Source organism: Salvia hispanica, chromosome 1 (assembly GCF_029641045.1).
Source record: "Salvia hispanica isolate PSC_SH4W2 chromosome 1, Shi_PSC_v1, whole genome shotgun sequence".
Taxonomy (NCBI): Eukaryota; Viridiplantae; Streptophyta; class Magnoliopsida; order Lamiales; family Lamiaceae; genus Salvia; species Salvia hispanica.
The window spans coordinates 7,984,044-8,210,030 of record NC_142692.1 but is presented as its reverse complement, the minus strand read 5'-3'; the positions used below and the strand labels follow the sequence as shown (position 1 = coordinate 8,210,030).

The 225,987-nt window shown below is 34.8% G+C and overlaps 28 protein-coding genes and 2 long non-coding RNA genes across 35 annotated transcripts; 14 read left to right on the top strand and 16 right to left on the bottom strand.

Annotated features, from left to right (window-relative positions):
- Positions 1–23,686: 23,686 nt before the first annotated feature.
- LOC125221836 (IAA-amino acid hydrolase ILR1-like 6) lies at positions 23,687–27,367 on the top strand. Its single transcript, XM_048124123.2, has 5 exons — positions 23,687–24,305; positions 24,575–24,700; positions 26,061–26,375; positions 26,492–26,620; positions 26,717–27,367. Exons 1-5 carry the CDS (start codon positions 23,829–23,831, stop codon positions 27,083–27,085), a joined length of 1,416 nt encoding a protein of 471 aa, XP_047980080.1. The 5' UTR covers positions 23,687–23,828; the 3' UTR covers positions 27,086–27,367.
- A 140-nt stretch (positions 27,368–27,507) lies between these two features.
- LOC125221837 (delta-aminolevulinic acid dehydratase, chloroplastic-like) lies at positions 27,508–31,240 on the bottom strand. Of its 2 annotated transcripts, none has more exons than XM_048124124.2 (13): positions 31,099–31,240; positions 30,396–30,722; positions 29,990–30,101; positions 29,824–29,897; positions 29,592–29,660; positions 29,398–29,481; positions 29,237–29,306; positions 28,875–28,930; positions 28,647–28,768; positions 28,387–28,458; positions 28,229–28,310; positions 28,071–28,148; positions 27,508–27,829 (listed from the first exon to the last, which is right to left on the bottom strand). In XM_048124124.2, the coding sequence occupies exons 2-13, from the start codon at positions 30,690–30,692 to the stop codon at positions 27,662–27,664; spliced, it is 1,284 nt and encodes a 427-aa protein (XP_047980081.1). In that variant the 5' UTR covers positions 30,693–30,722; positions 31,099–31,240; the 3' UTR covers positions 27,508–27,661. The 2 variants fall into 2 exon arrangements, with proteins under 2 accessions (XP_047980081.1, XP_047980082.1); XM_048124125.2 differs by lacking the exon at positions 31,099–31,240 and adding an exon at positions 30,901–31,067.
- Positions 31,241–31,300: 60 nt separating this feature from the next.
- On the top strand, positions 31,301–33,445 carry LOC125219262 (uncharacterized). Of its 2 annotated transcripts, none has more exons than XR_007176100.2 (3): positions 31,301–31,894; positions 32,586–32,727; positions 33,204–33,445. It is a non-coding gene; the product is annotated as an uncharacterized LOC125219262 (long non-coding RNA). The 2 variants fall into 2 exon arrangements; XR_016135854.1 differs by having other exon boundaries at positions 31,372–31,894; positions 33,155–33,445.
- Positions 33,446–33,454: 9 nt separating this feature from the next.
- LOC125219260 (S-adenosyl-L-methionine-dependent methyltransferases superfamily protein) lies at positions 33,455–35,248 on the bottom strand. Of its 2 annotated transcripts, none has more exons than XM_048121187.2 (4): positions 35,146–35,248; positions 34,583–35,067; positions 34,003–34,247; positions 33,455–33,911 (listed from the first exon to the last, which is right to left on the bottom strand). In XM_048121187.2, exons 2-4 carry the CDS (start codon positions 35,029–35,031, stop codon positions 33,685–33,687), a joined length of 921 nt encoding a protein of 306 aa, XP_047977144.1. In that variant the 5' UTR covers positions 35,032–35,067; positions 35,146–35,248; the 3' UTR covers positions 33,455–33,684. The 2 variants fall into 2 exon arrangements, with proteins under 2 accessions (XP_047977144.1, XP_047977143.1); XM_048121186.2 differs by having other exon boundaries at positions 35,142–35,220.
- A 6,273-nt stretch (positions 35,249–41,521) lies between these two features.
- On the top strand, positions 41,522–46,626 carry LOC125221545 (aldehyde dehydrogenase-like). Its single transcript, XM_048123665.2, has 10 exons — positions 41,522–41,981; positions 43,435–43,503; positions 43,599–43,695; positions 43,823–44,029; positions 44,805–44,920; positions 45,044–45,148; positions 45,234–45,406; positions 45,505–45,595; positions 45,879–46,028; positions 46,187–46,626. Exons 1-10 carry the CDS (start codon positions 41,790–41,792, stop codon positions 46,415–46,417), a joined length of 1,431 nt encoding a protein of 476 aa, XP_047979622.1. The 5' UTR covers positions 41,522–41,789; the 3' UTR covers positions 46,418–46,626.
- Positions 46,627–46,700: 74 nt separating this feature from the next.
- On the bottom strand, positions 46,701–48,146 carry LOC125221548 (uncharacterized). The gene is made up of 3 exons (XM_048123667.2): positions 47,906–48,146; positions 47,378–47,829; positions 46,701–47,264 (listed from the first exon to the last, which is right to left on the bottom strand). The coding sequence occupies exons 1-3, from the start codon at positions 48,059–48,061 to the stop codon at positions 46,820–46,822; spliced, it is 1,053 nt and encodes a 350-aa protein (XP_047979624.1). The 5' UTR covers positions 48,062–48,146; the 3' UTR covers positions 46,701–46,819.
- A 2,342-nt stretch (positions 48,147–50,488) lies between these two features.
- Positions 50,489–53,512, top strand: LOC125221547 (aspartic proteinase Asp1-like). Its single transcript, XM_048123666.2, has 9 exons — positions 50,489–50,762; positions 51,207–51,324; positions 51,406–51,629; positions 52,061–52,288; positions 52,361–52,499; positions 52,572–52,766; positions 52,838–52,910; positions 52,997–53,084; positions 53,179–53,512. Exons 1-9 carry the CDS (start codon positions 50,605–50,607, stop codon positions 53,264–53,266), a joined length of 1,311 nt encoding a protein of 436 aa, XP_047979623.1. The 5' UTR covers positions 50,489–50,604; the 3' UTR covers positions 53,267–53,512.
- Positions 53,513–54,188: 676 nt separating this feature from the next.
- On the bottom strand, positions 54,189–61,896 carry MAA3 (P-loop containing nucleoside triphosphate hydrolases superfamily protein). The gene is made up of 20 exons (XM_048082111.2): positions 61,550–61,896; positions 61,306–61,444; positions 60,976–61,103; positions 60,630–60,821; positions 60,315–60,506; positions 60,109–60,144; positions 59,726–59,814; positions 59,553–59,603; positions 58,972–59,083; positions 58,780–58,885; positions 57,651–57,748; positions 57,454–57,570; positions 57,276–57,368; positions 56,965–57,018; positions 56,186–56,244; positions 55,991–56,075; positions 55,248–55,616; positions 55,036–55,158; positions 54,875–54,961; positions 54,189–54,627 (listed from the first exon to the last, which is right to left on the bottom strand). Exons 1-20 carry the CDS (start codon positions 61,649–61,651, stop codon positions 54,412–54,414), a joined length of 2,448 nt encoding a protein of 815 aa, XP_047938068.1. The 5' UTR covers positions 61,652–61,896; the 3' UTR covers positions 54,189–54,411.
- Positions 61,897–61,988: 92 nt separating this feature from the next.
- On the top strand, positions 61,989–63,553 carry LOC125199468 (uncharacterized). The gene is made up of 3 exons (XR_007175905.2): positions 61,989–62,649; positions 62,778–62,859; positions 63,087–63,553. It is a non-coding gene; the product is annotated as an uncharacterized LOC125199468 (long non-coding RNA).
- Positions 63,554–64,676: 1,123 nt separating this feature from the next.
- On the top strand, positions 64,677–69,828 carry LOC125221346 (uncharacterized). Its single transcript, XM_089059466.1, has 5 exons — positions 64,677–65,211; positions 65,283–66,184; positions 66,252–67,578; positions 67,645–68,121; positions 68,264–69,828. Exons 1-5 carry the CDS (start codon positions 64,677–64,679, stop codon positions 69,826–69,828), a joined length of 4,806 nt encoding a protein of 1,601 aa, XP_088915592.1.
- A 3,050-nt stretch (positions 69,829–72,878) lies between these two features.
- Positions 72,879–74,496, bottom strand: LOC125199467 (NAC domain-containing protein 2-like). The gene is made up of 3 exons (XM_048126039.2): positions 74,195–74,496; positions 73,823–74,100; positions 72,879–73,594 (listed from the first exon to the last, which is right to left on the bottom strand). Exons 1-3 carry the CDS (start codon positions 74,355–74,357, stop codon positions 73,181–73,183), a joined length of 855 nt encoding a protein of 284 aa, XP_047981996.1. The 5' UTR covers positions 74,358–74,496; the 3' UTR covers positions 72,879–73,180.
- Positions 74,497–88,630: 14,134 nt separating this feature from the next.
- LOC125222283 (NAD(P)-binding Rossmann-fold superfamily protein) lies at positions 88,631–91,870 on the top strand. The gene is made up of 7 exons (XM_048124806.2): positions 88,631–88,894; positions 89,372–89,474; positions 89,560–89,648; positions 89,803–89,858; positions 90,279–90,425; positions 91,226–91,351; positions 91,439–91,870. The coding sequence occupies exons 1-7, from the start codon at positions 88,779–88,781 to the stop codon at positions 91,717–91,719; spliced, it is 918 nt and encodes a 305-aa protein (XP_047980763.1). The 5' UTR covers positions 88,631–88,778; the 3' UTR covers positions 91,720–91,870.
- A 410-nt stretch (positions 91,871–92,280) lies between these two features.
- On the bottom strand, positions 92,281–94,952 carry PBC1 (proteasome beta subunit C1). The gene is made up of 7 exons (XM_048124807.2): positions 94,805–94,952; positions 94,539–94,720; positions 93,856–93,963; positions 93,418–93,507; positions 92,887–92,971; positions 92,632–92,726; positions 92,281–92,531 (listed from the first exon to the last, which is right to left on the bottom strand). Exons 1-7 carry the CDS (start codon positions 94,808–94,810, stop codon positions 92,483–92,485), a joined length of 615 nt encoding a protein of 204 aa, XP_047980764.1. The 5' UTR covers positions 94,811–94,952; the 3' UTR covers positions 92,281–92,482.
- A 4,331-nt stretch (positions 94,953–99,283) lies between these two features.
- On the top strand, positions 99,284–105,745 carry LOC125221703 (beta-galactosidase 16-like). The gene is made up of 18 exons (XM_048123913.2): positions 99,284–99,448; positions 100,232–100,327; positions 100,966–101,078; positions 101,175–101,241; positions 101,378–101,470; positions 101,606–101,749; positions 102,510–102,604; positions 102,709–102,817; positions 102,901–102,985; positions 103,317–103,435; positions 103,522–103,686; positions 103,749–103,930; positions 104,049–104,137; positions 104,224–104,333; positions 104,507–104,599; positions 104,749–104,853; positions 105,281–105,426; positions 105,582–105,745. The coding sequence occupies exons 1-18, from the start codon at positions 99,284–99,286 to the stop codon at positions 105,697–105,699; spliced, it is 2,094 nt and encodes a 697-aa protein (XP_047979870.2). The 3' UTR covers positions 105,700–105,745.
- Positions 105,746–107,639: 1,894 nt separating this feature from the next.
- LOC125221347 (beta-galactosidase 16-like) lies at positions 107,640–113,742 on the top strand. The gene is made up of 18 exons (XM_048123470.2): positions 107,640–107,810; positions 108,285–108,380; positions 108,834–108,946; positions 109,046–109,112; positions 109,250–109,342; positions 109,759–109,902; positions 110,468–110,562; positions 110,652–110,760; positions 110,847–110,931; positions 111,102–111,220; positions 111,300–111,464; positions 111,681–111,862; positions 111,983–112,071; positions 112,164–112,273; positions 112,599–112,691; positions 112,837–112,941; positions 113,302–113,447; positions 113,610–113,742. Exons 1-18 carry the CDS (start codon positions 107,640–107,642, stop codon positions 113,722–113,724), a joined length of 2,097 nt encoding a protein of 698 aa, XP_047979427.2. The 3' UTR covers positions 113,725–113,742.
- A 3,112-nt stretch (positions 113,743–116,854) lies between these two features.
- OGG1 (8-oxoguanine-DNA glycosylase 1) lies at positions 116,855–118,892 on the bottom strand. Its single transcript, XM_048123914.2, has 3 exons — positions 118,100–118,892; positions 117,533–117,743; positions 116,855–117,425 (listed from the first exon to the last, which is right to left on the bottom strand). Exons 1-3 carry the CDS (start codon positions 118,798–118,800, stop codon positions 117,144–117,146), a joined length of 1,194 nt encoding a protein of 397 aa, XP_047979871.1. The 5' UTR covers positions 118,801–118,892; the 3' UTR covers positions 116,855–117,143.
- Positions 118,893–119,741: 849 nt separating this feature from the next.
- LOC125220132 (protein NRT1/ PTR FAMILY 5.5-like) lies at positions 119,742–124,104 on the bottom strand. Of its 2 annotated transcripts, none has more exons than XM_048122270.2 (6): positions 123,980–124,104; positions 122,046–122,115; positions 121,859–121,971; positions 121,542–121,777; positions 120,804–121,240; positions 119,742–120,608 (listed from the first exon to the last, which is right to left on the bottom strand). In XM_048122270.2, exons 3-6 carry the CDS (start codon positions 121,905–121,907, stop codon positions 119,828–119,830), a joined length of 1,503 nt encoding a protein of 500 aa, XP_047978227.1. In that variant the 5' UTR covers positions 121,908–121,971; positions 122,046–122,115; positions 123,980–124,104; the 3' UTR covers positions 119,742–119,827. The 2 variants fall into 2 exon arrangements, with proteins under 2 accessions (XP_047978227.1, XP_047978228.1); XM_048122271.2 differs by having other exon boundaries at positions 121,859–121,952.
- Positions 124,105–125,721: 1,617 nt separating this feature from the next.
- On the bottom strand, positions 125,722–131,770 carry LOC125219773 (metal transporter Nramp7.2-like). Its single transcript, XM_048121832.2, has 13 exons — positions 131,582–131,770; positions 131,338–131,416; positions 130,892–130,932; positions 130,169–130,247; positions 128,778–128,882; positions 128,547–128,656; positions 128,239–128,420; positions 127,764–127,833; positions 127,296–127,469; positions 127,108–127,212; positions 126,516–126,647; positions 126,317–126,412; positions 125,722–126,242 (listed from the first exon to the last, which is right to left on the bottom strand). The coding sequence occupies exons 1-13, from the start codon at positions 131,711–131,713 to the stop codon at positions 125,910–125,912; spliced, it is 1,638 nt and encodes a 545-aa protein (XP_047977789.1). The 5' UTR covers positions 131,714–131,770; the 3' UTR covers positions 125,722–125,909.
- Positions 131,771–134,580: 2,810 nt separating this feature from the next.
- On the bottom strand, positions 134,581–135,369 carry LOC125185679 (hydroxyproline-rich glycoprotein family protein). The gene has a single exon (XM_048082254.2). The coding sequence runs from the start codon at positions 135,288–135,290 to the stop codon at positions 134,709–134,711; it is 582 nt and encodes a 193-aa protein (XP_047938211.2). The 5' UTR covers positions 135,291–135,369; the 3' UTR covers positions 134,581–134,708.
- Positions 135,370–136,092: 723 nt separating this feature from the next.
- LOC125223975 (replication factor C subunit 2-like) lies at positions 136,093–139,488 on the bottom strand. The gene is made up of 12 exons (XM_048127300.2): positions 139,313–139,488; positions 139,157–139,235; positions 138,967–139,046; positions 138,508–138,627; positions 138,341–138,410; positions 138,192–138,265; positions 137,930–138,050; positions 137,752–137,814; positions 136,997–137,056; positions 136,679–136,804; positions 136,521–136,604; positions 136,093–136,413 (listed from the first exon to the last, which is right to left on the bottom strand). Exons 1-12 carry the CDS (start codon positions 139,444–139,446, stop codon positions 136,309–136,311), a joined length of 1,116 nt encoding a protein of 371 aa, XP_047983257.2. The 5' UTR covers positions 139,447–139,488; the 3' UTR covers positions 136,093–136,308.
- A 4,736-nt stretch (positions 139,489–144,224) lies between these two features.
- LOC125222645 (cyclin-A1-4-like) lies at positions 144,225–147,145 on the top strand. The gene is made up of 9 exons (XM_048125369.2): positions 144,225–144,521; positions 145,114–145,492; positions 145,569–145,705; positions 145,798–145,890; positions 145,979–146,112; positions 146,206–146,358; positions 146,438–146,621; positions 146,707–146,841; positions 146,936–147,145. Exons 1-9 carry the CDS (start codon positions 144,318–144,320, stop codon positions 147,005–147,007), a joined length of 1,491 nt encoding a protein of 496 aa, XP_047981326.2. The 5' UTR covers positions 144,225–144,317; the 3' UTR covers positions 147,008–147,145.
- Positions 147,136–149,308, bottom strand: LOC125222644 (DPP6 N-terminal domain-like protein). Its single transcript, XM_048125368.2, is given in 2 exon segments — positions 147,136–148,865; positions 148,868–149,308. Coding segments are annotated over 2 exon segments (2,049 nt in total). The 5' UTR covers positions 149,256–149,308; the 3' UTR covers positions 147,136–147,204.
- Positions 149,309–164,905: 15,597 nt separating this feature from the next.
- Positions 164,906–168,155, top strand: LOC125222604 (amino acid permease 3-like). Its single transcript, XM_048125309.2, has 7 exons — positions 164,906–165,043; positions 166,107–166,200; positions 166,273–166,506; positions 166,584–166,677; positions 166,764–166,978; positions 167,053–167,210; positions 167,294–168,155. Exons 1-7 carry the CDS (start codon positions 165,038–165,040, stop codon positions 167,942–167,944), a joined length of 1,452 nt encoding a protein of 483 aa, XP_047981266.1. The 5' UTR covers positions 164,906–165,037; the 3' UTR covers positions 167,945–168,155.
- A 13,558-nt stretch (positions 168,156–181,713) lies between these two features.
- On the top strand, positions 181,714–183,292 carry LOC125219632 (1-aminocyclopropane-1-carboxylate oxidase 5-like). Its single transcript, XM_048121658.2, has 3 exons — positions 181,714–181,849; positions 181,937–182,172; positions 182,441–183,292. Exons 1-3 carry the CDS (start codon positions 181,748–181,750, stop codon positions 183,036–183,038), a joined length of 936 nt encoding a protein of 311 aa, XP_047977615.2. The 5' UTR covers positions 181,714–181,747; the 3' UTR covers positions 183,039–183,292.
- Positions 183,293–188,290: 4,998 nt separating this feature from the next.
- Positions 188,291–194,111, top strand: NADK2 (NAD kinase 2). The gene is made up of 8 exons (XM_048120343.2): positions 188,291–188,667; positions 188,946–190,865; positions 191,534–191,655; positions 191,744–191,885; positions 191,973–192,197; positions 192,417–192,491; positions 192,742–192,843; positions 193,681–194,111. Exons 1-8 carry the CDS (start codon positions 188,422–188,424, stop codon positions 193,882–193,884), a joined length of 3,036 nt encoding a protein of 1,011 aa, XP_047976300.1. The 5' UTR covers positions 188,291–188,421; the 3' UTR covers positions 193,885–194,111.
- On the bottom strand, positions 194,079–195,668 carry LOC125218630 (1-aminocyclopropane-1-carboxylate oxidase 5-like). Its single transcript, XM_048120344.2, has 3 exons — positions 195,512–195,668; positions 195,192–195,427; positions 194,079–194,880 (listed from the first exon to the last, which is right to left on the bottom strand). Exons 1-3 carry the CDS (start codon positions 195,611–195,613, stop codon positions 194,283–194,285), a joined length of 936 nt encoding a protein of 311 aa, XP_047976301.1. The 5' UTR covers positions 195,614–195,668; the 3' UTR covers positions 194,079–194,282.
- A 4,120-nt stretch (positions 195,669–199,788) lies between these two features.
- Positions 199,789–203,369, bottom strand: RID2 (S-adenosyl-L-methionine-dependent methyltransferases superfamily protein). Its single transcript, XM_048120219.2, has 10 exons — positions 203,242–203,369; positions 202,703–202,827; positions 202,516–202,591; positions 201,910–201,993; positions 201,739–201,794; positions 201,169–201,225; positions 200,996–201,045; positions 200,686–200,838; positions 200,233–200,371; positions 199,789–200,156 (listed from the first exon to the last, which is right to left on the bottom strand). The coding sequence occupies exons 2-10, from the start codon at positions 202,799–202,801 to the stop codon at positions 199,992–199,994; spliced, it is 879 nt and encodes a 292-aa protein (XP_047976176.1). The 5' UTR covers positions 202,802–202,827; positions 203,242–203,369; the 3' UTR covers positions 199,789–199,991.
- A 501-nt stretch (positions 203,370–203,870) lies between these two features.
- Positions 203,871–205,734, bottom strand: LOC125185396 (MADS-box protein defh21-like). Of its 2 annotated transcripts, none has more exons than XM_048081919.2 (7): positions 205,530–205,734; positions 204,983–205,070; positions 204,725–204,892; positions 204,584–204,625; positions 204,461–204,502; positions 204,161–204,370; positions 203,871–204,067 (listed from the first exon to the last, which is right to left on the bottom strand). In XM_048081919.2, the coding sequence occupies exons 1-6, from the start codon at positions 205,718–205,720 to the stop codon at positions 204,170–204,172; spliced, it is 732 nt and encodes a 243-aa protein (XP_047937876.1). In that variant the 5' UTR covers positions 205,721–205,734; the 3' UTR covers positions 203,871–204,067; positions 204,161–204,169. The 2 variants fall into 2 exon arrangements, with proteins under 2 accessions (XP_047937876.1, XP_047937875.1); XM_048081918.2 differs by having other exon boundaries at positions 204,175–204,370.
- A 2,965-nt stretch (positions 205,735–208,699) lies between these two features.
- LOC125222787 (wound-responsive family protein) lies at positions 208,700–215,198 on the bottom strand. Its single transcript, XM_048125593.2, has 12 exons — positions 214,719–215,198; positions 214,431–214,529; positions 214,255–214,331; positions 213,055–213,559; positions 212,292–212,391; positions 212,087–212,196; positions 211,874–211,960; positions 211,342–211,467; positions 211,027–211,158; positions 210,892–210,939; positions 210,224–210,325; positions 208,700–209,375 (listed from the first exon to the last, which is right to left on the bottom strand). Exons 1-12 carry the CDS (start codon positions 215,076–215,078, stop codon positions 208,923–208,925), a joined length of 2,199 nt encoding a protein of 732 aa, XP_047981550.2. The 5' UTR covers positions 215,079–215,198; the 3' UTR covers positions 208,700–208,922.
- Positions 215,199–217,743: 2,545 nt separating this feature from the next.
- LOC125220169 (Tetratricopeptide repeat (TPR)-like superfamily protein) lies at positions 217,744–219,930 on the top strand. The gene has a single exon (XM_048122314.2). It carries the CDS (start codon positions 217,850–217,852, stop codon positions 219,659–219,661), a length of 1,812 nt encoding a protein of 603 aa, XP_047978271.2. The 5' UTR covers positions 217,744–217,849; the 3' UTR covers positions 219,662–219,930.
- Positions 219,931–225,987: the final 6,057 nt, after the last annotated feature.

The following is a 225,987-nucleotide window of genomic DNA, read 5'->3' as shown; positions in this document are numbered from 1 at the left end:
CATATTCTTATGAAGAAAGAATGCATGTTCTTGTGGGACGAAGGGGGTACTATTTTCTAAGAAATTCGTCCTTAGTCCACGATCTACAAAGGAATTATAGATCGACAACAAAATTTCTGGCTACATTTGTTTAGCTATTTTGATTTTTCTTTTCGTTAATAATAATGTTCCTTTTTTTATATTAATTTTTTTTTCTACTTTAGATCTACAAAATAACTGTAGATGGCAGCTAAACTTTGCCTTATATTTTTATAGGTTATTAATTTTGTGTTCATATGATCAAAGATAGAATTCCGCTATCATTTGATGGAACACAATACATCTTAAAAAAATTACTGTATTGAATATAGATGAATTTTTTTATAACAAAATTCCAACATTCCTCACTTTTTGTAGATCTATACTGCACTTATTTTGCATGTGGCACATTTTCACTATGTTTATAAATTCACCGAAAATATTCGCTATACTTCATGGAAATTTTAAAAACTGTCGCGGACGATGTCATCAATTAAGTAAGTTTCTCCTGCACCCCCTGTAATTTCTATCCATTTTTATGGTTTTGTTCCGTGTTGGTCTTCATATTTTCATGCATTAACAAAATCATGTATTTGAATAAAATTTCATGAAATATATTGTATATAGAACGTCTTTAAAATTTCATGTATTTGGAATATTCTAATTATATCAAATTCATCTACATACCCTATATAATTTGTGGTACATTTTTTAAAATAATGCAAACTAAAAATAGATCTGAAAAATCAAACTTGCATGGCCTTCAACCTGCAAATATTGTAGTAATTGAATTTAATACTATTTTTTTATTATTAAAAACAATTTTGATTATTGTTTCAGCATACCACAAGCTCTTATCAGTGATAAATATGTTGCTTATTGAATTTATTGTTGTTCTCCTTGTTCTGTCTCTCTAGACTGATTCTCTTTATCCTCTGCCGTTTTTTTACAGATTCCTACAATTACCATGAACATGTTTTAAAAGATTAGTTCATCTATTTATGTGGCATTATATCTAAAATATATGCACAAAAAAAAAAAAGATAACAACCTAAATAATAATGAAAGCAAGATTAGACTCATAACTAAGAACGTGAACAACTGAGCTTATATATATAATCAAAGAGAAATCACTAATAGACATAGAAAATTAGTTCACGGTCAATTCTCTACCATTTATTTATACTGGTATATATAGAGAGTTTAACTAAGCTTCTTTTCTAAGCCATTATGTATGCACTACAAAATACAATGGTTATTGCACATAAAGTAATAATCGAAATCTAGTTTTGGAACAACTGTGAGATATTGAAAATTTATTTTATTTCAGGTCCAAATGCTTCTGCATTAGTACAAAGCCAAATTATATATTCTCCGATTGATTGATATAAGTGTTAATCTAGCATTTAGATTACTTTATTACACAAATGCTTATTCATTACACCATAGAATAAAGATGTTTACCATTTGGTTAATAATTAGAGCAATATAGAACCCAACGTTTTAACTATTGGGGCAATTTAATTTGTGGTATAAAGCTAATTATCTTGTGTCGGAAAGTAGGCCCATAGCTCACTTTTTTATTCACGTGGGCAGTGGAGAACACTAATCACACGCAATGAGTACTCAGCATATATGTTCTAATGTATACATTATGTTTGAGAATGATTTTTAATATTTAAAATATTGATTTGAAGAAATTTTATTAAAGTGGACGCCAAAATGAGATAACTAAAAAATGTGGCTTTATATATTTATAGATAGATTATATTTTATCTTTTCATCTAACAAACAAAATAAAATAAGATTGTTTTTTTAAATAGATAGAGTATGAAAATATGTTAAATTGACAGAAAAGAGGACCTCAAAAATAGATTAGATTTGGATGAAAATTGAAAATATTGGTCAATTTCCAGTTTTCCATCAACGTTTTATGCACCAGGCCATTTGATTAATGAGTAATGGACAACAAATAGTATATTTTTTATAAAAAATTATGGAAAAACAGAACCATACCAAAACTGAAAGGATTATGAATTTATCAATTTGGGGTATTTTTTATGGGAAAAATAGATGTTGCATCGGAAGGAGTACTATACATTTTAAGCCCAGAGCATAATCCTATACTTAGCATATGCATCAAAGTTTTTTATTACAGATTTACAGGGTTATGAAAAAAGTGGAACCTCCGGCCAACCAATTTGTCGGATCTCTGGCACATTTTTATCGCACGGCTAATACACCCAGGTATGTCAACGTCACCATATCGCTGTCATAATCCAGCTCCAGCGGGTACCCGTTGAGCAGGCGGTAGTCGTTCCCACGTTACACAGCCCTGCCTTCACTCGACTACTCCCTCTCGCAGCGGAGTACATCATTGATCATTTGTCTGCGACGCTCTCAAACTCGGTCTCGCTGCTGTCGCTAGCTTAACCACGCCCTCTCGCTACCTGCATTATCATGCTATCCATATGATCAAGGTATCTATTTTAAAAATGGGATTTCGTCTATTTAATTTGAATTTTTTGTTTGATAATAGATCATTTTGAAACTCTTTATTTTATCAAATCTAAAAATTGAATCAGGTGTTGACCTGAATAGAAAAAATTATCCCCTTCTAATACCTGATATTGACGGCATCACGTGGAGTTATTTCCATCTTCTTTGCCGCCAAATCTTGTTCGCTGCAGCTGTCGGATTTTTCATCTACTGCTGCGTGGCCTCTCAATTCTTCAGATCCTATGTAATTCAATTGTTCTAGTGTGTTGTGTATGGTAGGATGCTAAAAGATTTTGGCGCTATTTATAATGTCTGAAAACTTGGAGCAGTAATTTTTTTCCACAGTGGATAATACACAATCTCTCTTTTTTTCAGAGCACATGGCTCAAAAATGAGATTGAGAGAAGCTTTTTCCCCAATCGCCTTTACCTGATTAAATGCTCAATCAATCACTAAATTACTATTAATGCATTTGTGCTTTATTTCACTCTTTGCGTCTGCCACACGTTTTGCAGGCTGCAGCTTTATACATTTGCTACAGTCAATATCAATTCATAGAATAACAAAGATCAAATCACAGAAATAATGCAGTTAATACATGATCCAATAATTATACAATATGATTACCCAAAATTTTATTAAAATGGGCGCCAAAAGTGAACAGCCAAACTGTGGCTTTATATATGTATAAATTAATACAAATATAATAAATGATGAGCCAATTTCTTTGGAATTAAAACAGTATAATATAATCGACCTAACCTATAGAGAGAGAACATTACCTGGAATAAGAATTAAGAACACAACAATTCCACAACTTTGAATTTTGTTTTTGTTTAAAATCACTGTTGTCTTGTTCCCGCCCAACAACTTTATAACTTTATTTACTTCTTTGTAACACTACTTTTTTTTGGGTCCATTATTCCAAAGTTTAGAAAAGGTAAATAAGAAAAAGGTGACGATAAAAGTATCACTATCATATCATCAAAAATAAAACTACGGTACGAGTTTTCAGGGTCATATTCTAATGCTTATAGTCTCCTAATTCAAAATTAAGATCAAATCTTAGATTTTAAAATGAGTGGATAAGATTAAATCTTACGAATCTTAATAAATAATAGACAAAATATCAACAAAAGGGTAATATCATCATTATGTTATCATATGATCATTTTCGTGAATATTTTTTTATATCAACATAACGTATTACAAATATCAACTATATGACATAAGAATATCAACACTAGTACAAGAAAATATCAACACATATTTATTGAGATTTTTAAATGGTTTTATTGAGATTTTTACATGGTTTTATTGAGATTTTTTGATGTATTTGTTGATAAAAATCTGGTTATCAACATTTACGAAAACTAAAATAAAAAATATCAAATTTCATTATCCAAACGTCGTCGGAACATATGCAATTGAGATCTCGTTGGAATCCTTATAAAATTATCTTTAATTTGATATATTTTTTGCGGAAAAATAATTTAAATCGAGAGAGCTACGTAAATTTAAAGTTTTAAGATGATTTTAATAAGAGGAAATTGACATTAATACCCTCTAATTTTATTTATTAATTTTCTTAATTAAAAATATAATCCACGTGACATTATTTCAACCACTAGACCTTTTAATCTAATGGCTAATATTTAGTTTTAATTTAGAATTGCTAATTAGTTAGCAATTGATCACACTCCTAAATTTTTATACTCCCTCCGTTCCATAGTAATGGAGGCAAAACTTTTTGGCACGGAGATTAAGAAAAATTGTGTTAGCTAATTTAAGTAAAGAGAGAATAAAGTGGAAAATAAAAAAAGGTAGAGAAATGAAGATAGAAAAAAGTAAGAGAGAGTAAAGTAGGTGTGGAAAAATGTGTTGACTTTTACTAAAAAGGGAAATGACTCTATTATTATGGAATGGACGGAAATGAAAAAACGCCCCATTACTATGGAACGAAGGGAGTATTATTTTTATTAAAGAAATTGTATCTTTAATAGGCAATTTTTTTTTCTAAAAAGGTAAAATGAATTTTTATGTCATTGACGAGAATATAGTAGTAGTATATTAACTTTGTGGAAGTGAGCAACTTGAATCAAGATCATCCCTCTTCGATTTTCACCCTTTAAATATGTGATTATTTTTATTTATATCTCGCAATTCTCTATCAGTTACTTGAATCGATTATCCAAATATTTTTATAGCTTACAAGCTCAATTATCTAATGATTTTGACCACTTATAAGCTTTTAAAATATTATATTAATTATAAAATTTTCAAATATCTTATAAGTTGTTGGAGCTTATGAGCTCTCTATAATAAGCATAAGTAAACACCTTTAATACTCTGTGTAGCACAGCTAATTCATACTGTAATTGATTGTATATTAATAATATAATTTATTTTAAACTATTATGTAATTGTGCATCTATTCAATAAGGTTTAAATGGAAAGTAGATTATGAAATTTTATTTTTGAAATTTATATCCTTATGACTTGAGTTAGGACTGCTTGCAAGCCATAAAATTTGAATGGGCTTAGCCCAATTTTTATGTAGGGGACTTCACTTCACTTCACATTCTGTAAAGAAAATATTCACTTTCCAGGGCATCAACAATGGTGATTACAATTTAAAGGAAAAATATGTACATTTAAATATACGGCACTAATATTGAGACGTAATTATTTTCATTGAAATTTTTTAAAAAATAATAATAATTAAGAACGTAAAAGAAAGTATCCTTAAATTAATGATAAATTAACTTGATCTTTTGGTTGTTTAAGAGTGTCCAGCGTGGGAGGGCCGCGGCCCTCAGCCCGGAGTTGGCTCGGGCGCGGGCCCCCACTTCTAGAGGCGCGGCCCGAGGGTGCCCAAGAGAGAGGCGCAGGCTCGGCCTGGCCGAGGCCCTTGGGCGTGAGGCGCGGCCCTCCACTGTAGAGGGCCGAGAGCCGCGGCCCTTGGGCAATTCGAATTTTTTTATTTTTTTTATAAATACACCATTTTTCCTCCATTTTTTTACCCCAATCCAAACTCCACTCTTTTCAATTGATTTCAATTCAATTTTCGTTGTATAATTTTTCCTTTTATAATAATACAACATAGATTTTGTTATAATTTTTTTCAATTAAATTATGCAATTTTTGTTTTAATTATTATAGTCAAATAATTGTTATTCTATTTAAATTAAAATATAATAAAAAATATAAAAAAATATTTTTAATTTGAGGTTTGGGAGGTCACCATTGTGGTGGCCAAGTTTTGATGGGATGGGCCAAGTTTGTTGGGCATGCCCAAGAGGGCCACCATTGTGGACACTCTAAGATGCTTTTGTTTGGGTTCTCTAATTTTAGTTTAGACACAAACCATAAGAACACTTTTTTGAAGCGCTAGTGATATATTTAGAAACACAAATTAGCATCCTTATATACATTATAAACTTCCTCAACAATTTTTTTTTTTAAGTGGTAATCGATGTATTAAATTCAATTAGGATTCATCAATTTCGAACTATAATTTTATAATTATAATTTTGATTTAATGGTCAGAATTAGATATGCATTGTGCATTAAGGTGCAAAATAAGAGTGTCTCTTATGTTCTGGGAGTGTTGGCCAAACGGTAGTGTAGTTAATATCGGAGTTAAAAGTCTAGTTCGAATTCATATTTATTCAAAAAAGAATAGTGTCTTTTATTGTTTATCTGGATAAATATTTTCGTCAACGATAGTGTTTTTAAAACAATAAATCTATGTGATTAAATTTTATACAACCAAAAACTAGTTTTATTTGAAAAAAATAGATTTATTTATGTATTTAATTAAAATATATGGATGCACATATTGTATATGAAAAGTGCATAATATTGTGGTCATATATTTATGATTTGTGTATAAATTTTTAAAATTTTTTGGATTCATAAATGTAATTAGTGCATACTTTAATTCAAATTTTAAAAATAATAGAAATGAAATTCAAATATAAAAATAAAAAATAGGTTAAAAGCTAATAAATCCTTTTAATTTATCCGGTTACCATATTTTTATTTTAATATATAACTAATATATCAAATTATTAATATAATTTTATTTTAATTGTATAAAATTTAATTGTTTATCTTCACTCTTTTTAAAAACCAAAATAAATAGGTAGGTCTGTTCAATTGATTCATCCGCAAGATGTGTTGTCTGGTTTGATGATGACATAAAAGCCGGTGAACCTTTAGCCCGCCATAAAAATTGTTGGTTAAACCATGAATAAACTAGATGTTAGAATCGATTTTTAAATTTATATTTTAAATGATCTTAGAAGTATCAACGAAACAATATAGTAACATGGGTTAATTAATTATCAAAATTGGAAATGAAAGTTAATAACTTGAGTTAATTAATTATCAAATTGAAAATGAAAGTGAAAAAATGAATACGCTTTGAATTAACTTTTCAGAATATTATTGGTAGGTTTAAATTCTAATGAAATATTTTGTGAACTTATAGACTTTGTTGACATTTAATATTATTAAAATTTAGTTTACTAATCACTTAATTTCAATATATTTTGTATAATAACACACATTAAATCGTGTAACTTTTATTTGTCATTATATCATTTTTAAGTAACTTCAATTGATAAGCCATCTACATTAATATTCGCATTTACCAATTTATAATTCAATTAGTCGGCATTATGAGTTCCACTTCTTGGCGGCACGATTTTAAGAAATGTTAAGAAAAATAAGTGAGAAAAAATTAGTGGAATATGAATCTCACTTGTATATATTAGTTTTAAATAAAATATGAGTTGAATGATTTAATGGAATGTGGGACCATATTATCATTTATAGTAAAAGTGAACGGGAACTCCTATTCGTGAATGGATTAAAATTGAAAAACGAGATTCATATTTGTGGACGAAGAGAGTAGTACATAAATGGTTTATAAGTTCAAGATATTTATAAAATGACAGTATAACCCCAAATGAAATATTATCATCCAATTTGTCTTTTCCTTCACATCGAGAATACGACTTAATTATTCGTTCGATTTAATTTATTTTGTACTAGTACTATTAATTAAGATGTCATCAAATACAATGACCCGATTTCGACTATATTACAACGATATAATTGGATTTTAGGGCATCAATCATCGATAACGATTAATTACACATAATTAGATAATACTCCTACTGAAAAAATGAGAATTATATCACAACCGGAAACAATTAATTTAAGGTAATGTCAAGTACTATTTTGTCAATATTATAAAGCGACATATATATCAATTCTATACTAGTACTTAATCAGCGATTAAGACCACAATAGTGCAACACACCAAGCAAGCATAAATGCGACAATATTGTCTCATTTTATTATTTTGATATTGTAACAATTAAAATTCTCATTTTTACATTTTAAATAAGTGATATTCATATTCAATTAAATTATATACATTCCATTATAAAATGATCATGAGTAATATATAAAAGTAAGAGTTATACTAAAGTTTTTTTACTTATTACTTCCACGTCCTATAAAAATATATGCACTTTCTATTTCTCTCCTATCAAAAAATTAGGTATTTCCATTTATAGAAAACTGTTACCAACTTATTATCCACATATATCAATTTATTTACAATTTATACCACTGTGGCCATCATTACAATTCATTTAACACTATGTTTGATAAGTTAGTAATACCAAGACAGAGAATTATATATTGACGTTTCTAATTGTTTGATACTATCATAGTTAAGCTTAACTCAAAGCCCAATATAAGACCAGGGTCCTCCCCAATCTTACCAAAAGTAACTTTAACCATGTTTATGTAATCTACAAATTTGTCAAGTTAAGTCATGTTATTTAATATACTATACAAATTTAGATAATTTATTTTCTAACAAACAACAACGAAAAAAAGATCATATCTTTGCATATTTTGACACGAAGCCTGTATTTCTTATCTTGTTTTACAAATCTTCTCATATCCCATCTTTTTTTTATCAAACGAGTTAATATGAGTATTACTAGGGGTGTCGAAACGGGTACCCGCGGGTATCCACACCTGACGAGTCGGCTACCCGCACCCGATTTCAGCCAAAATTGTTGTCCCGATACCCGTCTCGCACTATGTCGGGTATTACCCGATACCCGTGTCGGGTATCTCGCACCCGACACAACGGGTACCCGACCCGACCTGATTTTTTAAATTTTTTTTTGTTTTATTTATTATTTGCATTATCCTCGACTTGTTGATAGTTATATATCCATAGTAATGTTAGTATTTTGGTACATCCTAAAAGCACATAAAAGAATCCATAATCATTTGTGATTAGACTATATGTTTATGCTACTGTATTTGTGTAGCTAATGTATAGATATCACATATGCTACTGTATTTGTGTAGCTACTGTATACATATGACATATACTATTGTATGCTATATAAGATTGGTATTTGTATGCTCTTTAATAGAAGAAAAAAAGATAAAAAAAATTATATGTAGAAATCTGAGTGTGACCCGGATAATTTAAAAATTATATTAATATTAATGATTACAAAACACTTAACTAAAATCGGATAATTTTCGGGATTATCAGGTATCCCGAGCGGGTATCGGGTATATACCCGATACCCGCAAAACCAAAAATATGATTACCCGTTCCCGACCCGTTACCCGTTTTCGTCGGGTATCGGGTCGGGTGTGCGGCCACCCAATACCCGCTACACGTTTTGACACCCCTAAGTATTACTCTCCGTTAAAATTACTTTAACTAACATTCTCTTCGTCTCTCTCTTACTTTATTGATTGTGCATTAATTCTCATATTCTGTTAAATACACGTATTTTTATTGAACGTATTTTTATTGAAGGAAAGGAATATCATTTATATTATTTCATAAAATCTGCGTTGAATCAAAATGGTATATTATATGGCGGGTATTGGGATTAGATAGAAACGGGGCAAGTTGCAACAAGCATTCATTGGAATGTGATGTTTGATTAGGCGTTTCCACGGCAGAGTTGTCGAAAGTCTTAATCTTATGGTAAATTTATTAAATATTGACTAACTTTTTTTTGATAGTGTAAACCCTCATCCATAAATATTGACTAACTTTACCACCTCTATTATTGATATTAAAATTTAAATTAGTGTCAATAATTACTTACTTAATGCTAACATTTTATATACTCGGTGGGCTCTTTGAATATAAGTGGGGACGCAAAATTTAATGGACCACTCACAAATATATTATGGATAAATACTAATTATACTTTATTCATATTTATTATAATCAATTTATGATGACACCCTTTTTTTAAATGGTGGTGATGTGTGTTCGAATATTTTCTCTTCGAAGCATGTTTCACGTTATTGTGTGTCGAAAATTGTATATTATGATGTTTGTTTTACGTAATACTACTACTTAAAATACTATTTTCTTACGTATGTAATACGTTATGACGCATTTCGTTTATTTATTTATTAATTTAAAATGATATTTTTCTAAAATTAAAAATATCATTTCTTAATATACTTGTACTTATAATTACTACTACGTGTTAACAAAAAAATGTTTCGATGCAAATCATATGGGAATAAGTGTAATGAAATCACTTTTAAATTGGACGGTTACTACGGATCAAGTTAGTTGAAAAGAAACTATAATACTATTTTTTTCAACCTAATCCAAATCACTCAAATAAAAACACACAAATTGTTGAATTTATGATAGTCAAAATTTTAGGTGGCGCCGCACTATAATTCTTTGCATATTTACCATGTGCAAATTTTCAATTTCCGATGGAAAGCATCTCTATATGCACAGATTCATTTCTTATTACACACTAATGACTCAGATAATCAAATACTCCGATATAGTGTCATAGTAAAAAAAAAATAGTAGAAGCATGTACAAGTATATGTTATCAAAGGAAGATCAAATAACAAGAAGAAAGAAGAAGAGGATAAAATTTAAATTAGTATACTATGTTTACTACTTACTTTATCACATATCTTAATTTCAATAACTCACTCAAATACACGTGTCATGAGATAAATAATGTGATTGGGGTTTGAATTATTTGGTAATATATCACATCTAATGAATTCAAGCATTTTTTTTCTTATAAATAGTGATTCTAAACTTATACTAGTAGTAATATATAAGGGGTTTTATTTCAACTCATTATAAAAAAGAAATTGAGATGGAGTTGAGCACTTAAATCGTTTTTCACGATAATTACCTTGACTTTGGTGACTAATTACGGAAAATAAATGTATCCATTGTTTGCATGTAAAAATTTAATTACACGTGCATCACTTGAAATAAAAATTGATTAATGTATTCAAGATACACTTGTATTAACATAGACCCATACCGAATTTGTATGAGATTAATTATTATCCTAGATTAATTTTGTCACATAGCATGATAGTTATATAGAATTATTGCGTTCAAGTGCCCACAAGTTTGAAAATTTTTAAAGGTTATTTTGATTGTTTCATATTATATATATAAATTTTATTATTTAATTAGTTAAATTTATCGTACATTAGAAATTGAATTGATGGGTCATGTCTAATTCCTTTTTTCCTTTTTTCCTTTTTTTCTTTCTGATCATCTTTGCTCCAAGACTAATTAATATTAGTAGTAATAAAAATAGGAACCTTTCAATGTTGATTAAATATATGATAATTTTGAGCAGATTAAACTGTGTTTTGTTTTAGGTAAAACTTTTTCGATAAAATTGTAAAATATACTTTGGGCCCTTAGTATAAATTTTCTCAAAACAAATGGAGTACTAGTGTATTTTTAAAAATTAAATATTGAACTCTATGTAATCTATTATTCGTTCATCAATCATAAAATTCAATTTTATCTGATGTCTAATAATCTAGCACGTAGATAATTAATTATCATTACCGAAGTTCAACCACTGCTTTCATTTTACATTTTCCATTTTCTTTTTAATAGAAAAGACGTGCAAAATTTGACATCGTAATACAAGTCTAACTCAAGTTTTAAAGAACAAAACCTGATTGGATATTGTACTATATATTCAACGTGAAGCGTGATTTAATTTGGACACGAGATTACGACTCGATTAATAGATCAATAGATAGGGGAAATATAAATTATATTACGTGCCTTATTTGATTAGTCCACCTTCAATTTTGTCAATCTTTGCAATGAATTTATTAATGTAATTGAACAGCTAGTAAAATGTAAAATTAGTCGTAAAAACACGAGATAAAAAATACTATTAATGCTAACTTTTTTTGTGATTTACAATAAGACTGTAAAAGTACGTTACTTTCAAATGATTGGTAAAGTTTAAAATTAGTCATTCAAACAAAGGAGATAAAAATAAAAATAAAAATTGTGATTTACAAAAATATAATGTAAGTTACTTTCAAATGATTAATTGCCCTATACAGAGTTGTCGATCAAAAAGAGGGTCCGGTTACCATTGATTAAGACACGAAGTAAGAATTTATTAAGAGCGCTATTAATTGCTACTTAGATTTCAACCATTTTTTTTTATATTTGCTAAAATTTTAAAATAGTGTTTGACTCTTTTGATTTGGAGTAAACTTAAATTAATTCCTATTTCTTAAATTAGGTTTTTTGAAATTGAGTAGATATCCACTCGACGTTAAAATTCTAAATTGAACGAGAGCAAATGAGACACTCAAGTGAATTTCAAGAGTGTTTCAATCTGTTTAGAATTGTGAAATCCGATTTATATTATCACAGAAAATTAAAATCACGCGTATGACATTCATAGAATGTCACTTAAATACTATGCATAGTGCTTTCACGCTTCACATAGTGTAAAACTTTCGATAAATTACTGTGATAAAATATATTGAGCACTTTGTTATCTGATGTCCTTAGGCTTTTTATTCGTGATATAATATAGTGAGTTGAATGATGTCCTTAGAGTTTGTTGTCGTGATATAATATAATACAGTGATTAAATTGAAATTACTACTAAAATACTCCTTATTTACAAACTATATTAGCTCACACTTGATGAATTATTTGCATTTATTTTTGAAATAGGTCAAACTTCAAAGTCTAAACAGATAAGCCATATAGATACTGTTGCAAGACATTGATTAAACATTTCGAGTTGATTGATCAGTCACAGGAGGCATGACCATGTACAAGAAAATGAATGTCGTGTACTAAATTCAAGTAGTTATCATTCTTAAATGCATGTTTTGTTACAACACGTGGTAGTTGAAACTCTTTTATTAAGGCTTATCCAGTGAGAGAAAAAGTAGGAGTGATGATAAAGAAAAAGATTTAGTGTTATTTTTTTGCTATAAAAAAGAATATCTCATCTGGAACGGTCTAAAAAGGAACACGTGTCATTAACCCTTATACTTGAATTTATTTATCCTTAAACCTTAATTTTTCTTTCTGGATAAAAATTGTCCCTTTGCAAAAATTAATACTAAAAAAGAGAATGGTAGTTACTCCCCTCCATCTTACTTTAAATGGCATACTTATCATTTTGGAATTAATACAAAATGGTAGAAATTGGTCACCACATTAGTCATGCATGCATGACACACACAATATTATGGGAACCTATGAAGAACGGGCGAACTGCTAAGAAGTAAAGAGTAGTTACATTATAATCTTTTACGTATTATAATAGTATATATTTGTGCTGATTAATTTCTTAACAATTTTTCTTTTTTTTCTTATGTAGAGTATGTATTTTTTATCTTTTTTTATTCTTTGTTTTTAAAATAGTTGTAGGATTTAATTAGGATATTAACTAAAAAATTTCCATTATTCTTTAGTTAAAATCAATTTAATTTTGATTGAATTTCGTATTGTATATTTTCACTATATATTTTTTGGATTTCAATAATGTGTAATTTTAGAATTTCGGTTTTGTATTTTTTGGCTTTCAATAAAGTACTGTTACTTTAGAATTTCAATTATGTAACTACAAAATTTTAATAAATTTTATTTAATAATTAAAATTAAAAAATTAACTTAATTACTATATATAATAAATGAAATAAACAAGAAATGAATAAAGAGTTAACAGTGAAACTCATTAATAGTAGTACTCCGTAAGAGAAGGAATGATAGTTATGACATATAATTAAATGCTGTTTTCTATGTGAGTAATGAAATAAAAAGTGATATTCCGATAATGGGATACGTAATTAGCTTTAATAGTCCAAAAAAAACCAATCCCATTTTTTATTTTTAAAGAAAAAATACTTATCTTTAGGTTTACACTAAACTAAAACTTAAAGTTTTTTCAAATTTTATGAGTAAAAGAGACATAATATAGAGAATGTTCTTTTAAGTTTGAGTTAGTGTAAATGCTTGGAGTAAAAATGTAAAATCATATTTGATGTGACATTTATAATAAAATGGGTTTGAGTTTAGTGTAAATAATTGAAGATGCTCTAAGTGACGGATGTTAGGAACTTAGGATGTGTCGTGAATGCTCTTATAAATTTTTATTAGATATTAGTATTGATCCAAAAACTATAGGCATGAATAGTATGATGTGTTATTTTCAACACGAGAATTATTAATTGCTATTTTATCAAATACTAGTATTAAAAAGAATGAACGGACGCAGGCTTTGGTAATTTAAGGTTGGACTCATTTTGGCATGAATATTACTAATATTTTAAAATTCAGCACTTCTTTTTTTTTTAAAAAAAAAATTATAAGTATAATCAAACTTTGTCGTTTTAAATTGATAAATATAGTAATACTTCCTCCATCGACATCTCATAGAACTAGGGGTGTCGAAACGGATACCTGCGGGTACCCGCACCCGACGAGTCGAGTACTCGCACCCGATTTTGGCCAAAATTGTTGTCCCGATACCCGTCCCGCATTATGTCGAGTATTACCCGATACTCGATTCGGGTATCCGGCACCCGACCCGGCGGGTACCCGACCCGAATTTATTATTATTGTTATTATATTTTTTGTAAATCTTTTTTTATTATTTGATTATCCTCAACTTGTTGATCGTTATCCGTGTTAGTATTTTGATGCCTCCTAAAAAAACATAAAAGACTTCAGAAAGCATTAGACATTAAACGTTCACAATTTAATTAGTAGTACTCCATATGATATGCTCTATATATATATAATGCAGTGTAGCATTTGCTACTTTACACATAATGCATATGCTATATACTAGTATATAGTATTAGTTATAGAATACATATGCTATTAATAAATATATATGTGCTACTGTATATATAATGCATGTGTGTGTAAGCATATGCTACTGTATATATTAGTAATTAAATATATATGCTTATGTATAGTACAATATTATTGGTATCTTTATGCTTAAAAACATACTTTATTTTTAATAGAGGAAAAAAGACAAAATAATTATATATTGAATCCGAGTCAATGAACGGGATGATTTAAAAATAAAAAATTACAAATACTAAATTAAAATCGGGTAATTTTCGGGATTATCGGTATCCCGAGCGGGTATCGGGTATACCCGATACCCGACCCGTTACCCGTTTCCGTCGGGTAGCGGATACCCGATACGTCGGATATCGGGTCGGGTGTGCGGGTAACCAATACCCGCTACCCGTTTCGACACCCCTACATAGAACTAGGCTCAATTTCCCTTTTCATTTGTCTCATAAAAATAATCCATATTCATTTACTGAAACATCTTTTCCTTCTCGTTTACTTTATCATTTATGGGCTCCACCCTCCACCACACTATTTCAACTATTTTTTCTCTCTCTCCCTATTATTTTACTAATTAGGTATTAAAATTCGTGTCATCCTTTATATACACAGTCATTAACGTTCTGTGTACTATGATTCTCTCATTTTTTATATTCACAAAAAGATGCTCAAAGTTAAAAGAAAATTACAAGCAGAAAAATATTCGACATTCAAAACCAAAAAAGGCAATAGCCCAACATCACCAATAGAAACAAAAACACAACCACAAATGACAGCTTGTTAAGGGCAAAACAGCTAGAAACAAGTGCCCACCATCAACAAACAAGTACCAATCTTCTAATCTCTCATATTGTTGGACATTTCTCCCTAATGAGGAGGAGAACTCCAACACTAAACCTCTATTCAAATAGTGCTAGTGCCAAAGTAATTGTTTCTTTTTGAACTTTTACGTCAGATTTGAAATTAAGAAAATGTAACTATTTTGAATATTTTTCAAGGACCACGATATAAAAAAAATGGAGATTTATATTTTTTTCATACAAAAGAAGTTCCCAACCAAGAAAAATATCATCGATTCTTTGGGTGAGCAATCACTTTCATTTAGAGAAATATGGCCATGTGGTCTTTTATTGCTTCGTGAAAGAATATTTTTTTATATATATATTTTATTTAGAGGGTAGAGGGTGATAGCACATACTGTATTTATTACGCAAAGAGACGATTGAGACCAACTTACCATATACAGTGACAATGCCTCGTGACACTCCAGAAATCTTGAGATATCAATATTTGCTTAAATTTATAGCCACAGGCCAAAAATTGACGATAGAGACACAATACACCCATAACCACTTAACCAGAATTCTTAATTTAAAAAAAAAAAAAAAAAAAAAACAACCCAAAAAATTGACGATAGAGTTGCAACTGAATCATACTCACCCATGCCAAATATAACTCTGAAGCACTCGACGAACCGAGTTGTTCTTCATCATCAAATATCGAAAATGTAAATGAAGTACACGAAATATAAAGAAAATCACAAAAATAAAATATTAAAAATGGATATTAATTAATCATTCTAGCAAGTCTAGTAAGATTTGAAAATTAGATTATTTTCTCAGTGGTATAATTTAAATATCAATTGATTTCATAGTCAACAAAACACCGTGGGAGGTTAACTTAAGGTTAATAATTAAGAAAAGCAGGATACAAAATAAAATAAATTGGGAAAAAAAGAGAAATAATTCTCTCATTGTCGAAGAAGCTCTCTATATATGGAAAATTTATTCATCGGATAAGCATTATATTTCCGAATTTAATTACCAAACTTATAGTTCTCAATTCTTTTTACGTACTGTGACTAAGAATAATACTAATAAGTAAATTTTCCCACTCACGCAATACTTAGGTCATGTTTGGTTGCCAGAATTTTGTTTGGGAAAGTAATCCGATTCCTTAACTTTTAAATATCTGTGTTTGTTTCGATTTTTAATCAAACATGGAAGAATCCCGAGAACAAGGAAAGTTAGTACAGCTTTCCAGGATTCTGAATCCTAACTTTTTTTAAGTATTCTTTTTCCCTTAGGATTCTTACATATTTCATGCAATATGGAGTATAATTTTGTTACTATTATTATTATTATTAATTATAATTTTTTTAAAAATAATTTAAAATTATAAATCATACTTAATTTCAGTATAATAAATAACTATGATTACAATTATCATAATTATAACTATACTTTATAATATTTCATAATAGTAATTAATAATTTATTAAATAATTAAAACATAATTATATATAAATAGTATGATAAATAATAATTTTTATATTTTATAAATTAATCAATAAAATCAAAGTGAAATTTTAAATTAAAAAAATTAATTCAATTATAATATCAGTAAATATAATAATAATAATTATTATTATTATATTTATTATTATAATAAATGAGTATAATACTCCATATAACTATAATTACAATTATATTATTATATATTTTGATGAATAATTCATATTTAAACTATTCATCGTAATAATACATATAATAAAATAATTATTACTCCCTCCGTCCCACATTAAGAGTCACATTTTTCCATTTCGGTCCGTCCTCAATTAAGAGTCACACTTCATTTTTACCATAAATAGTAAGTAGGTCTCACATTCCACTAACTCAATTCACTCATATTTTATTATAAAACCAATATAAAAAAATGGGTCACACATTCCACTAACTTTTTCAATCAACTTTTCTTTACATTTCTTAAAACCCGTGCCCGGTCAAAGAGTGACTCCTAACAGGAGACGGAAGGAGTACTATTTATAATTAATAATTTTACATTATTTTGTTTTATAAATAAAAAAATATATAAGTACACTTTTAGTTTGGTGTTTAAATTAAATATAAAAATTTAAAATATAGATATTTTTCATACACAAAAAAGTAAAGTTACTAGGAATCATATTCCTGGATTCATTTTCTCAGGAATTATTTTTCTTATCAACTTTATTTTCGTCTCAACCAAACGTAACCTTATAGTATTCCCTCCATTCACGTGGTTCGTGTTCTTTTATTTATAGTCAAATTATAATTATAACAAAAACATAACACATTGAATCTTATTTACTTTATTATTTACTCCATCTTTTATACGTAAGAAACTACTCGAAGTCATTCCAATTAGAAAGCTAGAGTTCAATGTCAAACGAAGGAGCACCTGACAAGAACTAGAAAATTGCAAATCATTCGTAATTAATATACGAGTAAAGGCCAAATGTGGTCCCTAACATATGACCGTTTTATCAATTTAGTCCTTAACATTATCTTTTTGATTATTTGGTCCCTCACAAATAAACTCGAACTCGAATCGGTCCTCACTTAACAGAACCGTCAAAAAATAGACGATGACCGCAATTTGACTATATTAAATTGCTAATGGTAATTAATTATACCTAATTATAATTCTTTTCCTATTAGCAAAATTGGAAAAAAGATAAGTATCAGTTGCAAAATGAAATGAATAATTTGTAATTTAATAGGAATTAAGAATTATAATTAGGTATAATTAATTACCATTAGTAATTTAATATAGTCAAATTGCAATCACCGTCTATTTTTTGACGGTTCTTTTAAGTGAGGACCGATTCAGGTCCGAGTTTATTTGCGAGGGACCAAATAATCAAAATGATAATGTTAAGGACCAAATTGATAAAACGGCCATAGGTTAGGAGCCACATTTGGCCTTTACTCTTAATATATCTCGACCAACAAACTGAGAAATGGAAACAATAAAAACTTTATTCCATCGTACTTAACTATTTTTTCAGTTACATAGTGTATTTTATTTTTTCCTTCAATCATTTATTTTATTTTCTATACAACTTTGCTTTTTATTTTATTTTATAGGATACTTTATTTTTCCTTTCAATCGTTTATTTTATTCCTTTCACTAATTTATAATTCTATTTATCTGTATTTCATTTTCTATTCATTTAACTTACTAATTTTTTTAGTTTTAATATAAAAAATAGTAGTACTACTAACTCAATTATAGACTTTATAATGTTTTATGATAAAGGTATTGATTTGAGGAAAGAAATATTCAAAATTTAATAATAGAGGACCAGAAATAGTATGAACTTCTTATTTTGGCGGTTGACAGCTAAAAGCAACCCACGTGCTTTGTCGGAATTTTGCTATTTGTACGTATCAATATGTATTCAAGCTACATACTCCATCAGTTTATGCATGCATGTACCATTGCATTATCTCTACAACTATAGAAATCGTAGAATTTTGGTTTCTCAACCACAAATTTTCAATTTTGAGATAAGGTCATTTTTGCTTATTTTATTATTTTACTAAAAATGGTGTCAAAAAGTTGTCTTGTTATAATTAAATGACATGCCTCAAAAAGGAAAGTTTTTGTCTATTACTCTCTCAAATCTAAAGATCTACTGTGATAGCAATGCATAAAATTTAAATATGTAGAAATACAAAGAATAATCAGGATGGCCACTGCCCACTACTAATAAAAGCTTCATTCTCAGTCTCACTATCATGAAATCACGCTTAAAACGAAAATACCAAAAATATCACTACTACTAATATTACTAGTAAGTACTTACTAGTTTTTACTAAATTTTGTTTTCGGTGAATTGCTCGCCATCACCAATTTTGCTAGATTTTGTACAAAGGGTTATAGTATAAAATAAAGATAGTTTTCTATTTCCACTCGAATCGATATAATTAATAACACAATCTATTAGAACAGTATTTTTATTAAAAAAAATTGAACCGATAGGTATATCGATCTTTTTTTTTACAGCTCTTGCACTGTTGCACAGTTACATGCACTCCATAAATGACTCATAAAAATAAGTACTACTAGTATTTAGTAAATTGTGGATGTATAAATTTCCAATTAGAAACTTCACGATTCATACTGTCTGACAATATTTTGTCATTTTAGAATAAACTGGAAAGGCAATCAATACCAGAAAGAATAGTAAAATATCCACACAATTGATTTATGGAATAAATATACTATACGTGGAGGATTGGGCTCCTTTGTTTATACTGCAAATAAATGCACAATACATATCAACACAAAGTGGATTTAAATATATTTAATTGGAATAAATGATGAAAATCGCATATGCTTAAATGATAGTACTAGAGTAATATTTAAACTAATTAACTTAGATATTAAGGAAATTTTCCGAGATTGAATTTCTCATGGTAATGAATGAAATAAGAGAGAAGAAAAGTGAAGAAGCACGATCAAGTATTCCAATCGTAAATCATTAAGGGCTAGATAGAAAATGAGAGTGAAAAATGAAAAAGAAGAGAACGATAATAAATTAATGTTTCGAGTTGATGATTAACTAAGAATATTTGATTTCTCTCTGTGCATCCTTCTTTCAACAATTTTAACAGGGGTTGATGATTAACAAAGAATATTTTATTTCTATCTGTAATAAAATTTATACAGTATTTTCAAAGAAATAGGTAAAGAGCAAAACAGACTCAAAATAGCTAGGAAATAACAAAGGAAAGGACAGATGTATATAATTACCCTGCTAAACGCAAGTTGATCGATCTAAGCTTACTTAAATTAGAAAATAATGGTTCTTTGTCCTTTAGTTAGGGGATATTGATATTCAAAAAATTATAAATTTTGGCCAAATTTGATATTTCTAATCAATTTTAAATTAGTCTGAAATATCACAAATTTATATTATGTGTGTTATTTCTCAACTGAATCTAAGTTATATTCAGTGAAAAACTTATTTTGTGTGGCAACCGTGAAACATTTATGATATTTTAGAACACTTTGTAAGTTCGTGACAAATAGGATAAAAAGCTACGTAGAAAACCACGTTGATTTGGTAGTGCCAAATAGGACAAAAAAATGCAAGTAAATTAGTCGGATATGGTGATTGACCTGCCGTGAGAAATAACAAAGAAAATGTAAAGTTTGTGACTAAAGACTACTTTAAAGATTTTGGAAAATACCAAAATTAAGCTAAAGTTTGTGATTTTATGGACCAATATCTTTTATATTAAATAGATACTAAAAAAATTTAGAAAAATACATTAAAAGTTGAACTATTAAATTTATGTTTGTTCAAATGAAACTTAATTATCTAAAAAGCAAAACCCATATCAACATTCATATGCACGGTAATTAATATGCAATGGTAAATATTGATAATAATCTAATAATTGAAGAGATTGTAAATTTGAATTCCACACGTTTTGGATTAGAATTTTGAATCTGACCCACTAGTAAATGTAATTATGTTAGCATGTGGGATATGTCAAAATACTATCCAAAAAGATGAATTTATAAGTACTTAGTACATATTGACTTAAATACTCCAATCTATTTTGTGTTTATTAGTACTAGTACCGTTTAATATACGGCCCACAAATTAGAATAAGAAATTGACTATGGACTCCATTTAATTCACACCTACAAAGCTAATGTCAAAACCAAATGAATTTTACTATACTATTTTTTTAAACGTCAATATGTGGTAACTTAAAATCTTTGTATAAAATACTGAACTTTTATTTGCACCGTAAATTTTTTGTTTATAATTTCGAATCGAAGAAAAATACTGTATTATTTCGTACATAATACTTTAGGAATGTGATCTAATGCGAATTGTAAATATTGTACAAATTCTAAACTATAATCTGGACCATTAGATAATGTCAACAGATGATAAAATAATAGCAATAAAAAATGTCAACACAATGTCAACGGTTGATGTTGTGTTGAAATTGTGTTGACATATTTTGTCATTTGTTGACTTTTTTTAACGGTTTAGATCATAGTTTAGAGTTTGTATAATATTTACAGTTGGCATTTTATCACTGATACTTTATAGTTTAAATATAACCTAATTGTGAAGAATTTGTTTTGGACTAGTAGGGCCAAAAACCATCAACGACAAAGATATAGAGCAAGATATCTTTTTATAGGATTAATACAAGAGAAATGATATGCAGGATATCTTAATTTTTATGTGAGCTCCTTATATGTGAGCATCACTCTCGTTTGACGCATATTTAACGTTGTTTGTTTTGCTTTATATATTTAGTTTGATTTTGATACATTAAAAATGTTATTCAAATATTTAATTTCACAAAATTCATAAAAATCAAAGCTTGATTTGTTATTTTATTAATTTATTTGAAATATAGAGAAAATGAATAAATCGAACTTTGATTTTGATGATTTTTGTGAAATTAAAAATTTCAACAATATTTTTTAATGTATTAGAATCAAACTAAATATGTAAATCAAAATGAACAACACCAAACATGCGTCAAACGAGAGTGATGCTCACATTATCACATAAGAAGCTCATATAAGATATGTAGCATATCATTTCGCATTAATACCGTACCTAGATACAAATCTCTTCAAAAGCGAAAATTTATTTGATTTAATATACTTATCAATTGATGTTATATTCGTATTACACTATTAAAATATAAGAATAAATGGTCAATTTTGTCACATTGTTTTAGTCTTTTAGATGTTTATCCGAAAATGTCTTAAAAAATTTATCCTTTAAAAATAGAAACTATTTCATTTTACTTCATCCCTTAAAAATAGAAACTTTTTCTACTTTCAATTTTAGGAAATATTTTTTCTCTCTAATGGGGTGGATATTGATTATCCACTAACACACTTTAGTTATTTTTTCTTTCTATCCATCTTATTTTACCAATTATGCATTAAAATATGTGTCATTTTAAAAGTTTTCATTTTTCAAAAACAGATGTAGGAGTACCATTTAGGTAATTAACCATCATTTCTTCTTTTTTTTTTTTTTGAAAAATACTCCCTCCGTCCCCGATTAAGAGTCACACTTTTCCATTTTGGTCCGTCCCCAATTAAGAGTCACATTTTATTTTTACTATAAATGGTAAGTAAGTCCCATATTTCACTAACTCACTTCACTCACATTTTATTATAAAACCAATATAAAAAAGTGGGTTCCACATTCCACTAACTTTTTCAACTAACTTTTCTTTACATTTCTTAAAACCCGTGCCCGGTCAAAGTGTGACTCCTAATCGGGGACGGAGGGAGTATTATTCTACAAAAAGTGCATGACTTCTGGAATATCGACGCGACAACAGAAATTACACGTCGATTGAGTAGTCAGTGTGTAGTTTTGGATAATTAATGTGTAATTTAGATAATCAACATGTAATCTCAGTTGACAAGTCGATGTTTCGACCGTCATAATTTTTTTTTTGGACATTTTATCCCAAAAATGAAACGATAATAAATTGTACTATTTACCTAAACTATGAGCATTTTGGGTAAAACGTCCCAAAAAATAATAGCTACCTTTTATGTAAAATGGACAAGCACAAAATATTGTGAGGTTTAAAAGGATGCACAACACAATTCATATCCACAAAAAGCAATTTTCCACTACAATATAAATGCATAGCTTGTATCAGATCCCTGAGAGCAAGAGCCACATATTTACACGCAACAACAATAAGTTCACAATCAAAGTGATATTTAAGTGTTGCATACATATCTACCTCAAAATCAAATTCTACATCTTAAAACGTAACTATATTTATTGTATGAAACATCATACTACATAAATAGAAATGGCATTTATTTCATTAGCATCAAAATTTGACAGGCATAGCGATGAAATTTGGCAATAATGTAATGTGTATAGAAAATGTGACAAATTTGAATTTAAAATTAGATAAAAATCTTATTTGGAGTTGCAACCAAAAATGGTAAGAATAATTCTTCACTTGGGTATGGGATAATGGCGGGCTCCACCGCAGTGGTAGTATGAACGTACTTGATTAATCAACTCACCATTTCCCCCACGTGACATATATCTATTTGTGCCTTTCAATACTGAGTCCTTTTTCCCCACGTGTTCTTATTCTACCAATACCTTCCTTAATTCCTTTTCTACACCATTTCTCCTACTCTCTCTCTCTAAAAACAGAAAAACTCCATTAACAGACCTCTCTCTCTCTCTCAAAATACACTCAACTGTAGTAATACTACTGCTACTTCTACACTAGCAATGAACACGCATCTCCACAAATCGCCGATCCTCTCGCTCGCGGTCGCCGCGCTCGCCTTCTCCTGCATGATCACCACCGCGCCGCCGCCGGAAGCGGCGACGGAGAGGTCGACCGATCACGATATCCTCTCCTACTTCGAATCGGCGCTCAATTCGCTGAGGTATCCGCCGCTGAAGCTGAAAAACCACTCCTCAGCGGCGCAGGTGGCGAAGAAATCGGCCGCCGACGAGATCACGAGGATCGCGCGGGGATCGGATTTCGTGAAGTGGATAAAATCCGTGCGCCGCGCGATTCACGAGAATCCGGAGCTGGCCTTCGAGGAGCACGAGACCAGCCGCCTCGTCCGCCGCGAATTGGACGGTCTGGATGTCGGCTACCGCTTTCCATTGGCTAAAACGGGGATCAGAGCGATGATCGGAACCGGAGAGGCGCCGTTCGTCGCCCTCAGAGCCGATATGGATGCTCTGCCGATCCAGGTTCTACTTTTTTTAAATCCCTAATTTATTTAATTTTCCCCCTTTAGTAAACCTTCCATGTTCGTCTTTCGCGTGTTTTCCGTTATTTGATTCTGTGGAAAGAGGGGACCATTAATTAGGGAGAATAAAAGGAAGATTAATTTGTACGTTGTTGGTGGTATGCCTAATTGACTTCCACCTAATGTTTAGGAATATGGTACCAATTTTTGACCAATAAACCTGTGGAAAATCCTCTGTTTTTCAAATATGGCATTTATTGTTCTTGACAGGAAGCCGTTGAATGGGAGCACAAGAGCAAAAACGCGGGTAAAATGCACGCCTGTGGCCACGATGCTCACGTGGCGATGCTCATGGGCGCAGCTAGGATCCTCAAGGCTCGGGAGAATCACTTGAAGGTCAGTTCAGCCACATGAATCGTCTTTAAGCTAATCAAAATGATGGTGTCGAATTATGTTTCGAATAATAATCGATGCAAGTTGCGGACAGAATAAGCCAAATTAGTGCTCTTATATAAATGCTTTTATGTGATTAAGAGAATCAAGACTCTGATCTTACTAGGGAATCTGTTGACATGTGGTTGCTGGCTTTTATCTGTACATGACTAAGTTAGGGGTCTCTTACTAATTAATTTCATCTTTTTGATGGGGGAATAACACTTTACAGACATCTTCGTACTAACAGAGTATTTTGATGCTTTGTTAGTGGAGTAACTAGGCTTGGCATCAAATGCAGCGAAATTTGAAATTTCGTTGAGACTTTTTCAACTAACAAATTTAAAGCATTTTGATAAGGAAAGTTTTCGTGGATCATGTGTCACCAAAAAGTTTTTGATAGGGAAAGATCAAAGGCATTTTTCAATTCCTCCTAGTACAGTTATCCAAAGTTATCATGTCTCAATAAATATCATGCCCCATGAGATTTATGTATTTCTTCAGAAAGGCCACATCAGGTTAACAGACTTGTATGATCGGAACAGAATGAGATGTACAGGATACTCGTCTAGTACTAGCATGAGCGGTAAAATAATCCATGTCTTTGGGGTAAATTCTAGACAGTGACTGCCAACTACTTGCACCGGGACCATTTACATCATAATCATCGAAAAGTTTTGGGTTTCTCTTTCATGTGTCTCATCATGTTATGTTGGTGATGGTAGTGGGTGGCAAGGGGAATTGGTAACTATAGTCTGAAAGAGGAGCAAGTGATCTGTATTCAAGATTCCTTCCTAAGCTAGAGTGTGACTCTTTGAAAAATAAATTAAAAAGATAACATCAAAAGTCTTAGCTAGTTCTGGATCTCAGGTTGAGCATAATTGTGATAAGAGTTGAGGTAAATTGAAGCGACGTGAACAATTTAAATAGCCACTAAGATATGTGGTTGTAATGTGCGCCACTAATTTTCGATTGATCTTTCATTTTCTTACTGATCAGTGTGCACATCAGTAAGAATCGATTTTGTTCGAGACAGGGACCTTGCCTCACCTATTTTGTACCCTTCCATATGAGGTGAATTTTCCAAAAGGCCATTGCCAAAGGGTATCCACCTACTGATTATTGCATTTTTATCATTTCCTGTCGGTTCTTCTGTCATTAAAGGTCTTACATGGAAATGCATTCATATATGAAGAGAATTAAATTGCTGTTAGAATCATGGGGTCATCGGATAATGTCAAATGTATTAATGGAAGTATTTGAGTTCTTGTGATGAGGTGACTGTACTTATTTTTAACTCTTGCCAATATTATGCTTATGGCAGGGGACAGTGATTCTTCTCTTTCAGCCAGCAGAGGAAGCTGGGAATGGAGCAAAAAGAATGATTGAAGAGGGAGCTCTTGAAGATGTTGAAGCCATCTTCGCGATGCATGTATCGCACCTTCTCCAAACATCTGTCATCGGGTCAAGATCCGGTCCTTTACTAGCTGGTTGTGGTTTCTTTAAGGCTATTATAACTGGCCAGCAGATCACTGGTGGGAATTCCCATCACTCCAGTGACCTTGTCTTAGCCGCCTCAGCCGCAGTGATCAGTTTACAGGGCATTGTATCCCGCGAATCAAATCCTTTGGATTCTCAGGTAGGTTACAAATTCAGTATCTACACTGCCATTTCTTCCTAAAGAATCAAGTTGTATCACTAGTTCTAACAGATGTGCAAAAACTAATCGTGTTCGGTACTGTTTATATACTCCAGGTTGTCTCTGTTACTTTTGTGGACAGCAGAGACGATCCTAATGCTTCGCCAACGAGCATAGCGTTTGGTGGCACCTTGAGGGCATTCTCCACCGCAAGCTTCCAGCGGCTTGTAAAACGAATAGAAGAGGTCTGTGACAATTCATCCGAGCAGTCTTTAACTATTTGTGCAATAGGGCAGCCATGAATGACCCATGTTTTTTAACCTTGAATCATCTCACAACAGGTGATAGTAGCCCAAGCTAAGGTCTACAAGTGCTCAGCAACTGTCGACTTCTTCAAGGACTCAGACTCGATCTACCCTCCCATGGTGAACAACGACCTGATGTATGAGCATGTGAAGAGGGTCAGCACCGACCTAGGGGGACCCGCGAACTTCGAAGTCGTGGAGCCCGTCATGGGAGCCGAGGACTTCTCCTTCTACTCGGAGGTGGTCCCCGCGGCCTTCTTCTACATAGGCATCAAGAACGAGACACTCGGCTCCGTGCACTCGGCGCACTCCCCTCATTTCATGATCGACGAAGACGCACTCGCTGTGGGTGCAGCGACTCATGCTGCGATTGCTGAGAGATATCTAAGCGAACGCGCGCCGTAAACGGGGTTCGTTGTGAGCAATGGTGATGATGTCCATATCTAAATTTTGGTTAAATTAGGAAACACGTAAATGGAAGCATTAGAGTATTATCTCTCTCTCCCCCATCCTAAGAAGGGTGGCTGTGTTCATAGGAGCAGGAGGAGGAGAGTTAAGAGTATTTATTCATTCTTTTCTCTCTTCATGTAGAGCCACCATTTCTCTAGCTATATTATGCCTCATTATAATCATGTATCTTCTTATACATTGATTCTAAGTGAAATGCTGTTGGCTTATACTCTATAATATTTCCTGTCCAATTATCTGTTTTTGTTAACCAAATGTATCCAGCTTAATAAAAATAAACAAATCAAGTTAGCATCAATAATCCAACACCTACGGAGTGATAAACGGAAGCAGTGCAAGCATTTGCTAATATCCCGACATAGGAAACACAGGGTAGATAGGCATATAAATAATGAACAAAAAATAAAATGAATTTAAGAAGGTTACATAACAATAAAAGCTGCAAGATGCATAGTTGAAGGAATCCAATTCTGACAAAATTCTACACACAACACATGAGAGTTGAGTTACATCTCACCTCTTCTCCCCGCACATGCATCTAGCGGCTTGCAAAGCAAAATATGTGAGGATGATGTCCGCGCCTGCTCGTCGAAGACACATCAGCGACTCCATCATCACCCTCTCCTCGTCTATCATTTTCAGAACCCCACCAGCCTTGATCATCGAGTATTCGCCCGACACCTAGTAGTATACAGCAAGAACGATGTGTGTCACTCAATTTTACAAAGGTGGATCCTCAACTGCAAGATCTCCTATTGCATCTACGGATGATCGCCGCGCATCAAGAAAATCACAAAACCTACCTACCAATTGCCATTTTCTTGAAATGTGGCAATCGTCCGTGCATGTAATTCGAAATGTTGCACGATGACTGCCTAATAGGTATTCGAAAGGTTTTGATTTTCGATTTTGAATGAGTTACCTGGTATGCAGCAACGGGCAAAGAAGAGTTATCCCTCAGAAGGCGTATAATGTCGAGGTAAGGTAGACCCGGCTTGACCTATTAGCAATGGAAATATCGTCACCAAGCGTTCAGATGATCTAAGTCAGCGTTAAATCTATGCTCATAGTCATACTAACCAGAAGGATATCAGCCCCTTCAGCCTCGTCCTCATGGGTTTCGATAAGGGCTTCTCTATAGTTAGCTGGATTCATTTGGTACCTGTTTTTACAAGTTCATGTTACTATAAAGTCTGCCAGTGTGGAAACTCGAGATTAAGATAGAGTAAGCCACGCACGTCTTTTTGTCTCCGAATCTCGGATTTGAGTCTAAAGCTTCTCGGAATGGGCCGTAAAATGAACTAGCATACCTGAAAGAACAGTGTATAGAAAGTGTGAACTAGAAATCTTGAATTAGAAATAGTGATATACCAGCTCTTCCATGATTCAAATACATCGCTTATGTGTGTGCGCGCGCACGCGTGAATTCTTAAAAGCAGCAGGCATAGTATTGGTAACTTTGTTAAGCAAGAAAATATGATTGATGCAAGAAAAATACTTGGCTGTGTAAGACATAATGGAGACGTGCTGAAATCCCTCAGCATCCAGAGCAGCTCGAATAGCCCCGATACGACCATCCATCATATCACTGGGGCTCACAACATCTGCTCCTGCTCTGGCCTACAAACGACGTTCACAAGGTAATAAATCAATTAAACCTCAAAACCAAGTGACAGTAACATAAATTCTTGCAAAACTGTATGCTGTGTCGGATTCGTTGTGTTACCTGAGAAACAGCCTGTTTACAGAGCTGATGTACAGTTTCATCATTCATGATAACTCCTACACAGATCACAAATCACAAGTTACCTTTCAAGTGTTATCTCAACCAAATATGCCATGACGAGACACACAACTCACACAAGCCGAGCGGTTTTGTTTCAATCGCGAGCCCACAAAATCCTCATAAATAAAAGGACATTCATGTCTAAGATAAAATGGCATGAAGTATGAAGAAAGGCACAAGACCAGCAGTTTTGTTTCAATTGAGTCCAAATAATCAGAATATGAAAAGGTGACATTTAGCAATTTTTTTAGTGAATTTAGATAATATTAGTGTCCCAGCACACTTAAGGAAGCAGATCTTACCATCTTCCCTAACAATGCCATCATGGCCATCGGAGGAATACGGATCTAAAGCAACGTCAGTGTATATAACCTACGAGGGATACAGATTAACGATCATCAAATCCACAAAATATGAGATAGGACAAAAACAAACCATTATACTACCAAAATAACTAACATACAAGATCAGGATACTTGTCTTTAAGAAGTCTTATAGTTCTTGGTACCAGCCCGTTGTCATTATAAGCTTCTTTGCCTGTGGAAGTCTAGAAAAGAATCCAGTTGAAATTAATACTTCCCCACAACTCAAGAGATCTAGATAAGGACTCATGCTATGCTAGTAAAAAATGGGAAAACATTTCGAATAAATGAGAACCTTCAAAGCATCGGGAACTTTTGGGAATAGCACGATGCTGTTAACACCAACATCTCGAGCCTTACCAACCTAAGCAAGACGTGCAAAATTCAGACAAGTGTTATGTAGGAAACCAACATAGGTTAAGACAATTAAAACAGTATCTTTGAGACGAAAAATCGTTGCAGTCACCATAACCAACATATCATCAAGTAAATCGTATAAAGGGATAATATCTACTAGAAAGAACAACCTCTTCCACAAGTCCATGTCTCCATCCAAGCCTATAACATCCAGGCATTGCTCCAATCGGAGTGTCTTCTTCTCCTGCACGGTATAATGCTATGAGATCGTTTCTGAGCACAACATCAACACGTAGAAGAAATGTTCTGGTGCATAAAGCAGACATTCCAATTCACCTTCATGAATGAAAAGTGGATAAACCAGGTTTGCAGGGCTTATGCTAGTTTCTTGGAATGCAGCCCTCAGTACCGGTGATCTGCGATTCCTCCTTGGTCTTTTACTAAGCGGCTGTTACAAACAATATGAAGATCAACCCATAGCACTATCAGTACACGAGCACAACCAGATTCATCAAAGCTTGTGGAAGCGATTTCCCAACGAAACAAAACATGCCTTACAAAATTTGGATAAGATTAATTTGAACCGGATATTTGAGAACTATAGCAGTTAAACATAATTATAACACAATCAATTCAATTCAATACTCCTTATGATCAAAATAAGCATACACATCTAGAGAAGCCCTGAGTATCAATCCTAGAACGCATGCCCAATCGGGGTTCATAAAACGAGCAAACCTACAAGGGGGGTGACGAGAGGGGTCCCGGCCGGTGCAGATGGTTTTGGGGGTACAGGGGGGGCTTCTGGAACATTCCCTGCAACGACAGCGGCCTCACACTCCTCATCGCTCTTTCCCATCTTCTTAACCGGCCCGTCACCGTGAGCCTCAGCAGCATTCACTGTGAGGGTCCTTGGTGCAAATTTGACCGAGTGAGGCTTTACACAAGTGACATTCTGATGCACTTTCAGCCCTACATACTCAAATTTCACACCTTTAGCAGTCCCAAAATTCACTGAGTTGATCGTCATTGAAGCCATAAAGCTGCAAGTTTATCAATAAAAAGGCCTCTGCAGTGCAAGAAAACACATATTTTCAGATTTTACAGTTTTACAACAAAGTGAATCTATGCATTCGTCTATTCTTCTGGGAAACTATACCAATGCTACACGTAATTGAACTTAATTCTAGAGAAGTATGAAAAGATCAAAGAGAAAGAAGAAATGAAGCGCATCAAAGATATCTTACTCAAAGAATTGAGCAAAAATAAAATAAAAACGGAATCTTGGTGATGATTTGACTTGATTGCCAGTAATAATTGAAATAAAAGTCGAAGAAACAGATGCAAACTAAGCCGCAAATCGATTTAAAAGTTGATTGACAAAATCGCCATTTGTGAACACAGAAAAATCCCTAGGAAAAAATAGAAACAAAAATGATTACTACCTTTTAGCTCCTCTCTCTCTCTCAGTGTGAGTCCTTATCTGGGAAAGGGATTATAATTGGAGAGTGATTTGGGTGTGTTTGTCACGTGAAATTCTGGGGATAGAATTAGTTAGCACTGCAGGAAGAGTAACCACAGACAAAGGGGTAGTTATTTAGTTGGCTGCCTAACAGTCTAACTAACATAAAAGTGGCAAGAAATTTGCTTTAAGTTTTGATTCACTGTTTTTCTTCAAACTGTAAATTTTATTGAAAATGGTACACAAAAGAAATCATATATGGAGTCTGAATTCAGATCCCACTCTCTTCAGCTTCTAATTTTTCTCCTCCTTCTCCTTGTCATTTACCTTCTTCTCCTCCTCCTTCCCATTCTTTTTCCCCTTCTGTACCTTCTTCTCCTCCTCATTCTGCTACTTCTCCCTCTTCATTTCCTTCTCCTACTCCTTCTTCTTCTCCTACTTCTCCTCCTCTTTCTCCTAATCATTCTCCTTCTTCTTCTCCTTATCATTCTTCTCCCTCTCCTTCTCTTTCTTCCTTTCATTCTTCTCCTTCTCCTTTTGCTTCTGATCCTCCTTCTTCTCCTGCTTATACTTCTGCTTCTCCTGCTTCTCCTGCTTCTACTGCTGCTTCTCCCTCTTCTGCTCCTCCTCCTTTTCCCCTTCCTTATCCTTATCAATCTGTATATCCTTATCCTTCTTTGCTCCTTCTCCTTCTCCTTCTCATTATCCTTATCCTCCTTCTGCTTATCCTTCTCTCACAAAGTTTCCTCCCTTGAAATATTTTCTTCATCATCGTAAACGTAAGTTTATCTCATGTATTTTCAATACATGAATTCTTTTTGTCTGTCTAACTGTGATGATATTATAGGAATATAAACATTTGCAATCCTTTGGTTTGAAGTTGCGTCCTACCATGTTTATTTCTTTGTATGTCACATGCTACATGCAATGATAAACAAAATATACTGTCGAGAATTGCAATCATTTTTTATTACCCATTTGTTCATAACGAGATACTGCTACTAAAATTAGAGTAACATAAAACAAACAATTTGCACTGGGATTTGCATGCCTAGATTTATTTTACTGGTATTCATTGTATGTATATAAATATACATTTCATATATTCCAACACGATACCAAAATTCTTCCAAAATCACGAGAATGCTATGGCGTGACAATCTTTCTGCAAATAATTACATTACTAGATTTCTTCCAACTTTTAACTGTCTATGAAGAAAATAAGTTACCAAAATCATTCTGCAAATCTCACTAAACCTATGAAACATAGGTAGCATCATAGTTTGACGAAAGTGCTTAATTAAAAGTACAGAATGAATGAATGAATGAATGAATGACTACTCTTATTCCTATGGCCGGTTGCAAACAGAAAAGCGCTTTCGTATGATCAAGCTTGTCACTATCATCCAATCATAAATGAGAATGATTTCACGACTTGAGAATGATGTTTTGCTACATCATGGCCTGCAGGTGCAGATGAATAGGTAGGACTATAGAATGTTGGCATGGTGGACTATAAATTGCTACAAGGCGGGTTAGAGGGGCGGATCATTATGGGTGCTTTTAAGACGTTTCTCCTCCAACCAATAGGTCGGGGGTTTAAGTTATCACGGTAAGATAGAGAACCTTTGTTGATCTTTAATTTAAAGAAAAACAGTAAAAAAACATATAAGAAAATTATAGTATACTATTCAAGTATATTTTTATTTTAATTTTTCTTGTTATATTCAAATTAAAATTTATAAATATAAAATAAAAAATTAATATTTCATCAAATAAGGAGTAATTTAAAATTCAAATAATATATAATTAAAAATATTTGAATACAATGAATAATACACATTTTAAATTTCAAAAAAATAGTAGTACATGACTAAAAGTGCATTACTTTAAGAAAAAATTCATAGTTAAAAAATCATAAATAAATAACTTACTACTATTAAATACATATAAATAAATTTGATTCTAAAAGTAAAAAAAATACATAAAAATAAATTCCGATTTTTATTAAAAAATGTGATATGTCATGTGGCACGCAGTCAATCGTTGTCTCAAGACTCTCAACTAATTGTTTTTGCACACATGAAGGAGATGAAGCGCATGCTCAGAGCAGCCACCGGAGCAACTCCTAAGCACTTTGCTGCGGTTGCCTTGAGAAGACAACGCTAACTGTTTGTTGCAATTGAGATCAATGTTAATTTCAAATTCAATAAAGAACATATAGCATTAAATTCGTATTTTACTAAGGTGTAAAATGTATGTGTAGATTACATATAGTATTATCTCTTTATGTAATTGATGGTGCTAAGTTAGGACAGCCAAATTATTATACCCCAAAATTACTTACATGCCTATGATAAGAATCATAATATTCAAATAAACCACCAGGAAACAAACTAAAGGTTCCAACAATTTCAAACCTCTACATTTTGAGAGGGAAAAAGAATGACATTCAACCAAAGCTCTAAGCTAAAACTATATGACAGAATTCGAAGCATAGACTAGAATTTGGAACAGCACAAAAAGACTCAACTGCTGCTATCAGCAATACACAGAAGAAGTTCTAATTCTAACTTCTGAGTCTGGCAAATGTCAAGTAACCAGTATGCCCCCTCGTCTCACCCATTCGTCTAGCCAAGACAGTCTGAGGTCGAGAATTCTCCTGTCCATTTGTTGACCGTTGTCTTTTCTTGCAACCCTTAAGAGATGCCAAAACCCCATCACCATCCTGCCAACTTGGCAAGTGCCCTTCTCGAACTTCATATGTGTGGAGGAGTATCTCAAACGTTCTTATGTCTGCAACATTGAACAAATTTGATAATTAGATTGGAAATGGTCAGCACAAATTTATAGGTTTTCAAGTTGAAAGTTTGGAGTAGCAGTCTACCGGTGAAGGATGATTTGAGCGTCTCACAAGATCTCTGCACTTGCTCAATACAGGGAGAGAAGGAGCACAAGACCCCGTCTTGCTGCAGCATTTTTGCAGCAGAAGGAATCGCTAGCCATGGCTGAGGCAGGTCGAGGAAAACAGAATCGGCTCTACCCGAAAATTCATCTGGGAAACCCTCACCCTGTATGTCTCTCACACCAACTGTCACCAAACTACTCAATCCTGTGCGTTCAAAATCCTCCCTGAAACAAACATATGCACATACATGTATATTGTCATAAAAAATGATATAAAAGTCACTCAAAAACACAGAAATCCGCTCGAAATACTTCTAACTGCACATCCAATTAGTAAAAATTCCTATATGAAGGCAGGAGTACTTCTAACTAAACAGCCAATCAAATATAATCAGATTTAAAGCATCCAGATTTCATCAAATAATTCTAACTGAAAATACAATTAAACATATAATCAAATTTGAAGATATGAAATAGCATTGACATAATGATAGGAATAAACAACAAACATAAACGCACAAGAGCTTCAAAACGACAGAATGAATACACAAAGTAGCCACCTGGCTGAAGCAGCCCTCTGTTCATGGAAATCAAAGGTATAAACATGGCCATGGGGAGCAACAGCACGAGCAAGAGAAGTAGACAAGGATCCACTTCCCGTGCCGGATTCAAGCACCACGCAACCAGGAACAATCTCCAAATACATAACCACGAAACTTATATCCGCAATATATAAAATCTGCGTCCTGTGGCTCAAAACCAGAGTCCAAAGCTCAGGCGTCGGAGCTAATAAATAAACGAATCCGCCTTTACTGCTGAAGATCTTAGAGCCGAACGGCTTCCCGATCCAATCAGAATGCTTGAACATACCAAAACGGTTCTGTAAAACCCCCTTCTCCGAAACTTGTACAGCCTTCATCACGTCGTGCCGCTCATACACAATGACCAAATCCCCCTCCGTTATGCAGCGGTTGAAGGATAGCGTTTTGGTAGAATCAGTTGGCAACATCTTTGGCGATTTTCCAATCCAATATTCAATTAGTATCTGTTGTTTTTGTAGAACCAAATTAGAGATTTGAACGTTGTATGAAAAGGTTAATTAGGTTTCGGAATCCATACTTACAGGCTGATAAACAGAGATGATTCGAGAGCGAAGGATGAGCCGTCGATGGCGGAAGCGGCGGTGAGTGTATTGGATGTCAGTTCAGCGGGCAGTGCTTTGCTTTAGTAGGGTTTAAAATTTATATTCTTTTATTTTTAATGATAAATAGCATAAAAATCAATTTCATTTTTTATTTTTGAGAAAAAAAATACTATCTTTAAGTTTACACTAAACCAAAATCTAAAAGTTTTTTAAATTTTATGAGTAAAAAAGACATAATATAAAAAATATTCTTTTAAATTTATGTTTAGTGTAAATGATTTGAGTACATATTTGATGTGATATTTACACTAAAATGAGTTTCAGTTTAGTGTAAATGGTTCGAGATGCTCTATGACCATCTCCAATGGTACACCAAAACTCATTTTTACACCAAACTCAAATCCATTTTTGAATTTTTCAATGGAATAACACCAAATATGGTGTTTACTCCAAAATTTTGTAAGAAAAATACTAAAAAATAGTGTAAACTTAGAGATGATGTAAATGATTTGAGTAAAACTACTTTTTGATGTGATATATACTCAAAAATGGGTTTGAGTGTGACATAAATGGTTGGAGATGGCCTAAGTACGAACTTTTCTCGAAATAATTTAAATTGCTCCGTAGTTTGTTGCACTAGAAATTCAAGACTCATAAATAATAGAGAACTAAATACTGTTTTGAGATTAAGCTAATAATTATGCGAATAAATATATCAATTTAAATTCTAGTAGTACGATTTGTTAATTTTAGTCCGCTCCATTACTCGAAAATTGAATGCTACTTTATGGTGAATCTCAGTCAGTAGTCTCTAATTGTAATGGACAACTTTCAACAACTAGAGTGTCTACCAACCATTGTGAAAAAACAGTGGCCCAACAAGTAAGCCTATAACAAAATACAGCAATTTGGCCCGACTCATTTAGTCTCCAACTATCACACACGCATTATGATAGTCTCCAACTATCATAATGCATTCATTTTGCTATAGATCGAAAGATTATGCATAATCACCAAAATCTTCATTTTTAACATCACATTCACTATGCGAAGATTAATTAGCATCTAAATGCTTGTTTATTTCTTTAAAAAGACTTCATTTGAAAAGTGAATTGTATATGTGTATTAAATAAAATAAGTTAAAATTAGTTGTGATATTCTTGGTATTATTGAAGAAATTCAGTTCAGGATAGCTAACATAAATAGAATGAAAGCTTTTAATAATATAAGAAGAAAAAGAAATGAATGAATCATCATTCGATGATAATCGATATTCACAATTTATAAATTTGCTCTTGTATATCGTGGTGGATCTAGGATTTTTTATTCGGAGGTATGATAAATAATTATAGCACTTCAAAGCCTCAAAATTTAACCCATCTTTTTATTTTCTTAATTTTTTTTTCTCAGTCAAAATTTATGATTTTATTTTTATTATTAAAAACATCACAAAGATGTGTATTAAAAGAGAATTAGAAAGATAAAAACTAATTATATACTCCCTCCGTCCCGCTTTAGCAGTCCCATTGACTTTTCTGCCTTCTTTTTGTAAAAATGATAAAAAATAGTTAAAGAGGTGAAATGGTAAATTAAGAAAGAGAATAATATAGAGAAGAGTCTTATCTACATTATTGTGTCTCTTACTTTACCATTTTTCCACTTTAACTATTTTTTATTAGTTTTACAAAAAGATGGCAGAAAAGTCAATGAGACTGCTAAAGCGGGACGGAGAGAGTATTATATTGTAACGTTATGGAATTAAACACATTAGAATATTTTTAAAAAGCTAAAATGATGAAGATATAAAATATTCTTTTAATGATTGGAAAAGCCGAAAGAGTTATAAATATATGTGTGAGTTTTTTTTTTTTTTTAATATATGTGAGTTATGTAGGTTTCAAATGCATTAAAATATTTTTTTAAAAGCTAAAACGATGAAGGTATAAAAAATGCTTTAAATTTTTTGAAATAATAGAATAATAAATATATATGTGAATTGTGTAGGTTTCAAATGCATTAGGATATTAAATAAACAGAAGAATGAAAAATATAAAAATGCATAAGATATAATAAAACAAAAAAGAATAAAGATGTGTGCATTAGACGGCCTATTTTGAAATCCATATTAGTAGAATATTTAAAAGGAATAAAAAGATTTGAATAAAAAAAAAAGAAGCATATAGGGACGGCGTTGACAAGTACTCAAACTTAGGCCCTTTGCCATGAAAGAGGAATTGATTACCGCTGGACAAATATGAGAATTGTAAATTTGTACTCCCTCCTATGCCTGCTTAATCGGTTCTCCGGTTCTCGGGTACCCGGAATCGGAACCGGAACCGACCGGGTAATTGAGGAACCGGAAACCGGTTTACCGGTTCCGGTTCCGGTACCGGTTCTAATATTTCTAAAAAGTTCCGGTTCCGGTTCTACCTGGAACCGAATAATAAATCAATTTTAGATTTTCAATTTTAGATTTTAATAATATTATGAATATCAAATATAAATATACTACAAAACTATCCCTAATAAATAATAATACTATAGGATCTTAATCTTACGGTAAGTTTAATCCCTTTGGTTTGATTTGGATATTATTGTTGGTTTGATTTGGATATTGTTAACATAATTACTTGTTTTTTTGTTTTTACTTTTTAGACTTGGTATCATTGATTTGGAATTTTGATTGTTGTCGTTGGTTTTGATTTAGTCGTTTGGATTTTGTTTAAATATTGTTGGAATGTTGGTTTTGGTTGTATACTAGTTATAGTATTTTGTTGTGTTGATTTTATTTTTTAGGTGTTATATTTTTTAGGTATTTATTGAATTATTACTTTTAGGAAATGGAATATTGGATGATAAATATTACTATTATCATGTTGATTTGTATTTTTGAGTGTTTATTTGAAATTTTAGGTATTAACTACTATATTTCTAGATGTTGAATTATTTAAAAAAAATTTAAAACGAAAACTATAAATCGGATCCGGTTCGTAACCGGAACCGGCCGGATCCGGTTCCGGTTCTGGGATTCATGAAAATTTGTAACCGGGTACCCGGTCAAACCGGACCGGATAGAACCGAAACCGGTCGGTTAAGCAGCCCTACTCCCTCCATAATAGAAGTCTTGTTTTGCAATTTTATCCATCCGCGAATCAGAGTCTCAATTCATTTTTACCATAAATGGTAATAGGGTCCCACCTTCCACTAATTCAATTCATTCACATTTCATTTAAAACTAATATATACAAGTGGGGACCCCTATTTCACTAACTTTGTACCACCATTTTTCTCAACATTTCTTAAAACCCGTGCTGCAAAGAAATGAGACTCTTAATGTCGAACGGAAGGAGTATATCTAAATGCATTATGGCGGTATTTGGTTTAGAAGATTGTATCCCGAATAAAATTTGTATTGTGTTTGGTTCATGAGATTCAATCTCACAATTCAATCTTAAATTATAATAATGAGATAATTAGTCATAGCTAACTTTTTTTGACTAAAATAATCTCACAACTCAATTCTAAATTGTATCTTGGTATTATTTTATCTAGGATATCGAACATAACCTATGATTATAAATTTCGGGGTACACTAATACCCCATTGTTTCCATATGGCTCCGCCACAGCATGTATATGCGATGTACCTTACATGACAATAAATAAATAAGATTAAATACTCCGTATTAATTATATTTTAGAAAAAAAAATAACAATAAATCCATATTTGGTACTCTGAAATTAATAAAGTATTGATCAATAATTCAATATGATGCAAAATACATGTACTCCATAATACATGGTCATAAACAAAACGCAACAAACACTAAAATGAAATATAAATCCACCACGAAACAAAACAAATAAACTATTTGCGTCTAGAATGTGGAAAAGTTTGTTGCACCATATCTTAACAAGAGTATTACCTAACCACGAAACTTTTAGTAACATTTGCAATTGTCACGCACCAAAAACAAAATAAAAGTCGTATATTAAATTTCTTACACGCATCATGAAAAAAAGGAAACGATTTAATGCTCATTCGCTATATAACAGTGAAATAATAGTACAACTAATAAAAATATTAAAGCGTAGATCACTAGACAATAGCATGTTAGGTCAACAAATAGTATGTAAATAGTGGTCGTATATAAAATATTATCGAAGACGAATTATAATGTACTTGATGCATTAGTATTTTAATGCTACACTGTGTGAGAATGAAAATATTGGTATTAATTTGTTGAAATTTGAAAATGGTGTGTTTTTTAAAGTTAAAATACTAAGATATGAACCATATAAATATTCATCATTTCTCGGTTCGGGAAAAAAGAAGAAGAAGGCAAATTTGATTATTGGACAAGCACAATTATTGGAAATGGATTGTTTGAAAAAAATCTACTATATCTGAAATTACAAGCAAAACAATTGACTAGCAATAATTGAAATCCCTATTGTTCATATGTATATTTAGTAATGCTCTAACTCGATATCATTTTTTATTGAAAGGATATTATTTAGTGACAGACTTATCATATTAGAGAAATAATTGAATTATTGAAATGCCTATTGTTCATGTATATATTTAATAATGCTCTAACTCGATATCATTTTCTATTGAAAGGATATTATTTTATTGACAGATTAATCATATTCAAATATTGTTGACGTCATCGCAGCTTCATGATTTGATGAGGGGTCCAAATTCAAAAATCAAAATGATGGTAGGTTTACTATAGAAATTGACTATAGTACTAATATAAGTGTATGGCATAAATATGATTTAGACATTTTGTGCATATTTGTCCTTTTCATGATATTAATAAATGGTTGTTTAATGAATATTCATCGTGACAGGGACGATCTCGACGGCAATGCCGCACTATAATTAGTTCATTCATGCCTGATTTTTATACTCATAGTAGACGTCCATTCGTGAGAATTATTATGCTAAATATGAGCAGTATTATCGTTTAATTTAATGCATATTTAGCATTATATTTTATTTTATGTATTTAATTTAATTTTAATATATTTAAAATATTATTAACATTTTAATTTTATAAAATTCATAAAATACAAAATTCGATTCATTCATTTTCTCTAAATCATCAAATAAATGAATAAAATAACCAAAAAAAAATGAACAAATCAAACTTTGGTTTTTCATAAATTTTGTAAAATTTAAAATTTCAATAACAGTTGTTTGTCAGGATTTCGAATATGAAAGTAATTCAGTTTCTTAATTTTTAAATGGATGTTTGTTTAATTTTCAGTCAGACATGAAGAATAACCAAAACCTAGAAAACAAAAAAAAATGCAACATTCCAGGATTCTACTTCCCCGAATGTTCTTAAATGTTTTTTTCTTAATTTTTGGATTCTTACATATTTAAGTGGAGTATATAATACTTACTACTCCTAACATTTTATTGTTTTATACAACTATAATAAATAATAATATTACTATTATGTTAAAAATTAATAACTATTTTAAACATCTTAAATAATTTTAAAATTATATCACACTTAATTATAATAAATAAAATAAAATAATAATAATAATAATAATAATAATAATAATAATAATAATGATAATAATAATAATAAACTATATTACTAGTATGTAATTATAATTGTAACAATTTTATTATTATGTTTTCAATTAGTGTTATTGTACTTATAATAACTTATTAAAATAATTACTAATATAATTATTTAAATTATAAATGATAATAATAATTGTTATAACTAATTAAGAAAGTTCCAAAGTGAAAGTCATATTTTTCTTTTACTATCAATGATAATTAAGCTCTACATTCCATCAATTTATTTCAATCACATTTTATTAATAAAATTGGATACTCCTATGTTAGTGAGACTCACACTCCACCGACTTATTTAATCCACTTTTCTTTACGTTTCTTAAAACTCGCTCAAACCAAATATGACTCCTATCGTGAGACGGATGAATGTAATTAAATTCTTGATTGATAATTTATTAACTAAATTTTAATTAATGATCATTATCAGTTAGAAATTTAATTAAAAAAATCTTATCTTAATTATACTACGTATTTTGTTAATTTAGTTATTAGTACTATATTAATGTACCAATTAAATTTGATTGATTATATAATTTCAAAATTTTACATTTAATAATAACTTAAAATACAATTAAGAAATCACAGGAGTATTACTTTTTAGACAAACAAAAGGATCTATTTTTCGTTATTAATACAGAATAATCATAGTTTTGGATATTGATTTCCGTTTTCGCTATTTTGAGTTGTTTCTTAATTTCTGTGCGTATATGTTGATTTATTAACAAATTCGTCATCTCTCCCCCAAATATTCCCTCGGTTGGTCAGCCAACAAGACGATAAATATGTATAAAAATCCAACTCCATGAATAATCAAATCCAATCCAAACCGAATATCACTCTCACTCCGACGTCCACACAAACGAAAAAACGCACAAGCGACGAACAGCTGTGAAGAAATACCCCCTCCGCATCCCGCCAAAAACCAGTGTAAACCGCATTTTTGTAACCGCACAGATCGACGGCAGTTTATTGTAATCGCGCCTCGGTTTGTGGTAATTTGATCTCGAGTTTGGAGAAACATGGCTGTGTGTGTGGAGACGGCGGCGGCGGAGCTCAGGGACGTATACAACTCCGGCAAGACGAGGACGTACGAGTGGCGCGTTTCGCAGCTCAAAGCGATGCTCAAAATCGCGATCCACCACGAGAAGGAACTCATCGAAGCTCTGAATTCGGATCTCGGCAAGCACGAGCACGAAGCTTTTCTTCATGAGGTGAGGGAGTTTGGATTGCTGGATTTTATTGCTGATTATCCGATTCGTGATATATGTGTTCGTGTGCTGCGATGATGAATTACTACTATTGTTTGTAGCAGTTACTGTTTATCGCACTGAATGCACAGATTCAACTTGGTGTAATTTCTATTATTCGTTTTCACACTATTTGACACGTATTTTAATCTGTGGATGTATATTATTATTGACTGGAATCTGGATGTTGCTGCGCCTCAGCAGAATTGATCAATTGAATGCATATTCCGAAACTCGGAGTTGAATTTAAATACGTTTTGTACTTGTGGCTATTGATGATATTTGTCAACTGCATTTAATGCTTCGTGCTCATTAATGAAAAATAGCTAGGATTTTTTTTTTGGTTTATTTATTCTCTTTTTGATTTTGGAATTATGACGGCTAACGGTGGTTCCTGGTGGAGTTAATGATATTCCTCAACTATTAATTTGATGTGTACAGCGAAAGTTATGGTTGAAATTTTGGAAGTTACTGAATTTTACGAGGCAAGAGGGAGGACATGAACCATCCATTTCAGGGTTGCCTAACGCATGGGGGATTTCGAATTCTTTTCTTGTACATCATGTTTTGTTAGTTGTAGATTTGTTATTTGTAGATAACTGGATATGGATGTTTGACTTTTACATGCCATCACAGGATTTTCAACTTCTGATTCTTGTCTGCGTTCATAAATATTTTTCTACGGTTGAAAGAGGATTTCTAGTTTTTTTTTTTTTTTTTTTTTTGTGGGGATTCAGTTAAGGATATAGATTACTGGCATCAAGTATATAAATTAAATCTACCCTAATAATTTGTTGGCCGTAGAGAAGACTAACCTGTACCTCTTTGTTACTTTGTTTGCTTCGTCTTATGGCCTAGAGAGACACTTTATAAGCAGAAAAAACAATGCAAAAGAAAAGGGTTTTGCACATGAACTGGCATTATGTTCATAGAAAAGCACCAAGACCATAGTTTTGAGAATAATGCATATGCTATGCTTTTTGTATTAGCTGTGCAAATGAAGTTTGGAGAAATAAACAGGTAGGGAGATGTCAAGAAAACTAAAGATAAAATTATCTCACTTCCTTTAGAATTTTTGCAATTTTTAATCTAAATGATGTACTCCTAACTAAATCACTTCTAAAAAGCTAACATAGTCGAGTTATTTCATCTTCACCTTATCAGATAGTATATTGTTTATGAAATGAAGAGAAGCTTTGGTGTTGCATCGTCAGAGATGCCTTGGGAGATTTTTTTATCTTTACGATCCTAAGCTTATCATCTAATTCTCTGTTTATTTGTGCTTTTATTTCCAGTTCATCTGTTGACTGTTAACCTTTTTTGTTTGTAACTTCTTGTTCAAAAAAATAAGCCATGGAAGTCTTTAATCTTATTTTCTCACCATTTCAGAATACTACTTAACTATTTTGTCATGCAGATTGCAGCAGTAAGATCAGCATGCAGGATGGCACTGAAGCAATTGCATCGATGGATGAAGCCTGAAAAAGTAAATTTGTGTTTATTTGTAGTTTGAAACCATCCCGATTCTCTTATTTGTTTATGCAGATACTTAACTGGTGCCTATTTTTCTTGTGATTGCAGGTTAAAACGTCCATGACCACTTTTCCCTCATCAGCTGAAATAGTGTCAGAACCCTTCGGTGTCGTATTGGTTATCTCAACATGGAACTATCCTATCCGTATGGTCTATTTATTATCCTGCATATGTTTGGCGTTTTTTAAGATTTAAAATTTTTCTGTGCCATGTGTGATATTGATAAATTGCCTTTGTTATTTTCCGCATATGGCTGCTGTTCTCTGCCAAAGTATTGTCGCTTGAGCCAGTCATTGCAGCTATTTCAGCCGGTAATGCTGTAGTACTTAAGCCATCTGAAGTTGCATCTGCAACTTCCTCAACTATGTCGAAACTTCTTGGGCAGTACATGGATGTCTCAGCTGTAAAAGTTGTAGAAGGTGGTATTCCGGAAACAAGTGCATTACTGGAGCAGAAATGGGACAAAATATTTTATACAGGTACTTGCGAGCTAATAAACATCCGTAATGATTCTTAATCAAAACGTCTGCTCAGCCTTTTATCAAGATTTTAGATGCTGATGTTGCTAGGCTGTTTTACAGACTATAGTATTTTTTCTATTTCCTTGTTTATGGAGTACTAGAAATTATAGTGATTCATCTCTCTTCCCTGCATGACAATGCTAAGATTAGCACCATATGTTACAATATTTGTCTTTTAGGTTGAAATTTGAGAGGTTTTCTTGATTTTCGGAGGCAGGTTTGTTGAATTTGATGGTTTCGACCTTTTCACTCTAGATAATTTTCTGATTGCTCAAGCCAAAAGGTTTTGAACTCTGCAATGTTTTCTAGTCTCTGAGTTAAGAGGACCACTTGAATCTGCTGAGCGATTGTATAAATAACTGAATCATAGACTTTACTGGACGTAGAGATTCTTTTAGCTTTGCAATCGAGTGATATTTCTGAATGAAGTCAAGAACCTCTCAGTCTAGCTCCAAATGTTTAGTAACTATTCTATTAGTTAACGAATTTATAAATATAGTTCAGCCCATTAAGATATATAGAGACAGTAAATTCTATAAAATGAGAGCTATATAAGACTATAGGTAAGAATCTGGAATTTGAAGAGAGAGAGACATTTCACAGTTGTTTTTGGTTATAGTTGGCTCTTTTGGATATGAAGTGGTTCAGCGTGTCTCTATCTCTATTTGAATTGTAACAAATTGGTGTTGGTATTACAAACATTATTGATCCTAATCAAGCAAATGTTCTACAGGGAATAGCAAGGTTGGGCGTGTTGTATTAGCAGCTGCAGCAAAGCATCTCACACCTGTGATTTTGGAGCTTGGTGGGAAATGTCCAGCAATTGTTGATTCAGATATCAACCTAACAGTAAGCCCCTTAGTTACCAAAACTTGACGAAATATGAGTTTTTCTGAAACAAACAACAACAAATGATGTGCTTGTCACATGGAGTTCTAAATTATATGTATGCATCTATTGTTCATCCTTAAGGTTGCAGCAAGAAGAATCATCTCAGGCAAGTGGGGTTGCAACAGCGGACAGACCTGTGTTTCACCTGATTACATGATAACTACAAAGGATTATGCTGCAAAACTTGTAAGATATGCCAAATGAACTATACTGTACATGCGAATAGAGGTATACGTTTTCTCTCTGATCAAATTCTGATACAATTGATCAGGTTGATGCTCTTTCATCTGAACTAGAAAGATTCTATGGAAAAGATCCAGTGAATTCAAAAGACATGTCAAAAATTATAAATTCCCGACATTTTGAACGGCTGTCAAAGCTTTTGGATGAAGAGAAAGTTTCAGGAAAAATAGTTATTGGTGGTCAACGGGATAAAGCCAATCTGTGAGCTCAAAACTTGGTTCTGCATTTTCTTCTTCAGCATTAATATGGTATTGGCTGATGATGTATTCATGCAATTCTTTTACATTTCCATCTTACAGCAAGATTGCTCCCACTGTTATACTAGATGCCCCGGAAGATTCTCTTATCATGAATGAGGAGATTTTTGGTCCTCTACTTCCCATTATCACGGTAAAAGTTGATAAGCATCTGATATATTTGAGTTTGGACTGACTTTATACAGTATTTTGATAATTTCATTCATTTATACATATTTCTTGCCATGATAAACCAAATCAAGATTTCTTTTATACTCCATAAAAAGGATCATATTTGTTGTACTGGATGATCCAGAAGACTAACCCGGTCCTGAAGGACAATCTGTCCCTAATTCCTTGGCCGATTCTTGTTTTAACTATGGAACATAATAGTGTATTGATTTTCTTATGTTTCTATATTTTCCTTTTGTATGAAGGTCAACAATATTAAGGATGGCATTAACTTGATTACTTCTAAAGAGAAGCCCCTTGCGGCGTATATATTTACGAATGACAAAAAGCTCAAGGAAGAATTCGTGCAAAGAGTCTCAGCAGGGGGCATTGGCGTTAATGAAGTAACTCTTCATGTAAGTCTTTCTTCTGGAGTCTCATGCTAATGTGAAACTAAATGCACGATACATGCTTAAATTGTCTTCTTGTTGCTTCATCAATATTGTATTGACAAATTGATGAAAAATGTCACTTGATAGACCTGAACCATATTAACAAACTCTCATTTGGACAGCTTGCTGAGGACACATTGCCATTCGGAGGCGTGGGAGAAAGTGGAATGGGATCATACCACGGTAAATTCTCTTTCGATGCTTTCAGCCATAAAAAGCCAGTTTTGTATCGTGGGTTTAATGGGGAAATCTCTGCAAGATATCCGCCATACACCCCTAGAAAGCTGAAATTTCTCAAAGCTGTGTTAAGTGGTGACATAATTGGCATCATCCGTGCTCTGCTCGGATGGTAAGATTTGTACACCTGTATTCCTTCGGGTTAATAAGATGTAAGATTTGGTTTGCTGATGACTGCTAACAGGCAAGGTTTAACCAAGTCCTGTGGCTATATAGATTGAAATATTAATCTCGTTTGCTCTTGTGTACTTAAGTCTTTTTTCTCAGCACATACAACTCATTTGTACGTAAAATTGATAATCGATGACTTTCTTTGCTTCCACAATTTACTGTGAACTCCATAACTATCATTTTGTTATGGTATTGCTCTTAAATCTTAATTAAACAAGAGTTACTAGGTTTTTATTATTAGAGTCTTTAGTTTGCAGCAACTCACCCATACCAAAACAATAGAAGTAGATCAGCTTTAGTTTTGTACAAATATCTGCATCTGTATAGAGAAAGGAAGAAGAGGTAGATTAACAAGCCTGTTGCAAAATAGTAGCAGCAGTAGATCGCTGCTCTTGTGTCAACGTCTCTGGGAACTTGACCGAAACGTTGACGATCAAGTCCCCTCTTGTCCCGGGCTCGTGTTGCTTTGGCATGCCTTGCCCTTGTATGGTCCTCACGTAGCCGGTGTGCACGACGTCCTCTATCCCGAGGCTGGTCGTCTCGCCTCCCAGCAACGGGAGGGGAAGCGTGCACCCCGTTAGAGCATCGACCAACATGATCTCAGCTCCCATTTGTAGATCATCCTCTTGTGTCTTGAACAAGGGGTGCTCTTTCTCTGCTATCACGAACACTAGATCCGCAGCTTTTGTGCCCGGCATCTGGTTCCCCTTTCCCTCGAACGTGATCTTCGTACCTCTCCTCCATCCTGGCTCCACCTTGATCGTCACCGTCTCATCTTCCTCCACTATTTGCCTGCACCCAGAGTTGCATGGGAAAAAGGTGTTAGGATAGCATAGAGCCCTGTTTCCTGCATTTTCCTACAGGATTATCTTATGCTGTATGGTTGTTTTTGTTTCTGTTTTTACCCGTTGCCATTGACGGCGTCTCTTGTGATGACGACCTTCTTGACACAACCGAAGCAGAGCTCCTCGAGGGTGCACTCGAGGTGCTTCTTCATTGCTGCCGGTTTGATCAGCCCACTCGAGTTTGAGAAAATGATGGGGGCTGCGACCCCCCTGCTCGCGCTTCTTGAGAACGTGTGGGTCAAACCGCCGGTGCCGGTGCCAGCACCCCTGAATGATTCTTTATGGCTCAAGCTCCTTGAAAAGGGCCCTTTAGCTTCCCCGCACGGAGGGTGGGTTCTCCGGCCTTGGCAGCTCAGATTCCTCGACAGCCGGGAGAAGCCTGTGCCGCAGCCCCATCGAGGGGATCTTGTAGCTCGGTTGTCGTCGTGATTGCTCCCTCGTTTGAATCTGTCACGTCTCTTATGATCTCCTTCTCTCCATGGTTTACATTTCTTGGTCTTTGATTTGATAATCTGCAGGATTAGGATGTTAGATAATAATATATAATGAATAATAATGCTACATGAGAGATGGGTTTGGTGAAGGAACCTTGGTAAAATGTATAGGTTTGTTTGGTGTTTGGTTGGAGAAAAGGGGTTGCTTCTCTGGGCAGCATTTGGAGAGGAAGGATTTGCATACGTTTGCAAATCCTACTAAGCGAATAAAACCATTGGGGTTTGGTCTTGAATGCTCTCCCAATCCCATGGATGGTAGAGTAGAGAGAGAAGACAAGCAACAAAAAAATGTCTATGAGAGAGAAGAGATTAAAACAGAGAGCAACAAATTTCTGTGTTTTTCTGTGTGTGAGAGACTAATACGGAGAGCCTTATGAGGATTTTTGAACGATAAAATAAATTATGCAGAGTTATTTTAGAGAATAAAGTTGAATTAATAATATTTTCATTTAAAGAAATCAATATTTGTTGGGTTTAAAATTTTAAGTATGTTTTGAACAACTAGAGTGGAAAATGATTATTGAAAAATTGTGCTTTAACTACATTGTTTTTAATTTATCGATATTTTAGATAAAAACTTTTACTCCTATTTCTTACTATTTAATATTCGAATTTACTTGTAAACATGCAGATTTAATGTCATTTAATACTATTAAGATTGTAGACTTCTGATGTACTCTCATAGTTTCTTGTTAATTAAGTTACAATTATTATTACTGCATGAAAATTAAGAAACAAATAGTTAGGGGTGTTCGGTTGACTAGACTAAATCTCATGAGTAAATATGTATCATGTTTGGTTCATAAGATTAATCTCCTCAACCTAATCCTAGATGGATAGTCTCATGATAATTAGTCATAACCTCCCCCCTCCAACTAAAATAATCCTATAACTTAATCCTAAATGGATAGTCTCATGATAATTAGTCATGACAACCAAACGCCACCTAGTGTATTATGTAGAGAAAGAATAACGTATGAGAGATAATAAAATAGAAAATAGAATTTGTATATTTTTTGGACAAAAACTGAAATGATTCAATTATCTTTAAAAGTCCTGGAATAGAAAAACAATTCAATTAACAAGTTAGGAACGAAAAGAGTATCACTATAATATTTTTTTTCTTCACTGATTAAATTCAAAGTTCTTAATTCACTTATAATATTTTGGTTCAAGTAATAGTCAGACTAGTCCCCAGTCAATCGAACTACTTACTAGTACTCCATCTGTTCTATAGTAGTAGAGTTATTTTGGTATTTCGATACGTTCCATAGTAGTAGAGTCATTTTTGGTATTTTGGTACGTTTCATAATAGTAGAGTTATTTTCATTCTCTGATCTATTTCTTACGGTACATATAATGACCATGATACCCTATTATGGCTATGGCCGGCCATAATGTGACCACGTAGCTTTTCCCTTTATTAAACTTTGGCAGTTTGTATATAAGTAGTTTATTAGTACTATATCAATCATTAGAGAGTGTATTCGTTTTGACATGTGCATATCAAACTTTATAAGTAGTTTATTAGTACTATATCAATCATTAGAGAGTGTATTCGTTTTGACATGTGCATATCACGGATCTCTGTGTCCGGGTTCGTGTGTTTTTGTTTTGACATAATTGCAAATTTGCAATGGATGTCATGTTGCCATGTTTTTCTCCATATGCACTGAAATACTAGAAAAACGACATTAGACATCCTTCTTACGTGTACATGTACGTCTAACAATCCATATGCAGAGTTGGCAGTTTATAATTAGAATTTAATAATTCATAAATCATACTAGTAATTAGTTAGAATCTAACAATTTACATGCACTATTATTTATTTGGCAAACCACTTCGCACTTGTAATTTTCTTAAACTTCGATGCAAATAAAGCAACTAAAATTCACGATAGAACATTTCCCATGGATACTTTTGTTTGGAACAAACTATATATAGAGAATAGAGATATATAACGTTTTTTCCTTCATAAATTATTTATAATAAAACTTTTACTCCTTCAACTTTTAAAAGTTCCTCCTCGAATAAAAGAAAACCACATCAGTCACGAAATCGAACCATAAATATAGTGGACAGATAACATCAAACTAATAGTATTTTCTTTATTTATATGTATAATAAGTCTTATCCAATTTTGAATTTACATGAATTGTTTTATAATTGTCTCAAAATTAGGCAACTTCTAACTAATTTCTTTACAATAAATCTATGTGACCAAATTTTGTACAACCAAATTCTTGTTTATTTGACAAAAAAATAGGTTTATTTATGAATTTAATTAAAATATTAGATACATATATAATACATGGAAAGTGCATAATATTGTGGTTATATATTTATGATTTTTTATAATTTTTTTATTTTTTTAGAATTATATATGTAACTAGTGCCTACTTTAATTCAAATTTTAAAAATAATAGAAAGAAAATTCAAATATAAATATAAAAAATGAGGTTTAAGGCTAATAAGTCTTTTTAACTTATCCACTTACTATATTTATAATTTTAATATATAACTAATACATCAAATTATTAATATAACTTTATTTTGGTCGTACAAAATTTGGTTGTTTATCATTACTTTTTGTAAGTATGTACACACACAGAAATTTCCAACTGGTTTCACGTCATTAACTTCAGTCCGCGTAAAAATCAAGTCTTTTTCATTGCTTTTTCTCTGTGTTTCTTTTTTCTTTCTTCAGAGAATCCCAAATCCCATATCACTTTACGAGAATCCCTTTTACTTAAGAGCCCTTTTCGTTTATCCCGAGATCAGAATTCGTATATGAGCATGGATAGAGAGTTGTACCTCAAGGCATTGGTGCTGTACCTTTTGACATGGATTGCAGCTGCTGACCAGCCTCACACTATCACCTTCAAATCTGCCAGAACCTTCCGCTCCTCTGTGGTTTTCCCCGTCGCCGGAAATGTTTATCCAAAAGGGTACTTCGTTTTCTTCAATTTTATTGGAATTTTGAGAATTTGCAGTGTTTGGTTCTGATTTCAGTTGTGATTTTGGGGGAATGTGATCGCCACTTATTTGATGTTTAGTTGGTGAATATTGATGTTGTGTTAGAAATGCTGATGCTCTGAATTTTAGGGGATTTTTTTTTGGTGGTTTTGTGATGAATTTTAACGTTCATGTTGGTGTGCTGAGGTAATTAGGTCTGATTTGTGGAATCAGTGTGTTTTCATTTTCCAATCGCTGATATAGTAAAATGTTTCTTGGAAAAATGGCAAAACTGTAGTAGAATCTCTCTTCTTTTCTGTATTTGGAATGATCAAACTTAGAAATTGGATCTGCATCAGTTGATGAAACATCTATCTTATCTTTAGAAAGTAGTTCATCCTGTTCACATTTTCAATTCTATTTTTGACCTTACTTAGGTACTATCATGTAACAATGAATGTGGGGCAGCCTCCGAGGCCCTACTTTCTTGATATCGATACTGGCAGTGATCTTACATGGCTTCAGTGTGATGCGCCTTGCACGAAATGCACCCCGGTAACTTTCTTGCTCGATGTTTGTTGAGAGTTGAATGGTTGTGAGAATGTGTTCTTTTACACTTTGCTCGACGTTTCTCAGGCTCCTCACAGTCTTTACAAACCGAAAAACCTCATCACATGCGTTGACCCTTTGTGTGTCTCACTTCATGGGCCGGGGAACCATCACTGTCAATCACCCGAGGAGCAGTGTGATTACGAAATTGATTATGCCGACCATGGTTCATCTTTGGGCGTGCTGGTTAAGGACTTGTTTCCTCTTAGATTTACAAATGGTACCATTTTTGCTCCAAAGCTTGCATTTGGGTGAGGGTCTTTCCCTTTTCTTTACGAGCTTTACTCAAAGGTCGTAAAACACTAAAAAATATCCTATTACTATCAATTATACATGTACTTTCAAATTCTTATCCTAGTCAAACCTTGTTTATTTTACACTAACGAGATTGTTAATTTGTGTTAACTGCACAAAGACCGTTGATGTGGCATCTACGTGGATGATGGTGATACAGAATAACAGATAATGTCATCTTAGTGGTCTTTGCACGGTTAACTAAATTTACGGTTATGCTAGTGAAAAATAGAGAGAGGTTAGATCAGGACAAATATTTGAAGGTGTATAAGATAGTTTTAGGGTAAGTCGACATTTCGGATTATTTTGGATAGTTTAGCCTTTTCTGTTTATTTTGTTAGTTAGCTTATGCCTCCAATTCAGCTACTTATATCTTGAATCTATCTAGATGTGGATACAATCAAGAAGTTCAAGACACAGCCCATCTACCTTACACGGATGGAGTCCTCGGACTAGGCCTTGGCAATTCAAGCATCCTGGCTCAGCTACGGAACATGGGTTTGATACGAAATGTTGTTGGTCATTGTCTAAGCCGACAAGGTGGAGGGTTTCTCTTCTTTGGAGATGACTTTCTCCCTAATTCGGGGATCATTTGGACACCATTATTGAGCCAATCGTAAGTTTTATTATCTATAACAATGCAAGCTGACATAATATGCCGATGCTTAGTATCCTCTCCTTGTTTCAGGAAATACTACTCTGTAGGGCCAGCAGATCTCCAGATTGCTGGCCAAGCTACTAATATCAAGGGCCTTCCCATAGTTTTCGACAGTGGAAGCACTTATACTTACTTCAGCTCTCAAGCATACAACACTCTCGTTTCTTTGGTAAGTTTTGTTTTGGTTTGGATGGTTCGTTTGAAGCTGCCTATGTGGTCTAACAAAGTTAAATCTTGCCAGATAAAACGTAACTTGAATGGAAAGCAACTGAAAGACGCAGTCGAGGATAAAAGCCTCCCTGTCTGTTGGAAAGGCGCTAAGCCCTTCAAATCGGTTCTAGATGCTGCTAACCACTTCAAGCCTTTGGCTCTGAGCTTCACAAATGCCAAAAATGCTCAGCTTCATCTGCCCCCGGAATCTTACCTTGTCGTTACAGTGAGTCGCAGCTCATCCTTTCCTTCTAAGCAATTTCTTGGAAGTGCAAAACTCACCCTTTCTTGATTCAGGAACAAGGCAATGTCTGCTTAGGTATTCTCAATGGTGGAGAGGTCGGGTTAGAAAATCTGAATGTGATTGGAGGTAAGAAATCTCGACACATCACTGCCCAATGCAGTTAACAATCTGTTTTTCTTGCAATCTGATAAGTGAAAACGTTGAATGTGCAGACATTTTTCTGCAAGACAAACTGGTGATCTACGACAACGAGAGGCAGCGAGTGGGATGGGCGCCAGCAAACTGCAACAATCTTCCAAAGTCCTGACCACTTAACACTCTTTTTGTTTGCTTTCAGCTTTACAAGGCCGAGGCAGTCTCACTACAATTTCTTTCTTTATTTATTTATAAACAGCATGGATAGCGGAGACTTCGATCTGCATAACGATGCTGCCATTGATGGCACGTTGAGGGATATCTGCCCCGCGAGATTCAGATTCTGAGGCGTTAGGCGCAGATTTTTGACCCAGAGGTGATGTTAGTGCTGTAACTCCATGGTGTTGTTATTGTTTAGTAAATGTAGAAATTTTGGAACGTAGATGCATAGGAAATTATTTGGGCTTTTAGAGGAAGATGCTAGCTATACCATCTTGTGTATCATGATGGTGTTTCGTTTAGGCGTTATACCTTGTACGGATACATGTATATTGATGATGTCATTTCTAGATAATGTTTTGATGTTGGATTTATCTAGTACGTCCCATAAGAATATGCATTTTTGGTTGAACACGAGTTTTAATGCACAGTTGGTAAAGTAAGAGAGAAGTAGAAGGAAAAAGTAATTAAAGTATTGATAATGGAGAATGTGTCACATCCCATTGGAGAGAAAAAGAGCTTTTAAGTTTAGAAAGTGCATATTGCGACGGACTAAAAAGGAAAGAGTGCACGTTCTTGTGGAGAGAGAGTATTAGTACTAACAAAGTAAAAATTTCAATGATTGAAATCTTTTGCTACACAATTGGTGTTTCGATATGGTGTTTTTTGTTGATAATGCGATGCACTCATGCACCGCTCGATTTACTTTATCAAATGTCTAAAACAATTTAAATATGAAATTAAGCAACTTTAGAAATTCACTAAATACATATTTACTATATAATTAAGATAATTACATCCTTAAATTATGGAACAAAATGTTCTCGACTTGCAATCATATTCACCAAATATCCCAAAATTTTGCAGAACAAAGTGTATAAACTGAATTAAAATACTATACAAAGTACTGATTAAAACTATTAATTTTATTTTCAAACAAAAGATGTCACGATTTCAGGCCCGTGAAGCAGCAAAAATCGATCATGAGAAGAAGCTATTGCAGATAGCTTGAATATAGTACTAAGTTAAAATCACAGCTGATGCTAGTGATAAAATAATAAGTGGGATGATTATGTAGTCATGTTCGTGTTCATTTCACCACCACGGTCCACGAGTGTTAAGATGAAATTTGTTATTAGTATTATAAATTTCCTATTAGTAATTCCATAAAATGTGGAGCAGCTTCTATAGTATATACATTTGACAGTAGATGAAATAATTGGAAAGGAATTGATTGACTGCAAAATCCAAATTGCAGCTAATAAACAATGTTTCAGTCGTCACCACCACCGTCTTCATCAAAACCACCGTCGTCATCATCTCCACCCCAGTCAGCTTCTCCCGGATCAACGCCACCATTGATATCGATAGGCAATGCGTTTTCATTATCATCCACTTCCATAGGAGCTGCTGGGGACTCGGGATTAGCCACTACTCTCATGGACTCGAGGCTAGCCTCGCTGAAGAAGTCAGCGTAAGGCTTGGATACCTGAGAGTCATTTAAAAAGTGAGTATGGATTGCAAAATACTCGAGGATCAGACCATAAGCAAATGTAAATTTGCATCCTCATCAAATAACAGAAGCACGAAAATTCACAAAAAGGGACATTTCTGGTTGAAATGGGTCAATTCGCAAGTTATTAGCACTAAAGATCACTCACATAGATGTCCAAGTTTACAGAAGGTGATTAAAGAGTGCAGCAAAATCAATATCCTGATGCCATGTGACATTTTACCTTGAATAATACATTTCTCTTCTCTGCATTTTCAATCAGATTCTTCCAGTGGTCATCTCCTCTTAATGTTGATGCAGAACCCACGACCTATGGTTTTGCTAGAAAATTAAAAATACAATCCCATAAAGCAGTAAGATGATTCCTTGAATCGAGAGGCATACCAAAACAGAAGACCTTGCTCGAGTAATGCCAACATTCATTCGTCTATAATCTTTAACGAAACCAATGGCTTGATTGTCATTTGCTCTGACACAAGAAAAGATCGCAACATCCTTTTCACGTCCCTAAAGATTTTAGTCCCAATTATTAAAATATTAAATGAAATAAAAGAAATTGTTTAACATATGATGTCGCCAGGATGATATAAACCTACCTGAAAACCATCAACGGTGTTGATATCTACAAGTTTATCAGACTGCACACCAAAGGTGCTACGGAACTTCTCTCTGAAGAGCTTGACTTGATGTCTGTATGGTGATATGATTGCAAGTCGAGAACTTGCCTTAAGCTCTGGATAGCTACTAACTAATTTGCTATACATAGCCAGGACAAAGTCAACTTCGTCAGCATTTACATGAGAGCCACTGCCAGACGGCTGGGACTCCTCCCCTTCATGTAAATCGAAGAAACAAAATGGCCCATAGCAACGGAAATTATGCCATGGGCGCCTTGTTTGATTTTCAATATCAGGCCCATCCTCCAATGAATCTTCATAAAATTCCTTAGAAGGGAAGCTCCTAATCTGTATCCAAAGATTGAATTAAGAACTTCTCTTAGTTCACTAAGTTTTTCCCTCAACTGGTGAAAGTAATACTTGAATAAGCAATAGCATAAAGTGCCACACCTATCTCATCTACAAAAATCAAAGTCAAATTTTATGCATAGTGCATGTGACAAAATGCTAGTTAAGGGATAAGATGAAATAAAAAGAACAAATAAATAGTTGATATTCTTCATGGCTCATAGTTAAGCCAATGCTTCTGTTTTTCACCATACAAATCTTTTATTTTTCTGTCAATTTTGTACCCAGAACCTTGTATTTCTGGACGAGTCCCCTACAACAAGCATACTCATAGCAGAAAGAATAGAAAAGGCAAAAACGAGAGAAACATAAACCTCTGGATTCATGCGATATTGGGTCTTCAGCATCTGTACTGGATAGCCTGCCTGCTGGAATCTTTTGAATAAGCTCATTCCGTATCTACAAAATTTTAAGAAATTATTTGTTCAGATTCATGTACAATAATCAGTAAAACTAGTAACGAATATTTTATCACAAAGTAAGGTTTTCAAACTATACAATGCTCCTACCCAAAATTTTCTGCAACAGGGGAAATTACTGTGGCTGGCAGCTGAACTGGATCCCCGACCTAAATAGAAACAGTCTAATTAGATATTATCACCGTTAGTAATAAATAGAGAGTAGAACAGCAAGAAAACAGTAAATCAAAATCGAGTATGAAGAAACAAAACTTAGTTACAACATCATTGGTCAGCGACATGGATAACTGCAATTAAGATGACATAAACATTGAAATGTACAAATGCCTTAACTGCAGAGACTGTTTCATCCATTCATCAGTCAGAAATGCTACTAAAATGTAGTACAAAAACCAAAGAACATTACTTAGTAACTGTTTTACTTCAAAAAGATGCATACGTTATAAATTCAAGTCACATTGAAGTATTTTGCATGGCGATTTGACAAAAAAAGCTTTCAAGAAGATAAATAATTATAAAAAAAATACAGGACTATAGTGTCTCAGAGGTGTAGCTAAAAGTACGTCATTGGAGTTCAATAACTAAATACTTTCTTCTGCATGGAAAATACCTTCTGTCCTATGGCAGCTAATTTAGAAAGTGCATTGATGTTGTACCACGGTTACTTAATAAAACTGACTGACTTGTGGAAGAAAAATTATGTCCATGTATCCTACAATGTAATTGGATTAAGCATGGTCACATTCTTAACCTTGAAAAAATAAGTTTCTCCAACCATCACAGATAATATGCACATCTCAGTAAAACAAAATACTGCATATACAGTTAACATCATTTGCACAACTTGACATATGCTGAAGAGAACTTACCAAGAAAACTTGTTTGCATCCACTAGCCAGTGGTATAAGCGTAGCTGACTCCACCTATCGCAGACAAAAAATTGAAGAATGTTACAGCGTTCTGATATTAGCCTTAACCAAAGGAGTCGATGAAAATTTGGTTGATCAGGTAATCCACACATTGTCAAACTAGCCTAACAATCTCTCACAACAACGTTTCTCAAATAGAAGTAAATACAGGATATAAACATGAAATACTAACATTTTCTAGAAATAAGTATCAAATAGACATATTCTTAATTCCACAGCAGCCCTACTTTTAAATGATGAACAATACTTACAGCTTGGGCAGCCTCATCAATTATGACAACATCAAAACTCCGATTCAATTTACTAAATAGAGTTGATCCGCTGAAGCTCAGAGTGGAGAAAACCTGGTACAGATAGCTAATCATTGAAACTTATTTACCAATGAAGCAAAATATAGAACATTACTAGAAAAGGTTAACTCTAACATACTATAACTGCCTCATCCAGTATGGAAGCACGCATACTGTCTTTGTCCTTTGATATGCCTCCTTGCTGCTTCTGCTTGTCACCAACCTGAGAGTCCATGCCCGCAAGTTTTTGCTCTACCTAAATCAATTAGGTACCATTGTCAATTTTTGAAACTCTAAATCAGGCCTTTAGTTTATTTCTGATTGCCATATGCATACCAAGTAATCCATGGAAACTGCCTGGACTGAGTGGTGGGCTTTAAGACCTACTCGCACAATCTTAGGGCTGTATGAATGGTCTGTTTCATCACGAATGCCTGTATTGTACCCATAGAAGCATCATCACTTCATGTGCATAACCTCAAAATTTTAATTCGACCACTTCATAGGTCACCAAACAAAAGTGTAATCATAAGTGATTTAGACCTTCAAAAATTACAACTGTGTGACAAGATAAATTAGACTGACAACTGCAAATGAGTATTGTCCTTCATCCTAGCAAAGTCACATTTGGTGTCAAATTTACCCAACTATCTTGTATATATTAAGTGTAATTATGTTAGTCTATAATCAAAGTCAATCTTCCTTTGTTGATATCACCAAAATTATAATTTTAAAAACAAGGAGATGTGGTATTGGAAGCTGAGATTTGGCAGTTTTGCTCTGGTCACTGCTGGAACTAAATGTGGCCAGTGAAGTTGACATTTGAATTATTATATTAATAAATCTCACAACAGCAATAAGCAGACCATGGATAAGATATTTAAGATGAAATTATTGTTATAGAACTTATTACTGGAAAGTGGAATGTGGAAAGTGGAAAAACAAGGGAGATGTAAACTTATTTGAAGAAGGACCTACGCCCAAATGTAGGGACGGGAGACTGTAGTTTGAAATTGAAAATTTGTTATTGATTTTATATCTTTTAGAAACGGATGTCTAAAAACTGTGGTGAGCCAATACAACTTGATTTGCTTGCCCTAATTCTCTTGGATCACTCACTCTCCACAAAACTGTATATAGGAGGCATGACAAGGTCCAAAGTTACACGAATCATAACTGATGAGCTCAAGAATGTGAGAAGAAATTCAGTTGAAAATTTCTCTAAAAAAAATTCTCATTTGGACTGGAGAAAGGAATTTTCCATATTTTTGGCAATCTCTCTAAAAAAACTACCCCATTAAATTTCCCAGCGACATTACCAGAACTATCACATTTTACAAAAATGCCAAGGGGGCAATTTGATATAATTATGGATCTCAAAAAATGTATATGAAAGAACTGAATATCATAGACTAATAGAAGATGAAACTAAATAAGTAACAAGTCAAGGATAACGATCACTAACCGGTACTCAGGATGCGCAAAACAATCTCATCAAGAGCAGAATTTGAAGGAGCACATACTAGAACACGAACACGATACTTTCTGCTTGAATTAACCACCTCTGGTTTCTATATTAAGTTTGAACATTAAGTTGGAGGAAAGTGTTTAAAATAACTTCAAAATACTAATACTGTCACGAGGGAATTGCTCTCACCATCTCATTGCCAGATGTGGGGAAGAATCCATCATCTCCATCTACAGGCATGATCAAATCCCGAGGATTAATTCCACTTAGCCATGGAGATGCTTTTTCCCAGTGACTACATCTGTAGGCAACAACACATCTTTAAAAAGAAATATTACCATAAAAGTCCATGATAATGTACTTCATTAGTCTTTACTATGGCTCTATTTGATTGGAATTCTATTGCTGCAGCTAGAAGCTGCATAAAATAGATAGAGGAGTGTAGAGGATACTAGAAAACAAAAACTATCTAGATATAATTATTGGAATTGAAGAACAAGTAATTCAGCTATGTAAGTCTTCGGAAATGAGCAGCCACTAACTACATTAGCCTACATAATGAGCGCCTCATGAAAGATACATTGCCAACAACAATGGCAAAAGTTTTCCAACATAAAAGTTGGAAGTAACTCACTAAAATTGTGATAGATGCATATAACAAGTTGCGGGCTTGCAACACAATAATTGAAAACTTATACTTAACAAGTTGCATGCTTGCAATACAGTAATTAAAAGCATATACTTAATAGAAAAAATAGAGTTATACGTACCTTTCTTGAATAGGCAGTTCTGGCCCACGTTTGAGCCCTGCTTGTTTTCCTCTGCAAGAATACATATATCATATTATTCAGATGGTTGAGTATGATCTTAGTAGTTCGTCTCTAACAATTGGCAAACAGCAACATTAGCATTCTATAAAAGCAAAACATAAAAAGATGCTCACCCGTTGGAATGTACCCTAGGTGGAGTAGCATGCAAAATGGCACTAAGAAGCCCAAGAATGGTTTGTGTTTTTCCTGTACCAGGTGGACCCTACAAGCAACTACTACGTTAAACAAATATCCCGCATCATTGCCTCGAAAATTTTAAGCAATGCAACAGCAAAACTAAATAGATCAAACGTAAATCATCGTTTATTTAAAAACATACACAATTTAATTGATGTGTTAGTGGCAAGCTTGCATTTGTTGTCAATGCATGAAAAAAATAAAGTCAAAGTAACACATAGCCACTAAAAACCACATGTTAAATGTCAGATATTGTAGTTCTGTGTGTCTAGGAATTTGTAAAAGGACTAATATTAGGATCTAAAGATACAAGTCAAACCTGTATCAAGACAAAGGGCTTCCGTGAAAGACCTTCCTGCAAAAAAAACAAGGATACTCTTCCAGTAAATGTTTGAAAATGAATGGAAAAAAGTAAGAAAAACGAAGATGAGCACTTCTTTTGACGCGATAAATAATATAAAACAGTTTTGGAGAAATTGAAATGTCAAGGATCCTGAACAGTGGATAAAGTTAACAAGAGCTTACGTTTATAGCCTTTAATTGTGATTTATTGTGATTGCTCTCAATAAAATCCATTAAAGGTTTAGCCAGTTTCCAAGCACCATCTTTACTAATAATGTCAACGTCTGATGGTTCTAGGATCAAATCCTTGAAAGGGAGATATCTAATGGACTGTAGAGCAACATATTCACGGACTATAGTTGATAAACTGCAAATCTGAAACAACACGAGCCAAAATAATACAGACAGGATTAAGCAACAAGCCAAACCAGCAGCCAAGATATCATCAGCAAACTAAAGAAGAAATAAACTTGCAACATGTTTAAATTAAACATTTACCTTCTCAACAAATAAGATTTTCTTTACTTCACAAACAATAGGAATCATGCTAAAGCGCCTTTGGCTACTTTTAGTTTTGTCTTTGTTATATCCTATGACTTCATTGCCCAAAAACAAACGAAGTCTTAGCTTGTCCTGTTGACGATGCTCAACCAATGCAAAGGCATATGCCGTTGGTATTTTGCCTTCAAACTACATCAGAGAACACCATTTTCGAAACAGTCATTAATAAGCAAATAAACCAAAATAGAGTACTAGAAAATAACCTGTAGTATACTAGTAGTACATACTTAATGTGGTTCAAAGAAATGTTACTATGAGTTATCACATGCTTGTGAAGATTTACCTTCTTATTTGAAACCAATAATAAATCATTTTCAGATACTTTCTCGGGCTCCGAACATATGATCATAGGCATATGAAATCCATTAACTTCACTACATTCTGCTACCATTGCTTCCTGGCATACTCTTTCTATTTGTTGCATAGCACATGTCACAAAAATGTGCGCAGTCAAAAAGTAATCTCAAAGCAAAAACAAAGTAATGCAGAAACTAGAACCAGGCTTATTCTCAACAAAAGGAGTATCTAAAAAATCTTAGAAATATGACAGTAACTAGTAGAAAGTTGAGTAGCATCTGAATCATAAAGTTCCAATATGGGAAGAACACAACACCTTCGTCTTCATCCATGTCTCTAGCAATATTTGCTTTAACTTCTTCAAATAGCAGTGGCTCAAATGTCCCAAGATATTCTTCAACATTTTTATACGTGTTTTTAACCTTTTTCACTCCAAGAGCACGTTTCGGTTGACGCTGCAACACCATATTCACAAGAGATGAATGTAAAAAATGAGAGATAGTAGTTATGATCGCGCGGAATCAGGCAACTTCAAGAGAAAAGAAAGGGAAAATGAATACCTGTGCTTCCTCCAAGATGAGATTGTAATCCCAAGTGAGCACAATTTTGTAGAATTGAAGAATGCAGGCTTCCTTGTCGTGCTTGTGTGTGTCGACCGCCATAACTCCCCCGCTCCAGAGAGAATTTCCAGAGGGTTTTAGTAGTTGAATAGGGTTTAAGGTGTTCACCCTTTACACGATTTTAGCTTTTAGGGCTTAGTATTTAACTTTGCCAATGGTCGGTTTTGGTGAGGACCAATGCTTTAAAAACCTCTCCGGCGACGGGGAGAGCGGGTGGCGGCTTGGGTGGCAAATGGAAGTAGTTCCTCTTCAAGTTCAAATTGAATTGGGTTCTTCCAACCCTAAGACAAAAATTATTAAAATGTTAATTTTTGAATCAAAATGAAGATTTTTAATTTTATTATTATTTTGAAATATAGTTGATTTATTTACTTCTAATCTTCACAACACTCGCCTTTGCAAGCACCCAGAGGCCAGAGCATCTCTTTCGGGTATTTTGTGGCACTCACATTTGCTATATTGTGCATACATTTTAATGTTCCTAATTAGTCACTTTTTAATACACCAAGGAAAAACTACATAATCACTTGTTTGAAGATTATATTGGGATAAGAAGGAAAAACAACATACTATGTACTTACATGTGGTTTGTGAAAACAGCTAGGGAGCTTCTGATGCTAAATGGCAAACTTTGCTGTCAACTGGCTTTTAAACTTAGTTTTTGTGTCATTTACTCTATAGTGCATTAATCATTTTGGATTTCAGAGGTCTCTTCAATCAGGCCTATCTGAGTATCTTATTTCTTACAGGGGAAAGTCTGCCATGACTAAGGATGCACAATTTGCCCTTCGTAGAGGCAACATTTGTTTTTTACTTTTCTTGGCATTTTTATTCAATTTGATTATAATTTATGAAAATCTCTGCATCATTTGCTTTTCAGTGATTGAGAAATACACCAAAAGCAATATATTTGCATTAATTTGCAACAATGTCAATAAAATTATTTCAGCACTGCAAGCAAGATGTACAAGGTTCTGCTTTGCCCCCCTTGATGCTGTTCATGTCAGGGAGAGGCTCAAACATGTAATTGAATCTGAAGGGTAAGTTTTACTGTTACTTACTTAGCTTTGATGGTTTGCATCTCTTACATCTACACTATACACTAGTATGTAGTTGATGCAGAATTTTTTGATATTAATATCAACTTATTTACACTTCATCTATTCAGCTTGATGTTCCGGAAAATGGTATGACAGCTCTTGTAAAGCTTAGTAATGGTGATATATAGAAAAGCTTTGAATATTTTGCAGGTATCATCCTTGTCTAATCTCGCTTTTGTGTATATCTATTCAGTATAGCTTAATCATCAAGCCAATATGAAGATGGGAATATAGAGTTCGATGTGCAATTAGGCTTAATCTTATGTGGCCATCTACACGACAAATCATGATCATCGCATAATGCTTTTGCTTGGAATTCATTATACTTATCTTTAACCTCATGATAAAATAGTTTTGTACTTGCTGTTTGTGTGCAGTCAACACATATGGCCTGCCAGCAGATCACGGAAGAAGCTGTTTACTTGTGCACTGGGAATCCGTTGCCTAAAGACATTGAGCAGATTTCCCATTGGCTCCTTATGTTTACATCAGTTCACATAACTTAGAGCCGACTATAACTCAGTCATCTATTTAGGAAAGACAACTGGATTTCAATGTGTTACTATATACTATTACACATACTTCTTTGCAGATATAGGTTGAGCATGGCATGCAATGAGAAGCTGCAGCTGGGCTCATTAATTGCTGCTTTTACACGAGCTAGAGGTTCGATAGTTGCTGCTACAGAATGACGATCATGTCTTGACGAGTTTTTCTTAGTGTGGTACTCCTTCTATGTTACCATACAGTAACAACTAACTCCATTTCGTAGTTTGATTGATTGCAGTGTATATTTTTCTACTTGAGAGATGTGAACTTTATCTCTGTATCTTTGATAGGCTTATATCAATTGTCTTAACACTTATAGCTTCCATTTTATCCATTCTTGAGACTCATAGCATCCATATTACCCAAGATCCGAGTGAAGAAAAAATAGTTGAATTGACCCGGGCAACAGTGCACGAACTCGTATAAGAGGTATAGGACCATATACGCGTGTATACTTTTGCAAGTTGTGAATTATGTCTTGATGTTGACAAAAGTTTGATTTGGGGTATCTATCTTCGCAACAACATTAACAGTCGAAAAAATCATTGTCACGAAGAATAAATCACAACTAGAGAAATGGACTTGAGTTTCTGGAGAATTAATGATAACTGAGAAACTAAGCAAAGCCATGTGTTTTCTATTCGACTTTATTGCCATATAATGATATAATTATACTAGAACAATAAGTAGCATCAGTTTCACATTTATCTATTATATCATCCAAAAAATCAGAAAATTATGACCCTGTATGAAAAACGTTTTTGGTGGATGACACGTCCAACAATCGAATTAATATCGTCAAAGCATTGAGGAGGGGTGACTTGGATTGATGTAAACATAGGGCTACTTTTATTTATTGTTGAAAGCAATTAAACGTGTATATTTTCAAATTATCACACTATTAGATCATGAAGCCAGTTTAATTACAACCACCACTAATTTTATTAGTGGTGTCGAAGCACTCCTATCTACCTGTTTTTTGTCACATTATACTTTATTTTATAGGCACATAGATCCGATTTGGCTCAACTAGTGATTAAAAAAAATTGCATTTTTGTACAAATACCTTCTTGAAAGATCACATCTAATATTTTTGAAATCCATTTCAATTTTGAATTGGTTGATTTCTAATTAGTATTTATTTCATCAATACATATTATGTCACCGGTATGCATCTGAGATTAAGATTGAAGCCACACAGGGTCATGTGTCCATTGGCGCCAACAGTATTATATAATCATATTTGAATTTGAGGGTATTTGTTTGTAAATTATAATAAACTTTCATCAAAGCATACCGGTTCTTTTTTTCTTTTTCTTTTTGTAAATTTTTAAAAAAAGATGCGCACCGAACTTTCAGGAAAACCTAGTGATCCACGCGAGGATGAGTAGCCGCCGCCGCCGCAGTCCACCGAAGAAATGCGAGCAACCAAGAAGGTTAAACATAGGGAAGAAGCACCGCTCTCTGACTATCGAGATCGACTCATAGCCGGAACAGGTGTGGAAGTGACGATGGAGGAGATTGCAACTGGGGGTGGAGTGAAGGTAGTGCCCGGTGATATTGTGATTGATAGAACAGGGCCAATTCCGGCAGTGACTTTGTCAACGAAGCTCAAGGAGAAACTTGCCCAATATATGCAATTCTCATTCGTAGTGAATCTGTTGGGGAGATTGATTGGATACAAGTCATTGTGCCTAAAATTGAGTCAATTGTGGAACATGAATGCAGCAAAAGTAGTGGATATGGGTTGTGGTTATTTTCTGGTACAGTTTGCAGCGGAGGAGGACTACTTAGAGGCGACGCTAGAAGGGCCATGGATGGTGTCAGGAAGCTATCTCCAAGTGCAAACTTGGACTACGGCGTTTCGGGTGCATCATTGCTCCCCACAGACCACGGCAGTCTGGATTTGGGTGTCAGAGCTTCCCCTCCACCTATATCCTTCAAGTGTGATCAGTGCGATTGGGGGGGGGGGGGGGGGCGTTGGCTCTGTGATGCGAGTCGACTACAACACTAGTGATCTGTAGAGGGGGAAGTTCGCAAGGATAACAGTGATCTTACGAAACCGCTCGTGTCTAAATTCATGATTGATGGCGAGGAATTCAAGGTGGAGTATGAGAACTTGAATGAGCTTTGCATATATTGTGGTATGTACGGTCATTTAGACGTCAACTGTATCCGCAAGCCGAAGGATAAAGAGAAAGGGGATTTGAGCCAAGGGAGCGGAATTGCCACGGAGGTCCCAAAGGATACTTACGGGCCGTGGATGATAGTAGAGAAACGAAAAAGACAAATGCGCCGAAATAGTGAAAACAATATTAAGGAAAATATTATGCCGCCTGGAGGGTCGCGATTCAAAATTCTTCAGGATGCAAATTTAGAGCTTGAGAATGATAGAGATGAGAGCTTGGCATTGATGCCTATGCCGCTGGCAGCTCGTGATACCAATATTGGGCATGGACAATGGACATTTAGGAAAAACAAAGGGAAACAAGTGATAAATGGAGCTAGCAAGTCAGGGCAAGTGAGAGGAGAAAGTTTGAAAAATTCTAAGCCTGCCAAGTCTACTATTGGGGATTTCATTGAGTATAAGCAAAGGCAACAAAATGAAGAGTTAGTTACAAAGCAGCCCTCAACGCTAGACCCGAGAAGCCACACAGTTATGCGTGGTGACATGTGTGGTTCAAAGAAAAGTGGAAAAGGCTCCACCAGAGAACCTGAAGCGGACGGACCGGACCCTAATGTTGAGCAACGTTTGACACAAGCTTTTGGTAGGCCCCCAGATCGGGAGACGAGAGAATTCGATGAGAATGATGTGATGGAGTTGGAGGAGAATGGGAGCCCAACAGAGGGGTTCGGGAATGAGTCGGAAGGTGGGTATTTTATTGATGAGCGTGATGAACGATGTTCTATGGACACGCTGGAGCGGGTTTGAAGTACTTGTGTTTACTGAATTTGTATATTAGTTTATGATGATTTTATCATAGAATTGTCAGGGGGCGAAGAGCGCTCTCTTTATAAGAGCCTTACAGACTTTGATTCAGCTGCATAAACCACATATTATAGTGCTACTTGAACCTCGTATTAGTGGGAAGAATGCAGACAACACTATTAGAAAGATTGGTTATCCGAACTCCCACAGGATGGAGGCTAATGGGTTCTCTGGAGGTATTTGGCTGCTATGGGATGACTTTTGGCACATTGAGGTTCTTGACACGAAAAATCAATTCATCCACTGTCGGGTGTGGGACGAAAGAGATATGAATTTCAGGTTTACAGCAGTCTATGGACACCCTTCTCCTAGCCGGCGTGACATACTCTGGCAGCAATTAACAGATATTCAAGTTGCGAGTGAGATGCCATGGGTTCTCTTGGGAGACTTTAACTCTATTGCTCGAGGCTCAGAGAGAATGGGGGGCTCAGCGAATCGAAGTGGGGTTAGCCAACAATTTGTTAGGTGGCTTACGACGTCGGGGCTGATTGATCTTGGGTTTTTGGGCCCGAGCTTTACGTGGAGGAGAGGTACTCTTCATGAAAGGTTGGACAAAGGTCTTTGTAGCTCTGAGTGGCGGTTTGCCTATCCAGAAGCATCGGTCTCGCATCTTGTAAGATACCAATCTGATCACAGACCTCTACTTTTAAATCTTTGTAGTTTCTCGCCCTCTATGGTGGCTAGACCGTTTCGATTTATCAGAGCTTGGATGTCTCATGAGAAGTATAACGATTTCGTCACAGATAATTGGGGTAGAGGGCATGATTTTATGGATTCTCTCAATTCTTTCATAGAAAAATTACAGAAGTGGAATAAGGAGGTTTTTGGCAACATTTTTCGCCAAAAACAAAAATTATTAGCTCGTATTGCAGGTATCCAGAGAGTACTCGAGCATAGAGGTGTCCCTAGCCTTAATGCTCTCGAGATAGAGTTAAAAGATGAGTTGGACAAAATCCTGTTGAGAGAAGAGTCATTGTGGCATAAAAAATCACGTAATGAATGGGTTCATCTTGGAGACCGAAATACATCTTTTTTTCACCTGCAAACTATCAGACGTCGAAAACACATCAGGATAGAGATGCTTCAGAATGGAGAAGGTGATTGGGTTCAAGATCAAGGTCAGCTTAAGTCGATGACTGTGACCTTTTATGATGACTTATATAGTGAAGACAATCTACACCGAACTTTATATGGCCATCGCAGTTTGTTTCCCTCAATCAGTTCATTGCAGGTAGAGGAGATACGGAAACAATACACGGCAGAGGATGTCCGAGCTGCCCTCTTTGAAATGAAGCATTGGAAGGCGCCGAGAGTTGATGGGATACAAGCAGGTTTTTATCAAAAGCACTGAGAAACTGTAGGTGGTGATATTAGTGCTGAGGTTATCCGAATTTTAGAGGGAGGCGATATGAATGCAAGGATGAATCAAACTATTATTTGTCTTGTTCCTAAAACTAAGGTACCAAAGTCGCTCTCTCAATTTAGGCCCATTTCTTTGTGCAATGTTGTGTACAAGTTGGTCACGAAAACTATAGCTACCAGATTGAAGAAGCTTATGTCTGTTATTGTCGGACCCACGCAATCGAGCTTTGTGGCTGGGAGACATATAACAGACAATATTGTGATTGCACAAGAGGCAATTCATTCTATGCGATCTATGAAGGGAAAGCATGGAGTGATGGCTTTAAAAGTTGACTTGGAAAAAGCGTATGACCGAGTAAGTTGTGCATTTTTGTATGATACTTTGAATGAAGCTGGTCTACCGGAAGCTCTCATTGATGTGATTATGACTTGTGTTTCAACAAGCACTATGCAAATTATGTGGAATGGGGATATAACAGATTCCTTCACACCATCTCGGGGTTTAAGGCAAGGTTGTCCGCTCTCTCCTTACCTTTTTGTTCTTTGTATGGAACGATTAGCTCATGGAATTGCAAAATCAGTTGAAGTAGGAGACTGGAAACCTTTCAAAATTTGTAAGAATGGCCCTTTCTTATCTCATTTATTTTTTTGCAGATAATCTGTTATTATTTGGGAAAGCTGATGTAGTCACTGCCGAGAATATTGCACATGTACTGGATAAGTTTTGTACAAGCTCAGGTATGAAAGTTAGTACTACAAAGACTACCATATCCTTCTCAAAAAATGTGAAAAATGCAACTCGAAGGAACTTGAAAGAGTTGTTGGGAGTGCGTGAAGTGGAGAGCTTGGGTAAATACTTAGGAGTCCCCTTATTGCATATGAGGGTGGATAAGAATACATATGCTTACATTGTTGATAAAATGAATGGAAAAATAGCGAATTGGACCGCCGGTAGAATGTCATTAGCAGGGAGGGTCACCTTAGCTCAATCAGTGCTGAGTACAATGCCCATTTATGTTATGCAGACAGCAAGAATCCTGATAGGCACATGTGATGATATGGAGAAAGTGATCCGAGGTTTTGTGTGGGGTAAAACTGAAGACAAAAATCGTATGAGCTTGGTGGCATGGGATGTGGTGACCTGCCCAAGAGAAGAAGATGGGTTAGGATTGAGAAATCTTCATTTGGTGAATAATGCTTTTGGTATGAAGGTTTGTTGGGAGATATTCAACAACGCAAACTCTTTACGGGGGAGCATTCTTTGTTCTAAGTATAAATTTGATCCTCACTCAGGTTTTGACCCCATAGCTCCCAGTTTATGTACTCCTCTTTGGCGTTTAATTTGCAACACTTGGCCTGATATGTGGAGAAATGTTATGTGGGCAATAGGATCAGGCAAAAAAGTCAAGTTTTGGATTCATCGTTGGGTGCCGAACATGAGGAGCTCTCTATCAGAAGTGGCAGTGAGTGTCATACCCGATTATCTAATGTACAAGACAGTGGATTTTTTCGTTGATAGCTCAGGCTGGGCATGGGATATGTTTGAGCGATTTATTCCAGCTAAGGTAGCTCATATTATTGCTGCTACCGCACCTCCAAGCGCAATGGAAGAAGATGATGTAGCTTTTTGGGAACCTTCGTCGACAGGAGACTTCACAGTTAAAATCGCATATGACAGTCAAACGAGAGCGCATGAATCAATAAGTTACTTACAGTGGATGAGAATTTGGAATTGGTATGGGCCACAACGAATTAAGACCTTCTTTTGGCTGCTCTTGAACAATGGTGTGCTAGTTAATGAAGAAAGGAGGAGAAGGCATATAACAACCAATGATGTCTGCGGTATGTGTGGCTTGTACACGGAGATCCGCCTCCACATGCTTCGTGATTGTTTGGATGCGAGAAGAACTTGGGAAGGTCTACTTCAGTTTTGTGATCTTGAGGGTTTTTTTTATCCTTCCCTCCACCTAAATGACTGGATGATTCGCAACATCAACTCTAAACTTCAAACGGGAAGTGGGGTGAAATGGTGCACTATCTTTGGAGTAGGGTGCTGGAATGTTTGGAAGAACAGGTGTGCATTTGTTTTGAATAATGAAAGATCGAGCCCGAAAACCGTTATATCACAAACTATAATTATGGCAAAGAATGTGGAGGATGCGAGAATGGCTGTTGTAGTGGGTGAACGTTTGCCGAGACAACCAGTGACGGTTTTCTGACAACCATCGTTGTCGACCATGTTGAAGTTGAACACAGATGCTTCCTTAGAGAAGGGGACCGGCCGTGCATATGGAGGTGGACTTCTCCGTGATGTTTCTGGACAGTGGAGACAAGGGTTTGACGCAAACATAGGAGTTTGTTCTATTCTTCTTGCTGAAATTTGGTGCATTTTTCATGGTTTAGAATTTGCAAAACCGCTGGGAATAAGAATGTTGGAGGTAGAGAGCGATAATCTTGTAGCGGTCGCTATGATTACATGGAAATTTGAGGTGAATGTCAGCTGTCGTGCGATAGTGGGAAAGATTGACAGCTTATTGCTAGAGTTTGATTCGGCATCAGTAGACATGTGCATCGACAAGGAAATTTTGCTGCAGATTTCTTGTCACACCATGCATACAATTTCGAGAGAGGAGTGCATGTTCTTGAACAACCGCCTACAGGCCTTGCTATTTGGTTATTACATGATAGGTTAGGAATTTCTTATGATCGGTAGTATGTAGTTTCGTTCGGGCGTTGCCCGCTTTCATTACCAAAAAAAATACGGGTTTTAAAATTTACATATAAATACAAAACTATTGATTTGTTGATTTTGCAACCTATCAAAATTTTCACTATAATATGGCTTAATATAAAGCCTAATTAAACAAATAAAATTATTTAATTTAGCAGAATCGATTTTGTTTCGCTGCCTTAAATATGACTGCGTTTTGTTTGATGTCCGATAATGCTACGTAAGTATCAAAGTATGTTAGCGTCAAAATCTTGATTAATTGTAACATTAGAACAAATCAATACATTGGTTGCAAAATCATAACAATGAATAATTTGATAACTTATAAGTCGATTTAAAGTTGATACACAAAACCAAAATTTATGAAAGTTTAAGAATGTACTGACAAATAACCCTTAAATTTATAGGTATTCATTAGGCCTCAGGCACTCCTGAGTCAAGAGATTGAATCAACTTATCTATATGAATATATATCATAGGGTCATTATCTAATGCTTATAGCACCCTAATCTAAAATTAAGACCAAATCTTCATCCTTATATTTTAAAATGAGTGGATGAGATTAAATCTTACGAATCTCAATAAATAGTAGACAAAATATCAATAAAAGGGTAATATTGTCATTATGTTATCATATGATAATTTGTGTGAATGTTTTTTTATATCAACATAGTGTATTACAAATATCAACAATATGACATAAGAATATCAACACCAGTACAAGAAAATATCAACACATATTTATTGAGATTTTTACATGGTTTTATTGAGATTTTTTAATGTATTTGTTGATAAAAATCTGGTTATCAACATTTACGAAAACTAAAATAAAAAATATCAAATTTCATCATCCGAACGTCGTCGGAACATATGCAATTGAAATCTCGTTGGAATCCTTATAAAATTATCTTTAATTTGATATATTTTTTGCGAAAAAATAATTTAAATCGAGAGAGTTACGTAAATTTAAAGTTTTAAGATGATTTTAATGAGAGGGAATTGACATTAATACCCTTTAATTTTATTTATTAATTTTCTTAATTAAAAATATAATCCATGTGGTATTATTTTAACCACTGGATCTTCTAATCTAATGGCTAAGATTTAGTCTTAGTGTAGGATTGCTAATTAGTTAGCAATTGATCACTCCCCTATATATCAGGGTTATACTAATATCAATTAATTTAATTTTAAAATTTTGTTTTCTAAAAAAACTGTTTATTTTAAATTTGTATGTTCGTCATTTACATTGAATTTTATAGCGAAGTTCTATAATTAAAAAGGTGTGAAAACTATTGAAATAATATTACAATAATATTTTAAATAACATCTATTATATATTTCTCTATCATTACTCATCTCTCTAGTTGTTTCTATTGCCAATGTTGCGGCATAATGTTCGAAAAATATCTCTCAACTGATTCTTCTTGCAACGTAAAACACCGAAAAATACCCCACAACTATTAACCAGCCCATCGACACAATCTAAATTCCAGCACCATAAAAAATAAAGGTGAAGGGACTCGAAGTTGCCCGCAGGGGCTTAGCGCAGTTGGTTACGGGGGAGCAGATATTGCTACAAGGGACTCGAAGTAAGTAGAGCCAGAGGGAGGTGCCAAATATTAAGGAATGATTCCAGGAAATTCAAGAAATTGTGTAGAAGGTGCACCGGAGGACCACCCCACATCCGAAGACACGTTGGTTAGGGCCAAATAGTTCGACTTAAATTTTAGGACCACCCTTTTCCATCACTACAAGAAATGGAAAATGAGTATGTTGACAAGTGTGTAAAAATATGCTACATTTAGTAAATTGACTCCATGCTTATCCGAACAATTCTACGTTGAAATTTTTAGTATTTATTGTGTTCAATGTTTTTAAGGGATTAATTGTTCAACTAAGACAAAAGAAGCAAAATGAATCGAAAAAAGAACAATTTTTTATTTCTTAATTTATTTGATTCAAGCCTAGAAAAAGAATCGAATTCCCTTCGCTTCCATTTTCTCCCTCTTTTCATGCTAATAATAAACTGCTACTAATTATTATAGTGATATATAGAGGGAAATCTCCAAAATGAAAATAATGAGATAAATCCAAATCTTAAGTAATGGTAGGGAATTATCTTAGATCAAAGAATTCAAAACACTATATTACTTCCTTCGTTATTACTATTTGGATTACATTCTCTTTAGTCTTTTACTGCAGTTGAATCACACTTTTACTTGTGAGAAAAATCAATTTACTACTAAATATACTATTCTATTTTACACTCCTTCCACTTATTTAATTTATTTTCTTATTTTATCTCTATCTCAACTACACAATAGAGCGACGGAAGGAGAGTCTCAAGTCTGAACAACGATTTGGTGGAATGGAATGGAACTGAATGAGCGTTATGTAGTACTGCTATGGAACGTAATGAGTGTTATGTAGTACTCCTAGCATAAATTAAGTTTGGTTAAATTCCCAATAACAATTTGAAATTGAATTTCTTATAATTGACATAGTACTATACTAAATTAGCACTGGTGTAACAGCTTTAGTAGTAAAATGGATTTACATAGATAGAAATCCAATTTCCTTTTGTAATTACACTTCCACTGGCAAATAAGAGCAAAATGCCCTCTATTAGTATACCATTTCACTAATGCTTTTTCATTCTGTTATACCAACCCATATTACACTGTAATACAAACATAATTACCCACTAATCACCATCACATCACAACTTCATTACCCTGTCCCGCCCGCACGTGCACACTCATAGACCCAAGTCTCCTGTGCCACGTGCGACCTAGCCCCGAGTAAAAATTTAGTAGTCCGAACACATTGCCCGCACTTCAGAACGGCTTGCTCATGTATGGCGCGAACAAGTCGTGCACCGACTCCATCGGATAATTCCCGTGGAACTGCGACCCGATCAACGCGCTGTCCATGAACCCGAAGGGGAAATCCAGCGTCGTTCTCTCCCACTCCGATAGCTTAGGCGCGCTCTCCACCTCCGGAGACAGCACGTGCTCGGAGCAGCTCGAGTCCGTGTGCAGCCGCGGCATCGAATCCGAGGGGTCGAGGTACATGAAGTCGTCGTACACCACCGGCGAAGATTCCGGCACCGACTTCAGGATCCCCTGCTTAGTGTCCTCCTCCGAGGTCACCACGCTCGCCATTTCTCGGCTGCCGACGCTCGCCTGCTGCTGCCGACGCTCGATCGTGCCCTTTTTGTTGTATATGCGGCAAAGCACCCAATCATCCAGCTGTAAAGATCAATTCGCAACCGTCAGATTGACACGAACCACCAATCATTTTTGTTTAAACGCGGATTTTTAAGAGATAAGAAGGAATAATCGGTTGAATAAATTATTCAATCAATTAATCGGTTGATTCAATTATTCAATCAATTGATCGGTTGATTCAATTCCGATTTCTTAATTCAATTGGATTAATTTATTGAAATAATCAGTCGGAGCTAGCTAGCTACCCACCCTAAGGCTATTGTTCTTCTTCCGAGCCGAGCGGTCGACGTCGGCGAGGCGATACTCGTGCATAATCCAGTTAGTTTTTTCTCCTCTCGGCGCCTTGCCGGAGTAGAACACCAGCGCCTTCTTAATTCCAACCGACTTCGGCTGACAGATCGGCTTATCCGCGCCGGTCGCCTTCCAGTAACCGCTGCCGGCGGCGCGGTTCGGCCTCGAGCCGTTAGGGTACTTCCGGTCCCTAGGAGAGAAGAAATACCACTCCTTCTCACCGTACAGAGCTAAACCTACAATCAATCAACAATGCAGCGGCGATTAACTAAACGAATCCACCACAAATCAACAAAATCGGAGAGATTTACATGAATCGCAGCTCAGTACCTGGTAATTCCCAGGGATCGTACTTGTAGAGGTCGATTTCGGCGATGATCGGAACGGAGATCGACTGAGAGGCACATTTCCGGCACAAGTAGTGCAGGACGAGCTCCTCGTCGGTCGGGTGGAACCGGAATCCCGGCGGCAATTGCAAATTAACCGCAGCCATTTCCTATGAATAACTTAAATTATTTAATAAATATACGAATTCTCTCTCTCTCACTCTCTCTCTCTCTCTCTCTCGGTATCTGTGTGTGAAATTGATTTGGGGGAATTGTAGAGAGTGCAGGGGAAGGAAGAGAGGAGGGGTTTTGTGAAACTTAGATCGAAATGGAGGGAGGGGTATATATAGGGGATGGAGGGGGTACGTGGCGTGGTTTTCTAGAACACACGTGGTTGATAAGGTTGATTGAGGACACGTGTCGAGCGAGAAAGTGGTGGGTCTGAGCTATAGTGTGATTCTGTCATTGCTTACGTAATGGGTTTTGGACGGTTTTGGCTGTGAGAAACGGCGTTGCGGTGACACGTTGGAGGGTCATGCAAACGGTGGCGTTTGGACCCTTGTTTAACCCCTGCACTTTTTCCAAATGTATATTAGATTATCTTACATATAAATATATATTGAGATCTACATGTTAAAAAATTAAACTATTTAAGGATATAATATAAGTAAAAACACTTCCATTACCAATAATCTTATCAGTAGCTCACACAAATTTTAATATAAGATGAATAAAGTATAACAAAATTAGATAGAAAAAATAGTAATTTAACTATTACCACTCTCTTTGCCTTTTTTTTATACTGTAATTGACACATTTTCTAAAATAAAAATATCATTATATAGTTATAAATGTATAAACTTACTATAAAAATTGAATAAATTTTAAAGTATATAAACAAAATAAAATTATTAATTACGAATAGAGAGAATATTTGAAATTAGCATTGAAATAAAAGAGCAAGAGGGTGTTCGGAGCTATCCCCAAGAAGGTGCCTGAATCTCTTTGTTCCAAACTATCTGGTACACTTCCTTTTCAACACTGGGTTATTAAATCGATGTTTGGTTAGTTAAAAGTAGATATAATATATTATAAAAATAATAAATAAGGTTAAAGAGATAATGCAATAAAATAAATTAAAATGATCGATTTTGCTAAAAAAATACTACAAAACAACTCATTTAGTTAGAGACATTCCAATAAAAATAAGACTCAACTAATCTATTGGATAATGATAATGAGTATCTACTTTTTGTGTAGAGTCGTAGACTTGAAACTAGTTATTTTAGAGAGAAATTATAAATTAGCTCTTTATATAAGGATATAAAATGTGGTTATTGTTTTATTTAATCTGTTATAACATGACCAGAGATAGATTATATATAGTACTGGAATTTCCCTTTAACTCGATAATTAGTTATGATTAAAGCTGTTATTGATCGGGATGAATTGCTCAATTACGATAAATTTGCAACCAAACCTACATTTTTTATATGAATTGTCCTAATTGAAATTAACTGTGACTCTGTGAGTAATCACACTCACACCCACCAACATCTATACTCGTGAATTTAGTCTTAAAATTTCTTGTTAAGGTAAAAATAATTTTTTTGTCAACGTTTTTAATCATTGTAGCCACGTTTTGTTTTTATAATTAATATGAATATGAACATGAACATGAACATGAACATCAACATTAACGTGTCTATAGCAATGTATTATTCGAGATAAAATAAAAAGCAGCTATTGTAGTTTGCACAAAATGAGATACTAGTAGTATATACAGTATATGGTACTCCATTCTTAAGTCTTGAGATCAATTGATGAGATTGAATAATATATGCACGATCTACAAATTGGATATCTGTATATTTCTTATCCCTGTACATATTACTTTTATGATGCAATAATAACATTATTATAACATAATAATTTTGATATGTTTAATTAAGTCAAAACGGTTGTGGAGGATGGGCATAGTTATAACTTATAACTTATATATATCTGTGACACCCAAGTACTACTATATATATTCCAATTAAATTATTCATTTTCCAATTTCATAACTATTATTTTTCAAATGCCTTTTCGTATTTCGGATTCTATCATATATATGCATTTCGATACATGCATCTATAATTTTGGTTAGTACTATTCTGTTGTATAGTAGATAACCAGTAATATATCACGCAATAAATCATTTAATGAAGATGTTGACTATGGAAATTTCAAGTAAACCATCAAACCAAATAATCACATGTACTATTTCCAGTCTAAAATTGTGTGAATAGTCTTTGATCCAATAGTAGTAAGTAGTAACACTTGTTCGGTCAAGGGAATAATTAATGTTGTTTTAGTTTTACATATTAGTTAAAAATTCTTTTTAATTATATGAAAAGATAATACGAGTCGAATCAACAAGATTCTTAAATCCAAAGCACACATTAATTTGTTAATAATAGCCAAAGAAAAGCTTCATGCCCTTTGGATGACCTACTAGTAAAATTATAGTCGTCAAACGTAACACCTAAATAATAAAAGCATTTCGGTCGAACTTAATTTTGTACAGTAATTATTAGATTATCTATTATCTACTATCAAAACAGTGTATTTTGGTAGGTATAAAGTTGCAATTATTTATTTTCGTTTGTCCTTCTGCCCAAAACCGAATGTACATGTCATTCAAAAAGTAATGAAGCATCCCGTAAAAGAAAAGAAAAAAGATGTTTACTTATTCTTGTAAAGAAAACAATAATTTTCCGTATTAGTCCTCTAAAGGAAATGAAAAGATGTTTATTCTTGTAAACAAAACAATAATTTGCCCTTTTTAGCAGTTACACCTTTTTGAAGTTGTGACCTTCACCGCTTAAAACATGTGGACACGTAAATTAAAAAATTGAAAGATATAGAGGAAAGTAGTTAAGACAAAGTTGCTGAAGTGGTGGAAGGAAGATTCACATGAAGCTTCATAATAATGATCCAAGTGAAGTGAACTGAATTGTGAAAAAGTGGCCCACTAATTTATAGTCGTCATCCACATATTGACAAACCATCACCAGAAACGCCCGCTTTGTGGGCGGCGCCGCTCCCACTTAAGCCTTCCCATATCTATATTAAATTATAAACTAGGAATCATTTTTAGTACTTGGATGAATTGACGGTTATTCTGAATTCGAAAACAAAAATTGACAATATTTTGAGAATGTTATTTTGTTATAATACTTTTTGAAAGATTATTGTGTGTGTCTAAAGTGATATACTCCATATTGCACTAGTGAATATTGTGAAAAAATGTGATATCCACTAATTAATGGAGTACTATTTAAAAAAAAAATATGGTTCGACATTTGAGCGGCAACAATAGCATCGTTTTGATTAACTAGATAGTTTTTCGTAGTTCTTTAATTTCTCCTCCTTAGTCCCTCAGCAATGGTCACTCATTTTCATTTTAATTTGTCCCTCAATAATTGCTGCACTTTATTTTTACCATAAATGGTAAGTAGGTCTCATATTCCACTAACTCAGCTTACTGATCATATTTTATTATAAAATCAATATAAAAGAGTGGGTCTCACGTTCCATTAATTTTTTCAACCAACTTTTTTTTTACATTTCTTAAAACCCGTGTCCAGTTAAAGAGTGACAATTAATTCGGGATGGAGGGAGTATTTTTTGTTTCATTAGATCGAGTTGTTAAAAATAGTCTGATATGAAAAAGAATATACTAATATCACTTATGTTATGTGTGTGTGACTGAAGCATGCCCCACCCAATTGATTAATTTAAACCTGGATTGATTATCATAATTTGATAACAATATCATCGGCGAGATTTTGTCCATGTGATTGAAGGAAAATTCCAATATTACCAATCTATTTCAATAAAATATCTAGAAAATTTTAATTGGTTGTCAAATTTCAGTTTGACTTAGCTCAAGTTGCAGCCGCCTTGATGCTCTTCTTCATGTGATTTTTCTTGTCTTTGTTTTCCATCCAGAGCTAAGATCTTTTCACATACTCCACTCCGTTAATTGTATATATGTTTTTTTTCAAATTGTATTTAATTGGCTAAGAACAATTAAACGTGAACAATAAGATGAAATTTACATTAATGTATAGATAAATCATAGTACTACTATATTCTTTATTATCCATCTTTAATAAGTATATTTTGGTAATAATATAACACTGTGGAGATATGCTTTTGAGGGAGTATAACTTAGAAGGCACAATGCAACTTTTTTAATGTAGTAGTATTGACTGCATTTAGTAATTCATAACAAAAATTCATGTTGTATGACATATTTGCAATGTACTTCTGTTTTTTTATGTTTCAATTTAGACAAAATCACCTAATTTGATTCATTTAACTCAATGGCCATGACACAAGAGCCATTTTAGTAGTAACTTTTTCATGACAAAATTGTGGATTCTAAACATAAAAATGAACGGAAAAGAGCACGTGGGGGTTGGTTTATAATTATTCACGCGTGCAAATGTTAGTTAAACTGTTGATATCCATCATCAATACAATTTTCTCAAAATTTTATCTTAGTCAAATTGTACATTATATTTATACCAGTATAGGTCAGTCTAATTTAATACAGAAATTGACATTGTGATTCAATTTGGTTTTGACTCTGGAATGCAGTGTGTAATCATAAACGTTTTAGCCTTTTAGGGCATAAACAACGGCTATCGAAGAGCACGTACGCCGACTAGGCTCTCCCTGCCACTCGGGCATGTAAGATCACACCGATTTACTGTCCAATAGGAGCCTGTTAGGTAATTGATGAAATAATAATTAGAAATTAGATTATACTCCTACTAATAATTATTCGCCTTCCTGCGACATTCTCCCATTTGTTACTATACATCTTTGTTTTTATTCTTATTTTTCATCTATAAATACACTCATTCCCTATCTGCATTTTTGATTATGTAACCTTCCTTATTTTAGTAAAATTTTAGTACTTCATAAATAGTACTATCTCCGTCCCACCTTAAGTGATCAATTTTTCATTTTGGGTTGTCTCACCTCAAGTGATTAATTTTTTTTTAGCTAAAAACAAAACTTCAAGCATCTCTTATTTTATTCCCGCTCTCTTACTTTATTCTTTCTTTATTTCTCTTACTTTTTTCTCTCTCATACTTTACTCTCTCCACTTCAACTCAATACATATCATTTTCTTAATTCTCGTGCCGAAAAGAAATCATCACACGAGATGGGACGGAGGGAGTACTTCATTTCCTACCAACCAAGTTGAGGCCAAACTTTTAAACACGAAGATTAAGAAATTATATTGAATGGATTAAATGAAAATAAAATAAAATAGAAGAAAGGAATAAAGTATGAGAGAGATAAAAGAGAGTAAAATAGACGATTGAACAAGATAATAGTGATTAAATATTTTATTTTTGTCAAAAAAAAATAAGTCAGAGATAAGTCAGTAAATGGAATTTTCATTTATTTATTTGCGTTTATTTGATGCACCCCACACGGTATGTTGTCTAAATTGCCTTTCTCAAAATTATATCCCGCCATTGATTTGAATGAGGCGAATCGGAGATCTAGGATTGGCGTGCGTTTTTCTGTGAAAGCACTTGCAAATGAGGAGCTATATCAATTTTGGGGGTGATTTTCAAATATCAGGAGCAAAAGGGTAATCTTTGGCATAAATCTGGATCCGAATTCCAAGGCAAGAAATAAATAGCAGCTCATTCGGCTGTTTTGAATTAGGCGCATTCTTCACTTGAACAGTGCAGGCTCATATATTATCAGCGGGCTTCAAAGAAATTAATGGAGTAACCTGAACAACCAAATATATTAACTCCAAAAATTACACGCATATCTGCTCATATCTGCACATCTAGTGTAACTTGAACACGCATGTTTCTTAGCGTTCAACGTTGTTGGTGCTTACATTTATTTTTTTCCCCGCTATTTTACTAAATTATGTACTCCTACTAATTTACTTTATATTGTAAAATATCATAAGCTAAGTTTTTATTTATTTCTTTCTCGTAGAGGAAATGAGTTTTTTGATAAACTTGACAATGAATTTGTATTGCGTCACTTTTGGATATTGACAATGAATATTATAATTAGGATATGACAATGAATAGTCTACATTACTGATTCTAATCATGTTCAGATGATTCCTTGAATATTCCCTAGCAATATAATTGGTCGCTTACCGATTAGTGATAATGTAAAATAACGATCGAATTGATTATAATCCATACCTTCCGAACTAGGCGTATTGATTATTTTTTATACATATAAATAGGGTGATTAGTTTCAATTAATACACGGATTTTCACTTATTTTTCAACTTAACATGATTTTTTAAATAAGGTGATTAGTTTCAATGAATATCGAATAGTCCCCTCCTTTTCTATTGTAAGTAATAATTTTATTCACATAAACCTTTTATTTTCCGAATAAAGTCCAGGTAAGCCTATTTTGTCGTTATTTTCAGAGTCACGTGTTTCTTGACTCTCAAAAAGCAGCCGCAACTTTTCAACCGATAAAAAATAAATTAGATTATCCATAATTACCAAAACTCAACCAATGGTTAATAGGCCGAGTACTACTTTTAATAAATAGATTTAAATGACTATATTAGGTGTTGACAAGTATGAACGGTGGGCATGATCATAATCATCCCACTAAACATAGTATAATTAGTAATTAACTATGGTTTAACTTTTAAGGATAAGGGTAGGTATGTCTACACCTCTACTTTATTACTATATCGAGCTGGTTGTCTAGGTGAAATGAATTCGTGCTAATTAGCCTTTTAAATCATTTATTGCCATTTGCTTCAAAGTCATTGTGATTGAGATGTGCAATTCTCACGTTTGGATAATTTCCAGCCGTCATCTTAATTGAAACATTTTAATTTTTAGCTAGAAATAAATCTATACAACAATAATATGACTAATCACAAAAAACAAATTTAATAAATAACAAATAGAATTAATTACTTATAAAATTAAGGAAAAAAGTCATTTCTGATTTATCTTGCATCTTTTAGAATTTGAATACTTCTAAAAAATCTCAACCACATCTACTTATGTTTATTCAATACTTCTATGTGTAATATTTTGATATGAGATAAGTAATACTATGTGTATTTAACCTTTCTATTAATGTGTACAACTATAAATCATATTTTGAATTACATTCTACCACATATTTTTTGTTGCGGGTTGTACTAATAAGAATAAACTAGATATACACAATAAATTAACGACGAAATTACAAAATCTTGTTGCAATTAATTTGTTCTTATCCATATTTTGATGCAATTATAAGCTTACCTAACACTATTTTAGTCCTAGTTAGATGTCTATTTTTTGCGTGCGCGTGAATAAAAATAAACTGATCAGGTTCACAAAATATTGAATTAGGATAAAGGTCAAAACATCCCACGATCAATTTTAGATCAACAAATTAATTTCAACTCTTGATGACTTATGTAGATAGGTATATGTAGATAGGTATAAGACCATCTCCAATGGTCGGCTAGCGACCGGCTAGCCGATTTTTTGCGCTGGCCGATCGGCTAGCCGAACCATTGGAGGCGGTCAGCGCGAAATCGGCGAGCGGACCGGTGTGGGCTGGCCGATCGCTCGGCGCTAGCCGATGCGCTGGCCGATCGGCTAGCCGCCATTGTGGCGGCCCGATCGGCTAGCGATCGGCCAGCGGCGATTTTTGTTTTTTTTTTTAAAAAAAAAAACCTATATAAACGCGATTTTCGTTTCATTTTCATTTGCACCACTTGTTTTAACGAGTTTTCTCTCTCTCTAACTTTCTGTACAAGAGCATCATCGAGCGATGAGTAGCGCGGGTGGTAGCTGTGGTGGAAGTGGTGGTGGTGGTGGGGATGCTGAGGAGTACGAACGGAGGATGAACGAGGCTATGAATGCCTACATGAACCGCGAGATGGAGCGGTACATGCGTATGGTGGAACAGCAGGCGATACCTCGCCCTCCACGGGTTATCCACCGCCGAGCAGTGATTGATCGGGATCACGCCGCTGCACATCAGCGGCTGTACGACGACTACTTTTCAGAGAACCCGCGGTTTCCCGCCAACATGTTCCGGTGGCGTTTTAGAATGCGCAGGGAGTTGTTTATGCGCATCGTTGGCGCATTAGAGCGTCGATATCTGTGTTTCCGCTTTAGGCACGATGCGGCTGGCAGACCCGGCCACACCCCTATTCAAAAGTGCACGGCGGCAATCAGGCAGTTGGCCTACGGAGGCGCGGCAGACATGTGGGATGAGTACCTCCACATCGGTGAGTCGACGGCCCTGGAATGTCTGAAGGATTTCTGTGGAGGCGTGATAAACGTTTTCGGTGAGCAGTACCTTCGAAGCCCTACTCCCGAAGATTGTCAGAATTTGATGCAGATGCACGGGGAGAAGCATGGGTTCCCCGGGATGTTAGGCATCATAGATTGTATGCATTGGGAGTGGAAGAACTGTCCGACTGGCTGGAAGGGGGCCTACACGACCAGCTGCAAGTCAAAGAATCCCACGATAATCCTCGAGGCCGTAGCTGATTACCGGCTGTGGATCTGGCATGCGTATTTTGGGGTAGCCGGGTTGAACAACGACCTCAACGTCCTGAACTCGTCTCCCCTCTTCAACGAGAAGTGCCAGGGCGTCGGTCCAGCCGTCTCATTTGTGGCCAACGGCAACCGGCATGATATGTGCTACTACTTGGCGGATGGGATATACCCTCGGTGGCCGGTCTTTGTGAAGACGATCAGGCAAACAAGTGATGAAAGGAAGGCCTACTTTGCGGAACGACAGGAGTCGGCGCGCAAGGACGTGGAGCGCGCATTTGGTGTGCTCCAGTCTCGATGGACGGCAATTAAGGGTCCAACGCGTTTGTGGGATATCGGATGCGTTTCCGAGATAATGTACGCCTGCATTATCCTGCACAACATGATCGTCGAAGACGAAGGCGTACAACTGACTAGTTGGGCCAATGATGATGAAGTCGGTCCAAGCCACAGAACGGCCACCCATAGTGTACGACGTGGGGTACCTCTCGATGAAGCCGACCGCCTCAAGGAATTTGCCAACATGCGTCAAGTGGATGCTCATATTCAACTCCAAAAGGATATAATTGAAGAGTTGTGGGCACGGAGGATTGCACGGCGATAGTTTTTTTTTTCTTTATTATGTACCTTTTTTAATGTAATTTTTTTTAGAGGGAACATCTTTTTTGGTCTACGAACTTTGCCAAAGTATCATTTTAGGTCCGTGAACTTTGAAAATATCATTTCAGGTCCATCAACTATGGGTTAATATCATTTGGAGTACTTTTTAACTATTTCCAAGTTTTTTTGGACAAAAATACCCTTGATACCTTAAAGGGTATATATTTTTAATAAACTTATCCTATACTCATATTTTTTTATAAATATCTTTACTATATATTTTTGATGAATTTTCAAAATATAATTTGACCTTCAATATTATCACTTAATTTTGTAATTAAGTGATATGCAAGAAAAGATCCTTATTAAATTTTTTATTATTAAAGAAAAGTTTTTTATTCAATTTTAAAATTCTTTAATATAAAAATTGAAGAAGCAATTTTACTTGCATGTCACATAATTAAGTGATAATATTGAAGGTCAAATTATATTTAGAAAATTCATCAAAAATATATTGTAAAGATATTTATAAAAAATATATACCCTTTAAGGTATCGAGGGTATTTTCGTCCAGAAAAACTTGGAAATAGTAAAAAAGTACTTCAAATGATATTAACCCATAGTTGATGGACCTGAAATGATATTTTCAAAGTTCACGGACCTAAAATGATACTTTGGCAAAGTTCGTGGACTAAAAAAGATGTTCCCTCTTTTTTTTATCTATGAACCTTTTTAAATGCAATTAATGAATTTTCCCGTATATGTCTCGTAAATTTAATTCCGTATTTTAATCGTAATTTTAATTCCGTAAATATAGTATTTTTTGAATTATTTTTATTGCGGCTGGCCTAAATCTGATGTGGCAGGTGGATTTTTAGTGCTGCTGACGTGGCAGGGGAGGAACTGCTGGCCGATTTCTGGCCGAAGTACCATTGGAGATGCTCTAAATATATTCATCACAGATAGTGCTTAAGTCGTAAATTGATTATTTGTGGATTTAAAAAAAATCTTCTTATCGATATAAATGAATACTATTTGTGGATTTTTTTACATATATATTTACATCGAATTTGTGGTGTACTATTGTTATTATAGCAGCATTTATAAAATCACGTTGTAACTAAAATTGTGTTAATAAACACGATGTATTTGCTATAATGATGTAACTGTGTAGCTTACGTACAACGTGATATAAAATTACTAAATGTGCAAAAAAAAGAAAAATCTTTTATGAGGAAGATAGCAATGAAAACTTAGATAAATGAACATCATGTGTTGCGTGCAAGCTGGATTTATCAATCAATTTGCAATCGTAGAGTCAAATCAATTTAGTGGTCACTTCCAACATGGAAATGAAAATGAAATCAAGGAATAAGGTAGCACCAAAAGCTATGCTTAAATCTTGATGCAAATGTTAAATCCACAATTAATTCATGAGCTGGACTCCCGGCGTGCTCGGGCACGGTGAGCTCGAAGAAGGCGGCGGTGGAGGAGTCAGGAGGGGGAAGGGGGATGCGACGGAGGGTTATGACGAGAAAAGAGGATGGACAATGGGAGAGGAGGTGCGCGCATTGAATCTTTCGTTTTGATTCATAGTATTGGTCGGTTTAATTGGATAGGATTAGGTAAATTAATAAGAGAGAACATCTTTTTTAGTCTACGAACTTTGCCAAAGTATCATTTTAAGTCCGTGAACTTTGAAAATATTATTTCAGGTCCATCAACTATGAGTTAATATCATTTGAAGTACTTTTTTACTACTTCCAAGTTTTATAGGACGAAAATACCCTCGATAACTTAAAGGATATATATTTTTAATAAACTTATCATATACTCATATTTTTTATAAATATCTTTACAATATATTTTTGATAAATTTTCTAAATATAATTTGACCTTCAATATTATCATTTAATTATGTGACATGCAAGTAAAATTGCTTTTCTTCAATTTTTTATATTAAAGAATTTTAAAATAGAATAAAGAACTTTTCTTCAATAATAAAAAATTGAATAAGGATCTTTTCTTGCATGTCACAAAATTAAGTGATAATATTGAAGGTCAAATTATATTTAGAAAATTCATCAAAAATATATAGTAAAGACATTTATAAAAAAATATGAGTATAGGATAAGTTTATTAAAACTATATACCCTTTAAGGTATCAAGGATATTTTTGTCCAAAAAAACTTGGAAATAGTAAAAAAGTACTTCAAATGATATTAACTCATAGTTGATGGACCTGAAATGATATTTTCAAAGTTCACGGACCTAAAATGATACTTTGGCAAAGTTCGTGGAACAAAAAAGATGTTCCCTCAATTAATAAATACTAGAGTGAACTTCAAAAATGATCCCTGGACTATGGGTTTATCTCGCCCATAGTCTCTGGACTTTAAAAATATCGCCAGTAGTCCCTGGACTAAGGGTTTATCTCGAAATTGGTCCTTTTGGCTTTTTTTTTGGTACGAAAATGCCCTTTTGGGGGGTTTGAGGGTTTTGGGCAATTTGGTCTTTTTGCACTTTTAACATTTTAAATTTGATATTATTTCAGTTATGTACTAAATTTGATATTATTTCAAAATTATCATTCTTCTTCCATTTTGTCATCCTTCACTTTGTTTTTTTATATCAATATTATATTTAATTTTATAAAATTAAATTTTAAATTTTGATTTTTAAATATCAATAAAATTTTTAATTAAACTATTAATTCATGGACACTATAAATATTGATTAAAACTATTAATTTTTGTTATTTAATATAATATTCAGCTGAATTGAAGAAGTATACACAAATAATATTAATCATGATGGAAAAATAATTGCTATTCTATTTAGCCTTCGTTCGGTTGTTATAATTGCTTGTGATTGAATATTATGAAGTTGACTAAAAATTTGATCCTACTAAAAATTTTATATATGAGTATTTTTGTTGAAAATTACTAGTAAATTTTGATTGTTTTCAAATTAATAAATAAAAATTATATTAGTCTTACATTAGATGCATATTTATTTCAGAATAAATCGTGTTATATAATATATTTATGATTAAAGCTATTAAATATTGATTAAAACTAAGTCATTGTCATATTGATTAAATTTTAAATATTATACACTTTCAAATATTGATTATGACTATTAATTTTTTTATTTAATAATTTTTGTAATTAAAAAAATTTATTGATATTTAAAAATTAAAATTTAAAATTTTGTAAAATTAAATATAATATTGAAATAAAGAAACAAAGTGAAGGATGACAAAAGGGAGGAAGAATGATTATTTTGAAATAATATCAAATTTAGTACATAACTGAAATAATATCATATTTAAAATGTTAAAAGTGTAAAAAGATCAAATTGCCCAAATCCCCAAAACCCCTTAGAAGGGCATTTTCGTACCAAAAAAATTCAAAAGGACCAATTTCGAGATAAACCCTTAGTCCAGGGACTACTGGCGATATTTTTAAAGTCCATAGACTATGGGCGAGATAAACCCATAGTCCAGGGACCATTTTTATAGTTCACTCTAAATACTATTACTGTTTTTTATTGCTAATATCATGAACTGTGACCAGATTTTTCGATTTTCTAATGAACTTAAAACTTTGTTGTAATAATCATAAATTTGATTGTGTTTGGATTTCCTAAAATTGATGACTCATGCGAAATTGAATCATATGTATTTCATCAGGTAGTCTAGATGGACTAATCAGACGGAAAAAGGTAGGAGTAGTAAGTAATATCGTTTCGAGTAGTTATAAACGACAATATCATTTCACACAAACATTTTGAATAAACTCCAGCCCGAGTAATTATTTTTAGATGAAATTTCTTGTTATCCATGGACGATATTCATGTTTGTTAGTCATCTCCATTAAAATTTCTTTCTATTTTTTTTATTAGGTTTGGTTGGTAATGGCCACGCATGAATCGGTAATATCTACATGATTTATCTATAGTACGAAAGTTTATTATATCGGGTCCGTCCTTAATCATAGGCTTTCGATATAAATAATCTATGCTACCAAATGATAATAACGTAACCATAAATATTATAGTAAGTGCAATTAGTTTTAATATTAATATATGCCGTAGAAAGGCTAATGAAACACGTTTTTAAAATAAGCAACATGTTGCATAATACTACTATGTGATTGAACATATCATCATTCTGCATCAGAATTTTAAATAATTTATGGTGTTACAATAAGTTCAAAGTCGCTGGATCCATTTAATGCTAGTATTGACCATGTAGATTCTAATAACTAAGCAATTTGCTGTACTTTTTAATTTCATTGTTTATTCTTGATGACAGTCAAATTTTCATTTGAATTAATGCAAATAATACTACAAATAATAATAACAATGCATAAAAAAACCATGCGTACATCACTTAACAATGTACAATAATTAAATGATTAAAATAAATATCGAACATATTACTATTAGTAACGTTATTTATCACATAAAATTTTAACTAACCACTTATAATATTTAAATTTGTAGTAAAATTTAAAAAAATCCAACCAACCAAACAAAAAATAATTGTTAAGAAATATAAAATTTAGCAATATTTTCTATCCTACATAATTTAATACAATATGGATTACATAATTTTCTTAATTCTAAACTTAGAATAAACATTTAAATAACTTGGGATAGGAGTAATTATTTTTAATGTATTAAACTCAACCCAGGCCCAATTAGCACTATTGTTTACTTTGGGCTGTTTCATGCGCCCGGTTATTATATTTTGTGTTGTGAGGACTATGCATTTAATTTTGTTCAATTCATCTTTTAGTACTAAAAATTTCTGAGGTTAACTCTCTATTATAACCTAAAATGATAAATGTATACATTGAAAAAATCGATTCAGATTTAGGAAGGACACAAATTAAATTTTTCCATAGTATGCGTTTATTCAAAATTCTGAAGTTGAGCATAAAGAACTAAGAAAATTACTACTGCATCATTTCATATAGAAACAATTACTATGAAAATGAGTATTTTTAAACAACCCTTCACAAAGAACATTATAATATTTTAATATAAAAAATAAACAAAATATTTGTCAACTTGAAAATATAGAAATTTGATACTCCATATTTGTAGCACCATTTCGATTTAAATTCAACAAAAATATCTACTTGAAAATATAGAAAAGAAAAAGTTAGAATAAAAACTACCAGAATTAGGGTGTCCATAAAAATAAAAATAAAAATAAAATCTTGAATAAATAATTAAAAAATTGATGAGTGTGAGTTAGCACAGAAGCGAGCAACTCCTCTCCCCAATTTCCCATGAAGCTACTTCCTCTCAAAATCTGGTGATTGATCGGTCACGACAAATTCATTCAACTGCATCAGCATAAAAGGGGGATAATTTCAGACGCAATTCGGCTTGGTAGAGATGGCGTCAATTTCCTGCATCGCCTCCTCCATTTCCGCAGCTACTTCGCAATCGACTACACCTCTATTTTCCCCCTTTTCCGCCAACCCCCATTTCGTTGGCTTCTCTTACCGCCGGTAGGTATTCTCGAGTTGTATGAGTATAGCTCAATAGTTTGTTTGTTTAAATTTGGGGCTAAGATTGGTGGCTAAATTATGTGTTTACATGGGATGAGTTAACTTAAAATGCCTAATTTTGAGCTTTCAGAAATTAGGTAAATTGATTTGAATACTCAGTAGTTTACTAGATATTTTGCTATACTCTTATATGTGGAATGCTTCGTATTGGAAGTATAAAATTGTTTCTATGAGCTGCTTCAGAATTATGATTTTAAAGCTCTGCTACGAATTAGTGGAATTTATTTTTTTTCTTTTACCATGAAGACCTTTGTAACAGCTTAATGATATTGTAGTTATAGTCATTGTTTGTTGTAATGATAAGTAATTGTAGTTTCCTTTGAATTGGTTGCACTATTGAGAAGAGGGTGGTGAGGAGTGAGTTATCTCGATTTCAACTATTTTTCACTGTTTTAAAGATCTATTCTTCTTTCATAGATCACACAGGGTTGGTATAAGGTGCAGTTACTCTGGCTCTGGCATTAGAGAGGATTCGAATGTCGGTACTATTGATGTTGTTGCTGATGTTAAGACTGAGCGAGTACGTTGTCAAGATTTATGTTGATCATTTGTTACATGGAGCTTATGTAGATTCGTGAGCTAATCATCAGTTGTTTGGTGACCAGGTTGTAGTTTTAGGTGGCAGTGGCTTTGTGGGTTCAGCAATATGCAAAGCTGCAGTATCAAAGGGTATCGAGGTCATTAGTCTTAGCAGGTGCAAGATTGTTGCTTGAATAATGTTTTCTCTCTCATGTGGCAGTAAAGTCCTATGGATTCTCATATAAAATTATGTTAATGGAACAAATTTAAAGTTATAAGTTCCTCTGGATGGTATCCACTGATAAATTATGAACTCTATTTGTTAACAGGTCAGGCCGACCATCTTACTCGGATGCATGGGTAGATCAGGTCACTTGGCTGACAGGCAGGTTCTTTTTTTTTTTTTGTTTTTTCTCTCTTATGCGGCTTCGACTGATATTGAGTACAGTTTGATCATTCAAATGTCAATTATGCGCGTGTGATAGATATAGTGATCTTTAAATGATTATGTTTTCAAAGTTTCATAATCCCTTCAAACTCTCAGCCAAGGATCATTGAATCAACAAAAACAAGGACTTGATTAGAACCAGAATTGAATAACTATAAATGCGACAACACAACAAAAATAATCAACGATTGTATCTCCATTTCTCCATGGATGATTTTTTGCCACAATACCTCTTTCTCTTCTATGCGCATATTTGTGTTTTTTTGTATCCTAATAAAACCTAATACGGCGTAGTAACAGATTACTGACCTCTCACAATCTTCCAACTAAGCAATGAAGATGATTGTTGATTTTCAGGAGATGTTTTTTATGCAAATTGGGATGAAGTGCTTCCAGGTGCTACTACAGTTGTTTCAACACTTGGAGGTTTTGGCAGCGAGGAACAGATGCAAAGGATCAACGGCGAGGCTAATATAGTAGCAGTAAATGCTGCTAAAGAGTTTGGTGAGTATTTGTGCCTTTCATATTATGATTTTTATCCAACTAAACATGGTAGCTTATAGAGAGACTGGTGTAATTTCTATTGTGCTTGAGAAGTTGTGTGGAATTTCTCATTCCTTTGTATTTCAATGTGGATGTGTATTTATATTGTTTTTCCATTATGAGTGCACCATTACCTATCCCTTTGCCTTTTGTAAGTAGAGCACCCCTGGCATGAGAGTGCATTATGAAAACAATAACCAAAAGTTTAATGTTATATGACGGGTACTGGGAACATGTCTTTGCTGAGTCGACATCACGTTAATATCTGTGCTGTTTATTCCGAGCTGATTGCGATTGTCTGGACAATGGTAGCATACAATCTATCTTCTCTGCTTACTGAGCTAACTAAGTTTAGGACCACCGTCATCAAACTTCAAAGGCATGCTAATATATTAATCAACCCAAATGCTTTATCTTGACTGTATTATGATTCATATATTATCACTCTATTATTCTGTCATGGCCTTGATTATGCCTGTGCTGTGTCACATTGTCTGGTGGTTTGAGTTCATTCAATCAGCTTATTTGTTCATATTTATTTAGTTGTCAATATGCTTATCCCAAAAAATCCATACTAAGTCTACTCGGGAAGTCACCATGAGTCTGCTTGCTCGTTTTTCTTTCTCTCTTTTTTAATGTTCTCATTTCCTAGCGAACTAAACTTAAGAAGATATATCCAATTGGCATATTAGCAAGTCAAGAAAGACGTTTTCAGTTTACCTGCCATCAATATTGATCAGTTTACTTTCATCTTGACACAGGTATTCCCAAGTTCATATTGATCTCGGTTCATGATTACAATTTGCCATCCTTTCTACTATCGAACGGTTACTTCACTGGGAAAAGGAAAGCTGAATCCGAGGTTCTGTCCAAGTATCCAGCTTCAGGTACTTGCAGACACTCCTTTACTAGTATTATTTATCACATCAGTTTGGACAATACAACATTGATGGTCTATGATGGAACTTGGGCAGGCGTTGTTTTCAGACCGGGGTTCATATATGGGAAACGAAAGGTCGATGGTCTCGAGATTCCCCTGGACTTAGTTGGGGAGCCAGTGGAGAAACTTCTCAACGCTGTACAGAATTTTACCAGACCTTTGAACTCTCTGCCTGCCTCTGATCTACTGTTGGCTCCCCCTGTCAGTGTAGACGACGTTGCGTTCGCGGTAGTAAATGCCGTCTCTGATGATGATTTCTTCGGCGTTTTCACCATCGAGCAAATCAAGGAAGCTGCAGCAGCAGCAAAGGTCTGAAATGTTTTTTGTAGAAACCTTGCAAGACTTGAGGTCTTGTACATTGCATCATGCAATAAACTCAACTTAAGAATGATAGCTGTGATGACTGATGTATTAAGGTTTCGCTAAGAATTTAGCAATCAATCCATAGCTAGAATTTTCTGATTCATATTTAAAGTTTGATATACACTTAACTATTAAGTAGGATAGACAAAACTTGCTGCTCCTCACAATTTTATCTTAAATTTTTTTTAAATATTTTTTTTGTATTCTAACCTAAACAGTTACTATTATATACTATCCTGTTATATGTAATCTATCTTCATAATTTTCAATTAATGCATCTCGTTTCCTAGATAATCTACAAGACTACAACCTCTTCAGCTATTTGTTTGAACTAAATACCGGTATTACCATATTTACCGTACCAGAAAAGCTAATTAATTTTCCATATTTTTTGATATGGTATAATACTACCTTATAAGAAGATGCTGGTAAGTTAACGGTATGATTTTTTCTAACCAAGTCATTCTAATCAATAATTTCTGGTACAGAGTGAATAAAATTGACAGGAAAACATGAGAACTAAAAGACGTGAAATGCATAAATCGCACAATTATGGTGGCCTGTTTAAAAACTCCACATTGATGTTTTGAGACAAGGAAAAAGCTTAGAATAAGGCATGAAATCACCAACAGTAAATGAATTGTCCCATCAACATAAGCAAGCCACTATTAAAATAAAGTACATAGCCTTCTAGTCTTTGAGCTCCAAAGAAATATCAATCCATTCTTCCCTTGAGAATTCTCTCCGTAACTTCAGTCGGTGTGCTGTTGCAATTATACAATATTCATTCAAACATTTAAGGTTCTGAATGAAATTACTTAAAAGTGACTTGAAAGAATGAGATTTCATCACAAAAATACTTACACGAGGTAAACATGTCCTCCCCAGCCACTCAAGCAGTCACGGTCTACTGACGATATCAGAGCTTGTGAGATGGTCTCGAACAATTCCTCAGCTTCCTGAATTTTGGCATAAAATTAAATTTTAACATGTGGATTCCTTTCGTTTGTATTACACGAACTTGTTTTTAAGCACCAAAGTATTCATTCTCTGATTTAAATCATTTGGCGACTAAAGCTAATTAGTCAGATATAAGCAGCATCAAGTATAGTAGCAAACCATGTCAGGTTTGAACATTGATTCGCAGGCACCATAGAGTGATTCAGAGGCAGTTCCAGCGACAACAAAATCTTTGGCAAGTTCCCTGCATTCATATGGAAAGAGAAGAGTTAAAAGAAAGAAGGAAATGATAATATCCCTGGATAAGCATTACCCAAAAAGATGGAGGGCATATAGTAACACTAGTAGTAACCAAGTAAAAATATAAAAGAAATAATATTAACAACCTCTCAACGAGCATCAAAGCGGTATTTTCTTCAGAGTATACGAGAAATTGTTAAAAGATTTCAATCTCCGTCTCATTTGAAGAAGAAACTTAGTTATTCATTGTATATATTAAGCCTCAATTGCTTCCAAAGAATTGAAATGCCTCCATATTTTCACATTGAGCTATAGTTTCTACATCACTTGCAATATAAGGGGAAGACCCATCAAATCATAATGGCATAGTAGTTAGGCCACAGTTTGAAGAAATCTCGTTAGCAAAGAAAATGAAATGATAAGAAGACGAAGAAAAGGAGTTTAGCGTACTTTGCCCCAATTGAATCCATGGTGCAAATGAAGGGTTTGTCATCATCTCCCAATCCAGCAATAACAGGTTGGCAAAAGTATGGACCAAATCTGAACCAAATAAAATGAAATACATTAGATATCCGATCCTTTTCTTGGACAAATATGCCACCTCCAAGTCCAGAAATTAAAGAGCAGAATATAAATTTTCAAGGGTAAAACATTGTCAACTAGTACAAAACAAAATATATGGAGTACAACTTAAGCCCTCCACACAAAAATGGAATAACTAGAGGTGGTAATGGGAGTTATCGGATTGAAGTCATTGAACTATTGAATCCAAATCAAAAGTTGCCCGCATCTACATTTACCAAAGACAGGAGAATAATCTCTGAAACAGCTGTGGACAATATCAGTTCCAACCACACTAGACATAAACTCTGGAATAGTCTTATGTACCTTTTCTCGTAGAGAACTGCGGATACGAGGCTAGCAAATGTTTCAGGCTTCATGTCCCTCTCTTCCCTAAGATGATATAACTTGTGCCGGAATACAAGCCTCTGATACCTTCAAGTGGATTCAACCAAAACACAAATCAATAGGCCAGATTACAAACTATGCAAAAAACATAAGCATGCATATAGTGCATCATAAACATGCATAACTGAAGTACCAACACTATCTTCACATGCGTCAAAACTAGAACCATTTTTGTTTAATACTCTCCTCAACCAAAATCCTGGACAGTGAGACATAAATGGCTCTCAATGCTGGCAACTAAGAGACATGTGGGGTGTTATCAGTAAGGTTTCTGAAATAGTGCATGTACATTTTCTCCTAATTTTTTATTGATCCGTGAGGTGTTAAGCAATGGTTATGAGTCTTTATGTTCATAATTTGTACAATAATCGGTAAAAAACACATGCATTGTCAAAATCATTATTTTTTCTGCAAGGGAGCTATAGGCTATAGCAAATGTTATTAGTGGAGTATCATTCTGAGCACCATATATACCATCTTTTTTTAAAGCCTGTGTGAAAAGCAAAGAACTGGAAAACAATTTTAAAAAAACGCAAAGAATTATCATCCCTAACCAAAATCGATGAGCGCTGGTAAGAAATTGGTAAAGTAGATGAGCTTACAGAGTTTGGGCATCAGTAGCGAGGCCAGCAAGACCGATGAAGAGCTTATGGTGGATCCTGTAAATCTTCTGAAAGTCGGTGGCGATCGTCTGCAGCTGCACGCCGAGCCTCCGGTCGCTGGCGATGGCGAAGCAGTTCTTCCCCACCATCGCCACCAGGGCGCTCCCATTATACTCAAAGATCTGCAATTCATCCAACTCAACAAATCACATACACGAAATGGGGGCGAACCGAATATAGGGTTGTCAACAAATTCAAACACTCACCGACATTTAGATGCAGAAAATGATCAAATGCCAAAGCTTTTCTTCGCAATACTTTGTTTGTGTGATTTTGAGGGATTAGAGAAGAATATGAGCTTCTTTTGGAGCGCGATTGCTTGAAAGAGGGGACACTCCGAGTCCGACCGCTTGAATCACCCGACCCGGCTCCGAGTATTGGTTCATGACAATTGGGCCATTTAAGTGGGCCTAATATTTTACTCCCTCCGTCCCCGATTAAAAGTCACACTTTTCCATTTCAGTCCGTCCCCAATTAAGAGTTACACTTCATTTTTACAATAAATAGTAAGTAGGTCCTACATTCCACTAACTGAATTCACTCACATTTTATTTTAAAACAATATAAAAAATGGGTCTCACATTCCACTAACTTTTTCAACCAACTTTTCTTTACATTTCTTAAAACTCGTGCCCGGTTAAAGTGTGACTCTTAATCGGGGACGGAGGAATTAGTTTGTTTTTCGTGAAATATCCAATATAAGAGAATTTACAAAAACTCTTTTTTTTTCTCAAAGTCCAGAATTTATCTATTGTATATTTTAATAATAATAATACTATTCCGTCCACGAAAATTTGTCTCATTTTTTCATTTCCGTCTTTCCCCCAAAATTTGTCCCATTTCACTTTTACCATTTTTAGTAGTGGATCCCATATTCCACTTACTCATTCCTACTCACATTTTATTATAAAACTAATATATAAAAATAGGACCCACAATCCACTAACTTTTTCAACTCACTTTCCATTACATTTCTTAAAACCCGTGCCCGGTCAACTGGGACGAATTTTTATTGACGGAGGTACTAATTATTATTATTATTATTATTAAATTGCTGGAATACGATACGACACCACATCATGCATTTAATCACAATCATACATTGTATCTCCGTCCATTAAAAATCGACATAGTCGTGTATGGCACAAATTTTAATGTGCAATTAGGAAGGTAATGGTCTAATGGAGGGGGGGGGGGGGGACACGTAAGAGAAAGTGTTAGGGGATTGTGAGGTCCACATTATTACCACTGCATTGAAATGTTTAAAACTTTTCATATTTAAAAATTAATCTAATTTTGATGGACGATTCAAAATGATAAAACTGATCTATTTTTAGTGGACGAAGGTAGTACGGTATTTTGAATTTGTATATACAAAACAAATCCCTATATATTACTCTCTCCATTTCATGTTTAATAGTCATTTTTCTATGCTGGAAAGTTCCGAGTAGTGGTGGAGCCACGGTGGGGCATGCCCTTGGCCCCCAGCCATTCGCGTTTACACTATAATATATATATTCAGAAATTGTTGTTAAAGAATTTGATAGTGCAGTTGGCAGTTACACTCAGACTTTGGATCATGCTTGCGGTGAGGTGCTGAGTTCGACTATCACCCATACCATAAATTTTTTATTTTTAATATTTGCCGAATGCTAGTACTCCTTGTCTCCTTCATTTCTTGTCAAATCATTCTAGATGCGCTATACTTACCAAATGACTTTTAAAGATTATTTTAAAACTTTTACCAAATGCTATATTCTAATTTCTTTTTTGTCAAATTATATATTAGAGATGTGCTATTTTTATCCAATAACTTTACTGCCAAATCGTTTTTCAGAAGTGTATTATAGTAGTACTATTTAATCAATGACTTTTAATGGTTATAGTTTGAAAGGATGTTATTTGTTCAATAATTTGTAAATATTATAATATATATTATATTTTAAATTACTTTTTTTATTGCTATTGTAATATAATTAATAGTTTCATCAAAGTTTTCCAATATACAATTAACCTATTAGCTTTACTTATAAAAAACTTAATTTTATTAGTAGGTAAAATTCTTTTAAAGGTAATCACAAAATGCTTATATCAATTATTCTCGATTAGATTAAGTTTGCTTGATATGCATTTATTTGTTGAGTATTACATATCTGAAACCATACCCTTAATTTTTAGATCTTCTAATTCTAAATGCTGAAAAAAAGGCAAAACATATAAAGGTCTTACTACGACTAATTTCTATGACAAAACCATCGAGAGATACCTGGTTGGCTCCGGCACTGGTTCCAAGTTGATTGAGTCATTTTTATTTTCGTCAAAAAGTAATTATTTGTCTTGCTTATTCTTTTTTCATCTTTCTTATTTTATTCATCATTCTAATTTAACATACTATTCTTAAATTTTGTATTAAAAGAAATGTCTCTGATAACAAGAAACTGATAGAGCAGTAAAATGCCATTTAATGTAATTAATTAATTAATTGAGTATACTAGAGTGGATTGATCCCAAGTGGATTACGTGTCCTATACACGTTATACAAAATTTTAATATAATTAGTTTGACCTCTTAAAACAAGACTTCTTTAATATTTTTGGTGTATTGTTAACCTTTTTTAATTAACGCAATATTTCCCGCATCGCCCTATATATTTGGTCCATCTATCCGTACTCTATATGACTTACCTTCTCCTTGAATTCTGGTTTGCAAAATACTATTTCAGCAAATTGTCTGACTATTTAAACAAACATCGATCAATACACTTAGTCATTAATTTTAGTTTTTATGCATGCATCACGTAAATAAATTCAGACACGGTATGCTGAATTTTTTCAAAATGAACTGAGAACATTTTCAGTCGATATAATCAACCATTTTCAAAATTTGTGAGATTGATCAAAAATTGACCAAACTTGACGGTTTTCTAGCCACTTGTATTATTATTATTTAGTACTTCATTCGTTCCACGAGAGTATGTGCTTTTAGTTGGGTACATATTTTAATGCACAATTGCTAAAGTAAGAGAGTTGTAGAAAGAAAAAAATAATTAAAGTATTATTAGAGCGGTATTAGAAAGAAAAAGAATTTCCAAATTTAGAAAGTGCATACTCTTATGAAATGAACTAAAAAAAAAGAGTACATACACTTTTGGACGGAGGTAGTATTATTTAATAATAATAATAATAATAATAATAATAATAATAATGATAATAATAATATTTATTATTATTATTATTATTATTATTATTATTATTATTATTATTATTATTATTATTATTATTATTATTATTATTATTATTATTATTATTATTATTATTATTATTATTACTACTACTACATATTGCTGGAATACGACACCACATTATGCATTTGATCGCCAGTAGAGATTACCTATTATATTTGGTGCTAGTATTATTTTCTTTTTTCATTTAACGGACAAAACAACATTACCTAAAATTTCATGTCATTATCTAAGTATACTACTACCTCCGTCCCGCATTATACAATTACTTTTTCGCACTCATTTTTTAAAAATGATAATAAATACTCCCTTCGTTCCATAGTAATGGAGTCATTTTGTCATTTTAGTACGTTCCATAGTAGCAGAGTCATTTCCCTTTTTAGTAAAAGTAACACATTTCTTCTCACTTCATTTAATCTCTCTTACTTTATTCTCTTTTCATCTCCCTACCTTTCTCAACCTCTGTGTCGAAAAGAAATGCCTCCACTACTATGGAACGAAGGGAGTAGTTAAAGTCGAGAAATAGTAAAATAAGAGTAAAATAAGAGAGAGAATAAGGCAGAGAAGAGTCTTCTTTACATTATTCTCTCTCTTACTTTACTATTTCTCCACTTTAACTATTTATTACTCCACCCGTCCACGAAAAATAGGGTACTTTGTGAATGGTACGAGTTTTAATGTAGAATTGGTAAAGTAAGAGAGAAGGGAAAAAAGTAAGAGAGAAGTAGTGTTAGTGAAATGTGTGATCCATATTATTAGTAAGAGAGAAGTTGTTGAAAACTTTCTTTTTTTGAATGTGCCAATATTTTTCGTGGACAATAAAAAATGGCAAATGTGTCCTATTTTTCGTGGACGGAGGAAGTATCATTTTTACAAATGAGTAAATGAGTGTAGAAAAGTAAATGTGACAATTAATGGACGGATGTAGTATCTATTATGGAACGAAGATAGTATATTATAAAATGATACATTGGGGTCCATTTGTCACGATTGTATGTGTAGTAAAAGATGTAGTATCAAATGAAGTAGATGTCTCCGATGTTTAATCGCAATGATAAATAAAATATTGTGAAATGGTATAAATCTGCGAAACAGAATCACAATATAATATAGTAAAATGCGATTTTGTGGTTGCATAAACAAAACCAAATGCAACGCGTGTTTTATTAATTGAGCATACAGAGTGGTTACAATTGGATTGCGAGTCCTATACACGTTCTATAAAAATTTAATATAATTTTCTCTCAAAACAAAAGAAAGCATTTTCGATGTATTAGTGACATATTTTAATAAATGCAATATTTTCGGCATCACCCTATATATTTACTCCATCTATCTAAATTATGACTTACCTTCTCTTTGAATTCTGTTTTGACTTCATGTGTTTTCTTATGCTATAATTGGTTTCGTGCATAATCTAAGTGATACTATAATTTGTAAAGAGATGACGATGGGGTGGGCGTTGGTGTTGGTGTTGGCCATGGCGGCGACGGCAGCGGCGGCAGGTGGTGGCGGCGAAGTGAGGTATGATGGAAGGTCGCTCATCATCAATGGGCAGCGGAAGCTTCTCTTTTCTGGCTCTATTCATTATCCAAGAAGCACTCCCGATGTATAATCTCTTTCCTATCTATCCCTCACATGCATAAATATATATAGAGATGTAGTAATTAATTATGCATCTTTACTACAAACTGCTAACTAAATCTTGCCCAATTAGACTTTTAGATTTGATGTACAGATTGACATCTTTTTTACATGCAGCAAGTCGACATTCGTATGTTTTAATCTCGATTGATATTTGTATGTTTTAATTCCGGTTATGATGATATTATTTATCATCTGTTGACATCATATATGGAAATCTAATAAATGTGATTTAGTTTGCGGTTTGTAGTAATGATGCAGTTTGCAGTATAGTGCTATATCACTTGAAAACAAAATCAAGTTTTTTATACTACCTATTATGCCAAAATCAAAGCAATGGTGTATTATGTAAAAATGATACTCTCACATCCACGAAAATAATATTAATTGTAGACGACACGAGTTTTAATGAAAATTTGATAAAGTAAAAGATATGAGAGAAAATGTAGATGAAGTAGAAAAGAGAAAGAGAAAAAGAAAAAGAGAGAGAGGAGAAAAAGTGATTAAAGTATGAGTGAAAATTTTCATTATTGAAATGTGACTATTTTTCATAGAAATCTCAAAATGATAACATGAAGCTATTTTTCATAGACATAAGGACTAATAATATTACTGTTACTTATTTACAAAATGTGCACTAGAAATAGTCATATTTTTTGACGATCCATTAAAATTAGTCTCTTTTATATGCATTTGATGATTATGAATGTCCATTAAAATTAATCTCTCTTATACGAATTTTATACAGATGTGGCCATCTTTAATATCTAAAGCTAAACAAGGAGGACTTCATGCCATTGACACTTATGCATTTTGGAATCTACACGAGCCCAGGCCAGGCCAGGTATGACTATTGATCATTTTCTTATAAAAACAAGGTCATGACAAGTATGACTACTAATCATCTTTTAAGAACCTTGGACGTCCATAACATTGTACTCCTCCCTCCATCTCATAAAAGTATGAACTATTTTCTTTTTAGTCGGTCCCACAAAAATATAAAAGTATGCTCTCTAATATAGAAAACTTTTTTCTCTCTAATGAGGTGAGATTCATTCCAATAACAATATTTCAACAATATTTTCTTTGTATTTCTCTCTTACATTACCAATTGTGCATTAGAACTCGTGTCCAATCAAGAGTGCATACTCTTTTGGACGGAGGGAGTATATATAAATATAGGCGATTTCATTTTTAGGTGATTTGTGTATATATACACTCCCCCTGTCCCAATAAAGAGTCCCAATAAAGAGAGTAAAGTGAGAGTGATGAAAAGGTAGAGACATGTTATTTCCAATTTAGGAAACATTTTATTTTTAATAGAATAATCTTGAAAAAAAAACATTTCATCGTCAATAGAATAAGTATATCACTTTGCTCTTAGTACTCTACTACATTATTAACACTCCAATTTATGTCTCAACTTTACAAACACCTTATACATTATATTTCGTTAATGTACTAATTTTATGGAAATTTCAGTATGACTTCAGCGGAAGAAACGATATAGTGAGATTTATCAAGGAAGTTCAATCTGAAGGCCTTTATGTTTGTCTAAGAATAGGGCCTTTTATAGAGGCCGAATGGTCTTATGGGTAATTAACCAAATATTGACTAGAAATTCCGACTTATTAGTTCAAGATTAATCGGCATTGCATCGTAACTGATATTTAGTAATTTGCGTGCTATAGAGGTCTTCCATTTTGGCTCCATGACATTCCCGGGATGGTATTTCGTTCCGATAACGAACCGTGGAAGGTATGTACTGTATCTTTTTTCAATTCTTGGTAGTTTAGTTACTCGGTAGTTGTGTAAGACGTGTTACACTATGTTATATAGTTAAATCGAAAAATGTAAATAAAATAATATTCCTATATTACCCTTGACGCGACAGATTCACATGCAAAATTTTACGACAAAGATAGTGAATATGATGAAATCCGAGAATTTATTTGCGTCACAAGGAGGACCTATCATACTATCTCAGGTTCAATTTCTCTCTCCATTTCTCTCATTTTTCAATTATAATAGGCATTGAACATAAATAATTGCATCATAGATTCTAAAGACACTGTCTAATAGACCATTGTAATCTCTTGTAATAAAAATGGTATGATTTCAGATCGAAAATGAATATCAAAATGTGGAAAAGGCATTTGGCAACAAAGGGCCGCCTTATGTCCGTTGGGCCGCGGAGATGGCTGTGGGCCTCAAGACCGGCGTGCCATGGGTTATGTGCAAGCAAGATGATGCTCCGGATCCCGTGGTAAACTCCATTTCTCAATTTCCTAATTAATGTTTGATTTTTTCAAAATATTGGAATAATTCATATTATAGGAAATTGCAAATTAATATATGTCATCCCTAACCCTTTTACACCAAACTAAAACTCATTTATGCCATGTCCAACCATTTCTCAGTGTCATGTGGGCCTCAAGACTGGCATACCTTAGGTCATTTCCGATCATTTACAACAATCTCAAACTCATTTTTGAGTATATGTCACACCAAAAAGTAATTTTACTCCAACAATTTACACAAAACTCAAATTTTATAGTACCATTTTTTAGTATGTGTCTCACAAAAATTTTGGCCGTAGACCCATATTTGGTGTTGTTCTATAGGAAAATGCAAAAATAAGTTTGAGTCTGTAGTATAATCGGAGAAATTTTCTAGACTAAAAAATGATTTTGTGTATGGTTGACGATGACCTAGTATTACGCATTGAGCATGTACACTTTAACATATTCGAATCGAATAGATGAGTCTAATACTTTCATACACATGTATGCCAATCTGATGTACAAACAAATCACGATCAATCAAAGAAAACTAGAAAATTCCTGATTGATAATACACATTATATGTATGACAAGGAGCATAGTTCTAAACTGTGTTATGAAGTTCTAAATTTAGCTATTACAACTATTTCTCTACTATGGAGTATATACTAACCGACTCTTGGCCCATGTTTAAATTAACTTATTAAAATCTAATATTCTATGAATCTTTCAATACATCTACAGATTAATGCCTGCAACGGGTTGAAATGTGGGGAGACATTTGTAGGACCAAATTCACCAAATAAGCCAGCAATTTGGACTGAAAACTGGACACATTTGTAAGAGATCAAATATTTACATTATTATTTATTACTACTATATATTTTACTGTTTTATAAGTTATATCCATGAGATGTATAAACCACATTTTGTTACAATGAAGCTATGATGTGTACGGTAATATCACCAAAATCAGACCGGCTGAAGACATTGCATACCACGTCGCTCTATTCATTGTCAAAATGAACGGAAGCTACATAAATTATTACATGGTATGTTCCAATTTCCGACCATTTTGACACTACTATTACCACTCGTATTTCGACTACTATTACATGGTTGTTTGGCTTTCTAGTATCACGGGGGAACCAATTTCGGAAGGAACGCTGCTGCATTTGACATAACTAGTTATTACGATCCAGCTCCACTAGACGAATACGGTAACTACTAACTAACTAACCTCAAAATCGAAACTGGTGTTACAAAATTAAATATGATGCGACAACAAAATTACATTGCTTCGGATAAATCAATGTTGTTTATTTACACTTAAAATAGAATGACTTCATTTTGGTGTAACAAATAGTATTTGATATTGTCATATTAATTTTGATTTTGACCATGGTAGAAAAATAGCAAAAAATTAAAATGATGTCATTTTATATTTCATTTCAAAAGTTAGAGATTAACTAGAAGTTAATGAAAAATTGCGATGTGGATGTTAAATTATCTGTTTCTTTTTGCATCTAATTAACTTTCCATAATTCATAGGTTTAATCAGAGAACCAAAATGGGGACACCTGAAGGAGCTTCATGCAGCAGTTAATCTATGTTCAGACACCCTACTACATGGAACTCAAACTAACATCTCTTTGGGCGCACTGCAACAAGTAAAATTTTCGACTATCGAATAAAAAATTATTTTTATTTTGAGACCGAAGAACTCGTAAATTTATTTATTTTTTTAAATTAACAGGCGTATGTATACAAGGGAGTGAAAAACGAATGTGCAGCATTTCTTGTGAACACAGATGGCGCAAAGGATGCAAGCGTCCAATTTCAGAATCAAACATATATAATTCCTCGAAAATCAATTAGCATATTGCCCGATTGCAAAACAGAGGCATTCAACACAGCAAAGGTAACACATTAAGTTCTCACCATCAACGTGTGATTGCTTATACTCCCTCTGTCCATGAATAGGTGAGCAGTAAAGAAAGTACGAGAGCAATGACACCAATGGTGAAGTTGGATTCAAAAGAGATGTGGGAAGAATTGGATGAAGCAATTGCAGTGTTTGGTAATACCTCTTGGAAATCAAATAGTTTGCTAGAGCAAATGAATACCACCAAAGATACATCTGATTATCTGTGGTACACTGCTAGGTAAAAAATCCAGATTATTTCATCTAACTTATTAAGTTTGTTACATACTACTTCTATATTCCAACAATTAAATTGGATAACTCGAAATTCCGACCTCTTTTTCTATTATTATTTGCAGTTATGAGCAATCTGCGGAGCAGTCTACTATGATAAGAGTGAATTCTCGAGGTCATGTGCTGCGCGCATTCGTCAATGGAGAATTTATAGGTGAGATAATATTTAATTTATTACTAGATAAGAAAGATATTAAAAATGTAGAAAATTCAGACAATAATAGTATTGTTTTGATTTAGGTTCGGGACATGGGACTTTCGGAAATCAAAGATTCATTTTGGAGAAAAATGTTTCTTTGAAAAGAGGAGTAAATGACATTTCCTTGCTAAGCATAATGGTTGGCTTACCGGTAAATTGACTTGATCATATTCACCTTTTGAATTTCTGCACAGTTTTTTGCTATCCATTAGGCGTTGTTCTCCTCGATGTTTTTCGGTTCAAGTGTTTCATTTTATCAAAGTTGATTTGGCATCTTTTGGGTAGAAGTCATTATTTTTTCATTAGTAAATTTGTGTACTATAGGATTCAGGGGCGTATATGGAGCGTAGAGCATCTGGATTAGAGAATGTGGTAATAGGAGGAAAAGACTTGTCTAACCTTTCATGGGGATATCAGGTATGTATAAATTCGTGTGAGACCTTCTCATCTTAAGATGGGTCTTGCTATGACCCTCCTCTATTTTACGACATTACCCGGCCGCTCCAAAATTGCTTAAATGCCTTCTTGAAATTTGACTATTTTATTGGATTTATTGCAATGCAAAGGTTGGGTTAAATGGAGAAAACATGCAAGTTTACACACAAGATGGATCACAAAAAGTAAAATGGAACAAATTTCCCTCTTCTTCTCGGCAACTTAAATGGTACAAGGTATGTAAGAATTATTACCAGCAATGCTCTGAAAGCAAACTGTCGAAATAATCATGAAATTATATGTATTTGTACTAATTATTCTTGATGACTTTTTTGGTAAAATTGTGTATGTGATATCTCAGCCGAAATATCATATGTGGGTATCATTGTAGACGAGTTAACCAACATCTTCTATTCATAAATGAAACGATTTTGTTTGGTTAAAAATATCAACAATGTATTGCACATCTACATCCTGATTTTTTCACCCGTGAGATAATTATGAACAAATCGATACTTTATGATTTTTCTTACTAATTTTTAAAGTTGCAGGATAAAACAAAATTTTACTGTAATATTTCTTGGTAGTTTTCCCTATATTATATATTAATTTATTCCAATAATATAAGTAATTAATTTTTTTTATTGCATTTTCTTTTCTTAGTCAAAATTTGATGCACCCAAAGGCAATGATCCGGTTGCACTAAATTTGGGGTCAATGGGGAAAGGGCAAGTTTGGATCAATGGTGAAAGCATCGGTCGATATTGGATCTCATTTCTCAACTCTCAAGGCTCTCCTTCACAAATATGGTAATCGAAATGTTTTTGTAGCTATTTTTGTTTTGAACTGCAACCCTAGCTATTGTTGTTATTCGTCGTCTTTTTAACTTAATTGATTTTTATAAAAATTAGTAGAATTTCTTGATCATCAATTGTTATAATTTAAATACTTATACATTTTGCAGGTATCACATACCAAGATCATTCTTGAAGGCCAAAGATAACTTGTTAGTAATGTTTGAAGAAGAAGGGGGCAATCCTCTAGGCATATCAGTAGATACTGTTTCAGTAGCAGTCGCATAATTATCTATTTCCTATCAATCTTCATTTGTTTTGCTTTTGTTTTGTTTCACCGCAAGATAAGAATCATGTAACTAAATTTTCTACATCTGAAACTATATATCACAATTGTTTTTTATATTTACACAACATATGAAATAGCTTAAACATCAGACCTGTTTTGTGAGTCACTAACTATTTAATAATGATTAACATCGATTTTCTTGTGTTACATTTTAACTAAAAATCATGAAACCAAAATAAATTTAATAATAATAAAAGATAAATGGAAAATCAGTTAATAATAATTCTCATTCACATATCCATGTATGATCTATCATAGAGATGAAGAAAATCTCCAATTCTTATGAAATACTTACTACATTAGTAACAAATCAAAGTTTAATTCCAAACATAAATCCATAAAAAAATGAAATTAAATCAAATCATAAAATCCCAAGCAAAGAACAAAATGCAGACATAGAATAGATATTATATTCCATCTACTATATATATTCTATGGTAATATTAATACCATCATCACGAGATCAAATTTTGTAATTATATAAAGATTTGCTAAGTTAAATTGGATCCGTAACCCCCCTTATTTGATTGATTTCCGATAAAATAAAGTGTAAAGCGGCCCAAGAGTCGACACTTCTATAATTGAAAGGGGAATATTTAATAATTTTAATATAGTACCATAAATATTGGAGTACTATAGTCTTCCAATTACCCATATGCACTAATATGAATATAAGTTCTTACCTTTCTTCTAATTTAGTTCACACACTAATTTAAACATTTCTTTTCAATATAGTTTTTGAGATACGTACTAAGCTAAAATAGTACTACTTTTCAAAGTGATTTTCGGACATTCTAAGTCACCATTTTTCTTTTCTTTTTTTTTTCTTTTTTTTTTTTCTAGTAGAGTCTTTCATTTAAGTCTAATTTTTAAATTTTGGAATTTTCTGTAGAGACTTTCATTCTAAATCCTTAAATTTTGAAATATCTCTCTCAATTTAGATTTGCTTTATTGTTTGGAATTTCTATAAATCATAGATTGTGTAAATGGAAAAACTCAAAAGAACAAGAGTAGTGATAAACGTACGTATACGTATGTACATAATCGAACTTTTTTAAACATTTTACATTGAAAATCATTTTATAAACATTAATTGATTTAAAATAAATTTCATACTAATCATTTTGCAACACTTCAAGAAAGATTTAAAATTTATACTTAAATATTTGTATATTTAATAAAATATATATTTTCTACTAAATATTGTATATTAATTCAAATCATAGTCGAAATCATGCTACGATTCGACATAAAATTTCTATATCACTTCTTTGTTATTGCTACATATATTACAATAAATAATAAAACTAATTTTTAATTAAATTCACTTAAACCTAAAAATTTTTAAAATATTATGTACATGTACAATTATGTACGATTATCTTTTCTCAAAGAACAAAAGAACAATTAGTAATATCCTTACAAATATAAAAATAGCAATTTAGTAAGGAAACAATAAATTAACAGAAAACCGGTTAAAATAAAATTGGTCCGGTTTGAATTACTCTAATTTAAGAGTATATATACGAGTACGTACAATTTAAGTAAATTATCTTTATTCATTAGTAAAATGCCATTTTGTGGATGCATAAACGAAGCAAATGCAACACGTGCTCTGAGTTAATTCCCTTAAATTAATTAATTTAGTTACGTACACGTTACACTCGACACAAAAGAAATCGTTTTTAGTGAATTGATGATCTTCTTAATTAATGCAGCATTTTCGCAATGTCCCTATATATTTACTCCATCTATCTATAACACTATGACATACCTTCTCCTTGAATTCTGTTTTGACTTCATGTGTTTTCTTATGCTATAATTAACCAACTTGGTTTCGTGCATAATCTGCGTGATACTATAATTTGTAGCTAGAGAGATGGTGGGGTGGGCGTTTGTGCTGGTGTTGGTGCTGGCCATGGCGGCGGCGACGGCGACGGCAGCAGATGGTGGTGGCGAAGTGAGGTATGATGGAAGGTCGCTCATCATCAATGGGCAGCGGAAGCTTCTCTTTTCTGGCTCTATTCATTATCCAAGAAGCACTCCTGATGTATAAACTCTCTCTCTCTCTCTCACTCTCACACACACATATGTATTCCATATCTATACATGCATGAAAATAAAATCAAGTTTTTCATACTCCCTATTATGCCAAAATCAAGACCATGATCATGACCACATCGTTGCATCAATGCACATTAACGCTATTATTCATTGACAACACCAAAATTTGACGGGTGTGCATCAATTAAGCATTGAATTTGTCTAGAAAAATACGAGACAGTTGGGAATTTTTAAAATTTTGTGATGTGTCATTTAAAAAGCGTGGAACTAAAATTCGACAAAAATTCATGATTTTATATGTTATTATCCCATCTGAAAAATGATGATATATATAAAGCTAGTTATTTAAAACGTGTACCAACAAGAAATGATTGGGTTATACATAATACTATATCAGTGTCAAAATAATCTTACTTTTCTATTTTGGGTTGGCCACTGAAATTAGTTTCTATTTATACAGATGTGGCCGTCTTTAATATCGAAAGCTAAACAAGGAGGACTTCATGCTATTGATACCTATGTATTTTGGAATCTACACGAGCCTCAGCCAGGAAAGGTACTGACTATTGATCATCTTTTTAAAAACAACATAGACAAGATATGCTCTTTGTCTGTGTATATACTATATTACTTAGCTTTTTAATTACTACGTAGTACATGATTAAAACTCCACTTTATATCTCAACTTTTCAAACACCTTATATGTAGTACTCCCTCCGTTCCCCATTAAGAGTCACACTTTTCTATTTCGGTCCGTCCCCAATTAAGAGTCACACTTCATTTTTACCATAAATGGTAAGTAGGTCCCACATTCCACTAACTCACTCCACTCACATTTTATTATAAAACCAATATAAAAAGGTGGGTCTCACGTTCCACTAACTTTTCAACCAACTTTTATTTACATTTCTTAATACCCGTGCCCGGTCACACTGTGACTCCTAATCGGGGACGGAGGGAGTAACATTTTATTTTACTCATATACTAATTCTGTGGAAGGAATTTTCAGTATGACTTCAGTGGAAGAAACGATATAGTGAGATTTATCAAGGAAGTTCAATCTCAAGGCCTTTATGTTTGTCTAAGGATTGGGCCTTTTATAGAGGCCGAATGGTCGTACGGGTAATTAACCAGACTCGAATTTCCAATTAGTTGAAGATTAATCGACATTGCATCATAACTAAGTAGTACTACTTGCTTAAAAACATGTGTGTGCTATAGAGGCCTTCCATTTTGGCTCCATGACGTTCGCGACATTGTATTTCGTTCCGATAATGAACCATTTAAGGTATGTATCTTTTTTCAATCTTTGGTAGCTTTGTTATTTTGCAATCGAATAAGAAGTGTTACACTTAATATCTACATTATACAGTTATATACAAAAATAAATAAAAGATTAATCCTGTTTTATCCTTGATGCGACAGATTCTCATGCAAAACTTTGTCACGAAAATAGTGAATATAATGAAATTCGAGAATTTATTTGCCTCACAAGGAGGACCTATCATACTATCTCAGGTTCAATTTCTCTCTCCATATATATCTCTCATTTTTCAATTATTGTAGACATTGAAAATGAATAATGATAGCGTGCAATTTCTAAGGATGCTATCTAATATTCTCTCTGTTCCATAGTAATGGAGGCGAAACTTTTCAGCACGGAGATTAAGAAAAATTGTGTTAGGTGAGTTAAGTAAAGAGAGAATAAAGTTGAAAATGAAAAAGGTAGAGAGATGAAGAGAGAAGAAGAAAGTAAGAGAGAGTAAACTAGGTGTGGAAAAATGTGTTGATTTTTACTAAAAGGGGAAAGACTCTATTACTATGGAACGTACCAAAATGACAAAATGACTCTATTACTATGGAACAGAGGGAGTATATCATTGTATTGAGTAGTTGGATCATAGCCCCTTACCATAAAAATGGGATGAATTCAGATTGAAAACGAATATCAAAATGTTGAAAAAGGTTTTGGCGAGAAAGGGCCACCTTATGTTCGCTGGGCTGCGGCGACGGCTGTGGGCCTCCAAACCGGTGTGCCATGGGTTATGTGCAAGCAAGACGATGCTCCAGATCCCGTGGTAAAGTCCATTTCTCGATATCCTATTGTTTGATTTTTCTCAATTTATTAGTACTTCATATTATTAAAATTGTAAATTAGTATATGTAAAATTGATGTTGTATACAATTGTACCATATAATTTAATTTTCGACTGCTGAGCTTTGCAATCAGCACTCCATAAGTTGAATTTCAAGGTAACATGTTAAAACAAGTTAGAAATTGGCGTCAATCATTTAATCATAATTACAAACATGGATATAGATCTAGATCCACATTTATTTCCATGATTTGATCAAATTCTATCAATGCATACATGTATACTTTTTGGCGCACAATTCAATCAGAAAGAACTATGAAATCTTTGATTGACCATACATATTATTTGTGTGACAAAAGAATGGTTTTAAACTGTGTTATGAAGTTCTAAATTTCTGCTACTCCATATTTTTCTGTAATAAAGAAATATTAGCATTAACGGCATCATATGCTTATATACTTTTTTGTCTATATTAATAATTAAAATTCAAATTTAATTAAAGTTTGTTATCCTAGTCTAGTCTATGTATATTTCAAAACATTTGCAGATTAATTCCTGCAACGGATTGAGATGCGGGGAGACATTTGTAGGACCAAATTCACCAAATAAGCCAGCACTTTGGACTGAAAACTGGACACATTTGTAAGAGATCAAAGTATTATTACCATCGTATTGTTATAAATTATTTGAATACATGAGATGTATAAACCTACAATTTTTTTGCAATGAAGCTATGATGTGTACGGTAATGCCACCAGAATCAGATCGGCTGAAAACATTGCATACCACGTTGCTTTATTTATAGTAAAAAAGAATGGAAGCTTCATCAATTATTACATGGTATGTTCGAATTTTTGATCATTTTGACACTAGAATTACCACTCATATTACAACACTACTATTACATGGTCTATTTGAGTTTCTAGTTTCACGGGGGTACCAATTTTGGAAGAAACGGTTCTGCATTCGAGATAACTAGTTATTACGATCCAGCTCCACTAGATGAATATGGTAACTAACGTCTTATGTGATTTCCTCATATAAATTTCGATTTGGACTTTTTTGGAAAATTTCATACACTTGAAAAGTTATGAGATCGACCATAAATTATCGAAAAATTATGATTCAAATGCCGACTATCTTTTCTTTTTTGCGTCTAATTAATTTTCCAAAATTCATAGGTTTGATCAGACAACCAAAATGGGGACATTTGAAGGAACTTCACGCTGCAGTCAATCAATGTTCAGGCACCTTACTATATGGAACTCAAACTATCATCTCTTTGGGCGAATTGCAACAAGTAAATTCTTCAACTAGTATTTTTATTATGAGAATGGAGAACTCATAAATATAATTTTTTTTTTCTCAAAAATTAACAGGCCTATGTATACAAGGGAGAAAAAAATGAATGTGCAGCATTTCTTGTGAACACAGACGGGGCACACGATGCAAACGTCCAATTTCAAAGTCGAACGTACGAAATCCCTCGAAAATCAATTAGCATATTACCAGACTGCAAAACGGAGGCATTCAACACAGCAAAGGTAACATATTAGGCATGTTAACTAAAAATAATTCAATCATTTTTGTCTCTTATACTTACCAATTTTATATTAATATTTGTGTACCTACTAACAAGATTTTAGATATCTTGCTCTACCATAATATTAAAAGCGAGTCCCACTATTTATTTTTGATATATTGACGGATTGATTAAATTGAGATCGTCTGATCATCATATCCTTGAAATACTTTAAAAGGTGAACAGTAGAGAAAGTACAAGAACAAGGACACCAGTTGTGAAGTTGGACTCAAAAGAGATATGGGAAGAATTGCATGAAGCTATAGCAGTATTTGATGATACATCATTGAAATCAAATATTTTGCTAGAGCAAATGAACACCACCAAAGATACTTCTGATTATCTATGGTACACTTCCAGGTAAAAAAATCAAGATTATTTCATATAACTTGTTATATATGTTTGTCACATTACCACAAATAGTAATGAATCTAAATCATAACTCGAAATTCCGACTTATTTTTCTAGTTTTATTTGCAGTTATGAGCAATCTGAGGAGCAGTCTTCTACTATAAGAGTAAATTCTCGTGGTCATGTGTTGCGCATATTTATCAATTGCAAATTTATTGGTGAGACAATATATTGACTTTATTACTACAAATCTCTTTATAAGAAAAATACTATATGTAGAAAATTAGAACAATAATATTGTTTTATTTAGGTACGGGACATGGGTTTTACAGAAATCAAAGTTTCAGTTTGGAGAAAAAAGTGACATTGAGAAAAGGAGTGAACGACATTTCGTTGCTAAGCATAATGACTGGATTACCGGTAAATTGACTAAATTCTATTTGTATTTGATTTATTATCAAGTCGACTGGTGCAATTTATGACTCATTTAAAGTTTTGAAATTCGCTGAATTGTTTAAGGCTGTGATTTTGTTACTATTATTTAACTTCGTGAACTTTTGCTTGCGGTTTTTCGGCTTGAGCGTTTCATTTTACAAGAAATGATTGGGATTTTCTTGTCTAATTACTCTTATCCAAGTTCATTTAAACATCTTTAGGGTAAAAAATATTATTTTTTATTTGTACCTTTGTAATGGTGAAAATTAATTACTATAAATCAATCTTGATTTAAAAAATGGCATTACAGGATTCTGGAGCATATATGGAGCGTAGAGCATCGGGATTGGAGAATGTGAGAATTGGAGATAAAGACTTATCTAACCTTTCATGGGGATACCAGGTATGTATGAATTCTTGTGAGATCTTCTCATTTTTGAGATGGATCTTGCTATGATCCTCCTCTAATTCACGCATTGCCCGCTCCAGAATTGCTTAAATGCCTTCATGAAATTTGACTATTTTATTGGATTAATTGCAATGCAAAGGTTGGGTTAAAGGGAGAAAGCATGCAAGTTTACACAGAAGATGGATCAAGAAAAGCAAAATGGAACAAATTTTGCTCATCTTCTCGGCCACTGAAATGGTACAAGGTACGTAAGTACTTAAATCGACAACGTTATGAGGGAAAATTGACAAAAAAGCAAGAAATTTAGGTTTGTTCGTAATTATTCCATGACGAGAGAAACGATGGCCTCTATTCATGAAGAAACGATTTTTTCTAGTTAAAAATATCAACAATATATTACACGTTATCGATCGTTTTTTTCATTGTGGAATAATTATGAACAAATTCAAATTTTGTGATTTTTCCCGCTGATTTTTAAAATTGCTGGATAGAATAAAATTCGGCCAAATCCTTACAGTTTTTTTTTTCCCGGTAGTTTGTCCTATATATTAGTTTTTCCAACAATATAAGTAATTAATTTATTTTATTGCATTTTCTTTCTTAGTCAAAATTTGATGCACCCAAAGGCAATGATCCAGTTGCACTAAATTTGGGATCAATGGGGAAAGGGCAAGTTTGGATCAATGGTGAAAGCATAGGTCGATACTGGATCTCATTTCTCAACCCTCAAGGCTCCCCTTCACAAATATGGTAATCGAGACGTTTTCGTTGCCTTAGGTAGCTATTTATGTTATGAACGACTGGTTTGTATGTTGTTCGTTATCTTTTTGACTGGTGTGTTTTGTCTTTTAAATTTTAGTGTCATTTCTTGATAATCAATTGTTATAACTTAAATACATAAATGTTTTGCAGGTATCACATACCAAGATCATTCTTGAAGCCTAGAGATAACTTGCTAGTGATATTTGACGAAGAAGGAGGCAATCCTTTGGGCATATCAGTAGATACCGTAGCAGTAACATACTAACAATGACATAATTAAACTATTTCTTGTTAATCTTTATTTCATTTTGTTTTGTTTCACCACAATAAAATTATCATAATATTAGTGAATTATAAAATGTGTCAAATTTTGTGATATCCCCGTGACTAGATATTAGGGCTCGTTCGGTGACCCTTAATTGGCCAAAATGGAGATCAATGCTATTAATGCGTTTCGGTGTTCCGTAGATGATTATGCATTAGCCAAAATAATTAATGATTCCCACTTGATTTTGCATATCTGCTCCGCTACAGTAGAAGCAGATTTGCGTGCAAGATTACCAAATTGACCCATTAATTTTTCATTTCCCCCATTCCCAAAGTGCTGTCATTTTGTAAGTACACTTCAACATACTTTCTCTCTCTAGTTCAGAAATTTTAGATCTGGTATGGAGTGTAACAGAGTTCTTTGCAGAATCAAACACTTCGTAATCCTCCTCACAACCAACCCAAAGTATCTTATACCCTGACCTGGCGGAGCAACCATTCATCGTCATTCCTACAGTTACACGTGAGAGGTTAGCAATGAATTCCACTTTTGGCAAACTGAACGGAAGAAGAAAAATGTTGCTATGGGAAGTCTTGCAATTACAGCTTCAAAGAGGTCCTCTGGAAAATCTTTATAAATTTCTTGCACACGATCGTCGCACAGGAAATTAGGAACCCAGGACAAGAGCAGGAAAGGGAGGTTGTCGAACGATCTGAGAGGCATCTGCCTCGCGACAGAGATTCCACCGACGCCGAGGACGGTACCGGATTTGTTGACTAGTAGTATGAGAAGGTTGCCTTTCATTCGATCCAGCGATGAGAAGGAGGCGTGGCTGCCTCTCGCGCGTCTATATGTGATTAGGGTAGTCGGTGGAAATTGTAAAAAATGTCAGGGACATTATTACCCATCCATTACCTGTTATATGGTCAACCACACCCACAAAGTAAAAAACTGAAGCTTAATTAGTGTGAACCAAACGATGCGGAAGAATACCAATATGGTGGGGTCACCCACATTTATTTCTACCAAATGGAATTGTGGACAACGTAACACGCCCTTAACATCTTAAATATCACGATTGTTTTTTGACATTATCACATGTACAGCCGAAATGACTCAAACCACCGGCAGATCCAGGGGGCAGGAGGGGACGACCGCCCCTTCCCGGCCGTCCGGCGAGCCTAAATGTCCCTTATAGTCAAGCCGGAAAATAGGAAAATCCCTCCCTTTATTCAATAATATGAGTTTTCAATAAATATAATAATGAAATTAGTTGTCTAGTGGTTGTGTTGTTAGTCTTTTAATTATGAAGTCTAGGGATCAAACCTCATTGAGACCATTTTTTATTCTTTTTATAACCATTCTTTCTTTATCTTATCAACTCATATTACTTATTATTACCCTATCAAATCATTAAAATACTTTTATGAATTTATATTTTTATTAATTTACACATATTGGTTTGTTATACTTACTATTTATTTTTTATTTCAATAATTTTTTAAAAATATTTCATACATTTTACTATTAAAATACTTATTTTATGTGATATTTTATTATATATTTATTATTTCTATATCAAAATAAAGGTTTGTGTTAAAATGACAACACCTCTTAAAGTGACATTGTGACATCACGTATCCAGCAATATTACGCTAGACAGCAATCTATAGATTGACGTCTAGCGTATTGGATATTGCTGGCCGAGAAAAATTCTTGTATAGTGTATTGGATATTGCTGGCCGAGAAAATTTACCCTTGAGCATTTTTTATGATTGACACATGACAGCTAATTTTTCGTCCACGTGTACAAATAATTGGTTATAAATAGTGGTATGGTGTTACTTTAAGAGGTGTTGTCATTTTAACGCACCCCTCAAAATAAATATTTAAAATATTTATGGAGTCTACATGTTTATTATTTTACTTATAATACTTTCTCTATCTCATGTTACTTGCACTATTCTATTTTGGCTCGTCCCGAACTACTTATAATATTTTTTATTTTAATTAAGAATTATGGTATTTAATTAGTATATTAAAGTTAATTAAGTGTTCCTCTATTAAGTAATCTCTCATTATGCTTAAAATGCTAATTTAATTATATTAAAAATCAATCCTAAATTTATGATCTAAAATGAAAAGTGCGAGTAATACGAGACGGAATGAGTATTACTTTTGTATTTTTATATTTTAAGTAATATATTATTTAATTATATTATTAATAATTATATTTAATTTTTTATATTTAATTCCGCCCCTCCCGTGTTCCGGTCCTGGATCCGCCACTGACTCAAACATCCAATCTATTGGTTGGAGGTAAAATTTGGTCATTGTCTCTTGTTCCATCTCCTACACACTCATATGTTAGGAATAAAATATACTCCCTCCGTTCCACGATAGTTGAGATATTTCATTTTCTGCACTCGTTTTGAAAAAATGATAATAAATAGTTAAAATGGAAGTAAAATAAAGTAAGAGAGAGAATAATATAGAGAAGAATCTTATCTATATTACACACTCTCTCTTACTTTACTATTTCTTTATTTTAACTATTTCTTATCATTTTTTTTAAAACGAGTGCGGAAAAAGAAATGATTCGACTACCGCGGAACGACGGAAGTATAATTACGACTATAAACCAAATAAACACATAAATTATTTAATCAATTTGATAAGATATGTATCTACACCCAGGGATAATGACATTGACAAGTCAGATATTTTACTATATAACCCTGATACAATTTACAATACGAGAGAATGTATAAAAAAAAAAGTAGTGGTCTAATCATATCCACATAGAAATCGAGTTAGGGCCTAAATATAAATTACATGGAATCCCAATAATGCGCAACTACAAGAATTGAGTTAGATAGTCCAAAATATAAGCTGTAGGAAGCCCAACAATATACAACAATAGGAATCAAACTTGGAACAGAGTGGATGATCTACTCACCTCCCTTCAAGCTTCATATTAAACACGTGTACAAATTTTACTATACAGACTACTTTATATTATGAATAAAATTAAAATTTTCAGATAAATAGTTGCATTTTCACAAAACTTCAGTCCTCAACTAGGATTAGTTACAGGTTGAAGAAAGTTTATAGTACAATTCATGAATTGTAAACAAAAATCAAGTGTCTCTCACACAATTTATTTCAAACAACCAATTAGTAAATTGCATGAATGTGTTACAAAGAATCTACGTTGTACAGAGAGAATATTGTTTCATCACCTAAATACTCATTTCTTGAATCTACATTTGCTAGATCAAGCAAGCTTCTCTAGCAGTTGTAGCATGAACCAGTGAAACAAAACCATCACCATGTCCAGATAAGCTGCTTCAACTTGTAAGCAACAACCCCGATTTTCGCCCTTTTCAGCAACGCACCGTCTCCCTCTAATCTTCTCATTTACCAATCAATTTTCTTTTGCTGCGGGGAATTCCCTTTGTTTCTTGTACTACCTCGCTTTTAACTTGAATCTCGACTGAGCTTCTTCCTTTGTCAGCCTCCCAGACGCTTGGTGGCAACATAGCTTTCTGAGAAGGGAGTTCAGAGATGAAGAGCAGGGTCTGCGCCCATCCAGCATACTTCCCATATTTGCTCACAAAAGCATCCGCAACACGACTGCAGATTCGTGGTGTCAAGCTGGTGCCTGCCAGTTCAGGAAGGAGATACCTGGTAGCGATCTTTTGCAAATGAAGATTAGTAAAATTGATCAAATATGATCTCTCTTTTCTCTTTCCCCAAAATAAGAAACATCAAGCATAGGAGGAACTGGGATGTGTTAACAAACCTTCCACACATGAGTATCGACAGGAATGGCGTGATGATGATCCAAAGCGAAAAGAGCAATGCACGCAGCAACCTTCGGGCCAACACCAGGTAAACTACAGAGACCGCCAACCGAGTCTTGAAGATCTAGTTTACGAAGAGAAGCAAGCCACTCCTGACCCCCTCCAGGCTTTGATTGCAAAGCTGCGACAGTGCCAACAATATATTTAGCCCTGATCCATTTTCAAGACAAATTTATAAAGCCTCAAGAAGATGGTAAGTAAGCATTGTGGCAATCATACTTCATTATCAAGAACAGCAATTTGTGAGAGAAGGAAACTCCTGAATCAAGGCTGCATTTTTACCCAATTTCTCACACCCAATCAAAAGGAAAAAACACATAGATTTTCATTAACTCAAATCATTAGCAAGACTACACCAATAGCTCATCAAAGCACAGTTATGAAGCAACCATGAAGAAATGTCCATAAATGAATACAATTAAATGCAAGTTTCTATCAGAACTCCATCAAATATGCATAACCAAATCTAAATAAACTTCAAACAAGCTAAATAAATCAAAGTCTACCTGTACCCAAAACCAGCCTCTCGAAGCTCGGCCTCAGACAGCAGCGCCAGCTTCTCAATCGACGGAAACTCGTAAAACTCGAATTCTCCCACATTCCCCAGAAATCTCCCCTTGGACGAGATGAAATCCACCATTTTCGTAATCCTCTGAATATTATTATTCGAGGAGCAAATAAACTGGATCAGACATTCCAAGGGATCCTGCCGCAAAACCCTAGCCCCCTCCAAATGCAACGCGAGCTCAGCAAACCTCGAATCGGCGGCCCTAAATTCGTCCCAAATCGAATTCAGCGAAATGCCCATGTTCAGAAAATCGAAAAGCTCGGTCCTTGCGCGGTCCTCGTCGTCCGTGAAATGACAGAAATACCCCACGCCGTTGTCTTCGAGCTGCTTGAGGGAGATGAGGTGGGGCCCGATTGGGCCGGTGTACTGCAGCGGCCCGGTTTTCTTCCACCGGAACGTCTGGCCAGTGGGGAATGTGAGCGGTAGATAGAGCTCGGATTTGGTGATGTTGAGTGGCTTCCAATTGATCTCAGCGGCGGAGGTGGGGAGTGGTTGGGGATTTTGGAGAATGTTGCGGCGTTTTGTGGAAACGGAAGTGATGAGCTTTGTGAAGGATTGGCGGTGATGCGGCGGTGGAGGGGTTGAAGGGCACGGAGTCAAGGGAGATTTTGGTCTTTTCATTCTTGCGATTGATCGCATGTAGAGTAGAAGATTAGGGATTACAGTTACACCTCTGCCGCCATTTTTGGGGAGAAGTAAGAGAAACTAAAACTTGTGAAGCGAATTGATGAAGAATAAAATGTTAACGGGTAAAAACTAGTTATAGTTGTAATTTACGTAAATTTGAGGGAGCAAAATTGCAATTTATAACGGCAAAATTATCAGATGAATTTTGAGTGGTTAATCGGTCGGGTGATTAGCCAAACAACTTTAATGCTATTGGATTGGGATATTGAACTTTAATTAATTAAAGTATAATAAAGAGAGTGCAAACCCATATATTTCTCTACTGTAAAGAAATAGTACGAGGTAATAATATTTTAAACATGTGAAAACACTCTTGGTCAAACAAACATAATAAGTAGAAATTCCTCCGTTCCATGGTAATAGAGTCATTTTAGCATTTTGGTACGTTCCATGATAATAGATGCATTTTCTTTTTTAGTAAAAGTCAACACATTTTTTCACAAATACTTTACTTTCTCTTACTTTATTCTCTCTTCATCTTTCTACCTTTTTTCATTTATCAATTTACTCTCATTTTCTTAACTCACCAACACAATTTTTCTTAATCTCCGTACCGAAAAGAAACGACTTCATTATTATAGAACAGAGGAAGTAATAACTATGTTCATTGGAGCTTTCCTAGCTTTCTCTCTTTAAATTGTGCAATGAGGAATTGTTCTTCTATTGTATTGGCAATGCATGTGGATATCGCAAGTAGTAGATTTCACTTGTAGATGCTAATCAATCATGGAGAAAACCTGCACAATAAGTAAGTTATGCGCAATATTGATTATAAATTTAGATCCATTTTTATATATGTAATTTTTGTTGCATTATTATTAGATGATGACATGAATTCCTAATATACGGCGAAGATGTAAATATCCGAATTATGCAAGATGAAAAACAATAGATGAAGAAAGATAGCCATAGATTACTTTGTAAAATTCCAAAGAAGTAGTCTCAAACACAAGCCATAAGAAAAATTAAAAAAACAGAGCTAACGGCCGAAGCAACAAGAAGATTGGTCACGAACTCTGCTACCACCATCATCATTCGCTGGCGATTTGTCAACCCTGCCTATGCAAAACGGTGCCATCACCCAAAATCCAACCAAACTCAAAGTCGCCAAAACCGCCAGCAGCCAATAATAGCGATCCAAACGGCTCTCACTCACCGTCTTCCCAAACCAACTCCCCTTCCCCTCACTCACCCTTCCCACAATCGCCACCAAAGCCACACTACTAAAATACCCGACCCCCGTCACGAAATCCGTGTACACGTCGTGGAAGTCTCTCAGGTCGGTCGGTGCCTGCGCGTGGTAGTACGTCTCGATGCTACTCCTAAAAAACACATCCACGCACGCAACCAAATAGAATTGGAACACCAGCCACATGGCGTGCTTCCGCTTCACCACGGCCGCGGCCACCGCGCAGCAGAGGATCGCGTGCGCCAAGGCCAGCGCCACGCCTAGGATGGACGGCATAGTGCGCAGGCATTTTGGGACGCAGAAGTTGCAGTATTTGTTCACGCATTGGAGGAACGCGCACGTGGCGCAAATGCATGGGGCTGCGGCGATGGCGATCAGCATTGGGAGTTGGAATACTGCTAGCGGAATGGTCATGAATACAAATTTGCGCTTCATATGATTCGCTTGGGAGACGAAGAAGGTGTTTCCAAGCGCGGAGACGATGCCTAAGATGATGAAGTTGATTGAGATGCCCGTTATGTGCCGCATAAAACTGCTTTCCTTGCCACTGCTTTCACTTTCTTGATAAAATCTGTACCCACAAAATTACAAAGTGGACTAATTATGTGAAATTTACTAAAATGACAGAAGAAGACTATTTTTTTGGATGAAGAGAGTAAATAAAAGTAGATTCAAACTGGTTTGCAAGAGAGAAAGAGACCAAATGGTTGAAGTAGTATTTAATGGAATTATGAATAACGAAAAATATACGACTCCTATTTATAACCTGCAAGGGGCGAACACTTTGAGGAGTGTAGCAAGCAAACTCCCTTTGTTCTTGGGGCCGGTTTTTGTGTAAGATGACCATCCGCCCAAAAAGGTAACGGTTACAATGGCAGCGAAGATTGCCGGAAACCCAAACCGGAAAGTCCACGACGATATCAATGAAATTATAACAAGTCCAATTGCGTATACGCAAAGGTTCTCTGCGGTTGAGCCATGCTTTTGCACGAGACCACATAAGTAAAATTGTCCCCCTTCGCTGGTTTGTTCATCATGCAAACAAGGCACACTCACGGTCAAACCGCCTCTTCCGATCGCCGTTAACGCCACTCCGAGGTACAACAGACCTCTTTGCGTATTCCCTACGCATGTTTCGTTGTATTCCTTGCATGGACCCATGCCCAGAACCGGCGGCAACGACATTGTAACAAAAACGATACCCTGACATTAAGAAACCATAAAGTTTGGTCAAATTCTAGTATGTCATGTAACTTTGGAAATCAGTCATGAATTTTAGATTTAATTAGTCTCCGTCATCTAGATTTTCAAAGATAAGAGATGGAGCAAATTGCAAAAATACCATAAAGTTTGGTTAAATTTTGGTTCGCCGCATAATATTGAAAACCATATAGAAAACCATGAATTTCTGATATAGCTAGTCTTATTAGATTTTCAAAGTTAAGTGACATACCAAAATTGGATTTATATTTTTATAGTGATATAGATTGACACGTGGACTCACCAGAGTGGAGGAGGCGGTAGAGATGACGACCACCACAAAATTTCCGAGATACTTGTCGGCGAGGAGCTGAAAGACGGCGGGTAGCATGAGGCTTGTTCCTTCCCAGATATTGACAATCGCGGCGGCATGAGTAAAGCTTAGTTTCCAAACATCCGTCAAAAATGGTTGTAAAACAAAAAATGCTCGTCGCATCAATGTGTCGGACCACAGCAATTGTACAATCCGACATCCTTTGACTGCACAAATCACTTGCATTTTAGACATGAAACATAGTACTACTATAATAAGTAAGGGCTTTAAAAGGTTTAAAGTCACACCGTTATCTCTGATGCTATTGCTGAAGCAATTTCTGATGCAATTAAACATCGTTGCATGGAATTAGGCAGTTTCACTCTCACAACAAAATGTGAACTAAAACAGGGAAAAAGCACTAATTAATGATAATAAGACATGTTTTGAGCAAAGGGTAATGCAAAATTAGGATTATCACTATTATCAACTTACATTCTTGAAAAGCTGCCCCACTTTAATTCGAAATTGCTGTTTGGATTTAGGAGTTTCAATTCGCCCCTGCCTTAAATAGAGAAAATTCTATTATAAACAACTCCCACTTTTAATATTGTAAAGAAAAAAGTTCCCACTAATCATATCCCTTACTCATTTTGGGGTTTTCTAGTTGCCTAGTATTTGGGGCAAAGAATAAATAATGTGTTTCATGAGGGTCAAATATTCAATTGGTTATCAGTTATCACCTAGAGAAAATGATATCTCCTTGTTTAGCATATTGGATCAAGTATTTTAAAATTTCGAATCGATAAATAAAAGGTGATGTTATGGGCTCACGGTTCACTTCCATCTCAAGTTATGCTTAAAGATATCGGATTCATTTTCATAAACATGCAAAATGTTACTGGTCATCTGCATTGACTAATGTAAAAAGTAAATTATGAGTACTTTTTATAACTGTATGCTCAAGTAAGCCGTTAAGTACCAACATGACATATGCATATTTACGCAATAATTTAAGAGACTCTAGATAAATTTGCAGTGGTTGTAGTTATAGACTTATAGATATATAATAAATTTACTTTTAAGATATGAGGGTAAAAATAATAATTTTCAATAATAACTTAAAGACATGAGCCATATCTTCGTTTGGTTCTGCATTATTCAAAGTAAATATGAGTGAACGGATTATCTCAATTTCTTTTTTCATACACAATAAACATAAATTTTAAAGGCTGCGACATGATGGACTCGAACTCAAGTCCTTCAGTCCAGACATTAACCCTCTACCAGACTACCACTATGCCAAATAGAAAAAACCATGTGTGTGTGAGTTGGTCAAGCGGTGAAGAGGTTAATGCCTGAGGTCAAGGTGTCAGGTTCAAGTCCTTGTCCTTTGAGTTGCGACTTTTAAATTTAAGGTTATTTAACCATTAAAAAAAAAGGGAATTGGAAAAAATAGATAGGAGTATAACTCGGATAAGAAATTAAAACTTTTTGGTTCCAAAATGCTAAGAAAATCATGTAGCCCAAAAACCAAACTTCCAGGCCCAATTTCGTGAAACTATACACACCATGCCCAAATATGCATATCAATAAAAGTGTAAATCATTTAGTTAGTTAATGAGACTAATATATTATTAGTATTATATTATAGAGAGGGATTACAATTTCCAGGCCTAAACATGCTTCAAGAATTTATCCATCATGGTTTCTGCTCAAACACCAGAAATCAACATTTCATTTTATGAATCAATTATTCAACACACCTTTTTTCCCCTTTTGTGATAAAAAAATCGTACTAGAATTTTAACAAAACCAATTTTCTAATTAAGCTAGACATATATAATTATCACTGACAAAATATTACACATATATATTCCCTCTCTCTCGTCCCAATTTGCCATTTTTGTATGCATGTAAATAGTATCTTATTTGTTTATTACTATATTTGGTAATGAACCTCACGCTAATGTATCTTAGTCACATTTTATAATAAAATTATTACTTCATCCGTTCTAAGGAAGCTGACCCCTTTCTTGCGGCACGAGAATTTATGCAATTTTATTTTGTTTGTGAAGTTGAGAGAATAAAGTAAGCTAGAGAAAATAAAGTAGAGAGAAACGTGTTTCAATTTTTAGTAATGAGTCATCTTGTTTGGGACAAACCAAAAAGGAAAGTGAGTCATCTTCAATGGGACAGATGGATTATATAAAAGTAGGACTCACGCTCTACCAACTTTTTTTAATCCACTATCCATTACATTTCTTCACTACAAAAAAAACTCATGTTTGCAAGCACATATTTACAAGCACAGCATGTGCCAGCAAATTTTGGCAGATTTGCGAGCAAAATTGCGAGCAAAATGCTTGTAATCTTGCTAGCGGACTTTGGAATATATCACCAAGCAATAAGTAGATACATACACATACCTGCAGCAGTTGGTCTTCCTTCTCACCGGCGGCTGGTATCTGCACCACCGCGACGCCACGGTTGGTTGCTTCCACTCCACTACTGCGAGCTTGCCATAATATTTGTGCAACTAATGTGTTTGAGGAGAGAATTTGTTGTATGAACTGAAAATTAACATTAAAGAGGGTAAGGTGGGGTAGATGAGGAGGACATATATACATTCATGACTTGCCCAGGATATATCCTACCCCGTACTATATTGATACATTCCGGACGTTTAGTTGTCACGTTCACTTGTGGTCGATTAAATGTCATATCTAATCTTATCTCTTGTTCGGTTGTCTTTTTCTCAAAAGCTCGACGGTGACAATGTACGTGTGATGTCTCCACAATGCCAAAATTACATTATATATTAGAACATCTACTATAGGTGGACACTTTTTAGTGGACAACTTTTTTTTTTGTCCATAGCCACTTTTTATTTGTCCACGGCCATAAAAAAAATTGTCCGCAGCAATAGTGGACAATTTTATTAGCCACATTTCACTTTATTTTTATTGTTTGTATATTTTATTTCAATTACAATTTACTCCAAATTCACTCTGCACTACAGCAAAATCTTCTGTCACTTCTTCACCCTTACTCTGCAATTGCATTTCATTTTACAACAACGACAAATCAACAAATCTAGCTGCAACTACTGCTTATCCCCTTTCCAAAGGTTTCTTCTTCTTCACACAGAATTTCTTCCTTATTAATGTTCGACCCGATTTCCTATGACTGTAAATGCAATTGAAGTTCTTCAAATAGATTATGCTTTGTTTTTCAATTTTGGCAAAAAAAAAAATTAAAAAATCGAAAAATAAATAAATAAATAAATAAAAAATGAAAAACAGCCGACCGCCGCGGCGGTTTCGCCGCACAATAGATAGCCGCGGCGGCCGCCGGGCTTCTCTCTCCTCCGGCTCGTCCACGCCGCATTCGGGGCGAATGCCCTTCCGCCCCAGCAAATTCGTCCGCCTCCGGGGCGGACGCGTCCTCCGCAGTAGACCGCCGCGGCGCCGCCGCGATCGGGGCGGCCGGCGCGCCGCCCTATAGTGGATGCTCTTATACATTTCATGATATAACTAATTTAATCTTAGGCAAACTTTATTTTGATTTATTCATGACTATCTTGTTTAACAAACTAAATACGACCTATATGCATTGGACGTCTGAAAAAAAATACAGCAAAATATCTACTTTGTAAATTTGTTAATTAAAGGGCTATTTGACTATTTCCTCCTCTAGCTTCACTTTTGCTATAAACGGAACCCGCCAATTAACCAAACACAATTTCAAAAGCCCAATCTCATATTCAAAACACCATAATTATGGAAAAACCACTAACACAACGTTTAAAGGTTTCGGGTTCGAGTCCTCCGTGGTGCGGCCTTTAAATTTATGTTCATTTAAAAAAAAAAACTCAACTTTCATGCAAATATTTGTAGAGGCTTTCACTACAACCAAACACACCCTTAATTGATAGCTCCATTTGTATTTGAAAGAACCTTCGAACGACTGGCTATACGTCGTCGTTTTAATACGTATGTGATGATCAAATGGAACAACTTAATTCATGAAAGCACGTCTCAATTCCTGATTACAAGAAATTCAATTATGAAAACAGTAAAACACGATGATCTGAGATTTACTACTACACGTTAGTACAAGTAAACATACTTTAATAATTTACTAAAACTCAATAAATTACTACTACTACTAAACAACAAAACTTTGCCTTTCTTATTTAATCAAACTGTGTTTTACACATGAAAGGAGCCCAAAAATGGGAACATAGAATATTAAACTAATATGATTCACACCACTTCATTTATGCTACAAATTTTTTTCAACATATAACGAAGCACAAGCACCAATACAAACACTAGCACCAGCATTGAAAGATGTCTAGTTGGGCAATGGGATATCAGCTAGATCCTCTCTATATGGTGGATTCTGCATCTCAACTCCTCCTTGATGCCCATTTTCCATCCGACCGGCTTGGGCAATCACGTCCGGCTTGGTGGGGTCGATGAATGTCACAACTCTATCCTTTCGAAACATGAGATAGATGACTGAGATAATATAGATTGCCATAAGAGGAAACACTACTATTCCAATGAACACATTCCCCACTTTTGGCAAGTCATTGCTAATAAGCCAACCCACAAATGCAGTGCTCAAATAATAGATGTTGATGCCTATGATCCCCAGCCCTAGGATCCATGAAAACACTATGATCTGCATAATCATGTACACAAAAATTAGTAGTATTACAAAACAACTCATCCCAAAAGATTAATAATTTCACTTACGTAGATAGAGTTCTTGTGAGGTCCCATCTTGGTGGCGCTCGTGCTGAACTTAAGAAGTGGGATTAGAGCGAAAGGAAGCTCAAACGATAATATCATCTGTAATAAATTGAATTCCAATTCCATAAGTAACATTCCATTTAATTTGTTGTGTTAGATGATTTATATTCCATTTTTGAGTGAGGGTGTATGTAATACAAACCGATGCAATAATGATGAGTCGACCAGCGCCTGAAGATCCTCCAATTATAGACACTATTAGACTTGGTGTTATTGCAATGCACCTTGTCATCAAATTTCTTATCCATTTCTTCATCCTAAGTTCCAAGAAACCCTATAGAAAAGGAATTCAATTTCATATATAAACAAACTTCCGAGAAAACCATGAAGCAGTTTAGCCCAATTCTGGTCCTTCCCATTTAAAAATCAACTATAAAAATCATAAGTTTAGATTAGCTCGTAACTAATCCCATAGCAAAATATTTCATTGGCTACGTATAATATATTGTTGATATTTTCAACCAAACACTGTCGTTTTTTTTATAAATGTACAACATCTTTTAAATAACTAGTTGTGTCGTTTTCTTTTAAAATGCACGACATCGTTTAAATAACTAGTTGTGGTGTCCGCATATGATTTATAGCTGACATATCAAATACAATTTCACCAAAAAATTGCAGAACAAATCCAAACTACGTGGTTTTTCTATATGAAAAGTTGTGTTACGAACGAACCAAACTTCGTGATTTTCTGACAATTAAACTTAGTTATCTCATATTTGGTTACATCATACCTGCATGATGAACTGTCCTGCATAGGTGCCGGTGATAGCGGAGCTTTGGCCCGAGGCGAGCAATGCAATCGCATAAACCATAGAACTTGATTTCCCCAAAACATTCTAGAAAAGATCAAGTAAAAAATGAAATTAGATATATATTATCCATGTGTGGTTTTTACTTATTAGGAATAATATTAATTAACCTTGAGAAGGAACGATGCGGAATTAAGTGTTAAGTCGCTGCAATTGTCTGAGTTTTCATTTGAGAGATCATCTGCCAAGCAAACAGTTCCCGACACAGAAATAACGGCCACATTTATCAAAAAAGCTACAAAAAGGGCAAATCCACTCTCGATCAAGAAGTATCGACAAGCATCCTGAAATAGAAATACAATATTAACTAATTATCTAACATTTAATGACATTTAAATACCCCATCATCCACCATTTAAATGTCTTATTTTAACTTGTACAAGTTTTAAAATTTGTGAAGCAAAATTGATGAAAAAAGAAAAGAAAAGAAAAGAAAGAAGATGCTTATTAATGAAATGACGGCGTTTTGAACGTCATAAATTTTATACACAGATGGGATATTGCAAAATAATGAAACACAAAACTTTAACTAAATTTCATTATTTAAATAACTATTAATCTGTATGTATTATACTTACATTGATTCCACGAACAGAGTTAGGTATCTTTCTCGACAGTACTAAAGCAGAATGAAGAAAAAGATTGTGCCTGCAGCAAAAAAATGATGAAAATATTTTAATAATAAAAAGAATTCACTAAAACGCTTGTGATTTTGTTTTGATTAAGTGGACCAATATTCACAAATTCTAGTGCAAATTAAGCTTGCCTAGTTTTTTTTTTTTCCTATTGTGATATATTTTTGTTATTTGACTATATCAAAAACACTTGTCAATACGTCAGAAAGTAAATCAGTCCACGATCACGACAATTCCATTTACTAGTAGGACTAGGCCTCATGACTAGCCTACTATTCTCTCTTTATTAGTTATTTCAAAAATCCAAATGTAGATTGATAAATAATTCATGTGTTTATTTATTATCTTCACGATTACTTGTGCGTTTATTTCCTAAAAAAATTTGTGACCGTGTATAAGGAAATTGAAAGTAGCATACGGCATAACGAGGGCGCCAAGCAGTGCGATGGCGTCACCGGTGGCGCCTTGGCCACTCAACTTCGGCACAAACATTCCTTTCATAACTTCTTTAGCTGGGGGCTGCACATAGCTTAATTCTCCAAAAAAGCATGCTGCCATTATGAATACTAATATGGCAATCAACAACTCCAGCTTCCTCACCTGTTTTTTTTAACAAATAATAAATTATTAGTTTACAAATATATAATTATTAACCATGAGAACATGAGTAATAATTAGGCCTATCCTATTTTTTAATATTTCTCCTCATATAAATTGAAGACTTACGCCATATCTTTGTAGGGCGAGCAAGAGTAGAGTGCTGCACCCGGTGCAGAGAACCCCAACCCACACTGGTATCTTAAACAATATGTTAAGTGCAAATGCCGTCCCAATCACTATCAAATTGAAACTCACTTATGTCAATAATATTTTTTAAGATAAAAATCAGGTTGAATATATTAAATAATTTTTTATGTGGAATAAAGAGATCGATGTTCATAGCCAACATGTATGTACCTTCTGGGATGTCAGCAGCTATGACGGCAAGCTCAGCCAGAATCCACAAACAGTATTTAACAAATATTGGATACTCAGCCTTGCAATGCTCCGCCAAATGTTTGCCTACATATGTTTATATTAATCATATTGTCTCTATCCATGAAAAAAGGTTTTGGTAGTAGACGATACAAGTTTTCAAAAAATTGATACAGTAAGACTTATATATAGAGAAAAAAATATTAAAGTAAGATATTATTAGTGAAAAATTATGCTCATTTTAGAAATGTATCATGAATAAATATGGACTAATTTCAGTAAATAAGACAAATTAGAAAATATACTACTTTATCTGTCCTTTGAAAATTTGTCACTTATTTCTATTTTCATCTGTCCCTAAAAATTTGTCACCTTTCACTAACTCATTTTCACTCACATTTTATTATAAAACTAATATATAAAAATAGGACTCACATAATATTAATTTTTTCAATTCACTTTCTTTTATATTTTTTAAAACTCGTGCCAAGTTAAATGGTGACAAATCATAAGTGACGGCTGGAGTAATTTGTATAGACAGAACAATTAGTTTTACTTTATAAATAAATAAAAGTCACATGGTATTCAACCATTAAATAGATGCATGTATGGAGTTGTGATCAATTGAGATTTTTTATGCTAATTGAGAAATGAGATGCAATATCAGCCACTCATTTTTATTAAATGAGTGGTCCAGATTTTTCCACATGGAAAATATCTTTAGATTAATTAATTATGAAAGGGCAGAATGGTAATATCATAGTAAATTTTATTCAATAAATATTTTTTTAATTTTTAATTTTAATTTTTTTAAAAAAAAATTAAAATATTTTTTAATTTTTTTTAATTTTTTTTAATTTCTTTTTTAATTTTTTTTAAAGTTTTTTTTATTTTTATTTTTCAACTACATATACAATTCATGTCAACTACACACATATAATGTCAACTATGTGTACAATCCATGTCAACCACACACACAATTCATGTCAACTACACACATATAATGTCAACTATGTGTACAATCCATGTCAACTACATATACAATTCATGTTAACTATACAATATAATGTCAACTACATGTACAATTCATATCAAATAGTATTTATTGAATAAAGTTGTTGACATTTGATGTGTAGTTGACATGAATTGTATATGTAGTTGAAAAAAAAATTTAAAAAAAATTTAAAAAAAATTTAAAAAAATTTAAAAAAATTAATAAAATCACAATTATGCCCTTCTGTTGACATAAACTACATGTTGTTGACATTTCACAAATATTTTGGATAAGTGGCTGAGATTGCATCTCAATTCTCAAATAGGTTGATAAATCATCAACCTAACAAGACATGTATGTATAATAAATGTATGCGTACCGGTGCTGACTCCTAGATTTGCTGCAAGTGATTGAATGATGAGGGCAAACACCAAACCAATTAGGATCACCCACAACAACTGCAAAATGTACATATATAAATATAAGAAAACTGATTTCATTTCTAATACATGTCACATCATTTTGATAGAATTCATTTTAGGGCAACAAATATCAAACCTAAAACAAAATTGTTTTCATGTCTAAGTTCATCTTGTTGTTGGAAAGCAAATAATTTGGACTAATTGTCGAAAGAATTTCATAAAATTCAAATTTTTGGAATTTACAAAGTAACTTTTCTGCAATTTGCATTTGTCCTACAATGCCAGTTTTCGGTGAAAAACTGAAAATAGTGATATGAAAGCCAAAATTTTAAATTCACAACTGCAGGTTGTAGTTCACCATAACATGAAAATTGGATTGAGACTCTGCTTTAATCCACAAACACATACGTACCATATCAATAAAGTAGGAGAGATAAGATGGTTAGGTACTGGTTAATATAAACGATTGAATGTTTTTTGTCAAAAAAAAAAAAGAAAATGACTCAAGTTAGTGGAAATATCTCAAAAAGAATACGATTCAACTTAGTTGGAACGAATGAAGTAATAAAATTGTCACGTGAGTCAGAAAATAGAAACACATGATCAATTTACATGAAAATAAATAAATGAGAACATGGGAAATCAATAAATTAAGTGTATATTAGTAGTAAGTTAATTACTTCATAGCCGTGGTTTGCTCCCGCTTGCAAATCAGTTTCCACTGCATTTAAGATATTCACACCATTTAGTGCCACAAATATATATGTACGCTAAATTGCTAGAAAAGATCATGAAGTTTAATTAAAATTTTCAGTTTGTTTTATACCTTAAACCTCAACAATAAAATCGTTACATTTCAATTTGTTGCCAATTATTTCATAACGAATTTGTTTACTAGTAAAATTGTACTCCATCTAATATGACATTCGCGAAATTGTACGTTAACGTCACGACCAATGAGTCAAACGATGTCATGTATTCACCTAGTTAACTGGTTTTTTTTATAGGAGCGATTGCTAACAAATTCAAATTTCATGATACTTTCAACTAAAATTAAAATTGTGCGACAGGTCATAATTTAATCAAATTTCGTGTTTTTTCAATCAGTTTGCCCAAAGGAGCTTACAATTTCCAGGATCAAGGTAAGCCAGTGAGACCAAGAAACCAGGGCCAACATGCTGCAAGAACTTTTTCCATCCTGGTTTCTGCACAAACACAAAATCAACATTTCATTTAAAAACCCAAAACAATTACTACATTTTTTCTCTTTTGATGAAACAAAAATTCAAGAATTTTATTAAAACGATTTTTTTAAGATGGAATAAAAAGCCATAAATGTCACTGAGAAATATAGAGTTTAATATATGCACCTGCTGCACTTCTTCTTCCTGACCAAATTCTTTATTTCCAGCCGCCCAATCACCGCCGGGAGGCGGTGTCTCCGCCACCGCAACGATACGGTTGCTGTTCCCTCCACCACTCCCCTGCTGCAAGCTTGCCATATTATTCCAAGTAATGTGTGTATTTTTTTTCTGTAGCTGTTTGTTTGTGTATGATAATATTTTCCCTCCCTTTATTTATATTGCAAGAATCTTGTATATTGCCTATCCCAAGAAGAACCTCTCATTTAATTCCTAGCTACCTTTGTTTTCTTGTTACTAAAATAATATTCTGGAATTCGTCACAAAAAAGTACATTACTAATTATTAATTTTTTTAAAAAAAAGACATTACTAATTATTAATTAAATTAGTAATATTAGAGCATGAGCAGCACTTGTTCATAGGCTGACCCGTCATCCATCTGCCCATGCCCGCTAAATTCGAGGGTTTGGAAGACAGAGTCGGAGGCTCGAGCCGCTTGCTGCCTAGGACACAAGAGCCCCATGGTATTTCCATGTTTTTAAGAAGAGATACTAATCAATTAAATTATTTGTCAAATTTTGGTCATGCTATGAAATTTGAAAATGGAGTAGTAAATCATAAAATTTTAATTTTATTTATTTTCTCATTCGCATACAAAATTACTGTCTTTGTAATTTGCAAGCTTCAAAATGATCAATTAACATCGTTTTAAACATCAACAAAGACGCCATCCTACATTGTGAATGTTCCTATAAATGCGATTAGTTGGACAATGTTCTTATACATTAATTTAATTACATTACATATCTGATTCTGATTCGCAAGAAAAAATCAAATTTATGATCAAAATCGAAATGTGCCATGAAACTTGCCTAATCTAATTAACAAAGGGTAGCAGGTAGAGTGATGTCTCTTATTCTGGTTTGTCACATTAGTAATGACACCCAAACTCAAAATGAATACAGTTAATTAAGGTTTTAATCTTCTTTCTTATTTGGTAGGTCCATCTCATTTTAAATTTATTAAAATATTAAGTGATTGTATGCTGTGTGAGGTATATATGTATTGTGTGTGTTAGATTCGGTGTATGTTTTGTATGGATATAATATACTCCATATCATATAGTCTATGTGAAGAAAATGTTCATTTAGTTGTAATTAGTTAACACTTGATTACTCAGAAAACTCATGGAGTATTTAACAGCATCTACAGAAAAATAATTAGATAAGATGGCACGAAACATACCAATTCATGTGAGACTCGTAAACACTAATTCAAGTACATTTCAGGCCTCTATTTGATAATCTATGCATAACTAAATACATATAAACTAGTACTCCTACTAAATTTCAGATTTAGATAATCATCTTGAAAAAAATACTATCAATTGAAATTATATATTATTTCCAAGCGGCATGAATTAGGACTGCCTCAATTCTGATGTTGATGGTGTCATCACCATTTGTTTGATTATCACAATGAGTTGTCACTACTGAGTTTCATATTTTTGGTATATTAACTTAATAATTTCCGAAGTGACATGAACCTTTTTGTTTGTCTCCTATCATATTGGAACTATGTCTACTGTATCTTCCTGTCCAGATTTTGATATATAGATTGTCACACTGTGCGGACTTCCTCAGCACTAATCTTCATCCATATTTTATACTTTTATAAAATAAAATATGAGATTGATAATTTAAGGAAACATACACATGTACTTATTAAAATTGATTAAAAAACACTAAAAATGGGATAGAATTTACAAATTCATTAGCCGTCTATGCATTTTAAACTGATTTAAATTGATAAAGAAAAAACAATAAAAATAGGATAGAATTTATAAATTCATTGGCCGTGTATGCATTTTACACTGATTTAAATTTTAATCAGTTTTATGTTACTTACCTAGATTTATACTATAAAAAGGTTTACTTATTTATAAGTGATTATCTAATTGTTTCATAAAAATTCAAATATAATAGCAGCAAAAGTCACAATTTTCGGCCCACTGAGAAATCCCAATTTTACTGGATCAATATTTTGTTGATCCAGTCCAACTCTACCTCAAATTCTCAAGCCCAATCTTTGGCCACGTATGGACGTATGGTCATATAATGAGATTGATATATAACGGGAATTATATTACTCCACTAATTAACTTAGAAGTGAGAGTGGTATATTATTTCTTAAAGGGACCATTTGCTGAAAAATCATAAAGTTTGATCAAATTGTAATATATCCTACAACTTTGAAAAGTAGTAGAAAAAACCATAATTTGAACAGTTCTTAATTATCTGACGAGAAAATAGGATAGCCTACATAGGATATATTGATTATTCATTCACATAGTTTTGTTTATGAATAGACGAAAATATTTAACTAACTTGCAGTGTGGCGTCTGCATATGATTTATCGACTGCCGTTGCCCGTATTAGAGTGGAGTACAATTTTATCTAAATACTTGCTATCGGATAACTAAGAACAAATTCCAATTTCCTAATTTTTCTGGTTGTTTTTCAAGTTACAGAATGAACCATTTAACTAAATTTCATGGTTTTCACTTTTCCGACACTTTGCCCTTCTTATATTTCATGGTATTCAAGACATTTCCATTTTTATTGGGAGGGAATTAAACAACATTTGGAGAAATAAGGGCGGTGTATTATAAAGGTTTTTAATAAATTATATAGGGCTCTTAAATTTGAATGTCAAACGGCATCATCACTACAAGTCTACACCATAACATGTTCTTATGTCATTATAGAAAATTTGAATTTATACAAAATGCATTAAATGAGAAGAAGGTATGAAAATGATATGCACTAATGCTTTTTACTCCCTTCATCCAATAAATATGAATAATTTTTCTTTCACGTTGTTTCATGAATTAATAAAGAGAGGGGAAAAGAGCAGAGATGTTTCAATTTTAAAAAACGTTTCATTTTCAATGAGATAATTTAAAAAGAAAAACGTTTCATTTTTAATGAGACAATGGGATTACTATTTATTCAGATAACATGCCATAAATTAAGTAAAATTTGTTCTCCATTTACACACTTCGATGTATATGATTGCATGGATATTTAAAAGACATTGAGCAAAAGATATTATTAACGATGATCCATTTGATTCTAAAACAACCCGAACCCTGCCCATTCCGCATCGGAAACGGGTCGGGGCGATGACCCGTGAATGGAAGGAGACGACGTCGGGGCTGTTTTCCTACTCGAAACGGACCACCGCGACGAGATCTCAAGATCCAAATAGTAATCGGGTTCGGATACGGATCTAACCCCCTTCACATTCTTCGGTTTCCGGGGCGATGGGAAGCACCCGGCCGTAATAACCACGTCAGGTCGGGCAAGAAGCAATGTGCGTGGCGATCCAACCCGGTCCGATAGTGTGCGTGGCGACCCGACCCGATCTGATAGTCTGCGTGGCGATGATCGGATGGAGCGGGTTCGGGTTTGGGGCTCCATGGGGGGCTGGAAGCATAACCCGGCTGGTGGCGGTTTGAGCTTTCTTGGTGTTTCCTGAAATGGGCCGTTGTGAATGCTTGCTAGTGCTACCTTTTGCTTCCTTTGGTGCTGCTTTTCGGATCCGGATTCAAGCTGGCGACGACCCGGTTGTGTTTGGGGCTTGGGGACTCCGGGTCGGATCTCCCATTTGAAGGGAATGGATCCGGGCTTCTTGAAGGAATCATCATTTTTCATTTTTTTCGAAATTAGAATACTATCTTGGTGTGTTTGTGTTTGTGTTTGTGTGAGAGTGGAAGTTCAATTTTGTGTGTGGAAATCAATTTATAGAAGTGTTGTGTTGAATTAATGGATCAGTCTAGGCATGATCAAAGGCGTAGGAAGTGGGGATATGTGGGCCTTTTGAAGTATGACTTCACAAAAATACAAGATAACATTTGAATTAAGGCAATTTGTTCTTTAATTTGTGGAATTAAATCCTGAAAAATAATAAATTCTACACCTAATTATATAAATTGGACATGACTTTTGGCACCGTACAAATTCAACAGGCCTAATTTGTTTGTCGGTCAAGTGATTATGTGGTCAATAATATTCTTTTATTTATATGCATCCATGTCAAACCAATATACATATTATGTTTTTATATGTTATGTGGGGTTACATTTAATTTATGGATAATATATAATCACTTTATGTTTCTTGAGAATACTATGGAGACAACTACGTACATGATGTATTAATTGATGATTAAAAATAGATAGGTACGTACGTAACAGGAAACTAAATGGAGGTATACAGGTGGAGTACATGAAAATGAGGCCTCAACTAATTTGACATTTTTGCACCAATTTTAGAAAAAATGAAATTGGATCTTGAAAAGGAAGATGTGATAATGCAAAGGCAAAATGATTTTACTGTCTCATGCTTGTGTTTCATCATGATTTACTGATTTATGAGTCTGTAAATCATATCAAAACCATGCGTGAAATTGGAGAAAAGTTTGAACAATTAAACTCAATTTTAATAAGAAATAAACAAATAAAAACATTGGTTTTCATTCCATCATTAATTCTTTTTCTTGAGTATTCAAATGTGGATTAATGGTCCTCAATTTAAATTTTATGACATTAAAATCTGGCAAAACAGTTCAAGGATTCTTCCAGCATGAACCCACTGCTAAGTTGTTTCTTGACTAGATTTAAGAATTCTTGGACTGAGGAGGAAACTAGAGAGCTGACCGGAGGAACGACGCCTAACTTCCGAAAGGGAACTCTTGTGGCATATTATTGAGCGCACGCGTTATATTGCTAGCCACGTCCAACAGTTGCAAGTACTCGTCTGCTCCATCTACAAGACACTGCAAAAGCCACACGAGAGAAGCAACAGCATGTTCACATTCACTTTGTATTCAAACTAAAACTTAGAAGTTGAGAAGAAGCAGACAAAAAATGCCAGCATTTTCACCTTATCTGCCTCTCCAAATTTCTTGCATATTCTTGCTTTCTGGTCATCTGGTATGTCATCAGATTCGACAACTACATCATACAACTGAAAATACGGACGAGTTAGCATTCAGCACGAAAAAAAAAAAAAAACAGTGTGGAATCAAGAATCAACCCTACATGGTTAAGCATCTGAGAAGCTGGATAGCCTTCAGCAATCACATTTTTCACTTCCTTATCAGCCATGTCGAAATCACCACTTCTGCAAGCAGTAAAGAGGGCCTGCACAACATCATCAGGGATGACCTGACCAACGACGTGTTATCAATCAGTGTTTGAGTAGACAAAATGGTGTAAACATTTCAAAACCCATAATTTGTCCCTCGCAATTTCTATATTTTCAAATGCAAAGAATGTTCTATAGAGATGCAAACAACCAAAATGTAATGGTAGTATCCTGAAGCCACCATCATTCACAAATTCTGGAGAGCAACTTACACCAGACACGCTGATTAAGTCCTTAGATGTAATTGAGGATCCAAATAAGCGAGCAGCACCCTGAACAAAAGGGGAATATGAAAATTGAGATAAAATGCTCCCAAAAATGTAATATAACAATGACAAAGCACATGTTCAAGCACCCTCACTCCTTTATATAATTAGTTTCTCTTTCTAATACCCATGGAGTTTCTTAGAATTTCAGGTGGTAATTGGGGTCAATGGCTATGGTAATATCCATCTTATCAATAAAGTATCTATCATACCGTAATATTTACATTTCCAACACAGCTATATCATGGGCAACCAATTTTCCTTGTCTTTGATCAGGAATGTTAGGGCGGGGAAGCAGCTAGCTCATAGCTTGAACTCAGAATTCAATAAATAAAGCACTCTATGTCATTCTGGTCTCTAACCGAGAGTCTATTACTTAAAGACAAGCTACACTCCGGTTGCTAAAGAGAGGAACAAGTTAAAGAACAAGAAAACAAAGACTGTTAAGAAATATCTTCAGGTACTTTGATTCTATCGTTTAAGGATTCTCTCATAAATTTAACCCATGGAAATGTCTTCAAATCACCATTACTTGTACATTTTTTTTTTTAACTTCATGCTCTGTACATAAATGTAAGCAAAATGATAAATGATTGGTCCCAAAATTATGTGCAATGTAGTTTATGGACAATATAAAGAACCATATAATCTTGTTAAAATATAGGTATCTGGCAAAGTTGAAAATAGTATGTATATCTTACTTGTAGATATGTTATAGCACGGCGCAGATCACCTTGAGAGATAGAACTTAAGGTTGAAAGAGCCTACAGTGAATCATATATTTTAATCTGATTGCAACAAGAAGATTGAAGACATTATGCATGCACAAACAAAAATTTGTTCAAACAAGCATCAGATGACAAGTACGATAAATCAAACCTCTGAATCCAAGTTAAGTCCTTCTTCGTTGCAGATGTATAGAATGCGAGATGTCATAATTTCTTCTGTAAGTGGTTTGAATCTGAATTTCGCGCACCTAGATGCAAGTGGTTCTATAATTCTGTATAGATTGAATAATTCCTAAAGTCAGCTCTGAGGATACAAGAAATCATCTTAGGGAAACGCTTGTAGCCGAAGCTACATGTCCACTTAGCACTATCCCCAACAACCTTTTATAACATGTCATGATCCAAAACTCTACCTGCTGATGTAGTTACAAATGAAGAAGAATCTTGTAACTTTTGAGTATGTCTCCATGGTGCGTCGCAAGGCATTCTGTGAAGCCACAAATCAATCATTCACTAAAACACCCATAATACAAAACAATACACGCAGAACCAGCACACTTGCCTGGGCATCTTCAGTCATCGAGTCAGCCTCATCAAGAATTATGATCTTATAAGGTGGGCAAGGATAAGCACTAAAGTCAGAAAGAAAAGCATTAAAATGATAATAAAGGAGAAACCGCAGAAAGACAAGATATATGCTTCATTCTAAGGCATATATAGTATGAGTACCCTTGACGTGCAGAGCCAACAGCTACAGCAGCGAAGTTTTTTATTTTCGTTCGAACAACATTTATCCCACGATCATCACTAGCATTCAGCTCCAGTACTCTAGACTTGTATAACTCAGGGCTGTAGAGAAACACTGGTTAAGTTCAGGAAAAATCCAGAATTCACATCTTACGAGCTGTATAAAAGTGAATCATCAGGAAAGATGACACTACTTTTCAATTTCCATAGTGTCTCCATTTTCCCCTAGTTCTCTCTCCACATTACTTTTTAAGCCTCATTATATAAACGCATACTACTAATAATCTACAACATCAAATATCTGAAATATACTGTAAGTTAACGGATTTGCTCCAATAATTAACAAAAATATACTCCATAAATACTATCCAACATATTCTATTCTCTGCATAAACATGGTACAAACAATAATTCTGCTCAGAGCAAGAAATCTAAGATTACCCATAAAGCTGATGAGCAATGGCAAGAGCTGTAGTCGTTTTCCCAGTGCCAGGAGGGCCATAAAATAGCATGTGAGGACACTGAAAATTCAATCAAACATCAAAAGAAAAGGATGAAGTGGAAAATTTACAAATATACATTCCTAATAAGATAGAAATAAAGAAAAAGCACTACAAAAAAAAATAATTACATTGGTTGTCTCCAAAGTGTTGGTAAGAACTCGAACGACCTCTTCTTGGTGCGCAACATCCTTCACTTGCTTCGGTCGACTGTCAATTCACATATGCAAAATTACTTAATTTACCGGGAAAAAGACATGGGAATAAAATCACTATCGATTGATTACTATTTCTCGACCCATTGCTGGGAGCTCGGCAAAACAGGCGCCATTGCAGCAAATTGCAATGTGAAATGGATATTCTTTGCTTCAGAAAAAGGAAGGGTTTTTAATTTTCCCGCGTATAAAATTGGGGACGACATAGTACTTTTTTGGGATTTTCCTTTCAGCCCCTCAAGTCTCCGAAATTTGAAATTTCCGATGTAGTTAAATTTTGATTTTGGTGTAAAATGTCAAAAGTTTCAAATCAAATTCAAATTTAAATTTGGTTGGATTTTTAGTCTGATTTCAATATTTAGGTAACCATTGTATTAACTCATACGATTCATATCTCAAACCACGTTACTTATAAATTTCCTGGATAATTTTTCAATCAAATTGTAATGAAATTTAACAAAATATGTTTCAAAATTCTTGAAAAATCTATTAAATTAGGTGGCATTAAAATTTGGAAGGAAACAATGTGAGTATGGACTTTATAACAACTTCTTTCTTTTTTTCTGATTTTTATTTGCAGATTACTCATATCTTGGGGCAAGAGAAAAACCGCTTCTCTAAAGGAAGGTTGGTATGGAGAAATGTGGCTCAATCATATGAACAACTTTTAGTTTGGTTTGTCTTGCAGAATATGTTGAACACTCAGCAGAGATTCCTTAAATTTAGCTTCTCCTGCAATTGAACATGAGCTTTCGCCTTGTGTAGGGAAGAACTTGAAACAATAGACCACATCATTTGTAATTGCAGATTTTATAGTAACATGTGGTATTTTGGATGCAATTGCTGGAATCTGACAATTTGCATACCCAAAAATCCAATATCTTATTTTATTACATGGATGAACACTCCGTTCAAGGGCCCTCTCTTCTATGTGATCTTTAATTCTCTTAGTCAATCTATTGGCTCAAAAATAAAGTAATCTTCGAAAAGATGTAACCAAACTAGAGTGTATAGAAAAAAGTACTCTAGTAAATTCTTTAGAGTCTTGGAACATAGATAGGGTGGTGTTCAAATTTTCCTTATTCGTTCGGACAAGAATGTGAAGACTTATTACCTAAAGTTAGAAGCTGGTATGGACATAACTGAAGTGATAGTTCTCTTTTCTCTTGGACTTGCTTTTTTTGAGGTGGTTGATAGGTTGTGCTTAGCATGTTGTTTTTGTGGTGCTTTTTTACTTTGGGGGAGTTTTTTTTATTTGTTCTAACTTGTACTCTATTGGTCACCATTTTGTAATGATTTGAATCTTTCTTTTATGAAAAAATAAATAATTAGAAGATTGAATAACGATACATGAAAAAATAAATACAAATTGGTATATAACCAAGATAAATAAAATAAAGAGTAAAAGCCAAAATTAGTCCTGAACATGTGCCCATTTATCATTTTGGTCCTAAATTTTATCTTTTAGATTTTTTGGTCCTGAACATATGGAAATTTGATCATTTTGGTCCTCCGTCAACATTTCCGTTAATATTTAACGGTCAACCATTTTAATCACAATTTTGACCAACTTAAGCAATTTTCAATTATTTAATAACTCTTAATCACAACTTTAATTATTTTCGGGATATATCGTTTAAAATAAAAAGTAGTAAGAGTTTAGAAAAGAAAATAAATAAGAAGTCTGCACATTTTTGGAAAAAAAATGCGATTCTCTCTCTCGCCCTCTCTCACTTTGACGGTGACGGCGAGCGACGAGCGGCGGCTAGTTTCTCGGCAAATGGAGAAGGAGAAGGGGGAGGGGAAGGGGAAGGGGAAGAGCACCTGCCTCTCAAATCCTACTGAGAATCGACTGCAACCACCATCTCCGACTCAAATACTGTTTCTTGGACGAATTTGGGTTTCTCGGTGGTGAAGGGGGGTGGGCTGGCCGAGACATGACATTTTCCTAGTAATCCCCCGTGGGGCGCTGCTGAAACCCAGAGAGAGAGGAATGGTATTATTGGCGAATGAAATTGGGGCAGCAGCGGGCGTCTTGCATAAAAGCTTCTGCATCACTTTGGTGCATCTCACACCAAATCCAAACTGTGGATATGTATATATCTTTTGTTGAATTTATGGGATTATCAGTATACAATGGCGCTGCTCTGTATTTGAGAGGCAGGCGCTCTTCTCCTTATCCCCCTCCCTCCCCCCCCCCCCCCCCCCTCCATCTGCCGAGAAACTAGCCGCCGCTCGCTGCGCGCCGTCGCCGTGGAAGTGAGAGAGGGCGAGAGAGTGAATGGCATTTTTTCCAAAAATGTGCAACTTTCTCTTTATTTTCTTTTCTAAACTCTTATTTTTTTATTTTAAATGATATATCCCTAAAATAATTAAAGTTATGATTAAGAGTTATTAAATACTCCCTCCGTCCGCGAATAGGAGTCCCATTTTTCCATTTTAGTACGTCTGCGAATAAGAGTTCTGGTTCACTTTTATCATAAATGGTAATAGGGTCCCACCTTCCACTAACTCATTTCACTCACATTTCATTTAAAACTAATATATACAAGTGGGACCCCTATTCCACTAACTTTTTTCCACCCATTTTTCTTAACATTTCTTAAAACCCGTGCCGCCCATGAATGAGACTCCTAATGGCGGACGGAGGGAGTAATTAAAAATTACTTAAGTTGGTCAAAATTGTGATTAAAATGGTTGACAGTTAAATATTAACAGAAATGTTTATGGAGGACCAAAATGATCAAATTTCCATATGTTCAGGACTAAAAAATTCAAAAGACAAAGTTTAGGACCAAAATGATAAAATGGGCATATGTTCAGGACCAATTTTGGCCTTCACTCTAAAATAAAATAGATCGAGAATAAGTTCATCGTGCCCACATATGATATATATTGCTTAAAATTAAATTTTGCTTATCGTTATTAGTGCATTCATTATTAGATTACTACTTCCCCAACCGTGACGAATTAGAGCATCTCCAATGGCAATAGGCTAGCAATAGCCTAGCCAACTCCTTCTGTCACATCATCAGGACAAGAATTAATTAAAATACAAAAAAATTACATAATTAATTAAAATACCTAAAAAAATATTAAAAAACCACTAGCCGGTCGCTAGCCGATTTTGGAGGTTGTCGCGTGAATCGGCGTGAGCTAGTCGATGGGCTAGCTGAAATCGCGCTGGCCGGTCGCAATAGAGGCTAGCGGATAGGCTAGCCGAATGTACCATTCATTAGTGAAGTTTGAATTTGAATTTTCAATTTTGCATATTCTCTCTATACGTAAGCCTACTATGTAAGGACAAAGGACTCAAGCATTTATCAAATTAAAGATGTTTTTTCATTCTGATAAATTTATAGGAGTAATAATATTGTTGAATATTTCATAGTTTGAGTAAATTATTGTATTAGACCGATGACATATAACAGTGCATATCTTAGGAAAACGATTACATGTTTCTCTCAAGTCTCTAACATATGAGAAGTAAAATAAAACAATCAAAACTAACTATTTATATTATTCTTGGACTCATTGTAGCCGTTATTGATAAACAATTAAGGAGTACTAAATTATTCGTCCCATGTAATAACAATAAAAATAACTTCGGTCACACTCAATTAAATCATTTAACTATGCTTCCATAAGAAACAAAATCCCCCCAAAAAATACACTATAAAAAGGTCAGCATTCAATTTGAATATTAATAATATTTCATTCAACTTTGAAGATTCCAAAATCAAATATAAATAAGAACTATCACCAATATCTATTTTTCAAATTTCAAGCGTGTCTTAGGGCATTTTTATAATTCGAGAACTAATCACATCTATTATTATAATTTCACACCTACAACTTGAACATTAAAATGTCTCATTTCAAAAATGAACTTTTTTATCCACTCTATCTACTTGTTCTCATTTTCTTTTTTATTTTTTTCTCATCTCTCTTATATTTTACTTATTTTTTTCACGATCTCTTATCATTTACCTACCTTTTCTCCTCTCTCGCATATTTTACTTAAATTTTCTTCTATCTTACTTTACCAATTTATTATTAAAACCCGTGAGGTTCACAAATGAGACTATTTTTTATGGACAAAGGGAGTATGAAATTTACTACTATTAATCTGTATTACTGAAGTGGAGTAAATGTCAAAACTGGTCGTGTACATATACTCATTTTATGATTTTGCTCATATACTTTATCTTTTGAATTTTGGCATCCCAAACATTTCAACTCGGATCACAATTGGTCCTACACTAACAATTTCGTCAATTTTTAAACAATTTTAACCCGATTTTGACCGATTTTGACGGTTCTAACAGTCCTATTCGGGTTAAAACTATATAAAAATCAATCAAAATCGGGTTAAAACTGTTAAAAATTGACGGATGTGTTAGAAACTTAGTATGACCAATTGTGATTCGAGTTGAAATGTTCGGTATGCCAAAATTCAAAAGATAAAGTATATAAGTAAAATCATAAAATGAGTATATATACACGGCCAGTTTAGACTTTTAGAAGTGATGAAGTTTTAATTTCATAGTAACGAACAATCAAATCTCGACCAAATTGATGATTTCGAAATTGAAATTTCACTTTGCAAAATCTAACAAATTTTATTTGTCACATTTTGAAGACTTGGACTCGCTGCCAAAAGGGGTAAAAAAACTACTTTCCCAATGCAGATTGCAACAAATTTCAAATTCGAACTCAACACCCCACTCTAAACCCACATCCCCGTGCCCTCACCGCCCAATCACACCCCGACACCTAAGCTCCTTCACTCACCGCCCAGCCACCCTCCGGCCCTTGCAAATTCGAAAATACAGCTCCACGGTGGGGCCCACCGCTGTCCGCTCCCAACGAATACCCGAACCTGATCCGACGGCCCAGATCAATCCTCAATTCAAATCGGACCCCAACCCACCTTTTCCCCGCTCGAAAGCAACCATTTATTCTCTTCTTCCTCACATTCTCAATCCATTCGCATTTAATCTTTCTCAGCAATTAACAAAACTCCCGATTTTGTGGTGAAATTCGAAAAACACTCGTTTTTTTTTTGTGGAGGCCAATGGCGAGTGCGGCGGGAGTGAGGAGGTCTACGACGTCGTCTCTGGCGAAGCGCCACGCTTCTGCTTCGGATAATACTGGGAAGCCGGCTTCGTCGGCCTCCGCCGCCAAGAAGCGACCGGCGCTTGCGAATGTCACTAATCAGAGGGTTGGCTCCGGTTCCTTCAATTCGGGGCGGGTTTCTGCGCCTGAATCGTCCAAAATTGTACGTCTCGACTCATCGTTTCTTTCAGTTTTTACATCGGAATGTGGTTGGGTGTTTTTTGGTATTGTTGTTTTTGTTTGATTTTGTTTAGGTTTTGCACAATTAGGGGTTTTTCAGTGTGGTTCCAATTAAAATTATCACCATTGTTGGATGGTACGTGACGTGCATGGTTTCTTGGGGGGAAATTATTAGCTTTTTTGTGTTTTCTTGGATTAGTTTGATGAGTTTTTACGCCTTTTTGTTTGAATATTTGGATTCAAGAAGAGCCGGAAGTGGAATTAATTTCAAATTTGAGGATCGTTTTTGAGATTTTTTGGGGGGGTTTTACTTTCTCTTTGTTAAAGTGTCAGACTTTAAATTAAACGATGCACCATTTCTTTTTGAATCACACTATTGAAATATTACTGTTCTTGAATTTTTATCTGTTTGCTGATGCCATTTTATGTAAAAGGAAAAAGAGCATTTCAATTTTCAAAGATGTATTGACTAATTCATTTCTTGAACAATGCATCTTCTGATTCATCACATAAATGTGCCTATGAAATGTTCACTGATTTCTTGGACTAATTCGACTGAGTCTTGACATATGCAGGTGCCATGTACCACTAAAATTGTGAGCATAGAGAAGGGATCTTCTGTTTCCTCCAATGGAAGCTTCTCTGGGGTTTTTCATCCTGCAGCAACCAATTCTGTCAAACAGACCACGGTTGCTGCGGGTAGATCCTCGTCTTCAATGAAGAGCAATGTAGCCATTCTGGAGGATGGTGCTGCCTCCGTTACATACAGCATGAATGTATCTCCTGACAAATCAGACTCATTCTCTGTTTCAATGGATGAATCCATGTCCACTTGTGATTCTTTGAAAAGCCCCGATGTCGAGTATGTGGACAATAATGATCTGGCTGAAGTGGATTCCATTGAGAGAAAGGCATCAAACATGCTCTGCATTTCAGAACCCATGGACATTGGAGGTTTGTGATTTGATCTTGTGAATTTTCTTGATCATTGATTGCTAGCCATCTTTTGCTAAAGGTGTTGTTTTTGCAGGGGTTGTATGCAAGCGAGACGAGCTAGCAGCATTGGAAGCCGGTGGCATGATTGTCAACGTTGATGATAATCTCGAAGACCCACAGCTCTGTGCCACCATTGCTTGTGATATATACAAGCACTTGAGAGCATCTGAGGTAGTTAGAGATTGCTCAGGCATCTCCTGTTTAACTTAGTTTGAGTTTGTTATTTAATCAATGGCAGTTGCTTATCTATTTCAATTTGTTAGGCAAAGAAAAGGCCTTCTGCTAGCTTCATGGAGAGGGTGCAAAAGGATATAAATCCGAGCATGCGATCAATTCTCGTTGATTGGCTCATTGAGGTTCGATTTTCAGTTAACTATGTAGCTGAAGTTTGCAGTTCCAGTTTGTGAAAGTATTCATTTCTTGACAAAATTCTTGGAACCGCAGGTGTCTGAGGAATACAGACTAGTTCCCGACACGTTGTATCTGACTGTGAACTATATAGACCGTTATCTCTCCGGTAATGTCATGGACAGACAAAGATTACAGCTGCTCGGTGTAGCTTGCATGATGATTGCCTCGTAAGCCCTTGTCACGTCTTACCATTTACTGTATGAAGAGAGTTGTGCACTGAATTGCTCGAGTTTTAATTATATGATTGTGTGTTTTTGCAGAAAATATGAAGAGATTTGTGCACCTCAGGTGGAGGAGTTCTGCTACATAACCGATAACACATATGTTAAGGAAGAGGTTCTGCAGATGGAATCTGCAGTCTTGAATTACTTGAAATTTGAAATGACTGCGCCAACGGCTAAATGTTTCTTGAGGTAAACCACATTTTTGTGCACCTATGATGGCTAGAAGAATGAGATAGTAACATTTGGTATTTCTCGAATGTATTTGTAGGAGGTTCGTTCGGGTTGCTCAAGGGGTAAACGAGGCTCCACTGTTGCAACTGGAGTGCATGGCTAACTATGTCGCGGAGCTATCTCTGTTAGAGTACAGCATGTTGAGCTTTGCCCCATCGTTGATAGCAGCTTCATCGATTTTCTTGGCCAGATACATTCTCCTCCCTGCTAAGAAGCCTTGGGTATGTTTAAGTTCTGAGAAATGCAGTTATGCTCTGAGACATATATACATTGCTGTGTTTCTTAACTTGTGTTGTATCAATGCAGAACGCTACCTTGCGGCATTACACGCTCTACCAACCCTCTGAGCTACGCGATTGTGTGTTGGCGCTACACGGTTTTTGCTGCAGCAGTAGCAATTCAAGCCTGCCAGCAATTAGGGAGAAGTACTGCCAGCATAAGGTGAGATCAGATTTCTTGCATTAATGGATGCTTAGTAATTTTGTCAAATGTTTGATGAAATTAACAATGTTTTTTTTTCCTTTTTTTGAAACAGTACAAATTTGTTGCAAAGAAATACTGCCCTCCATCAATACCAACAGAATACTTTCAGAATGTGAGCAGCTAGTCTCATCAGTTTCAATCTTGCTGTTGTGTAGCTCAGTTTTAGCCTAACATTTCATGTATAGATTAGTTCTTTTAGGCTTTCTCAATGTTGTTGTATTCTGATATTGGGTTTTATATAAAAACATTGAGTTCTAGCAAATTGATGGCCACTGCATTATTTATCATTTATTTACACAAAAATACAAACATGGATGGAAATTACTTAGCAGCAGCACACTGCCTCTTTGATGCTTGGTTTGGGGCAATGTTAAGCCAATGGCAATCCTCAAATTGACATTTGGAACCACTATAAGGCCACTCCACATTGGTAGTAGGACCAATGTATTTGGGGCTCCAAGTCGGGGTGCCGTCCTCGAATGAGTTATGCGTCAATCTCTGAAGCCCCGAGCCATCCGCGTTGATCACGAAGATCTCACCGTATGGCTGGTAATGGTGCGGGTTTGAAATGGGTTCAGCTGAGACTCCCGCGTAATCTGAGGTGAACACGATCTGCTTCCCGTCGGGGCTGAACCACGGATGGTTGGTTCGCCCGCCAGTCCCACTTTGGATCACCTTCTGGAGCCCCGTGCCGTTGGGATGGATCTTGAACATTTCGAAGCTCCCCCCGCCCGGATTCTCCCTATCTGAGGCGAACACGATCCATTCGCCATCTGGTGACCAATTGCTCATCGTGTCGGACCAAGGCCCCTCGGTTAGCCTATAGAGGCCAGCTTCTTCTCCGTTCAACGCGTCCATTATGTATAAGTTCTTGTGCCCACTTCGCCCCGATCTGAACACGACCCATTTCCCGTCGGGCGAAGGGGAAGGGAATGCATTGTTTGCTCCTCCCTTGGTTAGGGTTTTGTAATTGTGAGTTAGGTCTTCATCATCCACATTTATTGAGACTATGTCAACCTTGGTGCTCTCACTAGAGAAATCAGGCCCGGCACTAGTGTACACTACTCCCTTTCTCTTCCAATCCCAAGAAGTTGCAAAGGCGTATAGCTTCGATACTTCCCGAATACCCGACCCGTCTCGGTTCATCACGTACACGCCTGGGAATTGCACGTAGGCGATCCGTTCGCCATCCGGGGAGTACGACGGGAATGACCCGTCGACCCGGAGTAATGAAAGGCCCGGTAACTCGCTCCGGACGTTCTCAATTACTAAGTCATTGCCCTTCCCTACTCCGTCGTTGGTTTCGCCCCGACACTTGTGGTACCCGACCCAGCCGGAGTCGGGCGATATAAACGGGTTAAGATGATGCGTACTAGGCGAAACGTGCCGGGTCAATTCGTAAAACTTATCCGAAACGACGTCGTATAACTCGATGTGACGATAATCCGACCCGGGCCTCCTCGTAGCTACTGCTATGAAGCTCTTATTAGCGACGGAAGCTGCGGGAGTGAACGCGTGCAGACCCGGCGGGGTGACTCGCCGACTCACCACCGAGGCAGCGTCGATCTTTCCACCGACGATGTCGAACGACGCGGAGAAAACGCTCCACCAGCCGTCTCCGCATCTGCGGTGGAAGTAAAGAGTCGAGTCGTCGGCCCAACTCGGCCACCCGCCGTGCTTGACGATCTTGACCCGGCCCGAGCCATCACGGGTCGAGAACACGTAGATGTCGGTGGCGAGCTCCTCGACGTCCCCGGTCCAGCCCTTCTCCCCGTACGAAGCCACCGCTGTGAGCGCCCCGGAAGGCGACACGGCGGGGCTGTAGTCCGCGATCCCCGGCGGGGTCAGGCGCCGGGTCAAACCGGTGGTGAGCCCGGTCGAGTAGACCGCGGTCCAACTCGAGCGCGGCTTGCCCGGGTCTTGGTGGGTGGAGATGTAGATGACGTCACCACCCGCTAGACTCGGGCGGTCCTTCATGGAGTCCGGGCGTTGGTCTCGTGTTCGCCGATTAGAAGAATCTCAGAGCGAGATGAGTCAGTGGGGAGCTGGAGAGCAGATCTGAAGACGTTGAGGAAGATTTGGGAGGAGCCGTTGCGCTCGGTGACGTAGACGAGGTGGGCGATCGGGTCGGGTTCGGGTCGATCCGAGAGGAAGGAGATGGATTGGGGAGGGGGGAAATGGCCGTTGAAATTGACGGAATCGCCAAAGGTGAGGCGGATTTCTTGGGAGGGGGCGGCGGTGGGGAGGGCGAATATGTCGAAGGCGTAGCTTGATCTGCCCAGAGTGGTGAAGGAGATGGTGTCGAGCGCGTGCGGAAGTGGTAATAGGAGGAAATTGATGATGAGGAAGAGAGGGAGAGTGGAGAATTCCATTGGAGTAGTGAGTGAAGACTGAAGTGAAGAGGTAGGAGAGCTGAGTGTAACGAAGATGAGATTGAAGATGGATGTGTTACACGTGTCAGGTGAATTATTTCCTTTATCCTAAATCTCATTTTCATCGTCATAACCAAATATTCTAGCTTCTTCCAATATAAAATATCATGATTTGTTTTTATTAATTTTCTATGTAATACTTGTAATTCTGATTTTTGTGTGTATCTCCCACTTTTCCATTCTTCCCAATGTGTTTTTTTTATTACGTAATTTTAGTAAAATGATATTTAAAAATTAAGTGAAGGTGAAAATAAAATATGAAAAATTAGGAGTGTATTTAAAAAATAATTCAAAATTAAAATCACAACATCCTTCAAATCATATGCTGGCACGTGGCATATATAAGCAACAAAACAATGTTATTAAGCAACAAACTTAGTGGATGACTTAGATGAACAAATTGCATAAAAGACTATTTATATTGCATTAAATGCAATTTATTTTGCATTATACACTAAAATGCAAATAAATTCATTTAATGCAACATAAATTGTCATTTAATGTAATTCTTATGTGACATCCTTTGTTGCTTAATATCATTAAGTCATGTTTGGTAGGGGTGATAACTCATCTAGGAATGGAAATCCATGAACAAATGAGTTATCACTCCTACCATACATGCCATTACTATGTTGCTTATATCTGCCACGGGGCAGCATCTGGTTGAAAAGATGGTGTGACTCTAAGGGTGAAAGTACAGTAGTACTACTATATAAATTCATAGGATTTTAATGATGTGAGATAGTTATATTTTATTTTTAGTTTCAATTGTCAATACCCTCCCTTAAATCCTTCGGATAAATCTTGGGGTTGAACTTTATTCTACTCGGTTAGACATTCAATTGACAACACCCTCCCTCAAATCATTCAAAATGAACTTTGGGTTGGACTTTTTTCTAATTGTTTGCACTAGCTCTAGCTCAATTTTTAAAGCCCAGATATACTGTCGGGATTAGTTAAATGTGACTGACCGGCAGTACCCAATTTGATTCTATGATAAAAATCCATAAAATTTTATCCTAAATTAATTGGTGATAAGAGTAGAGAGCCAGGAGATTTATATAATGGTTTCAATTCTATCTTTAGAGCATCCGCAATGGTCGGCCAGCGACCGGCTAGCCGATTCGTCGCGCTGGCCGATCGGCTAGCCGAACCATTGCAGTCGGCGAGAGCGAAATCGGCTAGCGCTTCGGCGTGGGCTGGCCGATCGGCTAGCCGCCATTGTGGCGGCCCGATCGGCCAGCGCCCATTTGTCTTTTTTTAAAAAAAAACCCTATATAAACGCGATTTTCGTTTCATTTTCATTTGCACCACTTGTTTTAACGAGTTTTCTCTCTCTCTAACTTTCTGTACAAGAGCATCATCGAGCGATGGATCACAACAACGAGTTCAGTCCAGCGACGAGTGGATCTCAGACTCCCACGGTACCTGTGGGATCTGGATGGGGGCAGATGGGCCCGGGGTTTAACATCCCTTGGAATCAGATGATAAGGATGATGGCCGGTGTGCCGGGGGGGGAGGGGCGCAAGGGGGTATGCGGGGGTTATGCCGTGGGGGATGACGGGCGGCGGACAGGGGAGTGGCGGGCAGTCATCGCCCGGGTGGGGGGGTATGCCCCAGATGCAGCAGCAGATGATGCTGCAGCAGATGATGGGGATGATGTGGCAGGGCGGGATGCCGGGGGGGATGCAGCACGGTATGCATCCCGGGATGCAGGGGGGGTTCAGGGGTCACCGGGAGGGGACACGGTATATCGGCCCTCGCTTGATTTTTTGATGGCTTCGTCTCACACGTCGACCCCAGTGGAGACGCAGTTCACTGGCGATGACCTTCTGTCATTGCATGATATGGGGATCGATCTCGAGGATCCGGATACTCCCGTTCCGACGAGGCGGGCCGCGCCGAAGAAGAAGACGAGGGGGAAGGCCAAGGCGGTCGGCGAGTCATCGCAGCCCGCTGTTGACTACACCCCTGGCCGGAGAAAGTGGACGGAGTATGAGTACGCCGGGGTGGCCAGGGGGTGGTTGGAGGTGTGCGACGATCCGCTGGTTGCGAACAACCAGCGGGTCGTCAACATGTGGTCGAATGCTGCCTAAAGGAGGCACTGCCCGCACGGGAAGGACTTCAGCAACGAAGAGGTCCGGAAGGGGTGGGAGCGCACCAGGGCCGCGGTGGGCCGTTTTGCGAATTTGTACGCCAACGCCCTCCGTCAGCTCAGTAGTGGGCAGAATGAGGACGACGCCCGGAGGATAGCCGCGAGTCAGTTCCCCTTGGAGGGGAAGTATAAGGAGTTCACCTTCTGGGAGTGCTTCTTGTTGCTGAAGGACTCCGAGAAGTTCCGGGCGGGGTGCGACGCTGGGTGGCCGAAGAAGCAGCGACTGAACTATAGCGGCGACTACAGCGGCAGCAGCGGCGGATCCCACGACCTCCCCCCGGATGCTGAGGAGTTTCCATCCCCTCCTTCATTTACTGGTCGCCCCCGCCCGGTTGGACAGAAGCGGGCGCAGCGTGCTGCGAGGGGCGTATCCCCCCTATCGCCCCGCGAGGTCCAGTCCTCCGCCCTTCCACCCGCCCCACTCGAGTACACTCTCCATTCGCGTAACCATACGCGGGATCAGATGTACAAGGTCTTCCAAGAGTGGAAGGCCGCCACTGACCCCACGGAGAAGATGTTTCTTCACAAGATGCTCGAGAGCATGCGTGTTGATTTGGAGATCGCGAGGGCACGGCTAGCGGGTTCCGACATGGGCTCAGATACCACGAGTGGCGGCGACGGCGACGGCGATGAGGAGTAGAGAGCGGCGGGGCTCGTGTGTGGAAGCCCTTTTTTTTAAAAAAAAAAATCATGTACTTTTTTAATGGAATGAATTATTTTTCCCGTATATGTGTCGTAAATTTAATTCCGTAATTTAATCGTAATTTTAATTCCGTAAATGTAGTATATTTTGAATTAATTTTATTGCGGCTGACCCATGGCTGGCCTAAATCTGATGTGGCAGGTGGATTTTTTAGTGTTGCTAACGTGGCAGGGAGATAATGGCTGGCCTATTGCTGGCCTATGGCTGCCCTAAGCACCAATGCTCTTATAATATGGGCACAAACCAAACAATTAAGTATAGCTCGCAAAAACACTCTAAAGACGTTTTTATTTGAACGATTTCCTTTTTTCTTGTAAATTTTGAGTTTGTAATGCAGAAACATTTGAACGTCAACCCAATGTAGTTGGGCCTACTTTAATCCATTTATAAACCCATTAGAAAATCCTTTTAAAAGCCCGTTACAATACCCACCCCATGCTCATTGCAATAGTACCATTTACTACAGTATTCTTTCTCCTCTATAAGAAATTGAAAATATATACAGTATTCTGTTTTGCCTTTTTGTATGATCATCCTGCTTATTTTGGCCCACATTCAGTATAAATTCTTTGCTCCATCCCTTATCTGTCAGATCTTCAAACCCACTAATTTAATAATTATATACATCTTGTCAGATCTTCAAATCCAATGGTGTGAATAATTCCAATAATAGTAGTGGTTTATAAACCAGCAAAGCCCAACACGTTATACTTTTTGGATATCGAAGAGCCCATAATTTCATAAAAATACACTACGTGTGAATCCACCGTTGAGTAAGGCCCGAGTCAACACCGAGTCGCCGCCACGTGAAACTCATGGGCCACCTGAAACCACTAAGGCTGTCGGCATAAGTCAAACAAAATAGTCTATGATCAAGATTGGTGCAACTCACTCGTATTACTTTATATTAAATCAGCTGATCGTCATTTTAATTACATTTCCTTTTGTAATATTTGAAGCTGGGAAATATCAATTTTTTTAAAAAAAATTGATAAAAAAATGAAATTGGACCAAATTTTACTATGCCCTTGATTTAAAAGTTAGCTGAAATCTATAGTTATTCCGTGACAGAAAATTTATTGTAAACAAATCTATTTTGTTAAAATATATTTTTGAGTTAAACGGTCATGTTTTTTCCTTATAAATCGATGACATCGCTTAACTCATTGCGGTGAGATCAAGTATGGTTTCCAACTGCAAAACTATTTTAAAAAAAAAATCATTATGAATAATTAAACATAATTCAAATATTATGGTATTTTCAACTGATTTAAAAGTTGAATGACCAAAATTTCATTAAATTTTTTTTTTTTTTAATTTCCTCTCAAATTCTACTGTAGTAGTACTATGTAACTAACTTAGGAAATAAACTTCATACTATGAAAAACAATTTCTAATGTTTTTAAATGAATTCAAATAATTTGATGAATTATAGTAATACTTTTAAATATAATGCACATTCAAAATAACGACGATTCCACGTGGTGGGTGTGTTTCATACTTTATTAAATTTTATTTTGGTTGCTATAATTCAATTTACTACAATTTGCAGACTCCAGAGTTGACTTGTGCAGTCATGTCGTGGGCCAATATTTGAATTGTCCAACTCTTTCAATTTGTTATCATCGGAAAAAATAAAATAAAAAGTGTATAGTTTAATGTGGATGGAATTTAGTGCCATTATTTGTTAGTACTACTACATTATAGTGGTCCAATTGCTATAAGATTACAAATTTGATTTGGATATTTTCTAAATTATTGCAATAATAGAAATATTTTCTCTTAACCAAAATATCACGCGAACTTTTTAATATCTAAATAACGTCTATTCATAATTGATACGTGACGAATATATTTCACATACTTTGGTTTAGGAAGTAATCATGTGAAGTCATTTTTCAATCATTATAGAAATTTATATGTGTCGATTTCACATAAAAATATGTTACTCCTTATTCAAAGAATTTATAAAATACTGTATCTTACTTCACATAACTTTGGGTAGTAAAAGTGCTCAATAACAAGAATCTATCATTAGTATTTTATTTTAGAGTAAAGGCCAAAATTGGTCTTGAACATATAACCATTTTATATTTTTGGTCCTGAACATTATCTTTTGGATTTTTTGGTCTTGAACATATGAAAATTTGATCATTTTAGTCCTCCGTCAACATTTCCGTTAAAAACTAACGGTCGACGAGTTTAATCCCGATTTTGACCAAATTAAACTTTTAATTCTGATTTTTTACTCCCTAATTAATTTTCTAATTATTTTAATTAATATTTATTTGGTTTTCAACACTTTCTATTAGCAGATTTTTCTTCATCTCTACTTTGCGAACTCCCTTCCACACAACCTCTTTCTCCAGTTTCTACTGCTTCAAATCCACCATCAACACAACCCTCAACGTCTTCCCCAACCTCAGTCCTATCATGTTCATCATCGGTATACGTTGCTAACCAATGACTGCTGCTCCATCCTCTGTTCACTTACCCTTTCGTCTTTCCAATTTCTCCTACGACCTACCGAATTCAAGTCTACACCTGAAAGTTTCATGGCGTCGGACCTCAAATTAGGGATTTCAATTGTTGCTGCACTCCGATTCGGTGGAACCGAAAATCAATCAAATCAGCTTTGCAATCGTTGAAATTGGCTACCCGCGGATTCATTTCACTCTGCTTCAACACACTGAATCATCTTCATCATTTCTTCCTTGCTCCTTCATTTAACTTTTTCTCACAAATTAGTTGTAAAACGAGAATCTGGATTGAGGCACTCCACAAAATGAAGAAGAAAAGAATTGAAAATTGGAAACCAGAGATTTTTGTTGATGAGAATTGAAAATTCTTTTGCACAAATAGATCCAAAACAGTTAAAATATCCCCATATAACAACGGGTTTAATTTCCAATGCAGTTAATTTTTTTTGGGGTTTTTAGGATTTTAAATGGATATTTATTAAAATAATTATGGAATTAATTAGGGAGTAAAAAATCAGAATTAAAAGTTTAATTTAGTCAAAATCGGTATTAAACTTGTTGACCGTTAGTTTTTAACGAAAATTTTGACGGAGGACCAAAATGATCAAATTTCCATATGTTCAGGACCAAAAAATTCAAAAGATAATGTTTAGGACAAAAAAATAAAACGACCATATGTTTAGGACCAATTTTGGCCTTTACTCTTTATTTTATTAGTGCCTTTCTAAAAACATTATATGGTGTCTTATGATTATCAGTACGTTTTACACATGAGTGGATAAATTGAAACAAAATACTAGTAGTAGCAAAGATCCCTATCAAAAGATGAAGGTGAGCACTCTAAATATAATTTAATTAATTTAAGATTTTATTAAGTGAAAGTCAAATATTTTGTCACATCAACCATAAATCCATGAGATGTACTTTTTGCCGCATAGTCAACATGGTGTTTCAAAAGTCTCATTTATTTTTATGAAAATGAATACTATTTGTTTTTTATTTGACCATTCATCAATTAAAACTCTTGTCTTCGTTTAGTAAAGCAATAATTTTTTACAAAAGGACGACTATGATTGAACAAAGTTTATTTAATTACCTCCCGTTCAAAGGTGATAGTGATCAGGTTATACTTTAATTCAGATTAGAGTTTGGATTCTTCATTATGATAGAACAGAAAATGAATAACTTTTGATGTACGGCACAACGACATGAATATTTAATTACAAATTAATATTCTAATTTAGTTTTAAAAGAGGATTTGTCTGTCGGTAAAAAAAGATTTTTTGGACTTTAGTAGTGTTTGTGGCAATGTAAGTATACTTCACTCGTCTACCAAAAAATTATCCTACTATTAAAACTTACTTTCTAGAAATTCACATAAAATAATTCATATAGTTCAAATTTACAACTACTCATTGTTTACTAACATTCTAGCTCCCATTATTTCAACACGATGAGGTCTTTTTCCACTAAAAATATCTATCAAACATACTCCATAGATGTATAAGTATTACTATACGGGTTTCAAGTTTTTGAAACTATAAGTTTAAACATAAAAATCATTTGTTGGTAAATACTATAGAAAATTGATCAAATATTGAATAAGACAGCTTACCTAGTAGTAGTAGTTCTGTACTGCTGGTATTTGGCATAGCAATTTTGCTTTCTCGTGGCTTTGACAGATAAATATTCCTGGTGTTGACTTGTCGACAAAAAATATTTCACCAATTGAATTAATCAAGAAATTAGTACACAAAAATAGAACAATTTAAACTTGACTTAAATTTTCCAATTTTCATTGAACTATGAAATATCGAATGTTTCCAAGGACAACGGCAACTGCAGGCTTAGCGGCTGCCCAAAGCATGCATTTAAAGTAGATAACAGTTGCATGCTTCGTCACATAAAATTAATTTTGTATTCTAAAATTAGATTTATTATGCATTTTTAATTGTATTTTTCATTTTTTACATTATGTATTTTTTTATTAAATTTTAAATTATGTATTTTTAGTTGTTTAATTAAATTTTTGTTTGATAATGGAGAAAAGCATTTTGGCAAGATTCAATTGTATCTCGTTGATGAAATGTGGAGGCCATAATATGCCCATTTCACATTATTATTGGTAGTTTTACTTTTTCACAAGTGCTTTACAAATAAATTAATTTGTCTAGTATGGGGGCAGATCTACAATTTTGTCAAATATCATAAGATTAGAGAACACGTTACTAGCTAGCTAGAATTATTTATTTGGACCAAAATTGTCGCACGTAATTGTTACTATGATATCATGATCTATCAATAATGAGGCAGGAAATAATACTATTATTAACACAATTGTCAAAAGAAAACAAAAGAGTGCGTTCACATTGAGTCACTGACTAGTAGTATAACAGTTCTTGTCCCACAATGCAATAAAAACTACCCTACGATTTTATTCGTGATAGATATATATGTATTTATATGACATTATATCCCTATGGGAAATATATTAGTAGTATAAGAAACACATAACGAATAGTATTAATATATCAAAGTGAAGGGTAGATTGTCTTGTTGAACGTTATTGTAGTATCATGTGTGACATATATATATTACAACATACCTCTACATTAATTGCTCTTTTTATGCAATGATAATCCTTAAGGTACAAAATTTTATTTACAAAATAAAGTATAATAGACTTAGATGCTCATCGGTGTGGGCACAATGATAATCCATAACGCATGATTGGATGCTCTTCGGTGTGGGCACAATGTTACAAGGCTTAGGTGTATGCGCGCTTGAGCACGATTTCACAGCCCAATGAATGCGCAACTAGTGAAGTTGTTTTATTATTTTATAATTTAAAAATTAAAAAATATGACTTTTATTATTCATATATGAATATACTCATTCCCCACTTAATTCTTCGCACCTTCACATTTATTTTTATCTTTAATAGATTTTAGCTTTAATTTATTCCATTTAAATTAATATTATTAGTTTAAATGTGTAATTTTTTGTTTGTTTGATTATTTATTTTTTGTGTTTATTCATAAATTGATTAATAGGAGGTTATAATTAAAAATAATAAAAAATGATAAATGCAAAGAGTAAGTGAATAGTGTAATATTAATTCTTAAGTCTTGCCGTTGGGCGATGCTCCACCAACCCTCACATGGACGTATTGATGTACATCAAAGTCTATTATCTTTACCCCTTTTAATTGGATTAGTCACTGAAAAAGGTTTTAAATTGGTCATGTGACAAAATATTATGATTGGTTTATATAGTCACGTAATACACATATATGGTCATGTAGTTACTTTTTTACATAAACCCCAATCACATTGTCCTACCATATAAATTGAGTAATATTTGACAGTATTATTGAAATTATGGGAACTTACTTGGTAATATCACTCATTCAGATATTCTAATTACGTGCTCTATCAACTCATGATTAATTATTAACTACTTTTATGTTCCTTATTAAAAATTTAAATTCAATATTCTCCAGTGTTTCTTCTCTTTCACATTTCATCTTCCCCTATTTTCATGCTTCAATTTTCCATGGTTACAAATCTGGTATAAAATCGAATTCATCTCGTGATTATAATTTAGATTTAAGTAAGAAATGAAATACTAGGATGCAAATCATCCGACTAGCAAAATTAAGTAAAATTGCAAACAATATACAAATGGTACCTTAATTCTATTAGCACGGATCTTAGCCTAATACGATAATATCACACTAATGTTTAGTTTAGTTATTCGTATCGTGCATCGTTGAACCCTTGCACTTTTATAAAAAAAAAAACCCCTGCACTTAATATCATAGCTCATGTTTGTGTCGGGCCTGTGTGGGCCAGGGTACCTGAGCCCTAGTTTGAGTCAGATCTGTGTGGCCCGAGGTGTGGGCCGTGTGGCTCGAACATAACATTTGATTTTCATTGAAAAAATCTTTTTTATATTTATGTAATTTTTTTCTGAAAAATAATTTATTATAAAATTATCTTATAGTAGTATCAGAGACAAAATAGTACTACTATATTTTCTTTTATTCTTTCAATCAAAATAATGAATTTTATTTCCATTTCTCGAGTTGGTCCACAGTCCTTAAATTTTCCGATGAGGAAGAATACGGAAATAATCACACCTAGTATAATTATATTTCCTATTTATTTTTTTATGGAAACTTTGTTTTATGTTACCCTTTGAAAAATGGGTCACAGCAAATTTTGGACATGTGAATTGATATGTACCTAATTTTCTGACGAATTCGACATTATTTATTCTACTTGAGTCAATTTGTATATGCAAATTGAGAATTTCAATGCATACAATCTAGATTTTCAACAATCATGATGCATTTAATACTTCTTGTCCAATTATTTGTCAATCTAACTTCCTTAATTTGAAACGACTTGAAATAAATTTCATCTCACTACCTTTTAATATTAATTATCAAAGTTTTCAACCTCTGCTTTTCAAAATCTGCGACTATTCGCTGCAAAATTTATTTGAAGTAGGAGTATTATTTTTAGAAATGTCACAATTTCAACTTACGAAGAAGCACGATAAATGTTAGTACTCCGTACTATTTTATTTTGGTTGAATTGATATAAAGTATGTAGGCAAAGATGAGAAAGCCTACCTAATCATCTTTATTAGGTTTTAGAAAAATCAAAGTGACAGTTACTTGACACAAATTCATGAACTAAATAATGTGCTTGTGTAATTCAAAATTTTAATATAGTATTTCATGCTACTTAGAGCATCCTCATTCGTGCTCTTAGCTAAGAGCACGGAAGTAGCCCGGATCCACTTTTACTCCTTGTCATTAGCTAAGAGCATAACACCCACATCCGTACTCTTAGCTAAGAACAAGCTCAAGGGTCTCATCATTCCACTATTTAATTTAAATACTTCAATTACTAAAAACATTTCTACATTAATAAAATACATTAAAAAATAAAAATTACATAATTAAAATCTTAAAAAATAAAAAAAGATGAGAGAATGTAGATTATAGAATAGATGAGAATGTGATTTTTTTGTGTTGAAGTGGGGGTATTTATAGATGAAAATGTGAATTTTGGGAAAAAAATTGAAAAATAAATTAAAAGTGGGTAGAAAACGGATATAATTTTTTGGGAAGTGGGAAAATATTTTTTTTATTTAAAAACTTTTTTTTTAAATTAATTTTGATTTTTTTTTAAAAAAAATAAAATTTGAATATGCCAACGGCTATGCCGTTGGCGAATCAGAGAGCGCCATGTGTGCTGCTCAGCGGCACGGACATGCTCTTAGCTAAGAGCAGCGCAATGCCACTGACATGGACGGACGGACGTGGTTTTCCCAACCGTTGCGGATGCTCTTAGCGAGCACTAAAACGTACTAGTCCATTTGTTTCAATTTCATAACTGTGACATTAATTTGTAAATTATTCGTACCATAATTAGACATATACAAATTACTAGTATATACTCTTGTTAATTTTTCTATTCGAAGCAAACCCTCTATAAAATAAAAAATCTTCAAGTTAGTCAGATTAATCCGGAACCTGCTCAGGCTAGCCCATATAACCCACATTGACGTAACCTAAATATAGCTCGGTTATAGTTTCATCCTTTCATAAAAAGTCAAATATTATTTTTTTATTTTTTTTTCCCATTTATTCAGATCAATTCATGTTTTTAACGATATCTTTAGTTATGAGCGCATTAGTATAATAGCACAAACACTCTATAAAGTAAAAAAATTCCTCTGTTTCGTCGGATTGATCCGCAACCTACTCATGAGGCCAGCCCGAATAACCCCACTTGCTCATTCGGTCTACCCAAAAGTCGATTAATGTTTCTCGGATTAAACCGTCTATCTTTTCAATTTATTCGAGTCAATTAATGTTTCTCGGATTAAACCGTCTATCATTTCAATTTATTCGAGTCAATTAATGTTTCTCGGATTAAATGATTTCCTATATTGTGAGGCGTCGCTAATCAATAATTATTAAAGCATGTCGTGTAAAACTCTGATTTAAACTGAGACTTCTTACTAAACAACAAAGGGCAGAAATACAGTCTTACACTACACAAATGAAAATAAAAAACAAAATTGTTGTAGTCAATTATTTCAGCTGCGCCTACAAAACCCCTTTTGACTGTTGCATATGGTTTTCATTCTCGAAGGTGTACATTATTTTTAAAAAATAATTCCTCTGGGATATTTTTTATAATTAATATTTTTAATATTTATCTACAGAGTACATAGTACTCCTTTATTCTCTAACGTGTACACTATTTTAACAAAATAATTCTTTTCAGGACATTTTAATATTTATATCCGGAGTACACAATACTCCTTTTATCCTATTGCACAAGATTTGTCCCTCTGTTGTTATCTGTGCTGTCACTGCGGGCAGTACTCCTTTTATTCTATTATTATAGATATTGATTCAATTTTAGTTTGTTCTATAAAAATAATTCATTTTTATTTTTCATAACTTTTTTCTTTTTAATAAGGTAGACCACATTCTTCACTTATATACTCTAATAATCTTTTCTTTCTGTCTCTATCATACTTTACCAACTATATATTAGACTTCATATCATTCCAAGCATTTTATTTTATAGGACGGAGGGAGTGTTAACTAATATTATTCATTTGGTTTTAATTTTGGGTGTTAGGTGTAAATAATTATAGGAAGGAGAATCATTTACATCTAGTTTCAAAAAATTCAATATTCTATAGGTGAATAAATCATCATTATCATTATTATTATTATTATTATTATTATTATTATTATTATTATTTATGAGCTTTACGTGTATATCAGTTATATGTATACTTTCTATATTCCTTAAAAATATAAACTAGCTTATTTTAGTTCTGTCTCTTAAAGTTATCAACTTTTGATTTCGAAAATGTTTTCTCTTTAATAATGTGGGACTCATTCTCCACAATAATTTTTTTTCTTTCTATCTATTTCTATTAGACGACTAATTGTGCATTAACCTTTAAAAAATTGTTTTTTATTAATTGGAGAGAGTATAAAAAATCAAAGTAGGAAAATAAAATTTCCAACTACAATTTTGGTTTGACTTGTGTGGTTTTAAAAGCAAAGGAGATTGAAACATTTTAAGGAAATTTCCAAAAAGAATAATCTTTGTGTTTGTTTATAATCACAAACTCAAGATAAGGGGGAACTTTCAATTTTCTTGCAAAGAATATATACTTCCAATTAAATTGAGTTTATTCTTTTGTTCTTTTCATAATAATGACAACCTAAAGCTTGATCAAATTATTGTTGTCAAGTTGCCAAAATTCTCTCTAAAAAAGTTGTAAAATTCTTTCAATTATAACTAACAAAATGCATTCCCTAGTTTCTTCACTAATGTTCCACATAGTAATTTTAACACGTACACGATAATATATGATATTAAATTCATTTCAAATTGGCATCTTATAACATGCATATTAGCATTATCATGTTAAAGTACTACTTCATGTCAATTTTTTCTTTCCTTTTATTTAGGAAAACAACAAATAGCTGCAAATTCGATCCACATGGCACATACTTGTGATTTCTACATCTAATACTTTGTGGTTTGAATTTATCAGATTTAATTTAATCATTTTGATTTGTATGTAGTATTTTTTTGGAAACCGAATGGGATATTTATTAAACATTGCCAAAATCATAATTTTACAATATTCTCACATCGTTATCCATTTTACAGCACTGAAAACATATATGACTAGAACTTTCTAATTTAGATGGATGTTCTGAAAAGTGGACATAGAAATTTATAGTGACTAGTTTAATTATTGTAATTACATTAGAAAATATTAACCATTTTGCATTCATGGATACTAGCATAATGAGAATGAGCGCAACTCCATGTGTATATTGTTTTCCTTTTTTTTGTTTGTTTGTTAAGATTTAGTTTGTTTCTTATTTTAAGTGCTTTTGATTTTACTGAGGGAGTCCATTGGCATGCATAGGACTTTTAGGGAAGTGTTTTGTTGTTTGTTGTTGGTTTTGGATCTTTGTGACTAGTTTGCTGAGCTTATACTCATTTTAATTAGTAGTTTCATAGTTTGTTTTTTTGAATAAAAATAGTACTAATACTTTTGTGACTTGTCTAAGAAGAAGTGTAAGTAATAAGCTTAGAGGACAGAGACATTAATGAAGAACAAATTTCATCAGCTTTCATTACAAGACATCATTAAATTTGTCTCACTCTGATATGCAGTGGTGTTGATGACAAGATTAATTAATTTCTACACTAACTGTTACCTATTTATTCCTGATCACCACCTTTTAGAATCTCATGTTATTAGTGGTTTGGTCAAAAATCAAGAGCTTACCACCAATAATTTCTCTATTCAACATAAAAAGTTAAATATTTTTCCAAGAACTGGGGCTGTAAGAATAAAGTACTTTATACCTTAATCAGTTATAGGAGTACTTGTTAATGGCAAGCTCGTAACAAACAAGTCTAAATAAATGTACATAAATTTTTTGGGTATATTAACCTTAATTCTTTATCAAATCAAATCGATTTTATTTCAATTAATATTATTAGTATTTTTAAGCAATGAGAAAGAGGGTTACATGAAATATTTATGATAAATCCACATAATTGACAGTTTGATTAAGTGATCTTAATTATATTATATACATACTGAATTAAAAGGTTAATCTTTTTCGTAAATATGCAGCATTTAATCTGGAAAAATTATACATTTTCTTTATTATTTTTAAATATGTAACATATTAATTTTTTTAGGATTAATTGACATTCATAAACCAATTTTAAATGTAAAATACCTTACATGTTCAAAAATGTATATTGTATACCATGTAAATTTATCACTAATCCTGTCTAATTTGGTTCCGCCGAAGTTATATCACTGTCATATTAATAATCCCAAATTTTTCGGCCAAATGTTTTTGTTAGAAAAACCCTATTCGGCCAAATTTTTTTAGACCAAAAAGACCTTATTCGGCCAATAATTTTTGTCAGAAAAAAGTACTCCATACAAAATTAAGTAAGCTTAGTTTTTTTTTCGATTTGTTTTCTTTTGAAGTGAATGTTGATTAAAAATGGAGTATTACTATTTTTCGTCCAGTTCAAAAGTAGTATTGGTTAATTAGGCCTTAGCCCTTATTATGTATAAGATCGTAAAGAAGGAATGTTCTCCTACTACAAGCATCGTTAAAAATGATTTCAATTATATATGCCAAGTTGGAGTCGATTCCTTTTGTATTTCTTACAATTTCTTTAGATTCCCTCAATTAATCATTTTTTATGAGGGAAAAAAAGATAAGATGGGAAAAAAAAAATATTGTCTTCAATTCAAATTTATTAATTGGAAATACATTATTTTCATGATTATTTTGCAATATATTCTTGTGTCATTGGTGACTTGTCATTCATCGTCTGTTTCTTAATTAGCGGTGCCGTTTTGATAACTGATGCTTGGAGACTAAGCTCACCACTAAGAATTGATGGTTTGCAGAATTTTGTTATTTATAAAAGAATACTACTCGTACTATGTAACATCCATAATCACCAACTTATAATACGTCTCATTCACTGAAGTAAAAATATTTTTTATACATCCATAACATGCATTAATTTCCTTCTTTATTCTTGAACTAATACTTATACACTTCAAGTTTATTTAGAAACATTATAACACACATAAAAAAACATATTTCCAAATAATTGAGGTGATAAATCAACTTTAAAATTGTGAAATAACCACCTCTCTTTCCTCATGGGAACCAACAATGCAAGATTAATTTAAATTTGATTGTCCCTCCATCTAAGGCAATTGCTGTCCAAAAAATATTACTCCTATGAAACAAAAAAAGAAATCTTTATTCTCTAACTTGAATTTGCAATTTTATTGCTTTATCAAATTGTAACTTATAGTATAACCATCTCACCATCATTATATACACAACCACTAATATAGAATAAAAACACAATAGATCAGAACAAAATGGAACATGGTTTGCCTTATATGGACCTGATATTCTAACCCCACCTCCAAATAAATTGTTTGACTGATAAGTGATAGCTGTCTTAATTACTTATACACATTAATATACCCAAACCAAAGCTAGCATCCATGATTAACATCAAATAAGAACCCTATTCCCTTTGTTGATGAAAAGGGATGGATGAGAATTGAGTGTGCAAATTATTACTACAATTCAAAGGTTCTCATTAAAAGAGACATATTAAAATATCATTTTCACCCACACCTTCCTTTTTCGTATATATATTGGTACAATCTCACCAAAATTTCATACCCTCCTCAAAAACTCCAATAAGTCTCTATTTACATTTCCTATTCTTTTATCAGAGCAGAAACCATATCTACAATGACGGTAAGAGCCCTCATTTCTCTTCATGAATTCATGTTAATCCTATGTTTTCTTCTCTAGGATTGTGCTAGAAATCAAGAAAATTGCATTTCTTTGAAAAATATTTTACACCAATTAACAGTATTATTACATCATGTTGCTTTTGTGTCTGGTTCTTGTCAACATTTATTTTTCTTGTCAACATTTGAGTCATGTCCAAGTGGAAGAAGAAGGGTTAAATTACTTTCAATCATTTTCATAATTATATGGCTACAAATTAATTTCATGATTATTCTTTCCACACCTGGTAACATTTCAATTAATTCCACTGTATTAGCAAGTAATTAGTAACAAGCTTCTATTCCAAGTAATTAACCCCATTAATTCCAACCTCCCTTTAACATTGTTTACCACCAGCTCCTTCATTTAATGTTTTATCTCTTGATCCTAACTTTTCAAGAAAATTTTGCATTGACCATCTGTGATCCAAAACCCATCCCCAGTTTGACATTGCATACACATGCCATACCATTACTTAAGTACAACACGACAAGTAAATCAATCTCGAATATCCGATATATGGTGTGAATCGTCATGCAAAATCCCATATAGCTCCTACAAATTTCCAAACCCGCCTCTTCATATACGCAATTAATAATGTCAATCGAGTCAACCTGCACCGTAGAAATTGTTAACAATAACCCTCTATATTTAACGGACAATTGACGTCATCCCAGAGTTTGAGTCTGTATTGAAACCTTTCTACTCCGGCGGTGGGGCCAGAGTTTGACTAAACGCGCTTCCTTGTATTTTCTTCTCTTATATATACCCTGCTTCAGCATGGCCACAAACTCATCTAACAATTTACTAGTAGACAATTAAACACACCCTTGAAAAGTGTGTGTGCGTGTTTCCGTTTAACTGCACTGGCGCGAAAACGGTTGGGAGGTAGAATCCCAAGTAAAGTTTTCTGAGAGGGCATTCAATTCCTCATTTAATCCCTCAGCTTCTACACATAAATCTCTCTCAGTTCACTTCAAGTTCTAATTTTAATCTTATCGTTTCTGCTCGGACAAAATAAATTTAGAAGATGAGTCATGACAATCATAGCGTAGCGGTGAATGTGGCGCCGCAGGTCGGCTCCAAGTGCTACGACGACGACGGCCGCATCAAACGGACTGGTGAGATTATTAATTTCCTCCATTTTCCGGCAGCTCGTTTTAAATTTGAATTTTCTTTTTTTTGTTGGATAGGCTCTGTTTGGACGGCGAGCGCTCATATTATCACGGCGGTTATCGGCTCGGGCGTTCTGTCGTTGGCTTGGGCCACGGCGCAGCTGGGCTGGGTCGCTGGCCCGACCGTTATGTTGTTGTTTGCTTTCGTTACGTATTACACTTCCGTCCTTCTCTCCACGTGCTACAGAACAGGCGATCCGGATAACGGCAAACGAAACTACACATACATGGACGCCGTTAGGTCCAATCTCGGTAAATGAAATGAAACAGAGTTGTCTGCTTCCGTTGACGCGATTTTGTAGTTTTTTTAATTTTTTTTTAATTTTCAGGTGGTTTTCAAGTGAAGGTGTGTGGAGCAGTTCAGTACATGAATCTGTTTGGAGTTGCGATCGGTTACACCATTGCTGCATCTATAAGCATGATGTGAGTGTGAGCTGTGTGAAGTGTGTGGATTCGTTCATTTCTACCTTTTTTTTTATGGAGTTTTGATGTGGAAATGAATGGAACAGGGCGATTGAGAGGTCGAATTGCTTCCACAGCAAAGGCGATGCAAGTCCTTGCAGAGTTTCGAGCAATCCTTACATGATTGCGTTTGGTGTTATGGAGATCATCTTCTCACAGATTCCCGATTTTGATCAGATATGGTGGCTCTCCATCGTCGCCGCTGTCATGTCCTTCACTTACTCCACCATCGGCTTAGGCCTTGGCATCGGGAAAGTTGCAGGTGATTTTCGATTTTCCCCCAAATTGAAACCCTAATTAGTCAATTAATTAACAGCATTTCCGTTTTCCGATCAGAATCGGGGAAGGTGATGGGGAGCATGACCGGAATCAGCATCGGAACAGTCGTCGGAGTTCAAACAATCGACGAAACACAGAAGATCTGGAGAAGCTTCCAAGCTCTCGGCGCCATAGCCTTCGCCTACTCCTACTCCTTAATCCTAATCGAGATTCAGGTACATGAATTTCACCATTTCACCTTCTCCGATCCACGATTCAGTCATCAGTTACTAAAAAATCGTCGTTTAATTTGAAACAGGACACGATAAAATCGCCGCCGTCGGAGTACAAGACGATGAAGAAGGCGACGCTGCTGAGCGTGGCGGTCACCACCGTCTTCTACATGCTCTGCGGCTGCTTCGGATACGCCGCCTTCGGAGACCTCTCCCCAGGCAACCTCCTCACCGGATTCGGTTTCTACAACCCGTACTGGCTCCTGGACATCGCCAACGCGGCGATCGTGATCCACCTCATCGGCGCGTACCAGGTGTACTGCCAGCCTCTGTTCGCCTTCGTGGAGAAGACGGCGGCGGAGTGGTTCCCCGACAGCAAGCTCATCGGCAGAGAAATCACTCTCCCAATCCCCGGCTTCCGCTACAAGGTCACCGTGTTCCGCCTCGTCTGGAGAAGCGTGTTCGTGGTGCTCACCACCGTCATCTCGATGCTCATGCCGTTCTTCAACGACGTCGTCGGAATCCTCGGCGCATTCGGATTCTGGCCGCTGACGGTCTACTTCCCGGTGGAGATGTACATTGTGCAGAAGAAGATTCCGAGGTGGAGCTCAAGGTGGATATGCCTGCAGATGCTGAGCGCCGCGTGTCTCGTCATATCAATCGCCGCCGCCGTCGGGTCTTTCGCCGGAGTAGTGTCAGATCTCAAGACGTACAAGCCGTTCAAGACTTCCTACTGATTTCGTAGTTTCAATTTTTAATCAGAGTAAAAATTAAGAAGAAGAAACGAAGGAGAGAAAATAGTTTATGATGTTCATAAACAGGCCTAAAAAAGGCCGTAGAATTTTACAATATTTACAAGAAGGAAAAAATGAAGAAGGGGTTATGATGATATGTTATGTTTGTAACATTCAAGAAATTAAATCCCATGATTTTCCAGTTTAAATTTAATTCTATTTCTCAGTTGAAATTGAGATACTGTAAAATTCTCATCTTTATATATGTACTCCATTTGTTTAAGCAAAAATATTTGAGATTGATTATCCAAGGCAAAAATCAACGAGCATAGTCAATAAAAAAATTGGTGGCAATACAATATATACATGATGTCCACATTACAAATATTGCAAACTTCTTGCACTTGACAACCAGAAGGGGATCTATTACTCCCTCCGTCCCACATAATTTTATCCAATATTTCATTTTTGGTCGTCCCACATAATTTTATCCATTTCACTTTTATCATTTTTGGTAGTGGACCCCATATTCCACTAACTCATTCCTACTCACATTTTATTATAAAACTAAACTTTAAAATTAGGACCCACATACCACCAACTATTTCAACTCACTTTCCATTTCATTTCTTCAAACTCGTGTCGGGTCAAAGTGTGTAAAATTATGTGGGACTGAGGGAGTACAAGAAAAAACGGATTCAACATACAAATAGAAACTACTAAATCGCAACCTTAATAGTAGTACTACATTTGTTGGTTGTTTTCCATAAGGAAATACTAACGACTTCAAAAGTGACTTTTGGAGGCTGGAATGAATTTTGAGAGAAAATTGGAGCTTGGAAGTCATATTTGTATAAGGAGAGCGAGATTGAAGTTTTATCCATCCAAGTCTTGTCCCTCATGATATCTTTAGCTTGTTTCCTTGTTATTGTGACCACTATGGATGGGTACATATTTTTTGTGCGCAACTATATAATTAAAAGAGGGAATATCTTTTTAGGTCCATGAACTTTGCCAAAGTATCATTTTAGGTCTGTAAACTTTGAAAATATCATTTTAGGTCCGTGAACTACAAGTTAATATCATTTGAGGTATTTTGAACTTTTTCCGGACGAAACTGCCCTTAAGGCCTTCGAAGGGCAATTTGGACAATTCTTTCGCAACTCATCTTGCGTCAAAGACCTAGAGTCCAACAATTTTTTTACTACTCCTATTTAATTCAGTCACCATCCAAATTGAATTTAAATATAATTAAAATTTGCCGTAAAAAAATATGTGTTAGCTTTTCAATTATTAGATGACTAATTGTAATGATAGTAGATTGTGACTTTATACTTTATTTTATTTTTTTAATCTAAACTGCATTTTAATAACTTATGATGTGTGAATTCTATTTAGTTAATTTGTTTTAAAATTAGATAGCTATTAATTTGGATTGTTATTCGGAGATGAATTTCAAAAGGGAGTCAATTAACATCTTAATTGAATTCAAATATAAAAATTTGCCGTTAAAAATTGTTGGATTTTATGTCTCTGACGCAAGATGATTGACGAAAGAATGGTCCAAATTGACCTTTGAAGGTCTTAAGGGCATTTTCGTCCAAAAAAATTTCAAAATACCTCAAATGATATTAACCCGTAGTTAATGGACCTAAAATGATATTTTCAAAGTTTACGGACCTAAAATAATACTTTGGCAAAGTTCGTAGACTTAAAAAGATATTCCCTCTGATTAAAAGCAAATAAGATTTAGACAAATTATCTGAGTGATACCTCTGGAGGCATCATCATACTTGAGGCGACAATTTCAAATATGGGTTTGTGAATTTAAATGCATGATAGCTAAAAAAACAAGAAAAAGAAAATTCATCCTAGTAAACCAATACTAAACAAAAGCCTAATTAACCGTGTTAATCGATAATTAACGATAATTTAAACACTCTAGACACACTATAGTCATTTGAAGCAAATAAGATTAGACCGGTATATTAGAGCGATGATTAAGATCGAGGCATCGTCATACTTAAAATTTATTTTCAATTATAGTTATTTATTATAAATAAAATTTATTTTCTATTATAATTATTTATTATAAATTAATAGAACAATAATTTAGAAAATTTTACACTCCAACTTTGATTTAAGTCATCCTAATAATTAGTTATTGATTGAAAAACTAAAAAAATGAAAAATAGGTTACCTAAATTAAGACATAGGATCCTGTGTACCTAACAAAATTATTTGGGGAATAATCAATTTTGTGACAAATATACTATAAAGTGTTTTGGAGCAGACAGCAATTGTCATTCTTACTTGTCGCGCGTCTGAACAAGATATATTCCATAATTCGAACATCAATTTGGTTACAGACTGACAGTATGTAATCCCATAATGTGTCAAGCTATACATATGAAAGAAAAATATATCATGGAACCCAGCAAAATAATTCTTGAGTTAGGTACAAAAAATTCGTTATCAATTTGTTAATAAAGTTTTTCAAGTTTCAAAATTTAATTATTAACGCGCGCGTGTTTTCTTGAATTGAAGCTAATTTTTCACTTAGTAGCTAGGAAAATGTGTAAACCTAACTGTAATTAAGGCCACAAACTAATACTGATAGAGTTTAAAGCAAGTCTAATATACTCCACTATCTTTAATTTGGTGGTGATAACTGGTTTTTTACTTTCCCCCTACCATTATAGATATAGTCTGATGATAGAGTCTGGTACCTCGAATTTTGGTTTCTTTGATTTTGTGCGATAGATTAGTTCGACGATCTACTATACTATTGTCTTTGTCCTGTATATATTGTTGCTGGTTGATTTGAGCGTTACCTGTTGGGTTGCAAATTCATACTACATCAGAGAATGGAGGGAAGTTGGAAGTCATGTAAAACTGTTGTTCAACCACTAGTTTGAGGCCTTTTGAGAGTAACCCAAAAATCAAATTCGTGTGGATTTGATCTAAAGTGGACACTAATATCAAACTAATTTGCAGTCGACGATTCTAACATTTCCACGTATAAAAAGGTAGCAAAATTAACTTTTTAAATAATCGTAATGGTAGTTTTGATTTCTTTAGAGATAGTACTCAGGATTTTCTTAATATATGTGGTGTTGAGTTTGATGAAAAATATAAAAATAATTAATCTTAGTGAATGATGTTAATTGGGTGATATGTTACTTTAGAGCATTTTCAATGGTTTTAGGCCAGCTATAGCAATAGCCTAGCCAAAAATTTCTCTTGCCACATTATCAGGACAAGAAACCCCACCTGCTACATCATCAGGACAAGAAACTGGACAAACAATAGCCAAGCCATAGGCCAACAAAATTATAAAAAACAAATAAATTACAATCACGCAAAATACGGAATTAAATTTACGACACAGATACGGAAAAATGCGATAATTTTATTTAAATTAAAAAAAGTAAATTTTTTTTACATAATAATAAAAAAAAGGGGGCTAGTCGATCGCTAGCCAATCACCTCGCTACAATGGCGGCCAGCGCCCGCGAATCGGCGTGGGCTAGCCGATTCGCTCGCGATTTCGCGCTCGCCGGTCCCAATGGTCGGCTAGCGGACCGACCAGCGCGCGCGGAGCGGCTAGCCGGCCTGCTAGGCCATTGGAGATGCTCTTATAAGATAATGACAAGCAAAATTAGTTTCTATATGTGACAAAATTAATGTCAAGTAATCTTGGTCTATTCGATCTTAACACAAGTTAATCTTTAGCAATCAACAATATATAGGTATGAAAATCTTTCAAAATTTGGTTAGACATTTTATAACATTCATGCTGATATAATAGGTGAACTTTTGAGTTCACAACCTCAGCTATCACCAAATTTATTACAAAAATATTCTCATAAGCGGAAATGTGTTAAAAGTATTAATTGCTAATAAATTTCAAATTTGCAAAAAGACCAATATTGTAAAACACTTAACTAATGTTTTAGCCTTTTAATTTGTAGTAGTAAATTTGAATTATTAAAGATTATTATCTAGAATTGTTTACCCGCCTTCCTGAGTTAATTTTATCATCGAATGTCTGAAATTATAATTAGATCCACCAAGACTTGATTATATTCCATCATGCCTACCAAAGAAGTGACAGTAACCTTGTTGTGAAATAAGGAAGTTTCTTAGTAACCTAGTAGTCTTTTGTGCACCACTTTCTATCAATAGCTAATTATTGAATGCATGAATATCTTTAGTCTTCACATACATTCAACCCACCATTTTAGATGATGGTTTGTGATTGAAGTGACAAAAGCTACATGACAAACAATGTTGTAGCCTTTTTGCAATGATGCCAAGGCAATGAACCACCCTTTCCTATTTGAGGCAAAGACAGCATTAGATGTGATTCTCATTCACCCACCCACTATGATGGATGGAGAAGAAAATCATATCACAACCTCTTATTAAAAAGATGATAAAAGACTATGATCGATTCATTACCACCATTCATCAACTTATCTTCACTAATAAAGTTTCCACTAGAGAATCTTGACTTGATCAACTCATATGCATTCCTTTGTTTTTGCCAAAATCGCATACAATGAGTTAGAACGCAGCTTTTGTCGATATGCTAATTTTGTTATCGCTTATGTTCTGAATTGCTTTTGCACTATCATTCGTCATCCTTTTGGCTTGATGTTTTTATAAACATATATAAAATGAATGTACTATAGACGAATGAGTATATTTTATTCACACAATAATAAAAAAGAGTAATAATTAGATGGAATCTTGTCTTATTCATCAATTTCTTAATCAAGTCACGGGATGGTCCATTACATGAGTTTGAATTGTCGACAAAACAAATATTGAGGTGTCAAGTATAGATTAGGAGACCTTTTTTTATTGCACTAACAACTTTCACATTAATTAAACCAATTCAAAATTGGAATTAATTATATGGACGGGGACGTGTATGGTTGGTTTACTACTACAAATGCTATACGTTATGAATAAATGACACAATGGATTTGAACATATATCAGACCTCTTCTGTTAAACAATAATTCATTTACCGTTAAATCAACACATATATAAACACATATTTGGATTCTCATACTTTAAAGTTTCGCTTAGGCACATGCATGCTACACTCATTTGTTTGTTAAAATTTAGTCGATATACAAATATATATACATATATAGGTGTGTGATCCAATACTAACTAAGTTATAGTAATAACTAATAATTAATAGTATAAATTTTGTATGTAAAAAATATCAACACAAATACATAAATTTATCAATCTTCTTCTGTTGATAAACTTATGTCTTTATGTTGATATTTAAATAATCAAAATTGAGTCCTTATTGTAATATTCAAGGCCTTATACTTTTATCCATGTAGAAATGATACATCAAAAGTAAGGACTAATTTTGACATAGATGAAACTAATCAAGAGACTTGATTGTTATAAATAAATTACTTCATGACCCAAATTTAATTACACATAAATGAGAGTGTATAAATAAACCAAGGTTTCTCATGTATACAACCTAGAATGCGTTTCCCATGCATGTATTTTCTTTTACTATTTTTATTTTTAAAATTTAAAATTGCTTTTCCGCTTTTTAAAATTTGTTATGGGAAAATAATCCAAGTTGCATGGAATAATCAATAGTGTAAAAGTCTATACACCCACGTTTTGTTTGATAATTGAGAGTTGAAATTAGAAAATAGGAGTATTAAAGTTAGTGCTCCACTCTATAGTATCATACTTATATACCAAAAATAGGCATGGGTCATTTTTTTAAGTCAACGTGTTCCATATCTCATATTATTTTATTTTATTAAATATTAATTTAAAAGATAAAAGGCTTAAATAAGGTTTCATAGATCATCCCCATACATACATCATATGACATCAACATATTTTAGCCGACATCATATTTGTAATAAAATACACTTAAACGACCTCAATAGATAAGGAGCATGGAATTGATATATGCATTAAGGCCAAAGGTGACCCTTTAAAAAGATAAATTATTAAAATATTTTCTAAAAGTATAATTCAATACACATGGAAAATTTCAAAATAGTCTGCCAATCAATTCATGTACCATAATTTAAAAATTAATCAGTAAAATGATGAATTTTGAATTTGACTGCAACCATCCCATAGTCCCACCATGAAAATATCTGAATGAAATAGGAGTATATTATAGTAGCGATTTTCAGTTAAATGATGATATTTTCTTTTATACTATAATATATATATATATGAACTTACGAGAAATTTGAAAACCCTTTATATAGGATGGTGGTGGGCGCCGCAGCGGCGGCCAGCGGCAGAGCGGCTGCTGCTTCACCTTCAGTAGTGCGATGCATTTAATCAACACTTTTTCAATAAATTAAAATTTTCACTTTAATAATGGTGTAAGATTCTTGTCTTTGTTAATTGAATGGACTACTAGATTTTTCCGATAAGAACACTAGAATTACACGTGAGTGATTCACGATCTTATTTTTATTTTATTTATTACTCACTCCGTACCAAATTTATAGTCACATTTAGTTAGGACACGGGTTTTAAGGAATTGGTGGAATGTGTAATTAATGAAGTGAGATAGTGGAGTGTGTAATAAATGAAGTGAGATGAAGGAGTGTGTAATAAATGAAGTGAGTTAGTTGAAGGTGGGTCCCTTGTTGACTTTTTGGTTTTTTATTTTTGTTTTGGTTTATTTTTGTGTTGATAATGACATTTGGGTGTAATTTTAGTGAATAATGGGGTAAAATTTTATGTCCAAATATGAAAAATTCTAAATGTGACTATAAATGTGGGACGAACTTTTATGGCAAAATGTGACTATAAAACTGGGACGAAGGGAGTATTTGTTATTTTTATGTTTTAAAATAATATATTTGGGCGTGATATTAAATAGATTGCACTACTAATGCTCTTTTCAGAAAGTGATGGAGATAAGTTAGCATTGGAAATATGGTACTTTTGAATATAAAGTACTCTTGTTTTTTTAGAGGATTTTTTTATATAAAAGAAATGTTCAAAGCAAAAAAATTGGCAAAAGTAGCGATATTGAGACGATTCATAATAGAGAACAAAAAAAAAAAACAACAACAACGATATATGAAAAAAAATAAAAACAAACGTTCTATCCTAAATTACTATAAAGAAGTCACAAACCAATCACACTTGCAACTGATAGTCTCGTTCACAGAGAAATACTCCCCCCGTCCCACTTAAAATGAAACATTTGGAAATCGGCACGGGATTTTATGTAGTGTTGTTTTGTGAGTTGATGAGGAGAGAGTAAAGTAAGAGAGATGAAAAAGTAGAGATAGAGTTATTTCCATTTTAGGAAACATTTCATTTTTAATGGGACAAACAAAAAAGAAAAATATTTCATTTTTAATGGGACAGAGGGAGTATAACGTAACACCCTGACTTTTTCTTTCCTTTTGTTGAGATTATTTTTCAAGCTGAAGGTTTTTTTTTCTCGAGAGAACTACACAAATGGTCCCTGGACTATGGGTTTATCTCGCCCATAGTCCCTGGACTTTAAAAATATCGCCAGTAGTCCCTGGACTAAGGGTTTATCTCGAAATTGGTCCTTTTGGCTTTTTTTGGTACGAACATACCCTTTGATATTATTTTGGGGGGTTTGGGCAATTTGGTCTTTTTACACTTTTAACATTTTAAATCTGATATTATTTTAGTTATGTACTAACTTTGATATTATTTCAAAATTATCATTCTTCTTCCATTTTGTTATCCTTCACTGAATTTGTTTTTTTAATTTCAATATTAGATTTAATTTTACAAAATTTAAAATTTTATTTTTTAAATATCAATAAATTTTTTTAATTATAAAAATTATTAAATAGCAAAAATTAATAGTTATAATCAATATTTGATAGGGTATAGTACTATTTAATTAATAAGGTATGACAACGCCTTAGTTTTAATCAATATTTAAATAGCTTTAATCATAAATAGATTATATAACACAATTTATTCTGAAATAAATATGCATCTAATGTAAGACTAATATAATTTTTGTTTATTAATTTGAAAACAATCAAAATTTACTAGAAAATTTCAACAAAAATACTCCTATATAAAATTTTAAGTAGGATCAAATTTTTAGTCAACTTCATAATATTTAATCACAAGCAATTATAACAACCGAACGGAGGCTAAATAGAATAACTCTTATTTTTCCATCATGATTAATATTATTTTTCTGTACTTCTTCAATTCAATTGAATATTATATTAAATAACAAAAATTAATAGTTTTAATCAATATTTATAGTGTCCATGAATTAATAGTTTTCATTAAAAAATTTATTGATATTTAAAAATCTAAATATTAAATTTAATTTTATAAAATTAAATCTAATATTGAAATAAAAAAAAATTCAGTGAAGGATAACAAAATGAAAGAAGAATGATAATTTTGAAATAATATCAAAGTTAGTACATAACTAAAATAATATCAGATTTAAAATGTTAAAAGTGTAAAAAGACCAAATTGCCCAAACCCCCCAAAATAATATCAAAGGGTATTTTCGTACCAAAAAAAGCCAAAAGGACCAATTTCGAGATAAACCCTTAGTCCAGGGACTACTGGCGATATTTTTAAAATCCAGGGACTATGGGCGAGATAAACCCATAGTCCAGGGACCATTTTTGTAGTTCACTCTTTTTTCTCTCTTGCCTTTGTTTCATTTGGGCGATTAAATTTATAGTATGTGTTCTTCAATCGATCCAAAAGTAATGAAATACAATGTTGGGCCTATCAGTATTCTGATGAAGAAGAATTTTTATTCTTTGTTTGAACCAATTTATTTGACAAGTCTTTTTCACCCAAATTAATCCTTTTGTAGCCAAGTGGCTAATTCGTTTTGGGCCGAAAGCTAATTTCATTTGAGCCCAATGAAAACAGTAATTTGGGGGGTGACAGGAGAGGGAAATGCGTGGAAGAGATATAGACGGAGGCGCTCTAACACCGGCGATTGGAGGAAGGCGGTGATGGCTCTGAAATTTCTGAAATGAGAAGGGAGGCAGGTGGGAGCTTTTGGTAAAAAATTGTGATAAATAGTGAAAAAGTACCACAAATGTGATTGCACCTTAATCCAAGGACTGCCCACGATATTTTTAAAGTCCAGGGAATATTAACGTACAAAATGCAAAGTTTAGTGACCGTATGCATGGTCCACTCTTGTTTACTTCGATATTATTTCCAAATACTTACATGCATAACGTCTATTTTTCCAACAACAATATCCATCACACTCATCGATTTCTTAAACAACACAATTCGATAACAAAATTAGTCACGAGATTCATATCCATCAACATTTCAAAATAAAATAAGGGCGGTAATATTCAACGTCTAACACTCACTCGGCCCGGTGCCCCTCCAACCATATGTCCATATCCAGCCCCAGCCCAACCCCTATTGCGTGCGGCACCACAACCATGTCATGGTCGTGGATGGCTGGATGCCCTTAATCCTCTCAATTTGGGCCTCACTAAAATCTTAGCCTATGTAAAACATTGGGCCGAAAAAATCAAAAGGCCTATATCTGGCCTGTTTTAGGGGTTATAGAATATAGGCCCAAACATCTCGACAATTATTTCCTTATACGGTTATACCAAATTACCAATCAAAATCTAGTAAACTCAATCTATACTATTTAAATGTGCACAAATCAATCTTTTATCCATTAATTTATCTAAGGTTGGTAGAGTATTAACCAATGTAGGGTTGATTCTGTTGGCAATTTAAACTAAAAATAAAACATATGACTGTCCCACATCGGTGTTAAGAAAAAACTGAAACTAGTATATAAGTCTCATGGGCCCTCCTCCTATCACCAATTGGTTTTAGCAGAAGTTTGTCGAGCAGAAAAAACTGAAACTATGATGAAGTGAGTACACGTTTGTTTATGTCGAGCAGAAGTTTCTTCCCTAGAAACCTAGGTTCAAAGCTGTCAAAACAGTTTGAAGATACGAAGAAACCTAGGTTCAAAGCTGTCAAAACAGTTTGAAGATACGACAAATAGTGGAAATGAGACTTACTAGCATCATGAGTAGTATTGTAAGTACTGTGATTTAGTTATTTAATTTTATTGTAATGGGTCGGGCAAATTATAAACTCCGTTGTGGGTTTTCTTTGTCGGTTCTTTTCCGCCATGTATAGTAAGTAGTGTGATTACAATTCACATTGTCATTCACATTTGTATTGAGCATTTGAAATGACGGGTTCACATTTCTTTGACAAAAACAATGAAATATATGAAAAATAAAAGCAAACATTCTATCTCCAAAATTACTACAGACGAAAGTAGCAATAGAAACAAAAGGTCAAAGGAGCATCCATCGCAATTCACACATGCAACCGATAATCATAAATAGCATGAAAACATAAAATTTACGAAGGAAAACAACACTAAATTATAACCCTGGATCAATCGATCTTTTTTTAGAATTTAAATTTGTCATATGTTGGCTTTAGTAGGCTACAAAGAAAATCCAAAAAGTTAATTCGGAAATATTCCACTAATTATACCAGGAAAATGAAGTTGCATTCTTCTCTATATTGAACAATTTTTAAATAATAAATAATTCTATGGATGATCGGATGAAATTGATAGCATACAGTGACAGATATTTTAAATATATAGGAAATAAACAAATAAAGTCAACTGTATGGAAAATTGCGTGTATATAATATAGTTGTATACCTTTGCGTGTAACAGTACTATTTTTGGGGTATCATGCATGATGTCACAAAATGTATGGTCAATGAAATAATCATCGTGCATTCATGTTTGCCGTATGGAGTATAATTGATCATCTATTCACATAAGTATTAAGTAAAATACATTCTGCAGAACAATTTATTTAGAATTATTTGATGCTATATATTATGCAAAACATATTTGTACATTCTACAAAATCATCTCATATGTACTCTCACTATACACAAGTTAAAACATTAATCATCTCATATATACTTTCTCTATACGCAAGTTAAAATATTTTTAGCTCAATATATATTTTAAGAAATGTATAATATAGTGAAATTCTTCTATAAAACATGAGTCTCACTTTTATATAATATTATAATATATTGAATTCTAATTATGTCAACACAATTATCTATAAAATAACTTAAAAATCATTGACAAACTTCAACCTCCTAAATTTGACCCCACATGCATGTCCATGGCCAAGTTATAGATAATACCCACATAAGATGCAACTTTCCCTCTAATATAATATCATTGCATTAATCATCATAATATAGATTTATACCACGAGACTTGTTCATTGAAATACATCACTTTATAACCATGCGGAATAAGGAGTTGTTAATTTGTTCCTTTTGAACGGGCTAGTAATTGAAATATTGAATAAATTCTCATCGACGTCAAATATATATATCAGAAGCTCGAATTTCACTAACGCCTTTATATATTTATGCTTCCATCACATTTGAACTTTTCAAATGTAGTTTTATCTGTCAACATGTTGCACACGAATATGATTTACCTTAATTGCGATTATCCATAAATCAAAAAAGAATAAGGAGTTGGCAAATGTACGTTGTTGATTAAATAATGTTTGACCTCGATAATTAAATATGATAAAGCCTCTTTCTTAATCCGTAGACCACGGCTACAAATAAGTTAATTCATTGTTTTTAATATACACATTATATATCATCATAAAAAAGGAGAGCATTTAATTTGTTGTAAGAAGTCAGGCCAATTAATGGTGGAAGAATTAGTCGGCAGAAGTTGCAGGTAATAAAACGTTAGGGCCCATCCGCATCCATGTCTTAATACCGTTTCTTAACCGTCTCATTACTTAACTATTCATGGACCTCACTGCACTTTTTACCACATCTCTTAACTAAAAGACAACATCTGCATCCATCTACTCCATCTCATCCCTTAACTATTCATTCAATTTCATTTTTTTATTTTTATTTCCAATAAATTCAGTTAATAAAAACACACTTCATTAAATAAAAGAAAATTACAATTTAAAATCCTAAAAAATAAAAATACACATAATTAAAATCTTTAAAAAAATAAAAAACACATAATTTAAAATACTAAAAATTAAAAATTGCACACTTAAATTATAAAAACTACCCTAAATGGGGGGGGGGGGGGAATTGGGTTATTTATAGATGAATGTGAGAAAAAAAGAAAAAAAAATCTGTAAAAAAAAGGGTAAAATAAATGGCCGAAAAAATGGTCAATTTTTTTTTCAGATTAAAAAAATAAAATAATAAATAGCCTAAAATCGACACCCATTCAAGAGCCGGCGAGTGGGCGTCACGCCCCAACCGCTGCTTGCCACGTGGCCGACGCGCGTGGCGAGACAGCCCGCCAACCAACCCTCCCCCCGGGCTACGAGACGCGACGGAGCACCCGCATCGGTGTCTCGATGCAATCTCGTCTCGCCGGGACGAGACCGAGCCCACATCGAGACACCGATGCAGATGCTCTTATTACTTATGCAAATAATCAATTATATAAAGCCACCAATTAAAATCAAGCTGATAAATAAAACTTATTCATCCTCAAAAAGATCGTCTTAATGTTAATTTTAGTTCGATCTCTAATTGTCACCAACTTAATTTATAAGGCCTGATTCTTGAGTATGCTTTACTCGTATTTGTAATTAAAGCTAAAACCGTCACTAAAATATGATTGGAATTTGTCACGATGTATTTTAAAAAGGTTAGTACAAGAGGCAGTTATGAAATTGTATCTTGAGGGTGGACTGGACGTAGTAAAAAACTATAGCCAAATTAATACTCCTACTTTATTTAATTTAATCTATGAACTTATAGTGAATATGTATATACGTATTAAAATTAATACACTAGTATCATATAGGAGTACTATACAATTCATATCAATAATATATTTATATCTTAAACTTAAAGATTGTGTTTACGTAAACCATCACTCTTTTGTACTAGCAATTGTTTCTTTATCAGAAACCTAATCCTCCATGTTCTGACAATTAATCTTCATTTGTGTCAATTAATAAGAGCTACAAATAATTTCTAACAATTTTAACAAAATCAACAAGAACTACTATTGGAGAATATGTGTGGCAGTCTGATAGCACGCTAAGTGTGGTCTATCATTGTATAATACATTCCTTCAGTTTCACGAAAGTGTTTGAATTTCCTTAGGATGTCCCATTTAAAGTGATAAGTACATTTCTTTTAAGATAAATATTAGTACTCTCTCAAATCTCATGCGAAAAGAAAATACATCATTTTATTTGAGACCGAGAGTGAGAGAGTGTATTACACAAAATTAAAATTCCATAACACCGTTAAAGAGACACTATGGTAAGCAAAATTGATTCTCATGTAGAGTATACAAAAAATTTCTCGTATGTTTGGCCAAAACCAAGTTGACTTTTTAAAAATATCATAAAATGACATGTACACGAAGTTGATGGTATAAAATATGAGATTGAAGCACGATACAAAATGAAAGATAGAGTCGGCAGAGATTGCTTATGTTGTGGAATACCAAACATCTGATTCACCAAACAATTTACATTGACATTTTCGACACTTTGACAAAGTGTCACCGTCCATTGCATGATTCCAATTTAAATATTAAAACGTAATTATTGGACATAAATTAATTAAATAAACATAACCGCTGACATTCCTAATTAACAACCGTTCCATACTATAAATAGGCCTTCACAGTTAAGCATACTGCTCATACAGTTTGAAAAACTAGAACATAAAATAAGTTGTACTGTGTCATCAATGGCGATTCCGGTTATTGATTTCTCGAAGACGGAGGGAGAGGAGAGGAGCAAGACACTTGCTGAGATTGCTCATTGTTGTGAAGAGTGGGGATTCTTTCAGGTAATTAACTAATTACTAACATTTGTAATTAATGAATGTTAATTGATTGAATGACTAAAAATGACAACATTTTGATGATTGTGACAGTTGGTGAATCATGGGATATCTGAGGAGCTGTTGGAGAGGGTGAAGAAGGTGGCGTCAGAATGCTATAAAGTGGAGAGAGAGGCCGGTTTCGGGGAGTCGGAGCCGGTGAAGAAGTTGAAGGAGTTGATGGAGAAGGATAGTTGTGATGAGAGGATTGATGATGTTGATTGGGAAGATGTGTTTTTGCTCACTGATGACAATGCTGATGAATGGCCTTCCAAAACTACTGGCTTCAGGTAACCTAATCTTTGCTTTGGTCAATTTCTGGTTGATACCGCAACTTTTAGTAATAGTTGATTGCATCATAAATTGACATTTTTCTTATGATAAATTGTAGTACTATATGATTTGGAAGCCAAAATATAGTAGCCTAAATTTTCGACACAACAAATAGCCAAACTTTATGGGTTTTCTAGCAATTTACTCTTTTGGCAAAAATCGGCTTTTGATTAGAATATTCTATTTTATTAATCTGGTACTTTATTATTTTTCCTATGTCAACAGAGAAACCATGATGGAATACAGAAGTGAACTGAAGAAACTGGCTGTGAGAGTGATGGAAACAATGGATGAAAACTTAGGCCTCCCAAGAGGGTACATGAAAAAAGCATTCAACGGCGGAAAAGAAGAAGAAGAAGATGCAGCCTTCTTCGGGACTAAAGTGAGCCACTACCCACCGTGCCCAAAGCCAGAGAAGGTGGCTGGGCTGAGGGCCCACACGGACGCAGGAGGGGTGATACTTCTATTCCAAGATGATGAGGTGGAGTCCCTCCAAATCTTGAAAGATGGAGTGTGGTTGGACGTTCAGCCACTCAAAAATGCCATCGTCATCAACACCGGCGATCAGGTGGAGGTGCTGAGCAATGGGAGGTACAAGAGCGTCTGGCACCGCATTCTCGCCACACCACACGGCAACAGAAGGTCCATTGCCTCCTTCTACAACCCCTCTGCCGAGGCCACCATCCACCCAGCCCCTCAGCTGCTCGCTGAGAAGGCCGAGGCCGAGTATCCTAGGTTCGTGTTTGGAGACTACATGTCTGTTTATGCTGAGCAGAAGTTTCTCCCTAAAGAACCCAGGTTCCAAGCTGTCAAAGCAGTTTAAAGTTGGTATCAATAGTGGAAAATTGGACTTACTAGTGTGGTAAGTGGTGTGATTTTATGTTTTTTGTGTGTTTTTAGAAAAGAAGCAGTTTGAGTATGGCTGTGTTGTAGCCATCCTTTTGCATCAAATCATAGGATGTATGTTGTTCAAGTATCATTGTGTGGATGAAATCTCAATGTACAAAGATTCTATTCAATGCTGTACCTCTTTGTGACTGTACAAATACTATGCTTCTCTTGCTGGCATATTTTGAACATTTTGTTTACAGTTGAATTTAGCAATTTCATTTTTTCAAAAGAAATTATATTTATTTAAATTATGAAGATCTAATATACACATTTTATTAAATTTTAAAGCATATTTTAAAATTAAGTATATTCTAATTTCCATTCTTTTCATCAACTATTTTTATTATAATGTAGATATTACATATAGATTGGAGAATTAAACTTATTTTTGTTTTTGTATAATTATTTATTTTATGTAAATCATCATTGTAATTTTAAATTGCGAGATGAAATGATAATAATTGTAAGTAGGGGCAAACCATTTTAGCTCATCAAATTGCGAGTCAATCTACTGCAGGCAATATGGTATTTTATTATATTAAATTTATAGTCATAATCTAATAATTCAATAGACTTGATTGTGTTAGTCTGTGAGTTTCGGGTTATATTGACGTCCCTATTAATGCTTGGAAAACGGATATCATGAATCGAGAGTGCCTGACCTGAAATCGGTTGGGTAAGGAGAATCAAATACCCAATTTTACAACATTACATAGTGAAATTTAGGATATTGGATATTAAGTAACTCAATTACTTTATTAATACCCAATTTTACTAGATCAGGTAATGAAATTTAGGATATCGGATATTAGGTAATCCAATTACTCTATTAATAATACCCAATTCACTGTTTGTGATATTTTTTTAAATTATATTTAGGATTATTTAAAAATGAGTGAACTACAAAATGGTCTCTGGACTATGGGTTTATCTCGTCCATAGTCCCTGGACTTTAAAAATATCGCCAGTAGTCTCTGGACTAAGGGTTTATCTCGAAATTGGTCCTTTTGGCTTTTTTAGTACGAAAATGCCCTTCTGAGGGGTTTTGGGGAGTTTGGGCAATTTGGTCTTTTTACACTTTTAACATTTTAAATATGATATTATTTCAGTTATACTAAATTTGATATTTTTTCAAAATTATCATTCTTCTTCCCTTTTGTCATCCTTCACTTTGTTTCTTTATTTCAATATTAGATTTAATTTTACAAAATTTTAAATTTTAATTTTTAAATATCAATAAATTTTTTTAATTACAAAAATTATTAAATAAAAAAAATTAATAGTCATAATCAATATTTGAAAGTGTATAATATTTAATCGATATGACAACGACTTAGTTTTAATCAATATTTAATAGCTTTAATCATAAATATATCATATAACACGATTTATTCTGAAATAAATATGCATCTAATGTAAGACTAATATAATTTTTGTTTATTAATTTGAAAACAATCAAAATTTACTAGTAATTTAAAACAAAAATACTCCTATATAAAATTTTTAGTAGGATCAAATTTTTAGTCAACTTCATAATATTCAATCACAAGCAATTATAACAATCGAACGAAGGTTAAATAGAATAGCTCTTATTTTTCCATCATGATTAATATTATTTGTGTGTACTTCTTCAATTCAGCTGAATATTATATTAAATAACAAAAATTAATAGTTTTAATCAATATTTATAGTGTCCATGAATTAATAGTTTAATTAAAAATTTTATTGATATTTAAAAATCAAAATTTAAAATTTAATTTTATAAAATTAAATAAAAAAAACAAAGTGAAGGATGACAAAATGGAAGAAGAATGATAATTTTGAAATAATCTCAAATTTAGTACATAACTGAAATAATATCAGATTTAAAATGTTAAAAGTGTAAAAAGACCAAATTGCCCAAAACCCTCAAAACCCCCCAAAAGAGCATTTTTGTACCAAAAAAAGCCAAAAGGATCAATTTCGAGATAAACCCTTAGTCCAGGGACCACTGGCGATATTTTTAAAGTCCAGGGACCACTGGCGATATTTTTAAAGTCCAGGGACTATGGGCGAGATAAACCCATAGTCCAGGGACCATTTTTAAAGTTCACTCTAAATTAGTTGCTATGGGTGTAGTCGTTTAATTTAATTTCAAAATCTTATTTTAAACAGAACAATAATCCCACTATTCCATAAATTATTTGTTTTTAATTGTATTAAGCCCATCTGAATTTTGATTCCTGGACAAGGACTATGGAAAATTTATTTTCCCAACTTCTACATCACTTAATTTTTCAATGGAAAAAGTCAGTATTTGATAAGAATATCAATATACTAGTTTTTTTATTATCAAAAATATTTTTAAAGAATAATATCCCAATGACAATAAATTGACACCATTTCAAATATTTGGATAGTTGTAAATCAACTTTGGATACCCCACATTGGGTATTTCGAATAAGATATGTATGGATATGGATTGCCAAGCCTCTGAGCACTCCCAATGGAGTTCCCTAAAAACTCCCTTATTTCTCCCTAACTCCTGCCACATCAGCGCCACATCAGCACCAAAATTTATCCCCAGTTTTTAGCCAAGTGCTACATTGGTTTCTCCCTTATTTCTCCCTTATTTCTCCCTAACTCAACATTTCATTTTTACATCATTATTTTTTATATTATTTAATTTTCCCTACAAATGTATTTAATAAATAGACTAATAATGAACAATTCATCGTTGTATTAATCATTGGAAAATATAATACAACGAGAAAAAAAAAACTACAAATAAAAAACGCAAATAAACAAAGATTTAAAAAAAAAAAATCTAAGACGGAGGGGCCGGAGGGGCGTCGGGATCGAGCCCCAGCGTACTCTGCAGGTGTTGGATGCATTTCCAGAGGGCCGCCTTTTCTTCAGGGGTCCCGCCGCCGGTGAAGTACAGCGTGTACATCTGGGTCAGATTGGCGACATTGCTCGAATAAGTGGCTTTTTCTAAGTCGATGACGGATTCCGACGCGACTTCCGACGTTGCGCCCTTCCCCTTCCGCCTCCCCTTCGCCTTCTTCACTCCCTCCGGGCGCTCGTGCGGACCATCCCCACTCAAGTCGATGTGGGCCGCGCTCCCCTCGCTCTCCGAAACGCTAAGTCGCGAGCGCACCGATTTCCCGTGCAGCGCGTCGTGCATTCCCGTCCGGAATTTGGGGAGATCCTTCAGCTTATCGTAGATGTTCCAATACTTGAAGCCCTTCGTCGACAAGTACTGGCTACTATACATCCGGATGGCCTCATCTCGGACCATGTGCTCGTTCTGGCCACTCGTCATGTGAGTCATCAAGTTAGAATAAATACCGTTGAAGTGCCCGCAGTCCCTCATGAGGCGCTCCCAATGCCGACGGATCGCCTCGCTGCCATGGTCCTTCATTGAGGCAGTCTTGTGGCTCCTGTACTTCGCGGCAATCCGCTCCCAGAATATGATCTCAGTCTGGTAGTTGCTGCGCTCCGCGTCCTGTGACGTGTCCGCCCAGCAGTCGGCTATCAGCTCGGACTCTTGCAGAGTGTAAGTAGTCCTTACCCGCTTCGGCCTCTCATCGGAACCCGTATCAGTCGCAGCCGACGACGCCGGCGCCTTCCCCCTCCCGCTCCTAGAAGGCGGCTCGGTGGGCGTTTCTTCCACCTCGAAGTCCTCCGCGCTCAGTGTCGCGGCCTGAGATTCTTGGTCGCCTGGGGTTGATCCGGGGGTGTCGAACTGGGGCCGATACACATCGTCGGCTGGAAAGGGCATTCTGCCGGCAGAGTTGAAGTACGGAGAAAGTCTCCGCGCCGGAGGAGTCTGCAAAGGAGACGGACCCCCGTATGGAAGTTGGCCGGGAGGAGAACCCATCGCCAACAACGACTGCATCCACTGCTCGTTTGCTTCATCCGTGTTGGGAATTTGTGAACTCGACTCTTTCCCCTTACCCTTATCCTTACCCGATCGGGAACTTTTCTTCCAAAAGCTCATAATTTTGATGAAAATTGAAGATTGGGAGAAGAGATTGAAAATGGAGAGAATGAAGATTGTGGGTGATGAATGGAGGAAGTGGAGGAAATATTTATAGGGGTGGAATGTAAAATAGCCGTTGGGTTCAAAAAAAAAAAAAAAAAATTTTAATTATCGCCGATTATCGCCGAGCGTCGCCACAGTGGCCGGCGATCGCTCGGCGATAATCCGGCGTTAGAACGCCACTCGGCGAAGCAACGGCAACATTATCGCCGAATTATCGCCGACTTCGCCACAATGGCCGGCGATAATTCGGCGATAACCGGCGATTTATCGCCGAGAATTCGCCACCTCCATTGGGAATGCTCTAAGAGCACTCCCAATGGTCCGGCTAAAAACTCTCTTATTTCTCCCTAACTCCTGCCACATCAGCGTCACATCAGCACCAAAATTTATCCCCAGTTTTTAGCCAACTTTTAGCCAACTGCTCCAATGGTTTCTCCCTTATTTCTCCCTTATTTCTCCCTAACTCAACATTTCATTTTTACATCATCATTTTTAATATTGTTTAATTTTCCCTACAAATGTGTTTAATAAATAGATTTATAATGAACAATTCATCGTTGTATTAATCATTGGAAAATATAATACAACGAGAAAAAAAAAACTACAAATAAAAAGCATAAAAAACAAAGATTTAAAAAAACAAAGATTTAAAAAAAACTACAAATAAAAATCATAAAAAATAAAGATTTTAAAAACAAAGATTTAAAAAAAACTACAAATAAAAACCATAAAACAAAGATTTAAAAAAAAAAAAAATTATCGCCGATTTATCGCCGAATCGCGCCCACAGTGGGCGGCGATGATTCGGCGATAATAAGGGAGTTGGCGATAATAAGGGAGTTTTATCGCCGAATTATCGCCGAAATCCTCCCAATGGCCGGCGATAAGTCGGCGATATCCGGCGAAAAATCGCCGGATTTTCGCCGTCGCCATTGGGAGTGCTCTAATCCCCTATTACAAAATAGAGCCGTAGCTCAAATCGTTTTAAGAAACAAAACAAAAAAAATTAGTTATGAAATTTAACCGATAATTAAAAAGAATATATTCGAAGAATGATTTTGAAGTGTCCCATTTGGTTTTGTCCATTTTCTCCCCGTCGATACAATCCACAAAAAATAATTTTCCGTCGTCAATTATGAATATATATCCACAATAAATCAGACGCCAAAATAAAAATCAATGGCTGTATGTAGATTCATGATTCATCCTCACACGCACCGTTACACAAATGAGATTTGTGTGGAAATAATTTTCCAACAATTAATTAATTTTCTGATTTGATGGTAGCATGGCGGCATCGAGCTCTTATTTTTCGTATAATCATCGTAACTGCCTCTGCCAATTCCTCATGAATCGGGCAGTTGGAACGCTCTCCTTTTGCCGTCAGCTCAGCAGCTGTGGCAGAGCTTCCGGCCTCGGCCTGACCAAGTGGAAGAAGCAGCGATGGATGGAGCCGGAACGACGCCGTTCGGTGCTGCTTGTCAGTGCTCACTTCTCCAGCTCTTTGTCAGTTGACATTGGCTTGGATTCTCAGGTTAATTTCTCTCTCTCTTTCTGATTTTTTAGGGGCTTAGGGTTTGGAATTGTTGATTCTAGTGTTAAACCTTTGATTAGATGTGATTCAGACCGCTGAGTGAGATTTGAAATTGCGAGCGATTTGATGCAGTTTCTGTAGTGCGATTTTGTTGTTGTTGCTGTATTTATGTTTAATCGGTTATGTGTTGATATTTGAAATTTTAGTTGATTTCGATCGATTTATGTATTACTATAATAATCCCTTGCTGATATTAGATTTCGGTGTTGTAATTGAAGAGTAACTATGCCTATGATTCATCACATTTGCCGTGGGCTGGACCTCTCCCGGGGGATATTGCGGAAGTCGAGGCTTACTGTAGGATCTTTAGAGCCGCGGAACGGTTTCACAATGCTTTGATGGATGCATTGTGCAATCCAGTGACTGGAGAATGTAGTGTTTCATACGACGTGCCATCGGAGGATAAGCCGTTACTGGAAGAGAAGATAGTGTCGGTTCTTGGTTGCATGGTTTGTCTACTAAATAAGGGAAGGGAAGACGTCCTTGTGGGACGATCATCCATCATGAATTCATTTCGGGACTTGGACAAAAGTGCGATGGATGATAAGCTCCCACCCCTTGCAAATTTTCGCTATGAGATGAAAAGTTATTGCGAAAGTTTGCATGTTGCCTTAGAGAATTACTTGATGCCTGGTGATGATAGAAGCTTGAATGTTTGGAGAAAATTGCAGAGATTGAAAAATGTCAGCTATGATTCTGGATTTCCACGAGGAGATAATCAACCTTGCCAGACATTGATAGCAAATTGGAGTCCTGTTACCACCAAAGAGGAAGCACAGGCAGATGACACGGCTGTTGCGTTTTGGAAGGGTGGTCAGGTCACAGAAGAGAGTTTAAAGTGGCTTATGGAGAAAGGATTCAGAACCATTATAGACCTCAGAGAAGAAACAGTGAAGGACAATTTTTATGAGTCTGTACTGTATGAAGCTATTTTGTCTGGGAAGATTGAACTGATCAAAATTCCAGTCGAAGTAGGGAATGCACCTTCGGTAGAGCAGGTTGAGCAGTTTGCTGCTATAGTGTCGGATTCAAGCAAAAAGCCGATATATGTACACAGTAAGGAAGGAAAGAAGAGGACCTCTTCTCTGATTTCTAGGTGGAGGCGGTACATCAACCAAATTAAGTCTACAAACAGGAGAGTCGTTACCAGTGATAATGGAGCGGAAGATATTCAAGAAATTGAGGGTTCTGATATCTCAATGAAACTTAAAGGAGGTATACCTTCTCATACTGTTAATGGATCTGTCCCACAGAAATCAGATAAGTCTCATGCTTCTGCAGTTCCATTCAATGATTTTGAAACACCATCCGCACAAACACAATCGCAAAGCACCATGGGACTGAATTATTCTTTAACAACTGATAATCCTGCTGGGATCTCTGTTAGTGGTTTAGAATCAACTGGAAACTTATATAAAGATGTGAAACCAATGGAGTCTCAAATACCTCCTCTTGATATCTTCTCTAGAAAAGAAATGTCCAACTTTTTGCGAAATAAAAAGATTTCACCAGGAACGTACTTCAGTCATGAACAGCGAAGATTGGAGATGCAGTCTGCTTTACAGTACAAGTACAATGGGACTCCCTTGAAGAAAGAATCTTACTCTAGTTCAACCCTCAATCAAGTAGAGACTATGAACGAATCAGCTGGGAGCATAATATTAACATCAGGTCCTCAAAGTACAACCATCAGTAACGGATCGTATCAAAAGCCCAGCATTCTTTCAAGAACTATAACTTTCCCTGATAAAGGCAATAGTGGTGCAAAGGGCAAGGAAAATGGTTCAGTAATGACAAGCAATGACCTCAGTAAGAATCCCATGCCTGTGATGGTTACTGTCCAGAATGGAAGTGATGTTGAAAGCTACCTTTCTTCAGATGATGAAAACCTGGATATGATTGAACAAAATATGTGTGCTTCAGCAACGGGTGTTGTACGAGTGCAGTCAAGAAAGAAAGCAGAGATGTTCTTAGTTAGAACAGATGGATTTTCTTGCAGTAGAGAAAAGGTAACTGAGTCTTCCTTGGCTTTCTCTCATCCTAGCACTCAGCAACAGATGCTTTTGTGGAAGTCTGCCCCAAAGACTGTATTGTTATTAAAGAAGCTGGGCCTAGAACTCATTGAAGAAGCTAAAGAGGTATATGATCTTTTTTAGGTAATACTCTGTGATGTTTATAACTGTTTCTGTTATTTTTAGTTTAATTAATGCATTTATTCATGGGCAAGAGTGTTAAACCATAAGTAAGCCATGATATCTAACTTAGTTTGGCCCAGCTTTTTTTTCGGATTCCATATCTTGGGACGTTAAACCAGTAATATTTTATGCTTGCTCTTGTACTCCCGAAAAGTAAATTATGATAGAACTCATAGCTTAACGGATTATCAGCTCATGGAAACTTCCTATGGATTCAATGTACTTTTATCTACAACAAGCAGACCCTTATTTAGTGAGGATTGAAGTCTATCTCACTTCCCAGTTAAATAAATGTTATTAATGAGAATACTAATTTACTAATCCATTATTTAACCTTGTGGCCAGCAGCGGTCTTGGTCCATTATGATACACTATGTTACATACCACTGCATCGATCTCAGTAAAAGATGCTTTGGATGCATGTTATACACCAATATTTCTGTGCACTGGGAGAACTCTTCATATGAATATATGAACATTGCTCTTCAAAATATCCAAATTTATACTTTTGCTGTTCTCTTCTAATATTGTGCTTTTTCATGCTTTGTATTGATTCCATTGGAGAATTCTCTAATTTCTGAAATGTCCCTGCCTTACTCTGTTCCCTCCAGGTTGCTTCTTTCTTATATCACCAAGAGAAGATGAATGTTCTTGTCGAACCTGAGGTTCATGATGTATTTGCTAGGATTCCCGGATTTGGGTTTGTCCAGACATTCTACAGTCAAGATACAAGGTGCTCACATTTTATGCATTATATTTCTCCTTTGGTCTCATCAATTTTCAGTTAAGGGTTGTTTACCTGCTATATGTCTCCATTGCAGTGATCTCCATGAGAGGGTTGATCTTGTTGCTTGTTTGGGAGGAGACGGGGTCATACTACATGCATCAAATTTGTTCAGAGGGGCTGTTCCGCCTGTTGTCTCGTTTAATCTTGGATCCTTAGGATTTCTGACTTCTCACACTGTAAGTCTCTTCTGTCAACCTATGATGACAAATATATGTAAATTTACTTCACACATTTTTTGTGATTCCTATAATATGTCTTTGCAGTTTGATGATTATAAGGCTGATCTAAGGCAAGTGATTCATGGGAACAACACTACTGATGGAGTCTACATAACTCTTAGAATGCGTCTCCGCTGTGAAATATTTCGAAATGGTAGAGCTGTGCCTGGCAAGATATTTGATGTCCTCAATGAAATTGTAGTTGATCGTGGTTCTAATCCATATCTTTCAAAAATCGAGTGTTATGAACATGATCGCCTCATAACCAAGGTTTGGTCCCTTACTCTTTGACAGAGGAATGGAATGGACCCTTTTTCCTTGATCTTTTTTTTTGGTTGGATGTGTATTTCCTAGGATATTCACCATATTCATCTGTTCAAGTTTTGTTTGCTCAAAATAATAGTATGAATTTGCTAAAGTTGTTGATTATACTTGCTACAAAAAAGTACTGCTATGCTTATCTGACAGTTCCAATCATTCTTGAAATAGGTGCAAGGTGATGGAGTCATAGTTGCAACTCCTACTGGAAGTACAGCTTATTCCACAGCTGCTGGAGGTTCTATGGTATGCTGTTATCAGAATTACTATGAAGATTTCTTATAAAAATAATTTCAATGAAGATAAGATTAATTTGACAGTTTCCTGTAAACTTAGAGTCTTTTTCCAAATTATGACTAATGCAACCGTCCAGATAATAGCAACTTTTGTATGAAACCTTATAATTAGAAACTTAAGTTGCAGTTAGCAATATCGTCAAATAATGGTTTCATTTCTAGTACACTTATTAGAAAATAAAGGTGTCTCTACTTTGCAGGTTCATCCGAATGTTCCATGCATGCTCTTTACTCCAATTTGTCCACATTCTCTCTCATTCAGACCAGTCATACTTCCAGATTCTGCTCGACTGGAATTGAAGGTATATTCTTGCGGTTATGAATTTAAAAAATTTGGTAACGTGTAACTCTAATTTTGTGGCAGCTACTACATTGAGAAAATAAATAAATACTCCAAGGCAGTGACCTTTTTCTTTTATCATACCTATAGTAGAGAACTTAGTAAAGGATAGTGAATGCAATTATGTGATGACTATTCTGTATATATATGTAAAACGATCCCCCCCCCCCCCCCCTCAAGATTCAAGCTGCATAACAAATGGAAGTGACAATCTAGATCTGTAAGACACATCTTCCCTGGACTTTGACTTTGCTTCATCCATACTTTTGCATGAACTGCATGTAGGTTTGAGGACTACACTAAAGAAGGGGAAAGAGACACTGTCAACTAGAAAAATACTGTGTAATAACTATTGTAAATGGTGAATGGTGAACGAAATTAGATTGGTGCTTTGGTTAGGGTCATCCATATATGGCTGCTTGATTTTTGTATTTGACACAAATTATAACTGAAAGCTAATTTAGGTTTGAATTAGAGCATTAGACTTACGATACTTACCTCTTTGTGATCCTGACGTCTCTCAAGCTCTGTCGACCTTTTGCTTTGTTGCCTTCAAAAAATTTTAGTAGCGATCTAGTTTGTAATCATATTAGATGGACAAAGATATGCTAGAAAACATTAAAGTGATGTGAGGAATGGACATGGCACTATTCGAAACTATTGTCCTGTCGAAGCGTTTCATAATAGTTCTATATGATATGGTTCCTAATCCTAATCTGTCCACATTGACATTAAGATGCTTCATGTTCAAGTATAATTTTACTTCTACATGTAATCAATGTTACATTAAACTGAACAGATTCCTGAAGATGCACGAAGCAATGCTTGGGTATCGTTTGATGGGAAGAGAAGGCAACAGCTCTCTAGAGGTTATTCTGTCCGGATATCCATGAGCCAACACCCACTCCCAACTGTGAATAAGTGTGACCAAACAGGTGATTGGTTCCGGAGCTTGATCCGTTGCTTGAACTGGAATGAAAGATTAGACCAGAAAGCCCTTTGAGTACCGGGCCAATACAGCTTCAACTCGCCCGTGTAGATATTACTGTACAGCATATGTAGCAAAAATTGAACACAGAAATGTCATTGTACGTATCTGGCTGTATATGATATGGAGTGAAAGGCGGATGGACTGAATGCACTCGCTAGTATGGTGGATGCATAAGAAACATATCGCCCAAAACCATGATAATATGGTTGAATAAATAAGATTGCCACAAATTATATTGACATTTGATCAATTATATTCGATCACCTCATACAAATCATGACAGCAGTCCACTAGAACATTTTTCTTGAGGAACAACTTCATTACTTTACTAAAACAAACAAACAAAACATAAAATCACACTACTTACTATTCATTGTAGTAAGTCCCATTTTCCACTATTGATACCAACTTTAAACTGCTTTGACAGCATGGAACCTGGGTTCTTTAGGGAGAAACTTCTGCTCAGCATAAACAGACATGTAGTCTCCAAACACGAACCTAGGATACTCGGCCTCGGCCTTCTCAGCGAGCAGCTGAGGGGCTGGGTGGATGGTGGCCTCGGCAGAGGGGTTGTAGAAGGAGGCAATGGACCTTCTGTTGCCGTGTGGTGTGGCGAGAATGCGGTGCCAGACGCTCTTGTACCTCCCATTGCTCAGCACCTCCACCTGATCGCCGGTGTTGATGACGATGGCATTTTTGAGTGGCTGAACGTCCAACCACACTCCATCTTTCAAGATTTGGAGGGACTCCACCTCATCATCTTGGAATAGAAGTATCACCCCTCCTGCGTCCGTGTGGGCCCTCAGCCCAGCCACCTTCTCTGGCTTTGGGCACGGTGGGTAGTGGCTCACTTTAGTCCCGAAGAAGGCTGCATCTTCTTCTTCTTCTTTTCCGCCGTTGAATGCTTTTTTCATGTACCCTCTTGGGAGGCCTAAGTTTTCATCCATTGTTTCCATCACTCTCACAGCCAGTTTTTTCAGCTCACTTCTGTATTCCTTCATGGTCTCCCTATTGACATAAGAAAAATAATATAGATAAGTAAAAAGATAAATAAAATAGAATATTCTAGTCAAAAGTTGATTTTTGCCAAAAGAGTAAATTGCTACAAAAATCATAAAGTCTGGCTATTTGTTGATTATATCATTTCTAAATTGCTTTTTGTCTCGAAAATTTAGGCTACTATATTTTGGCTTCCAAATCATACAATTTATCATAAGAACAATTAAGAAAAATGTCAAGTTATGATACAATCAATAGTTGCGGTATTAACCAGGAATTGACCAAATTTCGTGATTTTCCGGCAAAGATTAGTAGGTTACCTGAAGCCAGCAGTTTTGGAAGGCCATTGATGAGCATTATCATCAGTGAGCAAAAACACATCTTCCCAATCAACATCATCAATCCTCTCATCACAACTCTCCTTCTCCATCAACTCCTTCAGCTTCTTCACCGGCTCCGACTCCCCGAAACCAGCCTCTCTCTCCAGCTTGTAGCATTCCGACGCCACCTTCTTCACCCTCTCCAACAGCTCCTCAGATATCCCATGATTCACCAACTGTCACAATCATCGATCAAAATGTTGTCATTTTTAGTCATTCAATCAATCAACTTTCATTAATTACAAATGTTAATTAATTACCTGAAAGAAACCCCACTCTTCACAGCAATGAGCAATCTCAGCAAGTGTCTTGCTCCTCTCCTCTCCCTCCGTCTTCGAAAAATCGATCACCGGAATCGCCATTGATGACACCTTTGAATTATTCTATATAATATAAAGTCTTTAAGCAGTAAGATTAGTGAAGTAGTAATGATCTAAGCTTTGATACATGAAAGCCTATTTATAGCGGAAGGACGATATATTTTAGGATGTAATGATTAAATAGTTGAATAATTATGAATAAAATACTAAGTGGGAAGCCGTGAGACATGCAATGGACGGTTTAAAATGCATTATATTATCTTATATATTAACATGGTAAGTTAATACTCCCTTCATCCCTCTTGAAAGTCCATATTTGACTCTACACAAGTTTTAGAAAATAGTACTACAAAAGAAGTGAATCGAATTGTGTTGCTATTTTTTCTAGAAATGACTGAATTAGTAAGCAATTAAAGAAATCCTAATTTCTTGAAAATATTACAAAAAGGAAATAAAACAAAAACTATGATACTATTAAAAACAAGCCTAAAAAACAGTAAATTGTAGGGGTGGGCAAAAAAACCGAAAACCGAATATCCAAACCGAACCAAACCAAAATTTTGAAATTCGGTTCGGTTTTTTCAGTTTTTCGGTTCAGTTCGGTTTTAAAAATAAAAAAAAATCGGTTTTTCGGTTCGGTTCGGTTTGGAAGAAAAAAAAACCCGAAAAACCGAATTATATTTTAAATATAATATTATATATATTTATTCTATTAATTTAAATATATTATATCAAAGATATAATATATACTTTGAATATATTTTATATAGTATGTATTATATATATTCTATTAATTTTATATTATATATTTTAATTTATATTAGTATATATAAAATATATAAATTATATATATATCAAGGGTCCTATTATAATGCTTTTAGCACCCTAATCCAAAATCAAGACTAAATCTCCACCCTTGGATTTTAAAATGAGTGGATGAGATTAAAGCTCACAAAATCTCAATAAATAGTAGACAAAATATCAACAAAAGGGTAATATCGTCATTATGTTATCATATGATAATTTTCGTGAGTGTTTTTTTATATCAACATTGTGTATTACAAATATCAACATTATGACATTGGAATATCAACACATTTTTATTGAGATTGGACATGCATAATATTGAGATTTTGCCTACAATATATTGAGATTTTTTGTTGCATTTGTTGAAAATAGCTGCTTATCAACATGTACGAAAATTGAAATATAATTTATCAAATTTCATCACCCGAACATCGTCGGAACATATGCAATTGAGATCTCGTTGGAATCCTTATTGAATTATCTTTAATTTGATATATTTTTTGCGAAAAAATAATTTAAATTGAGAGAGTTACGTAAATTTAAAGATTTGAGATGATTTTGAGGAAATAGAAAGTAATTAGTTATAATTACTACATATAGGATTTGACATTAATACCCTTTTAATTTAATTAATAATTATTTAAATTTAAAATATATTACACTTGGCATCATATTAACCACAAGATCTTCTAATCTAATGGTTGAAAATTGGTCTCAATTTGGGATTGGTAATTAGTTAGCAATTGATTACATCCCTATATATTAATATATACTCCATATTTTTTTCGGTTTTTGTTGAAAATTTCGATTTTTCGGTTTAATTTGGTTTTTCAAGTTCAATTTTTCGATTTTCGGTTATTCGGTTTTTCGGTTCGGTTCGGTTTTGATTTTCAAGGAAATTCGGTTTTTTGGTTTGGTTCGGTTTGGACAAAAACCGAACCGAAAAACCGAATGCACACCCCTAGTAAATTGTCTTTTTCGGCCTCTAAACGATGCTAAATGACCCACAAAAGCAGCACAATAGGAAATAAAACAAAAACTAGAAAATTAGAAACAAGCGTCGTGCGAATTTATATCATTCCGATATAAAATGTTACTTGCGTGTTTTCGGTGTCACCGTCGTCTACTATTGGAACTGCATCAATTCCTCAAGTCAATCACCGTCGTCTACTATCGGAGTATTGTAGTACATTAAACCAGAGATTAAAATAAAGTTAACTAAAAGATAAATCGTTAAAAGGAAGTAATCAATATCAACCAAGAAGATTAATTTATTAGGTCAAATCTGTAATGACTCTTTTAAATTGTTGCTTTGTTTTCAATACACGTTTTGCTGAATTCATATTGGATTATGACACCACCGTATTTACTTGATAATATTAAATCTCTGCCGACTAACTCTTTAATTCAATATATTGCTTTAATTTCATTTCAATTTTAATATGATTAAATCGTTACGCCAAATGAAACGCTTTACATTTGTATGATGGGATAAGAAGTAATAAAAAAATTAATTCATTGCCATGGTTTAAGGGTTAAGAAAGAAACTCTAATTAAATAATCTTGAAGGGTCAAATATGAAAATTTAATTCATAACATTTGCCAACTCCTTGATTTCTACTTATTGATATATTTTTGCGTATCATATCTGCTCTATTATTTAAATCATTATTATTGTGAAAATAAATATAATCATTGAAGCTTAAATTTTTAATACCTGATTATTCAATAATCATTTATTACCCTAAGATGTAAATTACGTGTTTACAATAATTATAGTAGTATAAAATTAAATTAAAATACAATAAATTAAATTGAAAAAAAATTGAAAACGAAACTAAATGTTTGTAAATATAGAGAGATTTCACATTAGTACATAAGTATATAAACGAGTACGTCAAGGTACGTGGATACAACTCTGACAAAAGACTATATGTAAATTTATTTAAAGTTGACTTTATTTGTTTTTCATATTGCCCATCTTACAATTCTGCACTCCGAAACCAATTGTACTGCCCATGCGAGTTTGTTCTAATGTAATTAGTACTATGACACCCCTCATTGAAGATTATATTCAATTAATTTGTTTGATCCTTCTATATTTGTGTCAGTTACATTTAGGTAATAAGTTCAGCGTGAAAGATAATATTTGTAAAATTATTTTGCTCACTACGCATTATAAATTATTTCTATGAAATTAGTAATTAACTTATTTCAGAAGAGAAAATTCTAAAATATAAAGCTTGCAAGAACTACAGTATATAATATTTCAAATACGCCATGCATTTGGCGTATAATATTTATTTATTGACTTGAAGTTTTATAATTTAACTACCCTATTAAGGTCAAATGCATCTTCATTAATTTATTACTTTGCCATATAAATGGAAGAATATTGAATTATTGGTTTTAATCAAATTAGATAAGTCAAACGTCTGAAATAAAAAATTCTATTTGGTTCATGAACAATTATTTTTCTGATAACGATAGTCGATACCAAGCAAAATAAATACCGCATAAATAAATAAATAAAAGAGAACATAAATATTTTTTTTGATAGAGCATAATTTAATTTAAAGTTCGGTTTATTAATAATTAACAATTTTTCATTTATTATTGACTCGCAACACTAATACTAGTAACTATAGAAATTTTATACCACTTTGAATCTCGTTAATTTAGTTGGCAATCCAATCATTCATGTTATTGACAACTAATCCGACCCGTTTACTAATTCATTGTAATATAAAGTAGGTTGACAAAGAATAAATTTTAAAATAATTGTATGACTTTCCAAATTGAAATTAGATTTGTAACCTAGTTTTGGACTTTTGGAACCACGTTATGGGTGTTCCAACTTATATAATAAATCATAAATATTAAGTAGATCGCATGATTACTAGGATTGGAAATGAGTTGAGTTACTAGAATTTTGATTTTATAAAAGTCCGTTCGAGCATGTTTAACGAAGTTTGTTATCTAAACGAGCAAAATCTTGACCTCGGCAATATCCAGGTCACGAGCAAGCTTGTCGAGTGAATTAGCAAGCTATAGTACTAATACTTTGTTGAGTGAATTAGCAAGCTTTAGTAATACTTTCTTCGTCCACGAAAAGTGTAGTCTTGTTGTAATTTCCGTTCGTCTTTCATGAGATTGGTGTTTCGTTTTTAGGACATGTGTTGGGTTAAAAAGTGGAGTACTAAAAGTAAAATCATTGCCATGGTTTAAGGGTTAAGAAAGAGAGACTATGTTAAATAATCTTGAAAGGTCAAATGTTTATTTAATTCACAACATTTGCCAACTCCTTGATTTGCACTTGATGATAAGTTAATATCTTGTCCAATAGAAAAATACCTGTTGACAAAAATCATGAATAATTGAAAGAAAACTAAAGGGTAAAACACTAAAACTGTAGAAATGGAAAATTAGTTGGTTCATCAATGAAAGTTGGTTAAAATTACTCGCATACACCCAAACAAATCCAAACAAAATTTGAAATAAATACCAACAACAAATTTGCCTCTGCTAACCAAAATCTTTGTGCCTCAGACATAAATAATCATCCTTAGTTTGCATCCATTGTTTCTTTTTCTCCAGAAATCGATAAAGATCATCAAAACCGAGTTTTTCTTTTACGTGCAGTGTACTTTGAATCAGCTGGAACAGTATTTCCCTTTCTGCGCATTTTTTCCTTCTTTTCCATAACCCACTCTTTTCCCTTTACCTTCTTGTTTAGTTTATGCTTCTTCCTTGGCCTGTGCCTGTCTGATACTAACACCTGCAGTGCAGAAACAACTTAGCAAGATATATATCATCATGCAAGCTCAACAAGTTCGCTCACTAATAGCACTTACCGACTGATTTTCTTCATCTCCACTAATATCTTCATCATCAGAACAACTCTCACCATCTTCACCTTTTGCCTGTGGAGTGGCACTACTCAGCGATGCTGGTCCGCAAGTGAGCACAAGGAATTCTTTTCTTGTCTTGGTGCTGTAACAATGACAAAGAGCTCCAGTTTATTTGAATCAAAACTTTCTACAAGAGTTGGTACATGGTTTTGGGAAAGTGGATGCAAGTTTGCTCAGAGTAAATCCCAGGTTTTAAGAATTCCTTATTCTAATTTATGTATTTTACCTTTTCTATTTAATGATTATGTCGAGAAAGTGAATTCAAGTTTCACCTTTCCCAACTGAAGCTACTTCATAATTTTGCTCAGGAGGAAGTAAACATGGAGCCTATTATCTTTAGAAGCAATTACCATTTACCAAGCACAAAAAAAGGCAGCTCTACTATTTTTCACATACCTATGTGGGAAATCGACAACTACACCCCCAGAGAACCCAGCTCGCATAGCAGATCCCAGGATCAGCTCACGTTGTGCCAAATTTTCAGGGTATACTTGTAAGACTGCCCTAGCTCCACGTGCCAAGCATCGGTATAATGACCCAAAGAATGCCCTAAAATGATACAATAATAATATCAGTCATACTATTACAACAAATCAGGTAAGTAAATCGTTTTTTCACATAGGAAAGCATGATTTAGTCACAACTGACAACAGTCTTGCGAAATAAAAAAAAAAATTAGGAGCCTATGAGGTAAGAAATCACATACTTCAATCTCAGACGTGGTTCATGAGAAGATCTGTCAGCATTGCATAACCACTAGTTTGACAAAACAAAAAGGTAAAATCAAGTCAGCACTTAACAGTTACACTAAAGGGTCATTATGGATTGCATATATTACAATTAAGAAAAGAAAAAATTATAAAAAGAGGTGAAATGAACCTGCACAGCTGAGATACTTATTGCGCCATCAATAACTCCAGGGCGAACCCCTAAGCCCTACATAGTTCATCATCAAAAGTGATATATTATAAACAGGATGGCACACCGTACACATCAAAATATATATACTTGAATGATTGGGTGAAAGAACGATTTGCCAGTATAAATAGCCAAAAATCATGTACATAAACATACATGCAAACACTGAGCATGTGTGGGGCGAAAGTGTGTGTGAAAGAGATAGAGATGGAACTTCATCACCCACCACATATGAGTACAGTCAAACTTAGGTGTACAAACGAGTCCAAATATTCTCTTTTTAAGAAACAGTGCGTCAAGTTCCCAGAGTATGGTATATTAGTTGATCTTCTTGGTAATTTTGACATACATGAGGTTATGAAATAAAAATTCCAAGTTTCCAACAACCAAGACCTCAAAAGCAGCAAGACCTCACTTTCTTGGACGCTTAAAACATGTAGATTTGAAGGGAAATAATACAAACACAGTTATAGCATTTGCCAGACTTCATCCTGGAAGCGTAAACGTAAATATTTGGGAGTTTTGACTTACCTGGCCCATGTCACCAAGTATAAGGTCACCCTCAGCTTCGCGCTCCAATGCAACATCTGGATTTGTAAGAACAAATCAGTTAAGACTAAGGAGCACAAAGCTCAGGTCAACTAGCAGAGTTTTAGCATACAGCATATGGAGTACTAAATATGAGGGTTAATAGGAGCATACTTAGCATTGACCCAGATATATCTAGACCAATCCAGTGGTGCCCGTGCTCAGTCAGTGTCTCCCCACTCAGTCCTGATCCACAACCTGACCAAACCAGAGATTGAAACTCTCAATATAGTCATAGACATAGCAGGAAGAGGCACATAAATTTCACACAATGAATCACAACCGAGTCTAATGGTGATGTATATACATCTAAAAATATATATCTAAAAACTTACGAATCAGTCAAAGGTGACAGCTTTGCTAAGTTTTGGTTCTATGATTCTCATCAATAGTATAAAATTTCATTGCCCAAGTAAACACAACAGTGAAAGGTATAAACTTGTATAATTATATGACAAAAAATGAGCACTGCAGCTCTGAGAAAAAATAAATAAAGCATGGGTAAAATAAAAATCATCACAACAAAAGTCATAGGTATATACTGCTAATATGTAGATAATCAAACAAAACTAACTCTAATAATTGTTTACAAGCAGTAATAGATGAATTACAATGATCATGCGACCAACTTCGCAGTTTGCAATGTTAGTATACATTCTAGCGACAAAATTGAGGCAAGCCCACACACACATTACATGTAAATACTTTAAAGTAAATTACCAATATCAAGCAGCAGTCTTGGAACGTCATCATCAGGCAGAGCAAGAAGCTCCAGTGCTCTCTCAGAGAGTTTCGCCTTTCCACATAAAACAAAAGCAGCAACACGATCAATTGACAGGAACTTCACATACTACTACTTCATCTAATGGGAGGAGAATAGAATAGAGAAAAAGATTTGTATTTGAACCTGAATATCAATGATACGAGATGATGAGGTGTATTTACGGGCTTCATCGTCGTTATAGAATATCTCCGGCGGTGCTTGCAGCTCCGGTCGTGACGCCATCTTTTTCTACCAAAAACAGCTCCTAACTGTAATTGATGCTTTGAAGTTAAGAATTCAGCTCAATTATTTTGTGAGAGACAAAACCCCAGCCAAAACTCAACCCCTATCATCAACAGATTTGCTACATCACTTTCTACTCAAAATTAGGCAAATACGAAAAAGCTAACAACTCCTACAGCTCATTTGTTCGTATCCTTTCTTTTAATCCCAAATAAAAGTGTCCTTTTCTAGCTCTTATGAGTTATGGCTTCTATAATGTCTACAAATCAACAATGATGCACAAACTAATTCCAGAAGAAACACAAGGCTAGTATTGCATTGCAAAACGGCTACTTGAATAGAGAATCATCCAAAATATCTAAAATTAAATGTCAATCACAATTTACCCAAATAACAATAGACTTATCCTAATAAATGCAGAGAGTTATATTAGAACTGACTTGCGAGCTTTTAAACAAAGAGCACAAGTCCCAGGCGGCGGCGGGGAGCTGATCGATCGGCCGAGAACGCGGAGGAAAGAGGAGATTTAGGGGAAAATAAGGGGAGGGAGCGATGGAGAAGGGGAAATTATTTCTTTATTTATTTAATCCTAGGTCTTGTTTTTTATTTATTTAGTGGGCCAAAATAATTTTAACATTCTTATTATTGGGCTTTTCGAAATAGATGAATGGGCCAGATTTTGTTTTAACTTATGGATAATATTTGCATATTTATTAAAGAATTTTAAATTACATATGCCTAATAACTTTATATTTTACCAACGAGTAATATTGATATTATTGATTGGAAATTAAATTCTAATTCAATATATTTTAGTATGTCTAACCCAAAATCCGATGGGATTGGCCGGTTGACATCCTAACTAACTTATGTTTTGATAATAATTTTAGTTTTTATAATTAATTGATGGAAAAATCACTATAAATATTTTGTATCATAGTAACATCCTATTATTATTGCTCTTTGTATTTGTACATCTCCCCCGCCTTCTTTGAGCTCACGTGAGAGTCTGACACTTTACAAATTAGACAAATTTGAAAGACAATCTAATACAAAACGTACTACTAGCTAGTATAAACACAAATACTCATTCCATACATATATAATTGCAATTCTTGAAACTACATATCGTCAATAGTAACCATGTACGTAGTATATTACTTAAAACAACAACAACTCACATCTATATATATGTTATAAATGACACCAAATTAAACTAGCCCATCTCTCATTAGATCATTACACCTATGCAGCACATTCATCACTCTGCAAAAGCCACAAAAAAACAAAAATGTAAGCAATATATAATGCAAACATATTCATACACATTTGTGTTAATGAAATAAATCTAAAGATTACCCTAATTAACTAACGTTGAAGATTAGGGTGAGTGGGTTGAAGGTGGTATGTGTTGGTGTGAAAAGGAAGGGTTCCGAGGTGCAGATCATCTCCGAAAAACGGGAACTGGTTCATCAATGGCTGCTCCTCGATCAGCTTCAGCTCGGTTATCGCTTGTCGATGCTGCTCATTCTCCATGTTAGCTTGTTTCTGAAGCTGATTGCTCATTAGCTACTCATTCATGAAACAAAAAATTGATATTTAGATGACATAATTAAATGAAATTAAATATGTGAATTATTTATTTATTAAATTATTTACCCAATTGTACATTTCTTGATTCTCCTTCTCCATTAGCACTTCCTATAATTAAAACATTTCCAATAAAAGTTAGCTCTAATTAAGCTTGTGTGTGTGTGTGTTTATGTATTATAATATATGTACCGTCCTCTTCAGATTCTCCACTTGTTCTTGAATAAGCTGAAACTGAAATATGAAAAATAATTTGATTAATAAAATACTAGTAAGATGGCATGTTTATGTTAATATGTGATTTGGAAGAGAAATAGTAGTATTTAGTTTTACTTTTCGAGCTCGGACTTTGGTTAGCGAGAGCTCGATCTGGTGCTCGAGATCCGCTAGCTCTTCATAGCGCAGGCCGCTCAAGTCGTCCGGTTTGTACTTGTGGATCAAGCTGAGCTCCAGATTATGCGTTTCACTTCTCATTAGGCTCAATTCTTTCAGCACCTGATTCTGAAATTTAATTAATTTGTTAAATATTTAGCATGTGTTTAGACAAGTAGAGACAATTAATTAAACAAATTAAGAGGGTTAATTAATTACATCGTATCCAGCTGCTCCGGCGCCGTTGCCGTGTTCCGGGATTGAGATGCCTTTGGCGTTTGCATACCTCTCTATGATCTGCTTCATGCTGCCAACATTCAACAAAAGTAATTTCAAATTGATTGCTAAATAAAGAATTTTGCTATATTTTACGCATAAAATTATAGGGTGTGACTAGCAAACAATTTACCACCAAGATTTCAAATTTTGACAAATCTGATCTGATTAATTTTAACATTTTCAAGACTTTTTTCTGTGAATTTTTCAAACATGTTACACACAAACATACTTATATCAGGTTCATTTTGTCAAATCTGATCTGATTAATACAATTTCAAAAAAATATTCTATCAAAAATGTCACAAACATAGATGGATCTTGATAGTACATAATTAATGGTGGAATTAGGGGTCAAATGGGGTGAGACTGGTCAAAAAAGAAATTGATTACTTCTGCTCACATTCAGACACAAGAGAGAGACATGTTTAGACCTATTCTTGAAAAAGAAATAAAAAACAAAAAATTTAAAAAAATGGTAATTTGAGACCTGATATCAGAAGGGGTGCAGAACTCAGTGAGTTTGCCCTTGGTGGAGAAGACGATGAGCCCGATCTGAGCATCGCAGAGCACGGAGAGCTCGTGAGTCTTCTTCAACAGACCCGAACGGCGTTTCGAGAAGGTTACTTGCCTCCTCGTGTTGTTCTCGATCTTCTTCATCTCTATTTTCCCTCTCCCCATTCTTCTCCACCTAAAACCCTAAAAAAAGAGACATGAAATCATCCATTATTGGAATGAAGACAATTAGCTAGGTTGGGTTAATTTGTGAAACAAGAAGAAAAAACACACACAAAGTTGGCTTAATTAGCCACTGCCACTCTGCAAGAGAAGAGAGTAAACAAACTATGATCAAAATTTGGGAAAAGTGAGGTGAATTAGAAACTTGCTGTGTATTTGAAATTCTTTAAAATGAGAGGAAAAATGTTGAGAGAGAGAGAGAGAGAGGAAACTTTGTTTACCTTGTTGTTGTCTGGTATTTAGGGCTTGAAATGTGACTACTGTCTTTTATAAGCAAAGAGTATAATGCAATATGTTGTTCCCTTTTATAGTTGTGTGTATCTGTGTGCCTATGTTATGTATAGGTAGGATTTTTTAATTACAGCATGCATGCATATTTATTACTGTAATTTCTTTTTAATTTGCTACAAAATGCTCAAGGAAAAAAACGGCAAGCTGGTAGTACAGAAGCAATTCGGAATATATACAACAACAAAAAAGTGACGAAACGAAAAATACATCCGATTCAAATACACAAATAAACGAGGAGCACATCATGCGTTATCTGTCAATCCTTAAGTCGGAATGATAAGTTCTGAAAATAAACTCAAAACAATTTATAAGGTGCAGAATGTTGACTATAAACATTGAGCGTCGACGGTCCAAAAATATAAAAAAAGAACTAGTGTCAACTACAAAAACTTATCTTTTAACCATATAAAATTAGAAACGCAATTACTTGCATTAGAAAATTTTGAAAAAATGACTAAAATTTAGGACGCAAAAAAACGTCCCTAAGTTGAGAACAAATTATATTCATCTTTTGTTTTTCTAGGTTGCTTTCATTTGCGTTCCATAATTTTAGTTGAGAAAATAAGAATGGGGATGCTTTTTCAAGCGTTGATAATATATTTAGAAAAAAATTATTATCCTTAATTGTATTAAAAATTATCCTTATATGTTGTTTTTTTGCAGTTATGCATTCATAAAAAAGACAACAATCTAATACTGTATACATATTAATTCCTTTCGTCCGTCATTTATAGTCTTTTTTTTTATTCATCACGATTTAAGAAATTGTTTAACGTTGTGATGAGAATTGGAAAATGGTTTAGTAGAATATGCATGGACCTTACCTTTACATAGTAATTACTAGTTAACATAAGAATTTAGCAATATACATGCAGTGTACGTAAATGAAAAATATTGATATAGATATACTGGAGTAGTAGCTAGCTATAAATAAATTGAGAAATTAAATAAAAATGTCAGACGAATTAATTAAAATTTGGCAAGCACATATATGTTACATGTATGGTGGGTGCTCTATCCCTCTCATCCACTATTAATGCATCTATTAATTGAGGAGGAGGAGTATTTTTTATTTATATATAGAGAGAGTGAGTCAGAGAGAGGGAGGAATTATTGATATGAAAAATAAGTGAAACGTTTAATTGGAATAATATTTGGAAGAAATATGTCGTGAAATGTGTAAAAGGAAAAGATTGTTGTTGACGTCTAACCACCACTGCTGTATCCACACTGTGTCTGCGCACCAAATATTCCTGAGCTTTTCCATTTTTGCCAATTCATGAATAAAGGGACTCATTTCAAGATTTTCCACTTTAGGAAACTGTACGATTTAGTTGTATGGACCATCACTTTATCATAATTACTTCCGGATCCAGGATTTTTGATTTTGGGTATCGTCTGGCCAGAGTGCCGTTCTTCTCCGGTGATGAAATAGTCATCCAAGCATTTGTCCTTATTCGCTTACATCTCAAACAACTGAAAATGAATTCGACTCCTGATAAAATGAATGTGTTTATTAGACCATTTTTAAGGTACCTAATTAGGAGTATTAGTACTTCATATATTAACGAGGAGTATTAATATTTTGTGGAAGTTGTTTCAGAAAAATGACAAGTTGTCGAGTACACTTTTTACCAAATTTTTTGAAAAAAGGACTATGTATATACGAAATTAAATATAGCGTAATGACAAAAGCTTTTTATTACTGTGATAAGTCTAGTAGTACAACTAGTTGTTTCACTATCGTTTTTTCCCCTGCATATTTATAAAAACTATTACCGCGGTGAATTATGGTTACATTATTAATTATCATGTTTATTGATGAGCACTTATATAGTTAATTACGTAGATGATCAATTTCTATGAGTACTTGAACAAGTCTCATTAAAAATAGTATGGGACTACAAGAAGCAAAGTTTGTCTCATATATATGAACTGAATGACGTTATTTCATTATTGAAAATTTTGAAAATATTATGATTGCACTAATTAAAAGGCATTGTTGTGATTGTAACGTTTTGTTCACTGTAAGAAAATTGAAATTTAAGATGAAAATTGCCTTTTTCAAGAATTAGCCCTAATAACTGCTCCATATCATTTAATTTTTGTACCAATAGCCTTACTCAAAATTAGTAGTTTGACTCCTTCCACGGAAAGAATGATAGGAATAGGAAAAGTGGAGATATTTTCTTTTACCAAAAGTGCGCACATATGTAATTTGTTTTCTGTGTGGACCCAGTAACTAATCCTCTTATTGATTTATAGACATCTCGAAAACTAACCCTCTCGCTCACATGTAGGTAATTTCATTTGAATAGTGGATCGATTCCCTAATGTTTGGTGAATGGCGGATGAATCTCTCCCATCTCAAAGACTAATTCACTCGCTGATTTTTAGGCACTTCAAAAGAGTATCAATCTCTAAAATTTGATTGAGGATGGATGAATATATTTCACACAATTACACCCGTTGTGGTGAATTGCATATACTGTAGTATAAGTTTATGTGTTCCATTAGTCTGATATTACACATATACTATATATTTACAAGTCACAACTATGAACTATCCCTAATTAGTTTAGATACACAAACACACCAATTTATCTGAATAGTTCAGTGCATATATCTCTATTGAAAAGTAAAATAAAATAAAATAAAATAAAAATGGTATATACAGTAAGCTCTAGTTGGAGCAAAGAAAACAGAGTGGATGTCAGCACCTCTTCATATGACCTAATTTAAACCTAATCTAGTTGGTGAATCATGTTTTAACAACAAACACTAAATATAAATTATGCAAGAAATTCAAGACATGTATCTGTGATTCAAAACCATCTATTTGTGGCTCACATCGTCAACTACGGTTATCACTATCAGAGCCAGACTTTGCACCTGGCTGAAGGTTGAATTTAGGAGGAACAGCAGTGGGCTTATGGTGTTTGTGTTTTTCCTCTGCCTCAGGAGCCTTCTCGAGGCGGAGCTGAGCCTCAGCCGCGTCTAGATTTTGCTTCTTTTTTACTTTCTTTTTGGGTAATACCTCCACTGGCATGGCACCAGTAAGATTGCTGTTAGGGCTAGCCTTCACTCTTTCTTGCTTTGGTTTGTCAACACTAGAATTATTCGTGACAGGCATTGGTACATAAGGTTCGGGTTGAGATACAGCAGCACTCTGGACCAGCTTGGCCATCAATGATGAAGCATGGTCATGGGACTCGGACAAAACTTTCTCAGGTAATGCAGGACTAACAATACTAGTATCCTCCAATTTTTGTGCTAACACCTTCTTCCTCTTAACCTTCTCTTGATCCTGACAGAGAAAATTAGTGGTAAATAAAAGGAACATGTACAAAACTTGTCAGCAACCGGAAGGGAATGTTCAAGAGTTATCAAGACACAACAGATATCCTAAATACCATAGATAAAAACTACACAATTGAAACATGATTAACACTATAGAAACTCATGGCAGATTGCACAAGTCTAATGCCTCGGAAATACTTGATGTATGATCATATCTATCTACTATTCAAATAATAGTTACTGGACTCTATTAAGGAAACTGCTACTCATATCATACACTACTAGGCTAAATTTAAAATATTAATTTACTATTTTCACAGAAGTGGATATTCTGTTTTGGTAAATTCAAGACCGAATCTGATTGATAAGCCAAAGAATAAATAGGCAATCAAGTCAAGGAAATATGCCAGAAATGAGGAATATGTATCATAAATAAGCATACAATGGCTGAATCCCAGACAATAATATGCAGAATAAACTATATGCAACATGGGTTGAATTTAGTAAGTTCTCTGACATTGATGCATCATTGATAAACATGCCAAGAATTAGTATATCTGATGTCCAACAACCCGAACCCGAATCAAGATTAAAGAATACTCTGAAGTCTGAACCATAATGCTAGTGACCCGCACACATAATGTTAGTGATCACAAAAAGGTAGTCCAATTGCCCAAGGTAAATTGTGCAATATGAGATCCGGAAACATGTTGCTCATGTCTCAATAAATACACAAGTATGCATTTGAGTACTTTCTTATAGTTTAAGAATTTAAGTATGCACTGACCGGAACTTCAGATTTCATTCTGCTAAAACAGAAAGAATTCAAGCAGAATGAGCAAAATACACACATACCCTCCGTCGGCCACTTAATGCCCTCCTTTTATCTTTTGCTTTATGTATTGCACGTTTAATTCCATCAGTGTCCATGACTCCACCAGGCCATAATGCTGTAAGCTGCAACAGGGAAATACAAACAGCAGATTTTCACTTGCATAGCCTTGTAAAACTGAATGATAGTAGTATTTTATAAACCACAATAGTTGTTGAGTCCATGATAAGCCAAAGAAGAGTGAAGAGGATCGATCAATACTTGAAATAAATCCACTTGTTATTCTCTCTCTCTCTTTGTGTGTGTGTGTGTGTCTCGTATAATCATGAATGACCCAAAGCACATGGCTAGGTTTCCAGCTAGTACGTCAAATAATAACTTCCCTGCTGACTTAGGCAGCAGTATCTACCATAGAATCTCACAGTAAAATGTCTGAGATCCTTGAACAAAACCAGATTCTGGGATATGAAAACCTTCCTTCCCTCCCTGTTGATGAAAAGAATAGCCCCCATAGCAATACCCACAGCAGCGACCAGGAAAAACCCCTCATACTTTGACTGCTTTTAAGGATTTTATCACCAAGGAAAATTCTTAATAATCCAGGGGCACAGTCGACAATTTCTAATATATGTATAATAATGTATGCATTTACCTGTTCAAGTTATCAATAATAAAAATCTTATGTTGTTACCTCTTCGTAAAGTCTTCTCACAGGGGGTCCTGAATCTTCTTCATGTCTCTGGAAATTAAAAGGTTGTGGCAAGGCAGAAATATAAGTGTACAAACCAGAAAACTCCATCAACGAATATGAAAATCTATATATTACCTCCACATAAAGGTCATACAAGTCACAAATCTTATTCTCCAGTGCATCGTCCATGCTGTATTTTCTTTTCAGGGTTTCTTTTTCTTCATGACCAATTTCTTGAAAATCATCGGTAGCAGTTTGCTGCTGAACCTACAAAGTAGATGATATCATGATTCAGCACATGTGTGTCGTTTGACATAGCATGTTTCAGTAGAAATCACTTACGAACAAACTTTATCTGGTTTTCTCATGATTAAATGTAATTATCATAATTCCAACATTAACAATCTATGCACATCAATAGCAAATAGAGCATGAAAGAAATATGAATACTTTGGATTTCATATATTGCACCCGCTGCCTAACCATCTCAGCAACTTCTTGTTTTGTCTTCTGCAATCGGTCATCCTTCTCTTGTCTAGCCGACAATCCCAAATTGGCCATTACTCTAAGATTTCTCTGAAAAAAAGACTTTATTAGCTTGGGCCTACAGTAAACACAAAATGTTTCAAAATGTTGTATTCAGCTGATAATCAAGTTCAGAATAAGGTTTGTGAAGGTTATTGCTAAACCATAACTACAGCCTATGGGCTATGAGAACATTCCCCATCCACACACCCTACATGGGCACCATTAAGGAGGAAAAATAATGAGAGATAGAGGATGAGGACGAGGAGAATAACAGCTAACCAGAAGAAATCATGCAAAACTGAGAGAGAGAGAGAGAAACGTAACAGCACTGCTAATAACAGCAGAGTATCTGCTTAACCAATATAACGCTAATTATATTAACCATGAAAAAATGGAGGGATTGTAGTTAAAAAAAATAATCGTACTCATATGTTAATTATCAAAGAAGAGTTACCTTCAGTGTCCGAAGTTGCATCAAGTGGCCTACGATGCTCATCAGACGATTGATTACATCCTTTGGTATTTTTCCATAGCTAGATTGCTGCAGCGTCCCAAAAATGTAAACGTTTTGACATTACCAAGTAATAGAGTTGCATCCTCATAAAAGCACAAAAACAAGTAAACTATTGAATTAACTGCTAGAGTGAACTCATAGCATCTTAAGTACCGCTAATCTAGCAACTTTAGACAGCTTCTGCTTTATTTCAGGTGACAATCTCCTTTTGATTCCCTGAGAAGAACTATCAGGATCCTGTACCTCTGTCGAAGGTGGTCTTGCTGTTATTCAAAACACACAAGAAGAGTTACCATCATGGCGTGATATATCATACTAAAAGAATGAAAACTACTATTGCAGTAAGGTTCGTACATACATTCTACAACTATCTTCTGTAACTCTCTAATGGCTTTTTCGAGCACCGTAATTTTTGGTTTAACATTAGATCCTTCTTTTCTTGGAGTGTGGGGAACCTTCTGAAAAAGATATGTATGAAGACCTCATCAGGGATAATATCATAACAATAATAAATTGATTGCAAAAGGAGAAAATGCGAAAAATTGGAGGGACCAGTAATGCTAATACATATCTCTAACAGGTTTAAGATGCTGAAATTTCTACTCACTTATTTGAAAATAAGGAGAAGGTAGGAATATGCATATAACAGCCAGCGTGTATAGAACAGGGCCAAAAACATGAATACATGATACATGTGAATCACATATTGTTTCATCAATCATCAATCATGGTAAATAAAAGTGAGAAGACACACAACACTGCTTCAAACATCAGTCATTTAAGGGAGGCATCTCTGACCATATAAGAAGAATAGGTCAAAGTTTTTTAAATAGTGTGCTATTAAGTGTCCCAAATAGTAAGGAATTTCACTATTTTTAAAGAACTAAAAGTTACAGCTGAACTTGTATTTTGGTACTATAACATTGGAATTGGCAAGGTATCAGACGCTAGAAAGATATATACCAAAATTAACTCCCTAGACGGAAAGGTCTAGAAAGAACCAAGTCCATGCACAGTTATTAAAAAATTATATGATGATGGGACACGTCAAATCATCTTAAACATTTATGTGAATAGAAACAACCAATTCACAAACAACCGCAGCGCAAAAATTCACTCACCGCTATTTGTGGCAAGTCTCTACTTGGAGGAATATTAAGGTCAAATCTTGCAACATGTCCACTTTTTTCATTCCGTTGAACAGATTGGTCCAGCTCCTTAGCCTTACTTAGTTTGGTATACTGAGGTTTGCTTACAGGTGAACTATTTGGCCTCTGAGCTGAAGCATCTTGAAGTTCACTGCTGTCCTTCAGTTTGTTATTGTGATTCTGAGAAGAGAAGACCCCAATCTTTTGCTGGTCCGCATCCTTGTGCTCTAGTGATGCTGTAGGATCCATCAGAGTCTGATGAGCTGCATTTGCTTGAGACGCCTCTAGCACATTCGTACTTTGCACATTGAACTGACTAGTAGTATTTCTTTCAACTGAGGATGAAGATTTTCTTCCTTTGTTTCCTATTTTGATGTGTTTATTTGGATTAAGCCCATCTTCATTCCCACCTTGAGCTTTTGTCACATCTTTACGCCTCCTTTTCTTTGGTTGTTGTGTAGCAGATATGGTAGGTTCACTGCACATTAGAGTAGATAGACCTTAGACAACTAATAGAAAAGAACAGGCCCTAAATTATTTTGCCGACATAAGCTGAATAAAACCAGAAACAGAAAATGACACTGTGTGCACTGATCAAGATACAGGATATTCCAATATAATATAAGTTAGACTGACATACTAGAAAAACTTACCAGCAGATCCTAAGGGATAATTATATCTACTTATCCATTCTCATAGAAGAACATATTAGATGCAATCAAAACACTGCACCACTTACGATTCAAAAAAATGAAAGAAACAAGAAAAAAAAATCATCATTTGCTTCACATACAGCTTAAAAGGTTACTTTTTATGATATTCCTATGCATTTCAAAATTTATTATTTCACCTATCCTGAACATAATACAGGTCTTATAGGAATAGTCAACAAAAGAAGTCCAAAATCAATTTATACTTTCTACCTCAATTATCAGAATGTAATAAAAGAAGTTCTATTTTTTACATTATGTTTCCAATTCCAAAGTTTAGAGCATATGAAAAACTATTACGAATGGTCTAACTGAAGGACAGTTTATTGACTCAGTAAGTAACATTAGTACATTACCATACATCCAACTGAACCTAAATCATTCAAGGGCTATATAACAGACAATGATATAGTCATAATATTTGTTGATGAATGACGCGAAAGGTACATCTTAAAAGACTTACACACGCTCCAACTTCCCACGGTTAACAAAAAATCCATCATGTTTTATTGATGAGTTATCAACCTGGAAATAATCATCCTGCATAGCCAACAACGCAAGCAACACGCACAACATAAGCGGTGGGGAGAGGAGGAGAGCACAACTATATAATATAGCTGATGAAAATGTAGCAATTACCAACTCAGCATCGTCAATAAAGGAATCCTCTGTATCGTACTCATCATCATCTGGCACATCATCAAGAAAAACTTCTTCGTCTTCACTACTTCCTTCACCCTAAAAGTTCACCCACATAACATGAATTATTTGTGCCAGTAAATAGAAAATCACATCCATATCACCCATCAATCATCTAAGTATCACTGAGTGTTATATGTCCTAATGTAGCCAATTACAATACAATGAGACTTCCTCTCCCCCGACTAAAGAAAAAAGGCTGAATTCATCTATCCAACAAAAACATACCGCATACATTCGCTCGATTTTCTCAATAACGGTGCTCAGACGGTTCGTTCCGGCCTGACCTTGAGCATCCTTCCCTTCATTCTCCGCCGGCTGCTCCGAAGACGCCAATGCAGGTGGAAGAGGCGGGGGATTGGGCTGCGGAGCTGGCTGCTGATCGGCTGTGGAGGACGAGCCAGCAGCTTTTGGTCCTTGCTTATTGTTCTTACTGGCAGCCGCCTCCTTAAGAAGCTTCTTCCACGAAACGATTGTCGTCTCTCCCGGCCGCAGCTCCACCGTAAACCGCAGGCGGTCGCCGTGCGATTCGCACGTGGACATTGGTTTTAACGCGGAACCCGATTCCGAACCGCCGCCGTCGACCATTAATCGGAGCTAGATTTTTAGGGGTTTGAAATTAGGGGGAAAACCCTAGGACTTGGGCTGATCTATGAGGGGAAAGACCGAAAGAGGAGATTTTGCGTTGTTTTTTATGCCTTATTTTCCCTTTTGGATGTGTAACGGTTGCGGGGCTGCTGTAGCTCATCATTTAACTAATAATCACTGAAAACGCACGCATCTTTTCATAATTCCACTTTCGACCCAATAATCTTACACACCATTTCACTCTCGACCCCAATAATTCTTATATTTCTCCTATTTTAGCTTACATCATTTTTTTTAAATTTTAATTCTTAAACATTTGTCAAATTTTGTATTGCAGTTATATCAATAAAGTTCAGAAGTATTGAAATTGCTGGTTTTGTAATTGAACTGTACATATATTTTTTCTAATTTTTGAATCAATCATTATTTCAAGGCTAACACGATCTGATGGTTCATCATATAACACTATTAGATAAGTATCGATCAAAACGACTTTTAGACAGCGAAAAACATCATACTCCTGTTACTGTTACATGGAATTAAATAATTTCATTTTTAGAATTAGAATTATATTATTGTCAACATTATAATTAGATATAATTTGGTAGTAATTTATATACTAATTTGAAAGTTGGAATGCAAAATTATACTTTATGAAATTTCATAAATTTTTAGACAACTACCTCTTTTATCATTGAGTGAAGTAAACAGGAGGTGGTACCTGTACATGTAATTTGCATATTTAGTAGTATCACTGGAAATTCCAGTGAGAGCTCTAGTAGTTGCCACGTCAACATGTCCTATCTTTCTGCAATGGTGGAGCCCTAGTGCATGCCCTATCTTTTATCCACTTTTCATTTCAATTTAGTTTTTTAATTTTATTTTTAATTACTATAAAATACCAAAATATATTATTTTAAACACCACAAATGCAAAAAAAAAAAAAAAAAAAAAAAAAAAAACTACATTACTTAATTGAAAAGTGGAACTACATCATACTTAGCTAAAAAAAACTACATTAAAACTAAAATACTAAAAAAAAGAAAAAACCAAACTAGTCATCTAAATTCAACCTCTGGGCCAAATTCTTGATCATATTCTTAGTCCTCTGTCGGGCTTCCGGATCAGTTTCTTGACGAAGGCTGTTTTGGGCGTCAAGTATAAACCTATACTCAACCACCTCGCGATAACCTCCGAACTCCTCGATCGCCCTGTCCATGAGCTGAGAAGATGGAGGAGGCGCAGCATGCGGGGGGCCGCCGATCCAGACGCGCCCGCCTTCGCCTTCCCTTTGGCATGGGCTTTGGCAGCCTTGGTACCAATGGGACGTCTAAAAGTAGACGTAGGCATGCCGGAACTCCCTTCCGGCTTAGCGTTCAGATCCACAGGAGATGGGCCGCTGCTCGTGTAACCACCTGTGGCGGTGGTCTTCGTCCGCTTCGCAGCCGAGGATCCAGCCGATATCCCTCCGTTGAACTTCGCCTTGTCCTTCAAGATCAGCCAAATATTGTACAGCTTGAACTGCCCGAACTGCCGTTGGTACTCGGACAACGACTTGTTGAGGACATCCTCCATGCTCTCACCGCTAGCCCTTCCGTCCCTGTTTCTATTGTAGATATAGCAGAAGTTGTTGACGTGGAGCTTGATTCGATCCCAACACTTGTGCAGCTGAACCTTGGTCCACTTGAACGCCCACTTCGGTTTCACCTCATTGTAGCGTTCCTCAATGCGATCCCACATCCTGGCCGAAGTATGGTTGTTGGAGGATATCGAATCCTCCGATACATTGACCCAACACTAAGCCACCTTCAGGTACTCATCCAACTCGTAGTCAGTACGCCCTGTTGCGTACTCCTTGTTCGGCTCGTGGGTGGGAGTGGGACTAGGACCGATGGCGCCTTTTCTTTCCGCGCCATCTTCTTCCTCCCTTTCTTCGGCGGTGGCCGCGCAGGGGCAGGAGGTTGCCCACAACTAGGCTCCATCTCCTCAACCCGATACTCCTTGGCGCCGAAGAACGAATCGAACTCAGCGTCGGAGACGAAAGTGGATCCTACAGATGCGGGCGTCTCAACCCGGTAGTCTTCGTGGCCGGGCCACTAGGCACCACCTCCTCCAAACATGGGCATATCGTCGTCGACATTATGGGGGTTTGGGTATGACTCAGATCCATTGTTGAAAGTGTGGATATTGAGAGAATATAGAAGAGAAAGTGAAAGGTTTGGTGTGTGTAAAGTGAAGAAAATGGAGTATTTATAGTGGTTTAAATTAGGGTTAAATAATTTAAAATTAAAAAAAAAAAACGGAAAACATCGGGCTCGGGCGCACCCCTGCAATGGGCGACCGAACTCTCGGTCGTCCTCGGGCGTGGCCGACGCCTGCAATGGGTGCCCGATCATGCCCAAGCCCGATCTCGGGCGATAGGGCGTGAGATCGGGCATCCATTGTAGATGCTCTTAATGTTATTTTTGCACCCTTTTTTTGTCATTTACACCTTTTTTTCTACTTAATTTTTAAAAAATATATTTAATGTTATTTTTGCACTTTTTTTTTGTTATTTACACCTTTTTTTCTACTTAATTTTTTAAAAATATATTCAAATAAGTATTTACTTTTTATTTTCGAAATGATAAAATAATAGTAGTATGCTTCATACTCCTAAATTCCTAATACTGATTAAACATTCTGAAAAAGCGCATCAAAAACCCTCTCTCGAAATCTCATCTGATTTAGGGTTTTCGGCCACCATTTTCACTGAGCTTCGCAGACAAACTATGTGGAGGCCATTAGCAAGAGGAGCTTTGCGATACCGGCGTACGGCGCCGCCGCGGCAGCTGCTTCTTCCCGTCAATCTTCAGGTACCCAACCAAATACCATCACTAATTGTTGAATCCGCATCTCGATTTTCGTTTTTCCCGACCGCGTATCACTTCCACCAAAACCCTAGACTTTTCTCGTCGAGTTCAGCTGAGAATCGTGACGATCTTCCCTCCGAGCCACTGATATCGCGGGCTAATGAAGCCACTGGTGGTTTCGATTTCAGTGGGTTGAATGAATCTGGCGGATTTGAGAATGAAGATTCTATATTTGACGGTGCTGCAGATACACCCGATTCAAATCAGGGCTTTGGAGACTTATTTGGCGGTTCTGTTGCTGCCGACGAAGTTATAGAATCTGGAGAGGGTGTTGGATTGTTGAAGGAGAATGACGCAGAGAAGGTGCAGAACTTGTTGTCTTTGCTGCAGGGTTCCGGCATTGTTCATGGCTCAATCGAACCTTATTTGGAAGCTATGGATTTGGCTTTGGACAACGATCTTGTGACGAGGGTACTTCAGACACCCTGCACACAAGGGGAAAATGTGATCGGTTTCTTCAGATGGGTTTTGAAGAAACGGGGGTTTGTCTTAACTTCGCAGGTGCTGAGTGAGCTTGTGAGTTTGATATGCATACAGAACAAGAGGAGAGAAGTGTATGCATTATGGGATTTGATAAACGAGGTAGGGGAGAAGGAGAAGGGGGTGGTGAGTTCTGAGTGTTTGAATGAAATAATAGCTGAGTTGTCCAAGTTGGGGAAAGGGAAGGCAGCACTTGAGGTGTTCAATAAGTTTGAGGACTTTGGATGTGCGTCTAATGCTGATACGTATTATTTCACTATTGAGGCTCTTTGTAAGAGATCGTTTTACAGTTGGGCTTGGTCTGTTTGTGAGAAGATGTTAGCTGCGGATAAGCTGCCTGATGCTGCTAGGATGGGAAAGATCATTTCCTACCTGTGCAAGGGAGGCATGGCAAAAGATGCACATTTGGTGTATCTGTATGCAAAGGATAAAAAGATGAATCTTCCACGGTCATCTATCAATGCTGTGGTTAGCTCTCTTTGTCAAGTTGAAAAAACTAATAAGGAGACTTATGGAGAAATCAACAAGGAGCTTGATAGAGAGACTGTGTCCCTGGCCTTGGAGATGTTGGATGAGTTTTCAGCAGAGGATCGAAAGCATGCAATTAAGCCCTTTTCAAGTGTCATCAGGAAGTTGTGTTGGATTGAGGATGTTGACAGAGCAAAGAAGCTTCTACTTGAAATGATTGAATCCGGTCCTCCTCCTGGAAATGCTGTGTTCAATTTTGTGATCAACGGGCTTACTAAAAGTGAGAAAATGGAGGAGGCTCTGAGCATTGTGAAGACGATGGAAAGCAGAGGCTTGAGACCCGATGTATACACCTACTGTGTGATCATGGGTGGCCTTGCAAGGGCCGGAAAGATGGATGAAGCCATCAAGATCTTCGATGAAGCCAAGGAGAAGCACTCCAAACTGACCCCGGTTGCATACCACACGCTCATTCGCGGATTCTGCAAGCTCGAGCAATTTGACAAGGCTGTGAATCTGTTAGGCGAAATGAGGCAGCATGGAGTGCAGCCTAAACACGATGAGTACAATAAACTGATAAAGTCTCTTTGCTTCAAGGCACTAGACTGGGAAACTGCTGAAAAGTTGCATGAGGACATGAATTCGAATGGCATAGCTCTCAACGGTAGAACAAAGGCGCTTATTGCTGCTGTCAGGGATTTGCAGGAAGCTGGTTCTGCATAATTTCCATTGAAATGCAAATGTGCTGAAGTAAGGAGGTGCTCCATCTCTCTCTTTATCGGATTTTGTTGTTACTTATTGCCAAGAGAAGTTTAGGAGAAGTAATTTAGTGGCCAATGTATTTTTTTGTTAGCAGTTGTGACCTTCAGTGATTAATCTGGTTTTGGTTAATAAATCTGTTGGAATATTTTGTTGAAAATTTTATTCACATCAGTCAGCTATGAGCTACTGACTTGAGTGAAAAAAGATGATATTTACTTCTTCCATAAGATGTTCCGTGTGTTCTTGTTTGTAGACTTATTCTGAGAAAATTGTTATGCACAAAAATGAAACTTAGTCTGAATGTTAAAAGATTATACTAAGAATTCTTTTTTAGCCCTTAGATGATATATGATCCTGTGTTTGAATCTTGGAGATGATAATTACTTTTATTTCTTAGATGATTATGAAGATCTATGGTGGTTAATCACTTTGTTGGATGAATTCTTGATCATGTGTTTGAATCTTGTATATGAGAGATTATGAGGCGACAAAAAAGTCGATATTTTGAATTTATGCAATTTTTCGACTAACTCGTACATTTTCCATAACGAATGATCCGCATTGAATTTATTATACCCATCACTGAATTCAGATACTAAGATGATGAGTTCGTCATAAGATCTTGGTAGTGTAAAGACCATAAATGATCGGAGGCTATAGTGTTCAGAATTAGTGCTCTCATTTTTACATACTTATTCTCCTCATCAACCATTACATAGTAGAACATCCACTATTAAGTGTACTTTTACACTTTTATTATTTAAAATAGATACATTTCACTAATTTATTCGGCTTCCCAGATATGCCCAGTTAAGGGCTGAAAACTGCCCAATTTCATGCGTTCGGTTTGTCTGCATCAAAACTTGAAAGCCCATGTTTAGGGCTTCGGCCCGCACTGTTTGGTCCATATATTGTCTGATATATTACTTCCAAAATGCGTAATATACATATCTGAAGACCCCAGATATGAGTGACTGTTCATCTAAAAAGACAAATTCACCCCTGGTTGATTTGGACTCATCCCCCGTTTCGGTGAGCGTGCAGTCAGCAAATCAGGATTGCTCTTTCGGTGAGCGTCGGAGCCAGAGCGAGGTAGCAGGCTCCCTTCAATTTTGTTTCCCCCAATTTCAGACCTTGCTTTCCAATTCCAGCCACCAAAAGAAGGGTTTCATACAACTCAGTACTCAAATTCCGGTGAGTTTGAATCGCTGCAGCTTCTTCTTCAGCTGCCGCAAGGCAGCGACGGAGTATAATTAAAGGATCAACACCCGCATCTGTGCAAGGAAGCACCCGAGGCGGTGGATCGTACGAAGGAGGAGGGAAAGCCTGCGAAGGCAGCTACAACATAGGAGGAAGTAGAGGTGGAAGCCATGGATATGGAGGTAGCGTGGCTATGCCGCAACGGAGCAGATGAAAATGGCGGACTATGTTTTTTTCATTTGCCACAGGCACACGCTTTAGGAGGTTGAAGGGTAGGGCGTAGAATTATGAAAATAGTTGGAGGGGTTTTTCGTCAATTCAATCATATTGGAGGCCCAAATACATAGCAATTCAGGCTAACTGAACGCCATTTTTGTTTCAGATTTGTGGGCCATATCCGTTTCATTTCTGCCCAATTACTGATTCAGTTATATTTCATTAGAAATGCTAAATGGCAAAGCGAACGGTTGTGATCATCAAGTTAAAATGAGACATTCAATCTCACACAGGACTAAGTAATAAACTATATACTGCCACTATTTAAAAAAAAAGTCACAAATTTCTAATTTGATAAAAAAAAATATCATGAAATTTGACCTGTGCGTTAATTTTAAAACTAATATTAAGAAATATTCTATGTCATCAATTAAAGCTTAACCCGTCTTCCATGTCATTTACTATAATAAATCAGAATCTATTGTCGGTGTGAAATTAGCACCACGATCACTGTTCTTAATACTCCCTCCGTCCCACCATAAGGGAGGCGTGTTCATTTTTTAGTCATCCAATTATAAGTGAGACATTTCATTTTATGACAAAGAAACAAGACTCTATCTCTCTATTACTTTATCATCTCTCATGTTAACTTTTTTTTATCACTCATACTTTGTTATCTCTTCATTTAACCATTAAATTTAAACACCATTATTTAAAAATACTTGTGCCCAAAACAAATGTGTCACATATAATGAAACGAATGGAGTATTAAAAATTAAAATTTTAAAAAGTTATGTGATATTACGCATCAATTAACCTTAAAAAGTAAAAATATCAGTACTAATAGTATTATATTCGATCACAAAAAATAATCCTACTTTTATATTCAACAAAATTAGTAATTATCTATTTATTATAAAATTGCTACTATTTAACAAGATGGATCCAGTTTTATTTAATAACATCATAAATATTTTTTTTATATATTTATCTTATTTGTTTTACGAATAAATTTAAATTAGTACTACCACTCGACAATAGTGTAAGAGCATCTCCAATGGGTGATAGGCCAGCCATAGGCCAGCCATTCTCTCCCCTGCCACGTCAGCAACACCAAAAAAACCACCTGCCACGTCAGATTTAGGTCAGCCATAGGCCAGCCGCAATAAAAATAATTCAAAATATATTACATTTACGGAATTAAAATTACGATTAAAATACAGAATTAAATTTACGACACATATACAGGAAAATTCATTAATTGCATTTAAAAAAGTTACATAGATAAAACAAAATTACATGCATAATAAAGAAAAAAAACTATCGCCGTGCAATCCTCCGTGCCCACAACTCTTCAATTATATCCTTTTGGAGTTGAATATGAGCTTCCACTTGGCGCATGTTGGCAAATTCCTTGAGTCGGCCGGCTTCATCGAGAGGTACCCCCTGTCGTACACTAGGGGTGGCCGTTCCGTGGCTTGGACCGGCTTCATCGTCACTGACCCAACTAGTCAGTTGTACGCCTTCGTCTTCGACGATCATGTTGTGAAGGATAATGCAGGCGTACATTATCTGGGAAACGCATCCGACATCCCACAAACGCGTTGGACCCTTAATTGCCGCCCATCGAGACTGGAGCACACCAAATGCGCGCTCCACGTCCTTGCGCGCCGACTCCTGTCGTTGCGCAAAGTATGCCTTCTTTTCATCACTTGTTTGTCTGATCGTCTTCACAAAGACCGGCCACCGAGGGTATATACCATCCGCCAAGTAGTAGCCCATATCATGCCGGTTGCCGTTGGCCACAAATGAGACGGCTGTACCGACGCCCTGACACTTCTCGTTGAAGAGGGGAGACGAGTTCAGGACGTTGAGGTCGTTGTTCGACCCGGCTACCCCAAAATACGCATGCCAGATCCACAGCCGGTAATCAGCTACGGCCTCGAGGATTAACGTGGGGTTCTTTGACTTGTAGCCGGTCGTGTAGGCCCCCTTCCAGGCAGTCGGACAGTTCTTCCACTCCCAGTGCATACAATCTATGCTGCCTAACATCCCGGGGAACCCATGCTTCTCCCCGTGCATCTGCATCAGATTCTGACAATCTTCGGGAGTAGGGCTTCGAAGGTACTGGTCACCGAAAATGGCTATCACGCCGTCACAGAACTCGTTCAGACATTTCAGGGCTGACGACTCACCGATGTGGAGGTACTCATCCCACATGTCTGCCGCGCCTCCGTAGGCCAACTGCCTGATTGCTGCCGTGCACTTTTGGATAGGGGTGTGGCCGGGTCTGCCAGCCGCATCGTGCCGGAAGCGGAAACACAGATAGTGACGCTCCAATGCCCGAACGATGCGCATAAACAACTCCCTGCGCATTCTAAAACGCCGCCGGAACATGTTGGCGGGAAACCGCGGGTACTCTGCAAAGTAGTCCTCGTACAGCCGCTGATGTGCAGCTACGTGATCCCGCGGAATCACTGCTCGGTGGTGGACAACTCGTGGAGGGCGAGGTATCGCCTGCTGGTGGATCTGTTGTTCCACCATACGCATGTACCGCTCCATCCCGCGGTTCATGTAGGCCTCCATAGCCTCGTTCATCCTCCGCTCGTACTCCCCAGGATCCCCACCACTACCACTACCGCTACCACCAGCGTTACTCATCGCTCGAAGATGCTCTTGAACAGAAAGTTAGAGAGAGAGAAAACTCGTTAAAACAAGTGGTGCAAATGAAAATGAAACGAAAATCGCGTTTATATATGATTTTAAAAAAAAAAAAAAAAAAAAACGAAAAATCGCCGCTCGCCGGTCGCTGGCCGATCGGGCCTCCACAATGGCGGCTAGCCGATCGGCCAGCGCTTCGGCCAGCGACGAGCGATCGGCCAGCCCACGCCGATCCGCTCGCCGAAATCGCGCTGGCCGATTGCAATGGTTCGGCTAGCCGATCGGCTAGCGCGACGAATCGGCTAGCCGGTCGCTAGCCGACCATTGGAGATGCTCTAATGTCTCCATATCCGGATTCTTAACCATACACACCCGACCCGCTAATATCCGGCACCACAAACCCGTTTGAGGACAGGGGTAGATATGGAATAATGGTGACTATATTAAGCCCTTCTTCACACAAAACAGTCATCCATTAGCTCAGAAAATTCAAAATTGAGGAAACAGAGAGGCCGGATTTCTGCAAGGGTTGTTGCCCCTCTCTGTTAGCCGATGATTTTTTGTTAACAAACAGCCCTTTAAGTGGAAATTTTACGTACATACAAACACACACACATACATATATATTCTGCTGCTTAATCAATAATTCAAAACTGTGTTGGACTGAAGATGCTGTGATGATTGGCGGTGGTGGTGGTGGTGATGGTGGCGGTGGAGATCTGGTGACTGAAGAGGCTGTGATGATGTTTCTATTTTGTTTTCTGAGCTAATGGATCGGGCAAGGAGAGATCCGGCCCGTATCTTGGTGGCGACCCGGACGGCATTGTGGTTTTTGAGTCACATGCAACCGGTGGTCAGCTGCCATGGCGGCGTTGGCCTTCCATTTGCCTGTTTTTCTGCAGATCTGAGCCTCCTTGTTTTTCTATATTAAATTTTATAATTTTATTAACTTTGATTTTCCTTCTGATTTATTTTGTTCTTCCCTGTTTAAAAAAGTAATCATCGATGATTTTTTATTTATTTTTTTTAACAAAATAAATTATGAAATTTAGTTAAATGTCTTTATTTTTTAAAGTTTTGTTAATTACGTATTTTAATCTCAAAAGAAACAGTGCTATCTTAATTAAAAAGGTACTACAAACGAAGCATGAGTTACAAGCCTTACAGAAAAGTCCACTCACTCTCAGCCAACATAGGAGACATCGCCGGTTTAATCTCCAACAAGACAAGGAAATGCCTATTTTACCCTCCTCAACACAAACCTCAAAACTCAATACTCCTCCACCCGCTGCAAATTCCATCAACAACAAGGGCAATAAAAACCAATCACCACTATAAATCCAAAATCCCCAAAATCAAAATCAAGCAACCCAGTAGCTCATAATTCCTCAAACAGAGACGGAAAAATTGAGGCGAACAGCGAGATGGGATTTTTTTTAGGGTGGTTACCCCTGTCTGTTTGCCGATGAATTTTTTATAAAAAAGAAAAACAGCCCTTTGTTTCTGTGAACAGCAAATATGCAGCCTTCTGTTTCAGTGAACTACATATATGCATATACTAGTACTACCATCCAGATCTGGTACCTGTTTGGTATTCATCACATTCCACTCCTTTTATACTGTTCCGGTAACAAAGCATTCTATTTCTAGGGTCGGATTGACGAGGCTATGATGATAATTTTTCTCCTCCTTTTCTGTTTGTATGAGCTACTGGGTCGGGTAATCGGATTGTCAGGCGTATCTTGGCGGGGCGACCCGGACGGCGCGTGGTTTCACGCGCAACCGGTGTCGCAGCCATGGCGTCTTTGGCCTCCGTTTCCCCTCATGATTGCAGATCTGAGCCTCACCAATTTTTTTACTAATTTTTATTTCGATATTGGAAATTAATAATCGTTTTAAAATTTGTTTTCGTCTAGTGGTTTCACTGTTTTTAATTGGTAGCTGGTGAAATGATTAAATCTGCATATTTTCTAATGTATACTAATTTAATTTCATAATGTACTTTTTAAATTAAGTTAAACACGTACGAAATGATGTTTTTAATATAATTTTGACTTTTTTTCCCACATCCGAAAATCAAGGCATTAAAGTTCCAAAGCACTATCTAGATTTATTCAACATTATACTATTATTACTCCTATTTTTGTTACTAGTATTTCTTTAAATTATACGGAGTACTATTATGAATAAACAAATAATACTAAAATATT

What these genes read in the sequence shown, in the direction of transcription:
- PBC1 (XM_048124807.2), bottom strand. An exon ending in GCAGTTCTCTACGAGAAAAG is followed by an intron (nt 93,508 to 93,855) that starts GTACATAAGACT and finishes TATTTGGTTCAG; the next exon opens with ATTTGGTCCATACTTTTGCC. An exon ending in ATGGATTCAATTGGGGCAAA is followed by an intron (nt 92,972 to 93,417) that starts GTACGCTAAACT and finishes ATATGAATGCAG; the next exon opens with GGAACTTGCCAAAGATTTTG.
- LOC125223975 (XM_048127300.2), bottom strand. Translation starts at nt 139,446, where the DNA reads ATGTCGTCCCCAATTTTATACGCGGGAAAATTAAAAACCCTTCCTTTT. An exon ending in ATTGCTCATCAGCTTTATGG is followed by an intron (nt 138,628 to 138,966) that starts GTAATCTTAGAT and finishes GTTTCTCTACAG; the next exon opens with CCCTGAGTTATACAAGTCTA. An exon ending in AATTTGGAGAGGCAGATAAG is followed by an intron (nt 136,414 to 136,520) that starts GTGAAAATGCTG and finishes TGGCTTTTGCAG; the next exon opens with TGTCTTGTAGATGGAGCAGA.
- LOC125219773 (XM_048121832.2), bottom strand. Translation starts at nt 131,713, where the DNA reads ATGGCAAGCTTGCAGCAGGGGAGTGGTGGAGGGAACAGCAACCGTATC. An exon ending in TTACCTTGATCCTGGAAATT is followed by an intron (nt 130,933 to 131,337) that starts GTAAGCTCCTTT and finishes TCTTAAATGCAG; the next exon opens with TGGAAACTGATTTGCAAGCG. An exon ending in CCGCATCGTTCCTTCTCAAG is followed by an intron (nt 127,213 to 127,295) that starts GTTAATTAATAT and finishes GATCTTTTCTAG; the next exon opens with AATGTTTTGGGGAAATCAAG.
- RID2 (XM_048120219.2), bottom strand. Translation starts at nt 202,801, where the DNA reads ATGGCGTCACGACCGGAGCTGCAAGCACCGCCGGAGATATTCTATAAC. An exon ending in AAGACTGCTGCTTGATATTG is followed by an intron (nt 201,994 to 202,515) that starts GTAATTTACTTT and finishes TGGTTTGGTCAG; the next exon opens with GTTGTGGATCAGGACTGAGT. An exon ending in TACTTGGTGACATGGGCCAG is followed by an intron (nt 201,226 to 201,738) that starts GTAAGTCAAAAC and finishes TGAACTATGTAG; the next exon opens with GGCTTAGGGGTTCGCCCTGG.
- LOC125185679 (XM_048082254.2), bottom strand. Translation starts at nt 135,290, where the DNA reads ATGAAAAATGATGATTCCTTCAAGAAGCCCGGATCCATTCCCTTCAAA.
- LOC125219260 (XM_048121187.2), bottom strand. Translation starts at nt 35,031, where the DNA reads ATGTTGCCAACTGATTCTACCAAAACGCTATCCTTCAACCGCTGCATA. An exon ending in CAGAGGGCTGCTTCAGCCAG is followed by an intron (nt 34,248 to 34,582) that starts GTGGCTACTTTG and finishes TGTTTGTTTCAG; the next exon opens with GGAGGATTTTGAACGCACAG. An exon ending in GCTCAAATCATCCTTCACCG is followed by an intron (nt 33,912 to 34,002) that starts GTAGACTGCTAC and finishes TCAATGTTGCAG; the next exon opens with ACATAAGAACGTTTGAGATA.
- LOC125222645 (XM_048125369.2), top strand. Translation starts at nt 144,318, where the DNA reads ATGGCGAGTGCGGCGGGAGTGAGGAGGTCTACGACGTCGTCTCTGGCG. An exon ending in AGCACTTGAGAGCATCTGAG is followed by an intron (nt 145,706 to 145,797) that starts GTAGTTAGAGAT and finishes TCAATTTGTTAG; the next exon opens with GCAAAGAAAAGGCCTTCTGC. An exon ending in AGAAGTACTGCCAGCATAAG is followed by an intron (nt 146,842 to 146,935) that starts GTGAGATCAGAT and finishes TTTTTGAAACAG; the next exon opens with TACAAATTTGTTGCAAAGAA.
- LOC125185396 (XM_048081919.2), bottom strand. Translation starts at nt 205,720, where the DNA reads ATGGGGAGAGGGAAAATAGAGATGAAGAAGATCGAGAACAACACGAGG. An exon ending in CCAAAGTCCGAGCTCGAAAA is followed by an intron (nt 204,626 to 204,724) that starts GTAAAACTAAAT and finishes TTCATATTTCAG; the next exon opens with TTTCAGCTTATTCAAGAACA. An exon ending in ATCAAGAAATGTACAATTGG is followed by an intron (nt 204,371 to 204,460) that starts GTAAATAATTTA and finishes ATGAATGAGTAG; the next exon opens with CTAATGAGCAATCAGCTTCA.
- LOC125221703 (XM_048123913.2), top strand. Translation starts at nt 99,284, where the DNA reads ATGACGATGGGGTGGGCGTTGGTGTTGGTGTTGGCCATGGCGGCGACG. An exon ending in GACCTATCATACTATCTCAG is followed by an intron (nt 101,471 to 101,605) that starts GTTCAATTTCTC and finishes GTATGATTTCAG; the next exon opens with ATCGAAAATGAATATCAAAA. An exon ending in CTTTGGGCGCACTGCAACAA is followed by an intron (nt 103,436 to 103,521) that starts GTAAAATTTTCG and finishes TTAAATTAACAG; the next exon opens with GCGTATGTATACAAGGGAGT.
- LOC125221837 (XM_048124124.2), bottom strand. Translation starts at nt 30,692, where the DNA reads ATGGCTTCAATGACGATCAACTCAGTGAATTTTGGGACTGCTAAAGGT. An exon ending in CCCCTCTCGTCACCCCCCTT is followed by an intron (nt 30,102 to 30,395) that starts GTAGGTTTGCTC and finishes TGTTTGTAACAG; the next exon opens with CCGCTTAGTAAAAGACCAAG. An exon ending in AGATTCGGAGACAAAAAGAC is followed by an intron (nt 28,311 to 28,386) that starts GTGCGTGGCTTA and finishes TTGTAAAAACAG; the next exon opens with GTACCAAATGAATCCAGCTA.
- OGG1 (XM_048123914.2), bottom strand. Translation starts at nt 118,800, where the DNA reads ATGCGATCAATCGCAAGAATGAAAAGACCAAAATCTCCCTTGACTCCG. An exon ending in GAGGCTGGTTTTGGGTACAG is followed by an intron (nt 117,744 to 118,099) that starts GTAGACTTTGAT and finishes AAAATGGATCAG; the next exon opens with GGCTAAATATATTGTTGGCA. An exon ending in TCGATACTCATGTGTGGAAG is followed by an intron (nt 117,426 to 117,532) that starts GTTTGTTAACAC and finishes CATTTGCAAAAG; the next exon opens with ATCGCTACCAGGTATCTCCT.
- LOC125220132 (XM_048122270.2), bottom strand. Translation starts at nt 121,907, where the DNA reads ATGTTTAATTGCATCAGAAATTGCTTCAGCAATAGCATCAGAGATAAC. An exon ending in CAATAGCATCAGAGATAACG is followed by an intron (nt 121,778 to 121,858) that starts GTGTGACTTTAA and finishes TGATTTGTGCAG; the next exon opens with TCAAAGGATGTCGGATTGTA. An exon ending in CTACCGCCTCCTCCACTCTG is followed by an intron (nt 121,241 to 121,541) that starts GTGAGTCCACGT and finishes TCTTAATGTCAG; the next exon opens with GGTATCGTTTTTGTTACAAT.
- LOC125222283 (XM_048124806.2), top strand. Translation starts at nt 88,779, where the DNA reads ATGGCGTCAATTTCCTGCATCGCCTCCTCCATTTCCGCAGCTACTTCG. An exon ending in GAGGTCATTAGTCTTAGCAG is followed by an intron (nt 89,649 to 89,802) that starts GTGCAAGATTGT and finishes ATTTGTTAACAG; the next exon opens with GTCAGGCCGACCATCTTACT. An exon ending in AAATGCTGCTAAAGAGTTTG is followed by an intron (nt 90,426 to 91,225) that starts GTGAGTATTTGT and finishes ATCTTGACACAG; the next exon opens with GTATTCCCAAGTTCATATTG.
- LOC125220169 (XM_048122314.2), top strand. Translation starts at nt 217,850, where the DNA reads ATGTGGAGGCCATTAGCAAGAGGAGCTTTGCGATACCGGCGTACGGCG.
- LOC125221347 (XM_048123470.2), top strand. Translation starts at nt 107,640, where the DNA reads ATGGTGGGGTGGGCGTTTGTGCTGGTGTTGGTGCTGGCCATGGCGGCG. An exon ending in ACTGAAAACTGGACACATTT is followed by an intron (nt 110,563 to 110,651) that starts GTAAGAGATCAA and finishes TTTGCAATGAAG; the next exon opens with CTATGATGTGTACGGTAATG. An exon ending in AGCTCCACTAGATGAATATG is followed by an intron (nt 110,932 to 111,101) that starts GTAACTAACGTC and finishes CAAAATTCATAG; the next exon opens with GTTTGATCAGACAACCAAAA.
- MAA3 (XM_048082111.2), bottom strand. Translation starts at nt 61,651, where the DNA reads ATGGCGGTCGACACACACAAGCACGACAAGGAAGCCTGCATTCTTCAA. An exon ending in TATTGGTTTCAAATAAGAAG is followed by an intron (nt 60,822 to 60,975) that starts GTAAATCTTCAC and finishes TCTCTGATGTAG; the next exon opens with TTTGAAGGCAAAATACCAAC. An exon ending in TTTGCGCATCCTGAGTACCG is followed by an intron (nt 57,749 to 58,779) that starts GTTAGTGATCGT and finishes GGTACAATACAG; the next exon opens with GCATTCGTGATGAAACAGAC.
- LOC125218630 (XM_048120344.2), bottom strand. Translation starts at nt 195,613, where the DNA reads ATGGCGATTCCGGTGATCGATTTTTCGAAGACGGAGGGAGAGGAGAGG. An exon ending in AAGAGTGGGGTTTCTTTCAG is followed by an intron (nt 195,428 to 195,511) that starts GTAATTAATTAA and finishes TGATTGTGACAG; the next exon opens with TTGGTGAATCATGGGATATC. An exon ending in TCCAAAACTGCTGGCTTCAG is followed by an intron (nt 194,881 to 195,191) that starts GTAACCTACTAA and finishes TTATGTCAATAG; the next exon opens with GGAGACCATGAAGGAATACA.
- LOC125221346 (XM_089059466.1), top strand. Translation starts at nt 64,677, where the DNA reads ATGCGAGCAACCAAGAAGGTTAAACATAGGGAAGAAGCACCGCTCTCT. An exon ending in CTATGGACACGCTGGAGCGG is followed by an intron (nt 66,185 to 66,251) that starts GTTTGAAGTACT and finishes TAGAATTGTCAG; the next exon opens with GGGGCGAAGAGCGCTCTCTT. An exon ending in AGTTGATGGGATACAAGCAG is followed by an intron (nt 67,579 to 67,644) that starts GTTTTTATCAAA and finishes TCCGAATTTTAG; the next exon opens with AGGGAGGCGATATGAATGCA.
- LOC125221547 (XM_048123666.2), top strand. Translation starts at nt 50,605, where the DNA reads ATGAGCATGGATAGAGAGTTGTACCTCAAGGCATTGGTGCTGTACCTT. An exon ending in GGAAATGTTTATCCAAAAGG is followed by an intron (nt 50,763 to 51,206) that starts GTACTTCGTTTT and finishes GACCTTACTTAG; the next exon opens with GTACTATCATGTAACAATGA. An exon ending in AATCTTACCTTGTCGTTACA is followed by an intron (nt 52,767 to 52,837) that starts GTGAGTCGCAGC and finishes TTCTTGATTCAG; the next exon opens with GAACAAGGCAATGTCTGCTT.
- NADK2 (XM_048120343.2), top strand. Translation starts at nt 188,422, where the DNA reads ATGGCGGCATCGAGCTCTTATTTTTCGTATAATCATCGTAACTGCCTC. An exon ending in ATGATCGCCTCATAACCAAG is followed by an intron (nt 192,198 to 192,416) that starts GTTTGGTCCCTT and finishes TTCTTGAAATAG; the next exon opens with GTGCAAGGTGATGGAGTCAT. An exon ending in CTGCTCGACTGGAATTGAAG is followed by an intron (nt 192,844 to 193,680) that starts GTATATTCTTGC and finishes TAAACTGAACAG; the next exon opens with ATTCCTGAAGATGCACGAAG.
- LOC125221548 (XM_048123667.2), bottom strand. Translation starts at nt 48,061, where the DNA reads ATGGGATTGGGAGAGCATTCAAGACCAAACCCCAATGGTTTTATTCGC. An exon ending in AACCTATACATTTTACCAAG is followed by an intron (nt 47,830 to 47,905) that starts GTTCCTTCACCA and finishes CTAATCCTGCAG; the next exon opens with ATTATCAAATCAAAGACCAA. An exon ending in GACGCCGTCAATGGCAACGG is followed by an intron (nt 47,265 to 47,377) that starts GTAAAAACAGAA and finishes CTCTGGGTGCAG; the next exon opens with GCAAATAGTGGAGGAAGATG.
- LOC125222787 (XM_048125593.2), bottom strand. Translation starts at nt 215,078, where the DNA reads ATGGTCGACGGCGGCGGTTCGGAATCGGGTTCCGCGTTAAAACCAATG. An exon ending in CGTGGGAAGTTGGAGCGTGT is followed by an intron (nt 213,560 to 214,254) that starts GTAAGTCTTTTA and finishes TCTAATGTGCAG; the next exon opens with TGAACCTACCATATCTGCTA. An exon ending in TGCAACTTCGGACACTGAAG is followed by an intron (nt 211,468 to 211,873) that starts GTAACTCTTCTT and finishes TCTTTTTTTCAG; the next exon opens with AGAAATCTTAGAGTAATGGC.
- LOC125221545 (XM_048123665.2), top strand. Translation starts at nt 41,790, where the DNA reads ATGGCTGTGTGTGTGGAGACGGCGGCGGCGGAGCTCAGGGACGTATAC. An exon ending in ACGAAGCTTTTCTTCATGAG is followed by an intron (nt 41,982 to 43,434) that starts GTGAGGGAGTTT and finishes TTTGTCATGCAG; the next exon opens with ATTGCAGCAGTAAGATCAGC. An exon ending in TTAATGAAGTAACTCTTCAT is followed by an intron (nt 46,029 to 46,186) that starts GTAAGTCTTTCT and finishes TCATTTGGACAG; the next exon opens with CTTGCTGAGGACACATTGCC.
- LOC125222604 (XM_048125309.2), top strand. An exon ending in CGGCCGCATCAAACGGACTG is followed by an intron (nt 166,201 to 166,272) that starts GTGAGATTATTA and finishes TTTGTTGGATAG; the next exon opens with GCTCTGTTTGGACGGCGAGC. An exon ending in GCTGCATCTATAAGCATGAT is followed by an intron (nt 166,678 to 166,763) that starts GTGAGTGTGAGC and finishes TGAATGGAACAG; the next exon opens with GGCGATTGAGAGGTCGAATT.
- LOC125221836 (XM_048124123.2), top strand. Translation starts at nt 23,829, where the DNA reads ATGAACACGCATCTCCACAAATCGCCGATCCTCTCGCTCGCGGTCGCC. An exon ending in TGGATGCTCTGCCGATCCAG is followed by an intron (nt 24,306 to 24,574) that starts GTTCTACTTTTT and finishes TGTTCTTGACAG; the next exon opens with GAAGCCGTTGAATGGGAGCA. An exon ending in CTCGGGAGAATCACTTGAAG is followed by an intron (nt 24,701 to 26,060) that starts GTCAGTTCAGCC and finishes TGCTTATGGCAG; the next exon opens with GGGACAGTGATTCTTCTCTT.
- LOC125219632 (XM_048121658.2), top strand. Translation starts at nt 181,748, where the DNA reads ATGGCGATTCCGGTTATTGATTTCTCGAAGACGGAGGGAGAGGAGAGG. An exon ending in AAGAGTGGGGATTCTTTCAG is followed by an intron (nt 181,850 to 181,936) that starts GTAATTAACTAA and finishes TGATTGTGACAG; the next exon opens with TTGGTGAATCATGGGATATC. An exon ending in TCCAAAACTACTGGCTTCAG is followed by an intron (nt 182,173 to 182,440) that starts GTAACCTAATCT and finishes CTATGTCAACAG; the next exon opens with AGAAACCATGATGGAATACA.
- LOC125199467 (XM_048126039.2), bottom strand. Translation starts at nt 74,357, where the DNA reads ATGGCTGCGGTTAATTTGCAATTGCCGCCGGGATTCCGGTTCCACCCG. An exon ending in CGATCCCTGGGAATTACCAG is followed by an intron (nt 74,101 to 74,194) that starts GTACTGAGCTGC and finishes GATTGATTGTAG; the next exon opens with GTTTAGCTCTGTACGGTGAG. An exon ending in AGAAGAACAATAGCCTTAGG is followed by an intron (nt 73,595 to 73,822) that starts GTGGGTAGCTAG and finishes TGATCTTTACAG; the next exon opens with CTGGATGATTGGGTGCTTTG.